Source organism: Theobroma cacao, chromosome 1, assembly GCF_053813885.1.
Source record: "Theobroma cacao isolate CCN51 chromosome 1, ASM5381388v1, whole genome shotgun sequence".
NCBI classification, from domain to species: Eukaryota; Viridiplantae; Streptophyta; class Magnoliopsida; order Malvales; family Malvaceae; genus Theobroma; species Theobroma cacao.
The window spans coordinates 36579650-36856225 of record NC_142639.1 but is presented as its reverse complement, the minus strand read 5'-3'; the positions used below and the strand labels follow the sequence as shown (position 1 = coordinate 36856225).

Here is a 276576-nt window from a genome sequence, read left to right as displayed (position 1 = left end):
TTTTCATAGACATTTAAAGGAAATATCAAATGGAGTTCTCATAGTGGGTCATGTTCAGTCAACTTGTTCTTTAACAAGCACCTACACGTTATCCTCAAGTATCCCATATACTTTAATCTATGAGATCGATTGCTTATTTTTCAAGTAAGAAGGATTAACATGTACTAATCTTTGAGCATTGTCAATACCCTATCTTGACAATACAATGACTAGGAACAATTTTAGGAACATGGCTTTGATGCATAGTGATCTCATAACTGTAACAACTTTACAATTCTCTTGCAATGTCTTTATGTTCCATGGGCTTCATCCAATTAGTACTTAACTCCTTATTATTGAACTAACATGAAGAAAAACATTTATCACATATAATTATGTGATTAAATATGCATTAAATGACAATATATATATAAATATTTCTTGACCAATCTAATTGGCTCAAGGGCATATACCAACACACCTTGACTAATTATTTCTATGTCTACATTCTTCAATAGATGAAGGCTCAAGATCTTCATTTTTTTTTATAATATTGAGCGTTACATTATATGAAAAAATATCGTTGACGTTTATTTCATTCTGGTTTCATCTTTTCATGCCATGGCATAATTTATTAAGATCTATTCATTTTTAATGATTTCAGGTACCTAAATTTCTTTTAAAATTTTATCAATTATATTAAGGGTATTTTTTGGAGTTTATGTTTTCTCTTTTTAATCATCTTGTATATTTGCTCATTTTCTTTTTCGAGGATTATCTTTAAAGCTTATTGGTTTCTCACGCCTCTAGCGTGCCTTGTCCTATAAGGACATCAATTGAATAAGAGTATTTGCAATTGATATATGAGATTTAGTTACTCTCTTTAGGTCAGTAAATACATCTAGCAACTGATTTGCTATATTTTTCTAAATGATTTATCTTTTGAACTTCAAGTTCATATTAATTTGTGCGATGATCAAAACTAAATAATAATAATGTATTCCAAGAAATTTCTTTTTTCAGTTGCTTATTTTATCTCTTTAATGTTAAAAAATTTGTTTCATCAAAACGAGAATAAATAAACCTTACCTTGAATAAATTTCTTATTAATGGCTCTAAATATTTAATTATAAATGAAGATTTATATCCAACATATATTCTTAATCTTCTTTGAGGATTCATATTTGTGCATTGTGGTATAACAATTGGGACATATACCGCACATTAAAAAAATTCTTAAATAGAAAATATTTGGTTTCTAATTATAAACCAATTGTATAGGACAAAATTTATGATAAATCGTTGGCTTGATATGTAAAAGTGTTGCTACATGCAAAATGGCATGCCTCTAAGTAAAAATAAGGAGTTTAGTTTTTTTAAACAATGACCTTACAATTAGTTGGAAGTGTTTAATAAATGATTTTGTTGAACCGTTTTATATGTAAACATGAGCAACAAGCTATTTAACAGTTAATCCAACTAATATGAAATATTCATTGAAGGCTTGAAATATAAATTCACCAACATCGCTAGACGAGTAGTCTTGATTGCATAATTAGAAAAATGAGGTTGCAAACAAATAATTTAGGTGAGTAATTTTGCAAATGTCAAATTGTAAGTTAATAATAAATACACATGTTACCATCTAGTTGATGCATTGATTAAAATCATAAAATATTCAAATGGTCCACATATAACACCTTGAATAAGTTTAAAAAATATAGGAGATTTAGTCCCAAGTTTAGCTAGTGATAGACTTATAATTAATTTACCTTAAAAGCAAACAAAGAATGAGAATTCATCAAATTGAAAAACCTTATAGTTTTTCAATGGATGATCACATGAAGTTTTATTAATTTTTTGCATCAATATTGATCCGAGATAGCCTAATCGATTATGCCAAACACTCAAATCATTAGTAAACTTCTGGTTTACTATAACATGAGTTTTAATCATTTTAATTTTCATGTAACACAAATCAGATGATAAAGCGAGTAATTTTGTTCAATATACATTTCTTACTAAAGATAATAGATGTAATATAAAGGTATTTATTATCTCTTTCGTTCGTTGTTTCAATATTATATCTATTTAGACGAATATCTTTAAAACTTAATAATTTTTTTTGAAAACTTACTATAAAATAATGCATTCTCTATTATTAATTTCGTTCCTTTAGGTAGTAAAATATTGCTCTTCCGAAACCTCCAATTAATCTTGTACTATCATATGAATATCAATATTTGTCTTTAATAAAATAAAAAAAATACAATAAGAAATGTACAAGTTAACATAAAAAAACATTAAATACAAAATTTATTATTAAAATATATAATAAGAACATATCATTTAAATATAATAAGAACATATAAAAACATATTTATAATAAAGTTATACTCAAACAAACCACAAACTATTAAGAAATTTCATGGATATTTCAATTATCAATCAAATGATCAATTCCTTAGGGGTGGACAAAAAAAATCAATAACATCTTGTGTGTTACATTAATTTTGTCATAGTTAAAATTATCTTGAACAAAATCTATTTCGATAAAGTTCAACAAGATGTCTCAACATACAATAAGTACACAACCAATGGCTTTTCATGTTACATTGATGACAGATATTTTCTACATTCTTTTTATTCTATTTATTTGTATCTTTTTCTTATATTTCTTCGTTACTCATCTATTTTTAGTGGATAAAAGTATCCATCTACCTTTAGTGGGTAGAGATATTCTTAAAATAATGATTAGTATAACCACCATGATTGTAATTATCATAACGACATCTTCCACATCTATAATCATAATTATTAAATTATGTCGCATTCACTTCAAGAAATTGATGAAGTTCATGATTTTTCATTAATAACTTATTATTTTGTTCAACCACAAAAAGACATGAAATCTGAAATAAAACATACTCTATATTTTCATGCTCAACTTGATTTAATAAATCAAGAGACAAAATATAATAAATACTACATGATAGCAAATTCATATTAAAACTGATTTTTAGAGAATGAAAATACTAAAGAGATATTAAGTCACTTGATTTGCTAAAACCAAAATTCAAAGACCAATAATTGAAATCAAATTAAATAATATCAACTAAATAATATCAAAACGAATTGTGTTGATAACATGTTATGAAATATAAACTGAAAGAACAACTATAAAAAAATATTTTATTAAATGTGTATTTACAAATGAAAGGAGGGGCTATTTATAGGCTAATAATTTCTTAAATTCTAATCTTAATATAATTTGATCTATATCCAAATCTATATATATAATCAACTCTAAGAGTTGAAATCAGATTATACTTCTTGTGTCTAGCCTAACTATTTGACTTGATTTGAATTTCTTAAATCGTAACATAATATATATTCATACATATATTAATAACATTTTCAATCATATTAAAATTTATTCAATTTTAATATTTTCTCTTTTAAAATTCAAAATAAGATGAATTCGTTGTTTATGCTTTACAGGACACTCTAAACTTTGTCGAAATTGATCTATGCATTCAATTTCCTATGAAATGTCCACGACGAGCTTGTACTTTCTTTTTTTTTTTTTGCAAACAGTTGTACTTCCTATGAAAGGTCCACCACGGCAAAACCATAAATGGCAAGCTGATTTCTTTTTCCTAAGAGCATTTAATAGTTAAAAAGTACTGAATAAAGCATTATTTATTATATATATATATATTTATATATACACCTGTTTAAGTACATTGACTATAGAGTTATATTTCATGATGATAACTAAAAATTAAGACATTAACAAATTAGTAAATATTTTAATTAAATAAAAATATTTTCATTGTATTGAGAATTAATTAATTAATAATAGGAAGAACCTCTTTAACATATTACTAATGATGACATTCGGATGTGATAAGCTGTGAGATCTTAGCCCTTTATTAAACTCCATCATGACATTATCTGATTTTATTTCCTCGGGAAAAAAATACTAACTATTAGCAATAGTAGCATACTAAAACCTTTTACACTTATGTTCAATAATTAAGTCCGATGATAGTAGTTTGAACTTTGACCATGAAATATTTGTTATTAAAGTAAATTAAGATTATTAGTTATTAATTGCCCCCTGAATAAATTGTCTTTATTAGCTAATCCTATCATAATTAGACATTAGATGGGGATTAGTTTTATGGTCTCCAAAGTATTACGTATGAAGCATATCTTTTTCTAGATCCATTTATTCCACTTGATGATATGGCAAGTTAGATATTATTTAATTACCCTTAATTTTCGACGTGTCATAATTCTAATGAACGTGCAATAAAATAACACTTTCTATTACAGTAGTCATTACTTTGCTGTCATGGTTCTCAAGATGGCTTGGCTGATTTATTGAGAAAAAAATGTCGCTCTCACAGAAAAAAAAAAAAGCACGAGTTTTTCTTTTGTAACAATCCGCTTTGTCCGCCACTTCCTCTTGCTTAGCTATATATCTAACCGCCCGCTCCTTCTCCAGAGTTCACTCAAGTCATTGATTTCTTATCAGAATTCCATTTCTCTTCTATTTCTTTCACTTTTTGACAAATTATTTCCGTCGTAAACGCAGAGCTTCGGAAAGTTTGATCATGGCGAATCCTAAGCTCGGTCGAATTCCAAGCATCAGGGAGCGCGTGGAAGACACGCTTTCCGCTCATCGTAATGAGCTCGTCTCTCTTCTCTCCAGGTTCTCCTCTCCACTTATTGCCCTGTTTTCTTTAAATTTTTCGGTTTTTTGAATTTTTAGTAGTATTTGTTTGGTTTCTGAGAAAATTGTGAAGGAAAAGAAAAATGTTACTTAAGTTTAGGGTTGTGGAATTTGAAGGTATGTGGCACAGGGCAAAGGCATACTGCAACCTCATACATTGATCGATGAGCTGGATAATATTATAGGTGACGATCAAGCAAGGCAGAGGCTTAGTGATGGTCCCTTTAGCGAAGTCCTTAAATCTGCACAGGTCATTTTCCTCTCTCTCTCTCTCTCTTATTATATTATATTTAATAGAAAAAAACACGGTTTAGTTATTTATTTATTTTTCCTTCGCAATTCATGAGGCGGTGATTCAGTAAAAAAATTCATTATTTAATCTAAACAATTTTTTCAATGCTTAAAATTTAGTTGCTGTTCAATTTTTATTTCCTTTTTATTCCCATTTCCTAAATATACGGTAATTTAATTTACAGTCGAATTTTGTGGTGTTTTATGTTCTTTACTTACGTCGATTGCTGTGTCTTTAATAGAGTCTATATAAATTGAACTTCATTGGCAGTTCTATTTAATGCTTACGCCTTACTTTCACTGTTTATACTAAGTAAGGTTTTGATCTCAGTCAAATGGAGTTTGGGATCTTGAATTTTAAGTTATACTTATTTTGATATACTAAATTTTAAGTTTTCATTGTTTTGGTTGACTATAGGAGGCCATAGTTCTGCCCCCATATGTGGCTATAGCAGTTCGTCCAAGACCTGGTGTTTGGGAATTCGTACGAGTCAATGTTCATGAACTCAGCGTGGAGCAACTGAGTGTTTCTGAATATCTTCGCTTCAAAGAAGCACTTGCAGATGGGGAGTAAGCATCTTTTCTGTTCTTTGTAATTTGTCTTTGTTGTTTCTTTGACATCAAATTATATGGTTATATTTCCTAGCTCATAAATCATTGAGCATGTCATCGTTAATTTTTGGTTTTTGTATCTTTACGCATTTCTTAGGGATAACAAACATTTTGTGCTTGAGCTTGATTTTGAGCCATTCAATGCATCCTTCCCTCGGCCCAACCGTTCTTCTTCCATTGGCAATGGTGTTCAATTCCTCAATCGTCACCTTTCTTCAATCATGTTCCGTAACAAAGACTGTTTGGAGCCATTGCTTAATTTCCTGAGAGCACACAAATATAAAGGACATGTAAGTGTTTGTCAAATGGGTTAAATCATTTTCACTTTTAGTTATTTGGTTTGTCTATATCATACATCTATTATCCTTATATGTTACCCTTGGCATTTACTATAATTGCAGTTCTGTGATTCATGTCTTATGTTCCTTCAATTTTTAGAAAAAATATTATGTGGCTTGTGGTTCACTTGGTGAGGGTTTAATGGATATGGAAAGGAACATGTGGGAGTATTTATTTTGTAATGAAAAGCTTATAGCAAGATGAATAAGTGAAGGTCTGTATGTAGGCATTGATGTTGAATGATCGTATACAAAGCATACTTCGACTTCAAGCTGCTCTGGCAAAAGCAGAAGATCATCTTTCTAAGCTTCCACCTGATGCACCCTATTCTGAGTTTGAATATGTGTAAGTTTCTGTTCTTTCTGGGTATATATGCAAACATAGACGTGTGTGTGTGTGTGTGTGTGTGTGTGTATTTGCTTCAAGGAGGAGTCTTAGAAGAGCACTAAAGTTGTTGACATCTCTGCTTTTCCTTCTTGTATGAACGCAGATTACAAGGAATGGGTTTTGAGAGAGGTTGGGGAGATACTGCAGTACATGTTCTGGAGATGATGCATCTTCTCTTGGACATCCTTCAGGCTCCTGATCCCTCTACGTTAGAGACATTCCTTGGGAGAGTACCAATGGTGTTTAATGTCGTCATTCTGTCTCCACATGGATACTTTGGGCAAGCAAATGTTTTAGGTTTGCCTGACACTGGTGGACAGGTTTGTTGTGAATGCTGAAAGCATTGAAATGTTTTTAGATTTTTGTTCATCAAGGAATTAAATCTTCGATCTTCCTTTTGATGTGCATGACTACTGCTTATTTATAATTTATTGAATAATTTATATCGAATTATCATCTTTAAGATTTCCATTTTTCCTATGTAATGAGCAGGTTGTTTATATATTGGACCAAGTGCGTGCCTTAGAGAATGAAATGCTTCTTAGGATACAGAGGCAAGGACTTGATATTACTCCCAGAATTCTTATTGTAAGTATACCTACATCTAGTCAAGATTGGTTTATTTCAATTTACAATATTTGTATTTGCTTGTGTAAATTTGACATATTTTTCCTGGTTGTTCAAGGTGACCAGGTTAATACCTGATGCAAAGGGAACCACCTGCAACCAGCGGCTGGAAAGAGTCAGTGGGACAGAACATACTCATATTCTGCGAGTTCCTTTTAGATCAGAAAAAGGAATTCTTCGTAAATGGATATCAAGATTTGATGTATGGCCTTATCTGGAGACTTTTGCTGAGGTAAAATCATTTTGACTTTCAAATTGTCGAAGGCTTTTGCTTATTATTTTGGAAGAAAATAAATGATGAAGTTTTTTAGTAATCACATTGTGTTTTAGAGGTACATTGTCTTTATGTTTTTATATTAGTTTCTATCTTGCTTTCTTTAACATCTTTCATAACATGCTTTCCTGGTTGTATATATAATCAGGATGTAGCAAGTGAAATTGCAGCAGAGTTGCAGGGCATTCCAGATTTTATTATAGGAAACTACAGTGATGGCAACCTTGTTGCATCTTTGTTGGCTTATAAAATGGGTGTTACACAGGTTTGTCTCTCCTCTCTCCCAACTCCCTCCCCCTCCCCCCTTTCTTTTTACTTTTTCTGAAATCATCATTACTGTATCTTCCAGCAGTTTGATTGCACTTGTCTAAATTACACATTTTGCAGTGCACCATTGCGCATGCATTGGAAAAAACAAAATATCCAGATTCAGATATATATTGGAAAAATTTCGATGAGAAATATCACTTCTCTTGTCAGTTCACTGCTGACTTGATAGCCATGAATAATGCAGATTTTATTATCACCAGCACATACCAAGAGATTGCTGGAACGTAAGTTTCTCGATTAACTTTGGTTTATGCTATTTGTTTACAGGATTACTGTTAGCACCTTTTATTTTAGTATGGTCATGTTGTCATTATTGTTGTTTTATCTTACTGTGTTGTAAGAACACTGTTGATCTTAATATCTTTAATTCAGCTTGTTTTCCTATAGTAAGGAGATGGATTGTCTGCTTAAACATATATAACTGTTGAATTGGAGTCTCTGTAATGGCTTATGCAATATGAATTAACAGATGCCTTTTACATTATGTCAATTTCTTTGCACCAGGAAGAACACTGTTGGTCAGTACGAGAGCCACACTGCTTTTACTCTTCCAGGGCTGTATCGAGTAGTTCATGGCATTGATGTTTTTGATCCAAAGTTCAATATTGTTTCTCCTGGGGCAGATATGTGCATTTATTTCCCATACTCTGATAAGGAAAAAAGACTTACAGCTCTGCATGGCTCAATAGAAGAGTTGTTGTATGATCCTCAGCAGACTGATGAACACATGTGAGTTTCTTCAGTCTTTTTTTGCTGTACCTTATATATTAATGTCTAGAAGAGCATAATTTTTAAATCAGTAATCTTGTGATCTGCTTGTTCTATGATAACATTATATTTATTGGACGATCATAATACCATGAATTTTATCAGAAGTTTCTTTAGATGGTGACATGAAGGAACAAGGCCCAATCGATTTTCTTTTACAAACGCATGCCAGAATGACAGGAAATTTTCCATTTTATGTACATAAATCATATGCCTGCAGTTTTTAATTTTAGATCTTCTCATTGCTGGCAGACAATGACTACTAGCACTAGAATTGCTGCTCAAATGAGACTGATGTTTTACTAAAATTCCAACCCGAAACTTACTTTTATTCTTTGTATATAGGATAGAAGACAAGAAAAGTAAAGTTAAAATTGTTAACTTGCATAAAGGCTGAACTATAAGCACTTTTAAATTTTCCTTCCCTTTTTTCTTTTCCTATTCGAGTCAAACAAACTCTGCTATTTATTGAATATAGTCAAGAATGAGGGTTGCCAAGAATATTAAATTACTTTTTAGGATATCTACTATCAAGAATCTTTGTAGCTGACATTGAATGGAAAATTTGGCTACGACAGTTATAATATAAAGCAATTGTGAGATTTTTCAAGTAATGAATACAAAGTTGCAGAGAATTTACCTTGTTGCAATAGTTAAGTCATGGTAAAATATTGTTGGTTTGCCAAGTTTGTAATGCAAGTTTTGTCTTTAATATGCAGTGGTACTTTGAGTGACCGGTCAAAGCCCATAATCTTTTCCATGGCAAGGCTGGATCGAGTCAAAAACATGACTGGATTGGTAGAGTGTTATTGTAAGAATACCAAGCTGAGGGAATTGGCAAACCTTGTTGTTGTTGCTGGTTACATTGATGTAAAAATGTCAAAAGACAGAGAGGAGATAGCAGAAATCGAAAAGATGCATGGCCTTATGAAAGAGTATCAATTGGATGGTCAATTTCGTTGGATAGCAGCCCAAACAAATCGAGCACGCAATGGTGAGCTCTATCGGTACATAGCCGACACAAAAGGTATTTTTGTACAGGTATGTGCCCTTGTATAGTGATATGGTTCTGTTGTATTACGACCCCTTGTGCTTTCTAAAAAGTTTACGCTTTCTCATTTATTTCAGCCTGCCTTCTATGAAGCCTTTGGACTTACAGTGGTGGAAGCCATGACTTGTGGCCTTCCAACATTTGCCACATGCCATGGTGGTCCTGCAGAGATTATTGAACATGGTGTATCAGGGTTCCATATTGATCCATACCACCCTGATCAGACTGCTGAACTCCTGGCAGATTTCTTTCAACGTTGCAAGGAGGATCCAAGCCACTGGACTAAAATATCTGATGGAGGGCTTAATAGAATTTATGAAAGGTTTGTTTCTTCTAATTTTCATCTGTACTTCCATTCTCTCTACCATCATGTGGAGCTCAAGTAAAGATTTTGAAATTGTAGGTATACATGGAAAATTTATTCTGAAAGGCTGATGACATTGGCTGGGGTATATAGTTTCTGGAAGTATGTCTCAAAACTTGAGAGGCGTGAGACCCGAAGATATCTTGAAATGTTCTACATTCTCAAGTTTCGTGATTTGGTAAGTGCACTTTGATCCATCATTAGAATTGTTGGTGGAGTGATGTTGGGACTACATTCCTAATTCCTTTATTTTCACACTTTTGACATGAGGAGAGCATTCTTATTATCGTAAGTAGAGTATAAGAAAAGAAAACTGGTTTGCCTGGGCTTCATCATTATTATCAATCACTGGTGCTGCTCTTTTTTTATGTTACCCACCATTTTTATTGTTTTGCTTTGTGTGTCCGTTAGTAACAAATTCTGAAATGAAGGGGCATTATTGTTTAACTGCAACTTGTTATATGTCCAGTAGCAGATATTGTTAAAACGCCCAGTGTTGATGTCCAGTATCTCATATCCTTGGTCAGAATTCTGGAAAGGGACATTTATTGTTTGATTTCAGCCTGCCAAATGTCCAGTATCAGATATCCTTAAAATGCCCAGAATGTTGTTAGAAAGACTAAAATGGTGCTTAGTTCTGCGTTTGAATTTCAACTAAGCATTCTGTACAGAATTTAAGCATGCTTATATTCTTTTCAGGTAAAGTCTGTACCTTTGGCCAGTGATGATTAAGCTTAATCCCCAGCTGCTCCACAAACTGGGTCTGGGTAACCCTTGCAACAGTGACTTCACAGGATAATGATTGTAAGGGTGCGGAATATGTTTATCTTCTGGTTGCAAGGTAAATATTTACGAGTCTCCTGCCTATGGAGCTTTTGTGTTTAACTCTGACTATGTCCCGAATGTTGGCTGTTGTAAATAAATGGTAATAATACTACTGTATTGGCTTGTCTGCCCCTAGGAATCTTGTTTATGAGTCTTCTCTCCTTCGTGTGGATTTAGACATTTAGTGCAGTAGTTCTCTATGTTGTTTATTAATATTATCCAGTTACCTGGTCTTGGTCAGTTCCAAACTAAAAAATGAACTCCAAGAAAGGAACCCTACTAAATTAGAAGCATTGTGTGGAATGTCTTTTTTGGGCTTGGTTCCCACCATCGAACTAGTTGCAACTTTCATTTTGGGGTTTACAATGTAGACTTAAGCTCAGCCCTGACACTCCTGACAGCAACATCTGTGAAAAACCAGCTTTTTTGACCACGACGCACGTCCCTAACAATGTCACGTGTCGAGCAAAATCTTCTTTCTTGATCTCCCTTCCTTCCCATAACCTCTACCACGCATTCTCAACGGTCAAATACTCGTTTCCCATTAAAGCTACAACGGTAAAAATATTCAACATTATCCGCTGGGCACTGGCAATTAGTTATTGTTCCTTAGTCATCGGGTCCAGCCTGCCGTTGTTTTGTCTGTTATTTATTGGTTTCAAGACTTTTTTTTGTTTCGAATCCCAAATTTAATGGTCCCGGCCCACACCTTGGACATAACTAAAGCCACAACAGAGGGAGAGGACGGAAAATATTGAACTCTCGCAAGTTAAACGCTAGCAGACATATTACAAGTTCCAAAAAGGCCTAATATATCCTAATTGGGAGCCCAGAATCCTTAGCTTGAGCTAGCCATTACAACAAAACGCCGTTCTTGGCACGCCATATGCACTCTCACCAGAGGCTATAAACTGTTAACGATAATAATAGTAACTATATAAAAAAAAAAAGCCAACAAGGCTATCTATCCTTGACATTTGTGCTTCAAGGTTTGGGGCTCGAGCCTTAGGTCTCGACCCCATTAGCCTCGTGCACTTCTTCTATTTCCAGAGGAATATTGGTAGAACTTCGACACTTTCAGAATAAGTAAAAAAGAAAACATTACGAACACCGAAATAGCTAAATCAGTTAAGTTACTGGTAGGGCCCCCTAAAGCTGGCCGAAAGAGTGAGCAAGGTAAGCTAACGCTCCTACGAGGGGTGCATTGATGTACGTTGCTGGTTCTGACTGCTCATAATCTGACCGTTGATCTGGGAACCTGTCATGTTGGTCTGGCCCACCGATGACTGCACCTACCAAAATGTTGGGGTTGGGGGATTGGGAGTTCATGAAATTAAAGCCTGCGGAGCATTGGATCTTGGCTGGGTGCTTTGCTACGGACGGTAGTGATGAGCCCCTGTGGTGTATCCTTTGCGGGTACCTTGGACCGTATCCCACCATGTAAGACATCTTCAAGGGGTTATCTCCCAGCAGATAGTCCACCTTATGATAACATATTTCATAAAGATGTTGGTTAAACGTATAAAAATAACTTGAAAATAGAAATGAAATCCTAACAAACAGAAATTTCTTGCTTTTGATTTTGTCAATTGCAATTACCTGTTTCTTGGCAATGATTCGGAGCCTTTTTGGGGTGACCGTGGTGCCACCGCAGTTAACAACCTGGTGGGCAGAAGTTAAGTATTTGGCGTAGGTTAGGAGCAGGAATGAAGAAGAGGTCACATACTGCATGTTACTATCATTCATCTTAAACAGGAGCCCACCTGTTTATAACAAGAAACAACAGAAAAAAAAATTAAAACTAGCCGCTTACAAAGCTTTTAAACATTTAAAATTTATCCAGAGGCTGGAGAGGAACCTGGGGTGTATTGGGCTGAAGAGAATGGGGCTCCTGGTACGAGAGAGCAAATAAAATTATCTGCGTGGCCCTTGTATTCATGGAGAGATTGCAGCCTTTGAACAAGAAATGCCTGCAAAAGCAAGGACAAGATGAATCGTTTTAGTGGATGAACCTAATAGCATGTAGAAACGAGAACAAAGAAAGGAAATAAAACCTTAGAAAGAAGAATTCTTGCTCCAACATGTTTGTTATCCCATCCAAAGGTGTTGTCAAACTCCGCAGCTCCAAGGATCTGCCCATTGACCTGAATATACTTCAGGTAGGTTGGGTTCTTGGTGGCTCTGTGCAGCCAAGCAGCACCCCACAACAGTTCATCCTAACATTATTAAATAGACCAAGAGAAATAGATTAGATTGAGATATTCTCACAGTATCCCATGTAATCAACGCTTGAATAGCAAAAGTTTAGTAACATTAATGCACCTGATAACCAGAGTAAGAGCAATAGAATGGGCACACAGCTTTCTTCAGCCCGTTGCTGTAGGCCCCTCTGTACTTGTCAGCAAACTCAAACACCTATTACTCAGAATTCAGAAACAACATAAGCTTTCATATTTCTGAGGAAATTTTGAACAGAGCAAGGATAATTTACATATTTGTTTAGCAAAAATAAGAATTTTACCCTGATAGCCCTCCTAACCAAAAGCTTGGAGTAAGTGGGGTCAATTCTTCTAAAGATCAATGAGGCAGCTGCAAGAGCAGCAGCAGTTTCTCCTGCTACATCAGAACCAGGGGAGTTTTTGTCTATTTTGAAAACACTCCTTGGAGTGTCCATGTCTTCTGGTCTTTCCCAGCAAGAATGGTCCTTGTTTGCATCACCAACCTACAAAAAAAAAGCCGAGCCAATATTATCTCCTCTGTTTTAACACAAAATAAAGCATATAATTTGAAGAGCTACAGGGAAAAGAAGGATATACCTGAACATAAATGGTGCCTGGATGTGCAGTTGCTTTGAGCAGGTAATCAGTAGCCCAACGAATGGCTTGTTTGGCATTTTGTATCTCTCCTTTCATCAACCCACCAAATTCAATTACACTCCACGAGAGCATGGTGGTGGTGAAGGCCATGGGGAACCCGAACTTCACATTGTCCCCAGCATCATAGTATCCTCCAACCAAATCAACCTACATTTTCAAATTTCACACTCAAATGAGGACGCATGATAACCCAATATGAAGGAGAAACCGAGAAAAACGTGAAATAAACAGACTATACAAAGAAAAATGAGAGCATGGTTTTGTATATTTACATGCATGGCTGCACCATCTGAGAGGCCAGAATCCCTCCTCCAAGTAATCCTCTGGTTAGAAGGAAGCCTCCCTGACCTCTGGCCTTCAAAAAAGATGATTGATTTGGTAAGAGCATCTCTGTAGTTGTGCTTGGCAAAACGAGGGTGGTGGTGGTGAAAAGGGCGGTTGTGATGGAAAGGAAAACCATCACCCTGCAGGACAGAACCAGTGAAACAAGCAAGCAGGACTACCAGAGACAAGGGGGAGAGTGAGAGACCCATTTTTTTAGGCTGCCCCAAAAGTAAACAACCCCAACCAACCAACAACCAACAACCAACTTGCAAGCCGCAGTTGAGGGCAGACTACAACCCCTTCGTTATTTATATAGTAAAAGCTGCCTCCTTCACCTCCTTGCTTGGTTACAAGTTAACACTGCATTCTTTTTTTTATTATTTTTTTAAGGTCACCGCTTACAACTTAGTAAACTAAAAGCTATAGTACAAGTTAGAACAATAATTAAGTCCACATCCTGTAACAGGCGCTTGGCACTGGCTAATAAATTTTTCTCGTTTCCACTATGTTTTTCAAGCATTACTTTATTGAAATGAAGATAGCCTTTTCAATTCAAGGTTCCATTGCCCAAAATTAAGGACACGCAGTCAGACAGGAAAGTCTTAATAACAGAAATTCCCGTGGTCACATGGGTGTTTTGATTACATTAATATTCAGTTATCATGTTGGGGGTAAAACGTCCAATGGTGTTAGGACATGTAATGTAAGTGAAGTCAGAAACATTTTTTCCACGATTTTAACTGCAAGTCTGCAGAGGATGTTTAAAGAAGAATAAGTTACAAAAAAGAACTGGAAAGCATGTTGTGCAAAATATTTATATTCACATTCCTCACTAAAGCAGATTTGCAGATAAATCTAAGCCAAATGTTCCATTGTAGTTAATAATTCAAAGAAACATTGAAACGTGCAAAGGCTAAAAGCAGTCGTGCTCGTAATACTTCCTGCTTTTCACTCAGTAAAATGTGCCTTTTTCCCATCTTCCAGTGAATAATGATTCATTAGGGTGATTCAATTATACACACCAAAATGTAGAACTAGCACAATGGAAGAAGGGACGTGATTTAACACTAATGTAAAGTAGAAAAACAACAGAAGATTTACTGCTATGAAGAAGTATGTAACAAAACTTCATGCTAATATGTAACAGAATGACAGAAAAGTAAAGCAAAAAGTTTACCCCTTTATCGGTGGTAAGTTCACATGAATGCAAAGTAAAGAAATCATATCTGCAAAGATTTTGAGGGTATCCCCAATAAGTACTTAATAGTGCTAAGAAACACGCAATGCATTATGTAATTCAATTTTTCACTTATAATTATATGAAAACGGAGATGGTGTAATCTTTTACAGCCAGGGTGACAGGGTGTAACGTAACTAGGCTCCCATAGTGTTGGAACAAAGTTTAGAGGAAGCCAACCGAGGAATCAAAATGAGACTCAGTTTTTCAGAGAAAGATGTTCAACACATAAAAATGGGCAGGTGATGGGTGTCGCCGTTGAAGACTCGACCCTGACGTCGGAGAAAGTTGGTGACTGAAAACATGGGATGATCAAAATGCTTAATTTGTATAAATCTTTGGGTTCAATGAGTTAGTCACAAAAGGGTCGACGAAGGACCATCACTACAAAAAAATTGGCTATTTCCAACGAAAATTTTCGTTGAAAATAATGTTTTTTCTGTTGAAAATTCCGTCGGTATAAGCTTTGTGGGTAATACTTTCTGTTGAAAATCCGTTGGAAATTTAAATTTTTGCTCCTTTTTTTTAAAAATCCGTTTGAAATTTTCAACGAATTTTCAATGAAAATTCTATTGGAAAGAAATTCCGTTAGAAAGCATATTTCCAACGAAAAATTCGGTTGGCATTTCCAATGGAAATTTTCGTTGGAAAAATATTACCAACGAAATTTTTCGTTGGTAATATTTTGACCTATTATTTTATAATAAATTTAATTAAAAAAATAATTATTTTTGTTTCCGATACTAAATTTAATTCCACATTCAACTGTAAAATATACATAAAAAAAAAACACATTACAAAATTGAGACCACAATGCCCTGCCAGTACCAGTATCACCAATACAATGCCAGACGCGAAAAATTCGTGTCTGGTGTAGACACCTAAATAAATAAAAAATTAAATTAAATAAAATAAATAAATAAAATAATAATTAAATAATTAAATAATAAATTAAAAAAAAATGGGGATGGCTGAGCGTACGCCCAGCCATCCCTTCGCCATCCCATCCCTCACCCACTACGCGTGATGGGGGTTCTGGCCACCAACTCCAGGGGGTGCCAAAACCCCCTCGCCGGGTTGTCCAATTTTTTGGACAACCCGGCTCTTTAAAAACCCTGTAAAAGAAGAAGAGAAACCGGCGGTTAGCCCCAGAAAAAAAAAAACAAAAAGAAAGAAACAAAACAAAGAAAAACAAGGAGAAAAGGGTGAGATCTGAGAGGAGAGAGAGAGAGGCCGACGGAAGGGTGAGATCTGAGAGGAGAGAGAGAGAGGCCGACGAAAGAGAAGGATCGTCCGACAGAAGGTGAAGAGACCCGCCGGGAGAGAGAGAAGAGAAAGAGAAGCCGACGGGAAGAGAGGGGAGGACGCCGACGCCGGCGAAGAAAAGGAAGAAAATTTTTAGAGAGAAGGGAGAGGGTGCGGCTAGAGAGAGAAACAGAAATGAGAAAATGAAGAAAAAAGGCTAAAAAAGAGCTTTTATACCCAGAGGAAAGAGGCCTAAACGGCGCCGTTTCAGTGAAGTGAAGGATTCCAAGGGTCGTCGCCAAAACGACGTCGTTTGAGGGAGTCCCCAGAGCCCCAAAACGGTGCGTTCAGGAGAGGGCCAAGCGGACCAAGGAAGCGGGCCAGGCAGACCTCCGCACAGCCCAGACAACTTGGGCCATCCTTCCGGCACAAGCAAGGTGAGGCCTTACCCATTTCTTGTGGATTTGGGCCTATCTAGTTTATTTTAATTGTTTGCTTAGCTTTAATAAAGATATGTAAATAATAAAAAAATATTAATATTATAAATATATTTGAAGGCTTGCAAAAAAAATAAAATAAATAATAATAATAATAGTAATTCATGATGTAAATATATATATATATATATATATATATATATATTATATCATATTTTTTAGATAAAAGAAATAAAAAAATAAAAAATATAAAAATGTAAAAAAAAAAAGAAAAAAAATAATGTAAAATAAAATGAAAAATAAATAAATAATAATAATAAATAATATAATTGGAACAAATATTTGAGTATTACCACCAAAATGGAGGTAAAGAGTTGCCTCTTTTCGGTGGATATTTTCGGGTGCGAAATTAGAGACAGATTTTCACCGAAGCGTCGGGATAAATCTAAACTCTAGATTTCAAAACCCATTAAGTAAAATAGTCATTGTTAGAAAACAATATATGTAGAAAAATTTTGTTAATTCAAATAAATATTACTAAATAAAGTTAATCTAATCGTTTAAAAAATAATTAATTATTTAGATAAGCTTTGTAATCAAGTAAAAAATTGACCAACAACAAACATGGATTTAAATAACCAAAAAATAAAGTATATATATAAATAAAAAAATAATAAATAACAAATAATCAAATTTTTTAAATAATCAATAAACGCGTGCATGTAGATACCATCACTTTATACTGTCATTGCATGCCACTCTTATTTTGCAAATGGTGCGGTAATCCCGATGATAGGATTTCCCCGAGGAACTCGTAGAGACGAGTTCTTCCGAGGATATCTCTAGGTGAGGAGAATTTCGAGACTTCACCAAAGCGTTGGGATGGTCTTCGAATAATTTTCCAATAAAAGATTACCGACTCCATCATTTAAAATAAACAAGTCACGACATCATTCTACGCTTGCATCACATGCATACGTAAAACCAAGTGAAAAACTCAGTCTGGCAATTCAATAAAAATTTAATTAATAAAATAGGGATTAAACTAAGAAAATGCTATATTAAGATAACTTAAGATTAAATGGTACCGTTCGTAGAACGGGCGTCACGGAGGTGCTAACCCTTCTCCGTGCGTAATCGCACTCCCGAACCCATCTCTAAAAAACGTGGACCAGTTCTCGTTCTTTCGACGGACCTAAAATTAATTTAGGACTTCGTCGATTAAGAATCGGGTTAATAGGTGACCAATCACACCTAGATAAAAAAGATTGGTGGCGACTCCCACACATATTTAATTTTTGCCCGCGTCTGGCGGACGGGTTCCCGGACCCGCACGTTACGACATCTGGCAGAGTAGTGGAACGAAGCCTCGCAGAGACCATAACCAAAAATATTGTACAAGTGTAGCACAGGGGATCCGGGAGCCAAAAACTCAATCAAAAAAATTCCTAAGAATCCCTAACAACCCAAAAACACAGAAAGCCAAAATCAATTCCCTAGTCTAGTAGCCAGAAACCTCAATCCACAAACCAAAAAATACCTAACAATACTAAAAAACAGAATAAAAATATATATATACATAGAGAAAGAGAGCTTTGGGTGAAGGGCTGCCAACCGTCGGTGGGAGTTTAAGGAGTTTGGGGTTTGTGCCGTCGATTTTAGAGAGAGTGTTGGGGCTTTGGGCCGTCGATTTTAGGAAGAGTGTTGGGGCTTTGGGCTTGCCATCGGCGAAAGGAATAAGAAAGGGAGAGAAGATCTAGGTTGCTATGCTGTCGGTTTTAAAGAGAGCTGGGCCTTCGGGCTTCTGTCGTCGGCTAAAAAAAGAAGCGAGAGAGACAAGATCTAGGTTGTTGTGCTGCCAATTCTAGAGAGAGTTGAGGCTTCGGGCTTCTATCGTCAGCTGAAAAAGGAAGGAGTTGAGAGAGAGAGCTGGGGGTCGGGGAAGAACAACAGATAAAGGAGTCGGCTGAAGGAGGGAAGGAGTGGCACCCGATTAGAAGAGAAGAAAAAAAAGGAAAAAAAGGGGTCGGGTGTGGGATGGGTTTTTATTTTTTATTCCTTTTTTAATTTTTTTAACATCAATTACTATTACATAAACATTTAACATTTGGATTAATGTGCTAAAAACACATTTTCCTATATAAATTTTATAAGTATTAAAATTATCATTTTCATAATATTAATATAAAATAATATATATATATATATATATACACAAAATAGTAATTATGTTTTTTTAAATAAATCGAATTTATATAAAACATAGTTATCAAAAGACCTTATAATTTAGTTAATAATCATAAATTTATTGATTATATGAATTAATTTGTCCTTATTTACATGAAATTTAAAAAATTGCTAAGTAAAAAAACTATTCTAATCTCACAACTTCTTTTTAAATTATTAAGTTTATATATTATAAATTTATACAAACAAAAGTATATATATTATTTAGTAATTACTTTATAATACAATAGTAATTATATTTTTTATAAATAAACATAATATATAATATAAAATGTATGTGTTAAAAGACATTACAAGTTTTATATTATAAAGTATATGTATTATAAGTATTATAGTGTATATACGAAAGCAGTAATTATATTCTTTTTAAATTAACCCAATGTATATAAAGTATAGATATTAAAAGATATTAGAATTTAATTAATAATTATAATTTTATTAATTATATGAATTTGCTCTTAGTTATATGAAATTTAAAAAAAATAGCTCAGTTTCAAAACTATTCTAATCTCACAACTTTTTTTTAGATAATTAACTTCATATATTGTAAATTTATATAAACAAAGGTATATATATATTATTTAGTAACTCATTTATATAATAGTAATTACAAGTTATAGTAACAAAATATATAATAGAAAGTGTGTGTGTTAAAAGACTTTACACGTTATAGTAACTATAAAGTGTGTGTATATATATATATATATATATATATATATATATATATGTATGATTTGAATCCTATTACATTAATAATTATAATCATCTAAATGAAATTTACTATAATCTTATATAAATTATATATTAATATATATATATGTAGACCCTTATTTAATATATCTCATATATATATATATTCAATTATAAATATATTTCAATTAAAAAATATAACTTGTACTTTAATTTTAATACAATTATTAATCGATTTTTTTCTTAAATCATACTTGTTTATCTATATATATATATATATATATATATATATATATATATATATACATATATATATATATATATATATTTATATATATTTTCTATAGCTCTTGGTCAGAATTGCATGAATACATAGATATAATAAAATGATATTTTTTAAGCACAAATATTAATAAGTTTATTATAAAACTACTCCTCTTAATTTACATATATTAGCTAATTACAATTAAAACGTAAATAAAGTAATATATACTTTTTAATATGATTTTATATCTTATCATGGTTTTTTATAAAATATAAAATTTTACATAGTAATTTTTTTCAATTTTGGAATAAAGTCACATTACCCTAATTTGGTAGTATTAATCAATATTGTATGATTCATTAAAGTTAAAAAAATTATACAAAATTACTCAAAGGAAAACATATTTAAATAGAGCCCAAATTTTTACTTCAATGACTATGTATTTGCTTAAAGAGATATCTAATTCTTTTAAAAATAATTAATAAAATTTTTAAAAATTTTAAATTTATAATTTTTTAATATTATTATTATTTCCAACGGAAAGTTACAAATATCATTAACACTTTTATGCACTGAAAAGTTACTTTTTAACGAAAAATTTCATTGGAAATTTCATTGGAAAGTTACATTTTTTAATATATCATTGACTCTTTATATGTTTCAACGGATTTTCAACGGAATTTTTCGTTGAAAATTTCCAATGAAAAATTTTGTTGGAAACTGTAAAAATATTGAACAATTTTTTTTAAAGTTTAATGTTCCAACGGAATTTTTCGTTGGAAATCCATTGAAAAAGATAAAAAATAACATAGGAAAAGTTTAAGGTTCCAATGGAAATTTTCATTGAAAATCTGTTGGCAATAATACACAGTAACACGTGTATGTTGAAGATGAAATTTTCAACGAATTTTCAATGAAAAATTTCATTGAAAATTCCATTGCAAACTGTAAATATTACAAATTTTTTTTTTTAGTTTACAGTTCCAACGGATTTCTACCGAAAATTTTCGTTGAAAATATTGTACAAGTCAAATTTCCAATAAAAAATTTCGTTGAAAAATTTTCAATATAAGTCTGTTGAAAATCCGTTGGAATAAGTAATTAAAAATTTTAATTATATTTCGCTGAAAATTCATTGAAAATTTTCAACGAAATATTTTTCATTGGAAATACAAAAATTTTTTGTAGTGCATGCAGAAGTTGTACTTCGTGATGATGTGCTTGAATCAGGAATTCAACATAAGCCTAAGGGAACTTCTAGACCTCCTCTCCAACTGTACATGAAAATTGTATCGTACAGGTGGATCCACCCCCATCCACCAATCTCTAAATGCCCGTACCATCTTGTTTCTCCCAATTTGGTTATATTACTCTTTCATATTTCTTTGGTCCTCGAACGATTAAAGGCTATAAGCCAAAAGAAGAGAAAAAAGAGTAAAGAATCAAATAAATCATGAGAAAATATGATGAAAGGCCGGACTCCTACAATAATATACTATGGTACTATTTATCAATCTATATCATATTATGCAAAAGTGTGTTTCTCCATGTGGCAGAGAATTATTTTTTTCGGAATTTTCTTTTAATGATTGGACCTCTTTTTTTTTTGTATTCCATACGCGCTACAGCATTATTTAGGTGGGCATTCCCTTAATTTGCTGCCAATCAGAAAAGGATTGGGACTTGAGAGATGTTTGCCCTTAATTTTCCGCTCAATGAATTATGTAAAGAGAAGCAGAAAGGACCCATGTCATGTTGCCCAGCAAAATGGTCAGCAAGCGTTCGATGCAAAAGGAACGAAAACAAAATGAAAAAGCAGCTGGCAAAAGACTATGGTAAAACAGATCTAGCTACCTTATATTATAGATACAGAACTCATGGTGATAGTCAATATATAGTAACCTGCCAAATAATGGAATTAAGTTTGATCGCAAAGCAAGGAGACATGCATGTTGGATTAACAGGAAATTATTCTCAAACTCTAATCTTATTAACTAACAAAAGCTTCATTATAAAGTAAGCAAAATGAATAAATGGGAAAACGGAGAAACCAGAGAAACAGTACTAAAGGAATTTAAATAATTTTGGTGAGAAAGGGATGGGCAATGGGCAAAATACGACCCAGTCGTCATGTGCTCTTCTGAAATCCTCCCACATGCAAAAGCAAGAACTCACGTTCCCATCTTCTATGCGCGCGCCTCTCTGTAAAAGCGAAGATAGATGGGGGGAAGAGACTAATCAGTCATCAAACTGCGACTGAAAAGCTGACACAAGCATTACTGTCATTAGACAGAGTTGAAAATGAAATGTGAAAGAAGGAGGGCAAATGCAGCTTAGTTTATGACGACCTACACTTAACATTTGCATGAAACGTGAGGACGAAGGACGTCCAAGTCAAAACCATAATTACATCGGCGAAAGCTTCGCTTTAATATGCCTTCTGCTTTTGTCATTGGGTGGAATGGAGCTGTTCTCCCCAACGGCTACTACTTTAGTGAAAGACATTCTCTTTTTAAAAGTTGTAGTTTGCAGTATTTACCAACTATTCTATTCTATAAAAACATAAACTTTTTGTCTTTATTAACTGCTGTCTAGGATGAAATTTTGATAGATTATACTACTACTGATTTAGTAGCCAACTTGTTATTACTTGAGCTGGTGATTTGTGCTAACAGATTAACTTCTATCACATACAAAGTGCATTTCTAATTTAGGCTTAATTTCCCTACAATAAATTTGATTCGGGGTTATCATTGAGATAAAGATAGACCAATGTTTAGCAGGTCCGAGGGGAGCTCAGGCAGTCAGCCTCCTATTATAAAACTCTCTCAAATACTGTCCCTTCGCTTTTACCTGACAAAAGCATGCATGTTGCAATTTTGCAACTTGCTAGCAGTCTCATGATTGCTATTTTCTGAACTATCTGGGTCTGGGGTGGCTGGGCCGGGGGTTCATTATTTTCTACACAAGTATTTTGCATCCCCTGATTTCCGGTCTTTGCGGTGAATTGGGTGTCACTGTTTCTACACTTTGGGCATCCTATGTGAGTTGGGGGATCATTCTATACCGTAATCAGCAACTCCTCAGTCCTCGCTGCGCCAAATTACTGAAAGAGAAGGGCACTTCTATCAATTACAAAATGAGATACAAACAAAACTCAATAAAGAGTTTGATCCAAATTTAGTTCCATCTTAACATCTTTTGTGAAAGTCTTATATCAATAAAAAGTTTGATAAATTTTGATACTATTTTATTACGGATTTACATTTTTAACTTAAAAAATATACATAATAAATGAAAGAAGACTTTTATTTATCTGTCAAATATACATCACATATCTTTTTAACATAAAATTCATGACACCAACACTTTGCTAGGATATGAATGGAATGAAAATTTTTGGGGGTGTTACAAAAATTTTAAGATTTTGAGGGTATTTTAGAGAGAGTAAGGACATAAAAAGGATGAAAGAAATGGAGAGAGATAAGCATTTGATCAATTTGATTAAAATTTTGAAATCTATATTTGTCGAACTCTTATAAAAAATAATCAAAATCAACCAAACTCACCGCAATAGTTGAATAGAGTATCTTTTCTAATCAATTAATATCATAATTAAAAAAATTAATCTGAATTCAATTAATTTCGATGAGTTATTTTTATTTGAATCATTAATACTCATCCCTAACCACGAGTAAGAAGGATAAAAGGGTTTGAAAAGGCCCGATTCAGCCTTTTTCCATGTCGGCCTAGTCCATGACCCGCAAGAGAAAGAACAGAGAAGGAAAAGGCCAAAAAAAAGAAGAAAAAACAGAATTTTTATTATTTTTTGTAAATTTTATAACAAAAATGATGATCCTATTTAGCTAATGCTTTGGTTCGTTGAACTAAAAAATAATATTATCATGTGAGATTATAGATGAAAAAAGATAAATATTTTGATTACCATTTTTCCATATAATGAATTTAAATTATATAAATTGTAAGAGGGGGAGAGAGAGAGAATTTGGGCTGCACTTTGGGTCTCATTCACGAAATATGGCACATGAGTTTAAATTGTTTGGGCCAATCTCATATATCTATACTTATGTTATCAAAGAGACCAGTCCAACAGGTCCATTAGTTTTGAGCCCAATTTCAAAATTTAGAGCGAAGTGGGGGAACTTTCACCCTAACCTATCGCTTCTCCGGTCAGATGAATTTAAATTTGAAATATTGCATATAACAATAACTGTAATTCTCAAATGAATTAATACAGCTTTTTATTAATTCTAGTAAAAAAGCAATTTGACTTGTGATGGTAGCTGATCAAAATGCGGTTCGGCTACTTGACCAAACCAGGACAAAATCAAATTACCAAAAAAAAAAATAAATAGTGACATTTGGCTTTCGAGGTTCAACTCAAATTGAGAGAGAATGGAATATTAGTGGAATTTAACCACTCATTTCCTTGTATAAATGTCCCAACCGTGAACTGACTTGCCTCAGTCGAGCTGTTGATGACCCTATAACCAGGCCAAGTAACCCTCGCACTCGTATTCGACCCCGGGCCTCTGTTCAAATACTCCCCATAATAAAGGGTACTCAAAGCAAATGTAGCATTCCATTCTAACCACCCAGCAGGATCCACCGAATCATCAATGTATGATCGCATAATAACTGTCCTGGAATACTCTTTCCAGGGACGCCCCAAGTATGTCTTGAACGATGATTTGACCGGGATCAAATCCGCAGCAGCGGCAATCTTACTGTTCAAAATTGAAATCCCAGTGTTCTGGTTAGGGTCTTCTCTCCCTTGAGCTGTGAAAATGTTCTTTTGGTTTGGATTCGGTTTACGAGCATATAAATTACACTCTTGGAAAACCGCAGCAGCGTTTCCAAAGACGAAGTCAATTGTCCCGTATATGTCACAGTCGCGGTAGAATTGCCTGAGGGAATGGGCGTAGAGAGTGTCCTGGTAGCCAACGAAGCTGCACTTGTAAAATGCAGAGAGATCTGACCCACTCCTTAAAGCCACCGCCTGGTGTTTGCTTGGCCCTGCTGAGTTTTCAAATGTTATATCCTTGGCTATGAAACCGTTCCCCACCACAGCTGAAGGACGAAAAAGAGAGCAGACTTTTGATTAGTCGCAAGAACCTTGTCAATGTTTAAAGCAACTAAAAAGGGTGGATAAACCAATGAGAGCAGACCCACGTAGCCTGTGGGCAACTGTGGAGTTGGTTGAAATTTTATAAAGTGTTTCATCAAAGGTTTAAGGGATTATCATGACATGATTATTAATAGCAATAAAGAACCGAATAATGAATGATGTTCTAACAAAAAGCGGGTGAAGACAAAAATCTTTGTCCCCGACAAAATCAGTAATTAACGCGCTTCAATTTTACCCGGGATGCACGGCCATCAGGAGATGCGTGTCCTAATCCTAATCTACCGACACGACATATACCGGTGGATGTAATCAAAATTGAAAGCAACGGCAGTGAAACATCTATATCAATCAGCACGCAAGTGAGTCACTCGGTTATGCATGCGCCCTCTTCATGCTTCATGGTCTATGAGCCCTCATTTATTTTTTTGGCGTCTCTCCTTGTTTTTTTTTTTTGTTTCCCTAGAGAAGCACTAATGTTAAGGACATTTAATGAGGTTGACTGTCTACAAAAGTTTCATTTTAAAAATTATATCGCCAACGTCTAGTTATGGATGCGACTGTATAATTTGGGTGTCTTATTCTTCTTTTTTTTTAAATTACTAGGTCAAACAAATAAAAAAGAAAGATGTTATACATTTTCTCCTCATTTTTAGGTTTTCACATAGAAGCATTGATTTTCCCCGAGATTCTTTTAAAGAACATTATGAGAAGGCGAACAATCGATTATTGACTTAGAAAAGTATATTTAGAATTTATCGTACAGTTATAGTCCCTAATAACTCGCGTTATTATTTTCTAAAATAATTTTCAATACTTTTTACGTAAAATGACAAAAATTGAAAAGATAAGCAAATGAAGCAAAAATGATAGAGATTTCACTCATCATAAAATTAAAAATTTAGAACAGCAGCAGGAGCACCCTGGGTAAGCTCCCTCGTGTTGCTTTATCATAACATGTGAATGACTTGAATGGTATTGGTAAGTAACGTACCTCTACTTTTGAAATACTGCTGCGTGTCTATCCTATTCTATTTCTATTGAAAAGCATTAAACTTTGTCTGCTTGTAGCCACAACGAGGACTGAGACTAATTAATAAGGGTAATATCTCGTTGGAGGTGTGAAAATATAAGCTAAGCCAAGTCCTAATTAATCAATTAATCTTACGAGTAATGTCATAGACACTTCCTAAATTCTATCTATAGTAGTATCATCTAAGCCGCTAGGAGGTAGCAAGAAAAAACAAAGAGTGGACACGTCAGCGTGGCTTTCTCTTTTGATTGGTTCAAAATCATTGTATATGATTGTTTTAACCATTGTATTTATCGCTAAACATAAAAATAAAGCATATATAACAAGTTTATCGCTAAACATAAAATTGTTTAATTAGGCTTAAAAAACAATTAGTACTAAATTAGAAAGTTAATTGAAATTTCAAACTCACCGACTGTTGCAGAACGGAAAGTGGTGTAGCCATCGACGACATTTCTGCTCGCCTTCACCACTGTCTTCCCGATCCCATCTCCCACAAACATCAGCATTTTCTTCTTCCTTTCCACCTCTACATTTTCAAAATAAGCCCCTGCTTTTATGTATATCACAAACCTAATTCAACAAATCAGCAGCTTTAATCAGCTCATTAGGAGCTCTTAATCTTCTCAGTTTAACATTTTGTAACAGAAGGAGTATAAATTTGTTAACTAAACCTTGTGTCACTGTTGTTCGGAGCGGCGGCAACAGCATCGGTGATGTTAGTGAAGTTTCCAGTGCCGTCTTTGGCAACTATCAGATCGAACTTGGTTTCATTAACTGAAGCCTGTAGCAGTTTTCGATCTTTCGAGGATAACCATGTGGGGAACCCGTTTTTCACACGTCCGTATTCAGGGAAAACCTCGGATTTGGATTTGTTCACACCGGGGACTTTGTTGAGCATGACGAGAGAGTTACTGACGTGATGAGAGATGTTGTGCAGACCTTTTTTGATAATGTTCTTAATATTTCCTTTGCTATGAGAAAACCCATCAAGACATGTGTACTGGTTCGTCATTGCAGCGCTCAACAAAGTCTGCAAGTCGTGGTAGTTATTCGAGACTGCTAATTTCTTCGGGGTGAGATCAGCGAGGGCTACTTTGAGCTCCGCCAGGGTGTTGTCGAAAAGCTCCAGGCAATCGTTTATAGCTCTCTCTTCTAATGTGTTGTAACTTTTGAACCTCCTTTCAATGTTGGTGCAATTTGCGGAGGCGAGTCTGACCTCGTACATTGTCTGGTTCAAGATTGCTGAGATGAGCTCTGGAAGTGATTTGGAGGCGAGATCTGGGAGAACAGAGATGGTTGAGACGCAAAGGTCGGGGTATAATGTGCCTTGACATGCTGAGTGAGCAATTTGGAGATGATTGTGGACGTGAAAATGCTGGATTTTTGCGGTTTTGGGGCTCTTTTTTAGGATAGCCACCGACAAAAGCAGGACAAAGACAAGAGTCGAAACGAATAAAAGAACATGCAGGGGCTTAGATCTTCCACAAGGAATGTACATGGTTGATGCTATTTTTTGACGTTGAAAATGGAGAAGTAGAGAACAGGGAGGGAGGACAGGAAAGGAAAGTGCTTTGATATTAGCAGACTGACAAAGTGCGAAGAGGATAATTGCTCCTTCTTAAAGAAGGTTGTTGATTGCCGTTGAGTAGAACAAGTGGCCTTACATGGGTCATGGTCCACTGCAACTGGACCTCACAAGGTCTGCCTGAGAGGGAACTTTAAAAGTGTTTGGACTCCACCTGGACCCAATAAATTGACTGTAGCCTAATCTGATTCTAATTAAGGTTGCTTGGAAACTAAAACCTGTAGAGTAGAACTTTTTAGGGACGGGTAGCTTGCGGTGAATCTTTGTCTTGAATATGCAGAATGTGAACCACAATCATGAAAGTCAAGCAGGAGCACAATGTTTATGGCAAATTTGTGGCCTACAATTACTTTCTTCTATAAAATATATACTGTACCTGGTGTCACAATTCACAATAATGTCATTCGATGAAGATGTGAAAGAACAAGCACTACATGCTTAAAGTTCAATGGTTGTACCTCATGTTGTAGAATGAGAAAGTTGAGCTTGACATCTCACGGGTGTAATCTATAATTAGGACACAGTTTCCCTTAAAATTAAATTATTCAAAACATTTACAAAAGTGTTACTTCACACAGGTCACGTCATATTTCTGTTCTGTTATTTCCCCATAACAATAAAAGTAGACATCTTACATTCTCACACCGCAAAACATATTATTTCCCCCAGCCCCTAGCAGAATAGTGGTTAATCTTACACAATATCATAATATAAACAATTTTACGATAAAGAGGAGTTTGGTTCAGTAAACGGTTTCATAAAATCTTTTCTCTAACAACATCATGAGTAAATTACGAATTAAAAACGGTTCAATCTGTCGCATTATTACCTTCTCTATAATAATGAATAGGTTTTAATAACTTGAGAAATTAGAGGAAGCTTCTTCAATAAAAAAATGGGAGTTTGATACGTTTTATATTTGTCTAATTGATACAAAGAATCAATTTATAGAAGCTCTCTCTGTAATTTAAATGCAAAGTAACATCAACGTACGTCAGGGGTCAAATCTTTCAAATTATAAACAGACAAAGCATGAGAGACAAATAACTCCGAAGTAAATGAGGCACGAGATTGAAATGTTGCCAGAAAAGTCTAAATTGGCAGAAATGCACATGACGAAAGGGGTTTGGTACGTATGCCAAAAGCCATGCTTTGACAGAAAATAGGCGGCACTTCTATATAAAAAACGTTTGATTCACACATTTGATTTGGAGCCCTTTATGCACCGATAAGGGGACAGTCATCACTGCTTTTATATATATATGATTGTACATTTCAAAAATTAAATCAACGTGGATCGCAGATCATAAACATGAATTTAGGCACCGAAAAGCTGTTCTTTTTTTTTTTTTTCCTTTTGTGACTATGCACTTGGAGGACTCTTTGAACTTTCTTTGTTAATTGAATAGAAGTTTATCATCATCAAATTGAGGATCCTTCATTTTTAATTTATAATTTGGTAAATGGAGATGTTTATTTTTGTTTTCTAATTACAATGTCACATATAGGAATGAAGTCATTCAATAGTTAGGCAGTTTAGTTCTATGGCAGTGGCTCGGCATTGACAGATGGCAGTGCTGGCAATTCTCGAGGTTATGGTTGGTCTTTGATATTGATTTGTTGCAGACGAGCAGTCGCATTAATTTCCTTGATCAAAGAATAAATGGACTTGGCGGGCGGGGTTTTTACTGTTCTAGGACGTAAAGGAAAAGCTATGAGCAAAATCAAATGTCCTGAAAAACATTAAGAAATTGAAATTACATTACTCTATTATACTATTATGCAGATTTCATTAAACATGCATTTATGTGCGCGTTGGTTCTCAGACAAGAATAAGGCATCAAAAATAGTAATTGGTCATCACATGCCCATGCCCTTCTCAAGTTCCCCTTTGCTAGCAAAAGATTCTGTTCATTTTTTAACCACCTGTTTAGACAGTAAATATTTCTAGAACAGTGCTTCTCATCCCTATGTTTACCAAAATGTATTCTCTCATGTATTCACTGGCTGGGCGGCCCGCCAAGAGTCTTTTTAAGTGTTTGTGGACTTTGCAAATTGAGTTGGGCTCGACTTGGCATTTTATGGTTCTACGTATTCCAACCCGGCTAAGTTCCTAACATTTCTTTGGTTGGACCTGGCTTGGATTCATTAAGCTAATGGCAAACTTTTAAGCTAGAAGCCTGGCCCAACCCATAAATAAATACTTTCAATTTTAATGGGTAAAGATTACTTCTAATGGCCTTTGGATTGTTTTTGATACGTCTCAACAAGATTTTTAATTTATACAACCAAATTTATATAATTGATAATTATTTTAATTATAATTTAACCGATATGTGATAACTTCGTAGACATGCTTATAAAATTTAAAATATCCAGAAATTAATGTATAAATTGATTTTCTTCAAAGTTTGACTCAAATAATTAATACTAGAATTACCAAACAAGGATTAGCTGGGATCTCATTTGTGCGAGTATATCCCTTTAGATCCTGATTTGAACTTGCAATTGTCAAAGCAGAAATTCCAATTTCTAATCATCAAAAAAATTTTGACAAATTTTTTTCAATAAAAGAATTGTATTTCCCTTCTTAATTTCATTCATTCTTAATTATAACAATAAGCATCATGCACACATCTAGTGTAGGTAGTATCGGGTCCTTAAATTATTAATTAATGTCTGGAACCAGTATTTTTAGGGTAAGTAATAGTTGTGCATTATCTTATAAGTACGACTTCATGCATCTGTTAAGCAACATACATAGTACAAACGAGCATATGTATTAATGCAGTCGAATATTTTTTAAAACATATTATCTTATTGTCAATTTGAAATTTTTGTTGGATTCTAATTTTTGATATATATATATATATATATATATATATAATAAAAATAACAAACTGAATTCACAAACTTAAATGGACAACCCTGCACACCGTTAAATAGACCTGTCAAAATGGGTTTAACCCATCAGATCAGTTCATTTTTTATTAAATATGAGATGGATTGAATTTAAAAATTTAAGTTCATATTAAAATCAAACCTAAATGGGCTTGTCTATCTAATCAGTGGGCTAGGGTGGGTGGGCCAAAAGAAAAAAAAATTAATAATTTTATATATTTAACTATATAAAATTAATAATTTAGTTATCAATGATATTACTTATTTTATATATTTTAATGTCTTTAATTTTTAATTATCAAATTAATAATTATAGTTTAGATTAAAACCTATTATCTCTATTTTTTATGTCAATGAATATTAAATGATAAATTGATAATAATTCAAACTTTGAGATATCATTGCAGTCTAAATAAAATTTAAATATTTTGCTTGAGGATTAGGATTGAGGAAGATATAAATCAGTTTTGAAGTTTCTATTATTTGGTTATATACTTATATTTATGGAATGGTAGTTAGTGTTAAAGATTTAAACTTTATTTATGTAATTTATTTGTTTATTTGTATTTGGTGTAATTTATTTGTTTGTAACATATTTTTATTATTCAATTTATGGATTAAATCATAAAATAATTTTATTAATAAAAAATTTATTAGGTAAAATTATAAAAATAATTAAAAAAAAAAATAACTTGATCCAATCAGACTCATGAGTTAGTAAGAGGTGAGTTGAGTTGAAATTTTGATGATCTATGTAAAAAATGAACTGACTTAATCTAACTCATATTTTTTTAATCAACAAAGGCTTGAGCCGAGTTGAGCCGAGCCAGCCCATATTGATAGCTCTACCGTTAAAATCTCAACAATTTCACTACTCACTCTTGCAAGGTATCTAAGAGCTTCTTTATATCATGTTAGGTTGCCAAGATGAAGTTAGAAATTTTTTATTGTGGGACCAAAAGATATATAATATATAATAAAATAAAAATAAAACTAGTTAAAAATAATAAATATCAATATAAAAATCATATTGATAGATAAAGGGAAATTTTTTATTTTAAAAAATAAAAGATAATAATGTTTATAATTTTCTATCATGTATGTAATCATATTTAGATAAAAAATTAAAGAGATAAATAATAGTAAAAAGTTGACAAAGAAATATATCAATGTAGGGGCCCAAATTTTGGAGGAATCAAAATAGAAATTTACCTTTCATTGTGAGTGAAAAAACACGATAAATTATGGGATTTACAATAGCTAATGGGGGCGAAGGCCCCATCATGCCCCCACCCTAATCCAGTCAAAGATGAGTATAATAACCCAACTGGTGGAGTTCCAAACTAAGTTTTGTATGATTGACTAATTATCTTCCTCATCCTCATGATTAGAAGTACAGTAATTTTTTTCGTTATTACTTAAAGGTCAGAACTTAGAATTGAGAAAGTAGACTTAGGGACCATACGACTTCAAGAAAGTGGCATTTTCCTTCTATCATTTTTTTTTTGTGCGTCATTTTCCAGCTGTGATATTCTACGTGCAGACAATAGGGAAAAATACTTTACTTAAAACGCATAAACAAGTAAAGAACTGTGACTGTATGGTAAGTCGGTGTGGTTGGATACAGAACTGGAGATCAACAGCCACGACCGGTCACGAAGGCTCAATAATTTTAAAAATTTAAAGTCAAATATTAAAATGGAATCATTTTTATTAAAATTAAAAAAATTATATAATTAAATTCATATTTTTAATTTGATATATTTAAATATTTATTACAAAGTGTCAAAAATATTTCACTACTATAATTATTTTATATTTTTAAATAGTTAATATAAAATCAACAATAAAATTTTTTAATTCAAATAAGTTAACTATCACATAAAATAAAAATAATATAATAATATAATATAAATTTTAAATTAAAATAAAAAATCTTCAAAAATTAAAATAATAATACTTAATTGTTGAATACTTATTGTAATTCATAAATGAAACTTACAATAGCATAACAGATTTTTTAAGTATTTTTTAGAAGAAAATTGAAGTTAAAGAAAGAAAAAGCAAATGAGAGAAGAAAATTTAAAAGTGGATATTATAAATTGAAAAAAATAGTTTTATGGATAGAAAATAAAATAACCGTTGAAAATTATTAAATATATTTTACTATTAGTTGATTGGAGAAAAAAGAAATAAGTGAGAAAAAATAACTATTGGAGATATTTAAATATATATTATCGTTAGTTGATTGAAAATAGAAGAAATAATTAAAAACAAATAACATTTTATAAATTGAAAAGTGATAAAAAATTGAGATTTCTAATTAAGTACATAATTAGAGAAGTAAGAGAATATATTATTTTATTTATTTTATTTTATTTTTAATCTTTTATATATTTTTAATAAAAAATAAGATAATTAGTTCATAATTAATAAAGATGTAAAAGTGAAAAAAAATAAATATTTATTATATATAAAAAATATTTAAATATTTTTAATATAATTAATTATATTATTATAAAAATATATAAAAAATTTTAAATTTGAGACCTAAAGCACTTGCTTAATGACTTTACCCAAACGCCGACTCTGCCAATGGCTGCGACACGCGAAAACTTCTTGCCATGAAACTAAAGCACCGCCAGCCTGTTTGGGTGTTCCAAAATTTCAAACATCCAACTGCACCAACTTTTCCTAAAATTTAAATAATGGATTAATAATATTCCTCAAAATAAAAATAATGAGTTAATGCCTTTAAGTAATACAAGTTTGAATTCAAACTTTCTCCCTCTGAAATAAAAGTAAGTATAATTTAAGATCTTGACTTTTTAATGCTAATCCAAATTCCCTCCTAACTATCATATATTAAATTTCTCATTAATCTTTCCATACTTAAGCTTTCTTCTTGTCTTATATGGAAAATGTGCTTCCTTAATTATTACTAATTAGGATCACTTTATTTTGACACAAGTTGAAGCATTGATAAATATCTAAATGTAGGTTGCGGACGCTTCGTTAATTCTGCAGCACATGTTTGCGCACAGAACTCCAACGTCTTTCAACAAGTATTAGGCATGCGAATTCCGATCTGTTTTTTCGTTTATTCAAAACCCACTTGTAAAAGTCTTAAAATTTAAATGAATTGGAAGGCTTGCTTGGTTATGGTCTATGGAAGGGTTTGGCAACTTGGCGTCGACTTTCTCATTACAGTTTCATTTTTCAAATGGGCAACATTTTATTCTGCAGTCTGCAACGCGTATTCTAGTCAAATCTAGAGCATACTTGCAATATTTTATATATGCTAAGTAATTAACTACTAACAAAGCAAACACCGCTGACATCTTTAAGATAAACTATAAATTTACCTTTTATGGAGGCTAGGTTAATCATCAATTCTAGCTCCCAGGATAACGATAGGTACGTGATAAACTAGTGGCGGCTCATGATATTATAAATACATACTTAATTTACGCTTAAACAAAGTGAGATCATAAGTCAATGGATGCTATGTTCTTGCTTGTTTGACTTGGCTGATGACATATACGAATTGGATTTCCTTTTAGTTTTTGCTTTTTCTTGTCATCAGCCAATCAGCAATTCACCACACTAGTTTTCATGACTTTGATGGTTAAATCAAAAACATACGTAGGACTACCATCTTTTTGAGCGTGTTGACTAGGGTGTTCTAGCTTTTTATTTTCCAAGAAACCAAACTATCATGGCTGGCAAATCCAATCCCAAATCCACCGACAATTAGCTAAACCCATTCTTGGGCAAAGATAGTGAGAACTTTAGGACATCTCGACAAAATGTTTGGGCTAAGGTTGACGTACTTTCTAGACTTTGCAAATTGAGATCACCAAATCACCTAAAACTTAAAGTATTTTAGCTTTAAGACCATTGGGAATTAGAGTCATTAAATGATGAAACGTGGCCAAGGTTGCCGGGCGCTTGTTTTATGGTTCACCTTGTTGAATGATCTTATGTTACATCACTTAAGTTTTTGGAATTTTAATGATCTTATTTCAAGTTAGATTTCTTCATTTGTTAATTAATTTTAAATTAAATGATTTGTACACTCATTTATTTCGACTCTATACGTGAGAAGAAATTTGTAGTCTCATTTATTTCGATTGTTAGTACTTACTCTACACATGAAAAGAGATATTGAGTGATGTTATATATATACCATATTAATTATATTTTAATTTTTAATGATCTTATATTTAAGTTGAATCTTTCTATCTATTATCTTTAAGTTGGATGCTTAATACAATAAAACAAACTCCTCAACATCACTAGCTAGCTACCCAATTTAGGTGATATAAAATCCATCTTCAATTAGTTTTAACTTTGTTATATTTGGTTTTCATCAACACATAGGGTTAGTGGTGAAAGATTAGGCTAAAGCTCATAAACATTTTACACGACCAAGCATGCACCGATGGAAAATTCCAATGGAATTAGGCAAAAGTAGGACATTACCCGCACCAAGAATAAAATTGTATGTTTTGGTAGTAGGTATATTGAAATATCGCGTAACAGTTCGCTTGGCTTCCCCGATCATGGATTAGAATTTAGGACATCATGCTCGAGAAGAACGACGCGTTTTTATTAAAGTCTTAGCAGTTGACTTTAAGTTGTAAATGAATTAATGGTTTACCCTCTAAAATTCCCAGACATAAGAGACAGTATTTTACTCCATGTCATGCTAGAGGTAGAATCTACCTACTTTCTCCCCATTATATAAACCTAATCCACTAACACGAATCCTCCAATATCAGCTGATCAGCTCTCCTTTGTTAAAAAAAAAGCTATGGCTTCCAAGCTCTGCTCTCTTCTTGCAATGTCTCTCTTCATTCTTCTCCCTTTATTCATCTCTCCTTCTCTTGCAGATGCTCCCCCATCTGATCCTGTCTCACCAGGAACCATTTGCAAGTCCACCCCAGACCCTTCCTATTGCAGATCTGTGCTCCCTAATCAAACCACCAATGTCTACAACTATGGTCGATTCTCTGTTCGCAAATCTCTGTCACAGTCTCGAAAATTCCTCAAACTAGTTGATAAGTATCTAACAGAATACCGATCCTCGTTATCAACATCTGCAATTCGTGCTTTAGAGGATTGCCACTTTCTAGCTGGCCTGAACATGGATTTTCTGTTGAGCTCCTTCGAAACTGTCAATGCCACTAGTAAAATTCTGTCCCCCGTGGAAGCTGAGGACATACAAACCTTGCTTAGTGCTATTTTAACTAACCAGCAGACCTGTTTGGACGGTATACAATCTACTGCTTCAGCTTGGAGCATAAGGAACGGCCTCGCGGTTCCTATGACAAATGACACAAAACTCTACAGTGTGTCTCTGGCTCTTTTTACAAAGGGCTGGGTTCCTAAGAGGAAGAAAAAGGCCGCATGGCAGCCTAGTAGCAAGCAGCTAGCATTCAAACATGGGCGTTTGCTTCTGAAAATGTCGAGCCGTACACGATCAATTTATGAGACCGTAAGCAGAAGAAAGCTTCTTCAGACGACTGATGCTGATGAGGTCTTGGTGAGTAACATTGTGACGGTGAGTCAGGACGGGAGCGGAAATTTCACTACCATTAACGATGCTATATCTGCAGCTCCCAACAACACCAAAGGTGTAAATGGTTACTTCTTGATTTACATCACTGCCGGTGTTTACCAAGAGTACATTTCCATCGCTAAGAACAAAAAATACTTGATGATGGTCGGGGATGGTATCAATCAGACAATTATCACCGGAAACCGTAGCGTTGTTGATGGGTGGACAACATTTAACTCCGCAACTTTTGGTGAGTTTTAATTCAAGAACCATTTAAGTAACTACATGTGAACTGCACAAATTTTCACATCTTCTTGTCTGACAAATATGAGCCTAATTAATCTGACAAATTTTGTTTAATATTACAGCTGTGGTGGCTCCAAATTTTGTTGCGGTAAACATAACTTTTCAGAACACAGCCGGTGCAATCAAGCATCAGGCCGTAGCAGTTCGAAATGGGGGTGATTTGTCAGCATTCTATAGCTGCAGTTTCGAAGGATTCCAAGATACTTTGTATACTCATTCCCTAAGGCAGTTTTATAGAGAATGTGACATCTACGGTACTGTTGATTTTATATTTGGAAACGCAGCCGTTGTTTTCCAGAACTGCAACATATATCCTCGACTCCCAATGAGTGGACAATTTAATGCCATCACTGCACAGGGCCGAACCGATCCTAACCAGAACACAGGCACATCGATTCATGACTGCAATATCGTGGCTGCTGATGATCTGGCCTCGAGCAATACCGCCTTTCAAACGTATCTAGGGAGACCTTGGAAAGAGTATTCGAGGACTGTATACATGCAGAATTACATGGGAAGTTTGATAAATCCTGCTGGTTGGAAGGAATGGGATGGAACTTTTGCCCTGAGTACATTATACTATGCCGAGTATGACAACAGAGGACCTGGATCCAACACTTCCAGTAGGGTCTCGTGGTCTGGTTACCATGTGATTAATGCTACCGATGCTGCTAATTTTACTGTGTCTAGCTTTTTGTTGGGAGACGACTGGTTACCAAATTCGGGAGTGCCTTACACTGCAAGCTTATTATGAGCAACTAATCAACAGATGAAGTTACGTTCTTTCATTTTTTTTGTTTGGTCATTGTTTTTCTGATGTAATAAGCGCGTAAATACCGGACCTATCCAAGTTTACAGCTTGGTATTTATCGATATTGAATGTTAATTGATATTGATACTTCCAATTGTTAATTGAAAAAAGCCGTAAGGCTATTCACCTACTCATTCATGCTATATCTAACGTCTTCCCACGTTGATTGAACAGGACAAAAACGCTGGAGTCTTTGTGCTGGCCACTAAACTGCGAGCTAATTGGATAGTTACCTATAACTGACTGGGGGAAATTATTAATATTTAAAAGACAAAAACCTCCATATGAGAAGTATTTTTTTTCTCACATACATGTTTATAATTTCATCGAATATGCCAATTGATGGCAATTTTTGTACTTAATTTGACATGAATTTTTTAAAACAATTAACTTTGATCACGTGGTGTGAACATGCCACATGCAAGATGTATTGTAACATAACAAATGAGAGAGCATGGACTTATCATATAATTAAGGTTGACTGACTTGGAAAGTCGAATTAGATAATCAATAATTTTTAACAATTAAATGATTAAAATATTAATTTTTATAAATATTAGTGATCAAAATGTGATTTTTTAAAAATTGAATGAGTAAAACAAAAATTTTCAAAAAAATAAATTAAGCGATTACCCAAATATCTTCATATTGGAAAATGACAAGTTTCCTTGATAAATCCACCAGGCAACAAAAAGGAAGTTCCTTGGAGGAACTCCAACTAACATTAAAATTGTCCAGGTCATTAGATAGAGTTGCCCCTGCAGACCTGTGTTAGTTATCCATTCCAATCATCTATAATTGCTTTTTTTTTTTTCCTTTTGTTTGTTTTTGAACAAATAATTGGTATTACAACTTACTTTGGAAGGAACAAGTTCAAGGATTTATTAGAAAACGTAATATGCATTTTAAGGTCACTGCGAAAAGAAGAAATTTCATTTTAAATGGACGCGACAACGTGTTTGTTCCCCATCTCTCTTTAGGAATTAAAAATAAATTTTCGATCCCCATATTGGTCGATGTACTCCATAAGCTTTATAGGACTATTCCATCTTCGATATATATAGGTTCGCCACCAAATGGCTAACCAAATGTTAGAAAAGTACTCTGTAACCTAATATTTATTATTATCAAGAAAATTGTTTTGGATCTGTCTTGGCCAATAGCAAGCTAGCCTCCTGCATGCAGTGGTTTCTCCGTTCTTAGTAAAGATTCTTATCATCTTAATTTGCCTCTGAGGCAACAAACTTAGGCTTTGCTGGATAGGGTTGAAAAGTGGGAGGATGGAAGGGGATGGGGGAAAATTTGAAAGAAAATGATTTTTATCAGTGTTTGGTTAGAGAGAAAAGTAAGAGGAAACAAGTTAAGAGAGCTTATCATTTTTCATCCTTATTCATAAAACCAAATTATTGCAAATTGAAAATATTAAAGAATTGAGAGAGAACTGTACTGAATCAAGTGTAACATATTAACAAGCTTGTCGATAATTTTTTAAATTGTATCTTTTTACCTTAACTTACAAAAAAAATATAATTTTCATTTTTTTTCCTTTCTTTTTTCAATTAGACCAAGCAATGGACAAAATTATTTTTTCGTCCAATGATCTTCCATCTTTCCTACCAAGCATTCCAATGATAAGAAAAAATTGTATATTTTCTATCTTTTCGCTTTTTTCCTCATTTTTTATCCATTCTACCATGCCTCTGAAGAAGAAATATAAATTTAAGCTCAAATTAATTAGAAAACTTAACGCAATTATACATTAACTATTTTGTTCTGTACTTGGATGATGCCAATATATGCCACAGAATGTTTAAATACACAGCAAAACTTACCGTTAGTAGTTTTCACCTAAATAATTACAATAATATTGGTACAGAGTCCAAGAGCAAGCAACGATGTCCAATTGTCTTCTGCCCCAAGAACCGGTATTTTCATTGCTTAATTATATCCTTGCAATAGCATTAACGTCTCATTTCCACAATTACATGAAACTTGCGAGCAAGGCAGCATCTTAATCGATGCACCAGATTTTTAGCACGGTTAATTTGATTGCAGAAATTATTATGAGCTAATAAAAGTAGTACAAACTAATTAAGAGTAATTAATAGCAGCAAATGAAGCTTGGGGTTACATCACTTTGTAGCCAAAAGATTGACGATGTCCAAGGCATTGCTACAAAGCTTGAGAAAAATGTTGTTCCTGCTAAACAGCTCCAATTCGTTACCGGGGCTTTGCTTGAGCCCAGACTCACAAGTGATTGCATCGGTAATGGCAGCTTCCAACCAGACTTTCGCATCTTTGTAAGCCTTTGATACCAGGGCTGCCAGGGAGTCATCAAGCTGCTGTGTCGCGGATAAGTAATTTTCCGAGCAATCCTGGAAGTTCTGCTCGACGGTAGGTTCCAAATTTGAACCATCGAGTATCTTCTTGATGTAGACGGATGTGTCTGAGCCATTGTTGGAAGCGACCTTGAGTGCTATCAAGGCAAGGGCAGCTAGGTCAGCGTCTTGGCTGGCATGTTCAGCCTCAAGGCTTGAGATACAGAGATCCTTGTATCTCGCCCTTTGACAGGCTTCAGCAATTAAGTTGTTTTTACCAGCAGCATTTAGTGAGGGCAATAAAGAGAGGCAAAGGGAGAAAGAAAAAAGCAAGGCAACACTAATGATGATAGGCTTCATAGTTTTCTCCTCTAGTTTCTGGCTTTCTGTCCCGGAATTTGGAATTTTTGGAAGGAATATTGATCTTAGATTGCGTTTTAAACGATGAAGAGAAAAAATGTGGGATGGTAACTTCTTGTTCAAAAAAACGTTTAGTACCTACCTTCGTACAACAGTGTGTCTAAAAATGGCGGGATATTAAACAGATTCAGGAAAGAGCATCGACCGCTAACCCAAGACAGATGCGCTTAGCCACTCGTAAATGAAGTTGTTTGTGAGGTTGAATAAACACGTACTACAAGGTAAATTCAATGGCTTCACATCCATGAAGGTTTAATTTGAGACTATTAACAAATTGAAAATACTGGTTTTATATGCCCTATTTTAGACACGATTTTTTCCTTTTTTGGAAAGGCAAGAATAAGATTTCATTACTGTAAATTCCTTTACAAAAACTACCGGCCCTGGGGTAGTGAGCAAGTAACTCGTAACAGGGGACAAGTAACCCCTATTAAAACTGTTACCTGTGAAAGAAAAAAGAACCACGAGCAATTTATCCCTGGTTGCTAATGGGATCAGCTTCCTATAACAATACAAAGACTCCCATTCAAAACAAAAAAGGACAAGGAGTCAAATTAGACTTAATCGCACTGCAACCCAGTCACTATTTTCTACACAAAACCAAAAATCAATTTAGACTAGTAACATAGGGGATTGCCTCATTGCCTTAAAGAGTCAGCAGTGCTACGCTTTTTTGGATGGATTGACCCAGTGATATTTGAAAAGCTCGAAATCTTGTCTAAATCTGATGCTAAAATGGCATACTACTATAGAAATGAAATGGGATATGGAGATCGAGGAAATCGAGGCAGTTCAGGAGAAAATCTGAGACTTACACAACAAGCTCAGCGACGCCATTCACTCGATTTCTCGAGCTCACTTCCTTAACTCCATGAAAGCCCTCGGAAAATCCCACAACAACGACGTCGTAGGCGACGATAACCGGAACGACTTCGTTTTCGTGAAGGACTTTCGAATCGACGATGGTGACTCCGCCATTCAAAAGGTCAACAGTCTGAATGCTAGCAGAACCGCTCTCGAGAATCTCGAAGACCAGCTCGAAATTTTCCACACGGTACACACACAGCAGCGGGCTGAGAGAGATGCTTCCATTGCACGATTAGAACAAAGCCGGATAATTCTTGCATTGAGATTGGCTGAGCACCATCGTAAGATGTACAAAGTAATTGATGAAGCTCTAGCTTTTGTGTGAGCTGTACATGATGTTAGCCGTTTTGTTTCACCTGAAAACCTTTACAGTTCACCAGTTAGTCCATCTGGCCGGGGGAGAATCTTATGTCAACATGGAGGGAAGCGCTCTAATATGCTAACCAAAGTTGTTGTTTCTGGTTTCAACTTTGCAAAGCAATCCCTGAAATTTGATTATATTGGTGGGATACGAAGCAATACAGCTTTATTCGCGGTTTAACATGATAGCAATGCTGCATCTGCATCAGATTGCTTATACAGAGCATCCAGAGAAACAAAAAGATAACATCAACAGGCACAGAAATGTGAGAAAGAATTCTCAACTAGAAGGGCCTTCATCCTATGGTCGTTTGAACCACTTGGATGTGTTTTCGGCCCAGGGCATGTTAGCAAAGAATTGGTCCTTTTATTTATATACTGTCCTAGTTGGAGCTGTTGTCAAAATGCTGATTGACCTCGTTGATATTGTTGTTGAGGCATATCCTTGTAAGAAATGATAGTGAAGCAGGTAGTCAGTTTACGGAGTATTATCTTTTCCTTACCTCCACAATTTTGTGTATATCCCCATTACTAATTGATGCTTTGTATGTGTTTGCATGCCTGATCTTACTCTCTCAAAAAATGGCATACTACTATATATTAAAAAAAAGGAAAAAACTTTGTTGAAACACTTACGGTAGCGCATACATATTGGGCTTTCCTCGCGTGTTGTTAGGCTAAACTCTAGGCTAGCATTTCAATGCCCTAAAACCAACTCAACTCCATACCGGCCCACCCCATCCGGAAAAGAAAAAACTCCGTCAATATCAATAAGAGGCAAATAGCTTTTATGATTTCAATTATAAGGTAAAATTCAAAAACCACCTTCCAATCATTTTAAAAGAACACTTTGATTTTTTTTTATTTTAAAATAATTTTTTTGTCCACTATTAATAGTATTAATCACTGTTAAAAATTCAATCTAATATTACATAGATATTTTAAACACAAATACCTTTTTTTATAAAAAAATATGTCATATCTTTCCTCTTTCAAAAACCTTAATAAAAAAAATAAAGGAATTTTGATATGCTTCCTTCAAATTTTCATTTTTTTCATTTCGATCCACCTGAAGAATTTTATAACAGTCAACACTTATTTTTGAATTCCTTTTTTCTTCTTGTAACTGAAGAATTTTCTCTTCTCATTTTGCATTTTGTTAATTTTTTCTTTTTCTCACAACTTTAGTTTTTTTTTTAAATCATTGTATTCTTATAGGACGAAGTTACATAGTGTTGTTACAAGTTTTGCACAACAACCTACAACCCACCTTACTATTTGTGTCAATACAAAAAACCAATACCATCACAATTAAATGATTGTCAAACTTAAATCTAACAACAATATACATAATATCACTCATCAATAAGACCACCTATTATCTAAACTTTTAAATTTTCTGCAATATCAACAAGGCCTCTTTCCACCAATATAAAAAATTCTATCAAATTTCAAAAATTACAAAAATTGAATCTCACGCACAAAAAAAACTTACAATAAGATCATATAAATCTGTCATCCACCCATAGACAAATCAAACCCGCTACCCAAATACTAGTGAAAGAGACAAAACCCACTAGTGTTTGGATTTAACAAATCACAACTTTAGTTTTTTTAACTAAAGGAATTTTGATTTGGAAGGAAAAAATAAATATTTTTTGCTATTTGAGAAGGAGAAGATTCATTAACATCAATCCCATGGAAGCCACATCAAGGTCTTTCATTTCTTTTCTTTTCTTATTTTTTTTAGTTTTTTTTTTATGTTCAAAATCCTATTTTTAATAATTAATTATTTTTTTCTTTTCAAGATTTTTGGAAGAAGATGAGTAGATTTTTGTTTTCAAAAATAATATGCTTAAATTGAAAAAAAATTATAAAAAAGTTATTTGTGTCTTAAAATATTTATGTGATATTGAGTTTTAATTTTTTTTAAAGTGTTGACTAACAATGTTAATAGTTAAAGGATCAAAAATGTTATTTTAAAATAAACTTTTAAAATGTCTTTTTAAAGTGATTAAAGAGAAAATTTGGATTTTACCCTTCAATTCTTCTTTTTAAAAAATTTTAATCTCTTTTAGAAAAAAACAATATTATTAAATCAATATGTAACTTAACTAATGAAGCAGAGGAATTTCTTTCGATAATGGAGTCTGGGTGACTTAGGATCATAACTCATAACAAGACGTATAAATTGTAAAAAAGGATAAAAAGATACGAAATGTGTAAATTATGCTAGTATAACTTGATTTCTTTTTCTATAAATATAAATTATAATTTCTTTTAATGACTTGTGATCACTTTTAGATTTGTTGTTTTCATATTAATTGATATTTATATTAATATTTAAAAATTAAATGTCAAGTTTAGTGTCATAAGTCCAATGAAGCCAATAAAAATTATTAAAAAAAATTAATGAACGAAGGATTTTAATGACTATCCCTGTATACACTACAAAATATAATTAATGTCTTCTTATTTCTTGATCTCAGATATTGAACTTACCTTTCTAGCCTTAACGCAAAAGACATAACAATACAAGTCACAGTAATAATATTAGTCTAAAATGATTTAAATGTCAAAACAACCTAAATCCTAGTACGACTTCAACACAAAAGTTTGCCTCTTTTACATTTTCTCTCTCTCTTAGATATTTATGTTTTATCTTTCAATTTTCGATGTGCGTGTCTGCAAAGTAAACTTTAAAAAAATAGGGGTGTCTATGCCCATTTGCTAGATATAGAAAAGCCTTTTTAATAATTTCTCAGTTCTCTTTATTATATAATAAATTCATAAAAAATATTTTAATCTGTGAGTGAACACGGCTCAAACTTATTGTTCATGAGTTACGCAATCTTCTCTGACGAATGCTCAAAGTCAATCCTTTCGTTCGATAAAAGTTAAGTCGAGTTCACTTTTGTAATATTCAATTTCGAGTGATTCATAAATTTTTTAAAATTTTAATAACATAGATATACATATTTAAGTAAAACATAATATTTATTTTATCTATTTTAAATTTTTATTTCAAACTTGAGTTTGAATTGATTTTCAAAATTTACTATATAAATTAATAATAATTAACCTAGATCAAGTTAAACTCGAATAACTCGATTATTTTTTGAATTGAACTCAATAAAAATAAAAAAAAATTCAATCTCGAATTTATTGATGGGGACGAACTCAAACTTGACTCTGTATCAGCTCACCTCAGACTCGTTTGCACATGTAATAATATGGGAGTATAAAATATCTAGAAAAGTGAATTTAAATGGCTAAATCCATCCACAAAAATAAAAAGGTTACTCTAGGATTTAAGATGGGCCTGAATTTCTTTGTGCGTTGACATTTTTAAAAATGCTAATCTATTAATAATAAAAAAAATTGATCTTATATAAAAAATTCATATACCCTATAAGAAGAGAAATTAAGTAAGCATGTATAGTATTCCTTTATGATTAATCAATATTCGGTCACTTTGCAGCTAAAAGGTGTTTCGTTACGCATCTCATAGTGAAACTTGGGTTGACAATTGGAATTAGTTAGCGTGTTAATTCGTCTAAAGTTTCGTACAACAAATAAAAATGTTGCTATAAGTCAAAATCTTACATTTTGTTATAATTATCTTTAAATAAAACTTTAATCTTTAAACTTTATGTTTTACTTTTTAATTATATTTCAAAATTACTGGTACTATTTACCGTTACATCTGAAAAATCACCCTATAGATTTGTTACTTTTCAGCCAAAGTACTCGCTTCATTTTCAGCCCAGATTGAACTGCGGTTGCACATCGAACAAAAGTGTACAGGTTCACAGCTAGAGCTGCTCAAACTGTGTAATGATTGCAACGTTTACAAAATCAAAACGCCCGATGTCCTCAAGAACTGCGTCTTTTCTACCGGCAAGTCTTGTTTCTTTCCTCTCTTACCAGAGATACCAGAATATGCATTTTTTGTGTACATTTTTTTTTTTTAGATTTTACTACTCCTGTCCTACCCAAATCTTCTTCAGACTCAGAATCCGATTACCCGAACCCGAACCCGCATCCGCAACACTCGTTAATCTGTCTTCTCCAGTGGCGACCTCTACAAGAATTCCCAGCCCTACTAGCTCCGATGTTTTCATGGGGTCTCCGGCTTCAATGACGACGGCGAAGACGAAGAAGACGAAGCAGCCGCTGAAGAGCTATTCATTTCAATATCTTCTCTTGGAGGCTCTGAACTGGTTGCTTCAGCCACCGGAAAAACGGTCTGGTCTAATGTTTTAGGTGGATTGACCAGAGTATCAGCTTGGACCGGAGCTCTGCAGAGTGGACAGTTAGAGTGACTATAAAACCACATGTCGATGCAATCAACGTGGAAGGTGTGATTACACTTAGGCAAAACGCGGGCTTCCTCGTCGTTCTCGAACTCGGCCAAGCAAACGGCGCATTCAAGTGGAGGGAAATGATTGGCTTTGGCGGAGTAAATAAAAGTAGGGATCGTTTTAATGACAGAAGGATCCAAACCTTTGGGAGCAACGGTGGTCGGAGTAGCAGTGGAAATGGAGAGCAAGTGCTGAGCACGACGGCGGATGTAACGGAGACGGCGGTTGCGGAACAAGATACGAGTGTAGTTGTGGAAGCAAAGTATGACAAGTAATGCTACGAAGAGAACGATGCCTGTGCAGAGCATTACTTTGCCATTAACAGCATAATTAATGTGTTTCCTGGGTAAGTCTGTGTAGTCATCCATGAAAGATAGAGAAAGAAATTAAGGGTATGGGAGAAATGAGAAAGAGAGAGTGGTTGGCAAGGGATTTATCGGTGAGAAGCGAGAGAAGAAGGAAAGGGAAAGGAAGAGGAAGGTTCCTATTTGACGAGTTTGATGGGTTTGGATTTCTTTGTCTTTGATTTTCGGCTTTGACGAGTAAAAATGGTAAACCTGGCGGGCTTTTATTATTCCATCAGCTGCCAGTTATCCTGAATGTATATCCCGTTAAGCCCGGGTAGGTGAATTTACTTGCAGCCCGTACACTTTTTTTGGAAAAAGGTGAACTCTTTTTTATTTACATTAATAGGAATATTAAAAAAAATTACTATTAAAAAAATTATAAAAAATAACCTTATTATCCATTTCAAGAATACTAAGAAAATTAATGTTAGAGGAAATTGTAAGAAACCAACTTTACTGTCCATTTTAGAAATAGTAATTATTTTTAACCAATTTTAGTTATAATATGAAAAAATACCCTTAAAACTATTTTAAACAAATTTAATGTTCTCAAATTTTCTCTCCTGCCATTCATTTGCTTTGCTCCTTATTCTGTTGTGCTATCTATTTTTTTCTCTTCGTCATCCAACTTTTTTTAATTTTACCATGATCATTATCTTTTTGTCTATCTCTCGTCATCTCGTCGTCGATCCACATATAAGAGTATGACATGAAAGGTAACAATATAATTTTTAGTTTATTGGCTTACATTCATAGAACCCTCACTTTATCTATCTATCGCCATCTCATCATCAATCTACATACCAAAAAGTATGGCATGTTAAGTAACAATGGGTTATTGGGTGTTAAGTTTTTTCAGTGATTCAAATCTGGTAGAACATGCTTTAACATGTAACAAAGTGATTCATGTCTTGACATATAACATTAGTAGGAAGAAGGAAGCTTTAGCATGTAATATATGGTAATAAAGCTTTGACCTTTGCATATAACATCTAGTGGTAAAGCTTTAAACTTGACATATAACATCTCGTTGTGAAGTTTTGACCTTGGCATGTAACATTTGGTGGTGAAGCTTTGACCTTAGCATTTAACATCTAGTGCTGAAGCTTTGGCCTTGATATGTAACATCTAGTGCTGAAGTTTTAATGTTACTTAATTTTTTTGAGCATGATGTGTAACAATAACATTTTTTAAACAAGTAACTTTTTTGTATTTCACTACAATATAAATTCTTGGAGTTAAAGCATGTAACAATTTTTTTTCAACTGTAACAACATTTTTTGAACCTGATGTGTCATAGCAACACTTTTTAAATGTAATTTGGTCTCTATCTTTGTATTTCAATATGATATAAACTCTTGGAGTTAAATACCTTCATGATAGAGATAAAAATTAAAAAAAAAATTGACACGGAAAGGAAGATGTATTGAAAAATTATTCAATGTCAACATTATTCCTGGGGTGAAATGGCTAGGATGAAATTGATTTAGACAAAAAGATACTATTCAAAATCCTCAAATTTGGATAATTAGCTGTTACATTATTTTATTTGTTACATTTCCTATAATCATAAAAAAGATTCAACACCAAATGTTACATGTCAAGGTTAAAGCTTCAACAACATATATTACACACTAAAACTTCATTCTTTCTACTGATGTTACATGCCAATGCATGAATCATTTTGTTATACGCTAAGGTATGTTCTATCAGACTTGAATCATTGAAAAAACTTAGTATTCATAAACTCAAGAATCCGTTGTTACGCATTATCTTATGCTTTTTAGTTTGTAGATCAATGATGAGATAACGAGAAATAAATAGAGAAAGGGTTTTGTGAATGCAAATCAATAAACATAAGAATATATTTTTATCTTTCATGTCATGCTCTTTGATCATATGACAAGATGATGAGAGATAAACATAATGATAGTAATGGTAGTCAAATTAGAGAAAGTAGGATGATGAGAGAGAAAAATGAAAGCATAGCAGAACGAGGAGCAAAGTAGATGAATGGCGGAAGAAAAATTTTGGGAGTACTTGAATATAAAGAAATTCATTAAGAGTAATTTTGTTCAAAAATCTTTTTTTTTGATTAAAAATAATTAAAATTAAAAAAAAAATATTTTTTAAAATACTTTATCTTTAAAGACTAAAAAAAAATTGTCCCTTACTATTGCTACTCTTTCACCGAAAATAAGTATGTAACGGCGAGAAGGAGAGCGTAAGCTCTCAATAGCTGTCTACTTAAATTTAAGGGTAACATTAAATTTTAAACCTCTTGTGTGAGCTCAAGGAATTACTATTACTACTTCCTTCTTACTTTAACCGAAGGTAAGTACGTAAGGATAATAAGGCAGAGCATAGGTTCTAAAAAGTTGATTACTTAAATAACACGGCAATGTTAAATTTTGAACCACTTGTGTGAGCTCAAGAAAATTACTATTATTACTTCTTTCTTGCTTTATTCGAAGATTTGTACGTAACGATGAGAAGGCAGACCCTAGGCTCTAAAAAGTTGTCTACTTAAATAGCAGGGTAACGTTAAATTTTGAACCTTTTGCGTGAGCCCAAGAAAATTACTATTACTACTTCTTTCTTGCTTTACCCGAAGTTAAATTTTGAACCTCTTGTGTAAGCTCAGGAAAATTACTATTACTACTTTGTTGCTGTATCCAAAGATAAGTACGTATATTTATTACGTTACAATATTTTTCTAAAAAGTACAGGATTTTTAGATCTTCATTGTTTTGGATTTAGAAAAAAAATAGGGTTTTCATAGAACTACTCCAATTAAAAGAAATGGGAAAATGGTAGAGAAATAAAAAAAAATTATTTATAATTTTGGTACCAATAGACTACTAGTTAATTTGGATTTTAGTTTTTTCATATGATTATATTGGCTAATCAAATCATATATCACGTAAATAAAAAATGATAATTGATATTAAATCTAATGATGGTTATATATTTATTAAGCTAGATTTTTTTAAATATAATAAAAAATAAAATACAAAACTTTTCTAAGACTTATGACCCAAAAAAAAAGGAGAAAAATAACACTGCTCACGACGCTCCTAAGTGCTAAAGGCACAAGATCTACTAGTGATAATTTATAACATATATAAAAAGAAGACCTAAAGGAGTTTTCTCGTAGAGGGCAAGAAAAAAAGAGAAAAAGGAAAAAAATAAAAAAAAGAAAAAAATAAATAAAAGAGACTCACTTGCAACGCACGGACCATAATTTAGTTAAGATCATTTGAGCTGCCAAACTATGGGCACAAACTTTCGGTGGTATTGGTTTTCATTAAGGGCGGCTTACCAATTAGAGCCGGCCAAATAAATCCAATGAGTCAACGATCACCCAAATAGTAGTATACAAATATCAATAAAGTGCATGCAATATGCTATATGCACACCCAACTTACCAAGTTGGCTAATAAAAACACGAAAAGGGATAGGATAACTGAATCAAATAACACTCGTTAGAAAACAAAAGATTTGTTTTTGAATGAATCAATCCTTATCCAAATATTTTGTTTCCATATTTGTAATTCTTTGGGGTCAGATTCTTATTTAATTTTAAACCATTACGTCATTTGCTTTGAATTATTTTGCATATAGATTAACTGTTTTTATTCCTTCTTTCTTGTTTTCAATCGTGTCAAGGCTTTCTTGTTTGGACTAGATAGGGAACACTACAACAAATTTGATTTGATTTAAAGATGAATATTCCTAAAATACGTTACTAAAAATATTTATAATGATATTTTTTCATACTTTTTATAATATTTTTATAAATTTGACTATATTTTATAAATGTTTAATAACATTATAAATAAAATATAATTATAAATATTGTATACACTAACAGACACTGCATTCTTGATATTGCTATTAAATATGAAAAAAATACAACTAAAAATTTAAATAATTAAAATTTTTAAGATATCATTATATAAAAAGATAGGTTACCTAAAAAAATGTAATTAAAGTACGAATTTATTGCAACAGTGTTTTAACTAGATGAGTTGGACTTGAATTCTCTGCTTCCCTTACTTGTAACATTGCAAAACTGTTTTTCCCTTTTGATACTTACAAAGCAAATTAAAGATAATAATTGGTAATTAAAGTTTTTTATTCACATGTAATTGTTTAATCCTATTCCTAGCTATTAGGTTAATAAAAAGTCTTCATAAGCTAATGTTCAGCTATAAAACCATGAAGTAATTACTACTACATAGCAAAAATACATAGATATATTCTTGGTAACTTCTTGACTCCGTCACGTAAAATGTAATGGCTGATTAATGCATTAAAGCTTAAAAATCACCCCCTACTACCTAGAAGGCTTGGACCAATGGTCCAAAACCTTGTGCCAACCGTTAAAGGTTTCGACGGGTTAATTTTCAAGTGGGGAAAAGGACAGGAGAAGAACACCAACTTGCTTGAAGAGGTACAACATGCATGATGGCACGTTAATTGTTTTGAAATTATCCAAAGATTCAAACAAAAGTACAAATTAACGGTGGGCAAGGAGCCAAGGGCCAGGTGGTCTAAAAATAGGAAATAACGTAAAGGTGATTGATTAGGGGCATATTCTTCCAACTCGTGATGCATGGAGACAATTTTGTAATATCTAGTAATTATTAAGAGACATGATGAGTTTTGATTTTATAAATAAAAATCTTCTTTTATCTAATAGGTATATTTTTTAAGTTAAAAATATAAATTCGTGACAAGTGATATCAAAATTAACTCAAATTTTCACTAATGTAAAACTCTCATAAAAGATATTTAGATCAAGTTAAATTAAGATCAACGTGCAATCTCTCTCCTCCATGGGTAAAATAGTCAGTGCAATGGAGCATTGCACAATTCAATGTTAGAGAATGACATGGATTCCATATTAGTAAGAAATAAGATAAGTCTTGGGTTTATAAGTAAAGACTTTCCTTCATCTAACAAATATGTCTTTTGGATAAAAAATGTGAACTTATGATAAATAATATTAGCAAACGAAAATCTTCATTGATTTGTGGCCCCACGAGAGATACCAGGTCCCATGAGAAAATTTTATAAATCTCCTCTATGGATAAAAGAATTTTACAAATCTCACATCAATAAAAAATAAGACATTAATAAAAAATAGGGTGAATATAAATTTATAAATAAAGATCTTTCTCCATTTAATAGATATACCTTTTGAATTAAAAACGTGAATCTATAACATTCAAAATGTACTTAACATGAAAATTCATGCCATTTATCTTGCTTGCTAGCCGCCACTGAACAAGGTCAGTGCTTCATCGCTTCAACCAAGAGCTCTGGCCCTTGATGTTCTCAATTATAAGGCTTGCAGGCTTTGATAAGACTTTAACAAGCTCGGTCGATAAAATTTCACTAGTTTCGCAATTGAAATGGGTTAAGTTCCCGTCCAATTTTTTTCCTGGGATTGCTCTCTTATTTAAGCTTATATACATTCCTATCCCTTAAATCTCAAATTTACCAAAGCACCTAAGAAATGAGACACAAATGAAAGCTGTGGTTTGCTTTATTCATCTAAATATATCATGTTTCCAACTCACATTTACCAATGTTCATGGGACAATTAAACCATATAAATGGAGGTAGACTTTCCTCTTACTTCAGCCTTTTTAATTATTTTTTAAAATTTTATTTGTCAAAATATGCAAAATAAATTACTAATTTGATTACTTAACTTTTCAAAAATTTGTATTTTGATCATCAATTTTGGAAAATACATTTGATCACCAATGTCTATTAAAGTTAAAGCTTGTTGTTCAAAGAGGTCTATAAACTATTTAAAAAAATTCAAATAGGCTTTTATTTTTTTATTATGTTCAATCAAGTTCCTGAATTTTTATTTTAATTCAAATAAGCTCTTATGAGTAATGGTTGATTAGTTGTCATACATCAAATTATTACTTGTCATTTTTTATCTGCATGATATTGACATGACGTTGATGTGGAGATTAAAAATGCCATATAACAATTTTATTATACTACATTAACATGCCATATTATTATTAATTATGATATGTCAATATGTTATATCATTATCAATTACGACATGTTAGCATGTCACATTAGCATCATATAACATAAAATGATAAATTGTATTTTGACTAAGTCAATTATTAGTTATAAGGATTTATTTGAGTTAAAATAAAAGTAAAAAAAATTATTTGGTTCAAAATAAAAATATAAAGGTTTGATTAAATGCAATAAATAAATAAATATTTATTTAAAAAATTTTAAAATAGTTCAAGAGCTTTTTTAAATATTATACCTAAACTTAATGCTTTTATTAATCAAGTCTGACACATCAACTAACTTTAGTCATGTGGCATGATCATATCAACTAAACTACCATGTGATCAAGATGTTTGATATGGATGTAACACGTTATCAAAATCAGTTGATATGAACATGTCATGTACTCAATGTCAATTGATATATGTCAAACAACCTTTAGTTTCCAACAATTAAGTGACCAAAACATTAGTTACCGAGCTGTAATTTTTTAAAGTTGGGTACCCAAAACAAAAATTCTTGAAAAGTTGAGTGATTAAATGTGTAATTTGCACAAATAAGTATTTCTTTCAGCAAACTCCAATTTTGCTAATTAAACAGTTGTTAGTTTTAAGATTGAGGTTTTACTTTGATTCTTCCTCTTTTAACATTGTCCCAAATCTAGTTAAAGAAAATCATTTTTTGATTAGGATTTTTTAATATATGTTTTAATTTGAGATACGGATGTATATATATTTTAAATAAAACATTAAGATTACGTTTGTTCAGCGGAATAGACAAAAATGAAACAAAATAGTTATTACGTAGGAATAGAATAAGGTAGAAATATAATAAAATAGTTATTACGTAGTTTGGTACAATGAATGAAATATAATTAGATTAATTGTTATGATTTATTGCGGTGTTTGGTTAGTAACAATAACCTTAAAGTAAGAAATGAATAGAAAATAAAAAGATAAAAATACCCTTTATTATATATATAATTATTTTTTTTTCGATTGTTCAAATCTTAATAGTTTAATTAAAATATTAATAATTAATAATTTAAAATATTAATATTTTATTTATAATTTAATATTTACTATTTTAAAATACTAATATTTTATTTAATTTAACTATTATTATGATTAATTTATATTTTATTATTTAAATATTAATAATTGATAATTTATTTAAAATATTAAAAATTGATAATTTAAATATTAATATTTTAATTATAATTTAATCATTAATGTGTTAAAATATTGAGTTTTTATTTAATTTAAATATTATTATGATCAATTATTTTATTTTATTTTTAAATATTAATAATTGATTATTTATTTAAAATATTAATAATAAATAATTTATATATTAATATTTTATTTATAATTTAATCATTAATATATATTAAAATATTAATATTTTATTTAATATAAATATTATTATTAATTTTTTATTTTATTTTATTTTAAATATTAATAATTGATTATTTATTTAAAATATTAATAATAGATAATTTAAATATTAATATTTTATTTATAATTTAATCATTAATATATATTAAAATATTAATATTTTATTTAATATAAATATTATTATTAATTTTTATTTTATTTTAGTTTTAAATATTAATATTTGATAATTTATTTAAAATATTAATAATAGATAATTTAAATATTAATATTTTATTTATAATTTAATCATTAATATATATTAAAATATTAATATTTTATTTAATATAAATATTATTATTAATTTTTATTTTATTTTAGTTTTAAATATTAATATTTGATAATTTATTTAAAATATTAATAATTGATAATTTAATTATTAATATTTTATATCTAATTTAAATGTTATTATGCTTATTTATTTCTAATTTATTTTATTTTTAAATAGTAATAATTTATAATTTATTTTAAATATTAATAATTGATAATTTAAATATTAATATTTTATTTATAATTTAATTTTTAATATTTTATTTGAAGTTGGAATCAAGGGAGAGAAAGAGAGAAAAAAAATATTTTATACAAATAGGGTTGTAATTTTTCAAACTTGCAAAGAGTATTTTAGTCTTTATAATTTTTTAAATTTATTCCTTAACCGTGAAATAACTAATACTATGGGGAGGGTGGTATTAACTATTCCTTAGTTTTAAAAGATTTTGAAAAATAGTCATTCCAATGGCTATCCTTTGAGCTATTTCACAATCAAATAAAAGAACAAAAGTTCCTTAGGAATAAAGGGAAAATAGCCCAACCAAACATGCTATAAAGGTTCTTTAATCTTTTTGTTTTATCCATCTTTGATTTTGTTGCGCAACATATATATAAAGCAATAGATTATATATATGACATTCTTACACTCAAATTAACCCAATTGCTCCACCTTCCTAGCGAGGGAAAAGAACAATTTCTATTAAGATGTAAGACAAATAGTAAATGGTACATTTTCTACTAACTCAATTTGCATTAAACAATCGTGTTAACTGTTTAAGATTTTTTTTTTTAATGCTGGAAATTTCCATAAGGCCCAGCTACCCTGTAATCGTTTTATTAATAATTAATAAAAATAAGTACAGTAGGGAGGGATACCGAAACCTTGCCTCAAGAAGTACATGAGTCAAGAGAGAAAGAATTCCTAATACAGGGATTACCATCTTTACTATGATTTCTGTTGCAAATTATAAGTAATTTACCTGTGTGCAAAGATCTATAGTATTTTTTTAAAAAAAAATTACAATAAATAGCAAAAATAATAAACAGGAGTACTATTTCGTTACATTTGTTTAATTCTAACATATGGTGAACCAAGTTTATCTAATCTCAAGATACCTCATAAGGTCCCAAAAGCCTCAACGAAAACATGAAGATTCTGACGATCATGCCCAAGGTTGGCTAAAAGATCTGTCGCCTGATTACCTTCCCTGGGGATATGGGATATCCGATAAGAGAATTGTGTAAGCAGTTTGTTAATAGAGGCCAATACATACCTACTATCATGCGATCCATGATGACCCTTTTTCAGCATTTGAATTACTACCATAGCATCCATCTCAATCCAAACCCTCGAAATACCATAATCCCGACATAAAATAAGTCCTCTATGTAAGGCTAATAATTCAGCAAGAATGGAATTTTTTGCTCCAAATTTTTCAGAAAACCTAAACACCAATGTCCTTGTATGATCTCGTAAAAGACCTCCACCTGCATCATTCTAAAAATTATGTTAAGAGCTACCATCAACATTTAACTTAAACTCACTTGTTAATGGTTTTTGCCAAGAGAATATCTTTAGAGGAGGTGAAAAAGCCTTTTAAAATTCCAGTCCCCATATTCGAGCAATCTGTAAGTCACCCCTCCACTGCCATATCTGAAATTACCTCCCTTGAAATAGCTGGTGAATAAGTTTCAAAATCCTCCACACTACTCTATTTGAATACATGCCAAGGTTCCTATATTTCGCATCATTTCGTTCAACCCATAGGAATCAAAAAATGAAGAGAAGTAATAACATGCGGATGTGCCCTTGTTTGGTATAATCACCCGAGTATACCTATGCCCAAAAAATCTGAAAAACATTCTGTGGGTTAGTAATGTAGATTTGGAAGAATTTTGCAAAATACGACCAAACCTGTGTAGCTATAGGGCAGTTCCAAAAAACATAAAGAAGTGATTCTTCTGAGTGGCAAGATTGACATTTAGAAGCTAGATGGAGCCCTTTGGCTTGCAACCTCATATCCACTGGAATCCAATAATGAAAAAGTTTCCACAGAAAAAAAGAGATAGTCAACGGAATACTTTTGTGTTAGATAAAGCTAAAAACAGAATTTACTGAATGTCGTTGTCGAATTAAATCCCAAGCAGACTTAGTAGAAAATTGTCCATCCGAAGTGGGAACCCAATATGCCATATCCACACTAGTTGAAGATATTATCAACAATCTCCTTTGGCAGAACATTGAGTAACTTATCCACATCCCATTCATCATTAGTAAAGAATTCACAAACTTTTGTCATAGATGAAGCAAAGGAAGGGAAACAATTTATCAAAGGTTCGTTACCCATCAAACAATCATGCCAAAAGAATAACTCACCTTTCTCAATCCTCCACCGCACGTATTGTTCCATAACCTGACAGCAAGCTTGCATCCGTTTCCAAGTTTGTGCATCATGGAGTTTCGGTTGAATATACCTTGGAATATGACCAGCACAATATTTAGCCTTCATGAATTTTGTCCAAATGCTATTGCAGGTTTGAAATCTCCACCAAAGTTTCATGCTAAAGCCTTCAAACACATCACCTAAGCCTCGGATATCTAATCCACCTTCAGATGATGGAAGAGCTATTTTATGCCATGCTGCCTAGTGTATTTTTTGAGCACCTATCGAACCTCCCCATAAAAAATTATTGAATAATCTTTCAATTTTCTCAATTACACAAATAGGAGGCTTTAGGACCTAAAGCAAATAAATGGGCAGAGAAGATAATACACTTCGTAATAAGGTAATCCGGCCACCTAGGGAGAGGATTTTATTTTCCCATCCTGCTATACTATCATGTATCTTGGCCACAAGATCATCAAACAACATTACCTTTCTCGGTCCTTTGTAGAGAGGTGCCCCCAAGTATGTGACCGGCAAACATTTATGAAAGAACCCAGTAGTCTGAAAGATAATTTGTCTTCTTGAGTTTGCCACATTTTTGTGAGTGATGAAGCAACTCTTTTGATGATTTATTTTCTGCCCCAAAACTTCCTCATATTCTTGCATTGAACAACCAGACAAAGATGATATATGTTTAAAAAAATCAACCAATTTTAGCTGGTGCACACAAGCTAATTAAATCTGTGTGTGCACTGGCTAAATTTGTTACTAAACCACCAACTTTTGTTATCAGAATAAATATATCCTGGACTCAAATTTTTAAATAGATTTAGCCGGTGCACACAAGGTGATCATCTTTGACCCTGATTGGAATCCATCGACTGACAAGCAAACAAAATAAAATTGGTAGCCAGAGTTAAGAACCTTTACCTGATGGCGGTAGTAGGGCAATCGATTTGCTAACCACCAATTTGCTTGCGGTGACAAGAAAAGAAATCCAGAAAAATTCCAGTAATGGAAAAGAACTAAGAAAGATTGCAGTAAGTCAAGAAAACTGTAGCAAGAAAAGAATCAAGAAAGATTGCATAAGAAACCAATAAAATTATAGCTAAGAACAAAAAAAAATTGTAGATAGAAAGAAGGTAAACAACAGGCAAGAAATTAACACTGGCAAGGAAGGAGGGAAGTTATCAAACAACGCCAAGAATAAGAGGATTTTCGAAATAACCTGAGGCAGCAATCTGGAAGAAGCTTTTCTTGATAAAGCAACTAATTAGGGTTTCAGTAGATACGTCTATGAGTGATTTAATGATTTAATTGTCTTTGAGTTCACAAGCTAATCAAGAACATCAAGCAAGATGACACCATGTTATTTTGTGAACTTGACATTAACAGCTTACTTCATTTCGAGAGAATTTTACTTGGCTTTTAGTTCATATTTGGTCTTAAAACAAATTTTAATAAAAGCTCCTTTTATGGAATCCGCGTCATCCTGGATCATGTGCTTCAGGATTGGGCACATAGAATTTCACGTAATTTGGGCTCTCTCCCTACCACCTATTTAGGGCTACCCCTTGGTGTTAATCTTGGCTCAAGAGCTATCTGGAGACTCATTGTAGATAAATTTGAAAAGAGCTGGTTGGAAAGGTAAACTTTTCTCTATTGGTGGGAGATTGATTCTCATTAAATCAGTTCTTTCTAGTCTTTCAGTCTTTATATGTTTATGTTTTGATTACTTGCTGCCTGTTGGTATTAAAGAGGAACTTGATAGAATTTAAAGAAGCTTTCTCTAGTGTAGTGATAGTTTGAACCGTAAAATTTATTATGTCGATTGAAACTCAATCTATATTATTAAAGAGAATGGAGGTTTGCGACGTGTGAATCTTCATGTCAAAAATTGTTCTCTCTGTAATAAATGGATTAGGCATTTTGGTGGAGAGAGGGAATCTTTTTGGGAACATATTATTGCTGAAAAAAATAGTATGAATGCTAATTATTTGTTGCCTTCTTGTCATAATTATAGAAGAATGTCATCTGTATGGAGAAATGTCGTTAGCCCATTGTTGAATAATGGTCACTTTTCAGGTTTGATGAAAGCATGTATTAGATTTCTTCTAGTTAAAAGTGATTGTATTAAATTTTGGCAAGATATTTGGATTGATAATCTCTTTCTTTGTGTTGCTTTTCCGTGAATTTTTACTCTTGCTTCTAACAAAGCTAGTTCCTTACTTGATTTTGGTTCATGGATTGATGATGTTTGACATTAGGATATTCCTTTAAGAAAAAACCTTTTTGATTAAGAGAGAGATCAGTGGCAGCAATTAATGGAGATCTTAAGCAATGTTTATCTTGTCCAAGATATGTAGAATAAGGTCATTTGGAGAGAGAGTCTCAATGGTCTCTACTCTGCCAAATCTTTTTGTAGATTGGTTGTTGGTAATGTTGGTGATAATCAGCATATGTGAAAAAAGGTTTGGGCTAACCTTGCCCCTCTTAAAGTGGAGGTTTTTACTAGTAAGTTTTTAAAGGCAAATGGCGGTTAGAGGAGAGCTTTTAAGGAGAGTTATCATTAGCAGAAACATTGCATTGTGCGCAATTTGCAACAAGGAAATTGAGACGGTGGATCATCTCTTTTTGAGGTATTATGACTCTTAAAGAAGATAGAACTTCTGGATTGAATCTTGGGACTTAAATTTGGTTCTTCGTAGCAATATGACAAATCTTTTTCTTCTCAAGAATGACCTTATTTTTGTAGACACTAAATTATAAACAAAAAAAAAATGAAATGAAAAATGATGAAAAAATGAAAAAAGAAAGGAGAGAGGTACGACTGGTAGGGTAGTGGAACTCGCCCCCTGATGCCCAAGGACAAGGCAATGGAGCGTGCCCCCTCCAGAGCCCAGGAATCGGGTATAAAGGGGAGGGGGCACTGTAGCATCAGAGAGGAGGGGGAACCGGCAACAAAAAAATCCTGGCAGCCAAGAAATCACAACAAGAAAATCCCTAAGTTCTCTAGCAGCAAAAACAAAAATCCACAAAAAAAATCGAAGAGATATATCAAAAAAAAAATAACCGAAAAGGGGAAAACGTGTTCAGTGAGAGTGAAAAGGGGAGTCCGGCCAGAGAGGACCGATTGCGGCTAAGGGTTTGTCACCGGTTGGGGAGAGCCGACTTTAGCGACACCGCAAGGAGGAGCTCGCCGGCGTGAGAAGGAACCAGACGGTCGCGCCACCAGATCTGTCGCCGGTTGGGGAGAGCTGACTTTAGCGACGCCGCAAGGAGGAGTTCGCCGGCGTGAGAAGGGACCAGACCATCGCGCCACCAGATCTGTCAACGTTGGAAGAAAGAGCCGACTTGACCGACGTCGCAAGGAGGAGTTCGCCGGCGCGAGAAGGAGCCCGACCATCGCGCCACCAGATCTGTCGATGCTGGAAGGAAGAGCCGATCCAGGTGAGGAGCGACGCCACCGGTTGGGGAAGCCGACCGTAAGGGAACCCGTGAGACCACCTACAGATCTGCTGCAAGGGGAGTTCGCCGGCGTGAGGAGGAGAAATCCAATAGAGGAAGAGTGTAGAGAGAAGTCAGAGAGTTTATAGGTAGAGAGAGAAAGTGAAAGGAAAAAATGGGAAGAAAAGAAAGAAGAGTGGGTTTTATAGTTAGAACTGAAAGCTAAAACGGTGTCGTTTTTGGGGAATAAGATTGGGCAGCTCAAGGGCATTCAAAACGACTGCGTTTTGGCTCAGGAAGGCTGAATACTTGGGGCATGCTCACGGGCTTTCTGCCGGACTGATGCGTATTGGGCTAAGTCGGGCTTGAATCTTGGGTAAGTTTTAAATCTTGGGCTTTTGTTGGTGATGGTTATGATGATTTTTTTTATATATGTAGCCTTTTGTTAGTAAGATAATGAGAACATAGTATAATAAACATGATAATGTAAATATATAAAAAAAAAAATCAAAAATCAATCAAAATCATTAAAATAGAAAACATAAAAAAAATAGGTAAATAACAAAAACAACAATAATAAAATAATAATATAAATGAATGAAACAAATGGTAGGCTAAAAGATTAAATTAAGAAATTAAAAATTATTAGGTTAAGAGTTAAAATAATAAAATAGGTATGAGAATCAATATTAGAAAGTTAACTCTTTTAAAAATATATATATATGATTAATAAAATAATATGTCGATGATGGGATAATTGTTCGGGATGCGAGAAGTCGCAATCCCGAGCTTATGTTCCCTAGGCTCGGAATCCGAATCAAGGCTCCACCAGTACGATGGGAGGGCCTCGATTTCAAGATTCCGGAATTCTTAATAAATAAAGAGTTTGATTATACAAAAAAAATTACCCGATAAAAATAATAAATAAATACTAAATGATAAAAAATGATAAAATAATAACAATTCAAACGTATAATAAATAATTAATTTGAAAATACAATATACATGATATTAAATAAATAAAAATAAATAAATATATAATAGTAAAAAATAACTAATTCAAAATTAAATATTGAGCATTAAGTGGCATAAACTATAAGAAATGTGAAGATAAAGATAAAAAATAATAATAATATATATATGAAGTAAGATCTTAAGCATTAGGTTTGAATAAAAGATTGCTTATGAAAAATATATAATAATAAAAATATAAAAAAATATATAAAATAAAAATAGTATAATAAAAATATATATAATTTTTATTCACTAAAATAATATACAATTATAAGCAATTTGCCTAAGTATAAATGGAAAACATAAGAACTTAGAACAAAAAATGTAAAGATAAAGATAAAAAAATAATAATAATAAGAAATAAGAATAGGAAACATGATAATAAAATATATAATAAAATAAAAATAATTAATAATAACAAAAAATATAGATAATTGCATTAGCATAGCATATATTTATTGCATCATATATATCATTGCATATAAATATTTCTGTTTTCGAGTTTAAGCCCCGATGATGGGATCTTTCGGGGATCCTGCGAAGGCGGGTATTTCTCGAAAAGGCTCCTTAGGTGAAAAGATGTCCTCGGGGTCCCACCAGTATGATGGGAGGGCTCGAGAACCATCTTTAATAAAAGGCTTTTGCCCGAATTGGGTTCATTATGCACAAAAATATTATTTTAAAAAGAAAACGTACGATGACCCCGATGACGAGAATTATTCGTCGAATTTGCGAAGGCGAGTTTCTCGGATAATTCCCTAGGTGAGAGAATATCCCGAGTCCCACCAGTATGATGGGCGGATTCGGAAAATATCCTCGATAAAAGGTTATTTGTTCGGCATTTTTATCTCACGCCATGCATTTCATCTCGCTACCCATTTGCATTCCATTTTAGGTTAAATAGGAGATAAAATAAAAAATAATAATTAAGGAAATCTAGTGAAATTAAAAATTAAAGCCCAATAGGATAATCTAAAAATGGTACCGTTCATGGAACGGGCGTCCGAGGGGTGCTAATCATTCCCCGGGCGTAACCGTACTCCCGAACCTAGATCCAGAAAATTGTGGACCGGTTTAAGGTTCTTTTCGGTGGGCTTAAAATTAATTTAAGTTTTCATCAATTAGAATCGAGTCAATAGGTGGCCAATCGCACCTACTAAAAAAGATTGGTGGCTACTCCTAGTTTAATTTTTAGTGAGTTTTCACATTCACGTCTAGCGGTCGGGTTCCCGGACCCGCACGTTACGACAATTTTAAAGAAAGGGTGTTGTCTTATTTGGCTCATGGCTTTTTAGGCTATAATATGGACTATTTGGCTCTCCAGAAATGATCTTATTTTCAGTAAGAAACTCTTTGATATTTTCCAAAATTTTGATATTATTAAACTCAGAGTGTGTTTGGCCTTTTGAGAATTCTTTTATTATGTTTGTTCCTAGAGACCCCTCTTGTGCTAAAGCTTCTATGGTGTTAAAGAAAAATAAACCAATGATGAATAAATCAAGCCTCCTAGTGGATGCATCAAATTTAATGTGGATGGAGCTACGAGAGGATGTCTGGGGATGCTAGGATTGGTGGAGCTTTGCATGATAAAAACGGTAACATCAAGATTCTTTTCTCCAAATCTGTGGGTGTTGTTGATTCTAATTTTGGTGAGATTTTTGCTATTAAGGAAGCCTTCCTTTTATTTGTTGCTTCCTCTTGGGCCAACACTTGTAGACACCTATTCCCCAAATAATATATATAATAAAAATTAATCAAAAAATAAATAAAATATAAAATAATATAATAAAAATTAAAATAAAAAAAAACAGATAAGGGAAAAGATTGAACGTTTGCTCAGCCTCCCTCTCTAGGCTTATGGCCACCCTGGAATACTAATTATCACCACCTGTAACAGGCATTTAATGCCTCTGGAAGCAGCCGGATTTGAGGGAAGAGGGGTCACCTCCGGCTGCCATCCCCAAGCCTCATGTTGCTAGGAGTCTTGTGAAATCATGCTTAGAAAAGCATGATTTCACTCTTAAGATTGTCCAAAAATTTGGATAACCCAACACGATAAAAATTTTGAAACTCATGAGGGAGGGGGAGGTCGATTGAAAAACCCAAAAAAATGAGGGGATTCAATAACAAAAAAAAATCCTATTTTTCAAACCAAAAATTAGTAACCAAAAGCCCTACTCACTACCAGCAGAATAAGCTAACCACAATCAAAAAACTAAATCAAGAAATAAAAAAAAAGAACTAAATATGAAAGTTGCCATATGGGTCGGCGGTAGGGTGAGGCTAGTTTAAGGGTTAGCTTTTGGGTTTTGAGAGGGAGAGGGGAGGTGAGTTTTTAAGAGGACTACTGGCTCTTTATTAACCGGTGGCTAGCAGAAAGAGAGAAGGAAAGTCACCAACTGGTGGCTGGAAGAGAAAGAGAAGGAAAGTCATTGATTGGTGGCTGGAAGTTTGAGGGAGAAAGGGAAAAATCGAAAAAAAAAAAAGAGGCAAAGGAAAACCACCGGGTGAAAGAGAGAGAGAGAGGGAGAGAGGGAAAATTGTAAAATTTTAAAGAGAAGGGAGAAAGGGCAGCTGGCTAGAGAGAGAAAGGAAGGGTGAAAATGAGAGAATAAGAGAAAAAAAAAGGGTTTTTATACCTAAGGCTAAGACTTAAAAAAGGGCACCGATTTGGGGAGGTAAAAGGGAAATAAATTTAGGCTTAAAAGACATCATTTGGGGGGCTTTCTGAAACACCAAACGGTGCATTTTAGGGGATTTCAGGTTGCCAAACAAGTACCCAAAATTAGGGGTGAGCAAATTAGACCCGAAACTGAATAATTGAACCGCACCGAAATGAGTTCAATTTTTTTGATTCGGTTAATTCAGTTATTCGGTTAATTCGGATAAAAAATTTCAGTTAGTGTAATGATTTAAGTTCAGTTTCGATTAGAAAAATGTCTAACCGAATTAACCAAACTCACCAAAGGGTATTTTTGTAATTTTACCTAAAAATTCCTCAACCTAAATCCCCAATTCCGCTTTCTAATTTTTGTCGTTCTGTTCGGCTGTTCCTGTCTCCCCTCTCTTGTAACTCCCAATCTCCTATCTCCAGTTCTCCACTCTCTACTCTCCACTCTCGTCTCTCACCCTTTCTGCCATCCGCCGGCTGTCGTCCGTCAACGTCCGATCTTCACTCTAGCCCGATCTGGTTTCTGTCGACTGCCCTTGTTGGTTTCTGGTTTCTGGTTGACTGGTTGCCAAACGTATTCGTGACCCATCCTAATTACATTCCATAAGCTGAGAAGAGCAAACATAAAATTACAACTGCTGTCTGAACTAAAAGATGCAAAGTGGCCCCAAGCATTTTGCGCAACCCATTCACCCGAACGTGTGTAAATCTACCAACAACACAAGACACCCTACTCACACCCCCCTTTTGGTAGCTTAATTTTAGCGTGGAGGATAAATAAAATCACTTAAAACAGAACAACAACACCTACATATGAGGACTTTGGGATTCATTTTAAAATTTCAGGGCAGTACCTATCTTGATTTCAAGCCATATGAAATCTTCATTCCAATTAATTGTAGACAGCAGCAATGCGTCCAATAAATTTAATACTCCAAGCAGAAACCAAACCCCACAAGAAGACTTCGTGATTTTACAAGGCTGCAAATAGAATCCAAGATAAACACAAACTCAGTAGCACATTCTCACCCAAAAATTTATTCAGTTCGGTTTTCGGTAATCGAACCGAACAAACCGAGTTAGTTCGGTTTCGGTTAGTTTGGTTAATTATTTACTTTAGTTCAATTTCGGTTAGTTTTATACAAGAGTTTGGTTAGTTCGGTTACTGGATATCCAGTAACCGAATTAACCGAACTACCCGTTTGCACAGTCTTACCCAAAATGGTGCGTTTCTAGCGTGGACCTTATGGGCCTTAGAAAGCATATTTGGTGCGCGAGCTTGGGCCTTCCGTGGAGCTTTGAGCTGGGCCAATCTTAATCCAGTAAGATATAACTTTTCTCTTTTGTTTGGGTTTCTTTTAGTTGATTTTGGGTCTAGCTCATTTTTCTTAATTAAAATGTATTTTTGGTTTAGTTTCAAATCATTATAGGAAATGGCTATATATATATATATAAAATAAATATCTATTTTAGTGTTAGAAAATCAAAGTAGACAAAATAAAAAATAATAATAACAAAAAATAATAAAGATGCATAGTTATAAAGAACATAAATTTGGATAAATAAAAAAAAGAAAAATATATTTTTATAAAGGAAGATTTAGTTTTTTTTAAATAATAATATATGTGAAAAAATGTATATTTGAACGCAAGGAAATAGATTTAGACAAGATATGTGTATAAAGAGTATCTTAGTCAAAATAAATTAGGTTAGTAACCAAAAATGAAGAATATTCAGTCAAGCAAGTGCACAAAAAATATATATATTTGGTAAAAAAATAGGTTAGGTAAATTAGCAAAAATAGAAAAAGAATTTATTTCCAAAAAGATAGAGAAATGACAGTAATAATTATAATATATATTTTGGATCAATATTTATAGTTAGGAAAGTTTCTAGGTTTGGTCTAAAAAATTCGACAAATAAATAAATAAATAAATAATACCTAGTATGAAATTATTAAGTATAAAAATATAATGTTTGATTTGGAATCAATATCGATGATAGGATGTCCATTCGGAACACGAGAAGCCGCAATTTCGAATGAATTTTCTTAGGTTAGGGGTTTTGATTAAAACCCCACTAGTAAGATGGGAGGGTCTTAATTTTGAATTACGTTATTTCTAATTTTAAATAAATAAAAAATACATATACTTAATTTCCAATTAGTCAAAATATAAAAGCAAAAGAAATGAGGAAGTGATGATAATAATAAATATGATGATAATAATAATACAAAAAGAAATGGATAAAACACATATACATAAATAATAATAATTATGAAATAAAAATGCTTGATTCGAAAAAATGATTTTAGGTAAGGTCGTATAGTAAAATAAGTACTTACATAACAAAAGTGCATGACAAAATAAAAATAGTTATATAAAAATAATAAATAAATATAAAATATTTGTTCATAGTATATATGTGTACAAAGAAAAATAGTAACATTTTTAAAGATAAGAAACAAATATTAGAATTATGAGTGCATCACGCATCCCTATTGCATCGTTAAATGTCATGGCATGTAAATATATTATATACACGAGTATAAGCCCTAATGATGGGACTTCCCGAGTGAGTTTGCGAATGCAAGTTTCTTCAAAAAAAATTTTAGGTGAAAAGATACCTCTGAGTCCCACCAGTAGGATGGGAGGGTTCGAAGAAATATCTTTAATAAAAAGTTTTTGCCCGTATTAGGATTGGCATTCATGAAAATATTGTTTTTACTTGCAAACGACTATCACGATAATGGGATTTACCTAGTAAATTTGTGAAGGCGAGTTTCTCGGGTATTTTCCTTGGTGAGAGAATACTCCTGGATCCCACCAGTATGATGGGCAGATTTAGAAAATATACTCAATAAAAGGTTTTCGTTTGGCATTATCTCGATTTTACACCATGCATTTCACAATTGCATCACATGCACATCAAACCTGGAAAACTAAATAAAATATTTTAATTTGTTAATAAAATAAAATAAAAAAATAATAATTAAGGAAACATAAGAATAAAATCAATGGGTTAAGATAACATATGATTAAATGGTACCGTTTGTGAAACGGGTGTTTTAGGGGTGCTATTCCTTCCTTGTGCGTAACCGTACTCTCGAATCCAACTCTAAACAAAAATACGTACACAAGTTATTATTCTTTAGACAGACTTAATATCGATTTAGAACTCCGTCCAATAAAACAAATTTAATAAGTGGCCAATTACACCTAGGTAAAAAAAAAGATTGGTGGCAACTCTGTAGTTTTTCACGTCTAGCTGTCTGGTTCTCGGACCCGCATGTTACGACAACACTCATAAATTTATTATAGAGTCTAATTCTTCTAATGTTGTTCTGTGGGTTAATGACATTTCTCTTTCTCTTAAAAGAATGAGAAATATTATGTGTTTAATGCACTACAAAAAAACAAAGATTTATGTTGGTAAATTTTGTCGATAATTATCGACAGAATACTAACGTAGCTATCTTCATAATATTATTAACAAAATATCGACAAAAATTATTGCTAAAAAATTTTCGTCGATATTCCGTCGCTAATACAAAGGCGCAAAATGACTGAAAGGCGCGTCAAGATTGCTGACCTAGATATTCCAATGGTAATTTCTTTACTAACGAACTTTACCGATCGAATTTGCTGACGAACCATTCAGTCGGCATAGGTATTAAATTGTCGACGAATTTATCAATGAAATTTTCGTCAATAATGCCTTTAAACCTTGGTGACTGAATTGCCTATGGAAATTTCGTTGATAACTATGGAGGTGAGACTAGTTTAAAGTTTGATAACTTACAGGCAGAATTGCCAACAAAATTTTTGTCGACATTTAAAAAAAGATTTATCGACGAAATTTTTCATCGGTAAACTGAATTAAAATCCTCAAGCAGGTCTTGTCCTTCTGTTTTTTGTTTCACTTTTCCCCCCCAACTCTCTTATTGCTTTGCCTCTCTCTCGCTTGCCACCTTACCCAAATGCCACCTTTAGCCGATAACTCTTCATCGGACCGACATTGACGAATGGGTTAACACATCTGCTGGTTGATTTCTCCTCGGATAAGCCCATTCCTCTCTTCTCCCTCTTTTCCTCCAACTCTCTAACTCTCTAATGCTTTGCCTCTCTCTGGCTTGCCACCCCACCCCAACACCAGCTCCTCATCGAACTGATGTCGGCGATGGGTTTAGCCTATCCGTCGATTGGTTTCTCCCTAAAGAAGCCCATTTGAGATCACCAACCCTTTTGATTTGAAGTTTGACGCTTTGATTTCTTTGCCCATTGAAGCTCCAACCGGTTACTTTTGTACACCATACGGGAAGCTTTCTGCCATTTAGCAGTTGATTGTTTAGGGTATTAATTTGGATTTAGTGTTTGTTGTTTAGGGTGTTGTGTAGGTTGTTGAAAATTTAGTAATTAATATAATTAATTTGTTTAGTAAACTATTGGTGAAGATTGCTTGAGTAATCTGTTGTTGCTATTGAGTTAAGTAATGAAATTAATTTGTTGGGTTTAGTTTAGTAATTAATTTGTTGGTGAAGATTGTGTGTTGTTGTTTAAGGTATAAACTGTTGATTTGGGTTTAGGGTGTTGAGTAATCTGTTGTTGATAATTTTTATACAAAGGAAATGGTAATACCTAAATGCAAATTAATAAAAGAATTTAACTAAACAAAAGAAAAATGTTTTTGTTATTAAGCAATTAACTAAATTAGTGATTTTTTAATTTAAAAAGTATTTAAATTAATTAAGGTGTGAATTAATGAGTTAGGTAATTAAGTAATGTAATGTGTTATAATAAAGTAATTAGGGTTTAAGCTTACTTTAGTTACTTTCCCGTTGAGATTATTTTAACTTATAAAAGTAAATGTTGGGATTATTTTAAATAGATGAGGACATTTTTAAAAGAAAAAAAATTCTCTTGAAAACTAATGTATTTTAAAAAAAAAAAGAAGAAAAAGCTCTTCTATGGAGTTTTTCCTAAAGCTCTTCTTTTTAGATTTTGTTTTTTAAAAAACGTTAATTCTTTAAGTGCTTTTCAAAATTTTATTTGGTCCAACTTTTACTTTTAAGAGGTAAATAAGTTAAAAAAATAATCGAGTCAAGCAAGTACTTAATCGAAAGTTTGTAATACATGGATTATTTTCATGTGCAGAAACTTGGAATGGGAACACTATTTTTATCTCAAGACGAGATGTCACGTATCTTCCGAACTTAGTAAATTTGAAAATTTTTCAAAAGACAATCATGTATCATCATATAAATATAAACTTGATGACACTATTTAAATTACTTATATAATTAATTCTTGACTAATTATCTCAAAACATATAGTTGAATGAATTAAAATTTACTTATAAGTCATTTATCTATCTCTAAATAAATTGAGATAATTTAAAAATAATATTTAAATTTGGCCAATTAAAATTCACATTTTAATCATCCAATTTATCTCTCAAATAAATTAAATAATTTAAAAATAGAATCTAAATTTGATTGTTTAATTTATTTTTAAATAAATTAAGATAATTTAAAAATAAAACTCAATTTTAATCAATTAAAATTCAAAAATTCAAAGTTTAACCAATAAAAAATTTGTATAAACTATCATATTTTATCTCTAATTAAATCAAAATAATTTAAAAGAAAAATCGAAGGGACTATTCACTCTTTTAGCACGTACAACGTGACAAGATCAAGTTTGCTGGGCAAAGAGAGAGGCAGGGAGGCATGAACTGGTAGCAAAAGATTTCCATTCACTATAGGAATCCTCAAGGATGTAACTCATGTTAAGAGAATTGCTGCATTGAGCATAAAGGGTCGAAACAAAAGCTAAACTAATGTCCTGGACCACTTTTAAGTTGACTTTCCTCTCACTTATATATTATCTCTCATCCATAACCTCTGATAATTATGTACCTAATAATCAATAGAAGAGCAACTATACCATATATAATGCCCCCCCTAAAGATGCTTCCCCACTCCTTAAATTTATCCATGTACTGAGGTTGATACAACAATCTCTAAGAATTACTAGCATGTACAGCAACATATTACATTAAAGAGAATTAAAATACCCCATTAATGTCGGTTTTATCTCGTGTCTTAACTTTTCTCTCAATCTAAAGTTGCATTAAAAAAAAACACACACAAAAGATTTTGTTGTATGATTTACTACAAAGTAAATATACTAGTCTAATCTTATTTAGGGGATTCTTCCAACTGAAATCACTATACTCTTTCCATCCCTTGCTTTAACGTTGAATACCTACAACGAAGACAACTTAGTAATCGCTAGGGATCCATCCCATGTTACTTCTCTCTGTTTCATTTATTGTAGTAACACGCAAAGAGGTCGTTTGAGGGTGGAGTACTTGATATTTACTTGAAAACAATTGGGCTACTAAAGGGAACTATATCTAGCAAGCATGAACTAGTTGATTTCTTGAAGAAAATGGGGTCTTTTGTGGACCAGCCTTTTTAGGCCAAGCTTGCTCACCAACTTTATCCTATGTCTGGAGTAGCTTGGTTTGGTTTCTGGCAATGGCGGGTTAAAAAGGTAGGTCGAAAACGATGCCTATCTCATGCTGTTGGCCCAACATGGTCCATAAGCTATCCTAATTCAAATCCCTTTTATTGATAAAATCATTAAAAACAGGAAATGGAACACAGAGAAAGAAAGAAAGAATACTTTCAAGTGAGATTTAGACGTTCGATGAAAATGATATCTACATATAAACCATACCTACAGATTGCTCAGGCATGGGGTCTAACATTTCAGCAAGCAGTCCCACATCCTCTAAAAATATTCTCTTGGCATAAACCATCAATAGGTGAATTTAAGTTGAATGTTGATGGCAGTTCCAAGCATAATTTTCAAAATGCTGCTAGGGGAGGACTCCTTCGAGACCATATAGGTACCATGATTTTTGGATTTTTTGAAAATTTTGGACCGTGTGATTCATTACAGGCAGAGTTAATGGCACTATACAGGGGTTTACTTTTGTGTATTGAGTACAATGTTACTAGACTCTGGATAGAAATAGATGCAAAAGTAGTGGTTCACATGATAAATGAGGATCATTAAGAATCCTCTAGGACTCGGTATTTGCTTGCTTCCATTTGCAGATCATTGAGTGGTATTTCTTTTCGAATTTTGCACATCCATCGAGAGGGGAACCAAACAGCAGACCATCTCTCAAATCAGGAGCATATACACCAGAACCTACAGGTATTTTCACAAGCAAAAGGTCAGCTTAGAGGTATTCTTAGATTAGATAAAGTTAGTTTACCTTATGTTCACTTTAAATGAATGTAAAGGAGTAGTACTCCTAGTTTATTTTTCTTATTTTGCTTCTCACATAGAATTTTGTAATATGGATGTTTCAATTTTATGACGATAGTAAAACTTATGGTCATAAAATGAAACACTCAATTCTAGGTGCTTTTCTTATTTACATTTTTTGTTTTAAATTTTATTTTTGTTTAGTGAATCAATGTAATAGTAGGGAATATCTGTTTTACTGTAGCATCAAAAGTTATGCACGTAAAATAGTTTCCTTACTCTAGGTGCTTATCCGAAACTTTCTCATGATCATGTAACTTGGAGGTACAGTTTAGGTCCCCCTCTTTTGTACTTTTTATTTCGTAATTAATAAAATCTAACAGGGTAGCTAGGCCCTACGTGAATTTCTAGAATAAAAAAAAACAATACCTAAGGAATCCCCCAACTAACAAACATAACATTCCAAAACGTTGAAATAGTTATATACGTCGGACATTTTTTTACCTAATTATTTAATGGGAAAATTAAAGTAAGACGTGTCTAATTATGAACTCTAATCTCCATATTAACTGTAATTAAATCCATCCTTATGTTGTATCAATCGATAACTATGCCAACAACCAATCTCTAAAAATGACTTGGCCTTTATAAGGGTTAAGATTTGATGTCGTATTCACAATTACTCCCTTCTCTGCTACAAGAACCCAAGTCTAATTTAAACTCTAATATCAAAATTAAATTTACTACTATTAGATCCCTCTCCAAGCTATAGGTCTTGGAATATACCAAAATTTTTCATAGCATACTCTATTCTTTAGCTTCAGTTAGGTGATTATTTGGAATTAAGATAAAATTTTTTATTTAGATTTTTTTTAGTGTCATGTTACTTGTCTCATCACTTTTATCTTAATATTTGTATCTCTAAACAGACCATGTAATTATTAAATAATTTCAGAAATGAGATTCATTGATTTATATATAATTTAATTAATTCATATATGAAATATTATAATCAAATCATATCACATCAGCCAGGATAACTGTTCCTAATCTAAAGTGGAAGCTCCATACGAATATGGAAAGCTTTGAACAAAGTTAGGACATGAAAAAAGGGTTACTCATAGATGGTTTAGTGTCAAACTTGTAAATAAAGTAATTCTCGGGTATTGATTCAGTATAGTTGTTTTTACTTTTATTTATAGTATTGAGGTTGTTAGTTAATTAGACTTAACTAATTTTCCCTCCTTAGTTTAGTTTGTTGTTTGAACAGAGTATAAAAGGCTCTATTGCATAGTCATTTTTTAGTTAATGAAAAATCTGATTGAGAGCTTTTCTCAATTCCCTCCCATGGAACTTCTCTGAATCTTACATGGTATTAGAGTGGGTTACAACAATTTCTGATATGATTTTTCCTTTTCTTCAAAATTTTTTTTGAAGATTGTTCAGATCAGTTTTTCTTTTTTTTAGCTTCTCTAATTGTTCGATCGATTGGATCTTGGTCTTGCTGAATTGAATCTTGTTTCTATTGATTTTTTGAATCTATGAATCTTGAGGTTAGAAATCGGTAATGGAAACTTTATCAAATAAAAAATCTTCAACATCAATTGTTGAAGACACCCAATCACCCTATTATCTTTATCACACTAATCAACATGGATCAGTTGTGATAAACCCTAAACTTACCTCAAGCAATTATATGGCTTGGAGCAAATCCTTTATGTTAACACTTTCAATCAAAAATAAAGTAAGTTTTTAGATGGATCTATACCTAAACTAAACAGTAAGGATTCTTTGTTTGAAGCGTGGATTAGATGAAATAACCTAATATTGGCCTGGCTTCTAAAGTCTATTTCACCTCCTATAGCTTTTATTGTATTTTACATGGATTCAACAGCTGATGTTTGGAATACTTTTAGGCAAAATATTGCACAACCAGATGACACTAGGGTGTGCAATCTTCAACACAATCTTGGTAATGTTTCTCAAGGGAATAGGTCAGTGAATTTATCTTTCATTAAGCTTAAAGAAATTTAGGAGGAACTTAGGAACTCTAGACCCTTACCACAGTGCGAATGTGGCAAATGTAATCTAGCATGCTTCAAAAAGTAATCTGATTAGTACAAAAAAGATATAATGTTTAGATTCATAAATGGATTGAATGAATCCTTTTCAGCTTTAAGGTCTCAAATTACCATGATGGATCCATTTCCTACTCTAGATAAAGTCTACAATCTGGTGCTAAGAGAAAAGAATCAAAGGAGCTTGTTAATTCAATGTAGTTCGATCATTGAATCTTCTACTATGGCTTTATTTGCAGACAACCAAAGGAAAGGTAAATCAGATCTGACTTGCTCACATTGTGGCAAAAAAGGCCATTTAAAAGAAAAGTGTTTCAGGCTCATTGGTTTCTTAAAGGATTTTAAGTTTACTAAGGTAAAGGGACTCTTAAGAAACCTAACTCTGTAGTTAACAATAGTGCTTCCAATAGTGTTTCAGCTGCATGTTCATCTTCATCTGGAAAGAAGGTTACTCAATCAAGTCAAGAAGAAGATTTAATTGGTACTAATCCCATGTCACAGATGTCTCTCATCAAGCAATAACTTCACAAGTTAATGGTACTCATCGATGATGGTAATTTTAACAGTAACAATGGTCAAGACATTTTGTCAAGCACTCAACAGACTCAACCTTCACTAGTAAATTCTATAGTGCAGGTTTGATTCTAACCATTTTTACTCCAGCATAATTCAAAAATCTTTCAATCATCATAGTCATGCCTTTAATGTTGTGATAAAACCTAATTCCTGGATAATGGACACTAGTGCTAATGACCACATTTCTTGTTATTTAGATAATTTTTGTTCACCTTACCCTGTGCATAGTTACGTTGTTTAGTTGCCCAATAATGTTCAAGTTATTGCTACACACATAGGGACAATTAAATTAATCTCTTTGTTAGTCTTGCACATTGTGCTTTGTGTACCTTCCTTCCATTTTAACCTTGTGCCAATTAGCAAGTTAACTAGTTCAAAAAAGAATGGTGTTTTCTTCACTGATTCATGTTGTTGTTCAAGACCTTACCTCTTGGAAAGTGATTGGGTTTGCAAAGGTCTTTTTTGGACTATATTTCATTCAAGACAAATAAGATGATCAATATTTGTCCAATTATAGCATTTACAAGATTGTAAAATTTCCTTTTTCAGTTTTGGTTAATGGTTGTAAAACAATTCAAAAACAATTTGATGTGTGGCACTTTAGGCTTAGTCATATACCATTTCACATAATGAATGTACTACAGGAAAAATTTCCTGAAATTCATTGTTCAAAGATTTGATATTTGATGTATGTCCTATGGCAAAATAGATAAAATTGTCTTTTCCTATTCATACACAAAATACAACATGTCCTTTTGAAATCTTACGTGCTGATGTTTGGGGGCCATACAGAATTCCAGCTTTGGATGATCATCATTATTTTCTTACTTTAGTTGATGACTTTACTCGTTTTACTTGATTGTTTTTAATGAGAAATAAATCTAAAGTTCCTATCATCATTCAATACTTTTATAATTTTGTTAAAACCCAATTTTTTTCTACTATCAAGTGCATTAGGTTAGATAATAGTAAAGAGCTTAGGCTCACTGATTTTTTTAACTCAACAGGCCTTACGCATCATTTGTCTTGCAATGAAACACCACAACGATGTCGTAATGTGCTGAGTCCAGGAACCCAACCGTTAGACGTGGAGTGATTTGGGAGTTGCCACTAATCTTTTTTTTCTACCTAGGTGTGATTGGCCACCTAATAAATTTATTCAATTTGATGAAATCCTAAATTAATTTTAGGTCAGTCGAAAGGACGATAAACTGGTTTACGTATTTTTTTTTAGTTGGATTCGGGAGTACGACTACGCACAGGGAAAGGTTAGCACCCCCGTGACGCCTGTTACACGAACAATACATTTTAATCATATATTATCCTAACCCATTAATTTTATTCTTATGTTTTCTTAGTTATTATTTATTTAATTTATCTTTTATTCTATTAATTAAGTTAAAATATTTTACAAGTTTGATGTACATGTAATGCAATTGTGAAATGCATGGCATAAAATCAAGATAATGCCAAACAAAAACCTTTTATTGAGCGAACTTTCCGAATCAAGCCATCATACTGGTGGGATCCGAGAGTATTCTCTCACCTAGGGAAATACTTGAGAAACTCGTTTTACAAGTTTACTAGGTAAATCCCATCATCAGGATAGTCATTTGCGAGTAAAAACAATATTTTCGTGAATGCAAGTCCTAATACAGGCAAAAGATTTTTATTGAAGATATTTCTCTGAACCCTCCCATCATACTGGTGGGACTCAGAGATATTTTTTCACCTAGAGAGTTTTTTTTTCGAAGAAACTCGCCTTCGCAAACTTCCTCGGAAAGTCCCATCATCGAGCTCATACTCGTATATGAAATATTTCTATATGACATGACATTTAACAATGCAACAATGGTACACGATGGACTCGTAAATTCTAGTGTTTATTCCTTATATTATTACTTCTCCATGTGAACATTCATACCATGACTAAATATTTTATATTTACTTATTGCTTTATTTTTATTTCGTTATGTATTTTTGCTATGTAAGCACTTATTTATTTTACTATATGAAATTTTCCAAAATCCTATTTTTAGACCAACTAATTTTATTTTTTATTTCATAATTATTGTTTATTTATATATATTTTATTCGTTCCTTTTTATATTATTATTATGATTACCGAATTTATTGTTATCATTAATTTTCTATTTCTTTTATTTATATATTTTGATTAGTTGGTGATTATGTATAGCTTTTTTATTTATTTAAAATTAAGGACATCAAAATCCCGAATTAAGACCCTCCCAACGTACTGATGAAGTCTTAATCAAAATCTCTAACCTAAGAAAATTCACTCGAAATTGCGACTTTTCACGTTCCGAATAGACATCCCATCATCGGTATTGATTCCAAATCAAACATTATATTTTTATACTTAATAATTTCATGCTAGATCTCATTCTTTTTATTTTATTTTATTTTCATTTATTTATTTATTGACTTTTTAAACCAAACCTAATTATAAATATTGATCATAAATATATTTTTTATTTTTGCTAATTTACCTAACCCATTTTCCTAGAATGGTGTAAAACTAAACCAAAATTACATTTTAATTAGGCAAAATGGGCTAGACCCAAAATCAATTAAAATAGGTCCATAAGCAAAGAGGCAAAGGTTATACCTCTCTAGGCTAAGATTGGCCCAGCTCGAAGGCCCACAGAAGGCCCAAATCCGCTGCACCAGGTCCACTCCCTTAGGTCCACAATGCCGCTCTCCAAATGCACCATTTTGGTGCTAGAATGGCCACTTCCAGCTATACCCAAAATGGCGCATTTAGCACTCCTCTGTGCTTGGCTATAAAAGTTTTTCTCTTCTCTTTCTCTTTTTTTTTCTTTTTTTTTTATTCTTTCCCTATCATTTTTTTTCTCTAACCGGGATACTCTCCCTTCTCTCTATTTTTTCTCTCTTCTTTTTTTCTTCTCCTTGTTTTTTTTTCTTCTTTCTTTCTTGGCCCTCAGCTCTCCTTTCTCTCTTTTTCTTCCCGGCGTTGTTCCTTTCCTGCCAATGTCTCTCTTCTTTCTCTCTTTCCTTCCTCACCGGCACTTTCTCTCTCTTTCCCCTCTTTTTTCTTTTCTTTTTCATTCTTTCTTTCTCACTCGTTTTCCACCGGTGATCACAAGATCAGGCCAAGTTCCCTTCTCTCTCTTCGCTGCAGATCGGTAGATCTAGCCCTTAAAATCTCCTTTTTTTTTGCCTAAATCGGACCTCCCTTTTTGTGCCGTCAACCACCCAAAAAATAATATCTCTCCCTCCTTTGAGTCACCGATTACCTAAGACCGAAACACCTCTCTAAAAATAAAAATCTATCTCTAAAAACCTAAACCAAGAAATCCTAAAAAAAACCACTCAACCTTTTTATTTTTCCATTGTATATTTTTTTGTATTTTTTAATTATGAATTTTGATTTTTCTTTGATTGTGGCTAGGGTAGTCTGCTGGTAGTTTAGGAATTTTTTTTTGGTTTTTGTTTTTTGGTTTGGAAGATTTATGTTTTTGTTGTTTGAATTTGGCTTTTTGTTTATGAAAGATTGGGTTTTTTGAATCGTTTTTGCTCTTTCAAAAATCTCTCCCCCTTTGTTATTGAATCTGCCTCCCTTTTTAAGAGTCGAATTGTCCAAATTTTTGGACAATCCAGAGCATGATTTCACAAGTCCCCTGGCACAAGCAAGCCTAGGGCAGGTGATGATTAGAGGAGCTGATGTGATGGCCATAGTTCTGAAAAGCACTGACAGTGGGAGAGGGGTATGGGCAACCATGCTCTCTCTTCTTTTCTTTTTTTTACTTATTTATTTGATTTATTTGATTTATTTATTTATATGTTTTATTAATTATATTTGGGGCTCCTGGGAATGTGTCTACAGGCAAAATGGTGTTGTTGAACGTAAGCATCAACACCTTCTTGTTATAGCCAAAACCTTACTTTTTAGTCCAACTTACTTATAAAATTTTAGGGGGAATGCAACTCTTACTACAACATACATTATCAATAAAACACCTTCTAAGATTCTCCATGAAAAATCACCATACGAATGTCTTTTCCATAAGCCACCTTGTTGTACCTATTTTAGAGTATTTGGCAATTTGTGTTATGCTTCCATTTTAACACAACACAGAACCAAGTTTGATAAGAGAGCTCATAAATGTGTTTTTCTTAGTTATCCTAATGGTGTCAAAGGTTAGAAAATGTATGACATTGATGCACATAAAGCTCTTATTTCCAAGAATGTGGTTTTCATGTACATATCTTTCCATTCCAGCATATGAACCATGACACAGACCAGACTCCATTTTCTCAAACAATTGGTATGCATGACTCTGTTATTGGCCTTCTTACCCTCAATTTCAATATTTCAATTCCATCAACATCATTCACTAATGAATCATCTTCTTCTCAACCTATTTCACTTATACATGATGTTTCACCACCCACATCTGATGATTCTTTACCTAATTCACTTATTCAAGACAATATCATAGAACCCGTTTCTTCCAATTCATCTATAACTAATGATCATTCAACTAATCTTAGAAGAAGTACTATAGTCAAACAGGTTCCTAAGTACTTAAAGGTTTATAACAGTGATTTGTTTCATCATATAACTCAAGTTGCTGCTCATCTTATTACAAATTACTCGTCAAATCATCAATCATCTCCTGCACACAAAGTCTTTACTACAGCCTTATTAAAACTTTTTGAACCTACATCTTACCATGAAGCTGTTAAGATTTCTCATTAGAGAGATGCTATGATTGATGAGTTGAAAGCTCTTAAAGATAATGGTACACAAGAAATAGTACCTTTACCACCTAATTCTCATGCTATTGGTTCCAAATAGGTACACAAAGTCAAAATGAATGCTGATGGCAGTGTGGAGAGGTACAAAGCATGTTTGGTTGCTAAGGGCTAAAATCAAAGGGAAGGCTTTGATTATCAATAAACATTTAATCATGTTGTTAAACAAACCACAATAAGAGTTTTGATGGCTTTAGTAGTAGCAAATAATTGGCTTTTTTCTTAATTAGATGTCAGTAATGCATTTCTTAATGGTGACTTGGAAGAAATGTATATATGCAATAGCTTTAAGGTTTTTTTGTCAAAGGGGAGTATCCACCTGGTATTCATTAGTATGCAAGCTAAATAAGTCATTATATGGTCTTAAGCAAGCCTCAAGGCAGTGTAATTCTAAGTTTATTGCCTCATTAATACAATATGGTTATAAGCAGTCATTATTAGATTATTCACTGTTTATTTTGCATACAAATGAAAGTGATTTTGTTGCCTTGTTGGTTTATGTAGATTACATACCATTAGGCAGTACTTCTGTCAAGGCAACAATTGATGTAAAGGTATACTTTAGTGAACAATTTAAACTGAAAAATCTTGAAACAATAAGGTATTTTTAAGGGTTGAATTTGCAAGGTCTCATGAAGGAATTTCACTATGTTAGAGTAAGTATGCACTGGGTTTGTTGGAAGAATATGGTTTACTTGGTAGCAAACCAATAACAACACCAATGGATTATAATGATAAGCTCAAGAAAATGGTAAAAACAGATAAAGGAGTGGATTCTACAAGGTATAGGTAGTTGATAGGGAAACTGCTATACTTGACCTTTACAAGGCCAGATATGTCATACACCATTCAAGTATTGTCCCAGTTCAGGGACAAGCCTAATGAAAAACATGTATCTGCAGCACACAGAGTTTTGAAGTATTTGAAAGCTTCCCTATAGCAAGGAGTCCTGATGAAATCATATTCAGACCTAAAGATATCTACTTATTATGATAATGACTAAGATGGATGCCTAGACATAAGACAGTCAATGACTGGATATGGATTTTTTCTTAAAAATTCATTAGTAAGTTGAAAATCCAAGAAACAAGCAATGGTTACTCGTAGTTCAACTGAGGCTAAGTATAGGTCTATGGCCTCAACTTGCTGTGAAGTAATATGGTTGAAGAGTCTTTTAACAAACTTTGGAGTGATTCAATATTCAGCAATCAATCTTTATTATGACAATTTATCAGCCACCTATATTTGTAAAAATTCAATTTTTCATGAGCGTACTAAGCATATAAAGATGGGTTGTCATTTTATATGAGAAATGGTGCTCAATAATGTAATTGAACATATTCACATTTCAATTGAAGACCAGGTTGCAGACTTGTTTACCAAAACAATTTCACAAACTACTTGGCAAGATGCATGTTCATAATATACACTTGCATCTTGAAGGGGAATTAGCTAGGATAACTGTTCCTAATCTAAAGTGGAGCTCAGTTCGAATATGGAAAGCTTTGAATAGAGTTGGGACATGAAGAAAGAGTTACTCATAGTTGGTTCAGTGTCAAACTAGTAAATAAAGTAGTCCTCAGTTGTTTATTTAAAATAGTTGTTTTTACTTTTACTTTTACTTTTACTTTAGTATTGAGGTTGTTAGTTAGTTAAGCTGAACTAATTTTCCTTTTTTAGTTTAGTTAGCTGTTTTAAGTGAGTATAAAAGGCTTTGTTGTGTATTCATTTTTTAGTTAATAAAAAATATGATTGAGAGCTTTTCTTAATTCCCTCCCATGGAACTTCTATGAATTTTACAAATCAATTAAAAGAACATATTATCATATCAAGTGAGACAAAAATGAGAGATGAACATAAATTCCTTTTCTTTTTCAATTGAGATGGAAGAAACAAGATTACAATAAATGGATAGATTTGATTTGGTAAAATAGAATCAATTTAAAATATTGTTAAAAGTATTTTAAAAAATACGATTTTCATACAATAATAGGGGTAGATAAGATAAGTTTATAATACCCAATACTTTAATATGGTGGCTAATTGTGAAACCTCGACCTTCATAGATGCGTGACTAGAGGTAGACTGTTGAGTGCATTAAATTCATATATTTAATGGGAGATTAAATACCTAATTAGTCTAAGTTAGACTAGATTTATGATTGAATTTAGGTATTTTTATTTATTTTATTAGTTTAGTTTAATTTATGTTTAAATGTTTATTTTGAGTTAATGATGCTAGTTTTACGTTATTTATAATTATTTTATGTTTTTATAGGAGTAGAATAAAAAATAATTTCAATTAGTGAAGAAATGTGCATAATTAACTGTTGCTCTATTTGCATATGTTTCGGTTTTCAAGCATATCTCCCACTACAGAAGTCCAAATGACATGATTTTTAAACCATTAGAAAGCTAAAAGGTAGAGCTACAACTTTACCTAGTTCTTATTGGAAAGTGGTCAAAACCTTTGTCAAAGTGAAGGCACTGCACCATAAGAACAAAAAGAGGGCATTTTTGTAAATTCTGTGAAACTTTGATTGACTTTAGGATAAATATCTCATTTCTTTCAGCACCTTCTCCTCACTTCTAGCAGCTTCTTCTTCTTCCCATTTTTTTCCCTCACTAAACGTTTTCCCCCTTCCATGGAAAAAAAACCTTAAAGCCTCCATAACTTTCTCGAATTAACTCCGATTCTCATGCTTTTGTACACTTTTTCATAAGGTTTTCATACTTTGTCACTTTTACACCTCAAGAACCCTCAAAAGCTCTTCCTCTACACTTTCTCTCACTAGCTGAACATTTTGAGAGAGAGAGAGAGAGAGAGAGAGATAAACTTTCTTTGACAGCTTGAAAAACTCTTGAAAAGAATTCCACTATAAAGCCACTAAGGTGAGTAATGAGTTAGATTTGATTTTTTAGTTGTTGGTGATGGCCAGTAATTAGGTTTGTGGGCTGATTTATTGTTAAAGGTTATTTAATCATGTCTAGTGTGAACAATTACTACTTAAATGGTAATTGGAAGTTAGTTAGGAATAACTAGTAAAACTTAATTTAGGAAACAACTTTTGGAATGGTATTTATGTAAATTGAGTTGGTGTGATGCTATTGTGTGTGATAGGTTTCAACGAGACTCCACATCTCCTTTCGGAGCATTAAATACAATTAGAGTCGATCAAAGCATCAACAAAGATATTGTGAGTGAACTTGCATTAAAATGTTTTGGAATAAATGATTATATTCTTGATTGAACTATTTGGAATATTTTATTGGTTTTTCTTTAAAATTTGCATGGGAACAAACCCTTGATGAAACATTTTTATGTTGTGAAATATGAATGTGATGAACTCATGTGTTTTTATATTATGTGGATATGTGTGTTATGCTTTGAGTGATAATACTATATAATAGCTATAACCGTGCACGTGCAGTGTGAGAGTGCACGTGACGGTGCCGGTGGTGTGCGATGTGGGAGTGCATATGCTAGTAATGATGTGGGCAGGAGTGCGTGTGATGATATTGAAATGTGCGTGTAGGGAGTGTACATGAGCTGAGTATGGCGACGGTGGTGTACATGTGTGTATATATATATATATGCTATAGACAAGTTATGAAAATAAAAAATATGATTGTACTATATGCTATAGAATGCCTTTCTGCTACAGCAAGAAACCTTCTATTTTGCTTGTCTTTATTGGATATTTGTTGTAGTTTTCACTCTTTTCAACTCCATTGTGGATTATAAATCATTCATCTTAAGGGATTAAATAATCAAGGGTTGAATTAAAGGCTTTACAAGAAATTAAACTAAATTGCATTGTTTTTAAAATAAGTGCATTGTGTTTTCAAAATCTTTTCGTATCATTTGCTTGTTCCCTTTCTAAGTTCACTCACTGAGTTTATACTCATTATTTTCAACTTTTTGTTTTGGTTTTCAAGTTCGAAAGTAGTTGGATTCCTAGGCCGAGGTGCTTCCTCTTATCTATTTTTTGATAGGTCGTCCAGAGTCACTCCACTGACGGTCAAGATTTTTGTATATGCACATATATGTTTAATGTGAATTGTTAAGATACATTTGACAAACTATCTATGTATATTTTAATTTATGATGCCAGTGTGAGTATTTACTTGAGTTCTACAAATTGTCTTTAAAGAAATTAGCATCCGAACATTATTAAATATAAATCTTAAAGAAATATGAATGATAGATGAACTAATATACAGATTCATATAAGAAAGCTTGCTTGGGTCTAGTGAACTGTGCCTATTGGGTCTTTGCACCGGTCACAGCCCGGGATTGGACTGTGACAAAGTTAAACCCATGTTTTGATATTGTAACAAATTATTGGTATCATAATTTGTTACTTTTATTTCAAATGTCTAATTCAACCAATGCATCAACGGAAGGCATGAATAAGAGGGAAGTGAATCACTCAAAGAGGGTAATTGGGGCCGTTTCATATTCTGGAAGGCAATTCCAACTTTCTATGATAAATGTTTTGATCGGCTTTCCTTGAAATACATGCATAGTACGTTACTGACAAAAGATTAAGTAATGAAATATGAGTTTATGCACATGTTTTTAATCATGTTCTTCTCATTTTTCGTTTAACTTAAAGCAACATTTTTGCTAGGCCTTTCCCTTAACGTGCATTTTTACTGTTTCTAGTAAGGCTGTGCCAAATTTGGGTTTTTTCTTTCTCTTTGTATCTCTTTTGTTTGTCAAAGTAGTCTCTGCCTCGCCTTTCTACGTGTATTTTGGGTCCAGAGTCTAAAGAAAAGATAATAGGGAAAAAACCCCATACGGGAGACGGCCAAACTCTGGGAACTCTCACTACAACAACATTAAACAACAAAAAGCGAAGAAAAATAATATTTGTCCGAAAACGATCATGGAGAAGATAGAGCATACCATGGTGACCACCAACGGCATAAATATGCACGTGGCATCGGTCGGTTCGGGTCCGGTAATCCTTTTCTTGCACGGCTTCCCCGAGCTCTGGTACTCCTGGCGGCACCAGCTTCTGTCGCTCTCTTCCCTTGGGTACCGTTGCGTGGCTCCCGATCTTCGTGGGTTCGGTGACACCGACGCGCCTCCCTCGGCGGCTTCGTACACTGTTTTCCACATCGTGGGGGATCTCGTGGGCCTCCTTGACGCGCTGGGTGTCGACAGTGTGTTTTTGGTGGGGCATGATTGGGGTGCGGTTATTGCTTGGTACTTTTGCCACTTCAGGCCTGACAGAGTCAAGGCTTTGGTCAACATGAGCGTGGCGTATCGGCCTAGGCACCGCAGCATGAAGCCCGTGGAAGGATTCAGGGCTTTGTTTGGTGACGATTACTATATTTGCAGGTTTCAGGTCATTGATTCAGCCACATGATTTTAAGTTACTTTCCTGTTTTATCTCCTTTGTTCAGAATTGCCCTCTTTCGTTTTTATGATTTTATTGGGTAAAACTAAAACTGGATTAAGTAAAATTACACTTTTAATGATCATTAATCAGTTGGTTGACTTTCTATTTACCTTGTCGAACTTTCTTCTTGCAAGTAAGTTTTGAAGCCATTATCACAATTCTCCATTTCCCCTCTTCTTCAATAGTAATATTCTTCGATTGCTTGTTTTGGGGGAATTAGTTGAATTACTGTTATTATTAAGGATGGGAGTATGCACTTTTCTGCTAATTAAAGTAGCTTAGTAGTATTAATCATGTGATTTTGGAATTATTGGGTTGGCCTAACTGTTTTGTTAATGGATGTTTAGCATTTCTTTTGCTTTGGGGGGTGGGGTGTGGGGTAAAAGATTTTTAGCATTTAAGGTGCCGACCTTTAGGGCTCATTTAATGGTGTCTTGGATTACAGGCCCCATTGCTAACTTTTAAGATAACAAAATTCAGTGTCCCACTCCCACAACAACTTAGCATAAGAAGACAATCACAGGTTATGGGTTGACTTTTGATGATTTCTGCACATTTACAGACTTCTATCTTCATTCTATATGTTTCTAGGAGGAATAATAATTTGGCACAAATGGTAGCTGTGCGGTGTGATTAATGAAGGAGGCTATGGTCAACTCTGTCGGATCAAAGAATAACATTACAATGAAGCTTAGACTACCGTCCAGTTCACTTCAACTGAATATATGTCCCCACTGTTGTTTAAATGATTGCGACCACATTTAATATACCAGTTTTCTTCTTGTAACAGATTCAATATACAAATATTTCAAAAATTAGTATTCTAGTAGTTTGTGTGAATTAAGAACATAGATGCCGGGAATGCTCTCTGAGGTTTTCTTTTCTTCTTGTCAGTTATCTAAATTTATATATCTGTTCAACTTTTATTTTCATTGTATGTATTCTTCATTATGCTGTAGGAACCTGGGGAGATTGAAGAAGACTTTGCTCAGATGGATACTGCAAAAATTATGAAGATATTCCTTACATCTCGCAATCCACGTCCGCCTTGTATACCTAAAGAAATAGGGTTCAGAGGGTATCCCGATCCTCCACCCTTACCCTCTTGGCTTTCAGAAGAAGACATAAATTACTTTGCTAGCAAATTTAATGAGAAGGGATTCACTGGAGGACTGAACTATTATCGAGCTTTGGATCTGTATGTGCATGCTGCTCTCATTTCTATTTTGTTGTTCTGATGAATCTTGACCGATATGCTAACTAGCTAATATTTTCTTGGTTCTTGATCCTTCTTCCATGCCTTTCGCTTATATTTTGGAACCCTGTTAAACTTCAGAAATTTTCTACTATATCATTAGATGAGGATTACATAAACATGAAATTGGAGCCTAGATGTCTACAGTACTTGGTGGTGCAGTTATTTGAAGATGATGTTCATGCATGTCATTCAACATATCTAGTTTCATTTTCTTGACATCACACATATAATGGACTAACACTAGTGGTTTTGTGAGCAGAGAATTGACCTTTTCCACCCATATTTCCTCATGCTCTTCATTTTGATTAGGAATTAGTAGAACCTGAGGACTCAATTCCTCAAGACTTGAAAAACTGTATCAATGGTGGAAGGGCCTGTCTGTGTAACCAAGTTAATCCAACTTTTCTTGTTGCAGAAGCTGGGAACTGATGGCACCATGGACTGGATTACAAATCAAAGTACCAGTTAAATTCATTGTGGGTGACCTGGACATTACCTACCACATCCCTGGTGCCAAGGAATATATACACAATGGCGGCTTCAAGAAAGATGTGCCCTTCTTGCAGGAAGTAGTTGTCATGGAAGGAGTAGCCCACTTTATCAACCAAGAAAAATCTGAGGAGATTAGCAAGCACATTTATGACTTCATCAAGAAATTCTGATTCTTGTCTTCTTTCGTATGCGGCTTCCCTTGAATTTCTGGCTCTAAAATAAGGTCTTAAGATGTTGCAATGCATCTAGGGAAACCATGGAGAATACAGAGTCTGTGATAAGGGTCAGACTAAGGGGTCGAAGCTAGTCTGTCCATTCAGTGTTTCAGTTCATTTGTCTAACGAACCCAAGCTTTAGTGAACTTCATAAAGCAACTTATTTCCAATTGAGATACTCCATTTAATATTACAAAGTAAAATGTGACTTAGCTTAACAGTTTACTACTAGCTTCAACTATCTTGTTTATCATAATGAGCCAGTACTCTAATATTAATGAGCAACTTGTCTCATTTATTCGGCAATCACTGATTAGGCCTAGGCATTGAGAAGGCCTGTCACCTGTGTACCTGACTATGTGTACCTGATTAGGCAAGTTCAGCAATCAGTATAGCCTAACCATAAATTCTCTTATCTCTTCCCTTCTCAACTACACAAGGAGTCACACCCAACCAGCCATGTATTTTATCTAAACAATCTAAATTCAAGGGAAAGGGGAACTCTAAACTCACGGCAACCTATTATTTACAAGAGGAACATAACATGTCAAGTGTCATCATCCACACCAACTCTATCAGCATTGTCTGCTTTGGTCCAACTTTACTGACACTAACACCTATGAGTTATTGTCAATCAATTTACGATTTTGTCCAACTTTACTGACACCCAATTTCACGGTTTTATCTTACAAAAAAAAAAAAACTCATAGATTAAAGTGATATGATTTTGTCCCACAAAAAAATCTTCATAGATTAAAAGTGATTTAAACCATTAAACGCCCCATCTCAATCAACTACATAATAAGGGTCGTTTAAACCATTAAACACTCACTCACTTTAATACACAACCAACATAAAATTCATAACTCCCGTGTCAGACCATGATATCCTCCGAGCTTGCTTCCTTCATGTGACTTCATATGGTTCCCGCTGAGACTATGACACCAAGCCTAAGCCAAAATTATTTGAGTGTTCAAATAGTTGAGCATCGACAACGCCCAGACCATAACAACTAGAAAATACTTGCAAAACATCCAGGTTCAAGTAAAAATCTTGTGGCGTCCTTGCATGATTCAGAGCAGCATCGAACACCATAATCTCTTAAGATATTTCATTCTGTAATGGCAACCCATAAGTCTTTCATAGAGATCCAAAAAAACATGTTCAATCATCCTAAAATTTCCTTCATAAGATAGATTAGCTCATCCTTGCATGATTCAGAGCAATATGGACCATCACAATCTCTTAGATATTTCATTCTGTAATGGCAACCCATAAATCCTTCATAGAGATCCAAAAAAACATGTTCAATGATTCTAAAATTTCCTTCATAAGAAAAATTACAAAAGATTTGAAACTACAATTACGTTCCATGAAAGAGAAAAAGAACAGAAAAGGTGGAAAAAAGATTAAAAAAAAAAAAACAAAAACAAAATGCCCATTTTGATGATAATAAGTTGATAAGTAATTTTCTTCCAAGGCAGTTGAGAACTCAAACCCTGAAGCCTTTGCTGTTCCTTCTTCCTCTAGCCCTCTCAAATTTCCTTCCCTTTGACCGAACATAGGGCTTGGTGTGGCTGTGTGGCACACCAGGAGCTGGTCCAAAGTGCTTCACAGCCTCACGAGAATTCTTTGGCCCTCGGAGGAGAACCTGCAGATTTTCAGCATACAATTTGAATAAATTTTTCACCATACCAAAATGTTGATCAGTTTTCAAAACCAATGCCTTTTGTCAAACCCCTAATTAAAATGTAAAATAGAAAGAGAAACAGGGGAATGATGTGTAAGAAATAATTTAATGGGTATAGTCTTAAAAAATAAAAATATTTCATACAGGGGTGGATTGCATAGATAAGAAGATTCCAAAACGGTTCAGCCTTCTATCATCATGACCTAATTAGGAAGTCCATAACACTTGCACTATGTTTGGTACCAAAGAAGGAAATAGAGGGAAGGGAACAGGAAGAGGAAGAAAAAATTAAGGAAAGGAAGGAAAGTTTTGTGTGTGTATGTGTTTAGCTTGAAGGATGGAAAATAAGAGGGAAAAGAGAGAGTAGGAGTAAAATTGTAAAGAAAAGAAAAAATTATTAACTTAAGAAACAATAGTGTTTTCCTCCCACTTTTGGAAAGATTAGATTTGGGGAGAGGGAAAGATGCAAATCCATCCATTTTCCTTCCACTCTCCTATTTCCCTCCTACCAAATGAAAGAAAGAAACACTATGTTTCTTCCAATCCCTTTCTTACCTTACTCTTTCCCTCCTACCAAACATAGTCTTAAGAATGGCGAGTAAAAGAAAAGGTCTTAGGTTGAGTTCGACACACTTCAGTTTAACTAAGTATATTGAAACAACATAGAAGAGTTTGAAACTATGGAGATCTTAATAAATGAAGAATGAGACAAAATAAATAAAAGTTGCTGTAGCATACGCTTTCTTGTTACCCTAACACTTAAACCCACATCTATTTTAGTTTGTGGTACCTTGATTAAAGTATAAAAACAGAAAAAGATTATATGAGGAGCAGATCCTCTCTACATGAGTAAGAAGAAAACAGCAATTCCTTAAAGATTCATAATATCCCAACAGCTAATGATATAATTTAAACAGTTACTGCAACCCCTCAACTGCAATATGCATATGGATAATCACACAGTTAACTACTCAATTCACAGCTGCATTGAATTCAGATGTCAAGTCTTGAAACATTTATCAATTTGTGCCATTAGCACTTTACCACTCCATACCAGTTTAAACTAGCAGGTGATATCATCTACCTTTCCTACCAACAATAAAAAAACAGAGATTCGAAAGCTAGGAAAAAAAAGCCAACAATTCCGAAAGCAAGCCAACAATTCCAATCCAAAACCTGATATTTTCAGCCTATGATTGAATAGCAAGCAATCACACAATGAAGAAAACTGAAGTCAGTGATCTGTATCAGAAAGCATACCGTGTTCTGACCAAGAGGTGCTCGAAGAGCAAGTTGGTCAAATGTCAAGCATTCTCCACCAGCCTTCTCGATCCTTGCCCTTGCTGTCTCAGTGAACCTTAGTGCAGTAACCTTCAGTGCCGGAACTTCATACACACGAATATCATCGGTGACAGTCCCAACAACCACAGCAATCTTATCCTCCTGGTCGGATCAAACCGATACCAACAATCAATCACTCATTACATGAAACTTTCAATAACAATTTCCAACAAAAAAAATGAAGCAATAGAAATATAATAAATAATAAATCTAATAAAACAAATTGAAAATAACTAAAAATCACCTTGCACTTCATGAATTCAATCAATCTGGAGAGAGACAAAGGTGGCTTGTTGACTTTGCTCATAAAAAGCCGCTTCAAAATCACCGCATTGAATTTGCTCCCAGTCCTTCTTACCAGAAACCGGTAAAGCTGCTCATAGATCCAACTCACTTTAAAAAAAATTCAAACTTCCTCTATTAAAAGGAACTTAATAACAAAAATAGCAACAACGAAATGAGACTGATAGAAGAACAAGAACCTTGACGAGGAGCTTGAGGTAGATATCATCGGACTTGGGAGCAGTTCTCTTAGACTTCTTGCTCTTGCCGCCGGCGACCAAGTCTATACCCTGAAATTGCAACAAAAAATAATAATGTCAAAAAGAAAACAGAAATGGCGCCGGTTTGTGTTAGAAATTTGGAGAGAAAAGAGATACCATTGCTGGTGCTGCTGCTTCAGGGTGGTTTTGGGGGGGGGGGGGGGGGGGGGGGGGGGGGGGGTGTTGGGGGGTGGGGGAGGGGAGGCGACTGCTGAGAGAAGGATATGGCGTTAGAGGGACGGAGCTAGGGTTGTAGAGATCGTGCTTTTTATTTTGTTAGGGAAAAGGAGAAATTAGGTTTGTTTTTGAGATCCACTGATACTTCCATAGAAGGGCCCGGCCCGCATTCTAAAAGTCTGCAATTCCCCTCTTTTTGGGCAAACTTTGCACTCACTATGGGCCTTGTCCGAGAACATATCAAACTGCTTAGAGTTTAATGATTTAGCTAAGTTAATTAGAAGTATTACGCTTGGTGGTATTTGATATTTTAAAATGTAACGTGATTATAAGTAATATGATTATATAAAAATTAATATTACAGTATTTAGTATATAAGTAAAATAATGATTAAAATGTAAGGAAGATAATATTGCAGCGTTTAGTTTACAAGTAATTTGTTGATAATATAATGTTAATTTTTAAAATTATCCCTATTTATTAAAATGTAAGTTTAATATACTTGTATTTTTTATTATTAATTTTATATAATATCATCTTTAAATATATATTTTAATGTCATATAATTTATTTTTATTTCTTATTATAATCTTATTTTTTTAATATAATTTTTTACATTATATATATTTTTTAATTTCTTTTACCTATATTATATAAATTTTAATTTCTTATATTTTATTTTATTTTATATTATATATTTTATTTTAACTATAACGTTACAAAATGTTTTTAACAAGGTAATAAAGTTGAAAAGTAAAAGTGTTTTTAAGAATATTGCAGTGTGCAATGTAATGTGATTGCATTGGTTTTTGACTGCAATCGCATTACATCCTTTGATTATAATGTGATTACATTGCAATCTTACATTACAGTAGTTTATTACAAAACAAACACTGTAATATAATTTAATTAGGCACATTGCAAAGAATGTACTCTCACTTCTCTCATACCAAACTCTACCTTTTAATTAAGTTAATTCTTGCCCTAACTTTTTTGGATTATAGTTTAATGAATTAGTTCCTATTTCCATTACATTTTGTGGGCTATTTCACTGTACATGTAATTATAATTCATGGTTACAATTGTATATAAATAGGAATTTAACATAGTTTTTTTTTAAATAATAAATTTGATTAAACATAGTAAAAGTTAGATAGTTTAATTTCACATTTGGATACAAGTTTTTTGTTTTGACCACTATATTTTGATAAATATCTAGGATAAAGACTACGAATAGAAAAAACTGATTGAATTAATTTGAGTTTGATTAATTCAATTCATTTACAACAATCAACAATTATTTTGATTTCTACTTTAAAAAAACAATTATTTTGATTTTTAAATTTTAATTTTTTTATTTATTCGGTTCGATTTGATGAGTAAACTTTATGATCAAATTGACTGAACATGAAATAAAATATTTTTAAATTATATATAAATACATATATATATATATATATATATACACACACACACATTATTTTTAATAATTCTCAGTCATTGTTTTAATTCATTTTATTTAAGTTAATTTGTATTGTATGTTGTGTTGAGATGTTATGTTGGATTTGTTATGTTGAAATTTATATTTATATATTATCCTAATATGTTATTATATATATTTTTAATTAATATGAATTCGAGTTCAATTTTCAAATATCAATTGAATCGATCAAAGTAGTTCAATTTTCGAATAATTTGATTTTCTTTAGAAATTTGATTCAATTTGGTTCTTGGAATTAACAAGTTCGATTTGTTTGACTTTCAGATTTTTAGTACAAAATCGATTGGACCAACGATTTGCACATCCATAATAAGGGTTAATACATGATAAAGTGTAAATGCATAATATTTGTTTATATACTATCCCTTAATCTTAAAGTGTCACTTTAGAATTATATAAAAATAAAAATTTAAATTTTTTTTAAAATAAATATTTTTAAGAATAAGAGTATTTATTTTTAAATATTTTTAACTTTTAAATTTATCTATTAATAAAATGATAATACTTGATTAAATGATAATGAATTAAATTTATACACTAATATTGCATCAAATAAAAACTTTTTTTAAAAATTGTTATTTTTTACATGGAATAATATATGATAATAAGTAACTCTTCCCTCTGAGAAAGACATTGCGAATTTTTCAATAAGGCATCAACCTTAATTTTTACATAATAAGGGTTAATATGCTGTCTGGCTATTGTGGTACATCGACCGATAGCCTAGAGGTACCACTTTTGTTGTGTTGGTGGGAATTTAATGAAAGCATGCATATCTTTAATTTAAAAAAAAAAAAAAACGTTGCTGACTCATTTTTTCCACTCTTTGGCCTATAATAATGTATTGATATCATGCAGATAATCATATTTTCTTTTTATTATTTTGGGGTAAACGGAAGTAATCGCTTTGATTATTTAATTCGGTAATTATTTATTCATAATTTCTGTTTAAAAAGTAAGACTGGAATCTCTTTCCCAAATTAAGAAAAAAAAATTAGGACTGTGTAACTGGAAGCCGAAATTAAAGGAGAAGAATATCCTGTAATTGAAATTTCGCTCATTTGGTAAAAACATTTTGCAGAGTGTGTGCCACCGAACAGTGAAAAAGACAATAGCAGAGTTTAAAAAAAAAAAAAAAAGCCTTAAATCCATTATGGTACATGAAACCGGAAACGCGAAAGCCAGCAACGGAATTTGATAGAATAGCAGGCAAGGTGGGTAGAAGAATGAAGGGAAAATCGTTGCTGGAAGTTGGAGCTGATGGTGTTGCAATCATCACCATCAACAACCCACCTCTTAATTTGCTCTCTGCTGATGGTTGGTATTATCTATCTCCTACCTTTTCATCTCCACTTTTCTTCTCTACTATCCAATCATTAATTCAAGAAAGTTACCCGTGCCAGACTTTGATTTCTGAAGCTTACCCTCTGTAAGCTGTTATTGTTTTCTTAATGGACCACGCTTTGTCTCTCTAAGTTTTCTGATTTTCCGTAGTGCGAATTGATTTTCAGTGTTACTTAGCTTTAAGGAGAATGTTGAGCAGGCTCTGCTAAGGGACGATGTCAAAGCAATAGTTATTACCGGTAAACGTTGACTGGCACTACTTTGCATTATCTCCTGGGGAGAGGATATTTATCATTTGAATGTAACGTCTTGAATTATTAAAACAGGTTCAAAAGGGAAGTTTTCAGGAGGCTTTGATGTCACAGCTTTTGGGAAAAAGGGTGCATCAGATATTTCTTACTCTTCCTCTCTCTTTGTTTCTCACTGCCTTTGTATGATAGAGCAGGGCTCTGCGTTGACCCTAATATTATCTACTAATTTAATTATCCTCAATTTACATCTGCATATCACAGGAAATCATGGAAAGCTTGGCTTTTGGTCAATTGAATTTATCACCGACATTTTAGAAGGTACATTTATACACTCTTGAATTCTCTTATCTGCTATCAAGTTTTTCTGCAGGTCTCTTATAAATTTCTTTTGGGGTTTCTTAGCTGCCAGAAAACCCTTCGTAGCTGCTATTGATGGCCTTGCTTTGGGTGGGGGATTGGAGATTGCGCTGGTATGTTTTGAATGCAATAGGTGGCGACCTTACCACGTTCTATTAGTAGAAGTTCTGATGATTTACCTAATACCTTCTTAGGCCTGTCATGCACGCATATCAACATCTTCTGCACAACTGGGCCTGCCTGAGCTTCGGTATGGAATTCTTCCTGGATTTGGTGGTAAGGGCACGCTTATGTAGATGTAGATGATTATCATTTAATTTCCTAGGTCCTTTATGGAAGAATTTTTGGGCAGTTTAATTTTCCCCTCAAGAAAAAGCAAAATAAGCCTTTTTCCCTGACTTATTTTCTTTTCAGTCTTATATTGATGTCTTATTTCAGGGACACAGCGCCTGCCACGCCTTGTAGGCCTTCATAAGGCTCTTGAAATGATCTTGGTATGATCACTCCTTTTGCATGCTCTATAGGAAGAAATCATGCTAATATTCTTAACATGCAAGCTTCATTTTCCCTCCCTTTCTAATTGATTTCTTACACTCGTACAGTTTCCCTTCTTTGGCTGCATATTGAGCAACAAAAGACTTCATAAGTAATTCTTCCTTTGTCTCTCTCTAGATGTCAAAATTTGTGAACGGAGATACTGCTAAGAGCTTAGGGCTTGTGGATGCCATTTCTTCTGCAGATGAGTTGATTACCACTGCTTGTCACTGGGCTAAAGACATTTTGAATTATGGAAGACCATGGGCTGCTAGTCTTTACAAAACAGACCGATTAGAGCCCTTGGCAGAGGCCAGGATGATCCTTAAGCATGCCAGAATGGAGGCCAAAAAACAATCTCCAAATCTCAAACACCCACTGGTCTGCATTGATGTAATTGAAGAAGGTTTAGTGCATGGTCCTCGTGCTGCACTTTGGAAGGTATATTTATGGTCATCTTTTTGGTTCCTACTGCAGATAATCTTATTGGTGTACAAGATGACATACTGATTTTTTAGGAGTCGGAGGCATTAGCAGAACTTCGGCAATCTGACACTTGCAGGAGTTTAGTCTACTTCTTCTTTGCCCAGAATAGAACCTCGAAGGTATACGGTCATAATAGCTATAATTGTTCTTGATCAAATCTGAAAGGGTTGTTGCCTCTCATAGTTATACCTTTTTACATCTGTACTCTGATGCTGATCTTTTGGCATGGTTGGTATCAAAACTTTGGTTGACTTTGTTGATAAGGGCTTAGTTGTGAATCAAATTTCAAAGTAGTTGATATAAACACATATTTCTGCAAAGTCAAACAAAATCAATCAAGCTACAGTTGTAGCTAAATTTCAATGCTTAAGATCATGTCTTGATTAGTTTGGAATGCTTAGGTTGCAAGTCAAAACTAAAAAAATTAATTGATATGAACATAATTATCTCCGAAAAATCAAACCAAATCATTTAAGCCCTATGATTGTAGCTATATTTCAATGCCTAAGGTTGTATCCTTATTAGTCTACATGCAACAAAACTTCTACTTTATTGATATTTTGAACATTGATCTTGCTGAGGCATCCTTCGTACTCATCGAATGCTTATCCTTGGTCTAAATTGGTTAACAGATTCCTGGTATAACTGATCTGGGTTTAATCCCGAGGAAAGTGAAGACGGTTGCTGTTGTTGGTGGAGGAATAATGGGTTCTTCAATAGTAACAGCATTCATTCTTAGTAATTACTCCGTCACTTTGAAAGAAGTGAATGAAAAGGCCCTGCTGGCTGGAATTGAAAGAGTTAAAGGTGACAGCAAACATTTATTTAGGTGAAAGATCTCTTCCCCCCCCTCTCCCCCCCTCCCAACCCCACTCCCCGTCTGCCTGTCACCCAAGAGCTTTTTGTTCGAACTTTTTCTGCTGTTATAACTTGTCTCTCTTTTTCTGTTTTTCCTCCAGTAAATTTGCAAGATCATGTCAATAAAGGAAAATTGGCAAAAGCGAAGCTTGACAAAATCCTCTGTCTCTTTAAAGGTGCTCTCCACTATGAAGGTTTTAGAGAAGTGGATATGGTTATCGAGGTATTTACTGTGAACCAATTGTTGTTTGAATCTCTCTCTCTCTCTCTGTCTCCCCTCTCCCTCCTTTCCCCCAAACATACATCCAATCCACTGCATTCTAGGCTTCTAGCTGTTGCTAGTAGCTCTGAAGTAGAGCTTGTTTAAGTGAAACACTAAGCATAAAGAACTGGAGTGATGAGATAATGTTGGTCCAGAAAATTGAGAGATGAGCATTTATATCCACCTTGTTTGCTGACCTGCAACAGCTATCTTCTACTGGCTACTCCTACCCTTCCCTGGATCTATCACTAAAGCTACCATTAAAGCTTGGGACAATTTCCTGATATAGAAGAGATATACGTATAAAATATGTGGAAAAATGCAAAAAGTTGAAACCCCTAAGAGAAAAGTTGGGGAAAGTGATGGTGGAGGGAAGATAACATGGAACAAATAAAACATTGAAATATAGAACAGCAAGAGAAAGCGAATTCGAGAATAACAATAATTATTTTTAGATTTGAGGTTGTCAAGAACACTCACTTTCTTTAATGGTTGTTTTATTTTTTGGTTTCCTTTGGTGTTTTAAGCAGGCTGTGAGTGAAAATACTTATTTAAAGCAGAAAATTTTTGCTGAGCTTGAAAGATATTGCCCACCACATTGCATACTTGCTAGCAGTTCTTCCATGATAAACTTGAATTTAATCGGTGAACGGACAAAATCGCAAAATCGTATTGTCGGGACTCATTTTTTCAGGTATCTTTGCTTTGTGCTTCTTTTGGTTTTAGTTTCCAACTTAGCATTGATGTTTGCTTTTGATGCAGTCAAGCTCATCTCATGCCACTCCTGGAGATAGTTCGAACAGAAAAAACATCTCCTCAGGTCATTGTTGACTTACTAGCTATTGGAAAGAAGATGAGGAAAATTCCATTAGTCGTCCGCAATTACACTGGATTTGCAATTAACAGGATGTTCTTTCCTTATTCACAAGCAGCTATGAGGCTTGTTGAACATGGTGTTGATCTCTATCAGATTGACCAGGCAGTTACTGGGTTTGGAATGACAATGGGGCCATTTAGGTACTTTTAAAAGTGAAAAGAATAGTATCTAGGTTCTAGTTTAATTGCTGCTAATAATAATTCTGTTCCCAAAAGAAAGGAGAGTGTTTGGTTTTAAGTTTTTCCAACAATCTGCATCATTATTCTCTTTATGCTTTTAGCACCTTGGCCAAAAATTTGATTTAGTACCCGTCAGTTTGGCTCTAATATTTGTGTTCTTGATGCAGAATGATTGATTTTGTTGGTTTTGGGGTTGTAACTGCAATGAAGGCCCAATTCAGCAAGAATTCAGGAGAAAAATACTATGAATCAAAGCTGATTTCAGTCATGCAAGAGGACAACCGAACTGGTATGTTGTCTGCCTCTTTCCTGAAAGTAACTGACAATCATTTTTTGGCACCTCTATTGGGCCAGAAACTGACCAATGGAAATGGTTATTGAGTATCCTCCTCCTCTTTCTATTTATGAGGCTTATACTGCTCAAGTATCATATTTTGATCTCTATTTCCTGTTTCAGGTGGAACTACACAAAAAGGTTTCTACATGTATGACAGCGAGTCCAAGGTTACCCCTAATCCTGATATTAAGAAGTATGTCAACAAGGCCAGGAGCATCTCCGGTATTAGTGTTGATTATGAGGTTATTTACCTCCCCTTTCTGTTCATTTACATGAATTTGTTAAGTTATATTTCTTTTGTCAGGTTCCATGATTGAGCTGATAACAAGTTGGGCATAAAGTAACTGTTATAAGACTCTACCTTTTTCTTTTTAAAATTTCCCTGAACTTATTATTGACAAGTTCTATATTGCTTCTGTCTCTGTGTGGATTACTGAATGTCTAACTTGAAATTCCCTCCCTACTCTTTCTGCCTCTCTTTGTGTGGGCATTGACATCTGGTGGCTTTGAATTTTTACTCAGTTGATGAAGTTGTCTGATGAAGAGATAGTTGAAATGATCCTCTTCCCTGTTGTCAATGAGGCATGCTGCCTTCTTGAGGATAGAATTGTTGTCAAGGCATCGGATCTTGATATTGCTTCTGTTAAGGGCATGGGGTTCCCAGAATATAGGTTTGTGCTCCCCTTCCTTTTTTCTTTTTTAGATGGTTGGATATTTAATTTCTAGTTTTAATTCAAATGATGAATGTCTTAGGGGAGGAATCATTTTTTGGGCCGATACGCTTGGATCAACATATATATGTTCAAAATTGGAGAAATGGTCAAAGGCTTATGGAGCATTCTTCAATCCCTGTCGCTACTTAGTAGAAAGAGCTTCCAAGAGAATGTCTCTGGTAAGCTGTTAACATACCTTCTGTTCCTTGATTCGTAATTTGAACAACAGGCACAACCTGCTGCATCTGCATAAACAGGATCCAGCTTTTAGTTGATTCAGTGGAGAACCCTCTGCAAGTTGCACAGTTTTTATTAATATTCATGCCTGCATCTTGATCACGCCTTTTATTGGACTAATTCTCTTATGGCATGATTCACCTTTTCTTTTTAAGACAAACATAACCATTTTTAATTCAAGAACCATCACTTATTTACTTGGTGTATATTTCATCTTGCTAAGTTAATTGTTTGGAGATCAGGGCATCTACATGGGCATCCTTCTTTGATTAATGTAGTCCCTCTTCAGAGTCACTCACCACCTTTTACTTCACTATTTAATTCTTTTTCTTTGTTCCCTCAAGTCAATACCCGAATTTTCATCACTGTCTTGATCAATTCCCCCATTTTTCAAAATAATTATTAAGACCAAAATGCTACCTTTTAATTAATTTACAACCTTTGAATATTGCATATATTCTAACTTTAGCATTAAGTAATACCTTATTTAAATAATTGTGCAAATGCATAAACTGTTGCTCACTGCAGGGGGGCGTGGGGCAAGCGAGGTCTCAACTATAAGACCAATGTGGTCGTCAACAACATGCAGCTTGATTATCAGTCTTTTCGTTGCATGCAAATAATCACCCCTTTCGTCTGTGTTACATACTGAAAAGCACTAGTTCAAGGGAAGAACTTGATCTTATGATTTACTAATCTTGCAAACGGAGTCACTATCATCGAACTAGCATAAACCGTGCACCAGATTGAACCTGATCTGTACAGCTTGCTACCTCGGTGACTCGACTGCCATGCTACAATACAGTCAGAGCTTAAGAGCCTGCTATTATTATACAGTTGATGGATGGCCATCCTTTGTCAACTTTGATAATTATTTATGTTTCCATTAATATACATATATTCTATGTTATGTAGCTTAAAGATAACTGTTGATTTTTCTTTAGGTGAAACCGGCTTGAAAGAAATGGTTCGTTTTATCAACCATCAACGCCTCTGTGGGCCATGATTCTGCTCCTTTTGGTTGGCATATATAAATGCAGAACTAGCTGGAGAACTACATGTCTAGTAACTAATCACGGCCATAATTGCAATTCTTAACTAATCACAGGCTATCTCGGGATTCTTTTATTTGGTTTTCTGTTTCCTTTAAGTGATATTGAGAGGTAAAAAACCCATTTGTATTCTTGCCTTTTCGTGAACCTTTACTAGCTTTCCCGGTAGTGACAAGAAGACAAGAACAGAACTCGAAATTATACATCTTCTGCCATGTAAATTTCAAGCGATTACGTTCGTTGGTAATCATTTATTGATTGTTAGTTGTATGAAATCATGAAGTCCAGCTGACGTGATCCAAGAGTACAGATGTCTGAATTTTACGGTTAACTGTATCCATCAAGAAATTGATAGGAGATTTCTTGATAATGAAATTTATATTTAGTTATTATCATTTTCTTTTGTTTTATCAATGAATTACAATTAATCATATTATCAAAAATCTTGCCTTTGTAATTAGGAGGAATAAAACAAAGATATTATTCATCAAAAAAAAGTCATGAAATTTAGGACAAACTTCCACGAAGGTAAGTCGCTGGCTTGCTTAACATGGAAGAATTATCGTCATTTTATTTTACATTTCTTTGAAGACATCTCTACGGCCGCCACGCCGTCGAATTTACCAAACGTGGCAACGTCAAACGAGTCTCCAAGCTCCTTTTTTTCCTGAAAATTACTAACAAGCCCTTACTATTTCCCGCACACCGTAGTGTCATTTTCGTCCAACCAAAATATAACCAAAACACGTATCTTCCTTTTTTGCCTCTGTCCATAAACCTTCCGATTCACCTTCCCCCCCCCCCCCCCCCCCCCCCCTCTCTCTTTTTTCTCTCTCTCTTTATTTTTTTTCTGAAATCATGGCGCCGTCACCGTTACCGTTAAAAGAAATGCAGTCAACGAGGTCACGGCGCAAAGTGGCGCCAGCCGCCGCCGATGGCGGCGACTCCGGAGACAAGTTGGAACAACTCCTCCTTTCATCCGCTATCTGTAACGGCGAGGACCTCGGTCCTTTCGTCCGCAAAGCGTTTGCTTCTAGTAGGCCTGAAACCCTCCTCCACCACCTCCGTCACTTCGCTCGTTCTAAAGAATCCGAAATCGAAGAAGTTTGTAAAGCTCACTACCAAGATTTCATCCTCGCCGTCGATGATCTTCGATCCCTTCTCTCCGACGTTGATTCTCTTAAATCCTCTCTCTCCGACTCCAACTCAAGACTCCAATCAGTCGCCGGTCCCCTCCTTTCTTCCCTTGACTCCTTTGTCGAAGCTCAAAACGTCTCCAAGAACGTGGACTTCGCTTTGACATCGGTGACTTCGTGTATTAACCTAATGGAGCTTTGCTCAAGAGCAAATCATCATCTCTCAAACGGCAGTTTCTACATGGCGTTGAAATGCTTAGACTCGATCGAAAACGAGTTCCAAGTCAAAACGCCATCGTCTACTTTAAAAAGGATGCTGGAGAGGAAGATTCCAGAGATTCGATCTCATATCGAGAGAAAAATCAGCAAAGAGTTCGGCGACTGGCTCGTGGAGATTCGCGTGGTGAGTCGCAATTTAGGGCAATTAGCCATCGGACAAGCCTCGGCTGCTAGGCAACGAGAAGAGGATCTGAGAATGAAGCAAAGGCAAGCCGAAGAACAGAGTCGACTTAGCTTGAGAGATTGTGTTTACGCTTTAGAAGAAGAAGATGAGGAAGGTGGACTCGGCGGAGACGAGAGCGACGGTTATAGTAACGGTAATAACGGTTTGTTAGGGTTTGATTTGACTCCTCTTTATAGAGCTTATCATATACATCAAACTTTAGGGCTCGAAGATCGATTTAAGCAGTACTATTTTGAGAATAGGAAGCTTCAATTAACGTCAGATTTTCAAGTATCTTCCATGACTCCATTTCTTGAATCTCATCAAACATTTTTCGCGCAAATCGCTGGGTTTTTCATTGTAGAAGATCGAGTGTTGAGGACAGGAGGGGGTTTGATTTCGAAAATGGAAGTTGAGAATTTGTGGGAGACTGCTGTTAGTAAAATGTGCTCGGTTTTGGAGGATCAGTTTTCTAGGATGCAGACTGCTAATCACTTGTTATTGATTAAGGATTATGTGAGTTTGTTAGGAGTTACTTTGCGTAGGTATGGGTACCCTGTTGATGCATTGCTTGATGTTTTGAGTAAGCATAGGGATAAGTACCACGAGTTGTTGTTGTCTGATTGTCGGAAGCAGATTGCAGAAGCACTTGCTGCTGATAAATTTGAGCAGATGTTGATGAAGAAGGAGTATGAGTACTCGATGAATGTGCTGTCTTTCCAAATACAAACTTCGGATATTATTCCAGCATTTCCTTATGTTGCGCCATTTTCATCTACTGTGCCCGATTGTTGTCGGATTGTGAGATCTTTTATTGAGGATTCTGTTAGTTTTATGTCTTATGGTGGGCAGTTGGATTTCTATGATGTTGTTAAGAAGTATTTAGACCGGCTTTTGAGTGAGGTTTTGGATGGGGCTCTTTTGAAGCTTATCAGTTCATCTGTCCATGGGGTTTCTCAGGCAATGCAGGTTGCAGCAAATATGGCTGTTTTGGAGCGCGCTTGTGATTTCTTCTTTCGTCATGCAGCACAACTTTCAGGCATTCCTTTGAGGATGGCAGAAAGGGGTAGGAGGCAGTTTCCCCTTAACAAAGCCCGTGATGCTGCGGAAGAGATGCTGTCTGGGATGCTCAAGACAAAGGTTGATGGTTTCATGACATTAATTGAGAATGTGAACTGGATGACCGACGAGCCTTCACAGGGTGGTAATGAATATGTAAATGAGGTCATAATATATTTGGAAACTCTGGTTTCTACTGCACAACAGATATTGCCACCTCAAGTTCTTAAAAGAGTTTTACAAGATGTTCTTTCTCACATATCAGAGAAGATTGTTGGGACTTTACTTGGGGATTCAGTTAAAAGATTCAATGTAAATGCTATTATTGGGATTGATGTAGATATTCGTTTGTTAGAGTCTTTTGCAGATAATCTAGCTCCTCTATTCTCCGAAGGGGATGCGAATCAGTTGAACAATGCACTTGCAGAGTCACGGCAGTTGATCAATTTGCTTTTGAGCAATCATCCAGAGAATTTCCTGAATCTAGTAATTAGAGAGAGGAGTTACAATACTTTAGACTACAGGAAAGTTGTGACGATCTCAGAGAAGTTAAGGGATCCTTCAGATCGGCTATTTGGGACCTTTGGGAGCAGGGGTGCCAGGCAGAATCCAAAGAAGAAATCTCTGGATGCATTGATAAAAAGACTCAAGGATGTGAGCTGATTTGTCTAGGAGCTGTATGTATGTCTATGTTCTTTTGCCTTTTCCCTTTGTTGATTGCAATTGCCATCATTTCTTAGTTGTTTGTTTCTAATTTATTTGCTTCAGAGAAGGCAGAGCAGTTTTTTTTTCCTTCTGGTTGTATTAAATTAATAGATGTGAATTGAAAATTTTGTTTTGTATGTATCATTTGCATACATACCATTAGTTGTATTAAATTCTTTTTGGGCCATGAGTGAATTTTTTCTTACCAATTGCATTAACACCCTTTGGTATATGTCTATAGGTAAAAAGCTATCTTCATTGCTTGCTTTAATTTTTTTGTTCAGTTGGGATGCCTTCCTATAAGATTGGGGCAATACTTGATCTATTACTACCACCAAAGGAAATGGCTGATTACTGATGTATATATGTTGTACATACACATACTCGTATGTATATGCATTTATATGTATGTTTGTGTCTACATTCATTTTTATTGGGATAAACTTAATTTTTATTTCAGGGGTTAGGTTCGTTGTTTAACGTTATAGATGGTTAGCTGTGGTGTTGATTATATTTGAGAGCAATGGAAGATAATAGCGATGGTATCACTTTTATTCTTATTTGAGACAATGACGCTATCCTTGGTCTTGAAGACTATATGGAATAATCATTTCATCTTATTTGAATGTTTTGTGTGCAATTAAATGTGGTATTGTTGCAAGTCATATTGTTTGGCAACCACAAACATGCTTTTATGCTGAGCTCAATTGGATATAAAGGTTAGATAGGTTGTAGATGGCTGCAGGAGAGGAAGAGAGGGCCGGTCAGCAAGAAAATAAAAACACCACATGAAATATGATAGTTATAGAGTTATATCGGCATCATTATAATCTACTACTAAAAGAAAGAAGGTTTTGAGGGACATGGAGTGAAATAACGGGAGAATATTTTGTTCAGTTGTTAAGGTGGCATTATTTGAACTGCAATTATTGAACATTCTGATGATGTAATTCGTTGAGAACTGTAACTTGCCAGTGTGTCTTCTGCAGTGGGAGATATTCCTATGGAATATGGCTGACGCATGGCATCCCAATCAATCTGGCATTCATCTGTGGCGTTCTTTTTTGTTAGTCAACAAGCGGAACTCCTCAAATACGATCTCTGGAAACCTGGATTTTCTTTTTATCTCAGCTGGTGTATCCATTTGTCTCCGATATTTCGTATTTCACGTGCTGCTCCCTCTCTTAACATTTTTTTTGGGGGAGGGGGGGGGTGGGGGTTTGTAATTGTGAATTTTATTATCCAGGGGAAGCGGCAAATTTTGCTACAGAAAATTCCCTCAATCATCGGAGCCCAAAACATGCATTGTATAGAATCATGTTGAACATTTCCTTAAAAAGTTTTTACCTCGCAGAAATGTACTACGCCAGTATCCTACTCTGCGGAAGCGTTTGCGTCTGCCTCACTTTCCGGTTTCCGCACGGATAGGTGGTTCGAAATACGTAAAAGAATATAATTTCCGGCTGTGATACTTGGGCATAAAATTTCTCAATCAGCCTAGTAGTTTATTTTTATGCCGCTCTTCCTGTTTTCTGTTTCGGATGAAAAGAATCTGCAGCACCTAATGAAGTTCTTTTCTCTTCTTCTGTTAATCAAACACCTAATAAAGCTCATAGGACTTCACCTAATTTCCATCTAGTGGTTACACCGACACCAGGTTATATTTCTACGGTCTTTTTGTCTATTTCCGGTGTGCGAGTCGATTGTACAATGAACTAGTAATTTTGAAAGGTCATCATCTGCTGACCAGTGCACATGTATTTGCACAGACGTAATCAAGTCTGTTTATGCCCATAGTTCATCTAATTTAAGTATGCAGAGTGAGTCAGTTCAGAATCAGATCAAACAGGGAGAAGACATAGGCCACTTCTGCTCGGTAAGAGAAACATGATTCGTTTATTGAGATTAAGATTAAACTTAAGAAAAGTATACCCCGTACCCGTACTGGAAAGGAGCACACTAAAAACGTTTGATGGTGGTAGACGGTAGAACAATCGCCACGTGGCAGCTTCTGTTCTTTTTTGAAGGATGGACTCATTTGCGTTGAATTAAGATCTTTTATGAGCATCCTGACAAAAGAAATGGTCGCCCTTACTCAGTTTAATAGATTTTCGTGCGCTCGGGAGCAGCCTCATCTTGACCTTTTTACTTTTAATTTTCCAATTCCCTCATCTCCATTGACAACAAAATTCTCCCCTCAATCAAACCCAAAGAAAGAAAGATCTCCATGGCGTTGCGAAGCGTAATCCTCCTCATTCTAATCTCTCTCCCTGCTTCATTTGCTTCAACCGATGAGAAGCTATCCGCATATCAAGTTCTTCAACAGTACGACTTCCCGATAGGCATCCTTCCCGAGGGCGTAATTGGTTACGAATTGAACAGAGACACGGGTGAGTTTTCAGCTTATTTGAACGGGACCTGCAGCTTCCCCATCGAGTCGTACGATCTGAGTTACAAGTCCACCATACAAGGAGTGATCTCCCGAGGCAGGATCACGAAATTGAATGGTGTCAGCGTTAAGGTTCTCTTCTTCTGGCTTAACATCGTTGAACTGAGCCGTCATGGAGACGAGTTGGAATTCTCTGTGGGGATTGCGTCGGCCAGCTTCCCTATTGACAACTTTTTCGAGTCTCCGCAGTGTGGGTGTGGACTCTACTGTAATCAGTTGAATGGTTTCGTGTCGTCTATTTAGGTCAGTGCTGACTAGATGATTAATAATTGTCTGTTCCTGTTAGGGATTAATGTTTTGGTTTCCAGCGTCTTTGGAAATCTTCGCTGCTACTAGTAATACTTTTAGGACTAGTATAAATTTGGTCAGTTGGCTATGCTATGCATGATTTGGATAAAGGATATTCATGAAAAGGTGGGTGATGAACTACCTCCTTTATTATTGGAATCAATTCCTTGTCTTTCTTTTTTCTTCTTTTAAACTTTAACCCTAAAATTGTTAGAATGATGCTATGCTAACAGATTGGCCTGATGTATATGTTTACACATTTTAATATGCGATTAAGAAAATACCTATGAAAACCATAGAACATCTTCATACATGAATCCTCATTACAGGGGAAAAAACCCCTTTTTATATGGGCCTGACCTTTTGAGTTAAAAAACAGTATAGTACAGAAGCAAATTTACTAAATAAAAAAGATGGTAAATAGAGGTGCTTCTGGGATAAAGAGAGAACAAAAGCAAAATTACTAAATGCTCTCATTTCTTGTATGACATTGCTCTCAAGGGTAGGAAATTGATGATCTCTAAATTTGGGGATTTGGGCAAGCTTTTCATCCAGTGGCATGTTAATGCCAACTATCTCAAGGGTCCAATAGCAGGTTTTAGCTAGTGGAATATCCGATTCTTTCTTCCCTTTTCTAATCCCACACATCCCCTTTATATATATATATATATACCAACAACTTCATACAACCAGCTTCAGCTTAAACCAGACAGTCAAACACTAAGCACCACCAAAGCAAACAGAAAATGTCTCTCCACCCAAAACCCTTTTCTTCAATTGCATTTCTCCCTTATATTCTTCTCTTTCTGATCTCCTCCTCCTCCTCCTCCTCCTCCTCTGCCTCCGGCGACAATACACTAACCGCTTATGAAGTTCTGGAAGAATATGAGTTCCCCATAGGTCTCCTTCCCAATGGGGTATTAAGCTACGAGCTAGACAATTCCACAGGCGAGTTCTCGGTCTATTTGAATGGTAGTTGCACCTTTTCCATTGACTCCTATGAGCTCAAATACAAATCCACTATAACCGGGGTGATTTCCAAAGACAAGCTCACCAGCTTGAGTGGAATCAAAGTTAAGGTCCTGTTTCTGTGGCTCAACATCCGTTCAGTGATCCGCGACGACGACGAGCTCGAATTCTCAGTTGGGATAGCTTCTGCTGACTTCTCTGTTGATAATTTCAGCGAGTGCCCGACTTGTGGATGTGGCTTCGATTGTGATACTGTTGGCAGAAAGATTAACTCCAATCATCCGGTATCCTCTGCTTAATTAGCTTTGCTTAGTAAGAGATTAAGGTTTCTGCCCATTTGGATTAATAAAAGAGTTAGTTGTCGATTATGTGTTTCCTTTAACGAGAACTAGTTATCATATTATTAATTGATGGTTATCAAAGTCCAGCCGAATCAAAGGTTGTTGCATGGATGAGCCATAACGACTTTATAAGCATTTTGTTTAGATGTTCGACATCAACTTGGAGCGGTTCACTTCCTTTATTGTTCCTTCTTCCTCTTATCTCTTAGCTCGTTCTTGGTCTTTACAATTAACCCAATGAGAAAAATAATGAAAATTTGCTCATCTCCTATATAATCTATACCTATTTGTATGCATCCGAGTATTTATTTCATTAATTAATGTATAAGCTTTTGTCTAAAATCCTCTCTCTCAATTATAAAAAAAAAATCTATACCTATTTGTATTTAAGAAAAATGGTAGATGGATGAAATTAAGAAAGTAATCTAATGACTACTGCCAATAGATAAGGGCCAAGGAACGTGATTATTATCTATTTTTTTAAATAGAAGCCAGAAAATCCAAAGGGATAGGTTTGACAGACAACAAAATTGTAATCCCCACGGCACCTACCACATTTGAAGAAACCTTTAAAATCCGTGTCCCTATTTGTTCCCTTTTTGAGTTGACAAGTTTGCCACAGCGCGCTCTATCCAATCAAGTGCCACGTGCCCCTTACCGCCTTACCAAAACGGCGAAACCCTGCGACTCCCGCATTCTCTCCTTAAAACGCCGTCGACTACTCCTTCCGGTAGACATTTCGTGCCCGATTTCCCTGTCTCTCTTCGTCCTCTTTCCTGTCGCTGGCTAAACAAAACAAAACGAAACAAACGCTTCCCGGTAAAACAACTTCAAACCATTTTCCCGAGAAACGAAAAGCAAAAAAAAGAAAGAAATGGCTGTCCATCTCACGACCATTTCCATAGCCCTCTTTCTCCTCATCCAATCATCACTCGCCACGTTATTCCCCCTCAACATCACCGACGACACACCGTCTGCCTACGAAGTCCTCCAAGGCTACAACTTCCCCGTCGGCATTCTCCCCAAAGGGGTTGTAAAGTACGATTTAGACGAATCCACGGGCCAATTCCATGCCTACTTAGACGGTTCGTGTAGCTTCTCACTGGAAGGATCTTATCAACTCAAATACAAATCCAAAATCAGCGGCTACATCTCCAACAACAGGCTCAGAGACCTTAGTGGAATAAGCGTCAAGATCCTGTTTTTGTGGTTGAACATTGTGGAGGTTACTAGAGATGGAGACGAGCTGGAGTTTTCTGTGGGGATTGCCTCTGCAAGCTTTCCAATCGATAATTTTTATGAGTGTCCGCAGTGTGGATGTGGTTTGGATTGCGTTAATGGGAAAGTAAGCAAGCTTAGAATTAAGTCTTCTTTTTCTTCAATTTAAAAGAATTTGTGGGAAAAAAAAAAAAAACTCAGATTATGGAATGTTGGTAATGAGACTTGGATGATGGGTTGTTTTCCTATGAATTGAATTGAATTGGGTTTTGGTTATTTATTGAAATTGGTGGAGTTTTAACTTTTATGGGTTCTAGACCTTCAGTTTGGTTCGTAATATGTACATGTATATTTATATTCAGCTGGCATGTGTGTTTATTTCTGTTTATATGGTTGGTGATGGTTTCGTTGCTTGGTTAGGAAAGGACTGATCAACCAATGCAGTAGGGATATTAACATATTAGTACTATGTACGACTTTTTTTTAATGTTAGGAGGTTGATTCTTTACATGCTAAGACTGGAATTGGGACGTGTTATATATATTCTTGTCTTGTTGTATTTTTATGTAGGACTGTAGATGTTAGTGTGGGTGTTAATACAAGGCTATGCTTTGCAAGATCATTACCTGTTTGTGATGGTGGAACTGAGAATTTGTATCACTATATTAACTAACTACTAAGTTAATAGGAATGAGATAAAGAGGGCAGAAAGGGGACTAGAGCAGACATGGGATTAGTGACAGTTGTAGGAGGTGCTGGAAGTAGGAAGTAGTAATTGGATGTAAGGGGTAAAAGTAGGAAGGTACTGGAAGTTGCAGTTGGATATGAGGGGTAAAATTAGGAAGGTATGGGAAGTTGTGGTTGGAAACTATGTTTGAGAAGTGAGAAATGTAATCAGAAGTTGTATATATATATATATATATATATGTATGTATATACATAGACATACACATATGCATACATACATATATATACATATACATATGTATACATGTATTAAGGATGATCATGGTGGTGTAATAGAAAGGTTAAAGAAAAAATCCTTAACTAATTCTGGAGTTGAGTCATTAGCCAAACTCTTTACAACATCTCAAGTGCTAGGTTGAGACTATGTATGTGAACTCATATACATACACGTACACATACACATACATATATATACATATACATATGTATACATGTATTAAGGATGATCATGGTGGTGTCATAGAAAGGTTAAAGAAAAAATCCTTAACTAATTCTGGAGTTGAGTCATTAGCCAAACTCTTTACAACATCTTAAGTGCTAGGTTGAGACTATGTATGTGAACTCCACAGTAAAAGTTTATAGGCAGGATTGTTGTTACTCATTCTGCAAACACCCTTTAGCAGAGAACTTGAATTAGAAAGTTATCATTTTACTTGCATGGTGTGGAGTTATAAGTTGCCACAAATGCTCTTAGCTTAAATTAATTTATATAGAAAATTGCTTAATCTTGAGTAATAATTGGCTTATAGTGGTTTTTGTGTATGATCAAGGCACTGATCACATAATTGTTAAAGCATGCCAGATTCAAAATATGGAACTGGAGAAGTTCTATTGGTCTAGTGTTGTTTCTTGCTGCATTTTCAAGTGAAAATATATGACAAGATGCCATTTATGGCCATTACAAGTGACTAAAATTGCCATTCTGAATGTAATTTTTCAATTGCTTTGATTTAGTGATGTTTTGTATGATGATCATACAGACTCTGTTTGTATCATGTTTAATCTGGAATTATAAGGACAATTTGAACACGGAGTAAGGCTCTTGGCATGGTAATAAGGCTTGGTTAAGTTTCCATGTTTGCGAATGTTCTAGGTCTGAATGACTGAATGAGGATAACTTTTATGTATTCAATAAAATGGAGATGAGTTGCTGAAGTTCTTAGTTCAGTTTTGTAGTAGTAATACTTTAGTAGTAGGTAGTTTGAAGCCATCACATTACTGAAATTTTGAACAATCTTGACAAAATGATAATGTTTCTTTTGTTCAATCAAGATGTAAGAAAAATCCTGTAATTGGATTTAGTTGATCAGGACTAGAATTTGATAAATGTTTGAACAGCTTTTAGACTAATTCCCTGCTAGATGTTACAAATATGTAGTTAGATGTCAGGCTCAAACAGAGGAGAGTACTTATGTTAAATATGTCAGCTTTACTTCTAGGGGAGCTTGCAGACTGGAGATTGTCATATTCAATTACGCCTTCTTTTATGGTATTTATTAAATATCATGTCATTGTGATAACGCCTTGCATTGTAGGTCCAATTCTTTAACCATTACACCAACCTTTCTTTTTTAAGAATATAGTCTTGGAATTAACAAGGATCTGCCTGTCTCGTCCGGAAAAAGGGATTCATGGATGGGGCGGGGGAGTTATAACTCTTTTTTATACATATGCAATAGAGGGCATAGCATTGGGTGACCTCGAGCTGCCAAATGACTGAAATAACAGGTAGATTAGCATTGCGGAATCAGTACAAATTCTAGTGAGTATAGTATGTCGCATTCATTCACGAGGATGAATAAAGCTAGTAAAATTTTGGTAGCTGTTGCTCCTTTTGGTTGTGACGACTAGTGGAAGTCCATGCTAGCAGCATCAGTTTTGAGACTAAACAGTTAACTGTAGGTATGAGTTTAGGGAACAGAGCATATGCCTAGGTGCAGTTTTCTTTCTTCATATGTGTTTCTATCTACCGAACATCCACCACCAGGTTTTTCTAAATATAAAGAGTGCTTTTATGCTAGAGAGGGACTCAGCAGTGCCCATGGAAAATAGCGTTAGCTTTTTCTCCTTGGATGATATCAACAAAAAGAGAAGGCAAATTTGTTTCCCAGTGCAGATCAGATGCGATATTCCCTCTAAAATTATTACAAGTTCCGTGTGAAGTGACATTAACAAAATACCAAAATTTGCACATGCGAGGATCAAGTTTGCGATTGCGCAGAGATTTGTTAATGTCTCTGTTCCTGGTGTTGGTTTCTTATCAGATTCATCACCCTCGCTGCCATCCGGTTTTGTTCCCGTTCCATCTTTTCTCCAAAGACTCTTTCAGAGTGAGAAAGTAGAACCTACCACAAAACCATGGCTACTGCCACTCATGGTGGGAAGATTTGAGGTTGTTTCCCGTCAAGAGCAAATAATTTGAGATAGGAATTGGTAAAATCGCATTTTTAGGAGAATTGGAAAACACTTGCTGATGAGAAACGTTTCTTCTTGCCTGTTGGATGAACTAATTAAACATTGGCATCCCAAGCTGTTATCTATTATCAGCAGGTTCTAATTCAACTGTAATTATTGATTATTTTTTAACTAATTTACAATATTTAACCAAACTTTGTAATTTTGATTTTAGTGGTTAATGTGCTACTATATCATTTACAATTTACAAGATATAAATACAAAATCGAAAAAGAAAACAATGTGTTGAAAAACACAAGTTTTTAATTTAAATACGGAAAAACGAAAAAGAGTTGGGCCTAACAAGTTTTACAAGTGGTAAAGGCGATCCGGCCCGTCCAACCCAAGTCGGTTAAAACCCTATAATGCCACTATATATACATAAAACGAAGCTAGGGCTTTGTCTCCCTCTTGCTCGCATCTTCATACAAGAAAGGCTTTCAGCGGATACAGCCGCATCCCCCCAAAATGGTCAGTTCTCCCTCTAACTTCACTTCACTCACTTTGATTTTTCTTCTAGTTCTTTACTTATCATTTCAATTCTCAGATTTCTTGCTGTTTGCTTTCAGTTTTTTTCCATTAGATTTTTGTAAGATTAGTATGTTGAATCACTTTAAAATTTACAGCACTTCTCTATGTAAAAATAATAACACTCTTCATATTAATTTGTAATGTTGATTTTAGCTGGTGGGTATTTTTGGGTTATTAATAAAATTGATACTGTTTGTGTCTTGCTAATATAACGCTGTTGGATGGCAACAGCAGTTTAATGCTTTGAATATTGTTTAGATATGATGGAGAATAGAAATTGTAGTTTCTTAATGGAATGTTAGGTCAAATGTTTGCATTCTATGTGTTTTGTAGTAGTTTTGAAATTGTGAGAGGTTTTCTCATATCTTCTTTATTGTAACTTTATATATGATTTAGCATTTGAATGCGTGGCCTCTTGGTTGTGTTTGATTTGTGTAAGTTGTTTTTTTGGTGAAAATTCGCGTACTTCAAAGTCTAGCCATGGGGCTTAGTTTCATCATTTCTTTTTATTCTTGTGTGTTACAGGCTAGAGGGTTGAAGAAACACTTGAAGAGGCTCAATGCCCCTAAGCATTGGATGCTTGACAAGCTTGGCGGTGCATTTGTATGTTATCATCTTGAACCTCCTTTCTAGTTTGATGCAGCTGCTGCCTTTTCATTTTGTATTCTTATAACCTTGTTCATGCAGGCACCCAAACCATCATCTGGACCCCACAAGTCCAGGGAATGCCTTCCACTGATTCTCATTCTGCGAAACAGATTAAAGTATGCTCTGACATATAGAGAAGTGATTGCCATTCTTATGCAAAGGCATGTTATGGTAGATGGGAAGGTTAGGACAGATAAGACCTATCCTGCTGGTTTCATGGGTATGTAGAATTTGTCTTTATGGATCAATTGGAGCATTTATTTTCTCAATCTATGAACTCTAGAAAATATAAGTGTAGTTTCTCTATTTTCCGTATGTCTTTGAGACCCTATGTTTATAATCTTTTTGTGCTAATAGGCCCCATGGATCGTTATTTTCATTCTAATTTTTTGAAATACATGGGATTAGTTACTGTGTACATTGGCTGATGGTTTTGTTTTCTAGATTGGCTCTTTCTGGATTTGATTAATTTTTCTACCTTCCCTTATACTTCAATTTCTTAATTTATAAAATACATGGGGTTATAGGCTGTATTCATTGGTTGATGATATCGTCTTCTAGATTGTTGAGACTTCTTCCTTCAGGATTTGACTCCTCCACCTACCTTTTCCTATTCTTCTTTCTTTAAATCTTGTCTTACCATACTTTGTTTCCTGCCAACAGATGTTGTGTCAATTCCCAAGACAAATGAGGACTTCCGTCTCCTTTATGACACAAAAGGTCGTTTTCGCCTTCATGCAATCACAGGTGATGAGACCAAGGTTTGTATCAATGGACTTGAATTTGTTATATTTCCTGTTACTGTTGTCAATAGTGTTGCTCTACTTTTTCCAACCTGTTGTCACGAGTGACCTTGTTCTATTGGTTTTGCACTCTGCAGTTCAAGCTCTGCAAGGTTAGATCTGTCCAATTTGGCCAGAAGGGTATTCCATACCTCAATACCTATGACGGGCGCACCATCCGCTACCCTGATCCTCTGATCAAGGCTAATGACACCATCAAGCTTGACCTGGAGAGCAACAAAATTGTTGATTTCATTAAGTTTGATGTTGGGAATGTTGTCATGGTCACTGGAGGAAGGAACAGGGGACGTGTTGGAGTGATTAAGAACAGGGAGAAGCATAAGGGTAGCTTTGAGACAATCCACATTCAAGATGCTGCTGGGCATGAGTTTGCAACTCGTCTAGGGAATGTCTTCACAATTGGTAAAGGGACAAAGCCATGGGTGTCACTTCCTAAGGGCAAGGGTATCAAGTTGTCCATCATTGAAGAAGCCAGAAAGAGGCTTGCAGCCCAAGCTGCTGCATAAATTTTATGATAGATATCTGGAGTTGTTTTTGTCTAAAGAAGCACATCAGTTGGATGAATGCTGGCAGGTCCTGTGTCTTATTAGCTTGTAGTGTTTATGCTTAGAATGGATGCTTTGCTTTTACTGATGAGCGCAGTTTTGGACCATTTGTTATATTGTTTTTGAAATTAAGTTTTATTACTGTTGGTTATGTTGTTACATTTCAACTATCATTTATCACATTTTTTTGCTAAAATCTGTTCTTCTGCTTCTTGGGTATGGCTTCCCCTTTAATTCCTCTATAAATAATGATGATTTATGAGCCAAAATAACCCGGGTTGTTTTATTTTTTTGTTTTTGTAGAATATTCTTTAGGCATTCACTATCACTCACACACTGATTAAATGAATTTAAAATTAATGGTTGACCATTAAGGAAGCTGAAATAACCATCTCTCGATCTTTACATATGCTGTCTTGCAACCATACTTCATTAAGAAGTGGACATGTATCATTCCATTTACCTCAAAATTTATTTAAAAAACAATATTAAATTGTGAATAAAAATCCAAATTATGTTTTTAATAAGTAACGGATAGGAATGGGAGAGCCATGATAAAAAGTTTATAGTTTCCTCTCTTTTTTTCTACTGTATTTCTGGCTCATAAAAACAAAAGTAATTTAAGTGAATTGAACCGCATACGTTTAGTAGTTGGCTTGCAATTTCTTTTTCTTTTAAAAAAAATGAATAACGTGACGAAAATAATATTAATCCAAGTGCAATAAAAATTTGGAAATTATCCCTGTTGTAATCATTTATCAAACGTACGTACCTAGAATCAATTCTTATGTTATTGTCCAGTGTCCTAATGCCTTTTTTTTGGTGTATTTAGGGAAAACGAAAACAAAAAAAAAAAAGTAATGCCAGGAGAAATAACCAAAAACGATGTCGCTTCTTCAATGCATTTGCCTCTAGTAATTGTAGGCTGACTCCCAAAGCCCAAAGGTGGAGCAGGAGTACGCAGTGAGCCAAGTTCAATCGCAGGTAAAAAGTTTCAGCGGCTGCTGCACAGATCCCCCAACACGACGTCACGTTGTTCCTCTGGTCTGTATTTTTCTCCGCTTCTCAAAGTTCGTGTTTTAGTTTGCAATAAATTGCGAGAAAAAAAGAAAAAAAATGAAATCTTGAATGCCATTTTTGGTGTTCTTTTATTTGCAATATTTTCCCCAAAGTTTATTTTCATAATTATGGCATAAATTTCGCTTCTTTTTGCATTTTTTACTTTTTTTTTTACCCTTTTTTTTTTTTTTTATCGTAACTTTTGAAGTAAAAAGCAACGACCGAATAGAGCCTTAGCTTTCGATGTTAATTTTTCTGTTGTTTTTTTTTCTTCTCATTTTCATCTAGTTTTCGAAGTGGTGATTGAACGATTGATTTTGATTTTGTTTCAAAGAAACAATGATGGAGTTAAAATGCATGCCTTTTTCTGCTTATTGTCAATAAATAATGAAATTCAGTTGTTTGAAAAAGTTTGTTCTTGAATTGCTACTGGCATTGGATTTTGCAGTTATACTTCGATAAGCCTCTAATGGCAGCAGCTGTGGAAACTTCACCATCTTTGGAGATTTTAGGTAGTTAATAATCATGCTTCTCTTCAGAATTTAGCTCTATTTAATTTGTTATCTTAATCCTCATTGTTTTTGTTTTCTCCCCGACCTTTTGTGTAGTTCGAGAACCGGAGGGATATTCTATCTGGAATGGGCCTCCATTCAACAATAATAATCAACCTGGAATTATGCTTGAAAAAGCTCCTTGCACTAGTGCCAAGTTTAGTGAGGATGGTTCTAGGCTTATGGTGACGAAATCTGATTCTTCTACAAGTGTTTACGACTCCAGAACCTTGAAAGAGATAAGATGTTTCCAAATCCCCAATGTTGCTGCTTCTGCCTTGTCCCCACGTGGTACTTACCTTCAAACCTTTCAGAAATCTACTACACCCCAGGAAAAGAATGTGGTCTTATGGAACATAGAGACGGGTGATCCTGTTTACGAGCAATTTCAGAAAAACATGACAAAAGCCACATGGTACATTATATATATATATATATATTTGAGCATGGTTATTTATGGTTGCACGCATTATGTGTTGTTTTATAACAGTCATACCCAAAAAAAAAAAAAAAAGATTTTTTAAGTGTTCAGTCTGGATTTTAGTGTAACAGTTCACAAATGATGCCCGCTGGGGGCGATTAAATCCTTCACTTTGGCATCTTCGATATCCCTATGTCTTCTTTTCTGGCATGTGTATCTTTGATTTGATATTTAACCACCTTTTACATCTGCATCCAGGCCTTCAATCCAGTTCAGTTCTGATGAAGCTGTTGCATGCCGGCTTGCTACAAACGAAATACAGTTTTTTGATGCTGTAGATTTCTCTAAAGGAATTTCGCATCGGCTAAGAATTCCTGGGGTGGCTGCAGTTGAGCTTTCCAAGGCACCTGGGTCCCATGTGGCTGCATTTGTGCCAGAATCTAAGGTTGGTCTTCCTTTGGCTTCGGCAGGTTTCTTATTATGAAAAATAAAGATCAATTTTACGGATTATTCTTCTTATATATTCTGTTAAGATGCTGCCATCTTGAACTTGAACGTCAATCTGTTTCAATTGTGGCAGCAGAGGAACAGGTCAAAGTAAATTAAAAAGTTCATAATACTGTATGATTTGATTGGATAGGATCAGGGAATTTCATTTTGTGAAACTTAGGTATACCTGGACTTTTTGTGTTTTAATGACGTCTTGGGATCATTTATCTTATTGGCAAAAAAAAAAAAAAAGTGTTATCTCTAGCATTGGAAGCTAGCACATGCTTTGGTTCTTGTCACATCCCAATTCCGGAGACATCACCAGCGCAAGGGCCTACATGGATATGGCCCTCAAGACCCAAGCAAGCCTTAAACAATCTTTTACATATATGTGTATCATTCATGATTACCAACATATGTGTCTGTATACACCATTCAATCACATCAGTTAATACAAGTCATGCATAAACACAAATATAATTCATTCATCAATATTTATAAATTCATATTATCATAGTTCAGCACGCTCCTCATGCCCATATTCATCGATGGCCTCATTATCATAGGTATCACAAATCATATACACCCCTTTTTGGTGCTCAATATAAACATCTCATATCAAGAGTAAATAACTTTAAGTATTCTTTGCTTTTATTTACATCACATACATCCACATAAAAAGTAAATGACAAGTACGACTCAACTCGACACCACTGTGGAGTGTAATGACACTGGAAGATTTGAAGGAAGGCATTATCACATCTACCAAGTATGAGTTTAGCTGCTACTCCATGAGGCAGCAAGCCAAGCGAGTTACTGATCTAAAATAAAACAATATATCTTCAGGCCTGAGTTGTAAAACTCAGGGAGCAAACGCAAGAAAGGGGACAAGCCAAAGGGGAAGAGCTTTTGCAATAATTCATAATCTTGAAATAAACATGAATTTAAAAACAACCATCACATTTCCTTCCAAATACTTGAAATAATGTTGTTATAAGACCAATTCACATGATTTTGATTGAATTCCAAGTAACTCAAGGGTTTGGATTAAAAAAGGAGCTTAAAAACAAGTGAAAAGTCATTTAAAAGTCGAAAATAGAGGTTCTGTACCTTAGTTATCAATACTTTCATAAGAGGTATTAGTACTTTTAATCCAGAATGCTTTCAAAGTCATAGGTATCGATACTTCTAGGGGAAGTATTGATGCTTAGGCAATAGGTATCGATACTTCTTGGGGAAGTATCTATATTTTTCACACAAAATGCTTCTTGAGGCATTCTGTTTGCTAGGTATCGGTATTTGTTCTTCAACTATGGATACTTCATTTATAAAAATCTAGAATTTGGGTAATTTCTTGCACCTACAAGTCTCCATAGTCATGCTAACCTCTATACTTGCTATACCTCTTAGTAGTTCGTTCAAAATACATGAAAAACATAATTCGAACATACAATCGTACTGTAGTTGAACTTCCTTACAATAAGATACACATCATAGGCATTTCATTACATCATTATCACTATGTATTCATTATAAAAGCCATGTAAATGAATGCCATGCACGAGTGGTACCTCCACCCCAACTCTAGGCTACATAACTATGTGTACAATGCCCCACATCAAGGCCCTCATGTTTGTGTGGTACAACACCCCATATCAAGGCCTTCATACTCATATAGAATTTAACACATCAATATCATGCAACATCATAAGCTTACTTTGTAACTCATATCTATTCAGCATTCTCTTATCATCATCTACGTATCCTCTTATGTACTTAATCAATTCATAGTCACCATTGCCATAGTCAAGTACATAAATCATGTTCATTTAATTATCATTTTAGTGGAATTCATAGTCACCATTGCTGTCGTGTACATAAATCATGTTCCATTAATTATCATTTTAGTGGGCAATCGTTCTTCCACATTTCCATTCATCTAGTCATGCACTGATTTCATATCAACCATACCATCATAGATTCATTTTGAAGGAAAACATTTGAAAAGGCTTGTTCCCCCTTATTCAAAACTACAACATGGTATTCATATTTAGATAGTATAGATACATTTAGAAACATCATTGAAAATATTTGATTCAGTACTAAATCATTCATATTTATAAAAAGTGATATTGGAATCATTAAACATGCTTAGTTATATACATATCAAAATCCCTTAAATGCTGTGTCTACCCCATCCCAATTGGTTCATCGACTAGCACACAATTGAATCACTGACTCTTCACTCCAAATAAATTCTTGGAGCTTCAACAGACCCTATAATAGCAATCATTCAATCATAAACACATCTTAAATCAATAATCCGCAAATTTAAAGCTAAGCTATTTCAAACCCTAACTAATCTTTGTCTAATCTAGGTTTTTAGCTTGCTAATTTACTGTTCAGTGACTAACTAATAACTCAAACACTTAAGTCTACCTTTCTTTTACCTTAGTGAGCTTGTAGTGAGAGAAAACCAAGTTGGGCATCAAACCCTTAGAGAGAGAAACTTGAATCCGTTGAAAGAGTGAAAATGAAAGCTTGAAAACTAGAGTTTTGAAGAGTTGAATAGTGGAAAGCTTACCCTTGCTAGTTTCAAAGTCAAAAGCCGGGTTTGAATCTTAAGAATGAAGGTTTCTAGAGAGAAAAGAGGAGAGAGGCTGAGAATTGCTGGAAATGGAAAAGGGAGGCAGAGTAATAACTGAGAGGTTTTAGAAAGCCCTACTTTTGGGGGTGAAAATACTATTTTGCCCTTTTTATTTTTGTGTTTCGTCGTATCATTTTTTTTTTTCAGAAGCTTTCTGGGCAGCAAGTATTGATACTTCATTCATGAGTGCTTTTGCTCCAGAATGTAACAGTTCACTTGAAAAGACCTCCATTTTGACTCCTCTCTCTACTACTTTCCAAAACAACTTAGTTGCTCAAAAGAAAAGATTTTTCAATAGTTAAAGTCCAAAATATTGGTTCAAAACAAGAAATTTACAAGCTCACTTAAGGATTTACCATTCTATTCTCTAATGAAAAATTGGGATTTCACAAAATCTCTTCAATGAAACTGTCGAATTTAATTGCAAATTAGCAAAAAAAGAAACCTTCAATCAAGACATATCGGAGATCAAGGAATGAAAAGAGCATAGAAGATACCAAGAGCTGATGAGAAGGCCAATTCAGCTTGTGGAACGCATGTCTTCCAAAGCTGATATGTAAGAAGTGTACATGTTTACGGTGCCTCGAGGTTGGTTGGTCTGATAATTTTTGTGTCATAAACTGCTGGGATGTCAAAACTGGAAAATGATTTGATTACCTCTTGTTGGAAACATTTAGATGTACTTCACATGGGAGATTAGCCTTTGGCACTCATGTTAAATTTAGGTCGGGTATTCTATTTTGTAGGGGAGTCCAGCCAGTGTCCAGATATATGCTTGTGGGAAAGAGTTGCAAAGCCAACCTCTTGCTCGGCGGAGCTTTTTCAGATGTTCTACAGTGCAGCTAAATTGGAATCATGGCTCTACAGGGCTTCTAGTTGTGGTGCAATCTGATGTTGACAAGACTAATCAGAGTTATTATGGAGAATCAAAGCTGACTTACCTTACAACTGATGGGACCCATGAAGGACTTGTACCCCTTCGTATGTTCTTGCTTATTTTTTTCCTTCTTTTTCTTTTATTTTTTGGTCAGAAAGGAACATAATCTTTTTGCTTCTTCACCGTGTACAATCTACTGACTGTTACACATATTGGCAGGTAAGGAGGGGCCTATTCATGATGTTCAGTGGTCATATTCTGGGAAAGAATTTGCTGTTGTTTATGGATGTATCCTTTTCTGCATTATAAAAGACAATAATGCTGATTGCAGTAACTTTGTTTGAGAAGTTTGAATTAGAGGACTTGGCCGGGTGTTTAACTCTTGTTTGGTGATTGGATTTTAATTTTAACTGGATTCGATTTTGCAAGTGTATTTATGAAACTCTCAAGTAATGGGATCTGGGATGATAGTTGCATGCACTTTTGATCCCTTGATGGAGTCTCGTCCGCTAGTAGATCCTCTAGTGCAGTTCACATACAAATGGTCAAGAAGCTATTTTATAACTCTTCTGAGGTCTAGATCAAAATTTTTCACATGGTGGAATTTCTTGTCATTTCTATGGGCAAATTTGTTACAGGGAATGCTGTTTGATCTAGCTGATGTTGCTCAGACTTGTGAACTAGTGGGACATTTGTATGCACACAAAATGGGTATGTTCATCTTTTGTTAGTTTTTCCTTATTTTAGAGTGTCATATAACCTCAAACGCATATTTATTATGAGGTGTCTGACATGTAAGCAATGGTACCCAATATAAAGAGTTGGGTGATGAAGGGTTAGCCTTTCTTTTTGTTCATGATCCTTTCTACAACTGTTTCTATGATGATTGTCCTTGACCTTGACATAATTTCAGTTATGCCTGCAAGTGCAACAGTATTTGACAAAAAGTGCAAACCATTACTTGAGCTGGGATCTGGTCCTTACAATACCATCCGATGGAACCCAAAGGGGAAATGTATCCTTTCGTAAATAATTTTCATACTTTTCTTGTAGTTAGTCAGATGAACTTTAACCAACTGATTGCTGTGCTTTTGACTATACATATTGTAGCCTTAAGTCTATGATATACAGTTCTGTGTGTTGCTGGTTTTGGTAACTTGCCTGGTGACATGGTATGTATGCACTTTATTTGCCGTATTCTTGTTGGTCATGTCATTTCAACTTGTACTTCTTTTGATTGGTGATCTTCTTCCTGCTTCCTATGAATTATCTGGTCTTTATACTTTTATTCTGATGTTTCTCACAGCAGTTTGTTTTTAACCCTGTTGTTACTTTACTGAATGTTTAACTGTAGGGAGTCAAGTTGCTTTTTGGGTGGTTCATGGATTTGTTTCTCAGGAGTCATTTGACCCTTGTTTTTTGGGGGTGATCTTTTGTCTCTAGCTTATATCTCTTTTGTCAATTTGATATTCTGGGTTCTTCTGGGAATAAATTTTATTTTTGTTTTCCACTTGTTGGGGGCTTGGAGCTAGATTCTGTCTTTTTTTGGCCATAATACCTAAAATAAATCATCAAACTTAAACAAAAGTTGGAAATAAGCCCTCTATCTTTTATTTCGTGAAGTAAAGGCTGTAAACTCCTATTTCATTGTACAGAGGACTTAAACATAAGGGAAAATGGGATATCCTGTTAATAGTTGCTTGGCTGGCTGATGTTGGAAGTAGAAAATGATGATGTGGAGTTATTAGGATGAGGTGGATGATAAATACTCAAGGGAATGGTACTTTAGTTATTCTGGCAACATTGAAATATATAAAAGAAAGCGTATAAAAAATGGATTAACTTCAGAGGAAGAAAAAGGGGCTACTGTTTTTCATTTGAAGGAGGAGGGAAATTGAAAAGCAAAAGGAGAGAAGAAAGAAAGAAAGTTTAGGTGGAGTTTCAAAATATCTGAAGATAGAAGAAAGAAAACAGAGAAGCAAAGTTGAATTGGTCAGAAATTTAAGATTTGCAGCAGAAACTGCCAGCTTCATCATCATTCCAGATCAGTAGGCTCCAAGCTATAGCTGAAGGGAACAAAGCATTCACTGATCACTACCCCAGAAACATCATGTGGCAGAACTTCAACCTTTTTGTAAAACTCAAATTTTTGACTTCAAGAAGGATATTTTACTTTTTCAAGTTAATATAAACTCTAATCAATCGATTAATTAATCTATTGCCTTTATCTTATCTGCTACATGTTTAAAAGTCAAAGCACCTTCTTGTTCCTGTTTCTGGTTTTAAGGCTTTTTTTGGTCTTACTGTACTTTAATTCCCATGCACCAATGACTTGAAGATCCCTTTTTTTGCATTTGCATTTTGTATTGTTGCATATTCTTTTTTTTTGTTTTCATTTTCCCTTCTTCAGATATTTTTCTTTTTCCTTTTATAATTCAGTAATTCCTGCTTTTGCCAGCAAAACAAAACTAAAATTATTAATTTCCATGTCACATTTTTCTCCCTTTAAAATAATGCCACCTGTTTGTTAGCAATGCCAGATAACAAAGGTTAGTTCCTTTTAACTCTATTCGACTTCTTCTCACCCATTTTCATATTTAATGGATACAATTAGGATGAAATAAGAATTTATAGCCTTAATTTCATGAAATAAAGGGTAGAGGGCTTATTTCTACTTTTGGGTGAAGTTTGAGGGCTTATTTGGATATTTAGGCATTTTTCTCCTAAAATATGGAGAACTGTTTGGTGCCATTTTTTTCATTAGGCCCCTCCTTAATGAATCCCTTGCCTTTCTCATTCTTAATGCAGCAAATTAATTTTTAGTTTTACACTTCAGGCATTTTGGGACTTCGTAGATAAAAAGCAGCTTGGAACAACTAGGGCTGAATGCTCTGTGACAAGTGAGTGGTCTTATGATGGACGCTATTTCATGACTGCAACAACAGCTCCAAGACTCCAAGTTGACAATTGGTATGTTGTCGTTGATGTTTTCATATATGGGGGTTACAGAGGAGTGCTGCACTTTACATGTCACCTTGATATTTACTTGTATACCAACCAACCTGTTCTAACCACATGGTGTTCTTGATTTAATTTTTTTGTTACATTAAATTATTAATTTCTTGTTCTTACCACAAAGCATTGAAAAATAGACGCTTCTTTCTATGGGTATGAATTTTAGATTATTAATGTGTATTTTAGATTTGGATTCTTCATGTGGTGTGAGATGATGAGTCATAAATCAAAACCATGTTAATGCAATTGTCTAAGTTGATTTAGTTTGTGGCAAAAAGACTTTAAGCAGCGGCTAATGTAAATTCTGCATTGTGCAGTTCTCTTTAAAATGAGCATATCAAAAGTGTAAATCAACAATTGAACATTTATCCAATGCATGCTGTTATAGAACTCATGGAGTTCTATTTTAACCTTGTAGGAATGTTAATAAGTTCTCTGACCCTCTTTAGAGCTGGTTGCTGAGTTGATTTCAGACTTAGATATTGAGTTGGTCACTTTAAACAACAAAGAGAGTAGTTAACCTTGGCATGCCAATGACTAAGGAGATATAAAGGGAAAAATTCAAAGTACAAACCTCCAATTTTATTCTCTCTTCCTTTCAGATAAGAAAACAATTGTCGTTCTTTCCTCTCTCTGTTAATATGCATATATAGAGTGTGTCAGTATACATTCTTATCCTTTTACTGTAGTTAAAGGTAACCATTTGATGAATCTCAAATTCTGTTGTTGTTGAAGCATTAAAATTTTCCACCACAATGGATCCTTGTGCTTTAAGAAGATGTTTGACAAGTTGTTCCAGGTGAGTATTATGACAAGGTAGTGCTCTTGTTTGAAGTGGTTTCATGTGCACTTTTCCTTACTTGGCCCTATGTTTATCATTCACGCAGGCTGATTGGAAGCCAGAGTCACCAGATAAGTTTGGTGAAATTGCTGAACTTATTAAGTCCGTTGATTCCATGAAGGTTGAAGAAACCAAACCACGAGGTTCTCTTTCTTCAATAATTCTAACATTCTTTTATTATGAAATTCTCTTTTGGTAAATGTGTGACTCAGCGAACATTGTCAATCATTATCCAGGACAAGGGTCAACCTCCAAAAAAACTGCCTCTGCCAATCCTCCTGCACAGAAACCTGCTGCATATCGCCCTCCACATGCTAAGAATGCAGCTACAGTTCAGGCAGAGGTATTCTCTGACAACTATGGGTATCTCACAATGATGGCTTGAATGAAATGCAACTTTTAAACAAGAAACAAATGGACAAGAAATAGATAAAGATTTTACTTACTAAAAAAGACAATTAGTTGCGAAAGATCAATTTTGGAAGCACTCTTTAGTAGGCTGTAACTGAAGATCCAGTTGCAATTATGGAATCTAAAAGGGGATGAATTTTGCAAAAAAAAAGGGGTAGTACAACATCCCTCCAAGTAGACTATTAGTCACAGAATAACACCGCAGAAGAAAATTGGATTTTAAACAATTTGCACCTGTGACTCCTCACCTCACTGTAGCTTGCTTACCTTCTCAATGATCTTCAATATAATTGCATTACTAGGGTTACATTCCTCTAATTTTATTTGCTTAACGTGGTCCTGACTTGTCTTAATGATATTGTGATGGCAGTTGTTTGGAGGGAGTAGTGCAGGGTGAGTGCCCTTTATCATAATTTTTTCCTATATCTATACAGATTTTTTTTTTTTTTGTATTTTCTAATGCTTTGGAGTATGTCATGTGAATATAGAGAAATGAGCAAGAATGCGCTCAGAAACAAGAAGAAGAGGGAGAAACAAAAGGAGAAAAAAGCGGCTGAGGCAGCTGCTGCAGCAGATGCTACATGATCAAGTGCAGTTTTACCCTAATAGCACTTAAAACTGTTTAAACCTGGATACCCTGCAGTCACCCGTCTTGAGCTGTAATATTCATTTGTCTTGTATGATTTTGGGCTTTGCCTGACCTCTCATTTCCTTCTGTTTTTTTTTTTTTTTTTCAAGAGGAAACTGGAGAAAGGGGGGGTGTGGGTTGAGTAAAAATTTTGAGCCGAGCAGAATATTTATGCACATAGAAGCATGTGTTCTATCTTTTCTATTGTGTATTAACCTATCGCAGTAGCTTGGTTACAGCCATACCAATAAAAAGGTTTCTTCTCTACCGCCATTTTTACCTCTTCATCCTGGTGGAAGACTACACCAAAGAAATACGATCACTATGTTTGATAGCAGGAAAAGAGGAAAGAGTAGCAGTCTGCTTCTTTCTTTTTCTTTTTCCGCATGTTAAGAGAAAACTAGAAGAAAGGAAATAAAATGAATAGATTTATATACCTATTTTGCTAAATCTAATTTTTATATATTGAGAGAAAAATATTTCTTTTTCTTTTCTCTTCGCTTATTTTTCCCTATTTGCCGAACAATTCATGTCAACTAAGATTATCCCTTGTCTGATGACTGATGGAATTTATATCTCCAAGAAAATTGATTTTTACAACTTATGTTGCAAAGGGCTGTTCAACTTCTGCAGCTGAAACTCAAAATATCACATCCGTCAGAGTCATAACCTTCGAGCTCCACTACCTGAAGAGAAGATTTCACCCATCGTTGTCAAAATTTTGCGGAGCTGCAAATTGTGGCCTCCTGATTCTTAGAATTCAACCCTCTCAAAAGTTTTCTGGTTTGTGATGATTCTCCGCACAAATCAGTTTTTGACATTTTCCGAGTGAGTGGCCATGGTTGCCTAACTAGGAGCACCTCATCCAATGAAACAGAAACAAACAGGCAAACCAAAAATTGCATTCGGAATTTCTCTGCTGCATGGCTTCTCAGTTTCTGCTGGCCACATAATTAACCAGCTAGTTGGATTCAAGCAACCCTTTGAAGTTAACTAGAACATGACCCGTGTGCAACACACGGGACCTCTTTGCACCCCATCCCTTTGCTTCAACATCTTTTCTCTTTTCCTCTATCTGCCCTCCGCTTGGTTGACTCGGACCTCTTTGCACCCCTCTCTTTCTCTCTCTTTGCTTCAACAGCTTGTTTCTTTCACCCTCTCCCCTCCACGTGGTGAACTCTGGAAGCCCCATTGGGGCTTCTTTTTAAATATGTTATGGATTTTCTTTCTCAACAAAGCACCTCGTCAATTCGAAACGAAATTGAGTTCCTCACCGCCTCTTCGTCAGCAAATGCCAATAGTTCTATTAAGTTCACCAATAAGAAGATTCATCGGCACCTTCAAGGTGTCCTCGTAAATTACTATTATTATTATTATTATTATTATTATTATTATTCTTTTCTTGTGCAAAGTGTAAACTTAATTATTGGCTCTTTCCCAACACGACAAATAACTGGCGTCGTTTTCATTCAAACATTGCATCTTCTGATGGCATAGGAGTCAGATAAGTCACCGCACCTGTGCTTGCATCACAGATCTTTAGGAGGCTTTGAGGCCCCACCAACAAATATTGAGAAAGTGAAGAATTGCCAATTGGCTTTTTTGATGGGTACCCAACTATCCTCTCGTTGCCAAACTCAACATCATTGATGCATCCGATCCACTGCATTATTTATGAGATCTCATAAAATTTTAATTATTAAATTTTCTAGTGTCCCTAACTTCTCGACCAACCGATCCAATAATAGAGGTGATAATTCTCTGTTGTCTGCCTCTAATAATTTAACAAAAACCAATATATATAAAATATAAATGTAGTACTATTATTTAGGAACCACATACATAAACGATATGCAATCCAATTTTGGGTTTATTGACTTTAATGTAATTACCTAACGTTTCTTCACGTCTTTGATTACATGATAATTTTGTTTATGGAAAGTATATTATGAAGAAAAGTATAAAATAAAGCTGCCTAATTTTCCATTAACTTAGTGAAATCTAAAGGATTATTTGTCCAAGTCGTTCACAACTTCCAACGTAAGAACCAATACCTGCTTTTGATTACCCATAATTTCACATATTCTTTTACTTGTTTAAATGCTGAATTAAAAGCTTACTATGCATTGAATCAGGAATTAGCAATGAATATTTAGTAAATTTAGTATCAGTTACACATCCATTGAACTAGCTCTCAGGTGAAGAGTAACGACATTAACATCAAAGAAAGTTTTCAAAGAAGCAGGATTCCAAGGTTCAAACTTTTGAGTTTTCAAAGAAGCAGGGTTCCAAGGTTCAAACTTTTGGTCTGACAACTATGATTTATAGGCAAGGCCGGGCTTGTCTAGCTTGTTTTGTTTGGTAGAGAATTAAAGAAAATTGGAACACTGAGAAGGTTCAAACTTGTCTCACTCGTTTAGGGTTAGTTTAAGACTATGACAGGTTTTAGGTAATGAAATGATATAATTCAAAGCATCGTATCAAAATATCTTCTTCTTCATATTCCCTGGAAAGCTTTGGTTATGATTAATTATCATATTATATTATATTAATTCAGGATTCATTAATCATGGATTAGCAGAACAATGAAAAGGAGGCTCAGATTATTATAAAATGGTACTCCTACTGTTTATTACTAGCAAATTCTTGATTCCTACAAGAGTAATCAAGAAACAATACTACATCATCAAATCTATTTCGTATGCGAAGGAGCGAGGAACAACAGATTTTTTCTTTCCATCCAAGAAAAAAAAAACTTCCCCTTAGGACACACCGATAGCCCCAGCGGCAGATAACATTTTCGAACTAACCTCTTCATCAATCCATTGAATTTTTAGCGGGTTAGCCTTCTAGTAAAACTACTATTTTAGTTCTTCTTCAAGAGCATGGCTCTGAGCTCGGCCACGTCGATCTCCTTGGCGGTGTTCTCAGGTCTATAGAATCCGGTAACTGGGTCAGGAACCCATGAAACCTTCTCTTTAGCTCCTGCCATCTCTTCCCCTGTTTTCTTCACCACCGCCGCGTTCCTTGCTGCTCCACCGGACACAACTCCTTGTGATGCCGCCGCATATCCTCGTCTACACAAAACAAAACAAAAACAACATTAAATCTTTATTCCTTTTCTTTATCTCAGCAAACAAAAGAAAAAAGAGAAAAACAAAGAAACAGAGCCATGACGATGAAAGAACTTCTGGGTACCTAGAGATAGCGTTAGAGATTCCATCGGCAACGAAAGTAGAGAAAAGCTTAGCGTTTGAGAAAGAGCGAGCCATTTCTTTCTTTTCTTCTTTGAATTCAAACTTTGGATTGAGAAAAACTTGAACGCTACTGCAGACAGCCTTTCTTTTTTTTTTCTCTCTTCTTGAAAGAAAAAGAAACCTTCCGCAGCAGCGAAGAAGAAACCTCTCTCTCTTCCTCTCTAGAAAAGCCTTTATCAAGATGGGTTCCAAAGTGGGACTCTCGTTGGGTTTATATAGAAATGAAAAAAATGTTGCGGAACGCGTGAGAGGCGAGAGAAAACAATAGCGTCCACTAAAGTTTAAACAGACCCCGTCAACACACGAGTAACGGACCTCTCTTTTGCTGCCACCTGGAAGTTTTAATCTAGAACCTTTTTCAACTTTTTTGTTAATGTTAAGTTGATAATCAAATTAATAAACGAGAAATACGACATTAGCCCTATATTGACCGTCAGTTTGCCAAGGGTCAAATTTTACGGCGTGGCGATCAAATATCGGACGGTTGAGAGACAGTGTATGATTTTGAGTGCGGACTTTTTCTTTCAAATCAACATCAAAGCACGTGAAAAGGCCGGCCTTTCATGGGTTCAACGAGGAAGGGTCGCCGTGAGTGCGGGACGTCGACGAAAATGTAGCCGTTGATGTGGGATGGGTGTGACATCATATCGTCCACGTGTAGAAGATCCATAGTTGGTAAGAGGCGGCGGAGTTTCCTTGATTCTTGTTCTGGAAATGGCCCTTCGAAGAGTCCTCCAAGGGTCCCTACCAAGTCAAGGGTCAATCCCCCTCCAATTTCCAATTTTAGAGTTTTTGTTTTGTCATTTTAATTTTTGATTATCAACCAAACCAGAAAATAAATTATGTTCTCATTCTTTTCTCGTTAAAGTATAAATACCTTTATCGTGGGAACCGCCTTAGATAATGGTCACAGGCTGGAGTGTCCCGCTTTCGGCATACAGATTTCGGGTGATGTTCAAGGAATCCCTTCAGCCTTTCGCCCCTTTCTGCTCAATTTCCCGTGATGGCTTTCGTCTTTTGCTCTCCGCCTCTAAATTTATTATTCAGGATTTAATAATTTGTTGTTTCAACATTTTAAGTGGCCATCATTTCACTGCGCTTTTCCCCCTTTCTTTTTAATTTCTTTTGGTTTTGAATAATTAATTTATGTATTTTTTAACATTAAGTTATTATAAATATAGTGATCGATTATGATTTAGTAAGTAAATTATTTTCGTTAAATGCTAACTAATACACTTATAAATCTTTATTAAGATGTCATTTTAAAATATATTTATGCATATGTGATGTAAGAAATAGTTGATTTTAATTTATATAATTGGAAAAAGATATTGCTAGTACTTTGAAAAAAAATATTCACAAATACTTAAGCTTACTTTCTAAGGTAATTAGTAAGTTTGGCATCTTCAACATTATAACCACATGATCCACATCCATAAAATTTGTCATTATTAAATGAAAAAAAAAGGACGTGATCTCCGTGAAACTACACTTTTTTTATTATTACTTTCTGCGAAAGGTAAACTACACCTTTTTTTAAGTGAAGGGTTTTGATTTTTTTTTAATAAACGAATAAAAAGAAAAAAAATTCATATATAAATATGACAAAAGTGAAAATTTTAAAAATTAATGAATGTTGATAAGCAATTTTTAAGATTTCGATGGCTGCATTGGGAAGGGGAACCGTTCTCATTACACAGAAGAAATAATATAGGAAAATAACGAAAGCTGTTGAAAGAAACAAAAGTAAGAAAATATCGTCCATGGCACTGGTTTTGGAGCTGCGGCGACTTGTCAAGTGTAATTAAAACAGTGTTATCAGCAGCAGTCAGCACATAGATGTTTGGCGTGGTCCAGCTAACCGCAAACCTGATCGTTTTATTCGCAAAAAGTTGAGCTCCGCTTTGGCTCGTTGGCTCTTTGCCTTGTGTTTAGGTCAAGCCGTCGTCCGTCCTACTCGGGACATATTAAAAATTTTTTTTAAATGATATCATAATTAAAAATATAAACATATTAAAATTTATATACAATAAATTTTAATATTAAATGAAAAATATAATTTTAATATATTTATTTAATATAAATAAAAATATTTAAAATAATTATAATTATTCATGAAATTTTTTTTATATTTTTAAAATAATGTATGATAATATCAATAAAAACATTCTTAAATATATTTTTTTAATTTATATCATTAAGTAATCATTCGTTTATTCGTCACTCATTCGATATAAAATTTGAACTTTTAAAAAAAGTGAAAAACATAACTAATAATTAAGAAGATAAAACGTCATTGCAAGTTAAAAATAATTTAAATCTTGATTTTTTTAATAAAATTTCATATAGTATTTAAATATTAATATATAAATTATTTTTAATAAATTTACTTTAATTTGAAATCTTTAATTTCATTCCTTAAAAAGTAATAAAAAATTAATAAATTCATTAATATTGTTAATTACATAAATTTAATAAAATTTTATAAAAATTATATAAAAATAAAAATTTTTACTAAGTAAGTAATGTCACGTGACACGACTCTTCTCAAGATAGGACCGTCCATGGTCCTAATCCCTCCCTCTCTTGCGTTTGCAGGCTTGCAGCTGTTTCCATTCAATCTACAGCCAATAATTAATGAAAGGCTGGCTCCTGGCCGGCGGCAACCCGGCAATTTCTGGATTTTTTTAATAATATTTGCTTAAAATTAGGGAATATTTGCAATATAGAAAAGAAAAAGAATGGGTCAATTTTTCCATATAAAATTGATATATCAAACAACATATCACCTTGTTGCATCAAAAGGTTTCAAATTATGAGTAAATCATCGTCTAATGAACTTTCGTTTCTCTCATTGGCCATGATAGGCGTGCCTAAATGTCATTGAGGTATTAGCATTGAAAAAAGGTTTGTCAAGCTATCTATAACTTCCCCTCATCTCAAAACGTCAACGGCCCTTGCACCCAAATATTAAAATGAATAAAGAACAAAGTCAACCAACACAAAACGGAAGAGCAAGGGGGCCCCGTTAGACATGGCAAAATTCACCTCGCGAAGGAAGAAGAATACTTTTCCCATGACAAGTTGAGGTTGGTAGCAATAGCAGGGTCACCCACCGAAAATACAAACCAAGGGGGTCCTTTTGCAGATGCAATTGCCTTGCCGAGAAAAAAATACAAGTACTTTCTATGACAAGTTGATGAAATTGGAAGGCACGGTTATCCACTTGTTCATCCTTATCCTGAAAAAAGGGGAAGGTAACGTGTTACCGTGATCTCATTTCCATTTTAATGCAAGGCCTTATAAACAATACGACTGTGATGCTCACAGGAGACGGGGTCGGAGTCAGATTTTCTTTTTGGATACATCGTGTACCGAGATTCTGTGACCCTAACGTGGGATAGCATTTCCACTATTCTCTGGCATGATTATGTTTGTCTCTTCAATCAAAGTAGTGGATATCTAAAGAGTACGTTTGGTTCGTGAGATAGATAAAAATAGAATAAAACAATTATTATATAGAAATAAAATGAAGTGAGAATAAAATAAAATAAGTATTACGTAGTTTGGTATGATAAATGGAATAAAGTAAAAATAATTATTGTGATTTATTACAGTATTTGATTGGTAATAATAATTTTTAAATAAAAAATAATAAAAAATAAAAAGATAAAAATATCTTTTATTATATATATAATTATTTATTTTTTAAATATTAATAATTTATAATCAATTAAAATATTAATAATTTAAATATCAATATTTTAGTATAATTTAATTATTAATATTCAAATTAATAAATATTTTATTTATAATTTAATATTATTTTGATTAAAATACTAATACTTTTTATTTTTTATTTATACTCATTAAAAATTTAATATAATAATAATTGAATAAATAAAACATTAATAGTTTAAAATATTAATATTATAATATTTTAATCATATTAATATTAATAATATTTAAATTATATATAAAATATTAATATTTTAAATTTTACAAATAATTTTTTCTTTTTTATTCTATTTTTTCTTTTTTCTTTTTTTCTTCTTCATGGGCCAGTAGCCGAAAAGGAGATCGGTGTAATAAAATGCCTATCTAGTGCACCATGTGGCCGGATTTGACCACTATAGTGCCATATCGGCACTTTCCCGCGACTGGATTTGGTCATGGAGTGCCAGATCCAACCGTGGGATCTGATCGGGAAGCACCAGATCCGGTGCTTCCCGCGACCAGATCTGGCCGTTGAGTGCCAGATCTGGCTGGATCTCTGTTTGAATCTTGTCCGACCATATTCGACAGTGAAATTGTCGTCATCGTCGATGCAGCCGTTGTCGCCGCCATCAACGTCATCTTCGATGTTGAGTGCCACTTAGAGATAGAATGAAAGAAGAAAGAACGTGAGAAGAGAGAAAAATAAGAAGGAATAATGACAAGAAAAAAAAATATTTATAGGTCTAGGATTATAATATTTTTAAATTATAATGGGTATTTTAGTTTTATTATATGTTAAAGCTATTTCCTCAGTCATGGAATAGCAAAACCCATGAGAAAGCTTGGGTATAGTTATGCTTGAGTTTTACCTTATTTTAAAAAATAGCTATTATTAGATAATAGTTACTCTTTGTACCAAAGCTGTACCAAACAGAGGTAAGCTATTCCCTCTATACAAAACTTTTGTAATTAAGTAATATAAAATGGACGTACCTCTCATCATTTTATTATTTTTTATTTAAGAAAAAATTTTAAAATTTATGTGCCAATAGTTAACTAACAACATATTTGGTTCTTATTACCTAACTATTTTTGCATTTGATTCATGGGAATGATTATTATGAAAAATGACCTTTTTTTGATTGGTAATAGCTATTCCACATTTGAGGGAATAGATAAAAAATCTTATGATACAAAATTACTTTTTATCAAATTTGAAAATTATTTTCTTATATAAGATGTAATTTGTATATTTTCACATTTTCTTTCTCTCTCTATACACCTCCCTCTCTCCTATCTCTAAATTAAACTAATATTTTAATATAAATTATGAAAATTAATATTTTAAAATTACAAATTAGATTAAAATTAAAATTTTAATTTTTTAATATTTTAAAAATAAAGAATAAAATAAAATAATGGTATTCATATTTAATTATAAATTATTAATATTTTAAATGAAATATAAATTATTAACATTCTAAAAATAAAATAAAATAAAAATAAATAACTATCTTAAAATTTTAAATAATAATTTAATAGTAATTTTAATAAATGATTAAAAATAAATATTTTATATTAAAAATCAAATATTATAACAAATGACATTTTTATCTTTTTATCATCTAATCGTTTACTATTCAAAAATTATTTTCACCAACTAAATGTTGAAATAAGTCATAATAGTCATTTTTATCTTATTTCATTTTACAAATTAAATTATATAATAATTTTTATTTTATTTTATTTTCATAAAATAATTATTTTATTTTTTTTATTCCATTTCATGAATCAAACGCATTTTAATTATTCGAATACAACAGTTCATTTTTCTTAAGCGGTGGACGATATCCTTATTTCAGTTTGGGTCCTAAATACTATACGAAAAACCGGCTTGAAACTTATGGACTTGCCTTGGACCTAGCCAACCCTTTTACTTTTTGGGCCCAAGTTACAAAACTTTGGCCCATAAATTTAGCCTGCATCCAGAAAAAATAATGAGCCCAGCCCAATATTGGGTTCAACCTTTCCAACTTTCCCTATCGACTGTTCTGCAAGCGATTAGGGCATTTATCCGGAAAAGCCCCGAATTAAACCCCGTTTTGCTCTTGGCCAAAAAAATATAAATATTTTGCTCGTCTCACTCACTGCTCTTTGCTTTTGATTAGAGCCAGAGCTAGGGGAAAAAATGGCGGAAATTAGTCAGGGCGAAGAAGTTCCTCCGAATATGACTTTATACATCAACAATCTCAACGAGAAGATCAAAATTGACCGTACTTATTTAAACTCTCCAAACAAGAAAAAAGAAAAAGGCTTACATTGGTTTGTTTTTTATTGATTTTTTTTTCTTTTGAATGATGTGTGCAGAGTTGAAGAAATCATTGCACGCTGTGTTTTCACAATTTGGGAAGATACTGGATGTGTTAGCATTCAAGACGCTGAAACACAAAGGTCAAGCTTGGGTTATTTTCGAGGGTGTTAACTCCGCTACCAATGCTCTTAGGCGAATGCAGGGATTCCCCTTTTACGACAAGGAAATGGTATTTGTATTTTAAAAACTTTTGTATTTCTTTGCCTATGATTCGATAAATTTCAGTAATTTGAGTGTTTTTGTTTTTTGGGCTTATGTTCGTGTCTTTGTTTAGGTTGTTTTCTGTTTATTTTTTAACCAATATTGGTTGACTAGCCTTTTATTTTGGAGAACAATGGCTAAATTTTATAGAGTACCGTCATTAGTGGAGAATGCAACAATTGACTAAAGTTTCTTTTAATATGTCAAAATTGCATTTTTTTTCAGAAGAATTGGAAGGATATTCTGGAGATTGAGGTGGATTATTTTTATAAACAGTGTTCTATACTGCCACAAAGCATCATAAGTTTTGCTACTATTAAATAATGAAAATAATGTTTAATAATTTGCAGAGAATACAATACGCAAAGAGTAAATCAGATATAATAGCAAAAGCAGATGGTACTTTTGTTCCCCGAGAGAAGCGAAAGAGGCATGAGGACAAGGGTACATTCCTCTGTCTCCCTCATCTTAGTTGAAGCTAATAGTTGAGCAAGTAATATTATTATTGTTGTTCTTGTATGCCATTTTTCTATATTTGTACATGCAATCAATATTTCTACTATTGTTGTTAGTAACATGTTTTTTCCTCTATTATTAATTGGATTTATGAGTCTTTTTGGACCCTTCTTCAAACATTGCATCACAGCCTATTGAGATATTACAAATCAATGTATTGACCATTGATTTATAATCATGGGATGCACCTTTAGATGCCTTATAAATTGTCTTAATTTCGAGGTAAATCTCATCCCTTCGGCTTTGTTCCTCTTCTCACTGTTATTTCCTTTTGCCCCACCATTGATCTGTTTAGATGTTCTCTGTCATTAGTTGGGTCCTCATCGTCACCATAAACTCATTTATTCAGTAGAAAGTACCTTTGGGTACATATAGGTGTGGTGGGGAAGTAAAACTCAGGATGGTTATGTTTTAGTGGTAAATGTTCTTTAACACTAAGCATGTGTATTGTTTCTTCTTTCTTTGACTTGTTGGTTATTCTGACCTATCTGGCATACAATTTTATCTCTTTTGTAATTCTCTTTCTTTTTCTTCTCTTGAGGGATTTTATTTTTGTTTAAATGTAGGAGGGAAAAAACGAAAAGAGCAACTTGATCCTAATCAAGCAGCAGCAGGTTTGAATCCAGCTTATCCTGGTGCTTATGGTGCAACACCTCCTGTAAGTGATGTAAAATATAGTATCTTAGTATGTGATTGTTCAAGTCTTTGCTTTCTCTATGGAATCTGGTTGAAGTTAACCCTGCTTAATCTTGCAACTGTATCCTCAGTACAGATTGCTCAGAAGGTTATATTTTTTAGGCTTTGGCCGCATATATAACTTATGAACTGCTGAAATCCAGTTGGTGTAAACCTCATGCTGGTCAAAAGAGTTGGAGAGAGCATTTTTTATTAAATCTATATTGAATTTGTACTGCTTTGTGGTGTTGAAGAACTAGTTGTATATTTATTTTCTCTCAGGAAATTTGGATGCTAATTGAACTTGACCATTCATTATCATGCTACCTCTATGAGACTTGTGGTGGCCAAATTTATCAATGGTCAAGATTGGATACTTTAGAATTGTAAATGAAGAAACATTGTCCTTTGTTTGAGGGTCTTGTTGTTTATTTAGTTGAAATTAATATTTAATTACATCCTCTTGTCAAGAAGACAAAAAAGGTTAAAAATGTAGATGATCCTCATCATTTGCTTCCTTTCCTCCAAATGCTGCAGCTATCGCAAATACCCTATCTGGGCGCTAGACCAATTGTTCCAGAAGCTCCAGCACCACCAAATAACATTCTGTTTGTTCAGAATCTTCCTCATGATACAACCACGATGATGCTGCAAATGCTGTTCAACCAATACCCTGGTTTAAAGGACGTTAGGATGGTGGAAACAAAACCAGGTATAGCCTTTGTGGAGTATGAAAACGAGATGCAATCAACAGTGGCAATGCAGGCACTACAAGGTTTCAAGATACAGCAAAACCAGATGTTGATTACTTATGCAAAGAAGTAGATGGGAAGACAGAAAATGTCCAAGTCCTTTTTGTTGCTATCGACTTGAGAAAAAGGCCTTGTTTATGGATGGTCAATTAGATGCCCTCAAATCTAATAGCTATTTTGTGATATATTCTCTTGAACTAGAGCTTCAGAAGTGTTATTGTAGATTGTAGTCCAGATTTGTACCTTGTGCTACAATTTTTCCTTTTGTACTTTGTCTTTTTTTGAAAAAATTAGTTGATTTATGCTTACCTGCTTATTGCTTTGTGCTAATATGAGTAGAAACATTGAGGATGCTATTTGGTTTTAAAATTTTATGCCAAAGCAGATGCGTCAACTTCAGTGCTGTAGTTGCAGCAGCCCATGTATACTTTTGTCATGGTTCCCAATCAGAGAACTGAGGCTGCATTTGGGATTTTACTATTGCAACATTCTAATGAAATGTGATTGTTGGGATGTTAATATTTTAACGTTTGGTATATAATAAAAAAGTGTTGATAAAAACTTTGAAAAGTCTACCTTGCAGCTTTGGGTTCGGAAATATTTTATTAGGAATATGGTATTAATTTATAGAATTATTTGTGTATGAAAATTTATAGTTTAATACACTTACATTCTTTCTAATGTAAAATTTTAAGTTTTCAAACTTTACTTTTAAAATAATAAATAATAACATTGTACTTTAGTATTAATCATTTAAATTTTGAACTATGTGAAATTATTAAATTTTTTTTGTAATAATGTATAAAACTATTAAAACTAATTATTTTGAATTAATTACTGTCAATTACGTGGAACCATAATGTTACCTACTTTTTTATGGTTTATTTTATTTGCCCCTGAATGCAACTTCCCTGTTTGTAAGTTTGTTGAATTAATGCAAAAATTTCAACACAAAAGAATAATTAAAAACATTATCCAAAGAGTTGTCTGATTTTTTTGCTCATTTTTTACAACATTAATCTTGACTTTGTCACCAAATTTCGTTGGCTAATGACTTTTTATTTTTGAAATAAATAGCAAATGCTTTTAGTAATATTATTAGTATGTAAATAGTTATTCTTTTCCTATTCTATTCCTTTTGAATGACTATTCTATTCTCATTCTATTCTTTCCGGTTAACCAAGCATGCTACTACAAGTATATATATATATATCAATGGTGTAGATGCTTGATCTTGACAAACTTATTATTTCCTTAAAACTTGTCTTATAGAATGAAAACAAGCATAAAACAGTTATACCTGTGAACAACAGTAACCTGAAACAAGTGATAAGGTTTACAGATTAATTTCACCGGTGGGATGTTTTAGAAAGTCAGATATGCAGTTAGTTAAAAGGTGGTGTGAAATGTGATGCCCACCTATTAAAATCCAATCTCAATACCCAACGGGACCTGAATTCATGGTTATTAAATAAGCATCAATTACCACTTGTTATTGCCCATCATCATTCACTTCAAACTTTGCAGAAAGACTAAATTAGTACATTGATGGGTTGAATTAATTGTGCTTTCTGCAGTTTAGCAAGCAGCGAGTAAAAATACCGCCACTGCTGAGCAACAAGATGACTGGAAGTAAAGCAAGACCCTAACTCAAACTAATCTCAAGCAAAATAACCTTAGAGGTCACTACGTCCTTACTGCTAGTCAACTATACTCTCTCTAGTTCAGTGTTGTGTTTGTCCAGTTGGTCTGTCAAATCCTTACGCCATCCCTGGATCAGTCTCTCTTGATTGTTGATGATCTCAGACTTTACCTTCAATTCTTCTTCCATTGTCGCAATTTCCTATTAGTACAAGAAACACATCAAATATGGGTTCTTTGGATTGGAGTTGGGTAAGCATATAAACAGCATCTATGGTAAAAGTTGGATGGATTTACTTTTCTGAGCATTTCAGCCCTGGTTGGCTGATCCTCACGCTGCAGGCCAATGAAGTATAACTGTAGCTTCTTGGCAGCCTCCATGAAGTCTCTAGCATGTCTCTCTACATCAACTACAGTATATTGCAAATATAAACACCATTCAGCACATACGAATTCGATCCAAAAAGGTTAAAATTACTTAATTTTGAGGTTAACTTAAGCTAGGGATAGTAATTTGAATGTCAAGCGCATATTAATTTGTAACTTGAGGAATGTGGAAACAAGCATCTGAAATTTAGTAACTTTGAAGCTTCAATTTAGGCAGTAATGAATGCATTAAGTCATCTACCAAAAAAAGAGTAAACTAGAAAGGAATTCAACAGTGAAAAAGAAAAAGTGCACGCGACTGCAATTGCCCCTACTCCCTTCAAATTGCCTTTATCTTCTTTATCACTATAAAAAGAAAACTACAACTCGAGACTTATGGTCATCTGTATTTCATTTTTCATTAATTAATTAATTTGTGTTTAAGGATTTATCGATCACAAGGGCGCTGTTCAAGCGTCCCCATTGTTTATCTTAGATTCCAGAACTAAGTATCTAACTATAGGCAACGCTTTGGAAAGAAAATGGAAATGGTTACTGACTCTGATGAGAAGGGTGGGGAGAACGGTCGATAGCCTGAAGCTCTCTGGCCGGCAAGCACGGCAACAAAGCCGTCTCCAGCGCCACCACCCACGAAATCATGTCTTCTCTCGAACTCTGGGCCGACTGAATCTGCGGATCCAACTGAAGCTCTTGCCTTTCACTACTCATGCCTGCTTCACAAATTTCACTCTCCCCTCAGCAACAACCAATTCAAGGGTTTTAACTTTTTCCTTCCTTCCTTTTTCTTTTTGTTCTTGTGGGTGTACAGACAAAGGGTTCAACCTTTTCAATTTTCCTGGATCTGCAATTCTCAACGGGCTTTCCCTTCTGAACCCAGGGGATTCGGCCCGATATCTACTTAGGGTGCTTGACACTGTTTATTCATTTATTATTCTAAACGTAAGCGACGACGTAGGGAGCATGGATTTTTTCAAATTTTGGGTTAGTCAAAAAACTTCCACGAGACGCGCCAGTGTCGTGCTCGGAAATCTGCTACTAAAACGACAGAGTTTTGAACCACAATTTCCATCATATAAAATGGTAACCCTCCATTTCTTCCGACAATCTGAAAAACCGAGTTCTCCCTCTCTCTCTCTCTCTGCTTATAAAGAAGCAAAAATATGGCAAGTAAGCTCAAAGTAGACCAGCTCCGAATCGAGCTCGCCAAGCGTGGGCTTGACACCAACGGAACCAAGCCCTTTCTGGTCGCCCAATCTCTCTTTCTATTCACTTGTCTGCCCGTTACTTTACAACACTTCAATAGCACATTTCTTACTTTTTCCTTAATTTTGAGTTGTTAACAGGTGCAGAGACTGGAGGAAGCTTTGCTTAAAGAGAAGAAGAAAGAAGAGGAAAATAAAGAAAATGATGCTAATAATGCAATTGAAAATAACAAGAAAAGAAGAGGGAGCGAGTCTAATCATAATAATAATGATGATGAAGATTCAAAAAAAATCAAGGCCGTTGAGGAGTTTCGGGAAATGAATGTTAAGCAATTACGCGAGCAAGCTACTCTTCGAGGTCTCTCCACTGTTGGGACCAGAAAAGAACTTATTGAGAGGCTTTGCGAAGATGCAGAGAAAAATTCTCTTGACGGTAACAATTAGTATTTTTAATTTTGTTCGTTAGTTCCATTAATAAAAGAATAAAGCAAGTTTGTTTTTTGTTTTGTGTTGACAGAGGTATTTAAAGAAGAAGAAGAAAAAGAGAAAGACAGTGGCAAGGAGGAGAAAATTGTTACGGCGACAAAGAAGGGTGCGGCAGTTCTTGACCAAGGGATTCCAGATCATACAAAGGCTCATTATCATGTTTTACAACAGGCTAGTCTTGCAGTTTAGATTCCGTTTTCGAGCCTGTCAGTTTGGAAATATTTTGCCTGCCTGGTTTTATTTTATTTTATTTTTGAAAAAAAGAATTTATTTTAATTTCTATGATGCAGGGTGATAATATCTATGATGCCATGTTAAATCAGACGAATGTTGGGCATAACAATAACAAGTTCTATGTGATCCAACTTCTAGGTTATTTCTCAATTCTCATTTCTCAGTTATTATAATGCTGTTACACATGTTGTTGCAGTACTAATTTTCAAATTTATTGCTTTAAGCATCTTTTGATGACATTATAAATTATAATTTAATAATTAGTCAGAAAGAAAGAGAATACTAAGAGGGCTTAGGCTCATCTAAAATCTATAGCGACATCTTCATGTTTTTGGTTGGGGGTGTTGGGGTCTGTGTGGTGGTGGTGTGTGCTAGTTTTTCTAAGATCATGATTTCCTTATTAAGTATTTTCTTGCAGAATCTGATGATTGGAAGACCTACATGGTATATAATAGATGGGGTAGAGTTGGTGTAAAGGGTCAAACTAAATTACACGGCCCCTTTACATCACAACAAGCTGCAATTGTTGAGTTTGAATCAAAGTTCTTTAACAAGACCAATAACTATTGGTCCAACAGAAAAGACTTTGTCTGTTACCCAAGGTGCTATGCCTGGCTGGAAATGGACTATGATGAAAAAGAAAAAGAATCTGATGTGAGTTGTTTTGACCCACAAATAGATGATTTGCTGGCTCCTGCACCTCCTCCCTCTATCTCCCCCTTCCTAATTTATCTGAATGCTTAAGAAGCCAGATTTTTGCTTGCCCTAAAATTGTGTTTTAGAAAATGAGGGGAATGGGAGAGGAGGGCATCCTATATCCTACCTTTTATATGGAGTCTTGGATGCCTAATGGAAACTTCTGAATTCTCATTAATTATGTTCAGCTCGAAGAAAAGACAGGCTCTTCCGTTGGTGCTCAATTGCGAGAGACAAAGCTTGAACAACGCATTGCTAAATTTATCTCTCTTATATGCAATATCAGCATGATGAAGCAACAAATGATGGAAATAGGTTAGTTAGCTAATCATTGTTATCTAAAGTATCCAAAAGCATGACGGATGTTTCGTTGGATTTTTAAGCCACATTTGTTTCCATTGCTTTTCCGATGCCTTATAAATTCCTCTTGATTTAAATCCTTGTGCTGCTGCTATTATTTCATATAAATGTTTTGGCTGTCTTTCAGGATACAATGCTGACAAGTTGCCACTTGGTAAGCTAAGCAAATCAACAATTTTAAGGGTAATTTTCGAGACATGTACAGAACATTCTCTTTGAAACCTTTTTGTTTAGTTAGAAAGTATAAAAGATTGTGGAAGGAAAAAAGTATTCCACTTTGGTGATTATTTGCTTGCAAGGCATACTTTTTAAACTATTTTAAATACTTGAAGGTCTAGTTTGGTCGTTGAATCATTGTAGGTATAAGTTATATGCTTTGGTGCCACAGCTCTCAGTGCTTTGAATTTAGAAATGACTTCTTTTCCTCTGCCCTTAATTCTACTTTTCAAGTTGAGTGGCCATTTTCCATCCATTATGGTCCCCTACCTCCTGCTGTGCATTGTTCTTGGAATGGTTTCTTAGCATTGATCTTATTATAGGGAATGTCTTGGTTCCACACTGCTTCTGCATGCTTGTCTTTCTAAAGCTTGCATTAACTATCAATATTAGCATGTACTGATATACACGAGTGCCTTTGTTTGATTGTAGAGTTTACCTAAAATAACAAATTAATTAATAATTGGATATGTTCAGGGCTATGATGTCTTGAAAAGAATTGCTGATGTGATTGGCCAATCAAACAGGAGCAAACTGGAGCAATTAAGCTCGTAAGAACCTTTTTAAGCTTTTATTACAGATATATAACAGTAGCTTTATATTCAAAACGGCATGTCATGTCAATTAAAACTTTCTAACGTTTTGAAGAAATGTGGAATTTATATTCTTGATTCTTGGTTAATTTCTTTTTCATTTTAATCACAGGGAATTCTACACTGTGATTCCACATGATTTTGGATTTAAAAAAATGCGTGAGTCTTCTCTTTCTCTGTCTGTCTCTTGCCATACATGATATTACAACTAACATGGAAATATAAACTGTTGCAGGTGATTTTGTCATTGACACGCCTCAAAAGTTGAAAAAGAAGTTGGAAATGGTGATTCATTAAATTTTAGTTTTAAAATATGATTTCTTTCTGCTATCTTGGTAGAAGGGTTCTCTTGTATCTAGCCAGCCTATATATATATATATTTTTTAATTACTCTCCTGACAACCTCAGTGAATTCATCCTGCAGCTTTTAATAACATTGACTATTTGTTTATGTGAGCCTTTTACATGTTGGTGCCAATTTTCATAGTTGCTTTCTTTTAGAAGGAGCATTCTCAGTTCCTTTTATGTAATTGAAGGTTGAAGCCCTGGGAGAAATAGAGGTTGCAACGAAATTATTAACGGACGACACTATGATGGAGGTATTCCTTATAAGCTGTGCTGTACCTTTTCTACAACCTTCTCCTCCCTTTAATCTCCTTTCTGGTTTCATCCATTAAATAAGTTGAACAGTAAATTGGTTTTTTAAACAACTAGAAGTGCTTGCATGACTAACAAGGACTGCATAGCGACCATGATTGTATTTTGCTTGTAAATTTATAAGATGTTTGTCTTTATGTGCATCATATGTGAGTGCCTCAAGAGAAAGGTGAGTTTGCTGTAGAGCTTATTTTGCATTCGTTAGAGCTGTAATTGTATGACCTGTAAAGCATATGGACTTCTGCTATATTCTTTGTATCTGTTTAAAGTCTACTTTTCAACTGTTCTCATTCTTTCTTCTTAAGCTGACTGCTAAAAATTTATGCATCTTTGATTGTTTTGGTCTATAGTGAGCTTAATTTATGGAAAAGTCAATTTTAGTACCCAAATTTCTTCCTTTCTGACTTCTTTTGCTATATTAATGTGTCCATATATATATCTATCTATCTTGAGATGCTTACGCTTTTTTCCTGTTCTTTCTCAATGGGTTATGCATGCACTGCTTTTCTGTTCTAATTTAAGTTTGTGCCGTTGTTGCAGGAAGATCCTTTACATTATCATTACCAGCAGCTTCATTGTGAACTGATTCCACTGGACGATGACTCTGAGGAATTTGCTATGGTATTTGTTAGTCTATGTAGCATTAGAATTTAGAAGTTTTAAACATAAAAACTTAAGCAACTTGTAACTTTTTATTTCTTTTTTTGAGGCCCTCTTTGAATTTTGACAAAAACATGTAATTTACAGATTAGTTTTGCAATTTCCTTACATTTTTAGCCATGCATTTTGGTAGCTAGCCTTCTTACATTTTCTCTATTCATTTTTAATTCCCCTGCTCAGATTGCAAAGTATTCTCGGAACACTCATGCAAAGACACATTCACAGTATACTGTTGATATTGTTCAAATATTCAAGGTGGCAAGAGAAGGTGAAATTGAATGCTTTAAAAAGGTGCCACTCCCATGAATATGTTTTGTATTTAAAATTTAATATCTCCCTGTTGCTTTTCTAAAAAAAAAAAAAAAAATTTCCCTGTTAAGTGTAGAATGTCCTTTTACCTAGCTCTTTATGTTGGTCTATCTTAATGGCTTCTTACTTTTTTGAGCAGTTCTCTGCAACCAAAAATAGAATGCTTTTGTGGCATGGTTCCCGGCTTACTAACTGGACTGGCATTCTGTCCCAAGGTCTGTCCTTTTCTCTCTTGTTTCTGAATGTAGTTAAGTATGTATAGATTTGTTGGCAGGATGTGTTTCCTTTTCTCTGCTGTTTCTGGACCTTGGGATTGGCATTCTGTCCCAGGGCCTTTCCTTTTCTCTCTTGTTTATGCATGTAGTCAAGAATGTATGAGTGGGAATGTGAGGTTGTTTGTCAATAACCACTATCTGACCGCACCTTGTTCTTAACATCTGCCAGGTTTGCGCATAGCTCCACCTGAAGCACCTGTAACAGGTTACATGTTTGGAAAGGGGGTTTACTTTGCTGATATGTTCTCCAAAAGTGCAAATTATTGCTACACTAGTTCTTCCTTTACAACTGGGGTGCTGCTTCTATGTGAGGTTGTTTTTAATTCGGTTCAAATGATAATTTGGTAATACAGTGGAACATGGTTCTACCATCAAATGTGTTAATATTGTGTCAACTTTAAGGATTTATAGCAGACATTGCAATCTGAGTATTTCTTTATATCAGACATTGCAAACTGATATTCTTTGTATCAATGGTTCAAACTGGTTAATTCTCAATGGACTGAAATTGAAAGGTTCCAATCATTGATCTCACTACTTTGATGTTTTGCATATGAATTTTCTTGGAACTATTGAAATTGACTGCTTGCTAGTCATGTGTGCATGTCTTGGTGCTTCCATATATTATTTTTTTCTTGTCTTTCTTGTGGTTTAGTATTCTTACAAGTAATTAATGATTTACCTCTTAGGTTGCACTGGGTGACATGGCTGAGCTTCTACAAGCTAAAAGTGATGCCGATAAGCTGCCAGATGGGAAGTTGAGGTTTGTAAAATTCTACGTGAACGACTAAGAGCTTATAAGCAACCTGGCAATCTATTTGTTTCCAAACCCACAGCTAGATACAGCGAGGAGTGTTTTCTTGCCACATATGTTTTGAATCTACTGTTTATCTAGTACCATTTGGTGGCAACATATAAATGTTAGTTCTACTCTACTCTCTTTAGCAGCATGTTAATTGATGTGAAGTTAATTTTGTATTGCAGTACAAAAGGTGTTGGTGCAACTGCACCAGATCCCTCTGAAGCCCAGACACTTGATGATGGTGTCATAGTTCCCCTTGGAAAGCCAAAGGAGCAAAAACGTGAGGTATCATGAAGAATTTTTATTCCAGGAAATTAACCATTTAATTTGAAACTGTACTCAAAACTTGTGTTTGCTTTATACATTGGAATTCTTGTTGCAGGGTGCTTTATGGTACAATGAATACATAGTCTACAATGTGGATCAGATTAGGATGCGTTACTTGGTTCAAGTTAATTTCAAATACACCAAGTAGTTATTTACTTGCCCATATTTGTTCTATCACCATTTTGTGCTGCGGTTCTTAAACTTTTTCTTATCTTGTAATTTCATGAAATTATATTTCCTCCTATCTGTCAACCCCTTTTGGATACCAGGCAGGGGATTTGTCCAGCTGTAGTGCTCTAATTTCATACATTTTTAACTTAATGAATCTAATCCCTTCTTTCTTTTAGAAATTTGAATATAGGAGATGTAATTTACGTTCATTACTTCATAGAAAAGAAAACCTGAACCCAAAATTTAATCGCTGGCTTGATCTAATGCTTTTGCCTGCTTTATCTATTCAACTAAGTACCCTCTTGGTGATGGACTTTAATCGATGAAGCCTATGCATTTGTATGGGTAAATATGTAAACACACGTGACGTTCTGAGGAGAAAAATCTGTCTTTGGATCATGGCATGAACAAGAGTCAACTGAAAATCAATCATAGGCTATGATAATATCTCGCGTCGGCCAATTTGTTTTCTTGCTGTTCCTGTGTTCTTGAAGGAAAAGTCAAATATATGCATCAAAGCATGGTGGACGTTGGCTTGTTGGAAGTCGGAAGCATGAGTAAGCGTTTGGAAAACGTGTGAAGGAAATTTGAGTGTATGACCGAATAAGGCATTTACTACAAAACCACGAAAAAAAATTGCAGGAGCACGATGCACACGCTAGCATTTATTTCTCTAGATTTTGATGATGACTTCATCGCAGAATCTATGTTCTTCTTCCACATGGCAGAAGCGGTGATTTAAGGGTGACACCACTTCAGTTCAGGTACATATATATATTAAAAAAAAGGCACGTTCAACTCTGCTCTCGATCTTACCATTTTTTTTTTTAATACACAGAGCTTCTGAGCTCGTGTAAGCCTTTGCGGCTTCCTGTCTTCTGAGACAGGAACTTGACCCTTGAGCTTAACAACACTGTCTGTCTACTAACAGCTGCTGAGTTTAACTTCATTCAGGATTAGTGTTGAAAAAGAATGGGATGGAATGGGATGGATAACAGCTTTTAGGGAAAATTTTCAGAAAGAAATTGTGAAATTAGCTTGGTGTTTACTCGTTCGATTATTATTGTATGGGATCATTATTACAATTCCGAGTTTGATATTTGCACACGTTTGCTCCATCCTTAAAGTTTGCATGATTTGATAATATGGTTCATTTTGCAACCATATTGCTTTGCTTGCATGCATTAAATCCCTATCATCAGGGTGTTAGAAATTCTATCGAGTCGTTTAAGCTATGGAAAAAAGGCCATAAACTTGGCGGGGGTGAAAGCTGGTGCCTACTCTATTAATAGGGAATCATATCAACCTAGGGAGGCCCCCTTCCCTGTTAGGAAACGCCCTTTTCTCTCTCTCTCACATACCCACACTCAAAAGCTTGCACGTTTGCAGCCAACACGGCAACACGCAAAGCCTAGCTGCACTCTTACATTATTCTCCTCTGCCTCTTGCACCAACAGGTTCTTCCCCAAAGAGAAACTCAAATTTAAAAAAAGGAGGGAGGTGGCCTACCCACCAAATGGCCCCATAATCCCAGACATGGTGGTGGGACCCGATGTCATGGCACGAGATTCTTGATCCAAAGGCTAGCAATGGTAGGGAGGGAGGTAAACTTTTTTGATTGCTGGTGGGATAGGTTTTTAGAGTCTTTTCTGCTTGTCAGTCTGTGCCTCGGATCCTGCAAGGGAACAAACACATTGGTGGTGGCATGGGTTTTGTGAAATTAAGGCAGACAGTGCCCGCTTGGTCTTCCTTAGCTATCTCTACTTTGAATTTCTTTGCGTATCACCATGATTGCATGGCATGGCTTTTGCCTTTCTCCTTGCCAGAGATTTTCCTCCACTCCCCTCCCCTCCAGCCCCAATCCCTCAACGCTATCAATTTCACTCATTGCTCCCTCCCTTTCTTATTGGAATTATTACAAATAAAATAAAAAAAGAAGCCTGCTCCGTCCCTCTCCGTTTCTCTCTCTTGCACTTATAAATACTTGACCTTCTTCATTCATCTCTTACACTCACACATCTCTACTCAAACACGTTTTCGAACTCGTTCATGGTTTCAGCTACCGGGTGAGTAGCTCCTTGTTGGAGAAGCAGGGCACGTGCAAAATTGCCAATCCATTTTGGCTTCTCAAATGCCATGTCTCGCGTTCTGCACGTGCTCCCCTTCTCCAACACGGGTTCCTCGCCCTATCTTCTTTTATCTCTTTTCTACTACCTCGTTTGCAAGCTCTCTAATGCATGAATAATTTGTAAGTAATGTAGTTGCAGATAATATACATTAATTTCTTCCCATTTTCTCATCATATTCTACTCTCTCTCTCTTTCTTTCTTTTTTCTTCCCTTTCTCTTTATTTTTCCAGTACATATTCGAGCTTATTCACTATGCTAATTAATCCATTGGAAAAAGGTAATTAAGGCGCAATTGCAGGAATATAGTCTCCTCCTCCTCCCCACTTAATGGATAAAGGAAGAGAGATCAGCAACATTGGTGCTCTGGGGTTTTAATTCAGGGGAGGGCTCTGCCCATGATGCATGACGTACACTCCTTTAGATTGCTGCTTTCATATCCAAGTTCAGAAAACTCCATCCACACCTTTTATGGCTGGCGATTCCAACCTAATCTACGCAATTAAACAGGCAGCCCAGTTACCATGCACGACGATCAGCTTTATAATTACAATCTACTTCATGTAACTTTTTCATGTTCTGAGAAAAGTTCATGTAACTTTTCAGCTGATGCCGCCCTGCTGGTTTTGTTCCAGTCAATCATACTACAATTATTGATATCTTAATAACCAAACTTTCATGCTTTGCTTTTACAAACAAGCTGATCATGCTCCGTCGCTTAACCAAAATAAGTAGTTGTAGCAGTAAAGGATAAAATTTTATAAGTTAGCTTAAATTTTTAAAATTAAAGTAAAAAAAAAAATCTTAGTGTGTACTAAACTTGTTCAAGAGCCAGGAAACACGAATTATATGACGGCGAAACGGAAGGTGCCTTTGATTTATGAGGTGGCAATAATAATTTTAAAGAGCGTGCCTTGGAAGGAAAATATTGCATATAGCAATGTTAAGATTTGGAAATTTCATTATTAGATGTCACGTACAATTATTATTTCAATTTGAGTTATCAAACGGAATATTTCTCCACATTAAAGTAAAAGTTATATATACTGTTCACATTTTTCAAATGGTTTTATAAAATAGATCATTACATATTTAAAATATAAAACCAAATTCAATTCCATTTAGAGACTTGAATAGTTAAAATGTAATGTCAATTTAAATATAATTAATTTGCTCTGTATGAAAATAAAATTTTGTATTCTGATATAAGAAATCCCATGTTTGCTTGGTGGCCCACTTTTGGATTTTTAGCCCAAATTTTATATCCACCAACTCGTCCTCGTTTAAAGTTTAAACCAACTTAGTTGGGCTTTGAGCCCGTTTCTTGACTAAAGGCCAAGCTTTTCCCTGGTCAGAGACTCAGTTCACCCGCACCGTTTCGAGAAAGGGTCGGGTTTAGCCTCCAAATTCCTAAATCCTAGTAAACCCCTTCGCTCTCACTGAGCAGCCACAATTTATTTGCGGCCACCACCACCACTACCACAAGCTCTGCTTAGCGATGGCAGAAAAGAAGCGGAAAGAGAGGGCCGGAGGCGGCGAATCCAGAACGAACAAAAAGTTCAAAAAGCATTCAAACTCCAAAGGCCTAACCAAGAAAAGCAAGGATAAATCCAATATGAGAAGGAAGAGAACAGGTCCTCGCTTGCCTTCTGCGCTGCGAACGGAGCTCGACCGCCTGAACGCTAGAATTTCATCCAACAGCGATGACGAGATCAATTCGGATGTGGAAAAGGATGTTTATGAGTACGAGGAAGAAGTGCCCCAAGAAGAGTCCCGGAAGAACCGCCGCTTCGACCCTGTCGAGAACTATGAATACGAGCTTCCTGAGGATTTTGAGGTTCGCTTCTCACTTTTTAGCTCGTTAAGTGAATTTTCTTTCATTTTTTTTCATAATAAATTTGTAATGTTCTAGAGTTTATTATATGTTCTTAATTTGAAAACACTTTGTAATTCTGAACTTTAGGGTTTTTGTATTCTATCATTTGCTCAATTTTCGAATTTAATTATTATTATTTTTTAAAATATAGATCTTCTAAATGAAGCTATATTGATTGAAGCTTGAAGTGAAATTGAGTTTGAATCATGTTAAGGAGCTATAGTTTAATTTGAATATCAAGCTGCTAATTGTTGCTTGGGGCAATAACTCTGCAATGATTTCCACGATTTGATGAAATTATGAGCAATGGCATATATGATTCTGTGGTCTCTAGGAAGTATTTCGATAAATTTAGTGGTTATCGCACATCTCACAGTCTTCTTCTTATTATTTCTAGGATATCATCGTATCTTGCATCCTAAATTCTAGTTCCTTATGTTTGTTAATACTTTAATTTTCTCATGTAGGATGAAAATGTGTCATCGGATGATGATGATGATGACAATGACGACGACTTTGATGTTGGTGGAAATGAGGGGAATCTGATTGAAGATCTTGATGATAGTGATGGGGTTGAAGAGGAAGATGATGGAAGGCACTTGAGGATGTTGCAAGGAATCACTGGAATGTCAAATGATGCCTTTGAAGGTAAGACTTTGTGGAATATACATCGTCGAATAAGTATGAGGTTCACTGATAAACCAAGTTCAATGACTTATGTGTGCTTTTTAATGGTTGTAGGGCTCTAACAGACAGAATAAGCATCTTGGTCATCTTATTAATTAATTATCCTATCTTTTCTTGGTATCTCTATATAAGTTTCTAACAACTTTGTTGTTTGAGAAGTTGAATTAAATGTCCTCAACAATATGGCTGATATCTGTCTGACACAGGACTTAGCACCTGTGTTTTATGTGAAAATTCTTGTCTACTCGACATAGTCATCAATCTGAAACTTATATTTGTTTATAACAGTTCTTACATACATGTGATATTTCACATGAATTGCAATGGGTAAACATGCCATCCTTAATTGAAAAATGAGAAAATTTTTTGGATCTATTCATGTGGGCATTGGAAAGTTACCTTATACTATTAAGTTGATATGTTTGGTCTCAAATTTTTGACAATGTAGGCAAGAAAAAGAAAAATAATGTGGTTATATCTGAGGCACATCCTGAGTCAGAATACAATCCTACTCGTGATGTTCTGGAGGGTGATGGCCACATTACAGTTCAAGATCTTTTGGAGCCTATTCAAGGAAAACCTGGATATAGCAAACTTAGAAAAAGAGTGCAATACATGGACAGAAAGTCAACATCTATTCAAGCTCCGCTTCCAAAGGCAGATAGAGAGAAGTTGGAGAGGATGGCAGTGTATGAACATTCAAAGAAAGATATTACTAAGTGGGAACACTTGGTCAAAAGGAATAGAGAAGCTCCTACTATTTTTTTTGGTGAAGATGTAGACTTGGGGTTTTCAACTGTAGGGGCAATAGCTTCTGAATTTGAGCCTAGAACTGAGTTTGAGAAGAAAATTGCTTCTTTGGTTTATGATGACAAAGTTATTGAAGCTCACAAAGCAGATGGTTCCAAGCTTCTGGAACTAAATAAGGTATGGGCATTTTAGACTGACCTTGTTGACTAAACCTGGCATTTGTTATTTTTATAGGTTTGCAAGATGCCTGCCTCTCCTTCTGGTCATAAACTTTCTATAACCAAACAAACTATTTCTTCTTGCTAAGTAAATTTTCCCTTATATTTGTGATGATTTTCAGTTTGATCTTTTGATTAAAACATATTGAATACACTAAATTACTGCATTTCTGGACAAGACATAGTTAAATTAGTTTACAACCATTGTCAGATTTTTGAAGATTCTAAGATATAGTCCAGTGCAATTACACATCATTGATCCAACTGAATTAATATGACCATTTAATCTTTGATTGCCGTTATTAAGTTTTATTTTTCGGTGGAATTTGGACTCAACTTTTTTTCCTTTCAGATGTTAGCATGTTTTTATGCTTTATAGAATTTTCAGAAATATGTGTTGCCATCAGGGTTTTTCTATCAGAGAGCTTATAGGTTTTGGCTCTGACAAGTTTGGACTATAATGTTGAAGAAGTCTTGAAATCAACTGATATCATAATTTTCTATATGCATGAAAGGAATTTTTCATATGAGGAGCAAACATTAATATAGGTTGCATTTTGATTTTGCATATTTTTATTTTATAGCTTGTCATTCTCTAACTTTTTCTATTGATATATAAATAAAATCAACGGGATCTTTTAATATGTTATGCTTCTGCAATGGTCTCTGTTCAATTGCATATAATATTATGTGCAACTGTTGGTCTGTCATTGCTTAAAATTCAGTTGTTAAGATCTTCAAGATTATTTGAGTGTCTCTGGTCTTCATTGATGCTTGGCAGATATCTGCAGAAGATTACATGAAGCACCGAAATCACATTGCTAAAATGCGCAGCCTTCTTTTCCATCATGAAATGAAGAGAAAACGCGTAAAAAAGATCAAGTCCAAAACCTATCATCGTTTAAAAAATAAGGACAAACTTAAAGCAGCTTCTGCAGAAATGCTGATGGATCCTGAGGCAGCCAAAGAGCAGGCTAGGAAGCAAGAGTTCAAACGGGCTGAGGTAATCCATCATCTTTCTTGATTTTCATTAATATTCTGTTCTTCAAATGATATTAGTTCATCTGCGTTTACCTAAAAATAAAGTAAAAAATTTGGAATCTTGATTTTTCTCTCTATTACATGACGATGCAGGAGCGAATGACTTTGAAGCACAAAAATAAGTCAAAGTGGGCAAGGCGTATTTTAGAGCGTGGTTTGAATGCCCAGGATGAAGGTACTCGAGCAGCTATGGCTGAACAGCTTCACCATCATGCTCTTTTGACAAGAAAAATAAACACTGTGAAGGACAGTAGTAGTAGCAGCAGTGATAGCAGTAGTGATGAGGATGATGAGGGTTCAGACCAGGATAGGGCATCAGAGTTGCTAGAAAAAGCAAAAGAGAAGACATTGAAAGTATTAGAAGACGATGAGGAAGTGCCTAACTCTGGAGTGCTTTCTTTACCTTTCATGGTATGCTTTGCTTCAATTTTTCCTTTGGACTGTTGAAAGACTTACTCATAAGTTGTATTTGCTTATTTTCTCCTGATATATTGTGCGTCATTTGTTATGTATTAGGTTCGTGGAATGAAGAAAAGAAAGGAAGAAGCTATTGAAGAAGCTAAGCTTGCTCTTCAGGAGTACGAGCAATTAGAGGGGACAGTTGGTGCTGTAAATTTAAAACCAGCCACTGCAAGTGGTAGAAGGGTCTTTGGCATGGCTAATAATGAAGCTTCAGAATCTAACAATAAGATCAAAACTGATAATAAGAAGATGAAAATGGATAATTATTATGGTAATAGTGATAGTGAAGATGATTTGGAAGCCAAAGAGAATCTTAACACTACGGGTGGCAGAAAAAATGATGTTGAGAAGGATGCTGGCCCTAATTGTGTTCATAAAGAAGCTGCTGATGTTCGTCAGGATTCTGTATTCAAGGTAATGTGGCTTCTGATTTTGTTGTGGCCTTCCATTTTCATATCTTTTACTCTTGAGGGTGATAGATATTACTTTTTTTGCGGTACACAGAATTTTGATGACATTGTTAGAGACCCAGGCCCAAAAACAACATATGAAGTTGCTATTTTTACCTCAGACTCGTGGAGAAAGGTTATACTTTGCTATCATTTTTTGTAACGTTCTTAAATGCAGAGGAAGCTGGTCTTATGTGCTAACTGGTGCGTATGCAATGGCAGATGAAAAGTGAGAATGGAGTGGATGCAAATGTCAAAAAGTCACAAGAAATCAAGGAACCTATTGTGCAGAATCAAGACTTGAAGGTTTGATCTCTTTGCTACTGTTAATTATGCTCTACCTTTTGTGTGTTTGGGCAGCTCCTTATTGTCCTGTTTCTTTTCTTGGAAACTCTGAAGGAGGGAGAAGAGGAAAGTGATTCAGATAGCGAAGAACAAATGGTGGATGGGATTTTGTCCACAGGCCCCAAAGACTCATATGAACTTCCTTCTCAATCGGAGCTCATTCGACATGCTTTTGCTGGGGATGATGTGGAAGAAGAATTTGAGAAGGATAAACAGGAGATCTTGAATGATGAAAATCCTGAACCTGATAAACCTGTTTTGCTCCCTGGTTGGGGCCAGTGGACTCATATACAGCAAAAAAAAGGTTTGCCTTCGTGGATGCTTAAAGAACATGACGATGCAAAGCGGAAGAGGGAAGAAACTCTTAAGAAAAGGAAGGATGCACATCTCAAACATGTCATCATCTCTGAGAAGTTGGATAAAAAGGTAAGTGGTTTGGTTTTGTTAATCAACTTCCATCTCAGCATATGTTGAGGTGATTTAAACTGGGACATTAAAGGTTAAGAGTTGTGTGCCAGAAAATTCCAATATTTGTGAAATTGACTTTTTTTTTTTTGAGAAAAATTTATTATTGTCATCAATTATTCTTGAAGATAAAAATAAACTGTGTTGTCAACATGTCATACTAGTAAATATATTTGATTTTTTGTCAAATGAGCCTATTCTTTGTTAGTGTGCATTCATTAAGGAACATGCATGACAAAGTGTTTCTCATTCTGGTATAGGGACATCCAATTGCACTCTGTTTCCCTTTCTACATAGTCTAATTGCACTCTTTCTTGTGGTTAAGTGGTTCTCTTTCTTAATCTCTCTGTATTTGTATTTGACAGGCTGAGAAATTGCAAACAAAAACTTTGCCATATCCTTTCACATCCAAGGAACTTTTTGAACAGAGTGTGCGCATGCCCATTGGGTCTGAATTTAACCCAGAGACAGCAATCAGAGCTCTTAATCGGCCAGATGTAAGTTATTCAATCTTTTCAAAATTAATAGTCCTCAAAACCTCATATTTTCCTTTGGGGGGGGTGGGGGTGCTTGTGTAAGTTTTTCATGTGATGAAAGAGAGGAGATTTGTGAAATATGGTTTGGCATTGACTTGGGAAGCTATTTCCATTGTTCCCCTTCTCTCCTTTTTTCCCATTTAATTCTCCCTGCTCCCCTTATGTATTCCTTGCAGCATAATGGCTTGATCGTGTTTCCCAATTTTTTATCCACTCACCTTGCTTGTGTTTGTGCAGGTGGTGAAGAAACCTGGTGTAATTATAAAACCAATCAAATTTGAGGAAGTGCATCAGCATGAAAAACCAGAGGATCACAAACGGAGTGGGCAAAAACGAAAGCCAAATAGAAGCAAAGGTGCTGTAGGCAAGATGAAGAAACAATAGAGACACGGCGGCTAAATTTCATCTATCCCGAAATTGCTTTCTCTTGTACACTTATAATTCATCTCCTTCTAAAGGATTGGTGTTTGAAGCATAAAGAATGAAGAGTTACGTTACTTGTAATTGACGGAGTTTAGGCATAAGCTTGTAGAGCTAGAGCATTAGGTGATTTGAGATAGGCGGGAGAGTGATAATTTGAGAGGTTTTTGGTAGAAGTTTTGTGTGAGTTCTCCATGTTTAGTGATGCAAGGATACAAAACAAAATTTTTTTTCCAAGGCAGAGGTAATTAATCCACTAATGAAGTGTATCAGAAGCAGTTGTATTATTTATATTTCCGCCTTGCAGCTTGAAAAATCAGCTGTGTGTTGAACCTAGCGAAATGAACGACGGATGATTTAAGGTTTCTTGACCGTTATCTTGTCAATTAAAATTCAGTCATTGAGTTTACTTCAATACCTGATCCTGAGTGAGTGAATTAAAAATCAGTTGTCATTGTTCTTTTAATTTTTAATTTTTTAATCGACTTATTAAATTTAGCTTTTGATATTAATAATTAGCATAAATGAATTGACATTAGTAATTTGTATAAATGACTGAAATGACATGTTTTTTCAGCTCCACCCGTGAGATAGAACTCAGTTGTACTAGTGCCACTACGAAAGGCCCAAGCGTACTAATGTTGTGTAGCGCCGGCAAGGTTAATCCGCCTCCGCACTTCACCCGCTAATTTATAATTCAAATTTATAACTTATAAAGAATACTGTGGGTCTTGTTTGTGAACAGGACAGCCATGAATTCTCTCTGATTGCCTTCCATTTTGCAAAAACGATAAAGAAGAGGAAAAATGCTGCACGAGCTCTTACTAGCTCTTGTTGGTTACACCGGAGATCTCATAATCGACGAGCGAGAACACCATAAATCTCTTGGCCTTCACTTATCTCCCGACGCCCCCATCTCCGACCAGCGCTCCTTCAAGCTTGCTTCCGATATTTCCTTCATCGACTCCAGCGAAAGGTCTTTTTTAAAAAGAATATTTTCAATTTTCAATTTTCGTAAATATCTAAACTCCACCCCCCACCACCCCCCCCTTTTTCCATTCTATTTCTAGGGTTTTTTTTTTTTTTTTTTACAATTGCTACTGTTTCAGGGATCTTATCGAGAGGCTAATTACATTGGGGTTTTATTACCGAGAGCTCGATCGCTTCGCCACAAAATCCCGGAATTTAAGCTGGATAAGGTCCGCTGATGTTTCTCCTTTGGAGAGAGCCGCTGGGTTGTCCAAACCTAAGACCGAGAAGCCAAGCGTTTATCGCAGAGCCATTGCTAATGGGCTGGTGGAAATACTCTCTGTCTATAGGTCTGCTGTTCTTCAAATCGAGCAGAAATTATTGTCGGAAACCATGCCCATTTTGGCAACTGTCACTCAGGGCCTCAATAAGGTTTCTTCTTAAGCACATGGCATCACAGATTTAATTTCCTCGTGGGCCCTTATTTTTAGTTTATAATTTTTTGGGGTTGCAGTTCTTTGTTATTTTGCCACCTTTGTACGAGCTTATTCTAGAGATCGAGCGTGATGATATACGTGGAGGACAGCTTCTTAACCTTTTACACAAACGCTGCCACTGTGGGGTGCCTGAATTGCAGGCCTGCATTCAAAGGTATTCACTTTTGTTTCTTACACTCTTTCTTTCTTCTTCTTCTTCTTTGAAGAAAAAACAAAATGCATATAATTAGTCTCCATCTGTATAAATATGACAAATTGTTTTCTGAACCATAATACTATCCTTTATGTACCTTTATGCGTCTTGAGTGAAAATTCCTACTGTAATTAAGAAAAGGTTTTATTACATGCTTCAATATGCTCATAATTAATTGAGATTAAAGCAATGAATATGGTCCAATTTTTTATTATGCTTATTTTTCAGTGTTCATGTAAATGCTTGTGAATGGCTGGGACAATGTTTATGCCTGGTTTTTTAGGGTCTCTTCAAATGTGGTTGTACTTGTGTGTTGATTGGTCTAAAGATGCCAGGACCTTTCTAATCAGCTTGCTGATTCTTGAACCATAGGCTTCTTTGGCATGGTCATCAAGTGTTGTATAACCAACTTGCATCATGGATGGTTTATGGGATTCTTCAAGACCAGCATGGAGAATTTTTCATTAGAAGGTAGGGACTAAAAGAGTTTTGTACCCTTTTGATTCAAAATATGTATTTCTTTTTAGATCTTTAAATCTTATGATTGTTTTTTGGAACTTAAACGTCTTTTAATTCTTTGATTTCATAATTCTTGCATAGATATTCTCTTTGGTTTATGTTACTTTGCACGTTTGAAACTGGTTTGATAATCATAATACTTTTCAGGCAGGAAGATAGAGATGTCGACTATGGCTCATCTATCTCGGATATGTCCGAAAAGTTGGCACGCTTGTCAACTGATGATTCATCTTTAACGGATTGGCACTTGGGCTTTCATATTTTCCTGGTATTTTGGAGCTGTCTCTTGCATTTTCTTTGTTATCACATATAAGCAAACTTCTGTTCATTGTTTTAGCTTAAATGAATAATAAACTAGTTGGAATGGGTAAACATAATTCAATGGGTTTGTGGTCAATTGTCATACTTTAAAGCATCACTGTTCTGCTGGAGTCATAAAGTTGGACAACACCATTGTCTTTATGAGAGCAACATTAACAGTTGCAGAATGAGATCTGACATGCCTGATGCAATCACATATGAGCATTTGCTTAGCAAATTGTTATTAAGGTAGGAGATGTCACTCACTTTTATTTGGATTTTTTGCTGAAGACATTAGTTTGCATAGATAAATAGCATTGCCACTGGTTTTTCGAATAAGCAATAATTAAGGGATTTGTTGGTGGATTTCCTTGTTAGGTTAAATATGCATGTCGACGAACATGTACTATATATTTAATTATTACTAGTATCTATACATACTTTTGTTATTTACGGAGCTGTTACTATGAACTATAAGTTAACTGGAAGGAAACCTGGAAATGAATCTCTAAATAAAAAGGATTTGATAGATACTTCTTTCAAAATGTTCTTAGTTTTGTTGCTGTTGCAAGCTATTTATACTTTTACTCTTGTTTTGTAGGATATGCTCCCTGAGTACATCCCTATGCATGTTGCAGAGTCGATTCTTTTTGCTGGTAAAGCCGTCAGGGTTCTCCGAAACCCAAGCCCTGCCTTTCAATTTCAGGATGCTCTGCGTAATCAGCAGATAAAAAAAGGCTCTCAAAAGGTTCAAGGATCTTCTGGGCGTGTTCCCTTCCATAAGGAGCCTTTCCTGGATATAAAAATGATTGGAGAAGAATTGCTTCCACAATCTGAGGCTGATAAGATTGAAACTATGCTTCAAGATCTAAAGGTTTTCTTCTACAGTTATGTAGTAGTTTATCTACTTATATGCCTTTAAATGATAGAAAGCCTTTATTCATCGTGCATCTGTTATATGTAGGAATCATCAGAATTTCACAAAAGGTCATTTGAATGCTCAGTTGACTCTATCCGGGCTGTTGCAGCTAGTCATCTTTGGCAGGTGCTGTTGTCAAACTTGGTACCTGATATATTTGAAGCTTGTATATACTTAATTTGCTCTATTTCTGCAGCTTGTGGTTGTACGTGCCGACTTGAATGGTCACCTGAAGGCTCTAAAAGACTATTTTCTTTTGGCGAAAGGAGACTTTTTCCAGGTACAGAATGTATAGGATCTACGGCCTTTGCCAAAAAGAAAGGGGGTAGAGAAAAGGGAAATGCTTCCTTTAGGTTCTGTGTCCTAGTCTTCACAGTTTTATTTTTTCCTTTTTAACTAAATTAAATGATTTTATTTCCTCAAATCTTGGCTCATAGTTCAATTACAGTCTAATGCTTAGCTTACAGTAGATGTGCAGCAAACACTAATTGCATTTCAACATCATGCTGAGAATTTTGACTTTATTCTTGCAAACACTTAACATGTTTTATTAAATATTTATTATGATTCCAGTGCTTTCTTGAGGAGAGCCGGCACTTAATGCGCCTGCCACCTCGCCAGTCAACTGCTGAAGCTGATCTTATGGTTCCATTTCAGCTGGTATGAGATTATTTCTAATAACTTCTTGTTTGAAACCAATACATATATATATATATATATATATATTATAATAATAAATGTAAACATACTTTTTAAACATGAGTCTTAGCTTGTTGAGGTTTCAGATTGAATAGCTGTTTGTATGAATTCCTTGCTATACTTGCATTGCAGGCAGCCATAAAGACCATTAGTGAGGAAGACAAATACTTTTCTCTAGTATCTTTGCGGTAAGACTCTAGTCATTTTGCCATCAGTGATGCCAAAAGATATGTTCTTAATTATCTTTCCATCAATCAGGATGCCTTCATTTGGGATCACAGTCAAATCCTCTCAAGTAGATTTACCAAATACAAAAACATATACTGATGGAAGTTCAGGTGCTGTACTGTCAAGTACTTCTTCAGAGACATCACTTGATGGTTGGGATGGTATTGCCCTTGAATATTCTGTTGATTGGCCCTTACAGCTGTTCTTTACCCAAGAAGTGCTCTCCAAGTAAGTTTCTATTGCTTCATGGATACCTTATATCTTTCTTATTACCAAATTTTCTTTAGGCAAGAAGCAGTCTTTTGAAATAAGAAATGATAACTGTGTAAGGAAGTCATAGGGTTAGCTTATATGGTTAAAAGACTTTATATTACATTTGTCAATCATAATTGTGTTCCAGGTACCGTAGAATTTTCCAGTACCTGCTGAGGCTCAAACGAACACAAATGGAATTGGAGAAATCCTGGGCATCTGTCATGCATCAGGATCACACAGATTTTGCCAAACACCGCAATGACCGGATGAACTGCTCAATATCTCAGCCACGGCGGCAGCGTTGTAGACCAATGTGGCATGTTAGAGAGCATATGGCATTTTTAATCAGAAATCTTCAATTTTATATCCAGGTCCTTGATTCTATAGAATTCAAATCATGTGTCTTTGCAAAATTTTTCCAGAGATTTTTCTAGCAAAGCAAGCAAGGGCTTTTATGATGAATGCTAGGCAATTTGATAGAGTTGTCCATTTAAAGGCTTGTATATGTGCTACATCCTTCATTTAAAATTTGTAGTTAAACTTTACACCTTTGATTATGATCTAGTCTATGGTTTTATGGGTAGCTGAAATGGTATTGGGCTTTAGATCTTCATTAGGGTGCTTGCCACTTTTAAGTTTTCAAGTTAGCAACACCTGTTGCAGTTACTGCATGTATCTTGACACAATATTGGCATAATCATGAAAACGCCATTAGCGTCCTGTATGGTTAGTTTGTAACTTGTCCATTGAGGTATTGGCCAATATTCTGGTGCAAGTTTCTGATCAAGATTCATATTGAAAAGTAGGGAATAGTATCATAAGATGCAAAGTCTTTGATGACAGCTTCAGTGTTGCATCATAGGCAGAAAAATAACCTCTACACCAATGAATAACTTTAAGCATCAATTTCATGGATCCTAGTGAAAACAAGTTGAGACAAAAGTTACTGGGAACGGAAATCAGATATCGCCAGTTCTGAAAGATTCTACATAGTTTGACCAGACAAATGCTGATATAGATTCCTTTCGAGTTTTATAATAATGTTCTTAAATGACATTGAGAATTAGATACCTAATATTTTGATATCAGTCTTGTTTATTCTCACTCGTTGAATGCAGATGTGTTCTTTTCTTTATGTATTTATATTTTATGCATTTCATGAGTCCTTCATAATTGAGATTTTATCTTTTCTGTTTTAGGTTGATGTGATAGAATCTCAATGGAATGTTTTGCAATCTCACATTCAAGATTCTCATGATTTCACTGAACTTGTGGGTTTCCATCAAGAGTAAGTAGGATGAGTTCATTGCACTAGCATCCTTCTGAATTTTCAAATACTATATTAGACTGTAAATTATCTGTTAAGTTTTTTTTTTTTTTTTTTATGAATTATTTCTTAAGATTTTACTTGCTAATATACATAGAATCACAAACATTGTAAATATTGAATCATTATTGCTTGTTACTATTTATAAGGACTTGATTTAGGTGAATTTCATACAAATCAACTCAAAGTATGTTTTGGTTCACTAATGTAGATATCATAGAAATCATGCCATATTATTGCATAGAATTTGTCGACGTAGAATGAGTTTATGCATAGCACATTTGGTGTTTTTCTATTATTTCTTTTGGTTTATCTTGCCAAACATCGATGATATGCTGAAGGTGTACATGTGCTTAACATTGTTACAGGTATTTATCGGCTTTAATTTCTCAGTCCTTCTTGGACATTGGCTCTGTGTCAAGGATATTGGACAGCATCATGACGGTTTGCCTGCAGTTCTGCTGGAATATTGAGAACCAAGAAAGCAGTCAAAACACATCTGAACTAGAACGTATAACCGAGGTAGCATCTCTTATTTGTTCATGTAGGTAGCACAAGCGGAAGTATTTTGAAGTAGTGAATATGATGGATATGTTCCTTTAATTTTTCAGATGTTGGTTCAAACTTGCAACTTAAGCTTAGTTGGTTTGTGACAATTTGCCTTGGATTTTTAACACTTCAATTTAGGACCAGGTCAAATCTCCAAAAAAGGGAAAAATAAATAGATAGGTTAATTCTCTCTTTGGAGACTTTGTCAAGTGTAAAGAAACAAGTTGGTTGGCTTGCCACTTGCTATTAATAGTGGGACCAGACCTCCATCTCTGCATCTTTCAGAAGCTGTTATTCTCCTCATTTCAGCTAGATATTTTTTAATTAACTTATGCTTAGCAATTCTCTTATTCATTCATGTCACAAGTTGCACAGCCCTGTATTTTAAAGACACTGTTCTTAACCTTTTCCAGGAATTTAACAAGAAATCAAACTCGTTATATACCATATTGCGCAGTAGCAGGCTTGCTGGGAGTCAGCGAGCTCCATTTCTGAGACGTTTCCTTTTGCGAATGAATTTTAATTCCTTCTTTGAGGTAATCTTCGTATGCTTATGCTAGTCTTCCAGCTACTCAAAAGTTTAGCTCATATAATTTTCTTACATGCTGTTTCCTTGTACTAATAGGCAACTGCAAGGGGTGTGCTGAATGTTGTCAGACCACGCCCATCGCTTCCTGTTTTAAATCAGCGATAGCATTTGATTATATGAAATTTCTGAAGTAGCTTGTCTGATTCTTATTTGAGTGTTCCTCGTGGTGCTGCTGTCTCCTTTCATGTTTGTTTGTGGGAGGATGGTGCTTTACTACCTAGACTGAGGGGCATGCTTGTTTTCAGCTTTATGAATGCCCATTAACCATCTCAAATCAGTTACTAGTGCATAAGTTATCTGACTTGGAGTTTGCTGCTTGCTCCTTGTTGACCTTTGAGTAACCATCTCTGGGAAGTTAGATGTCATTGTGGGAAGCGGGCTCGAGGGTGCAGTTTATTCTCAGCGGTAAGCAAGCCCTTGGGCAGATAAGCCACTGCTTGCTAGGTAACTGGAGTTTACGAGACCTGTGCTTGGCTTTGACTGGCTACCCTTTTGTGATAAGGTGGTGCATTGACGGTTGGTTTCATTCTTTTTCTTTTTTTTTTTGTGGGAGTGAGATTTTTAGTTTTATTTATTTATTTTTGTGTAAATGCAATGTATATGGGTTGTAGACTATATATTATGTAATGTAATATAATATAAGTGCATAAATTTTCTTAAGATTAATGGCTATCAAGCTTGTTTTTGCATTTCTAAAAGTGGAAGGAGTTATACTGTACATGATCTTGCACGCTCCTAGCTCACTTGTATAATATTTGGAGTCGATATTCTCCTTATTCCTTAATGTTATAAAGGTGGCAGTCTACATTATCCGATTCCATCCAATTTCTACCCGTTTAAATTCTTATTTCTTGCCTGCCAAAATTAATTGGACAGAACATGATTTGGCCTATAGCAACATAATTGCCTTCTTTTCTAGTACTAATGTTAATCAGCCTTTTAAGCATTTAAATTTAACAACAAAATAAAACGGTGGAGGAACACTACTCTCACGATGCTGCTTTTCTGTATAATTAATTATTAATTGGGCATGTGTTAATTTTGTAATTCCATTTTCATAGTTTAAAACTTTTATCGTTAATGCAACAATAATATTTTTATAATAAATTAATTAAAAAAGATTTTTTATAATACTGTTTAACTGTCAAAGTAAAAATTGGTGGCTGACTCCCAGTCGCATAAGCATGCATGCATGTTAAAAATTTCAGTTGCATTTATGTACAATTCGGAAAATTGGAAAGAAAGAATAGAGAAGAAAGAATAGAATATAATGACAGCCTTGAACCAGAAAAAAAAAAAAAAACGATTTACATTTAGAGCTCCTCAAACCCTTCCTCATCCCCATCTTCCTCGACCCTCTGAAGCTCTCTCCTCCAAGTTTCCATCTTTTCAAGAGGCAAATACATCATTCGTAAGTACATCAGTTAACCTCAAACCATTAATGTAATTAATAACTCATTGGAAGATGTTCAACATATTAATCAGAAACCCCATTCTAGGAAAGGCCTCTTATGACTTGTTAGAGGCAAATGTATACACTGACAAAAATATTATAGTAATATATATTTTGAACAATTATATCCCATTCTGTGTGTTTTTGCAGTATCCATTACTTGCTGCTACCCAAATGGAATCTTTGATTTCTTAAAAGATCTAGCCCTCTAATCAGATTGCTCTAAAGGTCAAGGCATTTATCCCTGGTTTGAATCCAAATGCATGTGTCGTACAATTATAAACTTAACGAGAATTGCGATCCTATGATGAATAAAGTGCTAAGAATAACAAAATCCATGCAATCAGTTAGGGGAGCTAGATGATTACGAAAGAGATGAAATTTTCAAATTTGAAAGGTCCTAAGAGATAGAATACTTTCTGTTCTACGGAATGAATTTTATGATTAATACTAAAAATGTGAATGCACATGTGGACTCCGTAGAAAATGATTGTGAGGAATGAAATGACCCCTTCCTCAGCATGTTAAACTAATGCACTGTGATGATGCTTTACAAGTTGGACCAGAAACAAGTGGTTGCACCTGATCATCAGAAAACCGCAATTGTTCTGCAACAAATAGTACGTTCCCGTAATCTCTTGGTACTACTTCCTTTCCCAAACTTTTAGCGATTTCATTGTAGCTAATTATCTCCACATTGAAACCGTTGCTCATAAAAAGATTGCCCATCCATTTCTCTGTACTAGACTGCAAACACGAAGACCAGCCAACAGCGCATGTGTTCCTTAAAGAAAAGCAATTTAAGTAAGAATAAATACAGATATGAATATACAACAAACTTACCCTGGTACCAAGTTCAGTTTCTGCCAACCATGCAGGCAATTCTCCCAAGAAGAGACACCCATTCATAGCCATACCACTGACGAGGAATAAGATCTCTTCAAAACTTGCCAGAGTCATCACAGGTAGTCCCTACCAAAAACATGAAAGAAAAGAAAAATTCCATCAGAAAGTTATGCCTTAGAGAGTTTCAGCTGACAAGCATCGCAAACGGGAGAAAACCTTTATCACCTGGATAGCCCATATACTTGGACGATGACCATTGAAGCCTTTCATGCCCAAAGTCTCTTGAATATTAGAGGATTCCAATGGAACATGAAGATACAAACAACTTCTTGGGATCTTAGCCCCAACACCTAATTTGTTCAAGAACATTCTCTCAGAACAAGTTGAACTACTTGTCTAAACCAAATCCAACCACATGCAAGAAATTTAGATTGTCATAATCCAAGACATATAAATTTCAAAATAAATGGAAAATGGATCGTTTGTTCTGTTTTTTTTTTAAATATACAATGAACTATGACAACATTAGTCCAACAGTTAGGCACCTTTAAGCTTTTCAGCCGCCTTTTGGAATACCCTTTCAGGGGATATATCAAATATGATGGTTGAGCTAGGCCAGTTAAGCCTATATGGCCGAGTATCCATTCCATCTGATAATAGAACAACCTGCATTTTATTAGTAAGGAAGTTAATATTCTTATGCAATTGGGGTAATACCATATAATTCAAAATTAAGCTTAGTGAAAACACCTGTTTAAGCCCGTCCATGTGGTTAACCGCACGAAGCAACTTATCATCTATGAACTTGGTTGCAATGCAATAATGTTGTAATCGCTTCTTCAAATCTATCCGAGTGTGAGATGGAACTTGAGCAAAGCACCCCGCATATAAATCCACAAAAAGAGGCTCTGAATATAAATATAAAATAAAAATGATTATTAGACTTAGTAGCTACTTTCAGAAAATGAAAGGCGATCGAAAAGACAGAAAATTAGAGAATTGGGATTTTGCTTGCCTGGTCGGTGTGTCTCGTGAAAACGGAGAGAAGCTGAATCCATGGCTGATTGGAGTAATGGGTCGTTATCATCGCTGAGTTTAGCTCTAAATAACCAACCATTTCTCTTCTTCTTGGTGTTAAGAGGGAACGGCAGAGATGGGGGCACGATTGCAGTAGGTGGCGGTGGCGAACATGCAAATCTCAGTAAACATTCCATATAGGCTTTTGCCGTTTTCGGATGTACTTCAGGGTTTATCGATTTGAACTATAGCGATTTGGAGGAGTTTCATTATCCCCTGGCTTCAACAGTCACCGTAAGGAGCGCAAAGCAGGGCTCGGTCCGTGTAGAACATGCCTCGTTTATCCTAGTACTATGGTAACCATTTTTTATTTCTTTTTCCTCTTTTTTTTTTTAAATAAAATTATATATTATCAATGTATCAAATATAAATTTCATATTTATTTAAATATAACTTTTTCACATAAAAAAGTACCTACAATCAAATAATCAAACTATATGATATAATTTTTCAATTGATGTGATTTTTTAATAATGGTAACACTTTATTTAAAAAAACATAATTTTTTATTTACAATTGTTCACTCGAAGAGATATAGTTTTTTATTTTAAAAACACACTAATAATATTTTTTTAATAACTTATTTTTAATTCACGAATTAATATTTTTTCAAATCTCTTCCATTGTTAAAAATTAAGAATCCATACGTGTGCTTAATTTTGTTGGTTGGGTTTTATTTTGAAAGGAGGTCTAGTTCAACTTTTATCATTCAAATACCATCATTAAGCAATTGAAATTTCATTTTAATTGTCTCCACAACTAACTGACCAAGCAAAATACTTATACCATGATCGAATCACTTCTATTATAATTTGGCTATTTTGCAGTATTATATTTTTTTTGATTGGACAATCCTTGTTAACTTTGAAGCACAGTTGAGTTTGGCTTAATGCAGATTGTTAGACTTGTTTACATTCTACCAACCCCCAAGGCAAATCTCCAAAATTAGGCACCCTGCCGAAAGATGGGCTGAATTTAAAAGTGTATTAAGACTTGACAAGAAGAGTTGTGAGACTTTGAAAGGTAGTGGACAACATGGTAGGTGTAGTTGTTGGAGAAGTACAAAATTACAACCAAAAAGGATCCTTTCATTCCGCCAAAAATAGTTACGATTGGTGGCTTTAGAAAATACCAACCAAAAAAAAGAAGATTAGGGAGCAAGGGTCACACTCACAACAAAAGGCTCTCAGATAGAACACAAGCGACGCTCAGGTCTCAGCACCAACCCACCCCACAATCTCAACGCCCAGAGGCCAGCTTCTTATCTCCACCAGAAAACCTAACCAAAATAATGGATTCCAGTCTCCGTTCTTCCGAAAACCCTGAAACCAAATCAACTGACGAACAAACCCAAACCCAAAATCAACTTGAGATTTTCCCTTCTCAATCCCAATTTGCTACCGCTTCTCTATCTTTCTCTTCCTTGCCCACAACTCTGCCTACCCATTTCTTCACTCATCCTAAAATCTCATCTCTGTTCTCTTCTCAATCACCCGATAAAGTTAAAGTTCCAACGCAAGCTTCCTCTCTTTCCCATCTCTCTCTTTCTTCAACTTCCCCTTCACCTTCCAAAATCTCCTTCAAATCCACCCTTTCCAACAACCCTCTCCAATCCCCTCTCTCCTTAGGCCCACGCCGCCCTCTCGATCCTTCCAATGGCGCCGCAATTCGTCGAGCTTCCATCGTTTGGTTCCGCAACGACTTACGAGTCCACGACAACGAGTGTCTCAACACGGCCAACAACGAGTCCATGTCGGTCTTGCCAGTTTACTGTTTTGACCCTCGAGATTACGGTAAATCCTCTTCTGGGTTCGATAAAACGGGTCCCTACAGGGCCACATTCTTGATTGAATCGGTTTCGGATCTCCGGAAGAATCTACAAGCGCGAGGGTCGGATCTTGTGGTCCGAATTGGGAAGCCGGAGAGTGTTTTAGTTGAGTTAGCTAAAGCCATTGGGGCTGACGCTATTTATGCTCATAGAGAAGTTTCTCATGATGAAGTTAAGGCTGAGGAAAAGATTGAGGCGGCTATGAAAGAAGAGGGAGTTGAAGTTAAGTACTTTTGGGGAAGTACTTTGTTCCATGTTGATGATTTGCGGTTTAAGTTGGAAGATATGCCTTCGAATTATGGTGGGTTTAGGGAGAAAGTTAAGGCTTTGGAGATAAGGAAGACGATTGAAGCATTGGACCAAATGAAAGGGATGCCTTCGAGAGGTGATGTGGAGACTGGAGATATTCCTTCATTGACGGATCTCGGGCTTAACCCCAGTGCAACAACGGTTCAGGTTTGAGATTTAGATTTAACTTCTGTGTTTTTCCATATGATGTTCAGTTTGTTTTGTTATGCCTTTCTATATGCTGGATTTGTGCTGTTTGTTACGCAAATTGAGGGAAGATAAATGACTACAGTTGCATAAAGTTCTTGACGAGGATAATAAACCGTGGATGGATTTTAGGCAGTGACATTCGATGTTCTAGAGAAGATAAATGTCAAAAGTAATTAGTTTTGCTTGTGTTTCATTTATTTGTACGGGCTAAGATTTTCCTAACTATATGTTTGATCCTATTGCACGCACCATAATGCTAATCTTTGCTTTTATGCCAAATGCTTCTTCATGTTTATGTTAGCATTCTGCTTATAAATAGCAGAAATATTAGGACTACTCACATCTGAAGCATGATTTGATTTGATTGGGCTGTGTAATTAGAATTATCAATTTATGGTGCTCATTAATTAGTGCTTAATGTTTAATTTTGAGAGTTTAAAGAAGTTTTGATTTAGGCATTGCAACTAATCAATGCTACTAGATATAAATCAATTAGACTGAATTGAATTAGCAATGTTAGCTGTGTTTTATGGTTGTTTCAGTGATGATTAATAGGAAAGCATATTTAGGACTCATGATAATGTAAATATTCACAATTTATTGTTCGTTTCATGTAGGAAGGTAGGCCATATGTTAATAGTTCTATGGCTGGAGGGGAGACTGAAGCATTGCAGAGGCTTAAGAAGTTTGCAGGTGAGTGTCAAGCACAGCCACACAGGGGGAGCAAGGATGGCAGCCATGATAGCATATATGGTGCAAACTTTTCTTGCAAAATTTCTCCATGGCTAGCCATGGGATGCCTATCTCCTCGTTTCATGTTTGATGAGCTAAAGAAAAATGCAAACAGGTATGCTGTCAAGTATGTGTTTTTCCTTTTACAAATTTTAAATTTTGAGGTTATTATGGATATGGTCCAAAACAGAGTACAATGGAGCAATATGATCCATGACCCCATATAGTGGGAGAAGGTCTTTGGTTTCTGTGTAAACAATTTTTAAGTTATCAGATATTTACTTAGGGTAAAATACGTACACCTCCTAAGTTTTAATTAAAATTTCACAGGGGTCCATTAGTATGAAAAATAGATAGTCCGTTTCGAAAATTATTTTTCGTTAGACACATAAGTCCAACCGTTAGGGTTTCATTAATATTTCTGTTAATTTGCTGATGTGATAATATTTTTTGGACAACTTTGCCCTTCATTAATTTCAAAAATTACACTATATAAATTATAATTTAAAAAAAAAATTTCTTATTACAAAAATCTTTTCCCCTTTATTTTTGTTCTCTCAAACGGCCAACCGGTGACACTCTCATCGCCGGCTGGCCAGATCTTTTGCCAGGCTCCTCTGGCATGGGGAGCACTCAGCGGTGCTCTGTAGGCCATGGGTGCTGAGTGCTCCCCACGCCATGGGAGCACCGACCAAGGGAGCCAAATGCTCCCCTGGCTATGGGAGCACCAGGAGTACCGGATCTGGTGCTCCCAAGCCTGGTGAGCATGATCCGGTGCTCCCCAGGTCAAGGGAGCACCAATTTGGTGTTTTTTTGGGAGTTTGGTCGGATCTCCGACCGTGGAATGGCCGGTCGGTGTTTGTCGGATGACTTGAAAGAGAAAAGAATGAAAAAAAAAAAAAAAAAGGTATGTTGAACATTTCATGTTTAAGCATGAACATTATCTAAATGTTTGAGGTTAAGTGTTCATTTTGAAAACTAATGAATCTGCATGTAATTATGGTTAAAAGTTAGGAGTGTGAGTATTTTATCCATTTACTTAATGTTGAATGCATTTTTATGATTGACAGGGCCTTTTCTGCTGCTTCAAATAAAAAAGACGGAGGTAGTGGCTCACCTGATACTGGAATGAACTGGTTGATGTTCGAGTTGTTGTGGAGGGATTTCTTTAGGTAAATATGGCCTTGATTCATCATAGGAGTTTTCTTTTCCACTGAGACAATCAAAGATAATATTTCATTGCACGTATTTGTTTGCAGATTCATCACCAAGAAATACAGTTCTACAAAGGTTGGAACTGCTCCTGCCACAGCTTGTACGGGAGCCCTTGCTTAAGCAAAGAATTTGCACTGGTGTTGAGGAGGATAATTGTTCTGGGGTGATGGTTGGCTGTTAGATGGTGGATAGGTTGCTCGAAAGGCAGTTCTCCTTGTTGCACTCTTGCTCTTGTCGCCTAATAAAATGCTTTAATATGGTAAATTTTGTCTCAGTTTTTTGGAGCGTTAGAAACATTGGGGCCGTTTGTCCATTGTTTGATTTATCATCTTTTGAATAACAGGTCTCACAATCATTTGACCATGCCTTTTGATTTGATTTTCGACCCTGAAAACAAAGACTGAAATATTACGAGTTTTGAAAGGTTAGAGCTGTAATGGAAACTGTGGTTTTGGAGTTTATCATTTAATAAGAAAATTGCGAATACGAAGAATACTGAAAATCCTTGAAACGAGACAAAAGAGACCCGACAAAACACTAATCTTACTGTCATATACATAAATACTAATCTATTGCTCGTGTGATGTATTGGAGATGATAAAATTTTTTTTAGATATGCAATGGTAATATATTGTTATATTTACTTGTTGATGTGCATTAACATGCACAAAATATTATAATATTTTGTAAAACATGTAACTATTGTTGTTTTAGTCATCATTTGTTGTTATTGTAATCATTATTGTAGTATTTGTGGTGCTGTTTTCATACAAAAGCACACTTATAAACAGTATTATGATAAAACAAAGTTTTAAATAAAATTTTCAAACTTACTGTAGAATACGTAGTAACTTAATCTCTTTTAAAATTTTATTTTTAGCTAGTTGATCTGTACCACTTTTATTACTTACATTTAACATTGAAAAAGAGAATAGGTAATAATTCAATCTCTTTGAAAATCCAATTCTATCTTTGTTAGTTGATATGCAATTCTTTACGTTAGTTACATTTAACACTAAAAAATGATATGCGAGTAATAAATAATAGAATAAAAAAATTATTTTTATAAATATGTCAAAGAAAAATCTAAGATATCAATTTTAAGGAGAAAAAAATCCAATTAGACCTCACGTTTATGCTCAAAAACCCAACTACAAACCAATCTCATTAAACCTCAAGCCTACCTCGCAACAACCACATGTCAAATTAAAAATTTGTAAGTGTCAAAGCAAAAGTTCTTTGAGACTTCCTTTAAATGTAACAAACCTTTTTTATTATTTGTAATTTTCAATGTAAAAAGCTTGCGTGAGATTATTTATTAAATAGGGCATTCACATGCATGTAAGTGCTTTTTTTTTTTTTTCATAATCAAGTTGATTTAGTGATCTAAAATGCATGCAAGTGTTTTATTTATTTTTTTCATAATCAAGTTGATTTAGTGATTTCTCTAGTTTATGTCCATAAACTTTTGATGATCAAATAGACTTAAAATGGGATATTTCAATAATGTCAAATTTTATGTGTGTTTAGGAATAAATATATTTTTTAACTGTTGAATGAAGTAAAAAACTTTATAAACACTAATTTTGAAAAATTTATGAGATTCGTGTACGTTTATATGACTATTATAAAAAAAATATTGACAGATAAGTGAACTCATATTTTGGATTTACTTGATTTTTATTTATTTGGTTATCAAGAATTTTTCTTTTGTATTATTAATAAATTTATAAAATAAAATTAGCAGAGTCATTAACCGTTAAACCTCTCATAAAATAATTGACTCTTGAATTTAGACTTTATAATTGATTTCCTCTTTCAGGCAATATTTTTGAGGCTTCCTTTAGATATAGTTATAAATCTTTCTCATGAGAAACATTACTTTTCAAAGACAGACATTTGGAGTGAGGTTTTTAAACTTTATATGCATGGCAGGGACCAATTGAAAGCGATGCACACTTCCCCAACACCTACTTCCTTTAAATTGTAAAGTGTGGAGCACTTTACATTGTCAAGTGTCAAGCAAAAAAGCCCAAAAACGGTTTCCTTTAAATATAGTTATAGATATATATGGGTACTGAGAGGGGAACAAACTTCTAAGAAGTTGGTCAAAAGAATGAAAAGAAAATACCGTCTTTTTGGTGCAAAAGAATATACTCATTCTCATATGATGCCAGAAACTCGAAGGGAAGAGAGGACCACAAATATAATCCAAAGCAACATGAAGAATACACTGGTAACCCAGGCCCAAATCCTAGGGCCTCCGAGCTCCGCCCCCAGTGTCAGGCGCCTAATCACCAATACCATAATACAGCCTACAGAGGTGGAGAAGAATACAAGCAGAGAGAAGCTGAGTCCCCCTGCATTTTGTATCCGCAATGGTTCTCTATATGCTATGAAATTGTATGCAGTATCAATCAGCCACGGAATGCCAATGCCCACATAAATATTCACTGAATTGCTGCAAAAGGATAAACAACAAAAAATAAGCGGAGAGTTTTCCACAAGCCTAGAGTGTGAGACATATTATTTATCCAATAACTAGTCACCACATCAAGCAACCCAATAGTTTACCTTTACACAAAAGTGGTGGAGCCATTCTAATTACTCTTAAGTCTTAATTCTTAGAGTAAGACATGAAGGCAACTTCGTTGCTCTTAATTCAGGCATAGGGAGGTTTGTTGCTCTTAATTTTGGCATAGGGAAGAATCATAGTTTGACGCCTAAATCAACTAAGTTATGTCATTATAGGATATGTACTAAATCATACTGTGAAATTAAAAAGTCTTGTGGTAACAGCTTCTTAGGAAACTAAATCAATTATGTTATTATAGGAAACTACTCGCAGAAAGATTTAGGCCTCTAGATCATGACCTAGAGTTAAAAGATAAGATTGTATGAGATATACCTGCAAGTAATGTTTGCTATAGCAGAGTCAGCTGTTATCTGACGTTCAGCAGCAATCTTACTTGCTACTAAATCTGGCCATGAAGTGCCAGCAGCTAATGCTGTAAACGCTATGACATAAGCATTTATCCCTGAAACAAAATATGGAATAAGAAAATGAAAAATTCACAAAATATGGTATGTACAACGGTGCAAATCTTTTTTGGCAAGGAAGAAAAACCTGTGACACAGCTTATAAGATCCGTCAGCTCTGTTACAATGTAAGCTATCCCACTGATGAAAAGTAGAGAGCAAATGAAGGCAATCCATCCATGAGCAATTTGATAAGGAGGCACAAAGGCAAACAGAACTCTCCAGGGTGCAAGTAGTGACTGCCAAACAATACTTGCTAGCCGAAGATGGATGTTGTTCAGTTTTCTTGATTCAGGGCTTTCCAACTGTTTAAGGAACTAGATATTATTCACCACGTTTATTGGTTTATTGCTATGCTTAGATAAGGGGGAGAGGCACAAGTTTAATGAAATTATATCCCAGTGAAGGTTCAGTTATAACCACAAGGCCACATGATGGAAAAACAGTTGAATTAAAGAAAAAGTAAAGCATACAACTATACCTAGCATAAGCTGCAAGAAATTTTGAAGTACAAATTCAAACAATGGTAGAACTTAAATTATCACATAAGAACTAAAAAGGATTCTATGTTACTTTATAAAATACATACTGTGAGTGCATCGAGGAATTGTGTTTTCCAAAGTTCAAGCACATGAGGATCTTCTAAATCGATCTCCTTCTGAAAGGGTCTAGTCGAGGTTTCGACTAAATCTTCGATTGTGGACACCTTTTGATAAGAAGAGCCTGCATGATTGACCTTTTTGGTATTAGTACTGATTAATCCATCCACCAACTTAACCTACTGAAACTCAAAATTAACACAAATACTTATAGCTTACCTCCTAACCCTGGTACTCATTAGATAAGGAAAGACTAATTAATTTGAATTACATAAAGTAGCCTAAAACATGTATACACTAAAGTCCAACCAGAAACTTCTATTTCCATGTCTCCCCTATGACTTCATCATTCTATAATTCCATATGTCATCAATTATAGTACTGAAAAGAATGCATGTCATTCTGAATAATACTTTTGATGAGCTATCCACTTAAGCAAGTCATAGCTCCTTCATGATAAGTAATATTAATGTTGTAGATATGGTTCCACTTCACATTACGTTTCTCACTGAAAGAATGCTAGGGAGATCATAGTCAATGAATTACCAGTGACCTTAATAAAATTAAAATGTCAACAAGAGTAGACGAAAATGATACCTGCCCCAATTTCTGAATGAAAGGAAAAGATATCAACAGTGTCCTTCCCTTCATTTTCTTCAACTGGAAGTATCTCAGAGTATCCATCACAGGCATCACCCTCATGTTTAACTGAGGCAACCTCTGCTGGCACCCAGTCCTCAGGCCTCTCAGTTCTCTCTCTTCAAAGGTACAGAAGAAATCAGAAGCATTACAGTGTAAGAAACCTTGATAAGGGGACAAAGAGAAGAAGAAGAGCATACATGGGCAGAGATATATAAGGCCAACGTTTGTCTTGAGCATATGCATGAGTCAGCAGTAGTCCGTACATCAGTACTGTCAATAAGGCCTCCCAAAGCGTAACCACTTTTGGTGTCCATACCTACAACATGAATTAAAACCTATCCATGACCAAGTTCTACATAGATGTGAGCCATAATCGTAATAAGTCATGCATCAATAGAATGCATTTAAATGTTAATTCCATACAATGCAATAGTGAAGTAAACACTATTTATGCGAAATGAAAGCAAATTTATTAAACATCTTCATTTAAAATCAAAGAACTCAAGAGTAAAAAGGCTGTATGAGAAGTCTTCTCACTATAACTTGGGTAAAGATGTTCAGCTAACAGCATAAATATCCCTATGAAATACAAATCATGAAGCTTTACCTGAGAAGTTACTTGAAGTTACCTCTAAAATTATGTACAGCCAAGCATAAGCCCAAAAGGACCAAAAGAGCTCCACTAGCCAAACACCTATATCAGATATTTTTTTCAACTCTCCAGCTTTTGGAACTACAACACAGACAGCATGGATGGGGAAAAGGTCGAATGCAGCCGAACCAACAAGAGTTCCTGGACCTAAACCTGTAAATCAAAGTACGCTGACTGATATCAATGACAAGCAAATGAGATATAATCTCCATTCATGTGGTTCAGTAAGATAAGCAAGAATACCTATATCCAATTGTGAAATATTTTCTAATTATTGAAAAGAAAAAAAGAGCATTTGACAGAACAAACCTCCAGCATACAGATCCCCAATGTTTCGAATGGCATCAATAGTAGCTAAAGATATTTGAGGGAAGCTAGTCCCAAAGGCAAGCAAAGTAATGTCTGCAATAGTATAATTCCACACCTTTTCTTGTCTATAAATTTCAGTATTAGTGACAGGATCTATCTCTACAACTGTACGTGTGTGTTTCACAACATTCTCCATTGATCGGAAGAAACGAGCAGTTATGGCTGACAACCCAATGAAGCAATAAGCAAGGCCAAGAAAATACAGGAAGGCTCGTAACCCATTCCCAAGCAGAGTTTCACCATAAAAAAGCAAAAAACTTTCACATTTTTCATCTTCCAAAATACTGGAAATCCCCAACATGCTGTCATCAGCAGCTTGCTTATGTACTAAGACCATTTTAATCAGCCTCCCTTCACTGTTCAAACATCAGCATCTGCTCACCACAACATGACTGATGATTAAAAAAGTTAAATCATAAATTTGAACTACCGAATACTAAACATATGCAAAACATTAAACAGAAAAGCAGAAAGAAAACATGTAAACCAATTCCACAAACCACTTAGACTAGAAAGCTCACTAAAACTTCTTCCCATACAAATATGACTGACAAAAAGCAAACTCAAATTCCTAAATCAAAGAAACGAGAATCAAAGCTAGATTAAAACTGAAAGAACATTCCACAAAAAAAGCAACCGACATAAAGAAATCAAAATCCAAACTTATATTAGTATAAATCTGGAAAGTCAGAAGAACCAATCACGGCCACGAGTTCCGTCCAAAAGAAAAAGCTCAAAGATTTGAAAAAGATGAATCAGAATTCGTAAGATAGATGCAGTTAGAGCTTACCAGTAAAGACACGTAGGATCGCCCGAGCTCTCCACCGACAAAGGCGGAGCCCGGCGACGGCTGGTGATGCTTCCAACTTCAGTGAAGGAATAAAACAAAAAGTTAGAAATAAAGACCGGAGGGCGTAGGGAGTTTTAGAAAATGTGGTTGAGAGTTGAGAAATTTTTACTGAAGACATCCGCAAACGTGCATGGCCTCTGTGTATTTGCTTTCAGTTTGAAATCGGTACTTCCTTGGTTGGACTTTTAATGATTTTTCACGGGAAAAGAAAAAACTGTAGCCCTTTTGTTTCCGTTTACGATTTGTAGTCAACAATTAAGACGGGTGTTCCATTTTTATCCTCAGATCAAAAACGACAAATCACGTGGTGGGATGTCCTGTTTTTTGCTTTCGCGGATTAAAAAACATCATGATTTGTGCTTAAAACTTCTTTTATTATAGGCGCAATATTTTCATGTTCAAATTGATGGGGACCGAAACTGTATTATTAGAGTATATTATTATGATATACTAAGGGTTTAGCAATTGGTAAGTCGGAAGAGTCACGAGATAATTAAGTAATCTGGCGTACTTAACTGCGGATGCAAGATATTTCCCTATATAAAACGATTTATTAATGTAAATCTCTATCAAGCACTTGGCCACTTGGGGTAAATCTCTATCATGCACCTGTAGGCCTCGACGGTGAAGGATACAAATCTTGAGAGCATAGCCATCATGCAGTTATGGAGGTCTGGGTTGAGCATATACTCAACTTTCGAAAGATTTTTTCAATCTTTTAATATTTTAAAGAAAAGCTTTAATAAGGGTGTAGACTTTTTATTACGGTTAATGGTTGCCACCTCAAAGAGCCATACGGAGGGGCCTTACTGTTTGCTATTGCCATTGATGGGAATGGTGAATGGTGACTCATGATCTTGGTTTTTGAACTTGATTAATACTGCCATTGGAGACTTTAACAAACCATTAACAGTGATGAATAATGAGCAAAAGGTAAACCCTAAACGCTTAGTATTATTTTACATTTAATTAGTTAATTTTAATTACTTATTCTTATACAGCAAGACATAGATAATATAATCACAGAGATAATGTCCTATGCTACTCAAAGAAAGTGTGTTAGGCACGTTTATAGCAATTTTAGACAAAGGTTTTTGGGATTGGATATGATGGTGAACTTCTGGAAAGCTGTAAAAACATACAATCAATGGGATTAGAATGAAGCCATGATGAAGATTAAAGTTGAAAATGTAGAGGCATACAATTGATTGATGGAAAAACTACTCACATTGTGGGTAAGACACACTTTTGACCAAAATGTGAAGAGTGACCATGTGACCAACAACATGGCCGAGAGTTTCAACCACTAGATTAGGCTTGTGAAGAGTAAACTCATTTTGGTTTTGTTTGAAGAAATCAGAGTCAAGATAATGAAGGGGTTTTATAATCAATATAAGAAGGCTTGCACATGGGAAGGGCAAATTACATCCAAAATTAAGAAGAAGTTGGTTTTTGCCAAGTACAGTGGCAAGTTTTGTAAGGTTATGCCTACCTTGGATTTTGAGTTTATTATGTTTCAAGGTGGCAAGACATATGTTGTCAGCTTGGGGATGAGTAGGGTAATTTGTCCATATGGTGTTTGAAATATTGCAAGTAAGGGTGTCTCAACATATTTCATGTATACACTAATTGATTGCATATTTCAAGGTTTATTAACTTGAGTTTGATTGCATTTTAGGTATTCCTTGCAAGCGTACTACTACTCTAAGGAGAAGTTCATGTTGGTAAACAATAAGTACATTCACCCCATACTTGACATCACCATGGCTGAGTTTAGAGGGTAGATAGATCTAGTGGAGCCTCCACTACTCCATCATATGCCTGGCAGGCCCAAGAAAGACAAAAGAAAGGAACTCCAAGAAAGGCCAATTGAACATGGCAATGCTAGAAGGAATAGCACTATTAGATGCACCTTATACTCCTCACTTGGTCATAATAGAAATACTTGTCCTAGAATTCTCGTGCAACTTAATAGAAAGGTAATATACATTAATCGTAGAATTTAATATATTACATTAAATATGCAATTTAATACATCTAATACATTCTTTACGTTTTAAATTATAATAAAATACCTTGCTTCGGTTTTCATCAAGAGCTACTACTAGGTCTTCATTAAAAGCTGTTGCATCAAGAACTTCAAAACGACCTACTAATGTGCAAAGAAGACCTGTTGCTATTGTTGCTTAAAGACTTGGTCGTGGTGCTCATGATGGTCCTAGATCTATCCCTACCCATGGTGATGCAATAAGGCCTCCATTTGCTGGCTTTGTTGCCCTTATTGCCTCTGCTATCCCTACCTTGGTAATGAATTCTGATGGTGCTAAAGGGACATAAATAAGTGTCTTTCATGTTGTTGATATGTAAATGTTAATCTCATATAATGTTCTAAAGTTTTTTTGTGGTATTTAGATGGATGGAGGGAAGGTCAATTAAGAATGAATGCTTTGAAACTTTTTGTCTTTTTTTGTTAGCCATTATCTGAAAATTAAGAATAGATACTTGACTTTGATGTTGGACCCATTGGTAGTGGTCCAAATTCTTTTGTAAGCTTAATTTTGTAAAGCTTGTGGTCTTTATGTGCACAAAGATTTAGAGAAAATAATTGTCCTTGTATGCACAAGAGACCTGATACGATTATTGTATAAGATATATATTGAAAATCAATGCAAAGATTATATAACTTATTTGTAAAAAAAGCCTTTGCATTAACTCTTATATCACTTGTTATGTTCAAGTTTATTATGATTAATTCAAGACAATTGACATCAGAAGACAAAAAACTCAAGATATTGAAATGCTTTGCTATCTTTATATCCATTCAATATTTCAACAATTTACAATAACTTTTGCATTCAATATTTCAATAACTTCCAACAACTTTTATAAAACAAAATGACATTTAACAGCATCGGATTCTTCCTATTTTTTCAATCCATCCCATCTCTTTGGAGCATTTTATCAAACAACATTTGAAAAGCCCTTTAACCTTCATTTTCTCTTCCTTTCCTCCCACATTTCGCCCCTACTTTGAATCAATTCAAGAACCATAAATGGATGTTATGAAAGAATTAGAGATCATTTTGCAGTTTTTGTTTTTTTGAGTTACCACACCCACTAACTCTTCCATGACATCCATCTATGGTTCTTGAAATAAAAGTTGTCTAGCAAGATTACAAACAACAAAACCTTGAAGGGTAGAATCCATCTCTGGTTCTTGAAATGATTTTTCTCCTCCATTACTTTCATCATTTCTTCTTTTGTAGAGTGTCAAAAATAAGAAGAAATCTTCAGCATTTTAACAACAACTCTAGAGTTTTAGCTTATCGTCTATGGTTTTTGAAATAATCTTTTTCCTCAATTAGTTTAATCATTTCTTCTTTTGTGAGGTGCCAAAAATCAGCAAGAAATTTAGAGCATTTCAACAAAAATTTTGGATTTTTACCTTCCGGTTTGGGGGATTTCTTAATTTCAACAAGAACACTGATGGAAAGATAGAGTTATCCTAAAATTCATCAAATAAACGAAAACTGATAACAAAACTTCTGTGTCTAACGAAAGATATGGTTTTGAGACAGATTGTTCATTTCGGATACTAATAAACTCACGTGAAATTATGCTTAAAAATTAGGGGAGTCAATATTTGATATTGATGTGGTTACTTAATTTAAAGATGGAACCCATTTTGTTCATCTGCCGCTGCAGATCTGATTGCCTTTTGTCATGCAAATCTTCTTTAAAACTTGATCATGTAAGATGCCAATGATTTTTGTATATTTAATTCAGATATTAAAGCCGGAACAAAAATTATACAAGGATGAAAATATGATCGGACTTACCTCCTTGCGTAAGCCCGTAGATTTCATATCCATAACAATCGTGCGCCATGAGGAAGTCGAATGCAAAATTTCAGTCCTCAAGCCTCCAAGGTTTCCTCATGCTAACTTTTGTGCCAGACGAAGCAATTGCCTTAAGAAAGATTTTGGTTAGCCAACAACAGTGGGCAGCTTACCAGTAATCTTTACAAGAACATGCTCCCTCTCTAAAATGGTGAAACCTATTGCAGTCTCTAATAACAATCTCTCGGGCAAACACCTTAGATATCATTTTTATTGCAACATGACAATCAAGACATATCCTAAGGTTCTTGATGATGCGAATAGGAGTACCTGGACTTGTCTTTAAGAAGCAAAAGGCAATAGCTATCTTTTCACTATGAAGGGATAGTGCCAACTCCTTTCCTTCCTCATCCAAATCAAGCAAAACCTCCTTGGTGTTTCCCACATAACCCTCCAACTTCAATCTCTTCATAATCTCATCAAGCATCATGTATATCTCTCTGCTCTCTGGAAGAGAATCATCTCCCACAAAAAACTCGTGGAGGACACCTCCCATCTCAACCAAACTACATCCAGGAACCTTCTTAATCCCCCTACCCTCCATGACGTCTCTCACACGCCTTACTTCTGTCCATCTGCCCGTCTTTGCGTACACATTTGAAAGGAGCACATATGCACCACTATTTGTGGGATCTAACTCAATTAACTTCCTGAGTGCAACCTCGCATGTTTCAATGTTCCCACACATCCTGGATCCACTCAACAGGGACCCCCATACGAGCACATCAGGCTCCATAGGCATAGATTTAACCACATTCCATGCTTCATCAATGAGACCAGCTCTTCCATAAAGGTCAACCATGGCACCGAAGTGCTGTATCGAAGGAATGATACCAAACTCCTTGCTCATCCTCCGAAAATACTCCTTTCCGTCGTTCACCAAACCTCCATGTACACAAGCACAAAGTACACCCAAAAATGTTACAGCATTCGGCCTCACCTGTCGTTTTATCATCTCCGAAAACAATTTAAGGCATTCATCACCATGGCCATGCATAGCCAGGCCAGAAATCATAGCACTCCAAGCCATCACATCTTTATCAGGACCTAAATTACTAAACACATCCCTCGCCTTTTCAATACTCCCACATTTTCCGTACATGTCTATCAAAGAAGTTCCCAAGACAACATCAATTTTTATCCCACATTTGTCAATGTAAGCATGAGCCCATTTCCCATGCTCCAGAGCACCCAAACGCCCACAAGCAGAAAGTACAGCAGACATTGTAAATTCATTTGGCCTAACATCGTTAACTGCCAACATTTGCATTTCACGGAACAAAGCAAGCGCTTCCTTATATTTCCCACACCTCACAAACCCATTTATCAAGCTACTCCAAGATCTCACATTTCTCTCCGGCATTTTATCGAATAAACCCCGTGCTAAATCGATCAACCCCACTTTAACATAGGCATGAATAATTGAATTCCAAGACGCTACGTCAGGTTGGGTGATCTCGTCGAAAGCTTGACGGGAAACAATTAAGTCGCCACAAGACGAGTACATGTTGATGAGTGACGTTTGGACAAATGGGTCTTGGACGAGGCCGAAGAGGATAGTTTGGGCATGGATTTGTTTACCTGAGAGAAGGTGAAATGAGGAATTGAATGATTGCAGGAGGAATGGGAAAGTATGGAAATCAGGTGAAACGCCATGGAAGCGCATACGAATGTAGATGGAGATTGTGGGGAACGTGGGTCTAGCTGTAGCCTGAGCATTGCCTCGTATGAGGGTGTTCCAGATGAAGGATTCAAGGGTCGGGTGTGCAAAATGAAGAGTTGGATGAGTGGGGGAGATGTGCCTTGCAGAAGCTCGCATTGCTTGCTAGGATTTTGCTAGCTTTATGTAGTCGCCTCTTAAAAAAGCAACCGTAAGTTTTGATTTAATTTCAATCATTATCCTAAAATGTGTTTATGCTTGTATTAAAAATATATATTAGTGCTGGTACAGCTGACTTATCTCATGATTTACTACAATTTCATTCATCAAGACACCTACAACCCTAACAAATTTCAATAAGATGAGACTAATTGGAAAAATTAACCACATAGCACCTTCAAAAATCACATTCCCTCATATTGATTCAATGATTAACCTAGACAGAACGGCGAACTGAATTAGCTTATGTGATAGGTCTGTGCCAGTGAGGGATTGGTCCAAGCTAGTGCTGGATAGCATCAAGATTCAACTAGTCCTTTTGCTACTTAATCATATCCTCTATCCTCTGTCGCCCGTATAAAGGGAATGATGTTTCCCAATAATCGTGGGGCCGCCACCAGTCATTAATCAATAGTCGCGGGGCTGCCAAGTCGTCTTATTTACCATAACAAAAAAAACTAAAATCGTCTCTGGCTGGCAATTATCATCATACCACACAACCTATATGCACAACCCACTACATAACTATCCAATTTGGTTACACGGCTCCATTCTTGCTACCACATCTCTACCATGCCTAACTTAACACATCATTCAACGTAGCCAAATCATCAAAGAAATAATTGCATGTCTGCTTGTCAACATAGAGAAAATACAACACACACAGATTTGCAGCCAATACCATCAGAATGTATTGTGAATGCTAGCTAACAAGAGACGATGAGGCCACAGATAATTTGAAACACCAAGGTGGAAAATCATTTAAGAGCTCTTATAATCAACTCGAAAAAGAAATATGCATCCTTTTAATAGCATCTAATAGACTGACACAAACAAAAAATGTAACTATCGGCAACAAAAACTTGGGTCAAAAATCAACCCAAACATGTCCAAAGATTAGACACCTGAAATAGATAAACAAGGTCCTCAGAACTAATAAACCAAATTGGTAACCGGAGAAAATACTGAACTGATTCTTCACTCTTCCTCCTCCCCCTCATTCTCAGCAATGTTGAAGTAGCGGAGTTCATAAACAGTACGATCCTTGTTGGAAGCAATCACCCGAAGCCAATCCCGGACATTGTGCTTCTTCAAGTACTTCTTAGTCAAGTACTTAAGATACCTAAAAACCAAACACAGCAGAGAAAATAATTCAAACTAATGCTCAACACAACCTTTACAATCAAAATATCATTCTTTCCCCTATATAAGAGGGAATTCCAACAAGCAACTGAAAGTAGACAGAAGGTCTCAGACATCCAAGGAAGGATAAAAGCAGCAGAAGCTCTCAAGCCTGGCGAAGGCGAAAGCTCTCAGGCGGCCACTGCGAATGTTTTGAGAAACAAGCCTTAATAATTGTCACCACTGACCTTATAATTAAAAAAGTTCCACTAGTCCTACAATCCATAACACTAAAAGCGGCAAAAGATAAAAACTAATAAAGTTACTCAAGTAATAAACAAAACGCAATTTCCGAATAAGATTCAATTGAACTCATTTCACATTCAAAAGAGGAAAATTTCAATAACAAAAATGTAAAAGGCAACAGTATCAAGGTCTCAGACATCCAAGGAAGGATAAAAGCAGCAGTAACTCTCAAACCTGGCGAAGGCGAAAGCTCTTAGGCGGCCACTGCGAATGTTTTGAGAAACAAGCCTTAAAATTAGTCATCATCGACCTTAACCATGAAATTAAAAGAGTTCGAGTATCTTCGCTTAAGAGTAAAATTATTTTTCAGATCTAAAAATGCAGATATACGTAACAGAAAGTGTAACCGCGGATGGGTCATCTTCCAACTAAAAGATTCAAAAACGAAATAAGGAAAAATATCAAACGTACCGCTTAGAAAAGTTGGCGTCAGAGGTGACGGTGATTTTGCTTTTGTCGCGGGTGAGAGTGACGGAGTCGCCAAGAGCACCGGCTTTGCCACCGACCTTGATCCTTTCCTGGAGGAACTTTTCCAGTGAGGCGATGTCCATGATCTTATCCTCCACCGGCTTTGCGCAGTCGATGGTGAACGACGCTCCCTTCTTCTTCCCCTTGGGTCCAGATGCTACTCCGCGACTCATCTTCGCACCACCTAACTGCTTTTCCACCGAGACAAATCAACACAAAGGAGAGGAATCGGGAGAAGAAAGAGAGGAAAGCAAGAGCAGAGAGTCAGAGACTACCTTCGCTGCCTCTACGTTTTGAATATATAAAAATGCATTTAGCAGAGTGAGGGTTAAAGTGGATCTAGGGTTTTGGGGACCTCCAAACGACGTTGTTTTGGAAATAGCTTTTTTTTTCTTATTTTCCTTTAAATAAAATGAAAATTTGTGGGCCGAGCGATAATAAAACTGAAGGAGCAGTCCCTTATAAAAAAAACAATTGATGAACGTCGTCGTTTAATGGAAGCGATTGCTCCTGACTTCTAATGCTTGTGCCGTGCTTGGCAACCGAAAAACTTGATTTTGGAAATGAGAGATGGAGGAAGAGCTAAGCGGCGTCGTTCCGTGCTCTTCCCTCGCCGTTGAGTCGGTCATTCGCGTCGGAACGGTAAAGACATCTAAAGCTTGGCTCGACTTTTTCTTTTCTTTTCTTTCATTACCTAACAAACAAACAAAGAAGAATTGAAATCTACTTTCAGGCAGGTGCACTCTGGGGATTTTGTTCAGCCCCATATGACGGTCGTAAAAAAGGTAAAAATTTTCAATAAAAGAAAATTAATGAGCCGTTATCAATTCTTGTTTTTTTGTTGTTGGAATATTCAGTTCCCGCCATTCTGGTTAGCTAAAGCCCTAAAGGTTGAGGCCTCACCTAATAAGGTTAATCGTATTTTAATTTTTCGGTTTATTTGGTGTTCAGGTCTAACTGGCATCGCTCAAGCTTCATATGTGGTAAAGGAAATTTACAAACTTTGGTTGATTACATGATACATATTTGGCCATTGTTTAGTATTTGATCAGCTGTTCTAGGTGTTTTTCTCAATGTCGATTGCTTAATCTCCCAAATTCAATTGCAGACAAAGTCTGTTGGCAAATTCGGCTTCCAATGCGGTAATTACACTTATCTCTCTGATTAATGGGCAACCTGACCTGATTACTAATTAATGAATAACTTGATTTTGGGCTGAGTTTTTAGATAGTAAAATTTGGTACTCCAAGAACAAACTGAATCCTACTTTGGTTGCCAATAAAAAGAATTGGACATAGGTTTCGCTTTTAGGGTATCTTTCCAACTTATTTTGCTGCTTCATGAAGCATCTGCTAGATTTTAAACTATTTCACATTTATATTCAGGACTTGTTGCTGGTGTATTTACCATGACTCGTTGCGGGCTTCAGAGATACCGAAGGCAGAATGACTGGGTTAGTTTATGGACTTCTGAAATAGTTTCCTTTATTTGTGCATATCTGGGAAATCTCTTTTCCTTGAAAGGAGGGCAATTTTGGAGAGGGAACTCTGGATGGGTGAAGGAAATCATAGAACATTTCCATGTATGTGAGCAGAGGGGAGAGAACATAAGTACCCATAATAGTAGCTAGTTGAAGGCAGTTTCCGAGCACATCTTGTATTTGGTTTGCTTCCTGTGAAAAGCTTACTTACACATGATGTGAGGAAAATATGAATATTGCACTTTGGTTTGTCGTACATTGAACTTTTAATTGCTTATATCTTGAGACTTGAGCTTCCTAAAAGTGTCTTCCTATGGTAAAGATGCATCGTGTGGCATAGACAAACAGAGACTAGACAAGATTCAGATTCCTAATAGTGTTTTCCTATGTTTATTGTTGCATATATAAGAGACGTGAAATTTGGTTGTTTACTGTTATAAAGAGGAGTTATCAATCAGTTATTACAAAGAGTAAAACAAGCTCTACGTTTCCATAATTTTCCTAATACTGGAATTATGATGCATGAAATAGCTTGAAGATTTGGTTACAAGGATCATCAAGCGTTTTTTTTTTTTTACTTCAGACAAACTCTTTAATTGCGGGTGCTGTCGCCGGGGCTGCTGTTGCTGCCAGGACAAGAAGCTGGACACAGGTAATTGGGATGGCTTGTCTTGTTTCTGCCTTTAGTGCTGCTGCTGATTTCTCCCGAACAAATTGAACATCTAGCAGTGGAATTCCAAGTTGGGGGAACAAAGTGATCCTGACTTTCTTGCACCAACCATCATCTTTGTGGCACCTGTCTGATTTTTTTTTCCCCTTGACACTGCACATTCGACAGATGTGTTTTCCAAAATCTCTAAATTTGTGATATTCACTGTAGAATAAACATACACTTTATGTTTTTGGTAGATCACTTAGCTGAGTCATGCAATCGGTAACAGTGAATTGCTTCTTATTTTTAGTCATTTGTAGGATTTTGTTATATCCTGATAGTGAGTAGTTGATTGGCAGAGTCAAATGCTTGTATTTTTTTTCTTTAAGATAAGTGGGTGCAAAAATCTCGCCCCTGATACGAATCATTGTCAATGCTACATGTTTCTATTCAATTTAAATGATAAACTAAGGATTCCACTGAACCTTCTAAAGCAGAAATACTGTTTTTAGTTGCCTTCAGTTTCCTTGACTACTAGCTTCAACTTAAGTCTAGTTGAATTTCCATCTCCTGTATCGTAACATTCTGCTAGCATCATTTCTGCGTTTCGTTCCTCTTTGGACAACATCAATCAGCCGTCTGAAAATAGAATTCAGCCTTTTGGTTCAGCAATCACTTATCATCTATTAGTCAGCGGGTTTCAAACTTGTGGAATTTTCAGTTCAGCTTGACTGCAATGGTGCGAGTGGATTATTTATTTATTTATATATTTTCTAAACAATATTGCAATTGGATGACCACTAATATTTTTCTGAACAACTCTGCTCTAGCACAAGGCTTTCATTTACTTCTGGTAAAATCTTTCACGAGATTAGTCATTGTTCGCTCTCGCTGAGCTACTGGACTGGTACTTGGCCTCAGATTGATTTGTGTGCTAAGAGCGCATCGTTATGGGACATACTTCGTTTTTTGGTTATCCAAACCTCTTGATTCCAGTAATCGTCTCTGGTTATATTTGCCCCAAACTTAGACGTAACCCAGAGGCTTCGACGAATCGTCCATGGATATGGACCATGGACTGGTGTCGAATGGAAGCATCGGCCCATTCCCTGATTGCCATTCATTATGAAGGACGACCCCACACTGCCATCAGGGAAAGTTATTACGAAATTCTAACCAAGGGAAAAGTTAGACGGTTTGATTAAATGATCTAGTTGAATAGTTTGGTGAACAAGCAGTATTTATTACCACGTATCGTTTTAAATCTGTCCACCCATTAAGCCTCTTCTTCGTACATGTGAAAAAGAAGAGAGATAAAGCCACTTCCTCACGTTCCAAAAGCCATTTCCACACAAAGTTTTGTTTGGTAGGATCCATGGCGTAGTTAGGTAACCTGTGGTTTGATCTGCTGTGATTATATATAAATGTGGGATTTATTTATGACTATAACTTAAATTACAAATTTGCCTTATTGGGCTGAGTCTCCTTTCACAAAGGGGACCACTTTTTGAAACTGGAAGGGTTTATGCCTTTGTAGTCAGAGTTGATTATGATAGTTACCATGCTTAAGTTGATTCTATACTGCAGCTACAAGTTTGTTATATGTGGAGGGGGAGAATCGGCAACTTTGGTCAATTATCTATCCACCAAAACCTTGTCAAAACAAGCCATCTTAAAGCAGATTGAAAATATATAACTACAAAGAGACAGGGAGAAAGTGATTGTGGTTGGTTGTATTGTGATTCTGGTTTGAATTTCTTATATTTATGATTGACCGAAGATTTAAAAAAGAAAAAGAAAAAACTGTCGTATGTGTTTGTTTTAGGAGTAGTTTAATTACATTTTGAAAATTATGTGCCTCCTCCCTTGCCTACGTATTCAACCGTCAATAGAAAGAAAGCTTCCAAAGGAAAAAAAGAAAGAGATTTGGGGAGAGTGGGAGGTGTTATTTGATGATTGGAGGGGAAAATTGTAAATCCAATGTCATCCAAAGCTTGCAATGATAATGCAATGAATGAAAAAGGAGGGGTTAGTGGGCTTTGCCTAATAAGGGAGTAATTGGCCTAATGGGAAGGGGCGGTGGCCGTAGTTCAATAATAATAAAATTAATTAAATGCTGTCGCTCGAATCATCTTTGTCGATCGGGACCAGAACCAGATCCGTTGCATTGGAATTTTCTTTGCACACCTTCCCCTCCCACAAAATATTGTTTAACTCTTCAACTGTTATGGTTTCCAACAACACAAATCTTTTCACTCAATAATAAGGGACAGGAAAATTAGAAACTCTTTTTGTAAGGTTCCTGGTAATTATTTCTCGGACTTTGGTTTTTTTCCTCTTTTACATGTTGCTTTAAATTGGGCAGCAACGCTTTTTTTTTTCATTTTAATATTCATGTTAGTATAATACTTTACCTTATCAAAAGTTCACTTACTCCTTTTTTTTTATGTATAAAGAGTTTAAGTTCGATTAATGTATAATAACTCAGATTCAAATTATGAAATTATATAAAATAAATAAATAAATATGGAATTGAAAGAAAAATGAAATTTTATGTTTTATCTTCTTATTTATTTATTTATTACTCATATAATGAATACACCTAAAAGGTATAAAACTAGTCTTCATTAGTTGTTTAAATACTATACACTAAACATAATTAATAACTCAACGGAAACAAATACCTTTGTTTCTTTATAGCAATTTAAAACTGTTTTTAATAAACTTTGATGTACCAAAAATAAATTTTGGTATTTAAAACATAATGGTTGCTGTGAATATCTTGCCAGAAGGAAAGGGATGTATGAATTCCCAAATGCCTTAAAATACTTGCAATTCAGGTGAGCATTAAAAGTTTTAAACTCTTAACTCTTAACCTTGTGTAAAATAAGGTATATATAGTACTAGATTAATATTAATTTATTACGTGGATTTTTGGTTTTTTTTAGAATTAAAAACAAATTTAGATTGATTTTTTTATATGGTTAATAAAGTTTTTTTAATATTTTATTATTATTATTATTATTATATTTTATATAAAAATAAATAATAATATGATACGTTAATATCACATTAAAATTTAATATAAGTTACAGGTTGAATTTTCTTTTTTAATTATTGTTGCATCTAAACATATCTTTTACATTTTACTTTCACAAAAAAAAAAAGATAAAAAAGAGCTTAACTCATAAAATTAATGAATGATTATAAGACAAGAAGGAGATAACATCTTGTTGTCACTGTCACTGTAGTAACTTTTTTGAAATGATGAGATAATATAACTTAATTTTATAAAATTAAAAATTTTGAATTAAATGTAGAATTTTTATTTTAACAAGACAATGTGTAAAAATATCATGCTTAGTGGTATATGACCCCGGGAGTGCCAAGACCTCTGAGGAACCAAATGCATGCATTGGTGAAAAACACAAAACCCAAAATGTGGAAAGGAGAAAAAGGCGGACTGTGTGTTAAATCGGGAGTTGTGAAGGGATTGGGATTAAGCGAGAGAGAATCCAAAAGGAGAGGAAGTGGGCGGGACCCACTTTCTCCAGACTCCACTGTTTCGAAGATATGGGCAGCTTAAAATGCACACGCTTCACCTCATCAGTTTATATCTTTCCTCTACGTATAGTTACTTTTTTATCGAGTTTCCCACAAAACAGACCATTACACTTTCGAAACCAACAACATTATATATATATATATACCCTCAACGTGTCTCCTTCTCCTTCTCTGTCGATATAGGCTTTCGTTTCCTTGGCTCTCCTTTCCTTTCTCTCGTTTTACTTTTTCAGCTCTTCCAAACGTCGGCTCTGTTTGCCCTTTTAAGTGCTGCTCACTCTCTCAAAGTTGTAATAACTTACTATGTACAAGCTCTCATTGCCGTTGTGAACAAGAGAGTATACTGGTGATCTGTTTTATCTTCTATATTTCAGGAAAATGGCAGTTGAATATCTGGAGGTTAGCCCTACATGGGTTCTGCTTCATCTGTTTATTTTCCTTTTTGCTCTCTCTCTCTCTCTCTCTCTCTCTCTCTCTCTCTCTCTCTCTCTCTTTTGGTTGGAATATTGTTAGATCGTGTTTAACCTTTATGGTTGTGGGTTGAATGTGTGATGTAGGAGCATATAAGGAATTCAAGAGGAGCTCTGCTTTTTACTTGCAGATGGTTGCCTTTCTCTTCTCCAAAGGCTCTTGTTTTCCTTTGCCATGGTACCATATCTCTTTCTCTCTTGAATCATTTAATTACCGTTTACTATACTTAGCCAAAAAAAAATAAAAAAGGAAAAAAAAATAAAAGGGGCATTGGGTGTAATTCATTGATGTCGTTGCAGGCTATGGCATGGAGTGCAGCGGATTCATGAGAGGTAATAAATACTATTAAATAACCTATTTTCCCATTTATACGTGTTTTTAACCTTCTTTTTGTAATTTTTTCAAATAGCATCATGTAACACGTAGATGACTTTGCTCACAAGATTCCAACTTTTACACCATAGGCCATGCCATCAAATTCAAAACAATTTTTTCCAAGCTTGGAAGGTTCACGGATTTTTATTGTGAATCACAAACTTCATTATAAAGATAAGCAAACTTTCCACACGGAATTGATTACCCAAACTTTCTCCCTCTCTCTCTCTCAAGACTAGTTTCAGTAGTAAACAATAATGATGGCCGTGTTTGCTCGCCAAATAACTTTGGGTTTTCTTTACGTGGTCATGTGGTGGTCAACCACCAAAATGTTTTTGAGTTATTGAAATTAATGATCACGTTAAGCCGGACACAAACAGGGTTTGGAAGTTTCCCTTCAATTTAAGTTTCATAAGTTTCCCCTTTGTCCCAATTCAAGTAGAATTTAGAGATGGGAACTTAAGTCAAACATGACCACTTGGGAGAATATATTTAAAATCAAATTAAATAGGTTGGAAGCCTTCAGGAATTAAGATTTAGTAGCCCCAACCCCTGTTTTGGCTACTTAATTTCTGATTTTAATTGATTAATCATATAGGGAAGTATAAGATAGATCTTGAAAGAATTCCTTACCCGGAAAATAAAAGAGGGTTTCAATTCTTAAATAGTTAGTGCTATATATATTTGTGGGGTATGAGGAATTACTGCCGCTAATCAAACAAAAGGATAAGTTGGCTATTCCCTATGGTCTGCCATTATCTTCTGTTACATTTTGTCACCATTCTAATACGTAGGTGTAACCTCACAGATATTGCATTCGAGCAGTGTGACGTAATCAATTTATCTTATCAACATTGGCATGTCATTGTGAAGGATTTTCTTTTCTGTACGCAAGAAAGCCAAATAAGGCCAGCATTTTTTTTTTTTTGACTTTTAAGCTTTTTCCTTTTGTTTTTATCTGGTGATCAGCTTGAAGTTGTTATTGTGTTTATATTACAACAAACAAGCAGGTCAAAAAGCTACTTTGTAACTTTGTTAAAAAGAAAAAGGTGTTGTTATAAACTAAATTTATGTTTGACTAATTATTTAGTTATTTATTATACATATTGATAGTCACTTTTTTGTTTAAATAATGATACGTATTCATAGTTCTAAGACCATCCATCACATTGATGAAGATTTGAAGCTGTGTAGATCTTGTTGTGGGTCATATCATGTATTCTGACCTGAAAGTTATAATGTGGGTCAGTTCGGTTGGTTTAGGTTGGCAAACAATCGATTGCTCATACTTAACCATCCTGATCAGGCCCACCAAGATTCTCTCATAAAGACTCTAGAAACCATAAACTAATTGATGAATCCGATTAATTAGAAAGAAGGAAAGAATCATTTCATTGAACTAGTCTTGATGACGGGTCAATTCAGCAAAAGGATCCACTTAAATTTCCTTTTTCTTGTGGGATATCTGAATTAGTATTCTGCTCATAGAAGACCTATTGTCTAGTTTTATTAGTGACTAGAAGATTAAAAGTCAATGATGTTTGCTTTATTGCATGAATTCCCTAGGTTGGCTAGGTGAGAAGATTCAAAATGGATAGTCATTTCATTGTTGATAAATGCTAATTTTAGTGTTGGGCATTGATTAATGGAGTTCAAGGCCTGTCTTAAGCTGATATCATGATTTCAATAGAATGTGGAACCAGGCTAGCAGCTGCAGGATATGCCGTGTTTGGGATTGATTATGAAGGGCATGGAAGGTCCAAGGGTGCTCGATGTTATATTAAGAAGTTCGAAAACATCGTTAATGACTGCACTGAATTTTTCAAATCTATCTGCGGTATGTGACATACCAGAATTACCACAATTATTTAGCCAGCTCCTTTGTTTTAATTCACCACCTAAATCTGCCACCATGGTTTTCCAGCTCTGGAAGAATACAGGGAGAAGAGCAGATTCTTATATGGAGAGTCAATGGGAGGTGCTGTGGCCCTACTGCTTCATAAGAAGGACCCTTCCTTTTGGAATGGTGCTGTTCTTGTTGCACCCATGTGTAAGGTAATGATGTAAATACTACTACTATTAACCTTAGTAAGAATCAATTATTCAGCTACTCTAGTTGAGCTTTAAAATTTCTAGATATCAGAGAAAGTGAAGCCACATCCGGTGGTCGTGAATATATTGACTAAAATGGAAGAAATCATACCTAAATGGAAGATAGTACCCACAAAAGACGTTATTGACTCAGCATTCAAGGACCCCGTTAAGCGAGAAGTGGTGAGGATATTCAATTCCTTCTATTCTTGTTAAGTCTAGAGACTCTTGAATTGGTTTTGCTGATTTAAAGGATTTAATACAGTAACTAAAGCTCACGGATGGTCTCTCTTTCCTTGATGATGGGTGCAGATAAGGAATAATAAGTTGATATACCAAGACAAGCCCAGACTGAAAACAGCGCTGGAAATGCTCAGAACCAGCATGAGCCTTGAAGATGGTTTAAATGAGGTTAACATCTTTCCCTCTCGAGCCCTTCCCCATTCCAAAATATCTGATTTTTGTGCTTTTAAATCTCAAGTAAGACAAAAATTCTACAATCACTATTGTAATAATCTGCATGGAAGGTGAGGGGAATGAGTCTTGGGTTACATTTCAGGGACTAATTCGCCATATGGGAAAAAATAGCAGAAATAAATTATAGTGGGTGCTATTTCGTTCTGTACCATGAAGTCCTACTGTACCTTGTCAGAAGGTTCCTTTTAATCGGATTCCCCGTTACAATGAGGCACTAGGATCGTTGAATGAGTTAATGCAGTGAATAAATTTAGGTTGAAAAACTATTGTTGGCAACCGAGAGAGTGGTTTCTCATTTATTTGACATTTACACCGGTTGGTTGAATTGTTTTGGGCAGGTGACACTCCCCTTCTTTGTACTGCACGGGGAGGCTGATATAGTAACAGACCCTGAAGTAAGCAAGGCCTTGTATGACAAAGCTAGCAGCAGGGACAAAACCATAAAACTGTATCCAGGGATGTGGCATGGGTTGACATCAGGAGAGCCCGATGAAAACATTGAAATCGTTTTTGCTGATATCACTGCATGGCTTGACAAGCGCTGCAATGCTGTAACTTTTGAGCAAATTCTTCATCCTTTCAACAATGGCTTCGAGAAATTCGCTAGCACAACAATATCAATGGCAGCAACCAATGGCAGAAGACAATCGAATGGGAGCTATTTGTGCGGATTGAAGGGACTTCGTACACAACAGCTCTCAGCAATGTAGCCTAATAGTATCAAATTAGCTGCTGTCTCTGTAAATTTCTCTGCAGCATATATAAATTTCATGTTCTCACAAACGTACAAATGCAAATCTTTTGAAGGGGAAATGAACGGAAACTAAAAGAAAGTTGCTCCCATTATGTTGCTTGATATGATTTACATTCTGCAACAAGAGGTTTGCTTGTGGGTGATCATTTGTTTCATTGAACTGTTTATTGTGGTCCCTGATTATACCTGAGATCTGACAATAGATTGTTGACTGATTGAAAGAAAAAACAAACTTCCTTTGGGCCAGTATGCAAGCATACGGAGGAAGCAATGAAGATAGAGATCACATGAAATTATAATGCTTTATGTTTACTGCCAATGTAGTTGATAGTTACAACAAACTTTATCATCATAAATTACATCGGTAGCTCTCTCCTCCCCGCTCCCCCGGTGAATTAATTGCAGTAATTCGTATAACTTAAATGCAATGTTGCACTTGCCTCCCAACGTGAAGTACAAGTACGCCAACATTGATCCATTCAGGCCCTATGTTTCTCATTTCCTAATTCCTACTCAGTTCTATATTTAAGGTGCAATGCTAAATCCATTTATGTAGTTATTCTTTGAGTAAGTATAATGAGATATACATGCATTTTCCCTTCCATGACACAAAGTGTCCTAATATTCAAAGAAAAAGTTATCGAGTTGGTCAATTGAGAACATTTACATGCCACAGCAATTCTTCAATTTCTTCCAATTTCAAAAGAAAATGGGTCAAAAACATCAATTTATTCGTAATTTCTTTGAAGTACACAAAGAAATAAAGCTTGAACTGTCAAATATTATACATGTTCTAATTTATTATAATTATTTAGACTCTGTTTAATTGATATTCTTATTATTTATATTCTGTTTTTTATTATTTATTATTTATTGCTTTCTATTGTTTTTTTTTTTTTAAATAGCAATAAAATTGTCAAGGAAACGCTATGATTCCCATGGCCTGAAATGTCATTCTTATAAGGTTCTTGGCTTTGGGTTTTGAAAGTAATCAGAAGTTGGCAACCCATGGTCTGAAATTCGCCATGCTGCCTATTGCTGTGTAAATTGCATGTCTCACGGTTTAACCAAGATTGACGTTTTCTTCGTCTTTCTAGTGTCAGTATGCCCAAAGAAATGTTGTTTGTTGCCCAAAGATGGTAGGGAGGCAGGCAATATGGCTTGCTTCTAGTACCCGACGCAGATAAAACCTCGCCCAGTTTGATTGAACCCCTTTTTTTATTCTATTTTGTTTTGTTTCTTTAATGCGCTCAACTGCGAATCATATTCTTTAACTTGTATTGGGTCCAAGAGACATGGAGCAAGTATTAAGCCATACCAATCTTCAGTCAGGTCAGCAACTTATCGTTGGGCTCAGAACTCCAACGTAACTACAAATGTGTTGTGCAAAAGTTATCCTGAAACCCAACGAGCGATATATATATATATATGTATATTTCTATCTTTCAAGCACTGACACTACTCTTACATGAAGGTCCTAAAGGAGGCCAAGCGCCGACGAGGTTGGGCCATGAGTTTTTGAGTGAAAAGAGGATAGTAGACGGAATTTAGAATCATCATAAGCATATCACTTACAATTCTTTTTTTATATATAATATAATACTATATATTATGTAAATACGATAAAAAGTTATGTGCAATTTCATTACTCACAAGTGTGGCTTACATATTTCATATTTATGATTGGACAATTGTAATAGGATAATTACAGAGAGTATCTCCCAAAATCATCTTTCTTGTGATACTAGTTCTAGCTCAAGTCTAGCAAGCCCCCATTCGTATTGTCACGAACTCAACGTGGGGAAGATGGTAGCCTTCAGAAAGGCAAAGCCGGAGATTTACTGAGCTTGTATCGGACCTTTCTTCTTGGCATGCATGATCTTTTGATGCATATTCATGTCCTTCCTCAGAGTTTTATTTTGTTAATGGAAACTGATTAGGAAATTCGTCGGTCCAGGTTTTTTTCTTTTCTTTTCATTTTCTGTGTCACGTCAAGCTTCTCCGACAATTTACTAACATGAACACTGGATGAATCCCCTTAGAATATTGGACAAAAAATTAAATCCGCCTGGAACTGAAAAGGAATCCGAATCCGGACCCTTGCTGGGAAAGAAACCAATGAGGCAAGGACCAAGAGCTGGAGCACTACGTATGAGTAAATGGAGAAACTAATATAAGCAAAGAAAAGAATGATAAATGTAGAATTGAATTACTATTGCTGCTGAACATAAGCAGCTGCATAAATAAAAAAAAAAAAGGTAAAATGTTATTTTAGATTCGCAAAGCTCACTGTCAATTAAGATTTAAAAGAGGATAGAGACATGGAAATTACAAAGATGGCAAACACAAGTCAAAAAGGAAAATCTCCAAATCTATTCTAAAGAGACTTCATTTGCTGCTGCTGCCGCCGCCGCCGCTGCTAACTATATTGTTTCAATGGGGAAAAGAGGGGGGGAGTTCTTTTCCACTGAACAATTATATTTGATTGGTCTTTCTGTGAGTATATATGCCACTTTAAGATGTTGATGCATTGTTGGTGTTGCTGCCCTCCTTGTGGTCACCAAAAATACGTTGCCGGAAGTCTGAAACCATTAGAGGGAGACCCTTTCGAAGGGACACCTTGGGTTGCCAACCAAGTAGCTCCTTGGCTCTTGAGATATCAGGCTTCCTTTTGTGTGGGTCATCTTCTGTGTTGGGTCTAAACTCTATCTTTGCATTCGGGTCAATTGTTTCCTGGACGACCTGTAAATACACGTGGAGAAATCTCAGTACTGTCCAAGAAAAATAGAAAACCAATATAGCAAGAATGCAGGAAACAAGCAACATAAAACTAGTAAGTCATAAAACACTTCTGCATATCGTACACTAGCTTAGGTTGTTAATTTGTCTCATGTCCCCAATTAAAGGTAAGGATCTTGAATTTCTATCTTTAAAAGCATAACAAGACTCTGAATCAAATGAAATACACTGTGAAGGCAGTATTAATTTTATGGCACACCCATGATTTTAACTAAGATCTCAATGCATTTAATTAACAATAGCCACTGTCATTGTTATCACCAAAACATTTCTTAGTAGCTTTATCAGCTTCTATAGAAAATAATACCAAGATTTAAAGAGTAGTAGGCATACCTCAGCAAGCTCAAGCATGGTGAATTCACCCGGATTTCCAAGATTAAAAGGTCCAACGTGTTCACCTTCCATCAAGCGCATGAGACCCTCCACCTGTTTCAAACCAGATTATTTTACAAAAAATGAGCAGGAACAGTTATGCCAAGCTACCAATCAATGCGGAGAGGAGAGAACAGTTCTGATCACAAGATACTAGACAAAACACTGACCAGCATACCCCACAAATCTAACTACACAAGATTATAATAATACATCAATAAAATGTTACCCGGGAAAAACCTGCCCCAGATAGTGTTGTACACTCAATAGAAAATACCAACTATTTACTCTAAAATGCTGGCCAATCATATCAAATAGTACAAATAAAAAAATCCCAAAAGGTCACTTAAAATATCATTAATGGAAGCAGGAGGGTACCAACTTTTTATGCAAGCACGAGTTGTTAAATACTGGTTTGGAAGAACTATTATTTCCATTGACAGTGAACAAAACACAATGATGCTCATACCAAACTATGGGCATTTAAATTAGCTGGTCCACTTGGGACATTCATTTGGTACAAGTCACATGGTGTATGTTTGTTCAATTAATTTTTACACTAACTAAAGGGAAATTCAGAACCAAGAAGATCCTGTCAGTTAAATTTCTTATCCCAAAAGACTTTACATTTCCTATGCAGAAATATCATAGAGTTTAGATTTCACTTTATACAATGTTATGTCAGGATGTACTTTTTAAATCATGTGCACTGCACAGTTTCAACATCACATGCAACTGCCCCAACAAATGTCAAATTTTCACTACAAATTGCAGATTTATATCAGCTAAGTGTCCTAGGTTAAAAAAATATAATAATAGAAAAAGGCAATGTAGTATCATGGCACCAACATTTCCAACAAAAAATAAAGAGAAGTAAAAGCTGAAAAGATTCATAAAAAAGTTTGGATCAGGCAAAAAAATAAAAAAATGAAAGCATAATAAAGAAGTCTGAATAAAATAATAATAACAATAAAGCATCATTTACCAGATCAGAAACATATTGGAAACTCCTAGTCTGTTTCCCATCGCCATATACAGTCAAAGGCTCCTTCCTTAAAGCCTGCATTCATTATTCAATTATCACATTAACAACCCGCTGACCCTATCAAATAAAATTATAAAAATTACAACTAAAACAAAGAGAACCTGAGCAACGAAATTGCTAACGACACGACCATCATCGATGCACATACGAGGTCCGTAAGTATTGAAAATTCTGGCAATCCTAACCTGATATTGAAACAGCGGATTAAATAAATAACTATAATAATAAGAAAGTACTCATACGTTAATATAAAACAGTGATTTAACAGTTTGGTGCAACGCCAGTGACAACAAATAAATAGATTAGATTATTTCAGTGAAATTAAAAAAGTGTAGGTTAGCTAACCTCAACGCCGGCGCCTCTGTGATAGTCCATGGTCAACGTTTCAGCAGTACGCTTTCCCTCATCGTAGCAACTGCGGACACCTGTCATCACACACTCAAAAGTACCGGTTGGTCCCCTCCTTTAACCCCCCAAGAACAGTGCAAATTCATATGCTTTTTCAGAATGTAACAGAGACACGCGCCCAAACAAGCAGCCAGATCTAAACTTACACTAAATTCCACATTCAGAAGACAAATTTTACGGAAATGTCCCCACCACCTCCCTGCCAATTCCGTTTCTCACCACTCCAAACATAAAAACCCTGTTTCCTTCTTTTGCAAAAAATGATTTTTAACTGGTGATCAGTCTGTGCTACGTGCCAGTGTGTCGTAGGATAGAAAGTAAAATTTACTGCCGCACGATTATAAGGGACCGCTAATCACGGGTTCATCGTGAAACGTTAAAAATTCGACCAGATCTGAACGTTCTAGAGCGCCATTTCAGCAATACTTCCAACTTCCAAAAGGACAACAAACGTGTACAGGAGGAAACCCAACTCCCATACCCAGATTGGAAGGCAATTGAAACTACAAGACTCCTTTCCCTCTGCCTCTCAAATACAGGGGAAATTGGTAAATGGAAGCCAGAAAGAGATTTTCCGGTGACTGAAATTTTCTCCAAGGACAAAAAAAGAAAAAGAAACAGAGAGAAAGAAACTAACCGATGGGATTAACGTTGCCCCAGTAAGTTTCCTTCTGAGGATGTTGCAGAGGATCTCCGTACACTTCGCTGGTACTGGTCAATAAGAACCTGGCACCTACTCTTTTAGCCAGGCCTAACATGTTCAATGTCCCCACCACATTCGTCTTGTAAAGAAACACCCCCGATTAAGGAAAAACAAATACTCCTATAAATCAAAACTAGCAACAAATATAGCAAAAACAGGGTTATGGAAAAGTATTTATTACTAAATATAAAAAAAAGGATATGATAGTTTTGACTGGGTTGAATTTGTAATGAACTGGAGAAGCGGGGCAAGCGAGATGGTAGATCTGGTCAACTTCCAAGAGCAAAGGTTCCACGACGTCGTGTCGGATAAGCTCGAAGTTTGGGTTTCCGAAGTGGTGCATGACGTTCTCTTTCCTTCCCGTGAAGAAGTTATCGACGACGATTACGCTGTCTCCTCTAGCTATCAGACGGTCCACGAGGTGGGACCCGACGAACCCGGCTCCACCCGTTACTACGATTCTCAAACCCTTCCGTTTTAGCCCCAGCGGAATCTTACCGGTCGGGTTGGCTGACTCGAACCCGACCCGGTGCGGGTAGGAGAACTTGTTCTGGGGCTCGATGGGGAAGTAGGTGATGGAATCGGAGATCGAGGTGGTAAAGTGGTGGTGGGGAACGTGCGGGGCACGTGAGGTTGGGAAGATGGTGAAAATCAGAGTGGCTATCGCAATGCCGACAAGCACGAAGAGAAGTCGTTGTTCTCTGAGCATGTAACGAATCGGGCGGATGACGGAGGCCCATGGTTTAACGGGTTTGGGCGAATATGAATCCGAAGCAGGATGGGTCTCGTGGCCTCTGTATATCAGCTCCGACCCCATTGCTCTACAACTTCAAAAATCAAACTCAATTTATAAGATCAAAAGAGGGGAAAATAAACAGAATTTGGAAAAGTGAGTCGCCGGGAGCTGACTCGCCGGCGAAGTGAGGAAGGTGATGGAAGGGGGGTTTTGGGGACGGAGTGCGCGTGGGGATGGGGTGAAGGGGCTTCTGGTATGTAAGAAGAAAGAGGAGATTAAATATAAATAAGGGCTTGGGACAAGGGATGGTATTACGGAAATGCCCTGGATGGTGGCTTTTGGTTTTTTCATAAAGTTTTTTAGTTTGAAAAGTAAACGGTTGTCATTAGGTGAAGAATTTCCAAAACTTTTTTTTTCCTCTTTTTTCAGGTTATGGCGATTTTGAAAGGATTTTAATTAAATTTGGGTGCGTCCTTTATCAAGTTGCTTTAACAAGGGTCATAGAGACAGAGTGGAGGTGGGGTTTTAATTTCTCAACTAGCGTAATTGACTTTGCCTTTTTGTACGCTTTCAAGTTTTTATATGGGTTTGGGTAATTAGAGATTAGCCCAAGTGTGCTCCGAAATGGAAGCTTTCCATTATTTTTTTTTGGTTAAATTCAATTTCCATGTTTAACCATACCATCTTTGCATTTCACGTCTGCAAACTAATAACTTGTGTCCCACAATATATATATATATATATATATGGATATGTATTATGTTTGAAACTGAGAATTAACCTTTAAAAAATGTAGATGAATTGTGATATACATTTTTACTTTTAAAGGTTGAAGTAGACATCAATAGACACCTATCAAGAATAGTAACAATTTATAAATGAATTGAGATGAGTTTTGTTACATTGTACCCATCCTTTCATAATGGATGAGACGTGTCTGTAAAATATCATTCTTAGTGTTTTAAAGAAACAATTTACCGTTAGTGCCTTAATCACACATTTGTTAAGAGAAAAAAAAAAGAAGAGGGAGTAAAAACCCACTTGTTAAGGGATAAAAAAACAATAGAAAGATCGATGTTGACTCGGTTTGAGTGCATATGCAAAAATCCGAATATTGTTTATTTTATTTTAATAGTAGATCACTAAGTGTTTTAATTTAATCTTATTTTATCTCTTTTATGTAGTGATTGAATTTTATGAGCAAAGAAAGATTCATGTCCATTTTCTTATCCTATTTTCTTTTTTGAATTAAATCACAAAAATATCAATATCTATTTTCATTTTCTTTCTACAAATTCTCTATCCAAATGTGTAAGTAAATTCAAAAAAGAATTAACTATACAGTAAGCTGTCATAAATCTTTTCACTTTCGTGCAATTTTTCAAGACCTACTCAAGTTCGACTCTAACCATTTTTTATATCCATAATGTTATTATATTATTAAATAATTTTTATTTTTAAATTATTACAATATTTAAAAAATTCATATTTTAATAATAAAAAAATTTAAAATTATCGTTAAGTCTAATCTGATCAATGAACGTTTCTAAACTGTCATATATAAATAGAATTACTCATGTGTATCCCTAAAAAAATTGTTTAAGGTCCCCTTAAGATGGAAGCTTTTTTTTTTTTTCTTATTTACTGGGTTCGTATATAAAATTTTATCAAATCATGTGGGTTTAGAATTTAGAATTAAAAAGCTACGCCAACAGTTTCATGTTACCAGAGTTGACCTGAACCTGCAGATTGATTCTTTTTTTATATTAAGGGTGAGAATATTTCTTTGAATTTCAATCACACAACTGGGCTCTAAGCTTATAATAAGTCAATAAAAGGTTTTAAAATCTAATTACTCACTATCTAATTGAGGCCCCATTTAATTTATTTTTTTATTTTCCTATTTAGTATCGAATTTCTATTTATTTTTCTACAAATAAAATAAATAATAAAACCATTAACGAAATAGAGTTTAATTTTTTTGTTATCAGTGATAAAGTGGTTATAGAGTAAAGGGCATGAACTCAATGGACAATGCACATCTCCAATTATAAAGTCAGACGACATCTAAATTAATATCTTAACTGTTTTAGAAATTTATTAATGAAGTACAAGATTTAGAACAGATTCATTTGTTTCCATAAGCAAATAATCAAACCTCTCAAAGTGTAACCTTTCCCATATAATGTTTTGAGTTTAACCTTCCCCGTAAAATGACACTCCCACTTCCCCGGCGATAAAGTAAAAAAGTTACCGTCCACGGTCCGGGGATCAACCCATGTTCAGGTCAACGTTAATTCTGTACTTTTGTAGCTTTAAAGTAAAGTTAAAGCCTCAAGAAGGCTATATTTGTAAATTTGTCGAATCTTATGTCTCTTTATAATTCGACCCAAATATATTAAAGAGTGTGCTTCGCCAAAAAAAAAAAAATCCGCCACGCTTATTAGGAGGTCAATAAAAGCGCCTAAATGTACTCAAAACCAAGTTGGTGGAGCAACCTTGGAGTGATTTGGACGCTCTCAATTTTTGCTAGCTAACCTAACACTTCCCCATGGAGGTTTTCTTTTCCATATTTTAGCTCAACGGGCCAAATTATTATATTTTGCCCTCTTCTTTTTCTTTTTTCGATTTTTTAAGTTGATCATTGTTTTTGAAGCTAAGCCCACTTTACGTAAACCATGCACAAATGTGAATCAACTTTGATGAATTTGGACATCTTCACCTTCTTCCTTCTAAAATCTAATCCTAGGCTCATAATAGAAAAACTAATCTAGGATTCCAAAATGCCTTAAACGACAAGGGATTTGCACCTTTTTAAGATCGGAAACAAAAGAAAGAGATAAAAGGTTACGTCCATTTCGTTGTAGTGAAAGTCTAAGCAATGTCACTTCAAACAAAGCTTTAATTGTTCTCTACATCAAGGAAATTGATACTGTTTATGTTTATTCTCGCAGTGGCGTTTTATTTTGTTTTGGAAAGTCTAAAGTCTAAACAAGCATAAGTCAAATATCAATGTAAACAGTAATCTCTAATCACTGCTTCATCACTAACTAATCCGCTGATATCAGCTGATTAAGACAACATACCGTATTACGGGAACGGTGGGAGCACCTGTTAATCGTTGAGGGAAAAAAATTCAATTTATTTGGCATGCCAGTTCATAGTGGGCCGGGGTAGTACATTTAGAGTTTCTAGCTAGCTTAATTAACATCCAATTATTCAAGTATTTGATACCCGAATCAGTCAATAACCTCACTTTCGCCATCAATTAACAACTTAATTTCTTGGTTTTTTTTTTCTTTTCTGTTGATCAATATCTAGTCTCTATTTTCTCAACAATGTTGCCAATGCCATTTTGGAAATCCGCAGAATTTCAAGTTAGATAATGGTTTGCACTTTGCCTGCTTTGGTAAAGACGTATGATTAATGTACTCTAAGAGTATATTCAACCTAATTGCTGGAATCAGTTCGTCGTGTCTATTGATTATATTGCAATAATGACAGCTAGCTTTTGCTCCTCATTTGCAAATTGTTTGTTAGTCTAATCTCTATAATTAATTAAGGCATCCAAACAACCTCTTAATTACGTATTGTTAAATCCCATCTATTTAGTCCCCAAAAACAAATCTAAATTTGTTTATAAGCTGCATGTGCCAAGTGGGAAGCTGGGGTTTGATTCAATAAATACTCTTAAAAAAGGTTGGAGCAATTCTATGATATATCTTAATGTTCAAAGGTGTAAACCTCTTTGCAACTTGTATGCCTCCTTCCAAAGTCCTAAACATTATTGCATGTACACCTCAGTCAAAGTCTGAGATGGAAATTAGCTTTTATCTATTTATAGCTACCGTCTTTATCATCTTTACACTAATTCATTCTATCCAAAACTAAAAGGGGTCTTCTCATAAATTTAATTATTTTTAATGCTAATTAATGCTCCGTTCCTCTTACTCGATAATACTCCAAATCCAATCCTTTTGACAATAATTTTTCATTGGTATTTTTTAATCTGCTTTTTATTTGTCATAAAATATGATTATTGATTTCATTTTCAGTTATAGTCTAGTCTGTACTTAATTTGTAACTAAAATTGACACGTGAACTAACTAAACAATCAATTTAATAACCATTTTAAATTGGTTATTATAGTACATTAAAGTCTTGATAACAACCAAGAGCAAAAAAAACCCCACTTCATCAGTAAATAAAGTTTTAACTGTAACCATGCCTTCAAATATTATTGCAGTTAATTAATTTTACTCGGATAATAATGATGAGGGCGTACATGTAATCGAAGTAAAATATGGCTGTTGTAGTAGTAGTTATATTTTAAATTTGTTCAATAAAGTTCCTCTCGTTAAAAGAGGTTGCTGGTTTGAAGTCTGTCCTCCAGCCCCCCGCCAGAAGCCCGAAGGTGGTCCTAAAGTAAAGCCAAAATCCGAATACTAATATTTTGAAGGATTGAAGATAGGGTTTTGGGGTTGGCGCATGGACTTTTGGAATGTAGAACCCTGGGTCCGGGTCTGGGTGCGGGTGGACAAACATCTGCATGCGCGGGGCCCTAAAAGACAGGACTTGGATTGCACGTCGTTGGGAGCATTCCATCTTAAGCAACGTTGACTCTCCTCCCTACACGTGGCTCAGAAGGATTCCCCAGGCTTTGCCCACTCTCTGCCTCTGCCTCTCTGCCCGCTCTCGTATTTTACCAGATGCCATCGTCAGTAATCGTCAGAGCCGGGGAGGAGGAGTGCATTAGCAATCAGCATACTCAAGCCCGTAGGAATTCCAACTTCTCTATTCTAAACTGGAAATTTTGTTTGGTTGGATTGAAGACTAATTATGATTAGAATCGGTAATTTTTTAGTGCAAGATTTGATTTAGTAGTTGATATGACCGCAATTAAGAGTTGGTGTGGGGCAGCGAAGCATTAAAAAATATAATGGGGGAATATATCTTGGTTACAGAGGAATAATGTGATGGATTAAAGAAGAAAAGCTTTGGGTGAATTTAGATTTGAAGTGAAATTAAAACTTGCTATCAATGCAACCTCATTATTGGGGCTGATTAAAAAACAGAGAAATTCTAGAGACAGTCGTTCTTGTCGACGCTCTTCAACACTCGAGTAGTCATAGATCCATGCCATCCAAGTGTGTAAGCTTGAAACTTCTCACCCATTGTTCCGGTCATGGCTTCTAACCTCTAAATCCCATGTTCTAGTAGTATTATATTCTATCTATTATAGTTTGCAGAGTCAAGTCAAGAAGAAGAAGGGGAAGGGATATTAAAAGTACTATAGTATAAAATCTAGAGAGATAACTCAACTATGGTAACTTGGTATAAGAAGTTACCGGTATCCACTTTAAAATATTGGATGATGTGGGTCTTTAGAGAGTGGAGCGTTCAAAAGCGGTCGCTGGGGGCGACTTCCTCTTAAAATAAATCACCGGCCATTATTAGCTATCAGGTGCAGGTTACAACTTATAGAAAAATGGATTTTAGATGGTTTTCCGGTCGGCATCAAATGTTGGTTAGTGGATACTTTCGAAATGATTTAGCTAATGTTGGGAATCTTTTCAGTTCAAATACAAGTATCATGTGGTTCAAATCGTGAGATTGATGTTTCATTTCAGTGTGTTTGTTTTTTTCTTTACAATAAATTTGCCTTGCAGTCTCTTGGGCCCTTCCCTCCTAAAAGCACGAGGTGGGTGTGGTGAGGATCACATGTCGAATTGTCTTATACATCAGCTTTTGAATTAAAGCTTTCAAAATCCATTTTTCACGGTGTTTATCAATCTATCAATCAAATTGTTACCGATCAGTGTCTGAGGTTAAAATTATTAATTTTACTTAATATTTTCGTTATTTACCTTTTGTTTGTCAAATAAAATAAATAAACAAACAAAAAAGAAATAAAATAATAATTAATTAACACAGATTCATTCATGCGTTGGAAAAAGTAACAGTGATAGATTCAGGTGGTATTGTGAAATAAAGGGTAACATGGCCTTGTACCTAAAAACCTCCCATGGCGGCATCGCCGTCCAATGAGGAAACTAACCTTCCGAAAATGACTTTACACGTAAAATCATTTACTAACGATGTCGAGGAAAGGGTCCCCTAGCATAGTTTTTCCATCTCCCGCGTGGTGGCCTGATCCAGTGACATCTGTCGTCGGCGTTTTACCCTGATTCCTGTTCTGACTGTTCGTCAACTTGCGTTGATTTCGACATCTTTGAAAATTGACCAGGAAATCCTTTTTATTTTTCAAAGGAAAATTATGTTTGCGGTCTATACTGGGGAGAAGAGAAGGGCCCCCAACAATCCACATAATTAACATTTGATCCAACCATTTTCTGTCTGTAATTCTTCACCGCCAAAAATCACGCATTAATTTGCACCGTCCTTGTGCTGCCAAGAAAAGAATGAGTCTAAACCATAAAAAAAAAAAGAAAAAACTCTTTTCCAAATAGATTGCCCCACTTTTATGGAATTAAATAAAGGAGTTCGAGGCACGGGGAGGTAACAGTTGTTGGCTATACGTGGCGGTTGGAATACATAAAAATAATATGGGATTCGGTATTATTTCATTCTTCTATCTTCGGGAATAAAAGTTTTTTAACTGTATTTATATGTACTTTTATTTTTATTTCGCAAGTGGTTCCATTGTTGATATAATTATATTGTTCATATGACAGCTACTGAGCTACACGGTCTTGTATAAAACCTTATTGTATTTCCCCCTTCACTTCTAAATATAACATCTTTCATTTTATTTATTTATTTGTAAATGATTGACAAAGTGATTGGTATAGAAGGTTCCCTCTCTCAGCTGTTGTACTATATAATCAAGATTTTCTCTGTCCTTTCGAGTTATGATTTCTAAACTTTTGTTTCCTTTATATTAACACGTCCAAGCAGCTAAACGATATAATAACTCCTGCAGGTATTATGTGACTGAGAAATTAGTGCTTTTTTATTTATTAATGGTAAAGGATATTACACAGGGAATGGATGCAGTTTGGGGGTTACTATGTCCGGACTCTGTGGGGTAGTTATAGTGAAGTAATAAAATTGGGATTTTGAACAACTCTGATTTGATAGTAGATTGCATGTTTATATAGTTATTGAATTCGTTGCTTATTTTTCGTCCCTTTTATGGTAAATTGTGTGGTTAGCTTTCATTTTTTTTTCTAAAGTGGCCACACTATTTGTCTCCTTTAAAAACTTGGGAAAAAAAAAAACAAATAATCATGGATAGGACAACGCTTCGCCTAATTGATCCCTTCCTCTTTCTCCCTAAATACATGTTTAGTTACCTTTCTTAGCACGTAGCCTTCTCGAGGCAAATGCCTCTATTGGGTAATGAAGACTTTTTCTTTGTGCATTTTTTCTTGCTAAGGAGCGAATTAAAGCAAGTTGAGGTCAGTGGCCACATTGAAATGAAGTGTCAAGTGACAAATCAACTATGTAAACTATTCAATTTTAATTTACCTTAGTTGCTCTAACATTTAAGCAGGAGTAGGTCAAGATGATTTAAGATTCTACGTTTTTGTTATCTTTGTCATCGTTCAAATGAAACAATGGAAAATAAATAACTTCTCTTTTGGCTTATAAAGAATAACTGCATAGGAAAAGTTCTTAAATTCGAAGATGACATGCGACAATGATAGAGTTCAAAGCAAATCTCTGTTGGGATTGATCTTATCAGGTTATTAAGAAGTTTAATCTATAATCAACAATGTGAGGATCATGTGGTAAAGGAATAAATAAAGTGCATTGTAGAATCCTAGCATAAGATATATTTCGAGGGAAGAGCTGATGCAAATTTCCCTTGGGGGCTGCTTGGATGGGCTCGATTAGATGGCATGAAGGCTGCAGCCCAGTCCAAATTCTGCTTGAGTCTGAGCATGGTTGATTTTTCCAGAAAGCCCGAATTCGAGTTTCCCTGCTGAAACTTGCAGAAAAACCATAGTCAAATTTTATTACAGAAGAAAAGGAAAGCTTAAAATTGACTACAAGGCAGCATCTGTATTCACCTCAAATTTGTAAGATGGGGTCTGCCTCTTAAAATAAAAAAGAAAAAAAAAAAGTGTGGCCACATTCCATTATGAAGCAGACATGGGAAAATGATAGCAAGGTAGTAACACTCAAAATCCTAGGACGATTGCTTGTTCGAGATGGTAGATTTAACCCCGTTTTTGTGTTTTGGCTGAACCCATGGGAGATTGAATGTCATCCATCCGATTAAAAGCGAAAGTACAAGATCGAGCAAGAAAAGTAAAAGGAAAGCTTTTAGAAGAGTAGATAGAATTAAAAGCAGGGGCTCTACTACATATTAATATTCATACATAGATGCATCGAAACAAAATATTCTTTGATGCCTGACGGCTTGACTTTATTATCACACTGAATTAACATCTGAACCCTTTGTTCAGCTGCAATTCGTTACCGTATAGTCTTGTTAATCATTAACCTTTAATCCAAATCTCTTCTTTTTACATCAAGAATCGTCATGGATCATTTAAGCTTTCCAAGCCGGAGGTTGCAAGTTTGTTGGCCAAAGCCAAAGCATTACTAGTAAAATATGTGGCTCTCATAACCCGATTCCGAAGCATTTTGGCCTGCCTTCCCCTTGGATTCTCAAAACCATCCATGCAAGTGTCTTGATCAGTAAGTGCTGCACTCAACCACGTAGTTACGTCCCCCATCTGTGAATAAAATCTTCTGGCACTTAGCTTCCTAAGCACACCAAGTGACCTGTGTAGCTGGTCGATAGCATTTTGAAAGCACTCCATGCAATCTGAGAGGGGAATTTTGTATCTCCCCGTCATCTCCCTGTAATTCTTCACTTTCATTAAGTACTGAGCAACATTCTTGGTTTCTCCTAAAGTCACTGAAACGCCGGCTCGCGCCCACGTGCTTGGACTTCTCCTAGCAATGCTGGAAAAAGATGCTAGTGAGTTGATACAGAGGGCACGGTATCTGGTTACCTTACATGCTTCTTGCACATATTTGTTTGCTACGTTTCGTGCTGATCGACCCGATTTTAGTAGGCATAGGAGAAGCAAGAATGTCAGGTAAACATTGGCGTTTGCCATTACCAGGAACCTATGAAGTTCTTGAGGGAAAAGAAAATAAAGAAACGAATGTATTGAAAAGAAGGTGAAACAATAGAGCAGAATTGTAGGTATTCCCTCCCTGAACTACCTAATAGATTTTAGGAAAAAGCTGGAAGAACCTTTTGTTCATGAACTATGATTTCTCTGAATTTACACGGAATAGCTTTATAAGAGGTTTCTTTGGCTGATTTGGGCACTGCTTTTGAAGTGGGAAAAGCGAGAGACTGGTGAATGCAATAAATTTAGAAGGGTATCGAAATTGAAATAGGTTAAAGATAGAGAAGAACATGTGATAGGACAGGTGAGTTACTCATGAATTTGGATGAGATTAGATCTGTTAGGTATCTTCTCTTTAATAGGAGAAATGTTAATGTCTGCAAAAGATCAAATCACTGTACATACAGCTACGACCATTACCTTTTGGAACCATCACTCCTCCATCAAATCAAATCCTTAGAGATTTCAGAAAATTGTCTGTGGTTGCAAAAAGGAGCTCACATCGAACGGTTCAGAGTCCAAATCAGCTAAGTTAAATAATTGTCATAGGTTCACACAGTAGTTATCTTTGAGTTCGCATAATTGGCAAAGACAAAAATACAGCAAATGAGGTGAAGATGGGTGACAGCGAAGAATGTGTGAAAGAAAGTTATCCGTTAGGCAGCCCTAGTCAAGGTACGTGCATGGTGGGCTGATAAATGACTGTTCTCAGTTAAGCAGATACTTTTAGCAGCCATAATTTTGGGTTCAACAAGAGACTGTTCTACCTAAAAGGAGAGGGCGATCATAGCCTATGTAGACCGAGTCACATGATCCTGTCCAATCAATGATGCAATTCACATGAATGTAGTGATCGGGACTGCTCCCTCGGGCCTCTAGTCATTCAAATTGGCAGTTGAATCTGCAGCATTTGCTATCAATCTTTCTTAAGATTTTGAAGCTCCTGTTCAAGCCAAGGCCTTTCATCATATCACATCCCTAATGTGGTAAATGAACTGCAAATGTGTGATAAATGAACTGCTAGAAAATGTATTTGAAAACCATTGCTTGAAGGGGATCGATTCAATCATATGACCATATTTAGGGCCAATTTGTATATATTATTATTATTTGTACTGATCATAATTTATAATGAATTATATAAATACATGGGTAATTCAATTGGTTTTCATCGAAATATGAATAATATAGAATTTCAAGGTCTTAATACAACCAAAAAAAAAAAAATCAATGTAGACAGATTCTTGTGTCATGTGGATAACTAAAATTAAGGTCTTAACACTCAAATTTGGGCTCTAAGGCAATTAAAAACCAAACGGAATTAAATGGGCCAGAAGCCAGCCCAAGTCATTTGCCCTATAAAGCATAATTTAATGTTTTTTCGTTGCCAAAAGTGCCCTTCTTGTCTTCCAAAACCCAGCTGACGAAACCCTGCGCCTCTTTGTAATCCACGACCCTCGTTAAGCCAGCGGCCTGCGGCATCTCCGTCCTCCCATAGTGCCTGCGCCATGGCTCGTTTCCGTAACGTAAGTAATAGCACTGCTTCTGTTATTTTACCTTTACTCAACTCTTTTCAAGCCCAAAAATATTTTATTCCGCTATGAATTTTTATTTTTGTATATTTAAATTTCTTTCTTTCTTTTTTTATTTGTTTTTGGGTTTGTATCGGTTTAATCGTTTTTCTGATATCTGAATCAAAAAACAGAGAAAGAAGAAGGTTTTCGTGAAGCCAATTGTGAAGAAGAAGCAGGAGCAGCAGCAGCAACCCAATGTGGACCCAATAACAGGGAATAAAATCCCAAAGAGTTTTGTGTTTTCGAGAGGGAAGCTGCCTGGTCCGCTTAGGCAACTTCAAATGGACTTGAGAAAGCTGATGCTTCCATACACTGCTCTCAAACTTAAGGTAATTCCTTCCCCTTTTTGATTTTTTTTCCTGTAATTTGTGATCTTGTAGCAGTAATTTTTTCTTTTTAATTAACTTTTGTTTTGTTGGTGTTTTTATGGTTGCAGGAGAAGAAGCGGAACAATCTGAAAGACTTTTTGAATGTTGCAGGGCCAATGGGTGTAACCCATTTCCTCATTTTATCTAAAACCGAAACTTCACCTTTCCTGAGGGTGGCAAAGACCCCTCAAGGCCCTACGCTTACATTTAAAATACATGAGTATTCCTTGGCGGTTGATATTGCACAATCTCAATTGCGCCCTAGATGTCCTCAGGATCTTTTCAAAAATTCTCCTTTGGTAATTTCTTCTTCTTCTCTCTCCCTCCTTTAGAAATGGAAGCATGTTTTCCTTCTTGTTGGGTTGTTGCAATTGTTAATAGATGAGTTTTTTTGCAGCGAAATACTGCTGTAGTTTTTGCATTAAAAACAGAACAAGGAAGAGATTGAAACCTTTTTTTGCACAGTAGCATGTTGCTGGGGTGGTTGAAGTGGTGTATGTTATTCTTGTTACTTATATGACATCTTCTTAGTATTAAGCTTTGAATATATCTTGGGCAGATTGTTCTGTCTGGCTTTGCAACAGGAGATGAACATTTAAAGCTCACGACTACCTTGTTCAAGAACATCTTTCCAGATATTGATATTAACACTGTGAGTGCTTAGACAGTATCATTTCAGTTCCAAACCTACTTTTCTTCTTTCTTTCACCCTTCTTAACACTGTCTTAACATGAATGTTTCAGGTTAAACTTTCTTCCTGCCAGAGAATTGTGTTACTTAATTACAACAAAGACACAAAGCTTATTGATTTTCGACATTATTCTATCAGACTACAGCCTGTTGGTGTCTCCCGGAGAATCAGAAAATTTGTGCAGAACCATCAAGTACCTGATCTTAGGAATCTTCAAGATGTGAGCGACTTTGTCACTAAGTGAGTATTCTTCTTTATGAGCTATATATAACTATAATACTGTTTTTGTTGATGGAATACTCATTTTGAATTATATAGTTCTCCTCACTCCTTTTGTTTGTTATATCAAGATCTGGTTATGGATCAGAAAGTGAAGCTGATGAGGAAGCTGCAACAGTTACTCTGACTAGTGATCTTAGTAGAGTTAATCGCGCATCTACAAAAAGTGCTGTCAAGCTTCAAGAAATTGGACCTAGAATGACTCTCCAACTCATCAAAGTTGAGGGTGGACTATGTTCTGGTGAAGTTATGTTCAGTGAATATGGTATGCTCATCTATCCGTGCAATTTTTATATTCTTTACCAAAAAATGGGGAAAAGAAGAAAAGAATAAGAATTAAAAAAAAAAAAACAAAACAAAACTCTCTTAACCTTTTCTTCTACATGCCATGTTTATTCGCTGAGACATTTCAGATTATAAATCAATCTGTCCTATACAGTACCTTTATTCAACTAACATGTTTTTTAATAACTATTCTCTGTTTATCAGGAAATGGTGGCTATAAGAAAAAGCCAGACGGTCAGGAAGATAGTGAGAAAGATAACGAAATGGAAGGTAGTGATGACGATAATGAAGAGGAGGATAGTGATGAAGATATTGAAGAAAATGAGGAAGATGATGAAGAAGATTAGTGCTTCAGCAAAATGGAAGGGTTACAACTTCCATTGGTTCATTAAATCACATGATATGCATAATTCGTCATGCTCGTCACATGGGAAAGATGCTGCTTTAAAAGTCAGAGAGATCCTCCATCATTAGGGGATCTCTTCAGCTTTCATGCCAGTTAGCTTTTTGTTTTCTTTTTTACTTTCCCGTTTTGTCTTTTCCTCTTAAATTTTTGCTTACACTTGTTGTAGAAGATCCTTATATTCTGATATGAGAAAGAAAAATACAATCAGTGTCAATTTTTTTTTTTTCCTTTGACAAGTGAGAAGAGTTCTTATGTTATTGGAAGAAATATATCTGATGAAATTCAAAACTTTTCCACCCTTTCCTGATAGGAATTTATGAAAAGAAAACTTGCTTGTTGAAAGATTGTTCTATTGCCTGCAGTCCAGGCTTTGATACAGTGTAGAATGCACAACACTAGAAGGGTTGTTTGCTTGTGGGGATTGAATATAAGTAATAATAAACAAGTAGAGAACAAATTCATGTTTCCCTGTGGCGATTTCATGTAATTGTATCGTTCAGCCAATGCTTTGTAACTTGTAAGTCTCGTGGTACAAGACTGAAACTTATTAATGAGACAAACCCTCAAAAACCAAGGCAAGAATTCTCACAATTGTTTCACTTTCACTAAAATTTTGAGCAACCAATCAAAATGGTTTGCTCGGATGGATGATTGATGACTTAAACAAACAGAAAAATCTTCCACCAAGTAACCAAAACAGAAAAGCCCAGGGGGTGAAATCTACCCTTTACCAGACAGGTTAGTCTTTCACTTTCATGCAGATTTTCTGATGATCTCTTCGGATGGGATCTCCAGTGTAGCTCCTGCATGCTCCTTACTCGTCTTCACCTCTGCAGCAATTGAAACAGCAATGTAAATCAACAGAGAAAGAGAATCCCATAAGAATCTTACAAGCTAAGGCTAAGAAAACGCGATGTAGAAAGATATATGAAGAATTGAAAGAGGACCTCGAACTGACAATCCATCGAACATGTGGTAATCATTGAAAGAAAACTCGTATAAGTATACTCAAATAAGAGATGGATGTAACATTCAGGATGCGATGCAAAGCAATGCAATGATGGAAATGATGATATAAGTACCGTAGCCGCCGCGGTCGTTGAGCTTGGCTTGAACGATCATGGTGGAAATGAAATGGGAGGCCTCACGTGCTTCATCCAGGAGTCTCTGGATCTCTGGCTCGGAGGTCACGTGACGATTCTCGTTGAATTTCTTACGGACCTCGGCGGCAGAGGCGTTCAGCATCAAGGTGTCGCCCGCGAATGATTTCCGGGTCGCTCTTAACAGAGCCCTGTACGCGCTTAGTACTTCTCCTCTTACCATCTCTCTCTCTCTCTCTTCCCTCTGGGAGTCTTCTTTTTCTCGTACTGCTTGCTAGTATGTGCAACTAACTTGACACGCTGTCGTTTCTTAGTTATAATTAATTAATTAATTAATTACCACATTGTTCCCTTCCCACCCTCCCCTCTTCTTAACATCATTCTGTCCCTGGTGTAAAGTATGACAGAACAGGGAACAGAGAAAGGGAATATATGAGAATATTAGCAATTAGCTTTAAGGCGCATACTTCTTTTTCTTCTTAAATTCAAGTTAAAAACCAATATTTTTCAACTCTTAAAAGGGTCGGAATTTGTGGAGAGACTACTAAGCAGTTTTGCAATTGGACAGCGAAATTTGCGTGATACTTAGACATGTCATGGTGTTGCTTGCTCTCTGCCAATCTATACTAGTATACTAATTATTAGCAGTATTATTTAGTTTATTACACTGAATTTTTAGTGATACTTATCTAGTTCTAACTGGTTACAGTCGTGCTAATACCAAGATCGTCTGAACGTTATGACCTTGAGTGCTCCTTTAAACCATTGGGATCACGCTACGACTGCCCAGTGCTGACCATCTCTATGTAGCGTAGCAATGCAATGGACCCTGCTCTTTGATGTGGGCTTTGGCATCGCATCCAATCCAACCTCTATTTTTCGTCCCTAAAACCACTCAATATTCAAAATTTATCAAGCTCATAAGTCACGGCATTACACACCTCTGTCTTTTGCTTGAAACCCGGGCTTCAAATACAAAAATTTTCACTTCAATTGTTAATCAGGCAAAAGAGTTATAAGTAACCTTCAGATCGGAACTTCAACCCAAGTAAGGAACAAAACATGAATCTCAATAGCACATTTTACATTGCTTTCTTACAATAACATGTTACAATGTTAATACACAACATCCAAAATCTTTTATGCTTAATTTATAGAATACTGCATAATAGCATCTGCGCAGAGACCCTGAAGAATGTCAAAAAATTTTCAACTGCACAAGGCTGCATAGTAATTGACATATTGTAATAGCTCTCAAGTGGCAATCTAGAAGCCAACAAATCCTTGCCCACTGTATAAACAGTGACAAGCTGGAATAAAGGAGTATGCCAATATTTTATAACTGGACATTTACCTCACGGAATCAACCATTCTATAATCATGTTTTTTGCGGCGGCATCTATGATGGGCTTTCTGATCAGAAAAAGTGTTTTCCCCAACCATCTCCATTTTAGAATCTGTATCTGCTGCAAGGAAAAGACATTCAGTTCATGAATCAACAAGCAACCGCAAAAGTAAGGCAAAGGGAGATATGGCTTCTGCAAATTTTAACTTCAAAATTAATTGCCACTTGAGCCACACCACAATCTTCATCTAACAAGATCACAGGACCACCACAACTCAAATTGACAAACACCACAAGAAATGGTTGGCCATCTGGTCCTTCCAATTGTTTGCAGACAAAGGCCACAATGCTTCCCAACAATATACATAATTGACAATTTTCTATAACATGGAGAAGCAAGAAACGTATATGAACCTTCTAGCTGCAAATTTGTCCTCTTCAAACTAAATTTATTGTGTTTCATACTTAGCTGATCCAAATGCTTGATGCTTCTCCATAGCAATTTTCTACTCAAGCTCACTTGAAGTATGTCTCTTCATTTTATTGAAACCATGAATCCATAATGTCAACTAATAAAGAGGAGAAAACTCCAGCAGAACTAACTCCAGTAAATTTACTCTTGTTAGTTAGATAAGTTAAATCCGTGTACATTCTCAAATATTCATACTTATTATTGCCACTTATAGCACTGTCTAAAAGACTAAAACGCTTACACTTGGACCACACTGCCATGAGAAAACATAACTAAAAGAAAAAGAAACAATAAAAAACTAGCATTGCTACAATTATGCCAACAAAAAACCTCAATCCAAATATCATCAATGCCTAATAGTTAACTGCATTTTCCAGAAAATTCCCAGATTTCCCCAGAAACTTATTAAGAAGTACAAAATGAGCATCAATTATCAAAATAATAAGAAAAAAAAAAAAAACAACAACAACATTAACGATACCTCCAAAGTGATGCCCCCAAAACAACAAGCGAGCATCCTCTTCTTCCTCATCAACCTCGTCCCCGTACCCAAACTCTCCATCCCCACGATACCCAGGCTCACTCCCATACCCAGATTCATTCCCTTGAGCATCAAAACCCCCAAATTGCCCCCCTAAGCTCTCCTTCTCTCCACTCCCACCATCCCCTCTTTCCCTCCTCGAATTTCGGGCCTCGCTCACATCCGAGGCCCAATAAGCATCAGCACCATTTCCAAACAGCTCCCCACTCGAGTCCGTCCCTACCGCCACCGGAAAGTCGGAGCACGTCCCATACGCCGCGGACGCCCCCACAGAACAGCACCTTCGAGTCCCGCTCCGGTCGGAGCTCCGACCCGACACCGACCTCGACCCGCGGCGGCGGCGTTTTCTTGCGAACAACCTGAAGCTACCCCTCTTGGGATTGGCGGCGATTGGGTTGTAACTGCTGTTGTTGTCGTCGTCGAGGAGGGTTAGCTTGGAGAGGTCGATGGAGAAAGAAGTGGTGCGATCAGAGAGGCAAGGGCGTTTGGAATGGAAGCAATTGGTGGAGGCGCGTTTAGGCGGGGTTTGTTGGGGATCGGAGGAGTCTAGGGTTTGTTGGAGCTGGAAAGGTCTCCATGAATGGAGCTGGAACGTGCACGAGTCTATTGAGTGGCGTGGTTCTAGAGCCTTGTGCGACATGGGAGATTCTTTAATGAAAGGATTCCAAATTAAACATTGGACATCCAGATTTTGCAATCGCAAAAGCAGCAACTTTCACATTTACTTTTTTTTTTTTTGAAAAACAAAATTTAGTTTGCTTCTGAAAGATACTTACTAAGGTTGAACTGTTGAAGAGAGACGGAGTTGAAGCCCAAGATTTTGAGCTTAGATGACTATAATAACTAGAGACGGTGGTGGTTTAGGACTTACAGAAGTATTTGGGAGTACGTATATTTGAGCTCTCGCCCTCATTTGGGAGCTGATCTGCCGTCTGTGTGCTACATTCTAGAGATTTCATTAGTACTCGTTACAAAATTAAGAATACCCCACTCTTTGAGAGTATGTAAATTTGAGCTCTCGCCCTCCTTTGGCAGCACGTGTCATTCAGGAAAACTGGTAAATCCATATGCTGATATGATGACCCCACGGCCCACCAGCTCAGCTCCAGCAAGAGCATTGGCCCAAATTCTTATATTTCCCGTTGATCAAAAGAATTATTCAGTACTTGTATATTCTAATTTTATTTAATTTTATTTTTATATTAAAAACTAAAGTAATATAGTTTTTTAATTTAATTCATCATTCTAATGATATTTAATAAAATCGTTAAAGAATATGATATTAGCGATTACATCAACATTGACGTGGTAGGCATGACACGTGACATCCACGCGAGGACGTGACATGCCATGTGGCATTAATATGTTGACTTAGCACTGATATATTGACATATCAATACTACGTGGTAGATTAATAACAAATTTTTAAATAAAAAATTATGACACGTTATAGAGACTAAATTGAAAAAAATATATATTAGACAAAGATTAAATTGTACAAAATTGAAATATTGAGAGACTAAATTGAAAAAAAAATACTTAAAAAATATAAATTTTTAAGGAGATTATTGATATACTTATTAATAAACTAGATATGTAAGTGTAAAAGATTTATGATATTAAAAAATATATATAAATATTTTCTTACTTGATTATTTGATTATAGAATATTTACATTAATTTATTTTTTTACAAAAATTAAGTTTAAATTCTCTTTTTATAAAAAAAATTTATACTTAAAGTCAAATTTAGATGAATAACTTACATTACATTATAATAAAATAATATAAAATAACTAAATAAATTTTTTTCTTCTATTTATAATAGTATAAAAATTTAAAATTTATTTAACTTAATTTTTAACTTGAGCTGAACTCAAATTAATAAAATAACTTGATTTGGTTACAACTTTCACAATTTACAAATACCCATTATTTTGAAATTATTCAACTCTTACCCAATTTACCATTTATTTAAATTTACTTTAAGTTTCTTATAAAACAATTTTATTTAAATTCAAATACCACAATCAAATTCTACTAAATTTAAATTTATATTATTAATTTGGATTTACAAAAAAAATTATTAATAAAATAAAATTGTATAAATATTTATAGTTATATTTAACTTTATCAACCATAAATGTAGTCTTTAATTTAGAAAATTTCAATTTTAAAAATATAACTTGAAATATTAAACAAAATAAAAACAAAAAAAATAAATAAAAAATTGAAAGGTGAAACTCAGATTCTATAATTGTAATAAGAGATTTGTCATATTCAAATTAAGCAAATTAGAATGAAGAATTATTTTTATAATTATCGTAAACTCCATATCTCTGTTCTTTAATTTAAAAAAAAACTAAATTAACCTACTTTGCTAATTTGAGTTCAATTTAAATTAAAAATAAATTAAATAAATTTTAAATTTTTATACTATTATAAATAGAAGAAAAAAGAATTTATTTAGTCATTTTATATTATTTTATTATAACGTAATGCAAGTTATTCATTTAAATTTGACTTTAAGTATGAAATTTTTTCAAAAATTTTTTATAAAAGAAAAATTCAAATTTAATTTTTATAAAAAGATAAATTAATATATATATTCTAGAATTAAATAATCAAGTAAGAAAATATTTATATATTTTTTTTAACATCATAAATCTTTTATACTTAAATATTTAGTTTATTAATTAGTATATCAATAATTTATTTTAAAATTTATATTTTTTAAATATTTTTTAATTTAGTTTCTCAATATTTTAATTTTGTTTAACTTAGTTATTATGATGTGACAATTTTTTTTAAAATTTTTTTGATATGTCACGTAACATTAACATGTCAACATATATCAATATTGCCACATCATCATATTAGTGTCACATGACATTGTTATGTCATCACGTTGATGTCACGTAACATGCCACGTCATCGTCACAACATCATGTCATCAAAAAGTACCAATGTTAATGTCATAATTGATGTTATCTCTTTTAACGATAAAATAAAATATTGTTAAGGAAAAAGATAAAATTAAAAAAAAAATAAAATAACTTTAATTTTAAATACAAATATTAAATTAGATAAAGACTAAATAAATCTTTTGATCATTTCCCATTTATAAATAAACGTGAGATTGGAGAAACTACACGAACTTGCCTTGAGAAGGAGACAGGCGAACAAACGGCATCATTGTGTTGACCAAAGACGATATATAACTTCCATAAACATTCCTCCTTTTCCTTTGTTTTTTCTTATGCCGAGTTTGTAGAGAGCGAACTGTCATAAATTTCCTATCAGTTTTAAAACACACAATCCATTGCTCTCCTTCTCATCACTTGTTAATAGGTTATTTCAAAGAAATATTCACATTATATGTAATTTTTTTATTGTGAATATGATTAATTTTAAAACATTAATTACAAATACTCGTTTTTCTTCAACAAATGCTTAATAAGCAAAGTCTATAAATAAAACATACATATATATATATATATATATATTGAGTACTAGGATGAATGGCAATTGTAAATGACTATATAATTAGCGATATTTACGAGCAAAATCCTTAGAACTCATTGCAGACAGAAACCATGAATTTTCAAGATGTTTTCCGGTCATGCAGATGTTTGTGAAGCACAGAAGCATAGTCACCAAACTGGATATCACTAGGTGGGTGCAGGTCAAACACATATGAGATAGACCTCGATGCCAACATTGGCTTGTTAAGTGTGACTGTATCCAACAACTCCCCAAAGCTCGTCTGATCAAATGGAAATGACTCAGTAAGGAAGAAGAAGCTCTCTCTTGCCAACTTTTCAACCTGAAACAATAGGATACCTTAAAACATGTACAACAATAAAACCTCTGTTGATATATATATATATAATGTGTGTGTGTGATCATGTGACCATGCAAATGAAAATTGAGATATTTCAAACTCAATGATCACTTTGTTTTCCAGGTAAATTGCAAGAGCATAACATTAGTATAGCAAATGGCCATTACCTGTAGCTGTGAAAATTTGATGTTGTTCATGGCAAGGATTACTTTAACCTCAAACAGGGCATCACTCAATACTCGGATAGCCAGATACTCAAAAAAGTTCTGTACAAGAATTTTCTGCGTATCCAAATCTTCAGCATACCCATCCAGATAAGGAAACCACAGCACAAGCTTGACTTCATTCCATGGAATTGGGTTCTCCCCTGTATAGGAAATGATGGTCTGGTAGGGATGGTGCAGCCCCCATAGGATTCTAACACCAGTCAGTGATGGGTCAGTTATGTATGTTTCTGTCAGAGATGTAGTGGAGATAATTCTTGATGGATCGCAGTGGTTAGCAAGATTTGAGGTGAAATGCATATTAGTGTCATCCAACAAAAGGATGCATCCATTGGAAGATGTTGGTAATAATCGTAGAAGAGATGATGCATCAGCATGCTCATCTTCTGGCAGACATACGTCTGAGCTATATGATGAGACTGACTGATAAGAATCATGAGAGAAGAAACACAAATGTCCATTCCTACAACCCTGCAACCCACTTTCACAGTATTAAGAAACCATACACTCTGGATAAATAAATTTTTGCTTTGGAAGCAATTCAGAAGGAAAAAATATCAGTAAAACGTAAAAGCTTATCCTACAGATACGTAAATATTCACAATAGGAACCCTATGGCTGCCTGCTAAGGCACATATGAATTCTACCAGTTGCTGCTATTGATTGAGTTGTCATGCACACGGGGCCAACAACATAAATTGAGGCATGCTAATTAATGTCCAAAAACTCACCAAGCAAATGAATTGCAACCTCAAAAGCAGCATTTAACTTCTACTATCAACTTCACTAAAAGCAGTTAGCTATTGCCATCATTGAAATTATATTGCATTGCTTAAAAAACTAATATTATGCCCTGATTCTTAGTTATAACATCAATTACTTCAATATACCATCCCCCACTGGCAAAGGCAATGCATTTAAAGTATCATTGAAGAATACTAAATAAAGAGCCCAGGACCCCAAAAATTGAGTTCCATCAAACAGTGTCCCTGAATTCATTATGTGCTGAAAGAATGATCTGCATCTATCAACTTAAAAAGGTACCCAAACTAGTTAGTACATGGGGCCAGGAAATTTTCTACATGATTCTTCCTGACTGCATCCGATGTCATCAGACTAAAATCATCCAAGTAGAACTGGGGTTATAAGCAGCTATTGCAAATGGTTAAACTTCAAAACTATAAAAGAACTTATAGTTATTCTTTTCCATTTCTTTTAACATCAAATAGTTAATTCATAAAGGCAACTTTAAACAGTAATAGATACTAACTATACAGCTAACATATTACCATAAAAACTGCAAGCAGGCACCAGGCTAGATTGTATATCATCATGCACATGATCACCGTCAAAACTAAAATGTTGAAGGCTATATAAGTATCAACCAAATATTCCACCCTTCCATCCCCAGACTGTTTCAATGAAGATAACAAGGTTTGCGGCTACATAAATATAAGAAAGTATCCTCCCATCTTTAACATTTACCTTTCCACAATTACCTGACAATATGATGTGCATAATCACCAGTAAGCTGGGGTTGGCACCTCAAGGTGATGGGGACCCAGTGGGTTTCAACTAGCCCCAGAGGAAAGTAGCAACATATATAGTGGTGTCAAGGACCAAAAATAACATTTTCAAGAACTAGAGCAACAGGAAGTTACCTGCAGAGAGAAAAAGAATTTGCAAGCTGGTTTTTTTGCTTGGAGTGAATGAGAAAATCCGCAGAGACTACCCCTGTTGCAATGTCCATTGACAAAATAAACACACAGAGGAGTCCCCCCATTGACATGAGAATCATAGTCACCGATAATTGCCTGGTGATTACCAGAAATGTCTCCCGCATATTGAACTCTTATCTGTTGAACGTAACAAGAAAAGATCAACTAATACGCCCAAAGGTGATGCATGCATGACATACCAAAAATAGTACCTCCTTGATAGCATTTGCCAAATTTTTAGCCACATCATTGGTATGGAAGTGATCAGAAGCAACAAATGGCACAGCAACACATTTCCTTGTTTCAAAAGATTGCTCAAGCTGTTCATCACTCGAAGAAAGTGCATCGGTTTCTCCCTGTGGCTGACATTGAAGAAGGCAAGTGTGTCCAAATTCATAAGGAGAATAGTAGGTTGGTATGCCATCGGATGCAGCCAGAAAGTTAGGCCGGAAACAGTGCACGGAGTTTTGTATGTCTTCATCTGAAAAAGAAAGATGTTCAAATTTGAGAAGACACTTCTAAAAGATAATGTTAAGAAACCACTGAAATTCTATATTTTGTGTGTGTGTGTGTGTGAGAGAGAGAGAGAGAGAGAAAAACAAGGCTAGCATTGTAACTTGGACCATCAATGTTCATAGACATAACTAGAAGCAATCACACAAGATTATTGTGAAAAACCAAAAGAAAAAGGCACAAATGTAATAGTTTTATAAATTCATACACATTTCAGAGACATGGTGCAGTGATGACTGCACAAGATGATGGAAAGAGCACCATTCTTCCTCAAGCTTGGGCAGCAATAATGTTGCAGCTTTCATTTCATCAAACTTCAGCAGTTGTTTCAAATGTTCAAGACGGTGTTTATCCTTCAGAGAAAGGCAACACTTTACATCATAAATGCAAAAAAAAAAGGTTGAATCCTCAACCAAGTTAGAACATACTATACCTTAAAAACACGTTGCCAAAACTGAAACGCACATAAGTTTCCCAACAATACAACCTCCTTTCGACCAGTTAGGACAATGTTGTCACTATCTTCACAAAAGTAGCAGTTTATGTGCTCTGTAAACTGAAGTAGAAAACTATTTATCAGAAAAAGAGAAAAATTCAAATAAGTGCACCCAAAACACAAAAATTTTGTTCTTAATAGGCAGTACCAAATGCTCCCCCCCAAATGGATGAAGAATGGGTAGAGGTTGAGTATCCATCAATATACCCAGAAGAATGCCTTCGCGCAACATCCCGACTTTCCCAAACTTGACAACAAACACAGATGCATCAAAGGACAATGAGAAACTGGCAAGCAGCCGTCCATAAAATGTGGGTTCATAACGGCCCCTTGGTGATTTTTTTTCTACTGCTTTCACATGAGCTAGCAAATTCAATGCATCTTCCACAACTTCTGGATCTGGAGGGTCCAGAGCCTTCTGCAACAAAGCTAACCCCAATAAACCAGAAATTAGAGCCCCATTTAACTTTCGTCAATGTAAATAAGCAATATAAATCAGTGCATACATAAGTGTAGGTCATTAACAAGCAAGTAGTAGTTTGCATATGCTATCCCAACTTTCTAGGGAGACTGAAGTCAAATATGGATAGGACAAACTTTCACAATGCAGGCTCAAAACATTCTCTCTCAATTAAAAAATACACAAATTGTCTCTTGACATTCAAAATCATAAAAGGAATTCTAAACCTACATAATAATTAATGGTAGAACTTTTTATGTTACAATCAAAATCATAAAACCACACCTTTGGGATCATTAATAACTCTGGATTCAGCACAGCAAATCTGAAGCACTTGCTGCCTCAATGACAACTTCAATATAGCTGGACGCTCATAATCCTCAAGTTTGCTAAAAAATGATTGTGTAACCAACCGATATACATGGCCATCACAAGTACGACCAGTTCTACCTCTCCGCTGCTCAGCCTATAAAATCATGTGAAAATTAGGATCTAAAATATAAGAAAGAACATCAACCATCAAAAATTCTTTCAAAACCTGAGAGTTAGAAACCCAAACAAGCTGTGTTGAATCCTTTCTTCGAGCAGTGTCCCAAAAGACTTCTAAAGACCGGCATGAATCAATAACAAATGCCACTTTGGGTATTGTCACAGATGATTCTGCAATATTTGTGGCCAGTATTACCTGTGTAAAATAGTTTGTTTGTTTTTTTTGGCCAAATATCCACAAAAACAAAACAAGATATGAACCTTGAAGAAGAAAGAGGTGGCAGCTATTGATAGATGCAGAAATTAATAAAAGTCAACTGCATACACAACCTATGAACCAAACTAAATTCGCTGCTTAACTGCAAACAATCATATCTTTTAGAGAACCTGCTCAGAAATGAGAAAGCAATTAAAGGATAATGCTTTAAGATGCATGGGCATAATCAATATTTTACAAGTTCAACCATGATATATAGGCAGTCATAATTAGGTTAAAAGAGGGAAGACTGGTTAAAAGTATACCTTACGATGCGATTTCCAGATTTTCATAGCCATAAGAGCTTGTTCAGTGTCAACACTACGATGTAAAATGTGAACCTTAAAGGATGAACTAAATGGCTGCAGAAGGTACCATTGCTGCTCAAGGGCATAGTATGTTGGAAGAAAAACCAAAATGCTCTTTTCAATATCTGGCTCATTTTCATGGATGTACAACACTAATTGATGGATAAGTTTATGCACTTCAGGCTTAATTTCAGCATCTGCCATGGAAGGGCAAGGACCAGAACAATATCTTGAACTTATTAACTCTGAACTGATTCCGAGTAACTCAGTCACCTGTTAAAAAAGAGGTAACACAATCAAGGATCAAGATATCTATGCAAGGAATGGCTTCAACATCATGATTCATAAGTTTATATACTCTTGAAACCTCTGGAAATGCCTCTGACATATCCAAGAAATCCAAATCTCAGTTACTATCACATTTAACAAGGCCAAATATCATTTTAGACCAAATCAAGATATCAGCCACCTCATCTTTTCATGATATATTCAAAAGCTTTGCACAGTAAAAGCTGCTTTCCTTAAGCTTGTGATTATTGTTTAACACCACCTCTAGTACTTCATGAAAAGTAAATTTTCATTGTAGCATTACCAAAGATGCATCATCAAGCCATCTATCTCTCAATGAACAGGTTTGAGATCCCCCAAAAACTTTCAAAATCAGCTGACCTGCTCCAGATATGAAACTTGTCGCTGGAAAATGTCTTTCCTGTTTGAGCTCGGAATTCCCAGCACCTCAACTCTTTCACCTCTACCAAGGTCCTTGAAGTAATCCCTGTATCTTCCAATATCAGCAGTTGCAGACATCAACACCACCCTGGGGAATTGACACATTTATCATTGAGATTGAGAAAACTGTTGAATGATAGTAAAGCATTGCCCAAGTCCATGTTAGCTGGAAAAGAACAGATTAATGGAATATTTAAATATCAGGAAAATAAAACATGAAACTGAAAGAAGATGTTAACCTCAGGTTTTTGTTCTTCAGCAGAAATTGCTTCACGCAAACAAGAACAAGATCAGACTCAATAGATCTTTCATGCACTTCATCAAGAATAATAACCTTGTACTTAAGTGCATGGAACCCCTTATCTCGCAATTCATCCAACAAAACTCCAGCAGTTTTGAAAACAATCTTTGATCTGTGAAAAATGAAAAGGAAATGAACTCAAAAGTATAAAATAGATTCTGACAGAAGTAAACGAGAATGCCAAGAAGTGGCTGCAGAAATTGAAGCAGGTTGTATGTACTGCAAATATTTTACACTGTCATGGAGGGAGGAAAAAAGAACGAGACAGAGGTGGAGGGACAGTAGCAACGAGGTGTATCTCAACACCAATCAAAAGGATAAAGCAAAGTTGATGCTAACTCTGTGAACTACTGCAAGTCATAGTCAACTAAAATCACTCTGCAGAAGCACCGAAGGGTAATGTGGACTCATCTTTTGACAATAATTTATGTATTGCAGAGTAGATTTGTTATACTTCAAATTTATGAGAATAAGAATCAATAAAATACCATTAAAGGTGATAATATCTTTTAAGATTAGCAATTAGTTTTATAATATCTCTTATGACCCTTGGCTGACTAAGGATCAAAGATAAGCCCTCTCTTGCTTATAATTTTTTTTTTTTTAAATGAAGACAATGAAAAGCCCTTCTTGCTAAATAAATGGTGAAAATTAGTAGTAACATTTTCGCTACCAGCCTACCACGCATAATTAGTTTATTGACTACAAAATACCTAGATGATAGAAGCTTTGAATGACCTATATGGTATCCAACCTCGTCACCCAGTTCAGAATTTCGAGCTTTTGCAACCATTTTGGCAACTGCTACAACAGCAAATCTCCTTGGCTGTGAGCATAAAACAGGAGCGACGTTTTTCTCCAACAGGAATTGTGGAACCTGAGAGCTTTTCCCTTGTTATAGAAGAAAAATAAAAAAGAAAAAAGACATTAGCTTCTAAAAAGAATATAATTAGATCAGAATCGAACAAATGGCATACTCATCTGTAGAGATAGAATTGACATCATAGAGGAAAGAAACAAAGCTAGCTATTCTTCTCCAGTATAAGTAGATAAATGGATTAATCACTATATAATTTAAAGAGGTACAAGCAACAACACCTCAAACTTTTATTGCAACAGATCTTTAAATTCATACACTATGACTTGACAAAAGAACAAAGTTTTTGCAAATCAACCAGCTATTATTCAATTTAATGTTGGTTGCAAATCAAGCGAGTAAGCGATTTTGTTTTTGAAAGAAGTCGAAGAGCATGTAACTCCATTTCAAAGGAATCCCAGCTTTCAATCTGTCTTAAAACCGAATGAAAAAGAGCAGAAACAAACGAGTAAGCATTGTAATATATCTGGACTGCGGAAAACTCCATTCGACTGAACCAAACAGATGGTTTTGACTTAGGTGAAGCAACTTGCTCCCTTGAATTTTTCATTTTACTCATGCGCAACAGAAGTAATATTGACATCCAAACAGGGTTGCAAGGAGGATTAATGATTTAATACGGATTCTTTTCTTAAGCTCACCACCAACCAAACAGAAAATTAAACCAAGAAGGAAAAGGCAATCATATAAATCGCTTTTTCTACACTCAAAGCCATCAAAGCACAAAGAATAAAAACGATATGAAAGAAGTGAAAAGCAAGTTCGATAAGGCAATCAACAATTTCTCCAATCACCATATTAACAAGAAAGAACTTTATTCTTTCCATCAACGTGATCAGCAACCAAACACGGCCTTAGTAAGTTAGTCAAACGGCAACTTCAACTGTCGGGAAAAGGGGAGAAACAAATTTAACGTAAAACGGTGAAGAACAGAAGTAGTACCGCAGCCGGTTTCGCCGACGATGAGAGTGACGCGATTCTCAAGTATTTTCTCTACGATTCTCTCCTTGAGCGCCATCACGGGGAGAGACGAGAACTTGGAGGACGGAAATGATGACGAATACGAAGAGCTACACGATGCCGTTGGAGACGATGGTGACGCCATTGTTTGACGTTTCGGAATCGCCCTTCTTTTTTTCTTTATATTTTCTTCTTCCGCCTGTACTACTGCTTTCGCTTTTGCCTTCTGTTTTTTGTTTCCTTGTTATAGAGGTGGAATGTGGAAAAAGTGTACCCTTCCGTTGCCTTCTGGCTGAAGTATGACTCTCCCGCCCTCGAGCTTGTTAGTCCATTTTCAAGGAGAGCGGTAATCAGGGAATGACGTTTGTAGTAAGATCGTGAACAGAAGTACGGACATTGACCCTAAGTCAACATTTGGTCACTTTGATGTTTGACGGTTGTTGATCCTTCCAATGGCTCGCTGGCGTTGAGAAATAGGAGATGATGGGGAAATCTCGCGTGAAAAAAGCTCTACTCCTTGGTGCGCACGTTAGAAGCGAAGTGGGCCGCGTCTTTACGTTTTGGGAATCTAAGCGGGTCCAATGATTTAAGGTAACGTTGTATAAGGAAAGGAGGAGCATTTTTTTAATATATTTAGTTAAATTATATTATAATATTTATTTTATAATAAATTATTATAATGTAAAATTGTAATGTAATTATATTATGGTTAATGGATATAATGTGATTGCAGTTTAAAATTAATGCAATCAAATTGTATTATATTCTGTAATGTTATTAAAAAGATTTTTACTCTTCAATTTTGTTATTTTATTAAAAATATTTTATAGTGTTATAATTTGTTTTTTTTATATAGATTTCGAGAGATATCTCTTTATTACTCTCAGTAGCCATGGGGATTCTTAATAAAATTTATATTATCTTTAAAAGAAAAAAATTAAAATAAAATATATAAGATTATAATAAAAAATGAAAATGAAATATATGACATTAAAAATATATTTAAGAGATTATATTATATAAAAATTAATAATTAAAAAATACAAGTATATTAAACTTGCATTTGAATAAATAAAGATAATTCTGAAAATTGACATTACATTTCTAACAAAATACTTATAAATCAAATGTTGTAATGTTATCTTTTTTACATTTTAATAATTACTTTGCTTATATACCAAACAGTGCAATATTATATTCACTGTAATTACATTACTTGTATTCACATTACTTGCAATCACATTACATGTAATCACATTACATTGTAAAGTATTAAATGTTACCTAAGCGTGATGACTTTAACCATATGATTAAGATTAAGTAAAGGATTGATTGTGACTACACAATTGACTGTATTTGTCAATTTTGACCCCAAACGAGTTGGTTATTTAGTTTTGATTAAGTTATTGGTTACTTTAATTGTTTTTAATGATTGATTGATTCGGTCGTTAAGGAAGATCTCCCTCAACATCGATAGAAAAATTGAGAAAATATTTTTTTATTTTTAATATAAAGGGAATTACGTTTGTAATCCTCATTAATTTTTCTCCCATCTAACCATCCATCCTTTGATCAACATTCCCTCAATTCCAAAAATCTTAAAATTAAAAAAAGCACTCCCTCAATCTTAATGAAGTCATCATACCGTATCTGAAGATTAAAGCATCATCTTCGACCTCACCTCCTTGTTAGCAACTGCTTAAGCCTTTTTCACCGATCGTCGCCAATCCCAACTCCCAAAGCTAAGGTGAAGACTTATTAGTGATGACATATGGTTGTCCTGAATAAGCTCTTATTGTTGCATTAATACATGGTATGTGGGTATTAAATGCTTTCATCCTTCATATAGGAGAATGAATAAGGACATTAAATGCCTTCTACTTGCTCTTTTTATCTTTCATTGTTGGGTTGCTAACTAGTTATTATATATATTATTAATGGGTTATTTTTTGGCTTGGCCCATTTAAGTCCAAGCTTAATAAAATTCTAACCAATCAAGAAATTTGACCAAATCATGGTTGGCTTCAATTTGCTCAATTTTTTCATTGGTCTAGTCAATTTCAATTGATTATGTAGCCCATTTGATTTGGTTAGTTTTGGCTTCCTCCATAATCGAAATCAACCAATACTCACCTTTAGATTTGATTTGGGACTTAGGATGGTGTATTTGTCATGTGCTGGAACTCAAGCATAATTTCATACAACCTTAAACTCTGAAAATATAGCTTAAGTAAATCTTAAAATCCACAAAATAGCGGAAGCAAAAGAAAAGAATAAAAGAGAGAGCTTTTGAGAAATAGAATGCTTTGTGTTTCTTCAAAGGGTTGTTACAAGATAAGATTATGTTATAAGATGAAGGATAATGATAAGAGATTTAATTTGAAGAGATTATTCAAATTAAATCCAAATCCTAATCTTAATCTAATATAATCTAAATCTAGACATACATAATCAAATTCAAAAGTTCAAATCAAATTACAATATTTAAGTTATACTTATTGTTTTGTTTGTCTAGGTTGCCTAGCCTGCTTGTGTTGTTGTTTGCTTGGCTGTGTAGCTTACTTGGATTAGTCTGAACTTTTAGACCATGACATCCTCCCTCACTCAATCCAACAATGCCCTCATTGCTAAGAGATGCATTATTACATTACAATTGTCCTCTCACGCCTTAAACGACATCATTTGTGCACTTTTGGCTCATACGCATTTCTTTGGAATGTATTGTTTCCTTAGGCACTTGTTGTAGACAAATCCCTTTTTTCCTCAATCCTTTAGTTTCACAAGTAATTGGTTGGTCTCGATGATTCTGTGCCCATGTCTTAGGCTTTTTTATCCTTATTTATGACAATCCCGTCACCGCTGATCTTGATCTGTCTCGAACCATACAACATGCCACTGTCATTTGTTACTTCCGTAAGCACAACACGTCGTTACTCAATCTCAATGCGCTTTTAGGCTCTTTTGATCGTGGATGATAGCACTTTTTGCCACTACACTAGTTTTTCTCTTTTTCCTTGTGCAACACTAGGCTCCTTAGATGTGATTGTTTATCGGGTTTCTCTACATGTTGGTTGCCACTTAGATCTTCATTGTTTGTCATGATGGTTACAAGCTTTTTACATATAGGGCAGTCCCTCGTCAAATGTTGTTCCTTGCACAAGAAACATTTGAGGGGTTTCCTTTTTTTTACCCTTCCACTTGGTGATTACCTTGGTCCAATGGTGTGGAGATTTTTTATCAGCCTCTTCTTTGGACCCACTATCTTTCTCTTCCCCATTATTACCTTTTCCTTTGGGTTTAGAGAAGAAAGGCTTACTGTCAAACTTATACAAATCCACCAATGATTCCACCACAATCACAGCCTCGGTGACATTCTGCACACTTCTATTTTGGAGTTTCAATTTGGCCCACAATTTGAGACCATCTATAAAAGAAAAGAATGCCTCCATTTTACCAAGATCGTTAATTTGTAACAATAATTCAGAAAATTGCTTAACATATTCTCTTACCTCACCTGGTTGGGTAAACCTTTTAAGTTTGCCATGTGCCTCATCATTTGCGTACTCAAGGTAAAATTGCTTCTGGAACTCCCCTTTGGAACTTCGTCCAACTGTTAATGGTTACTCTCCCAAGCTTCGTATCGCACCTACATCTCCACCATAACAATCCAATGTCTACAAAATACATTGCTACGAAATTAATCTGTAGAGCATCTTTCGTGATGCCCATGGCCTTAAAGTATTGCTCCAAGCTTCAAAGGAAATTTTCCTCCTCTTTGGCTTCTCTCTTACCTTGAAATTCCTTGGATTTTGACACCTTTAAACGAGTCCTCCATTAAGCGGTTTGCACCCCACCTATTGCTGTAACAACTCGACTAACTCCTTAAAAACCGCATCTTGATGGTTCAAAATCTCTACTAATTCATTGAAGGTTGATTGCAACTCTCCGCAAAGCTTGTCATCTTTAAACCTCAACTCCTCCACGTTGGCCTTAAACTCCTTGAGTTTGTCCCTAGTCTCTCCCACGACCAACTCCATTTTGGTTACTCAACTTTTGAAAAACGACATAATGTCCCTTGACTTATCTTGCTAGGCAGCACCTCTAGTCTCCCTAACTTCTTAAGATGGTGCAAACTGATCCCCGTCAATGCCATCTCTCTTCCTTGAACATTGATTCTAATATCAACTGTCACGTGTCGGAACTTAAGCCTAACCTCATACAAAAATAGAGCTTAAATAAACCTTAAAACTCATAAAATAGTAGACACAAAAGAAAAGAAGAAGGTAGAGCTTTTGGGAAATAAAATGCTTTGTATTTATCTAGAGGTGTTTACAATATAAAATTAAGTTATAAGATGGGGATAATGATAAGAGATTTAATTTAAAGAGATTACTTGTAATATTTAAATATATACAATCAAATTTAAAAGTTCAAATCAAATTACACTACGTGAGTTGAGCTTGTTTGGACTGCTTAATATGCAAATCTGAACTCTTGAATTGTGACATATTTGGTATAATTTAAACTTCAAATATATAATCTTGAGAAGAACTTTCTTTTAGTTTATAGGATTAAATTCTTTTATAGCAAATTTTTCCCTTGAAAATTAGGTTCTTTTATAACAATAGATTGATAATGCATTTTAAGCTTCGTTTTAATATACTTGGCAAATTATTATAGTATGTTAAGATGTAATACTAAAAAGTATATTTATTGTTATCTTACGAAAGATTTGGTTTCACATTTTGTAGTGAATTCAGTCTCCTTACACAATCAACTTATAGTTATTGTTATCGGCACTTTGGCTTTTCTTTTATTCGAACACAAGTACTCGACTGTTCATTGCAAGACAACCTTTTTTGTTTTTGGTTTAAAGAAAAGAGAGGTGCAATGGGGAGAATATAAAGAGAAAAAGAAGAGTATTTACACACGGCAAGGACCAATTACATGACTTTATGTTATTTTACCCTAATATCTACTTAGCATCTATTTAATTTGTTACTAGTTCGAGTGGTAGAGTATATATAACAAAAGAACAAATGTTTTACTAATACATTTTGTTATTTTCCAATGTTGCAATGGGTTGATTAGTCCGAAAAACGGATGACGACCCGTGGTCCATGGGTAGCCCGCAAACCCGTGCGTAAATACACACTTCTCCGCACAATCAGATTGAACATTTTTACTCGACTACAATCCATCTGATCGGGCGGAGAACGACAGACATGGCGTCAGGTTGGGGAATCAATGGGAACAAAGGTAGGTGCTACGATTTCTGGGTCGATTTCAGCGAGTGTATGTCCCGTTGCAGAGAGCCCAAGGACTGCGCTCTACTCCGCGAAGACTATCTCGAGTGCCTCCACCATTCCAAAGAGGTAATCTCTCGCCCTCTTCGTTCACTTTTTAATTTTTAATTAACTTATTCTCGCTTCGATTCCAGGATTTCTGCATTTTTTTTTTTGCTGTTGAGATGTTCCTAAAACCCTAACTCTTTTGTATTCTTGCCAATGGAGTGTCCAATTTGTTCTCTTAGATCATTTTTTTCGATTCATCACATTATAATCTTAGCCATTAATTACACTGGAGATATGCATATTAAATTAGATAATTAATTCTTTATTGCTTATTGAATTTCATGCTTGTTAGATATTGATATTGAGCTAGCTAAATTTCACGCCTTGCGTGTTCGCATAACCCCAAATTGGGCTGGAATCGGCTCAATTAGTTCTTTTGAAGATCATTTGTAAATAAGTAGTGTTTGCATCGTTTTGTTTCAATTGTAGTTCTAAATCCAAGTCACTGGTGTCTGTAGCATGTGTAGTTCTAGCTTACCCTGATTTGATGAGCCAAGCGCTGCTTATGACTTATTGTTAGTAGGTGCCTTATTTGCGTCACAGTGCTGCATCTGGGTGTGAATTATAATCCAGTGAGATATAGCTTCATTAGTTTGAAAATTCCTTTACCTTCAGGTTATTTTGAACTTTTCATGGTAATGGGTAATCTAAATCTTAATACTGGCTGAGATTCCACTCACCGTGGACTGTGGATACATGGAGCCTGTGCCAATGCTTCTCTACAAGACTATTATTATTTCTTTTTAATTTCTAATTGCATTCCTCATATTCATTAATTACTTTCTGGAACCAGAATTGCACAATACTATTCTGTTTTTATCACTTCTATTTCATTTTTTACCTTATTTGTTAAAGAAGGGCAATCTCCAAATTTGCTTCCATGCACATTAGTTTTCAAGAAGATGAAGTGTTATAGCAACTTAAAAGCAGGGAAAAGAAAAGGAGATATGATGTAATATGTTTGATCTTGAGTTGTATCTGGGATATGCTTTACTTGTAATTTAATTCATATAAGTCCAGCAGCATAGAAAGTTCAAATTCAACTTCTTTAGGTATATAATGAATTCAAAAATGTGGCACATGGTAGAGTAATAGATTAAGGATGTGTAGGCATCAATATCATAAGGGGTCTTCAAGAAGGTATCTTGAATTGCTACTATATATATGTTGCAAATTGATAACTATATGCTTTTCCGCCCATATTTGCTACTAGTTTCCTGCAAACATCAAATGTACAAGATAGTTTAAAAGGTATTAGAGCTTCAACCCCTGATATCTGGATCAATATGGCTGCGACTTTTTGCAGTAGTTTTAGGGAATTTGTTAAAATTTTTGTTTATACAGATTTATGAGTATGTTGTAACTGTAGCATCTACCCTGTGATATTGCTTAAAGGACATCAATTTTCTGTAACCTATGAAACTGTGTGATGAGATGAAGATGGTCAAGTGACGACAGGAGTGGTTTATTGTTGAAGAGCCCTATATATTCTCTGTGATGTTGTGTTTTAATGGTTTGCAGAGTCAGCTAGTCTGAATGCATAATCATGAAGGATAAATGAGCTTGTGTATATTTTGTTCATTGTGGCTTTATCATTCACTTCTAGATGTGAGCCTAGGTCAATGGTAAAGATAATCACACATTACTTTTTGGGACATGGCATTGTAGATTGAATTTAGAGCTTTTTGGTTTATCCCATAATCTTTGGTGATGATGTGCATGTCAATTTGATAAAATGGTGTTAGGATCCTTATCATATACCGATATTCATTATGGTCCATCTTGATAACTATTGCAGTTTCAACGAAGAAATCGAATTTATAAGGAGGAGCAACGTAAATTAAGAGCTGCTACACGGAAAGGCAAGGAAGGTGAAGATGGTGTTGGCCATCATGCATAGTAATAATTCATGATCCTTTGAATTTCCAAGAATAATAATGCATGGAGATTGTTGTATTTTTTGTTCGGATTGGTATTTTAACTCTTTTCGAAATTACCTTGGTTTCCTTTTCTTTGGAATGGATATTGTTGAACGGGTATTGTTGTTTTGAGCCTGTGCAAAGAGGCAATGATTAGTCTTTGGTCACATTCCTGGGTGTGGAGCAACATTATTTGAGAATCTGATGTGTCCATTGAACTCTCATAATATTGCAGTTATAGTTCAAATTCTGAGAACCATATAGTCTCCTTGGATTATGAATCTTTGAATAATTTTTTAATCATAATAATCAAGTGAATATTCAAGTGAACTTGAATATCATACATTCAAAACAATTTGCACGAAGGTAAGTGGCAACAAAACCTTAAATCTAACATCTTGTTCGCCACGAGCATTATAGGCACTTTTGCTAAACTAAGTTACTTTTAAAACTATATTATATAACATGTTACTTCATCTTAAGTATAATATTGATTGTTATTTAGTGGAGTATATTTTAATTTTGACATGCCATTAAAAGGGGGGTAAATTATAAAAACAAAAATTGTATGTGATTTGAGGTGAAATAAAACTGAAAAATTTTACATTTTTTTCTTGATAAATAAAATAGAATTTTACATAATTATTTTCAGATTTGGATATTCAAAAAGCAGCTCTTCGATCAGCTCAACAATATTTCTTTTGAAGATTGAAACTCATATTTTGGTGCATTATTGTTTGAAGAAGATATGACTGTTTTCTCTGAGAATTTTATCAAATACTTGGTTACATAACATCTAAAATGTAAATAAAGAATAAGTAAAATTTACCCAAAAACTATCAAGTTTCAAAATCACATACTTTTCGACAATACCCAAAAACTTAGAGTGACGAGCAAAAACTCGAAACAAGCAAGAAAGCAAGTAATCCATCTCTATTTAGCATATTTAGATTCTGTCTAAGAAGTGTTAAGTTTTACTTTGTTATTTCTCTAATGTAGGGAAAGTAAAATGGGTATAAAACCATGTCATGTCATTAAACTTACAAAAACTCAAAATGTGTCATAATCATGCAAAATATATTATTTTGCTTAGAAATGTTTATTTTGGACACTAACGGATTTTATATAAATTAATTCATATAGTAAAATCTTAAAATATGGGTAATTTAGTATTACTGACTTTTTTATTAGTAGATATACGCAAAGTTAGCTGCTTTTGAGTTTTGTGTCAATAGAAGAACAGATACAATTTTCTTCCACTCTCTTGCATCTCAAACTACGAAATGTGTGTAATCTTCCAACTTTCTTGAGAGCAATATTGGAGCTTCACCAAGGAATAAGCATATGCTTGAAAAGAAAAAAAAAAAAAAACTACAAAAGTCACATTGAAAAGGAATTATGAAGAAAATGTTTATTCAAAGGAAATACTACTAACTTTGCAAGTCACATTAATAGAAATTATACCAAGTAGTTCGTAAGCTTTAATTTCGATACCATTTTCATAAATTGGCTATAAATAATTTTAAAGAGTTTCCTCTCAACTTAATTATGATCTTAATTACATCTTCAACATTATTAAATATTTAAAAATATTTATTCTTTTACGAGAAACAAGTTTATGTAACAACCTATATATGTATTTCTATTTCAAAAAATAAATTTCTCTTCATTTTTGTTTTAGTTTATTCATTTGTATTATGTTCGTATTTGACATTCATATTGTATTTTTTGTTTTAGTTTATTCATTCATATCCTGTTCTTATCAGACATACATATTGTGTGTATGTTAGTTTATTAAAAATTTGTTTTTTATTTTGTTTAAATGAAAGAGCTAGCATAGGTAAATTTTGCCTATAAAATCCCTCCAATGTACAAAATCATCATAAAGAATTATAATGAATGTAATTTTGCTCATTTATAAACATGTATAGTTTGCTTATTTTTTGTTGTCGTCCTCGCTTTTCTTTCAGCCATTACAATAGGGCAATCACCATTTAGTATGTACAAATTAAGTCTTAGATGTCTTCCTTTCCAGTAGCATCTAAGATTTCATTTTTACGTGATAACTAGTGATTGACTTATACCAATGGCTAATAGAAAAGCCAGGACAGCAATCAAAAATAAACAAATTATACATGTTTATAATTCAGCAGAGCAATTTTATTGGCTAGCTTATATTTCTCTCATCTTCTTCGTATACTAATGCTTAGTTATTGGCCATGTTCTAACACGGTTCTGACAATGGTGATAATTTCATCTCTAGAATATTTTTCGTACTTTCTTTTCTTATTCATATTATCTCACTTTTTCAGACCCATTTTTATTATTTTAATATGTCAAAATTCCTTTTTTTTTTTTTTCAATTTCCCCGATTTAACACTATTATAAATTTTAATATGTAACTGTTTTTTTATTATTATTATTAAATGATCATTGAAAGGGAAAAAATTATTAATTTTACTTGAGCGTGATTTTTTTTTTCAAAATGAGATCAAGTTAAAAGAGAAAAAATGTATGCTTTGATGGTTGTTGCGGAAGGCCCTTTTGAGGAATTGGCTTGCTTTGATGATTTGTCTGTCTATTTTCAATTACTTTTACTTTTAAAATTTAGGGTGTTATTTCATAAATTGAAAAAATTCAATATTACAAATTTAAGTACTAATTTTTTATTTTAAAAATTTTAAGCACCGAACTTATGATATAAAAATTATTTGATATGCTACTAAAAATTAAATATTGAATATATTTTTTATTGAATATTTTGTAAACAAAGAGATATGATTCTATAAGTATTTTTGTATTGGTAAAAATTAAAAAATATATATAATTAAATAACACATATTTTTTAAAATAAGATTGACTGAATAGATTATCAACATATTAAACTTTTCTAATTTAAGTAGTTTTAGAAAATGAATTACTAAATAAATTGAAAAAATTAAATCATTGAAAAATTTTAATAATTTATTAAACACATCGTGTCTTTTGAAAGAAGAAGATATTTTAATGTGACAGTACGTTTGATAAACCATTGAAAATGAAAATTTTTATGTATGTGATAATTCATTTTAAAAACCACTTCAATAGAAAGATTTTAATGAAATCTGATAAAAAGCTACTTAATGTATTCAATCATTTTTAATAGGTGTTTGGTCTAGTTTATGGAAGAATCTTTTTATTACAAAAGCATAAGCATTATGCTAGGCTCTCAAAATTTTAAAATTTTTAACTCATTTAAACTTTTAGACAAATTTACATATCAAAACTTATTAAAAAAGTGTTAATGTGTAATAATAAATACCTAATGAGATTTTTTTATATTCTCACTTTTATCTTTTAATAATTCATAAATTATAGAAAAAATATTTGTTCACATTCATATAATAATTTAATTTATTTTCAATGATATAAAATTGTTCTAATTTAAAATTTATGATTTTGTTAAATTAAGTTGAGTTATTTATTTATTTATTTATTAAATTTGAATTAAAATATTGCCAAGTATTTTTTCACATATTACAGCACTTTGGTACCAAGTTTGTCAAATACTACATTAGTTTATCGTGATAGTACTTTTAAAACAACTCTACTTGAATAACATTTCTTATGCATTCTCTAGCCATGCCCAATAGGTTCTATTTAAGGAACAAATTTTCATTTAATTACACTAATCTTATAGTTTTTTCTTTTCTAATTATTTATTTTTCTATTTTAACTTTTATTAATATCAAGTACTTATAAATATCAACAAAACATCTATTTAATATTTTATTTTCAATAGAATACTAAACAAATTTTACAGTATACTTAATTTTTCAAAACTAAAAATTTAGCACTTAATTTTAGTGTTAAATATTTTCAATTTATCAGTTTTTTCTTGAAGGAAAAATAGGTCTAAAAATTTAGTTTTCCTTTTTTATTTATATTTATTATTAATTAATATTTAGTGATGTAAATACAATTATTTTATTATTAATAATTTACTAACCATGTTAATTAATGCTAACAAACAAAAGCACAAGATAGATAAATGTCAAATTATAAAGTGTTTTTCTTAATTTACCCTATTAAAAATGAATATCTTATTATACCATTATTTGAGTTTAAAGAGAAAAATGAAAAAGCAAAAGAGGTAGAAAAAAATTGTACTTATAAACTCAAATAATGAAACGAAGCGAAACATCCTACATTGTTACCAAAACAAAGCAAAGAAAATGATTCTTTATTTAACGCTCCCCTTACGTGGCAACATACAAGTGGACAAAATCAATTAAGCAAACGTTTGAGTGTACGTCAGCATTTCCCAGCACGAAATAAAGAGGGCTCAGCGGTTGCAACGAGGTGTGTAGCTGGACGGGTCAAGCCAGAAGATATACTCGTAGATCTGACGCCGCTTGATTGAAATAATATCGAAAGCGTTGCAAGTAGGTTTCTATACACTCGTCCACACCATAAGCTTTTCTAACATTGTTTTCTCGCTTAATCAGACCCTACCGTCCCCCTTTGTCTCTCTCAATTTTCAAAACCCTAAATAAATCTCTTTCCGAAGATCTCCGTCTCGTCGTCTCAGAACAACCTCCCTTCTCGCAAGTAAAAACCCTAATTCCTGAATTCAAACCCTAAATCGGTTCATTTTCCCCTTTTTTCTTTAAAACCTAACGGAGCTCTCCTGAGACTTGCTTTTGTTTGTGTTTTGTATTTCTCAGGAAAAAGAAATGAGTAGCCGTTCGAGTCGAACTCTGTATGTTGGGAATCTTCCTGGCGATGTACGCGAGAGGGAAGTGGAAGATTTGTTTTACAAGGTAAATAACCTTTCCTCTCTCTTTGGTTATTTTCAATTTCACCGTTAACTCTCCATTATCTTTGGTTAAATGGAAGTTGTTTATGAGTAAACGAGTCGTTTTTCTGTTTATTTGTAAAATGCTGGATTAAGAGTAGATTGCACTGCTTAGGTGGAACTTTGAACTTAAAAATATATATTTCAAATTTATGGTTTGATTTCCGTGCTTATGATTTGATCTTTAGGGCGTTTTAGATGCTAGGAAATGAAATTATGGTGTAAAGATTGCCAAATCTGGTCTAGAGATAAAGAAAGTCGATGAGAGAAATCTAGATGATTAATTGTATGGTTTTCCCACCTTATTCATTAGCAAAGATGTTGAGAGATTCTTACTACTTTCTGTTCTATTATACATTGAAATTAAGGGCTAGGACTTCAAATTGGATAAGAGTTAGTTCTCCATTAAAAAAAAAGCAGCTAGAAGCTAATTAAAACCAGAGAATTTGCTACCGAAGCCTGTTCTAGTTGGGATGCATAAATTCTAGTTAATCTGCAAATTTCATCTTTAATCCTGGTTACCAAAATCAAAGGAAAATATATATGTAGTTGTACTGTGCTTCTGTTCTATACATGGTTTGGTGCACATCAATTCTTCTTCTACTATTCCTATGAAACAAAGTTAGCCTCTTTGATTTATATGGAGTGAAACCACAGTTTTTACTGTTGACTTTGGTGAGTTATCTTGTTTGATATGGGTTTGAATGAATCTTAATATGCTTTTCTTAGATCAATAGGTTTTATTAAAGCTTACATATCTTCTTTTTTGTTTTGTTTCAGTATGGTCCTATAGCCCATATTGACCTGAAAATTCCACCAAGGCCTCCAGGTTATGCATTTGTTGAGGTGAGTTTAAAGATGCTGACTCTTTTTTTGTTTATTTTTTTTATTTTGGGGGTGGTGGATACTATTGTTTTTGGGCTTTTGTTTCTTGTGTTGATTATATATTTTTCTTAGTTTGAAGAGGCTCGAGATGCTGAAGATGCTATTCGTGGTCGTGATGGCTATGATTTTGGAGGACATCGTTTGCGGGTTAGTTATTCTTTCTTGCATGTTTAGGGTTTATTTAGTATCTATCCATTGTGTCAAGGATTGGGCTCTTTAGGCTATGTTCTCATGCTTATAATTAATTACAGGTTGAACTTGCACATGGTGGGCGTGGGCGTTCATCAGTAGATCGTCATAGCAGTTTTAGTGGTGGGCGTGGGCGTGGGCCATCCAGACGTTCTGAATATCGTGGTTGCATATCTATCTGATTCCCTTCATATCCATTTGCTAGGTAAATTTGGCTGCATATGATTTGTCTTTAATGGATTTCTATCGTGTGCAGTGTTAGTCACTGGATTGCCATCTTCTGCTTCATGGCAGGACCTTAAGGTAAAAGTTGATTTCAGTAATTTTGTGCCCCCAACCCCAATTGAAAAATTAAATAAAGAAACCTGTAATGTTAGAGGTGAAGGAAGTTTAAACTTTGTTGCATGATGTATTTTTCCTCAGGATCACATGCGTCGAGCTGGGGATGTTTGTTTTTCTCAAGTTTTCCGTGATGGTAGTGGTAAGACACTATGTTGGATCCTCACAATTGTTGGCTGATCCTTTAGCTTTTATGTACAATTGTAGTTTGTTTGAAAAATTAGTCATTCTGTTTCCATATTTGAATTGATCAAAACCATAACAATCGGGTCTAGAGTATGGGAATGAAAGTTAAATCACTTTATTACTATGGTTTTACTGATATAAGTTGTGTTTTGGTTTTGCAGGAACAACAGGGATTGTGGACTACACCAACTATGATGATATGAAATATGCTGTAAGTTGCCTTTCTTACTTTTTACACTATTGACAGCGTGGAAGACTGCCTTAACTTAGTTAATGCCATTGAGTAATTTTGATTATGTACGAAAATTCCTGGTCTTTTTTGCAGATTAAGAAACTTGATGACTCTGAGTTTCGGAATGCATTTTCTCGGGCTTACGTTCGGGTATATGATCTCCACCTAATCTTCTAGAAACTGAAGGAAAATGATTCAGTGAAGATTAAAGCTTAGCTTGCTTGCTTTTTTTAATGCTATTTCTCTTTAGTTGCTATTATTACATTCCATTATACTTACTATACTTTTTGCCAATAGGTTAGGGAATATGATTCTAAGCGGGACTCCTCTAGAAGCCCTAGTCGTGGTCGATCACTCTCAAGAAGCCGTAGCCGGAGCCGAAGCCGTAGTCGCAGCCGTAGCCGCAGCCGCAGTCGTGGACGGAGCTATAGTCGGAGCAAGAGCCACAGGTTTTTCTTATTATTTTAGGATATGAAATTTTATTTACGGCTTAAAGTTGCATGTTAAACTTGCAACTGTGATGCAGCAAGTCTCCAAGAGCAAAACCTTCGCGAAAGTCACCAGCAAAGTCAAGATCTAGGTCTGCTTCTCGTTCCCGCTCTGCATCAAGGACTCGCTCTTTGTCAAGGTACACTTTCTTTCCCCTTACCATAATATGCTATTCAGTGTTGTTAGTTACTGGTGGTTGGTTTTACAGATAATCCTTCCACTATTAACTGCTTGTGGTCACATGTAAATGCATCAGATTCGTTGACCTTGCAGTTGATTTTTGGCTGTATTTGAAGATTCCTTGTTTAGAATGAATCCTCTAAATTAGATAAGTGTAGGGTGTGTGACTTAGAGGTTACAATCATTTTGGTTTCTCAAAATGAAAAAGAATTGGAATGAAATAAGTGCACTTTTTTGAGAAAGTGAACTAACTCATTTTGAAGAATGAATATTTAGTTTGCTAACTTGATGGAATGATTTGGCCACTCATTACATTCTATCGTCCCCATTTCTTACTTCTGTATTTGTTTACTGGCGATAAAATGTTATTATTCACCTGCCCCTTTAACACACAAAAAAACATATGCATCTAATCGTAGTGTAATACAAAGTGAAAATTGGCAGACCTTATGTTACACCTTCAATAACAGTAATTATTTTTTTATTTCTTTTACACTTAGTTTATTGTGTAAGGTAAAGGAATGTGGTGGAGACATGTTTGTGTGCTTCTTCATTCATGGGATCTAATTGGGGTATAAATGATTAGATATTTGCAAATACTTTTTTTGGACTCAATGTTTTTCTTGTGGTTGTCAACATGAAATTTTGCTTTTAACGTACATGCTTTCCTCATCCAGAAGATGGATTATCTGAGAAACTGGGTCCAGACTAAACCCAGTTTTTGAACTACATCCACCTTTTTTCTTTTGTCATATGAAAATTGCCTTGTTTGTTTTTTTAGATATGGATAAATGCAGCAAACTGGGAATTGGATATTAGGATCTTGTGGGAATATGGTTCAATTGCATGCAACTCGTTTGGTTGCAGAGGTATGCTGTTTTTTAGATGGGCAACTTTAAAACCTTCAGTGTCCCTTCTCTAATGTACATAGCATCATAAATGTCCATGGGTGCTAGATTTGGAACAAAGGAGACAATGGACTGCGATAATAGAGCTGGATTTCTTTACAAGGAATTGCAATAGTAGAGCTGGATTTCAGTGAAGTAAATGCATTGGGATTTGCAAGTCACCATCATTGAGCGGTAGAAACATTTCACTGTCAATTTCAGCTCCAGATATTGCCAAGCTAATAGGACATGCTATGTGGATTAACCTGTGGATTTTGGTGGCACATAGCGAAGCATGCTCATTCTCTATCCACTGGTGTCGGAATATGAAAAATAATTCTTTTAAGGAATTTCATTTTGTTAGATTAGGTTTTTTTTTTTTTTCCTTACGTAGGCAGGTTTGTGAGCTGGTCCTATTCTTTATTTCCTTATTTAACTGCTAAAGATTTATGCTTTCTTCTTTATTCCTTTTGAATATGGTGATTCTGACGTGGAAGGGGCATCAAGGCTCTTGGATGAAAGTTGTTAAAAGGAAGGTGTTGATTTTAAACTTGGGTTCTTTCTGGAACTTTTGCAGATCTCGATCAAGATCCAGATCTCCTTTGCCTTCTGTAAGTAATTTTTTTGTATATATGTTGTCAACTTTTCAAAAGTCAAGGTGCTTTTTTTTTCGTGGAGAAATTGGTTTCTGTACCTTTGAGCAGTTTCGTGCGAAATTTGCCTTCTGTGGTTGACCATTCCCTCCTTTTAGTGATCATTATTTGTTAATATCATTTAATGGATTGTTCGCAGCGTCAAAAAGGAAAGAGTAAGAGTCCAAAAAGACGCACTGTTAGCAGGAGTCCAAGTGGGAGCAGAAGCAGGAGTAGGAGCAAGAGTTTATCCAGGTCTTGAGCTCAAGCTCCTTTCTTTTAAGTGTCTTTTGTCGATATACTTTCTTAGTTATGAAGATGTTGATTTCATTCCATTTATATCCAATTCTCGTATACAAATTTTCACTGCAGCCTGACAGCAAATTTCATTTGACAGGTAAGACACAATTGCTGAGTTGATTTGCGACCCAGAAGCTGAAGACTCTTATTAATTTAAGTTTTTTATTAAAAAATTACCTTGAGCACTGGAAAACTTGTCAAAAAAGTTTAGCAATCATGTTGGATTTCATTAAAACATTTTATGTTTGTGCTGTTATTGAAGACATTTTATATACCTGTTTTTAGCATTTAATATTATGATTGATTGTTGGTTTAATGAATTTTGTTGGGGTGCAGAGAGGTAATGGAGCACTGCCTTAGCATTTAACTCACTGTATGAACCATATTAAAGGAAGGTGGCACTGCCAGTTTAAAAATTGTGTGCAAAAACATTTTTGAGATAAGATGAGAAGGGGAACTAATGAATAAATAAGGAGATGCAGGTATAATGTCGTATTCTGTGGACAAATTGGTAAGTGACATTGGGGCAAGTTGATAAGTGGGCACGTGAAATTTCAACACCAAACAGTGATATGTCGAGGGATTCGATGAGGAACGAAATTCTCCATCTCTCCGTCCCTGGGTGATGATGATTTTGTATGGTCAGGGTTCAACGATAAGGATAATGAAGTTGTATGCTTTTTTCTTTTTGTGGTAATGGGATTCTTAACGTTTAAGCTTTAACGTGTGGGGGAAAATCCTGAATAGAAGAACAATAGGAAAAGATAAACAATAAAATTTGTTTGGCAATCGATCCTTTTAGTAATGAACGAAAACATATTCCTAATAATACTTTTACGTAAGTTATTTGGCTCTTAACGATGTTTTTGTTTTGAGTTTGTTCTCGGCGTTCTCTGACACTTGGACCTGGCAGCTGCCATCACTACAGTCAGTTACCACTAAATGAGGACTCTAATTATTGATTAATACCACTAATAGTAGTGTACCAAAAATTGATTAATACTACTATTAGTTACCGTAACTGTCCATACAAAGTGGCCCACGGTCTTTCACCGCCACCAGATTCTCTGGCTTACACGGACTCTGCTGACCTCCCTCAGCTGTCACGCAAAGTTCATCGAAGAAAAAGAAACAGAAAATAGGAAATCCACCCACCTGATAACCTCCCAGACGAAAGGTTACCCATTCGGCCCATTTTTAACTCGAAAGAAAATATACAAGAGCAAACCGGCGATACCGAATTTCGCCTGTTCATTTCCCCCACACAAAAATGACAGAGACGCCGTTCTCGAAACTCCCCGACGACGTCGTTCTAAACATCTTCTCGAAGCTCGAAGACGACCCCAGAAGCTGGGCTTGTCTTGCTTCGGTCTGCGCCAAGTTCTCCTCTCTAATTCGCAACACCTGCTGGAAACAAAAATGCTCCAAGACCATCCCCGCCGTTTGCGCCGATCTCCTCGGCTCATCGTCCGCTCCAGCCGGCGGCTGGGCCTCCCTCCACAAGCTGTCAGTCTGCTGCCCAGGCCTCACCCACGCCGGCGTCCTTCTAGAGAACTCCGATTTCGGCCTCGAACGCGAGCTTGGCCCGGATGAGAATTATGACAAGCCAGCAAATTCCCAAGCCTTAACGCCGTCCACCGACCCCTGTTCGAGCAGAACGGAAGGGAATCCGAATCCAAACCCGGAAGTAGACGTTCCGGAGTCCGATTGTCCCTGGTCACTTTTTGATGATCTATATTACGACACCGTTTATAACGCGTCCGATTCGACCGACGGTTACCCTGAAGAAACAATAGATAATGGAGCAATTAAAATTGGGCGTGAATTTTCCTCTTGTAAAAGAAGGAAATTTTCTAGATCGCTGAGGTCGCATTTAGCATCCGGTGTTTGGAATTTAAGCCGAGAACAAGGAAACAAATTATTAGCGAGCCGTTTTCGAGGCGATTGCTTATACATTTGCGATTGGCCTGGATGCGTTCACGCTGAGGAGAAGCGAAATTACATGCTTTTCAGAGGCATTTTCAAGAATTTTAAGAAATCTCGGGTGTGGAGGACGATAAATGATGGGAACAGAGGCAAGATCAATCTGAATTGCGCGTTTTGCTCTTGCAAAGAGACTTGGGATTTGCATTCTGCTTTCTGTTTGAGGCGTGTGTTCGGGTACCATGACGATGGAGAGCCTGTTGTACGAGCTTTTGTCTGTGAGAATGGACATGTTTCTGGTGCTTGGACTGATTTGCCTTTGTACACTTAGAGGGAGTGTATCACATCAAAATTACTAGTAAGTAGTCTTATTGAAATAAGAGAAATTTACAATGTGATAATTGTTAGTAGTATTAGTGTGTTTGTTTTATTTGGGTTTGAGCTTTTCCATTAAAGAACGATGTTCTTTTGAATTTGGTTTTCTTAGAGGATGAGACTGAGGTGTTTGAGATATGGTTATGTCTAATTTCTTGAATAAGTTTGTTTTTGTTATATTGGCGTTGTATCATTAGATTATCAAGTGAGATTGTGTGCGCAGCAATTGTTCAATGAGCTCAACTTTCTGTGATGGAATTTTGGAAAATAAATTTTCACAGTTTATGATGAGACGGGGAATTATTCTTGTCTCCATTTACGACTGCTTATACAAACGATCGGAGGTTGAATTGCACTCTCAGAACTACTAATTGTTTAGATTTTAATAATTATTTATTCTGCTACGAATTTCATGATTAGATACACTTTGGAAAGTAAAATGCGACTATAGGTTATCACATTCTTTCCTTCACTGTGCAAATGGTGGTTCTAAAATAAACTTCAAAACCATTATTTGAACTTGTGTTTCTGTTCAAGATAGGATTTTTTATGTAGTGAATTTTGTGATATTGATTGTTCGGTCAATACAAAGCAATGATTTATATCATGTGCCGGAATTGATGTTAGGCCTTTGTACATCTAACCCCTTACTAGCTTGTAGTTGAGGAAATTAAAGGGAAAATCTACTTGGGCATTGTACTGCTAATACAAAATCCTGAAAATACAGCTTTTCATTTGCAGCACACCACTGTTTAGTGCAATCAGTTGTCCAACAGTTTCTGATGCATTTTTTGGAGACTTTCATATCACCTCAACCGAGTGTCTCTCCGCCTTTGGCCTTGGCTCGTAAATTTTGTTTTCACATTTGTGCATGCACAAAATCTTTTGCAATTATGATTAATTTCTCTGAAGGATTCTTTGAAAATATCTTATTACTGGAACTAGATTTGGGGAGAGAGTAGTTCTCCTGAGCCTTAATGGAGGTGTGGTAGACTTTCTGTTTTAACATGAAAGATTTTGTTCTTCGGAGGTATTGGCTCAGTGATGCAGCGAGTTAGCATAAAAATAAAGGTTAGCGCCTGACTAAGCCTTTAAGATTAAGAACCAAGTTTCAAATATTGAAACTTAAACTTAAGTTGAGAAAAGAAATCTGTAATATTATTGCATGATTCAAAAAACTTAAGCTTAAGGTCTGTTATACATCCAAGTCTTAATAAAACTTTGTTTTTGATTGTCTAGTACAATTGGAGTAGTTAACAAAAGATTTAAATAAAATAAATATTCTATTCCTATAATTTTTATATAGAACTCATAACTAAATAAAGAAAATATTAAAATTATGAATATATCCATTTATGACTTTTGGGTTTTTTTTTGGCTTTTGACGTTTAACTTGCTTTAAGAAATTATCTGTTAGACGTTTTACGTAAGTCCCTTCCATTTGAGAAAAATTGGACCTTTAGTTAACTTATATATCTAGATATAAGGGTTAATCTCATGAATGATATGGGTAAATATCCGTCACATTAAGTATTTTGAAAATTTTCATTTTATATGGCAAATCCACAACATATGCATTGCCATTGTGTCTAACATTAAGAATCATATCAATATGGTGTTGATTATCTCTCATGGGTGGTAATTCGTTAAGTAAATTTTCTGGCATCACTTCATTGAATTCTTCTAATAACAGTTTGATTGCTTTTGAATGCTTTATTATTTTTTGACTCTTTTCAATTGACAACACTTGTTTTACAATTAGAGTATGCACCTCCTTTGACTCATTGAAAGCAACTTTTACCTCATTTCCTGAATGAATAAGGATAAAGAAAGTCCTCCCTTTCACTTTAGAAGTTTCAGTTTTGGCACTTCCTCGTCATTGGCACAAAAGTAAATTGTATATCATCTTTCTCCACTATGTAGGTGTTTTTTTCTTCTATCATGTTGCGTTGCAACATCAAATTGTCAAGATCTACCAAATAATAAATGACAAGCATCCATATTCACGATATCAAAATATATCTCATCTCTATATTTACTAATAAAAAAAGGTACCTTACACCGTTTTGTTATATGAATCTTCTTTGCTGCCTTAATCTAGCCAATAGTATATGGATTGAGGGTGTTTTTTAGCTTTAAAATCCAAACTTTCCATAGCATCCTTACCAAATATTCTCACAACTACCATTATCAATAATCACATCAAATAAATGGTTAGTAATAGCGCACTTGGTTCGAAATAATTGATGTTGTTGAGTATTATCCTCTTGTTTTGGAGACAACATCATTTTTCTCATCACATACATCATTGTTAGCATCTGCATACTCATCATTATCTCCATTTGGACCATAATAACTCTCATCATCCTCTTCTTTTCGCTCCACCACATGGACTAATTTTTTTAGAAAAAAATTGATGGATTTGTGATCAGGTTGATTGCAGTTGAAACATTTTCCCCGGATTGGTTTAGCATAGGGATCTGCAGTTTTCTGCCCTTCCTTTGCATTTGTCACTTTCTACTTTCCAATTGCCTTCTCTTCCTTATATCGATCATTACGTGCAAAATTATCCTATACTGATTTATTCAATCTTATCGTTGAATGCTCTATTATTATCTACGTTATAACTCTTGCGAGAATAATCAAGTCTGTTCTTTTCTCGCAGTATCAATTCAGCCTTTAAAGCAATATTTCGTGCTTCAGATGAATTTCGCAACCCTTGTACCCTTATCTTGTCTCTGATAACTAGCAACCTGTTGCCTTTCGGTTTCTTTTAGGTCATTCCTCTTTACTATTCTCATAAATTCTGTAGTATACTCATGTATTGTTTTTTGACCTTGATGGTACCTCTGGTGCTATTGAAATAAAATCTGCTCAAATTTAAGGAAAAGAAAATCTTTCTGTAACAACTGCTTCATCCTATACTAAGGTTTAATTGGTGCTTTCCTCTCACGATTCCTTTTGTACTGCAACCTTTCCCACCATGCAGAAGCTCTACTTTTCAATTTGCAAGCAACAAGTCTCACTCTTTTTCCTTTTGGAATCTCCATATATTCGAAAAATCTGTCTATTTCTGCAATCCAATCCTCAAAATCTTTAATATTCCCTTGATTTGACAAGGTAAATCGTGAGGTCTCAGTTCCATTATCTTCACCATGAGAACTATTGCCTACCATAACTAGGTCACTTGCCATTAGATTGGATAAGTTTTCCCCGCTTTGATACCAATTGACATAACGAGTTAACATGGAAACAAAGACTAGCACCTGATTAACCCTTTAAAGTTAATAACTAAGTTTCAAATATTGAAACTTAAAACTCAAGTTGAGAATAGAAATTTGTAATATTATTTTATAATTCAAAAAAACTAAGCTTAAGAGTCCTGGTGTTATAGGCCCTGATCCTAATAAAACTCTACTTCTGATTATCTAGTACAATTAAAGTAGTTGTCTAGTACAACTAAAGTAGTTAACAATAGATTTAAATAAAATAAATATTATATTCCTAATTAGAACATGACTATCCTAAAATCATAATATAAGTAAATTAAATAAAAAAAATTCTATTATACTTAAAATTCCTATATAAGACTCCTAACTAAACAAGAAAAATTATAAAATTATGAAAATGACCATTTATAACTTTTGGGTTTTTTTTTTTTTACTTTTGACGCTCAGTTTATTCTAAAAATTATCTACTAGGCGTTCTACATTATTCAGTTTCTTAATTCTTTCCTTTGCTATAATTTTAGGCATTCAAGAGTATTAGAAGCACTTAAAACGAAGTTTCATTTGCTAAAGAAAAATTTAATAGTTAGCTTGATATAATTGTGTTAATAGTCAGCTTCATTAGTGGACACACATAACAAGCCAGACTTCCAGTGCAATTCTTGGTGATACACTCTACCGAAGAAATTGTGAAAGACAATTATATCAAGTTGACTATTGAATTTAGTCATGTCGAAAAGATCATTCAATCTGTAGAGAAAGCTAAGGTCGCAGATGAGCATTTCTTCATGACACATACCAAACCAAAGATAGCAGATGCTAGACAGTGGATATTAAATAATGACTACTCCAACTATATGACTCCAAAAGTTGAGATGTTTGTTGAACTTGATACACAACATCGGTCGAATGTTGAGACTAGCAATGGGGACTTCTTACAAGCAATAAGCAAAGGCACGGTTGAAATTCGAATCCTCTTAGGCATCAATTCTAAAGAACAGTTCATTGACATAATAACCAAATCACTGAGCAAGTTAAAATTTAACTATCATAGAGATAAACGGGGAGTTCTCAATGCAAGCATTAAGGGAGAACGTTGAAGTTAAACAATTCACCTAGATATCATGCATGTTTGTATGTGTTTTACTCAATGTTGAAGACCACTATGTGGAGCTATACATGTTACTATGATAATCATAGTTTACCCATATTTCTCATGTATTAACAAGTGATACATCTGTTGATGATGTGTTTTAAAGATACTGCATTATAGCAGTCATACACCAACTTTCTCCATAATCACAACTGCTGCAAGTTAGGGCAACACATTAGCTATTCCATTGAGCAGGAACTGCCAGCACTGGGTCTTAATTACTCTCATCTGTTCTGTCCCACCATCGTCCGTCCTTGGCTTCCCTCACTAATCCTCTTCTGCCCCTTTCCCAATTATTTCTCATGCCAAAGATAAACTGTGTGGGGCAAATATCATTGAACCTTTATTTATCGCAGTAAATCCGAAACTATGACTTTTCTTCTCTCCTTCTGTCTTGTCTTGTTATTATCCATTTGTTTTCTGCTTATGTTTCTTCTATTGGCAATTTCATATCCCAAGTTATAAATAAGTAATTTAACTATAACTGCGCCTTCCAAGTTCCAATTATATATAACGATTATTAAAAAAAGAGTCACTGCAAAACAATGCTCGCCCCTCATATTTTCTCTTAAATAAATGCATTTTATTTGGGTGAGAACGCAGGTGCCCAGTTACTGAATTTTGTTGGTTTTCCATGGAAAACAAAGAGGAGTTAGTTTATTCAGCTTTGTTTTATCCCAATCCAACGTGCTTTAGATACGACAGGTACATGTGTGGCTCTAGGCCCTCGCCTCACTCATTCAAAGACCCACTGCCTTCCCTTGTTTTTTTTTTTCGTTTGCGTTATGATCTTGGATTTCTTTTCATAACCTAATCAAGTCAAACAGACAACAAGGACAGTTAAATTACAGCGTCATTAATGACTTCAGTTAGAATACACTGCTTTGTCATTTTCAGTGCTCGAGATAATAATGAACCTCATATTACGAATTGTAAATTTGGCCTTTTTCTTTTTCTTGACTTCGATTGGATTTCCGTCACCCCAAAAAATAAAAAAGGAAAAAACGATACTCATGGGCTTCTATTTTGTCAACATTAGTTATGTACTAGAGTTGTCTTCTTAGCATTTATTTATTTTTTTGAAAAGCATCTTCTTAGCATTTATTAATTGCAAGTCAGAACAAATAGTCAAGTATTAGCAAGTGAGAGAGCAGAAACAAGTTCGATACTGAAGTGAACTGAACTCTCTCTGTAGGGTAAAAAGAAATGAGGAGTCTGTATTCCTTGCAAATGATAGTTATGATAAATTTGGCGGTGGCAGTGCTTTGCGCTGATAAATATAGCAGATCCGACTTTCCGCCTGGATTTGTCTTTGGTTCTGCTACCTCTGCTTATCAGGTCAGTTCGGCTCTTCAAGATTTTTTTATCTTCTCAGTTTTTGACCTTGTGTTGCTTGCACACGGTAGCTGGCTGAGGGAAAGTTATTGTAAAAGGAAAACTATAATTATACATAAATGTTTTGAGACAAAATGTGGGAATCCGAAGAAAAACAAGCTCATTAAAATATATGAAATAGGTGGAGGGAGCAGCAAGTGAAGATGGGAGGGCTCCTAGCATTTGGGATACTTTTGCTCACGCTGGTCTGATTCTTCCCCTACATATCTTGACTAACAGTACGTTTAAGCAAATATTTGCACCAATCACCAAACGTTTGACCATTTCAGGGTATGCAAATGGAGCCACTGGAGACATAACGGTTGATCAATACCATAAATACCAGGTGCATAAAATAAGCTTTGATCCCAGTCGTGGATGAAGAAAAGAAGTGTTTTGTCTCGTATTCATAATGAATATATGACCATAAACTTGTCAATGTTGTATTCATAGTTATTATATGCCCTTGTTTTGACACCCCATCAAATTTTATTGGAGGATGGTCTCCATGTAATAAGACAATATGGTTTTTCAGGAGGATGTGCACCTTATGGCAGAAATGGGCTTAGATGCCTACAGATTTTCCATCTCATGGTCAAGACTAATCCCAAGTATGATTTTTAGATTTTTGCTTAGTCATATCGACTGAAGAATTAAGCAGCTCCCTGGTCTTGTGCTCACATTTTTTTCTATCTTCATGTTCCCTTTCAGATGGAAGGGGGCCTGTCAATCCAAAGGGCCTAAACTATTACAACAATCTCATTAACGAACTAATCAGCCATGGTTGGGGCAAACTTTCTACCATTTCTTCAGCTGTGCCTAAATATGGTTTCACTATGAAAGTAGAAGAGAAAAATGCTAGCCAGAAACTATATTGGCTTTTCTTTTACTTCACTGATATATCTGCCGGTTTGACCATGCAGGAATACAACCTCATGTTACTTTACACAATTTTGATCTTCCACAGGCACTTGAAGATGAATATGGAGGATGGATTAACCGAAGGATTGTGTAATGCTCTTTAGTTTTTTCAATTCTTAATTTGTCTTTCTATGCATGGGGTACATTAGGCTTCAAATAGGTCAATACGAATCATCAATATGTGAATGCAGGAATGATTTCACCACTTATGCTGAAGTATGCTTCCAAGAATTTGGAGACAGGGTTCCATATTGGACTACTGTGAATGAGCCCGATGTATTTGCAGTTGGAGGTTATGATGGAGGGATTACTCCTCCTAGGCACTGCTCTCCTCCATTTGGAGTAAACTGCACAAGAGGAAACTCCTCATCCGAGCCCTACATAGCCGTTCATAATATCTTGTTGGCTCATGCATCAGCTGCAAGATTGTACAAGAAAAAGTATCAAGTAATAATATCCAAACTTTCAAAGTCGTTGAGCAGTTCAACTCTATTTCTTTTCTAATTCCTTTTCTATTTTTTTTCTTTTTTATCTGCCAATTATGCAATTCATTTTGATTAAATTACATGGAAACTAGCCACATTGAATTCTGCTCCAACATTTCATTTCGATAAACGTCCTTGTTATTAAACTTAAAGTTTGTTCCTAGAACAAGTTCCCTTAATTTTACTGCACATAATTAAGTTCTCTAACTGCCAATTTTCTCCATGCCGTTTCAATGTCAAAGAATGTAAAGAACTTATTAATCACTGAGAAATAGCAAAGGAGATGTCCATTAAGATTAATACACATGAATCATGATGATGCAGGGAAAGCAGCATGGGTTCATAGGTATTAGCATCTATACAACTGGCAATTTTCCTCTAACAAATTCAGTAGAGGATGCCATTGCAACTCAAAGAGCCAATGACTTCTTTGTTGGTTGGTAAGTTCAGACTCCGGCATCAAGTGTGATTATATATCAATGCATGGCTCGACTTCTTGAAAATTCTGTCATTTCTGCATTGTTGTTGATTGTTTTGTCAACTACATGCCTTTGGAACTACTGACTTTACCAGAAATTTTATTCCACCGTTCAGTTACATCTTTGTCTGCATTGTACTTCAGGATTGTAAACCCCTTGGTGTTTGGAGATTATCCTGACACGATGAAGAAAATTGCAGGCTCCAGAATTCCTACATTTACCAATCATGAATCTGAACTGGTTAGGGGTTCTTTTGATTTCCTAGGGGTGATTCATTACAGCTCATATTATGTGGAAGATGACCCTGGAAGTTGGGAATTGAAGCAAAGAGACTATAACACAGATTTAGCTGTAAAGATATCCAGTATGTTCTTTACATATTCTTGCCAAACTTAATAAATGTTAAATTCAATTGCTGCTTTGACTGAACTAACTGAGGTTATCTAGTCAAACGATGTACCTTTCAATTCAGTGATTCAAGGCAATGCTAACATACTTAACTAAAACAGCCATTCTAGACCTTTATTTAGCAATGCTGGAGGAAAACAACTAAATGGATTCTCTTTGTGGCAGATGTAGGGAATGCTTCATTGACTTACGAGGTGAGTTGAGAGGTTTTATCGCCAGTCTTTGTTTATTTCATGCTTGCTCAATGGTTCACTGACCAGCTTTGCCACTCAGTTGCCCATACTGCCTTGGGGCTTGCAAGCAGTGCTGGAGTATTTCAAGCAAGTTTATGAAAATCCCCCTATTTACATTCTTGAAAATGGTATCTCTCTTTACCTCTCTCCAACAGCAAGTAGATTAAATAATTATAGAACAGAGGGCAACCTACATGGATTCATGCCTTTTTCCAAGTCAAGAATCCAAGAAATTATGAAAATGAAATAATTTAGCTGCTTCATGTGGGAAATGTAAAATGAGGACATGAGAAGAATGATGTGCAGCAATTAAAACAGAGTCATTCCCAGAAATTTACATCAGTGATATCTGAGCTGTGAATACTTTTTTTGAATAAAATATCATGGCTCTCAATTCAATAGACTATTATAAAACATATTATGTAGAACAATTGCCAAGTCTGCTGGCGAAAAGGAATAAGCTGAAAAAACATAACGGCTAAACACCTATAAGAAAAACAGACAATTGCTGATACAATTTAGTCATGCAGATTATATCCCTCTTTCATTCCACCATATTTGATAGCAATCTGTATGAAAATATATGCTTCTTAACTCCAATACCAACACCGTTAGGGCTCAAAGAATGTAATTTGGAAATTTAAAAAAGATTTTGGTTGGCAATATCTCATATTTGTTTATGCTTGTGGTCTTGCTTTTCATCTCATTGGTGAAGTTGGTCTGGTGTCTTTGGCAGGTCAGAGAAACAGGCGCAATTCAACAATGGAAGACACCTCGAGGGTAAACTATTTGCATGCCTACATTGGAAGTGTACTTGATGCTGTGAGGTATGCCAATTCGAACTTTAAGGAATGGCCGAAGAGCCATCGACCTTTTGAGTGTTTGTAGATTGCAATTGATCCTTTTGCATAGATTTCTTTCAGCTTATCCATATCATGTATACCGTCTAACGCTTTCCTTTCCTTCTTCTCGCTCTTAAATTTTCAAAGGAATGGATCAAATACAAGAGGGTACTTTGCATGGTCCTTCCTGGATGTATTTGAGTTGCTGGATGGCTATGAATCAGGCTACGGCTTCTACTACGTAGATTTGGACGACCCCGATTTGAAAAGATACCCTAAGCTTTCTGCGCATTGGTATTCCCATTTTCTCAAGGGAGGAAGCATCAGTTCAGATGTACTAATCAAGCTCAAGCAAAACTTCTTTGCTCTTTCGCAGGGCCATTTCTCCCAGTAGGCTCATCTCTGTATAAGTGTTGTAATCTAGCAAATTTGTTTGCAGACGAGAGACTCGCTTAAGTCTTATATTTGCGCCAGCCTTTGTCTTCTGTTCTGGAATCCTGTCCAACATAACCCTCCTTTAGTCTCTTGAAAATGTCAAACAAAGTAAATAAGAAATATATCACATTTAATTTAAATGGAAAAAGTTAATTGATCGTCACTTCTTGCTTTCATATTAGTGATAAATGCAGACAATCATGGAAATTAAACCGGTTGATAAGCATCTTTGACTCCGATTATCTAAGAAAAAGGGCTCTTCATTGAGCTTCTAAACTACCTATAACACGAACATGTCCTTGTCTTCCACTAAGTTCCGTTAATTCTTGTCAATTTGCGTTCTGTCACCGTCAAGACTCAATGGAATACTCATGGCCACCCATGCAGATCGGCAGACCATTGCATTTTGTCTTCATATCATTTATTATCCTCATTTCTTCTGGTTGTGACAACACATCGATTCACTCGAAAGGAAGAAGAGCTGGGACGTCGCAGTGAACTCTCAGGTAAACAGAAATGAGGAGTCTGATTTTCTTGCTAATTAGAATTCTGCTGCATATGCCAATAGCAGTGCTCTGCGCTGATAAGTATAGCAGATATGACTTTCCACCTGGCTTTGTCTTTGGTTCTGCCACCGCCGCTTATCAGGTCAGTTTGGTTGTTGGTCTATGTTTACGCTTTACACATGCTAGCCGCTCATTGAGCAAAAACCATTTTCCAAAACAAATACTATACTTGAACACAAAAGACAAATTGATGAAGACTGACGAGCTTCTAGTAACACATGGAAGGTGGAGGGAGCAGCAAGCGAAGATGGGAGGACTCCTAGCATTTGGGATACTTTTGCCCACGCTGGTTAGCTTCTTCTCTTAGTCAGTAGCAGTACTTGTGTTGATTAATTGAGCACCCTGACTTCTGTCAATGGTGTTGGGTTTTGGAAAATTCGGACCTCTTTTGTTTTCTCACTGATTTGAGCTTCAACCTGTTCGTTGTTTCCATTCTTCTTTGGGTCTTACTGGAAATTTTTGTTGATTCTTTATAGACTTAAAATAGACTAATGGCTACACAATTGGGCCTAAATCGTGAAAGAGATATATAACAAATTGGGCCTTGTGCTGTACGCAAAATGAAATGGAGAAAGAAACCGAACGGGCTCAAGCTCGTTTCCCCCACCTCCAAGTCCTTGAATCCTTGTCGACGAAACAAATTATCTGTAATCGATCACAAAACTTTGATTCTGCTTTAACTCTTGTCCTCGTATCATGGAGGGTGCCCAGGTCCAATAGTTTCTATATCTGAGTCTAAAGAGTTGTCTGGAATGTATATGTAATGATCCAATGAATGATTTAACTAATAAATTTCATCTCTCATTAAAAACATTTCAGGGTATGCTAATGGAGCCACCGGAGATGTAGCTGTTGATCAATACCACAAATACAAGGTGCATAAAATAAGCTTTTTAATTCATGACTCTTACCTACATAGCTTTGATTCCATACATGCCTGTGAATGAAGAAATCAATTGTCTTCTCATATATATTGCATTTTTCCGTAATGGCTATGTCAGAATTGTTATATGAAACCAATTGCTGGTTGCCTAACTAACAACTACACTAATTGGGTTCTGTTTTAGGATGGTCTCAGTGTAATTAACTAATAATGCTAATATTCCCTTTTTTCAGGAAGATGTGAAACTTATGGCAGAAATGGGCTTAGATGCCTACAGGTTTTCTATCTCCTGGTCAAGGCTTATCCCAAGTACGGTTGTCAAATTTTGGTTTATTTATATTAATTAAAGAAGGATATCAATTCCTAGTTCTTTTTCACATTTCAGATGGAAGAGGACCTCTCAATCCAAAGGGTGTACAGTATTATAACAACCTCATCAGTGAACTAATCAGCCATGGTTGGCGCAAAATTTCCGAAATATCTTCAGTAGTTAGGAAATTTTTTCATTTTAGACGTTGAACAATGCTTGCCAGACAATATTGGAGTATTCTTTTACTCTAATCAAACCCATATCACTTGACTATACAGGAATACAGCCTCATGTTACTTTAAACAATGCTGATCTCCCACAGGCACTTGAAGATGAGTATGGAGGATGGATTAACCGAAAAATTGTGTACTGTTCTTTAATCCTATCTTTTTTAATTTGCATTCTACATTTGCTGTATATAAGGCTTAATAAGGTCAATGAATATGATTGAATCATCTGAATGTCAATGCAGGAAAGACTTCACAGCTTATGCAAATGTGTGCTTTAGAGAATTTGGGGACAGGGTTTCATATTGGACTACTGTGAATGAGCCCAACGTGTTTGCCATTGGAGGTTATGATCAGGGAGTTATTCCTCCTAGGCATTGCTCTTCACCTTTTGGAGTAAACTGTACTAGAGGCGACTCCTCAACTGAGCCATACACAGTTGTTCATAATATATTGTTGGCACATGCATCAGCTGCAAGATTGTACAAGAGAAAGTATCAAGTATTAATATCGAAACGTTTCATATCAATCATCCTTTTAACTTTCCAATCTTTTGCATTTACTCTACTTACATTGATTCTAGCAACAAGAATTCTGCTTGAGGCTCTAGCATCACATTTTTATTTCATCAATATGGAACTTGGAATTTGTTCCTGCAAACTAATTCTCTCTGAATGCCGATTTGCTGTGCACAAATTCTCAAAAAATTTTAAATTTCATCCAATGCTGTTTCAATGCTCGAACAAGTAAAGAACCTTATAAGGAGAAATAGATGAGATAATGCCTCTTATAAGAGCAATATATGATATGCAGGAAAAGCAGAATGGATTCATAGGTATTAGCATCTATACACTTGGTGCTATTCCTAATACAAACTCAACAGAGGATGCAATGGCAGCTCAAAGAATAAATGACTTCTACATTGGTTGGTAAGTCCTATATATAAAGTGTTATTATGAAAGCATGCATGTCTGAGGGACAAATTTTGAAAATTGTCATTTCTGTTTGTTATATTGGTTTTTGTACCATATCTAAATGACCTTCAATACTCTTAATTTCGATTTTTATTGGGTTTGAGAAATTTATTCCAGCTTTAGTTGCTTGTGCCTATGTTGTACTTCAGGATTGCAAATCCCTTGGTGTTTGGAGATTATCCTGACACAATGAAAGAAATCGTTGGCTCCAGAATTCCTACCTTCACCAATCATGAATCTGAACTTGTTAGGGGTTCGTTTGACTTTTTGGGGGTAATACATTACACAACATGCTATGTCGAAGATGACCCTGGTAGTCTGGTACTGAAACAAAGAGACTTTAACATAGATGTAGCTGCAAAGATAAAGAGTATGTTATCTACATATTCCTTGCTAAATTGGATTCACTTGGTGCATTGACTCATCTGAGATTAATTGCTTAAATATATAGTCCGAGATTCAATGAGTAAAGAGAATATTCATGAAGTAAAAGCTAATTTATTCTCTTTGTGGCAGACATGGAAGATATTTTCTTGGATTCTGAGGTGAGTTGCAACATATTGTTGCAAGTGTTTTTTTTTTTTTTTTTTTTTGGTTTCACTTGGGGCTTTGAATTAATAATCAGTTAATTTATTGCTCAGTATCCCATATTACCTTCGGGCCTGCAAGTAGTGCTGGAGTATATTAAGCAAGTTTACGGCAATCCTCCTCTTTACATTCTTGAAAATGGTATTTCTCTCTCTCTCATACACACACACAAACACGCATTCATTCTGCGTAGTTGCTCTTTGTTGAATTGGATATTAATCCTTTCCCTTTCTTGAAGTGAAAATCATATTACGATCATCATGTTTGCTGCATTATGTTTAGGAAACATAACTTCAAAAACTCATGAATTATTTGTTTTATGATGATAGTGTTTCTGGCCAAGGTTTCTTGATTGAAAACTTGATGTCATAAAATCATTTCCGGAAATACAGGTAAAACTAGAAACAAAGCAATTGCCACATATCTATTAAGCAAGCAAGAAAAACATGCAAATCATCTAGCCATTTCATGTGAAAAAAGGACAATGAAGATATAGTAGATTAAGCTGCAGCTTGCAGCAATTAAAAGCTGCATTTCCTGGGAATTACATCCGTCACATCTGAGCTAAGGAGTGGTGTTCTTTATTGTTGTACTAATGCTGTAATGCAGATGCTTGTTGAGTTTTCAATGAAACAAAAGGGCTCCTATGTAGTAAGTAACTCTCAATTTGAAAGACTACAAAAATTACAGTATGTTGAAATAAGTACTTTGACATTGTTAAGGGAAAGTAATAAATTAAGAAACTAAATTTAACTGCTTAACCTTCTGAAATGACTGAATAAACATTCTCCAGAAGATGGTAAATGGGCATTGAGCAGACAATAGCTGAAGCAATTAAGGCATGCAGATTGTATCCAGTTGTATATATCCACTGTTTAGTAGCTATTCAAAGCAGATGCTACTTAACTCCAAAACTAGTAGGCCTCAAGGGTTATATATGTATTAGAATCCAAAGAGTTGGGATGGCAATATTCAAACGATATATATCTCATTGATCCTGTCTTTTCGTCTAATTGGTGAACATGGCATGGTGTTTGGCAGGTCAGAGAACCCAGCGCAATTCAACCTTGGAAGACACATCGAGAGTGGAATATCTGCAAGCATATATTGGGAGTGTGCTGGATGCAGTAAGGTACACTTGTTTTGACCAACCTCTAGCCAACAGCCATTTGAATGAGATATGTGTTTGAATCATTCTCTGCAGATTTTGGAATGTGATCAACTCTTTAACGTATCTTTCCTTCTTCTTCTTATAAAAAATTTCAAAGGAATGGATCGGATACAAGAGGGTACTTCTCATGGTCCTTCCTAGATGTGCTGGAGATACTGGATGGCTATCGATCAGGTTTTGGCTTTTATTATGTAGATTTGGATGATCCGGATTTAAAGAGACAACCTAAGCTTTCTGCATATTGGTATTCCCATTTTCTCAAGGGAGGAAGCGTCAGTTCGGACAAAGTGATCGATCTCAAGAATAAGTTCTCTGCTCTTTCCCCCGGCCATTTCCGCCAGTAGGCTGCTCTCTCGATTTCCCTAGCTGTCCTTTGGCCCTCTGGCCAAAAAAACAAGAACTTACTGCAGTACGTAGAAATTAGTTAAAATCGATATCCATATTTATTAGTAGTATTTATATCTCTTAATGCTCCTGAACACCAAATGTACCAATCTACATGCATAAACAGGTTTATATATGTATCTAGAAACCAGTCCTCAGATATTTTTGCTTACCATTTTACATTTCCTACTTCTCTAATCTTATAGACTAACACAGGAGAACTACCCTGCATCGAGTTTTCCTGGTCTCAACTGGGCTAAACATTTGAACCCATGGAAATTCTTAAGTACCATGTGATATCCTTTATCTTCTGTTCAGGAATCAGATGTTCATATAAGCCTTCTTTAGGTTATGCTTGGTTCATAATTCATCTGGTTGAATGGTATAAGAAAAATATTAAAGAAAATTGAGTATTGCTATTATATTAGTCTCAATTACCAAACATAATTACTTTTTAGGTAAACTTTAAATACACTCTTTGTGGCATGATATTTTCTCATGGAAAACTTTGAAGTTATTTTTTTTTCCATGTAAAATCTTATGTTTTACTTCTCTTCTCAAGGAGAGTAACAACGTTAAATTTTAAATTAATTTTTTATAAAAAGATAATAAGAATCTTTCTTTTTACAATTCTTTTGTTTTTTATTTGTCTAATTATAAAAAAAAAGATTTGAGCGGTTTTTTGAGTTTCCTTTATGACTTTTCTTTCACTCTCTCACTTGCTCACGCTTGTTTATGAGTTACCATTCTTTGGTTCTATTCGATGTTTTTCACCTCCAGAAATCCTCGACTAAAAATATAGAAAATAAAAAATAATTTGTTATTCATAAAAATCTTGAATATATAATAATACAAAATAATTAAGGTCAACTAAAAAAATTATATAAAATAAAGAGTAAGTTTTTCACAATTTTTTTTTTTTGAATCCGTGGGTAGATTTCCACATTGATGAAGCTCTTCTTGAAACCTAAAATTTTAGCCAAGAATGAAAAAAAAATATATATATATATCTGCAGCAATGATCTAACTATGGTTTTTCATTTAGCACAAACTCTACAGTAAGGGTTTCAAAATTTCAATGCTTCAACCAGGTATGGATATAAGTTATTCACGAAAAAGCACACGTCGTCTTAACATTTTATAACTATTAAGATTTTTCATCCCTAAATATGAAATATTCACAATGAAATATATAAGCACATGAAAGCTCCGCAAATGGTTGCAATTTTCATCACTGTCACTGGGTTGGTCTGAGTCGCTCCCTTGTTCCTTAAGGACTAAAGTTTTTCACATGTGATTTTTTTTAATTTCTTATTTATGATTTATTGACTTAATAAACTAACCAATATAATAATATGATGAGAAATAAATATATAAAAAGGTATATATTATTTATATATATATAATATTTTAATATTGAAAAAAATGTTAAGAGAACCATCATGGTCGTCTAAAGTGTTTGGACATTAAAATATTTTTTTATCTCAAAAAAATCATTTCAATTTAAATAAAAAATAATGAAAGTGACAGAAAATTCATAAAATAAACTCAAAGAAACGTTCAATTTTTTAAAATAAATAAATAAATAAATAAATTATAAAAAAGTTTTTATTATCCTTTTATAAAAAGTTATATAAAAATTTAATAATTTTACTCCTTTGAAAATAAAATTTTATATAAAAAAATCCTCAAGGTGCTATATCATACCACAACAAATCTATCTAAAATTTACCTTTTATTTTTTCATAAAATGGGCAGTTAACATTAATAAATGACAGTCGGGCCAAAGGCGACTTCTCTTAATAGTGAAAAGTGCATGCATGACATTCAATAATAAACTAATAATCCTACAAGCTTTATTCGAGAGTTAGTTACTACAAATTATTGAGCCTTGCATGATTAGCAAAGTGGAACAGAAGGGAAATGCCGACAGGATGATTGTGTCCCTCCAAATCTTACACATAGGCAACTTTTAAAAGATTCAAGGACAAAGTTTATCAATGCTCTCGTCATACTTTCGTCTTCATGTCAGTAACAAAGATCTTGGCAAGGAAAACCAGGTTGATACGCCTTTGCAAACCAAACTTTGACTTGGATCATCCATGACAAACAAGGCATTAATTCTAGTCCTTCGGGCTTTGGCTTCCTCAGTGCCACAACGTTTTGGCTTTGTACGTAATGTGTGAATGTGATACATCGGGATAGAGATGTCTTCTTCTCATTATTAAGACAAAATACAAAAATTTTTCCTGTTTGTCAGAGATACCCTTTGACACAGTACGTGACTCTCAAGGAAGGACGTGCAGAGTAGAACTCTTCAGAACCATTTGGACAGGTCACCTCATTGAAATCTAGAAAAGTAGAATATTTTGAGAGATCGCTAGACACTCTTTTTAAGTTCTGAAAAGTCGCCTTTAGAAAAGTGTTATGTAATAAGCAACCAATTAGCTTAGCTTGATTCTGGTGGCACATCTCCTTATATAAAATGACTACAGTATCCAAGTTACAGCAATATACAGCAACATTCACACCTATTTATCTCCTTGCGTTCTGCTCTTTGATTCTTCTAGACTGAGAGCTGACGACAAAGTACCCTCTCTGTCGATTTTTATCCACAACAAAAGGAAAAAAGGAGTGCCGTACAGTTGTAAAGCGGTGAACTCTCGGGATAAAGAGAAATGAAGAGGAGTCTCTCCTTGTTGGTGCTAATACCAGTTCTGCTAAACTTGACTGTAGCAGTGCTTAGCGCTGATACGTATAGCAGATATGACTTCCCACCTGGCTTTATCTTTGGTTCTGCCACCTCTGCTTATCAGGTCAGTTTAATTTTGGCTGTTCCAACTTTAATCACTTTGAATTTTGCTCAGCAAAAAATCAAAGTGATTTCAGAATAGTAATGCAGATTGATTTTACATGAATAAAACATGACATCCTGTCACAAATTTGCTTAACCATGTGATAAGTCATGCAGCAACAGGTATTGCTTCACAGTGAGGTACATAGAAGTACAATAAGGGAGAAAAGTACCTTCAAAACAAATGTTCTCTCCTTCACGATCACAATCCAACCACAGTACCAAATAACCACAACCACGTGCTTTCTTGACTTAAATGTCTAGAAATATGGGCCTGTGGGTTTGATTCTGTCTTGATAACTGATGCTTGATATAGATCTAGAGGATTAGATGCTGGAAAATCTGAATACATGTCCAATAACTGAAGTCACTTTAACTGTTTTTTCATTTTTAAGACAAAAAGAATGACGAGAGCTAAGAGCTTCTGATTAATTATTAGTATATGGACTAGGTGGAGGGAGCAGCAAGTGAAGATGGGAGGACTCCTAGCATTTGGGATGCCTTTACGCATGCTGGTCAGCTTTCTTCTCCTACAAATCGATCTTTACAACTAATTAACCATACTCGTTTCCTTTAGTCGTTTTTTCTTTTCATTGTGTGGAAATATTGGTTAGAACTTATGATACTATTTCAAGAAAAATAAAATTCATCGATATATAAATAAAAACAATATTTTCAGGGTATGCAAATGGAGCCACTGGAGACATAGCTGCTGATCATTACCACAAATACAAGATGCATCAAATGAGCTTGCCTCTAGCGTGATTTATGACTCTTTCCTTCCATTTTCCTCTTTTCTTTCATACAAAAATAAATAAGCTCTAGGATTTGAATTTAAATTATTCTCTATCCAAACTTTATCTTAGCTTAGACCGTTGGAGTTAGATTCAAGTGACAATTTCACACGTCTTTTTTTGTTAACGTAAATAATGAAATACAAAGTTTTCTGGTATTTAATTTTTCCTAATGGCTGTATGACAATACTGTTTTCTCCAATGAAATTTATCACAGCGATTATATAGGTATTACCTTGCCACTACTTATTGGCTAGCTTAACTTTAAAAGCACTACATCAGATTCCACTCTAGGACAGTCTCTATGTCATTGTGGCTAACGTGCTTTTTACAGGAAGATGTGAAACTCATGGCAGAAATGGGCTTGGATGCCTACAGGTTTTCCATCTCCTGGTCAAGACTTATCCCAAGTACGATTTCGAAATTTTTCTTCACTTGCAGTTGCAGCCAAAGAATTATGGAGCAAGACTTGATGTCTTTTGCTTACATTTTGTCTTCTTGTTTCCTTTCAGATGGAAGAGGACCTGTCAATCCAAAGGGTTTAGAGTTTTACAACAATCTCATCGATGAACTAATCAGCCATGGTCGGGAACCAACTTTACATTTTCTTTAGCAGTTAGAATATGACTTCATTTCCAACGTTTAAAAATGCTAGCCAGACACTAATATATTAGATTCGTCTTTTCGTCTACTGATATCTCTATTACTTGACCCTGCAGGAATACTACCTCATGTTACTTTGAACAATTATGATCTTCCACAGGCACTTGAAGATGAGTATGGAGGATGGATTGACCGAAGGATTGTGTACTGTTCTTTAATCTACTCATCATTATTTTTCCTTTTTGTGCTTGGGGCACAAAAGACTAAAAGTAGGTCAATGCATGTGATCGGTCGTCGCATTTCAATGCAGGAAAGACTTCACAGCTTATGCAGATGTATGCTTCCGAGAATTTGGGGACAGAGTTTCATATTGGACTACTGTGAATGAGCCCAATGTGTTTGCCATTGGAGGTTATGATCAGGGAATTTCTCCTCCTAAGCATTGTTCTTCTCCATTTGGAACAAACTGTACAAGAGGCAACTCCTGCTCGGAGCCATACATAGCCGTCCATAACATCTTGTTGGCGCACGCGTCAGCCGCAAGATTGTACCGGATAAAGTATCAAGTAATTTCCGAAACTTCTAACACCAAGCTTCTTTTTTCTATTTTCCCCATTTTATCCGTCAGTCAAAACCAAATGCATTTATTTTGCTCTCTTTGGGAGTACTCTAGCAACAAGAAACCTGCTCCAGGTTCCTGCATTTTATTTTGATAAACTTGGAAATTTGGAATTGGTTCCTGGCTTCCTGCACAAAAATTTGTCTTTAAGCTGTCTTGCTTGGGCATTTAAAGAACGTTGTGTCAAAAAATAGCAAAGGAAAGTATCCACTATAAGAGCAATACATGATACTTAATGCAGGGAAAGCAGCAGGGATTCATAGGTCTTAGCATCTTTGCTTTTGGGGCTGTTCCTTCTACAAACTCAACGGAAGATGTAATGGCAACTCAAAGAATGGTGGACTTCTATATTGGTTGGTAAGCTAAGAATCCTACACGTGAAGTACTATTATTCATGCGCGTCTGAGGGAGACAAATTTTTGATAATGGTCATTTCTGTGTGGATATAGGTGTTTCTCTCATCGAGATGGCCTTCAAAACTATTTTCACCCTGTAGGTTTGCTATTAGGGTTGAGAATTGATCCTAGCCTTCACTTACCTGTGTCTGCAATGTTCTGCAGGATTGCAAACCCCTTGGTGTTTGGAGATTATCCCGACGCAATGAAGAAATTTGCAGGCTCTCGAATGCCTAGCTTTACCAATCATGAATCTGAACTGGTTAGGGGTTCATTTGACTTCCTAGGGGTAATGCATTACTCAACATTTAATGTCCAAGACAGCCCTGGCAGTTTGGAATTGAAACAAAGAGACTTTGACATGGATATAGCTGCCAGCATAAGCAGTATGTTCTTCACGTACCCTTGCCTAAATTGAATTTACTTGGTGCATTGACTCATTGAACTTAAATAATTCAAGCATGCTGATGTATCAAGGCGATGTTAATGTATCCACTAGCCCAAAAAGCTAATTGATTCTGTTTGTGGCAGATTATGACGATTTTTTCACGGCTTCAGAGGTGAGTTGAAAGATTGATATTGTTACAAGTAGTTTTGCTTTTCCTTGTCTTAATTCACTGGATTACTAATCAGCTATGTTACTCAGTGGCCTATTCTTCCTTGGGGTCTGCAAGGAGTGCTGGAGTATCTTAAGCAAGCTTATGGCAATCCCCCTATTTACATTCTTGAAAATGGTCTCTCTCTCTCTCTCTCTCTCTCTCTCCACAACTGCTAATTGTTGAAGTGAAAACCTTCTTTAAAAAAGTAGCTCTTGATGGTATGGTGTCTGGGCAGGTCAGAGAACTCCACGCAATTCAACCTTGGAAGACACATCCAGAGTGAAGTATCTGCAGGCATCTATTGGAAGTGTACTCGATGCTATAAGGTATATACATATGAAATTTAAACCAACCCCTAAGACTAATGAGATCTTTTCATCATCGTTTGAATTTGATTTTTGGACTGTGATTCTATTGGTTATAGGTCATAAGCCTTTAACATGGAAATCGTCTAAGCTTTTTTTTATTTTTCCTGAGTAAGCATTAGATTTCAGCATTTTGTGTAAATGGTCTAAATGTGTTTAATGCTTTTCTTTTCTTCTCATTCTTAAAATTTATGAAGGAATGGATCAGATACAAGAGGGTACTTTGTGTGGTCCTTTTTAGATGTATTCGAGCTGTTGGATGGGTATGAATCAGGGTACGGGCTATACTATATAGACCTGGATGATCCTGATTTGAAGAGATACCCCAAACTTTCTAGGGATTGGTATTCCCATTTTCTCAAGGGAGGAAGTGTCAGCCCAGATGGAGTGATCGAGCTCCAGAAGAATTTCTCCGCTCTTTCCCAAGGCCATTTCTTCCAGTAGGCTGATTTCAAAAGGAAAAAAATAAAGGCCTTGTTTTTAAGATGTACTTTTCCCTTTTGGCCAAACAAAGGGACAGACTTCCTGAAAATAGATATATCATTCAACAAGTTATCCTTAATCCACGAGGTTATTACTTGCTGATTTCCCCAAAATTCAATACCAATGTACAAATGCCTGCATATCAGTTAAGATGCTAGTTGCAGGTCCATGACTGTATCTGCAAACCTCAAACCGGGCGAAGCTTACCACTTAGTTTTCGAGGATCAGTTCTTCATTTCTCTTATTTATACAGCAGTAAAAGACTGGAACCATAATTTAGCAAGCTACCAGAATTGCAGACTAACATAAGATACCGCCCTCCCTTGCATCAAGTTTACCCTTCTTACGTGCAGGAAATCCTTAAAAGCACCCCAACCATTATCTTTTGTTTTGAAAATCCTATGTGCACTATAAATTCCTTCTATCTACTTGAGAAATTTAAAGGACATAGATAAGAGAAAGATCACAGCATAGCGCGTGATGAGAAAGGGCACTTACCAATTTCAAGGTCTGCCTGACAGACAAATTTGCCATAATTTACAAAAATGGGCAAAGTTTATCAATTCTTATAGTTTGCTTTCATGCCAGTCATAAATTCAGATACAATCATTTGAAACAAACATGCACAAACCAATTGATAAGCATTTGCAACCAAGCTTTGACCGGATCATCTAAGCAAAATGCCCATGCAGGAAGCTCCTAGACCTGTTGCCAGAATCAGCGCTGGATGTAGGATGATATGACCCCCAACCTGAGTCTCTTGATACAGTTGGGAAATGAGATAATCGCTCTCTTTCCAGAGCATTATAATTACTTGGAAAAAAACTTTCTGCTTCATGTAGGTTTTGGCCTGATGAACTTGATGGAGGATAGATATAGAAGCTACCACCTTGATCAGGTTGTGGGACTGCTGGGGCTACTGGGGTTAAACCTCTTGTCATACCAGGTACTACAGGAGTAGGCACACCAGGTCGATTGAAACGCGGATGATTGAAACGATGTTGCTGACGATAAAAGGCGAGAGATGCCTGGATCCTATCATGGGTATGAGCACTGCTGCCAGGATGACGAGGAAAAACTGAAGAGACAAATGAACTCCCAGCTCTAGAACTGGACCTATGAAGAGTAAACAACAATTTAGTTTTCTAACAGTCAACAGCATTCATGTTAAAAAGAAAAGACAAGCATCTCTTTTTCCAATCATGTTAGGTATTTTGAATAAAAGAGTACTGCATTCTTAAATTAAAGGACTAAATTAGTCACCTTTGATTTTTAACACAACAACTTGGCTTTTATGAACACATATAACATGATTACATCACAGACCATGTGCTGTCATACCTAGAATTAGAGAGCATTACCATGACATTCACCCCACACCCACCCACCCGACAAAAAAAATTATTATGACTATTTGAACATGGAACAGAACTAATTGACCACATGACTGTCACGTTCACATAGTCACTGCTCATAACATCAGGTAGATTCAAACCATCTTAGCCGACGTCTTACCCATGCTCAAAGGGAAAATGATGTGGAAAAGATCTGGGTCTACTTAAAGCATCAAGTTCACCATTAGAAGATCTCAGAGCTGCAGCTGGAACAGAAGCTGGATCAGTATGGCTGATATGGCTATCAGATACAGAGAAATTTGGAGGATGCTGGCCCCAACTATGATATTGGATACTAATGGTAGGCAAAGCATGGGGGATAAAAATCTCATTGTGTCCAGAGAGGCTGTTCCAATGGCGATTAAAGTTGGGATCATCAACACTATCACTAGATCTTAGAGTTGTGGGTGGAAGTGGTCCAACATATGCAACATATGAATGAGCCACAGATGAAGCAGCAGCGTGTTCAGCAAATATGGCATGGTGTCCATGTATTTCATGATCTACATGGAGAAGAAATTTCATTTTTGTGTCACATAGTTGTTGCCTCATTGAGTCACCAGGTAAATGGGATGAAGAAAGTAACTTTAATCATAAAAAATCTTACATGTAGTTGATGGAGATTCCACTTCCCTGAAAGATGTAATAAAGCATCAACATGTCAGAGACAGCAGCAATGTTTTTGTCAAAGGAACTGCCAAACATTTTCAGTAAACAGACAACAAGATTCTTATGTAAGTGCTTTTCCATCTTTTTTTACAGTTCCAACAATTAGAACAGGAGAAATGAGAGATCTGACACCATAAAAAAACAACTGCAGTAGCTGAACCAAAATGGAATATTTCCTCTCAAGATAGAATGTGCACAGCATTCATCACTACTTATAATCCTTCCATTATAAGTTTAAAACCTTGTACTCAGCATCCAACAATCTTTTAACCTTACTATTACTTTAAATGACTTTGTCTGTCAAAGGAAAATGTCTGTACATAGGACTCAGAAAGAAAAGTAGATGCAAATCCCTCGATTATAAGAGCCCAGAATTTCCAAAATGTAACCAGTTCCAAAAGATGGATGGCAATAAAGCAATAACTATTGTCTGCAATTTAACCAGTTCAAGGGAAGATGACCACTTCAACCTCATTGGTCTAGTTCCTCAAACTTCTTAGAAACAAAAACTTCAGCAAGAAACTAGCTCTCAGATTTAGGAGGTCGTAATTATCTTTTGGGTAAAAAAGCTAAAATGCTAAAGAAATCAATGCCTAAGGAGAGGAGTAAGCAGGTGAAGAGATGTGAACATCAGAGAAAAAAATTCCAACAAGTCCAGATATACAGCTCAAATTCTTGCAAGCAATAATGTTATTTTCTTTCAGAACTAACAACTATAAATTCAAGAGAATATAACCTTACAGTTGTGAAAACATAGTACAAAATAGGTCAAAATGAAATCAACGCCACAAAAAGAGAGATCTTGCTTACTCAGATGATGAACCAATTCTTGAAAATTCACCAAATGGACACCATTGAACTCTAAATGGCTGCAAAGACAAATAATAAAGGAGCTAGGGCAGTGAGATCACAAACATCACATCATGAACAACATTATTAGGAAGATTTTAACCAACATTTTGTAGTAGCAAACAAAATGTGGATTTAAAAATGAAAAAAATATGTGGCACGTATATAACAACTTTTGTAATGGAAAAGAAATGAGAGTCCACATTCGTCATACTATTTTAGTGTTGAAGGATCTTAATAGTCTTACTATTATTCTTATTTTATTTTTTTATATTTACTTTTTTAACAAAGAAAGGATTCTTATTAAGACTCTTTAAAAATCTCTTTCAAAAGAGATAAGTTTCACAATTACTATGATGAAAAGGACAGGGTATAAACAAGATATTTATTTATTTTTTAACTTTTCCTTCAGCAAACTGAAGCCTTTTTATTATTATTATTATTTTTTTTTTACTAGGACATCAAAGCAGCATAAAGATGGAAAAAACATAGATAATATTACAAGCATAATCTGCATCAACCTAGAAGACATTATAGTTTTAGGCATGCCCTTAGACTCAGGACAGTATTTTGAAAAGATTATATCACTTCCAAGTTCAAAATGCACCTATAGTAATTGCAAAAGTTGAAAGATGCGTGTTTTAAGATAACAAAAAACAATAGAGACTAACAGAAAGCATAGTAAGTTTTGTTATACCATTTCAGAATAACCTGGATCATAATAATCATCATCAAGATTCCAGTCCTCGGTGCTTAGCTCAGGAAGTGATCGGCTAGAGCCACTTGCATACAACCATTGACCTTTTTCAACCTTCCGGCAATTTGGACATTGCATAGCCCCTTTCACGTTAAATGCCGAACCAATGCAATCTGAAGAGTATGGGTCATAGGCAGCAAATATCAAAACCAATAACGACGGAATAAACCAACTAAAAGACGACAAGAAGCAAGGAGAAACCGTAAATGCCTGAAGTTTGCTTCATCTAAAAATCTCTTTGGCCTTCATCCTTAGCTTATCTGACAACCTTCCTACTCCTGCCTAAAAGTTATTATTCCTATTGAATGGCAACCAATTGATCCTTAATTTCCTATATCAAATTGACTAAGATTATCTCCCTATACTTCTATCATCATAATCTCATCGATAATAACCCAAAACTCCCAAAAATCATCAGTAGTTTATTTTATTTTGCTTTACAACGAAATCAAAACATATGAAATGTTACCAACCAGTAATCCAACTTAAAATTTAATCTTTTACCAGAAAAAAAATTTAAAAACGGCATAATTAAGAAGGATGAAAAATACCCAGATGGAATTCATGACCACATTGGAGCTTAGCCCTTGATCTGCCGCTAGAATCGGAAACCAAATCAAGACAAATCGAGCACGAGACCTCAGAAGATGGAGGTACTGCAGCATCCCCAGCATGACCGTCGATCAATTGATGATGATGATCATCGTGATCATGATCAAGATCACCACCAAGTTGAGAGGCTTTCGAACCCACCATATCCTTCTTCCACCAATAAAAATCGCATAAGGAAAAAAGGCATAACCAAATTGCAAAAACTCCCAAAGCAAAGAAATTTATTTTTTCTTTTTCGGTTGTCTATCTGGTGAGTGTTTGGTTTGGATGTGGGGAAATCTATCTGATGTTTCTGAGTCCTACCTGTCAGATTACGTGGTCGGAACTTATCAATTTTATACGGAATCTTGTCTTAAAATTGAGGTGTATTAAAACACTATTTTTTTACTACACCGAAAACAAATAGTGTCCTTTTATTATTATTCATATAAATTTTTTTATTCTGATGTGGCCACTTTTCACCTAAATAATGACTCATTAATTATTTATTGATTTATTCTCATAAAATAATTTATATTTTTTAGGAAAAATAGCTACATACCATGAAAATTAATTAAGATTTTGAAAAAAAAATAGTAAAAGGGTGAAGAATGTTATATATAGTATATATAGTTTGTAGCGTTACAAATGAAGAAGAATATTAACACATTTTCATATAATAATTAGGTTAATATGATCGTAATTGTTTTTGCATAATAATTTCTTCAGTGCTTGTTTGGCTTGATTTTTTTTCAGTTTATTTATTTTTTTAAAGTAAAAGTTAAGTTAAATATAAATTTTGAAAAGTTTTTAAAAAAATAATTTTTTTTTAAAAATAAATTTTAAAAAAAAACTTTAAGAAAAACGCTTATGAGGAACTTTTTCTTCTCTTTTTTTAAAAATACAAGAAAATTTTTTTTTTGTTTAAAAAATATTTTCATCTGTTAAAAATAATTACAATATTAATATTTCAAAAAAATACCTTCTATGATAATTTTAACAAAAATTATAACTTATAAAAAAGAACTTAAAAAAAATTTACCAAACAGTTTTAGTTTAATTTTAAAAGTTATTATTTTTCATAAAAATTTCATAATAACTTTTAAGATAGAAAAAAATCGAACTAAACAGGCAAGTGACTTGCACTTGCCAATAAAAATATGGAAATCATTTAGCATTATGTTTATCTAGATCTAGATGAAGAAGAATGTTAACCCAAATACAACCACTTAGTCTTTAATAATGGAAGAAGAAATAATTAAGTATAGGGTTTATTAAAGAAAACAATAATAAAAAAAAAAGTTAAGGGCTGCTGGCTACACAACATCAAACATCATTCAGAAAATGGTGGACAAAATACGACAATGTTGCTGCTATAAACATTGTATATTGAATTAGTAAAGTAATTGACTTTTGAGGATAGGAATTCAGTCAATGTAGAACAAAAGGCAAGTAGCTTGACAGTTCAGTTGGGGGCAATTCCAGTTGCTTCCCTGGTATTGTTGTCGGCCGATTTGTTTAAGAATTAAGCTGTTTTGCGACAACGTAGTTACGAGTCATTTGAACAGATAACAGCTCATTCCGTGTTTTCTAAAAAGTAAAGAAGATGTCATGCTCAAAGGCCAAAGCAGTCCTTGCTGGGAATCATCCTTGAGAATTTACCTTGATGGAGATTTGTGATCACCCTTAATTAGCTAGATCGTGTGGTCGTATTGGTGGATTGCGTATGTCACGAAAAGAGTCTCATTCATGTATTCCTCCACAAGGAAGAAAGAAAAAGCTTGTCTATGTATTGTTGGAACATTAGCAGGATGCTTAAAGAGATTCACACACCTTTAATGCAAAAACTATCTGCTTTATCTTCATATGTTTGAGATGTTAAAAGCCTGAGACTGTTGAGCCAAAAAAAAATTGAAAAGATTAGAGTAAAATATCTTTATTTTTTAAATTTTAATCGAAATTATATAAAAATTTATTAATTTTTAAAATAGATACTTTGTCCCAAAACTACAAACATAGTTAACAAAAATAATGAAAAAATTAAATATTTTTTCTTTTTTTATTAATTTAAAAAATTATTATTATATTTAAAAAAAAATAGGAAGCATCCATTGTTGCTCCCCCAAAAGAGTTTGGAGAGCCCGATCAGGGCTCTCTCTCTCTAAGGGAGCAGGAAAGCACCTGGTGCTCTCCAATGGGAAGTTTTTTTTTTTTTTTAATTAATAAAAAATTATATAATTATAATTTTAAAAATTAATAAAAATAAAATTATCTTTTTACTCTTATTATGTCAGTAAGTTGACAGAAATATTAACGATTAATTATCGACTAGACCTATGCATATAACGAAAAATAAGTTTTTGAAGCGGAGTGTCCATTTAGATAACTAATAAACTTTCGTATAATTTCGATTAAAACTTAAGAGATAAAGATAAACTAAACTCAATGAAAAAGGATCAAACTGCTCCCACAGACTTGGTTGTTTTTTATTTTTGGCGTTAACTTAACACCAATTTCGCTACATAGAAGACAGGAGCGGAGCCTCATATAGTTTTGACCCTCTAAAATTTTCAAAATTTCTTTTATAGTATATAAAATTTTTAAAATATTCTCTTAATAGCCCCTTCGATAATTTTTTATTTAATAATTAATAAAAATAAAAAATAATAAAAATCTCACATGCTTCATTCAATTTTAATTTTTTTAAATTTATATTATTCTTTTTTTATATTTTTTTATACTATTTACTCATATATTATAAGTTTCTATAGATTTGTTTTTTCAAATTTCTACGAACCATCACCTATATTTTTTTTTATATTATATGTGAGTTTCATCTTCTACTTTTCATGTTCGTCATTTTTCTATTATTTAAATTTTTTTTCATAATTTTAATTTTTAAAAATTAATAAATTATTATATAATTTTTAAATATAAGTTATAATGTTGTATTGTTGTTTAAAATTTTATCAATATATCATTTTTTAATTAATCTTGATTATGTAAGAGAAAATTATTTTGAGTATATCTTTTTTATATATTTTACGTTTTATGTTTAGTTGAACGAAAATTATCTTGAATATATAGTTTTTAAATAATCTTAATTATGTAAGAAAAAATTAGTAATCTTATATATCGTATTTAACTATTTATATTTTATGTATTATAATTTTATATTTAGTATTATAAGTTTAGATAGAAATAAAATAAGAATATTGGATGTTGAATGTATTAATTTTTTTTTTCAAGTTTGATTAAGGTATGAATAAGTTGAAAACATTTAACAAATTTTTTTAAAAAATATATACACATCGTCCAAATGATTCTCTTACATTTGAGCCGTTAAGTCTCAATACTTCAACTCATGAATAAAAATAATATAAATTAAAAGGTCTAACACTCAATCTTAAAGAAATAAATTTTTTTCAATACATAATTTTTAATTGATAAATTTAAATTCAAAAAATATAATCGAACATAATTTTTTTAAAAAATTATTATAAATCTTTTTTTCTTGATTTATACGTTATATAAATTTTTCTTATTAATAATTTTTTAATTATTGATTAAATTCAATATATTAATTTTAAAATTTTTAACCTTTATTTTTTTTTTATTTATCTGTCTCATATCCTCTAATAAAAATGGACTAACTCTGCCCTCGTAACAGTTAGTCCCATGCCAGGCTATCAACTCAAAAGGGCTGTGTAACCTGTCATTTGTGGATAGCTGTAAGTCAGTTTCTACTAATCACGACAAATTCCTATTGGTTGCCAAATCCATAGTCCTTATCTGCTACATATCGCTTCATAAAACTCAGCGTACCAGTAAAATCGACCAAATGCTTTTAAACCCTCTGATTTCTGTTCCGTTCTGATCCAGGTAATAAATGAACTTCTTCTGTACTCATATAGTTCTCACATGCCTATCAGAGCCTAGGGAAATGCTCGCCAGTACAGGCAACACCCCATTCTACTTCCCCAGATCATTAACCATTGGCTCACCACTCCTTAGGGGCTCTCTCCAACTTGCTACGGATGCACTGGAGGAACAATATATCACAACTTGCAACCTCTATTCTGTTTTGAATGCAATCAATTCCTCATTTGGCTCCCTCAACTTGTCTATTCCATATCCTTTGACCCCTAGGCTTTGTTGAAACGTTTGCTTAACAATCACTGTCCCTGACTGAATCTATTTGAATGACTTGGTCTTTTATACCTGCACATATCTATTGTATTGGATGCATGTACCAAACAACCTCAAAGTCAAAATAACTATTGCAATGATGTCCAACCGGAGATGATGAATAGCCCTTTCCAATTTTATAGAACTAAATACCACCAAAAGTAATTGTAAATGACGGTACCAATAGAACTCAAACAAGGTAGTTTAAAATACTCAAATATCCATGACAAACCCAAGCTTAAATCCAGCAATAGCGGTCCAGAGTTCTCTGCATAAGAGTACCTGCAATACTATGAAGAGAAAAAGGAACAACGAAAATGAACCTTTCACAAGTTTAGTCCTTTATTTTACTTCAAGCTGGCTTATCATGGAGCAGGATAAACCACTGATAAAAAATTATTTGAGCACTTGCATCAGCATGACAGATTACGCAGAAAATATTTAGAGTTACACTTGCACAGGCACAATTAAAATATGGTAAAAAGAAGACATCAGATGCATACCAATATAAAAAATGTGCTTATTTATACCAATACAAGATGTTTAGCATAATTGGCGGTACAGTGTGCACCGTCATACTTATTAGGTAACTAATAAAAAGCTGAAACCACTGCTGTTCGATACTTTATTTAGAGGCTCATACATGGATTAATGTTTGATCTTAGGCCTCTTCACAATCATCACAGAGCAGTGAGCATGATGAGCACAATAATCACTCACACTGCCAAGAACAGCCCTGAAAGAGAATATGTAGTATTTTGTTAAAAGCTGTAGTGAAATAAATTTAAATTGCCAAAGGTGAAAAATTAGAGATGTCTGTTTGTCTTAGAATGTTTATTCATGCATGTGGCCAAGAAAATGAAATTAAATTTTTGGGAAGAAGGCTTCATAGTGTATGAGAAGATTCAATGAGAGGAACTGCAATAGTGAGAATAAAAAGCCAATTTATAATCTGCAAGATCATATAGCAGGGCTTCTCTGCAAACACTGATATATCATGATTGTAAACAAGGTCAACGGGCTAGGGCTAACACTAAACAAGATGCTCAAGTTTGCCGCTGGGCTTGTTGAGCAAGGGCACATGCCCCTTGCAGGATGCAAAGTGTGGAAGAAGTCTTAGTTTCAAACTCGTGTAAATGGAAGAGGGAAAAGGGGTAACACGACAACCTCCTATCGCCTAGCCCACCCTTTAAACCAAAAATTAACAAAAATAAAAAAAATCTCATATGTAGTAATATTAGCATACTTGAAAGTTTCTTCCAACAAACCAAGCTAAATATCAATTTTCTGGAAGTAATGATTCATTTAGTCATTTTGAAACTTGATAGACTATAATGTTTTCTTAAAGAGAAAGCAAAGATTAAATGGCTCATCATGAAGTTCCAAAACTACATTTTTACCTCTTTATAGCTCCATAACCATGGCTGCCAACAACAAGCATTGAGGCATGGTGTTTTTCTACAGCCTCGCAAAGAACATTCCTAGCATCACCTTCTACCACTTCAACTACAGCATCATTCACCTGCATAAAACCTGATACAATTAGAGAGGCTGCTAGGAGAGGCATATCTACCACAGTGACTATACTTCACATACTAGGTGGTGAAGAAGTGTGTAGTAGAGCTGATACTTTTTTTTGGTGGGGTTTCATTTCGATTAGGCTAAAAAGGTGGTTTGAAATCTGGACCTTGACCATCCAATAAATTACTGAGAGAAATTGCAAAGTTTCTCATTGACTTGATATAGGAGTCATAGAGTTAGATCAATGAATTGACTAATATCATAAAATTTTCAACCAACTCAGGTTAATATCAAATACTATCATTGTCCAAAATAAACTTTGTTGACCTTCAATTTATAGGTCTAACCTCAAAACATCTACAATCATCTACCAACTGCTATTGTTCTGTTCTGTAGTTCCTATATCAGAAAACTAACAATTAGCAAAAATGATCATCGATTATATACCGATTTACCAAGGCAGAGTTCCTTAGCTTTCTCTACAACCCTGGCAGCTATCTTCCTCAAATCCGCATCCACATACGGCAGTACGTCAGCAGCTCCTTAAATAATAAGTCGATAACAAAATTACAACTACTGCACATTAAGGAAAACACTCCAAAAAAATCAGAGCACGCTCACATACCAGGTCCAGCTAGACCAACAGCAGAAGAAGCAGTAGGCTTCGCGTGAACGACGAAGAGCTTGAAAGGAGGATTGGAAGCGAAAGGAGCAAAGAAGTGATCGAGCGTCCATTCCAGCGCGTACTTGCTATGCTCGCTATCGTCGATCCCAACCACCATGGCTTGCTTCTCCGACGTCGCCATTGCAGCTCTCTAGTTCTTTCTCGAAATTACAGGGTTTTCCTTTCTGTTCCCTTTTGGGTTTGAGTTTTGACTTAGTCTTGAATGAACGAGGAAGAGGGACGAGAAGCGGTATTTATAGGGGAGAAGAAAGAAAAACAGTCGCGTCGAGCTTAAGCGTGTTAAAATAGCGTAGAAGATATAGCTAGAAGACACGATACACCGATTAGGATTTGGTGCCTATCCCTACGTGTAGAGGCAATGAATGACAAATCATTGGGCATTTGTTTTAAAATACTCTACTCTCGTTACTCCTAATCATAACTACATATAAATTCCTTAATTTGTAAAATAAATATTTAACCTCAAACAATTAAACAAGCGATATTAATTTTAAATTAAAATGTTTAAAATATTATTTTTTACCCATGACCAAAATTGGCTCAAATTTGATCGAATTTCTCAAGGAACCCCAAATTTGGGTTTTTTAATAAAAAATAAAAAATAAAAATTTATATAATATAATAATTTTTAAAATTAATAAAAAATAAAATTATTTTTTTAATATTATGAAATCATCAAACTAATTGAAATATTAGTTATGAGCTAAAGTTTTACTTATGTATAATATTCTTTTAAAATGAATTATTTATTTTAAAAATTAAAAATCAGAGAAGTGATGATTTTTTATTCCATTAATTGGCGTTCAAATTT

General features: G+C 34.8%; 41 protein-coding genes, 2 non-coding genes and 1 pseudogene across 59 annotated transcripts; 25 read left to right on the top strand and 19 right to left on the bottom strand.

Moving 5' to 3' along the window:
• Positions 1-4449: 4449 nt before the first annotated feature.
• Positions 4450-10727, top strand: SUS3 (sucrose synthase 3). Its single transcript, XM_018124906.2, has 15 exons — positions 4450-4699; positions 4838-4970; positions 5430-5581; positions 5721-5913; positions 6189-6307; positions 6453-6669; positions 6842-6937; positions 7035-7208; positions 7399-7515; positions 7638-7804; positions 8085-8309; positions 9068-9389; positions 9477-9721; positions 9803-9941; positions 10463-10727. The coding sequence occupies exons 1-15, from the start codon at positions 4602-4604 to the stop codon at positions 10493-10495; spliced, it is 2430 nt and encodes an 809-aa protein (XP_017980395.2). The 5' UTR covers positions 4450-4601; the 3' UTR covers positions 10496-10727.
• Positions 10728-11340: 613 nt separating this feature from the next.
• On the bottom strand, positions 11341-14167 carry GH9B13 (glycosyl hydrolase 9B13). The gene is made up of 8 exons (XM_007050921.3): positions 13737-14167; positions 13405-13611; positions 13110-13310; positions 12911-13003; positions 12643-12804; positions 12447-12558; positions 12188-12351; positions 11341-12070 (listed from the first exon to the last, which is right to left on the bottom strand). Exons 1-8 carry the CDS (start codon positions 13995-13997, stop codon positions 11738-11740), a joined length of 1533 nt encoding a protein of 510 aa, XP_007050983.1. The 5' UTR covers positions 13998-14167; the 3' UTR covers positions 11341-11737.
• A 9979-nt stretch (positions 14168-24146) lies between these two features.
• Positions 24147-27734, bottom strand: LOC108661504 (pectinesterase-like). The gene is made up of 3 exons (XM_018118633.2): positions 26763-27734; positions 26501-26661; positions 24147-25000 (listed from the first exon to the last, which is right to left on the bottom strand). The coding sequence occupies exons 1-3, from the start codon at positions 27587-27589 to the stop codon at positions 24306-24308; spliced, it is 1683 nt and encodes a 560-aa protein (XP_017974122.1). The 5' UTR covers positions 27590-27734; the 3' UTR covers positions 24147-24305.
• A 7619-nt stretch (positions 27735-35353) lies between these two features.
• On the top strand, positions 35354-37387 carry ATPMEPCRB (Plant invertase/pectin methylesterase inhibitor superfamily). The gene is made up of 2 exons (XM_007050920.3): positions 35354-36390; positions 36509-37387. Exons 1-2 carry the CDS (start codon positions 35394-35396, stop codon positions 37198-37200), a joined length of 1689 nt encoding a protein of 562 aa, XP_007050982.3. The 5' UTR covers positions 35354-35393; the 3' UTR covers positions 37201-37387.
• Positions 37388-39387: 2000 nt separating this feature from the next.
• On the bottom strand, positions 39388-39935 carry LOC18613596 (Plant invertase/pectin methylesterase inhibitor superfamily protein). Its single transcript, XM_007050919.3, has one exon. It carries the CDS (start codon positions 39933-39935, stop codon positions 39390-39392), a length of 546 nt encoding a protein of 181 aa, XP_007050981.3. The 3' UTR covers positions 39388-39389.
• A 509-nt stretch (positions 39936-40444) lies between these two features.
• On the top strand, positions 40445-41680 carry LOC18613595 (plastid division protein PDV1 pseudogene; annotated as a pseudogene).
• Positions 41681-44857: 3177 nt separating this feature from the next.
• LOC18613594 (RING-H2 finger protein ATL5) lies at positions 44858-46111 on the bottom strand. Its single transcript, XM_007050917.3, is given in 2 exon segments — positions 44858-45351; positions 45354-46111. Coding segments are annotated over 2 exon segments (750 nt in total). The 5' UTR covers positions 45955-46111; the 3' UTR covers positions 44858-45202.
• Positions 46112-82650: 36539 nt separating this feature from the next.
• LOC18613592 (alpha/beta-Hydrolases superfamily protein) lies at positions 82651-85494 on the top strand. The gene is made up of 3 exons (XM_007050915.3): positions 82651-83305; positions 84319-84557; positions 85033-85494. The coding sequence occupies exons 1-3, from the start codon at positions 82841-82843 to the stop codon at positions 85277-85279; spliced, it is 951 nt and encodes a 316-aa protein (XP_007050977.1). The 5' UTR covers positions 82651-82840; the 3' UTR covers positions 85280-85494.
• A 1058-nt stretch (positions 85495-86552) lies between these two features.
• LOC18613591 (large ribosomal subunit protein eL18y) lies at positions 86553-89072 on the bottom strand. Its single transcript, XM_007050912.3, has 5 exons — positions 89015-89072; positions 88838-88927; positions 88600-88728; positions 88275-88457; positions 86553-86975 (listed from the first exon to the last, which is right to left on the bottom strand). The coding sequence occupies exons 1-5, from the start codon at positions 89015-89017 to the stop codon at positions 86817-86819; spliced, it is 564 nt and encodes a 187-aa protein (XP_007050974.1). The 5' UTR covers positions 89018-89072; the 3' UTR covers positions 86553-86816.
• A 2546-nt stretch (positions 89073-91618) lies between these two features.
• Positions 91619-98064, top strand: LOC18613590 (glyoxysomal fatty acid beta-oxidation multifunctional protein MFP-a-like). 2 transcript variants are annotated; one of them, XM_018114192.2, is made up of 18 exons: positions 91619-91892; positions 92087-92158; positions 92246-92299; positions 92432-92488; positions 92573-92640; positions 92722-92803; positions 92966-93021; positions 93200-93502; positions 93580-93666; positions 94180-94354; positions 94507-94628; positions 95198-95361; positions 95430-95684; positions 95891-96012; positions 96181-96302; positions 96583-96731; positions 96814-96952; positions 97539-98064. In XM_018114192.2, the coding sequence occupies exons 1-18, from the start codon at positions 91736-91738 to the stop codon at positions 97569-97571; spliced, it is 2217 nt and encodes a 738-aa protein (XP_017969681.2). In that variant the 5' UTR covers positions 91619-91735; the 3' UTR covers positions 97572-98064. The 2 variants fall into 2 exon arrangements, with proteins under 2 accessions (XP_017969681.2, XP_088662198.1); XM_088806072.1 differs by lacking the exon at positions 92087-92158.
• Positions 98065-98870: 806 nt separating this feature from the next.
• SEC15B (exocyst complex component sec15B) lies at positions 98871-102871 on the top strand. 5 transcript variants are annotated; one of them, XM_088806064.1, is made up of 2 exons: positions 98871-101376; positions 102394-102871. In XM_088806064.1, the coding sequence occupies exon 1, from the start codon at positions 98921-98923 to the stop codon at positions 101360-101362; it is 2442 nt and encodes an 813-aa protein (XP_088662190.1). In that variant the 5' UTR covers positions 98871-98920; the 3' UTR covers positions 101363-101376; positions 102394-102871. The 5 variants fall into 5 exon arrangements, with proteins under 5 accessions (XP_088662190.1, XP_007050968.3, XP_088662192.1 ...); XM_007050906.3 differs by having other exon boundaries at positions 98871-101380; XM_088806066.1 differs by having other exon boundaries at positions 98871-101380; positions 102380-102871.
• Positions 102872-103478: 607 nt separating this feature from the next.
• On the top strand, positions 103479-104304 carry LOC18613588 (uncharacterized protein At5g01610-like). The gene has a single exon (XM_007050905.3). It carries the CDS (start codon positions 103632-103634, stop codon positions 104094-104096), a length of 465 nt encoding a protein of 154 aa, XP_007050967.2. The 5' UTR covers positions 103479-103631; the 3' UTR covers positions 104097-104304.
• A 408-nt stretch (positions 104305-104712) lies between these two features.
• On the top strand, positions 104713-105478 carry LOC18613587 (uncharacterized protein At5g01610-like). Its single transcript, XM_018115330.2, has one exon. It carries the CDS (start codon positions 104888-104890, stop codon positions 105407-105409), a length of 522 nt encoding a protein of 173 aa, XP_017970819.2. The 5' UTR covers positions 104713-104887; the 3' UTR covers positions 105410-105478.
• A 529-nt stretch (positions 105479-106007) lies between these two features.
• LOC18613586 (uncharacterized) lies at positions 106008-106974 on the top strand. Its single transcript, XM_018114265.2, has one exon. It carries the CDS (start codon positions 106326-106328, stop codon positions 106836-106838), a length of 513 nt encoding a protein of 170 aa, XP_017969754.1. The 5' UTR covers positions 106008-106325; the 3' UTR covers positions 106839-106974.
• A 3308-nt stretch (positions 106975-110282) lies between these two features.
• Positions 110283-112556, top strand: LOC18613583 (small ribosomal subunit protein eS4-like). The gene is made up of 5 exons (XM_007050900.3): positions 110283-110341; positions 110927-111004; positions 111089-111269; positions 111713-111810; positions 111930-112556. The coding sequence occupies exons 1-5, from the start codon at positions 110339-110341 to the stop codon at positions 112356-112358; spliced, it is 789 nt and encodes a 262-aa protein (XP_007050962.1). The 5' UTR covers positions 110283-110338; the 3' UTR covers positions 112359-112556.
• Positions 112557-113301: 745 nt separating this feature from the next.
• Positions 113302-123534, top strand: LOC18613582 (Eukaryotic translation initiation factor eIF2A family protein). The gene is made up of 14 exons (XM_007050898.3): positions 113302-113441; positions 113905-113968; positions 114065-114422; positions 114687-114873; positions 118311-118545; positions 118661-118729; positions 119355-119456; positions 119573-119613; positions 121278-121411; positions 122192-122255; positions 122344-122440; positions 122534-122640; positions 123079-123101; positions 123197-123534. Exons 2-14 carry the CDS (start codon positions 113926-113928, stop codon positions 123291-123293), a joined length of 1557 nt encoding a protein of 518 aa, XP_007050960.3. The 5' UTR covers positions 113302-113441; positions 113905-113925; the 3' UTR covers positions 123294-123534.
• A 2405-nt stretch (positions 123535-125939) lies between these two features.
• On the bottom strand, positions 125940-126777 carry SAG21 (senescence-associated gene 21). The gene is made up of 2 exons (XM_007050896.3): positions 126535-126777; positions 125940-126413 (listed from the first exon to the last, which is right to left on the bottom strand). Exons 1-2 carry the CDS (start codon positions 126606-126608, stop codon positions 126203-126205), a joined length of 285 nt encoding a protein of 94 aa, XP_007050958.3. The 5' UTR covers positions 126609-126777; the 3' UTR covers positions 125940-126202.
• A 5603-nt stretch (positions 126778-132380) lies between these two features.
• On the top strand, positions 132381-135179 carry U1A (spliceosomal protein U1A). The gene is made up of 5 exons (XM_018115706.2): positions 132381-132583; positions 132678-132850; positions 133233-133326; positions 133965-134056; positions 134611-135179. The coding sequence occupies exons 1-5, from the start codon at positions 132499-132501 to the stop codon at positions 134896-134898; spliced, it is 732 nt and encodes a 243-aa protein (XP_017971195.2). The 5' UTR covers positions 132381-132498; the 3' UTR covers positions 134899-135179.
• A 1103-nt stretch (positions 135180-136282) lies between these two features.
• LOC18613578 (mediator of RNA polymerase II transcription subunit-like protein) lies at positions 136283-137720 on the bottom strand. Its single transcript, XM_007050893.3, has 3 exons — positions 137393-137720; positions 136764-136876; positions 136283-136668 (listed from the first exon to the last, which is right to left on the bottom strand). Exons 1-3 carry the CDS (start codon positions 137559-137561, stop codon positions 136534-136536), a joined length of 417 nt encoding a protein of 138 aa, XP_007050955.3. The 5' UTR covers positions 137562-137720; the 3' UTR covers positions 136283-136533.
• A 157-nt stretch (positions 137721-137877) lies between these two features.
• On the top strand, positions 137878-144020 carry PARP2 (poly(ADP-ribose) polymerase). The gene is made up of 18 exons (XM_018114179.2): positions 137878-138097; positions 138197-138488; positions 138573-138712; positions 138832-138913; positions 139194-139429; positions 139660-139786; positions 139959-140014; positions 140525-140598; positions 140753-140799; positions 140876-140925; positions 141177-141239; positions 141838-141918; positions 142138-142248; positions 142406-142481; positions 142711-142853; positions 143231-143304; positions 143526-143628; positions 143726-144020. The coding sequence occupies exons 1-18, from the start codon at positions 138014-138016 to the stop codon at positions 143816-143818; spliced, it is 1932 nt and encodes a 643-aa protein (XP_017969668.2). The 5' UTR covers positions 137878-138013; the 3' UTR covers positions 143819-144020.
• A 3363-nt stretch (positions 144021-147383) lies between these two features.
• On the top strand, positions 147384-153631 carry LOC18613576 (U3 ribonucleoprotein (Utp) family protein). The gene is made up of 11 exons (XM_018114249.2): positions 147384-147804; positions 148311-148491; positions 148979-149457; positions 150280-150501; positions 150633-150950; positions 151056-151415; positions 151506-151586; positions 151673-151756; positions 151850-152221; positions 152626-152757; positions 153034-153631. The coding sequence occupies exons 1-11, from the start codon at positions 147466-147468 to the stop codon at positions 153178-153180; spliced, it is 2715 nt and encodes a 904-aa protein (XP_017969738.2). The 5' UTR covers positions 147384-147465; the 3' UTR covers positions 153181-153631.
• A 146-nt stretch (positions 153632-153777) lies between these two features.
• On the top strand, positions 153778-160920 carry GCP4 (GAMMA-TUBULIN COMPLEX PROTEIN 4). Its single transcript, XM_018114272.2, has 17 exons — positions 153778-153875; positions 153962-154192; positions 154326-154617; positions 154700-154836; positions 155248-155346; positions 155542-155662; positions 156296-156568; positions 156659-156739; positions 156810-156893; positions 157187-157273; positions 157445-157500; positions 157571-157768; positions 157941-158166; positions 158995-159083; positions 159491-159644; positions 160085-160207; positions 160297-160920. The coding sequence occupies exons 2-17, from the start codon at positions 154023-154025 to the stop codon at positions 160363-160365; spliced, it is 2259 nt and encodes a 752-aa protein (XP_017969761.2). The 5' UTR covers positions 153778-153875; positions 153962-154022; the 3' UTR covers positions 160366-160920.
• A 533-nt stretch (positions 160921-161453) lies between these two features.
• Positions 161454-163932, bottom strand: LOC18613574 (S-adenosyl-L-methionine-dependent methyltransferases superfamily protein). Its single transcript, XM_007050884.3, has 7 exons — positions 163575-163932; positions 163310-163467; positions 163105-163225; positions 162785-162909; positions 162557-162685; positions 162296-162460; positions 161454-161645 (listed from the first exon to the last, which is right to left on the bottom strand). The coding sequence occupies exons 1-7, from the start codon at positions 163771-163773 to the stop codon at positions 161574-161576; spliced, it is 969 nt and encodes a 322-aa protein (XP_007050946.3). The 5' UTR covers positions 163774-163932; the 3' UTR covers positions 161454-161573.
• Positions 163933-164759: 827 nt separating this feature from the next.
• On the top strand, positions 164760-168272 carry PHR2 (photolyase/blue-light receptor 2). Its single transcript, XM_018113968.2, has 4 exons — positions 164760-165920; positions 166580-166809; positions 167765-167866; positions 167954-168272. Exons 1-4 carry the CDS (start codon positions 164928-164930, stop codon positions 168027-168029), a joined length of 1401 nt encoding a protein of 466 aa, XP_017969457.2. The 5' UTR covers positions 164760-164927; the 3' UTR covers positions 168030-168272.
• Positions 168273-170026: 1754 nt separating this feature from the next.
• MHX (magnesium/proton exchanger) lies at positions 170027-174319 on the bottom strand. Of its 2 annotated transcripts, none has more exons than XM_088808997.1 (10): positions 174170-174319; positions 174001-174076; positions 173151-173602; positions 172819-172994; positions 172387-172505; positions 172145-172305; positions 171538-171671; positions 171037-171253; positions 170818-170947; positions 170027-170370 (listed from the first exon to the last, which is right to left on the bottom strand). In XM_088808997.1, exons 3-10 carry the CDS (start codon positions 173545-173547, stop codon positions 170073-170075), a joined length of 1632 nt encoding a protein of 543 aa, XP_088665123.1. In that variant the 5' UTR covers positions 173548-173602; positions 174001-174076; positions 174170-174319; the 3' UTR covers positions 170027-170072. The 2 variants fall into 2 exon arrangements, with proteins under 2 accessions (XP_088665123.1, XP_088665120.1); XM_088808994.1 differs by having other exon boundaries at positions 173151-173584.
• Positions 174320-176847: 2528 nt separating this feature from the next.
• LOC148764787 (Pentatricopeptide repeat (PPR) superfamily protein) lies at positions 176848-179874 on the bottom strand. Its single transcript, XM_088808992.1, has 2 exons — positions 178230-179874; positions 176848-178029 (listed from the first exon to the last, which is right to left on the bottom strand). The coding sequence occupies exons 1-2, from the start codon at positions 179776-179778 to the stop codon at positions 178001-178003; spliced, it is 1578 nt and encodes a 525-aa protein (XP_088665118.1). The 5' UTR covers positions 179779-179874; the 3' UTR covers positions 176848-178000.
• A 715-nt stretch (positions 179875-180589) lies between these two features.
• LOC18613569 (large ribosomal subunit protein eL22z) lies at positions 180590-182121 on the bottom strand. Of its 2 annotated transcripts, XM_088808479.1 has the most exons (4): positions 182010-182121; positions 181678-181922; positions 181441-181470; positions 180590-180961 (listed from the first exon to the last, which is right to left on the bottom strand). In XM_088808479.1, exons 2-4 carry the CDS (start codon positions 181905-181907, stop codon positions 180817-180819), a joined length of 405 nt encoding a protein of 134 aa, XP_088664605.1. In that variant the 5' UTR covers positions 181908-181922; positions 182010-182121; the 3' UTR covers positions 180590-180816. The 2 variants fall into 2 exon arrangements, with proteins under 2 accessions (XP_088664605.1, XP_088664608.1); XM_088808482.1 differs by lacking the exon at positions 181441-181470.
• Positions 181086-181209, bottom strand: LOC148764786 (small nucleolar RNA SNORD14). The gene has a single exon (XR_016024379.1). It is a non-coding gene; the product is annotated as a small nucleolar RNA SNORD14 (small nucleolar RNA).
• On the bottom strand, positions 181394-181517 carry LOC148764785 (small nucleolar RNA SNORD14). Its single transcript, XR_016024370.1, has one exon. It is a non-coding gene; the product is annotated as a small nucleolar RNA SNORD14 (small nucleolar RNA).
• A 93-nt stretch (positions 182122-182214) lies between the features above and the next one.
• ATOEP16-4 (Mitochondrial import inner membrane translocase subunit Tim17/Tim22/Tim23 family protein) lies at positions 182215-184350 on the top strand. Its single transcript, XM_018113938.2, has 6 exons — positions 182215-182376; positions 182468-182519; positions 182686-182717; positions 182843-182876; positions 183120-183187; positions 183798-184350. The coding sequence occupies exons 1-6, from the start codon at positions 182305-182307 to the stop codon at positions 183930-183932; spliced, it is 393 nt and encodes a 130-aa protein (XP_017969427.1). The 5' UTR covers positions 182215-182304; the 3' UTR covers positions 183933-184350.
• A 3219-nt stretch (positions 184351-187569) lies between these two features.
• LOC18613566 (alpha/beta-Hydrolases superfamily protein) lies at positions 187570-191685 on the top strand. The gene is made up of 8 exons (XM_018116883.2): positions 187570-187829; positions 187988-188078; positions 188201-188233; positions 189967-190113; positions 190201-190331; positions 190413-190550; positions 190680-190778; positions 191183-191685. Exons 1-8 carry the CDS (start codon positions 187809-187811, stop codon positions 191552-191554), a joined length of 1032 nt encoding a protein of 343 aa, XP_017972372.2. The 5' UTR covers positions 187570-187808; the 3' UTR covers positions 191555-191685.
• A 2179-nt stretch (positions 191686-193864) lies between these two features.
• Positions 193865-197742, bottom strand: UXS4 (UDP-xylose synthase 4). Its single transcript, XM_007050866.3, has 7 exons — positions 197128-197742; positions 196860-197007; positions 196160-196239; positions 195916-195999; positions 195755-195829; positions 194731-194823; positions 193865-194340 (listed from the first exon to the last, which is right to left on the bottom strand). Exons 1-7 carry the CDS (start codon positions 197740-197742, stop codon positions 194113-194115), a joined length of 1323 nt encoding a protein of 440 aa, XP_007050928.1. The 3' UTR covers positions 193865-194112.
• Positions 197743-205669: 7927 nt separating this feature from the next.
• On the bottom strand, positions 205670-207108 carry LOC18613563 (pectinesterase inhibitor 6-like). Its single transcript, XM_007050864.3, has one exon. It carries the CDS (start codon positions 206757-206759, stop codon positions 206172-206174), a length of 588 nt encoding a protein of 195 aa, XP_007050926.3. The 5' UTR covers positions 206760-207108; the 3' UTR covers positions 205670-206171.
• Positions 207109-208172: 1064 nt separating this feature from the next.
• On the top strand, positions 208173-210594 carry PPAN (PETER PAN-like protein). Its single transcript, XM_007050860.3, has 7 exons — positions 208173-208303; positions 208483-208680; positions 208788-209018; positions 209279-209371; positions 209463-209650; positions 209761-209954; positions 210179-210594. The coding sequence occupies exons 1-7, from the start codon at positions 208286-208288 to the stop codon at positions 210319-210321; spliced, it is 1065 nt and encodes a 354-aa protein (XP_007050922.3). The 5' UTR covers positions 208173-208285; the 3' UTR covers positions 210322-210594.
• Positions 210595-210826: 232 nt separating this feature from the next.
• Positions 210827-214819, bottom strand: LOC18613560 (LYR motif protein). 2 transcript variants are annotated; one of them, XM_088807279.1, is made up of 5 exons: positions 213779-214819; positions 212835-212946; positions 212788-212790; positions 211463-211713; positions 210827-211210 (listed from the first exon to the last, which is right to left on the bottom strand). In XM_088807279.1, exons 1-5 carry the CDS (start codon positions 214476-214478, stop codon positions 211134-211136), a joined length of 1143 nt encoding a protein of 380 aa, XP_088663405.1. In that variant the 5' UTR covers positions 214479-214819; the 3' UTR covers positions 210827-211133. The 2 variants fall into 2 exon arrangements, with proteins under 2 accessions (XP_088663405.1, XP_007050920.1); XM_007050858.3 differs by lacking the exons at positions 210827-211210; positions 211463-211713 and having other exon boundaries at positions 212544-212943; positions 213779-214817.
• Positions 214820-217308: 2489 nt separating this feature from the next.
• Positions 217309-225409, bottom strand: LOC18613559 (zinc finger (CCCH type) helicase family protein). The gene is made up of 14 exons (XM_007050856.3): positions 224995-225409; positions 223889-224066; positions 223114-223287; positions 222815-222962; positions 222104-222418; positions 221631-221777; positions 221378-221558; positions 220781-221061; positions 220570-220692; positions 220345-220489; positions 219836-220104; positions 219567-219761; positions 217849-218376; positions 217309-217663 (listed from the first exon to the last, which is right to left on the bottom strand). The coding sequence occupies exons 1-14, from the start codon at positions 225155-225157 to the stop codon at positions 217442-217444; spliced, it is 3069 nt and encodes a 1022-aa protein (XP_007050918.3). The 5' UTR covers positions 225158-225409; the 3' UTR covers positions 217309-217441.
• A 4747-nt stretch (positions 225410-230156) lies between these two features.
• LOC18613558 (NADH dehydrogenase [ubiquinone] iron-sulfur protein 5-B) lies at positions 230157-232454 on the top strand. The gene is made up of 2 exons (XM_007050855.3): positions 230157-230387; positions 232165-232454. The coding sequence occupies exons 1-2, from the start codon at positions 230238-230240 to the stop codon at positions 232264-232266; spliced, it is 252 nt and encodes an 83-aa protein (XP_007050917.1). The 5' UTR covers positions 230157-230237; the 3' UTR covers positions 232267-232454.
• Positions 232455-236733: 4279 nt separating this feature from the next.
• On the top strand, positions 236734-241738 carry LOC18613557 (serine/arginine-rich-splicing factor SR34-like). Of its 2 annotated transcripts, XM_007050853.3 has the most exons (14): positions 236734-236875; positions 236992-237087; positions 237903-237968; positions 238080-238154; positions 238259-238361; positions 238453-238499; positions 238620-238677; positions 238883-238932; positions 239047-239103; positions 239251-239402; positions 239480-239581; positions 241087-241120; positions 241302-241396; positions 241539-241738. In XM_007050853.3, exons 2-14 carry the CDS (start codon positions 237001-237003, stop codon positions 241540-241542), a joined length of 930 nt encoding a protein of 309 aa, XP_007050915.3. In that variant the 5' UTR covers positions 236734-236875; positions 236992-237000; the 3' UTR covers positions 241543-241738. The 2 variants fall into 2 exon arrangements, with proteins under 2 accessions (XP_007050915.3, XP_088659637.1); XM_088803511.1 differs by lacking the exons at positions 241087-241120; positions 241302-241396; positions 241539-241738 and adding an exon at positions 240404-240430.
• An 829-nt stretch (positions 241739-242567) lies between these two features.
• On the top strand, positions 242568-243916 carry EID1 (F-box family protein). The gene has a single exon (XM_007050851.3). The coding sequence runs from the start codon at positions 242712-242714 to the stop codon at positions 243693-243695; it is 984 nt and encodes a 327-aa protein (XP_007050913.3). The 5' UTR covers positions 242568-242711; the 3' UTR covers positions 243696-243916.
• Positions 243917-249182: 5266 nt separating this feature from the next.
• Positions 249183-253459, top strand: LOC18613554 (beta-glucosidase 11-like). Its single transcript, XM_018122794.2, has 13 exons — positions 249183-249457; positions 249636-249699; positions 249784-249839; positions 250029-250104; positions 250205-250276; positions 250417-250504; positions 250606-250861; positions 251224-251339; positions 251522-251742; positions 251952-251980; positions 252060-252147; positions 252756-252846; positions 253009-253459. Exons 1-13 carry the CDS (start codon positions 249326-249328, stop codon positions 253253-253255), a joined length of 1536 nt encoding a protein of 511 aa, XP_017978283.2. The 5' UTR covers positions 249183-249325; the 3' UTR covers positions 253256-253459.
• Positions 253460-253735: 276 nt separating this feature from the next.
• On the top strand, positions 253736-258574 carry LOC18613553 (beta-glucosidase 11-like). Of its 3 annotated transcripts, none has more exons than XM_088804312.1 (13): positions 253736-253944; positions 254088-254151; positions 254682-254737; positions 254979-255054; positions 255131-255202; positions 255334-255421; positions 255528-255783; positions 256096-256211; positions 256406-256626; positions 256773-256801; positions 256898-256955; positions 257886-257976; positions 258113-258574. In XM_088804312.1, exons 1-13 carry the CDS (start codon positions 253813-253815, stop codon positions 258357-258359), a joined length of 1506 nt encoding a protein of 501 aa, XP_088660438.1. In that variant the 5' UTR covers positions 253736-253812; the 3' UTR covers positions 258360-258574. The 3 variants fall into 3 exon arrangements, with proteins under 3 accessions (XP_088660438.1, XP_007050908.3, XP_017978280.2); XM_007050846.3 differs by having other exon boundaries at positions 253737-253944; positions 256898-256985; XM_018122791.2 differs by having other exon boundaries at positions 253741-253944; positions 254075-254151; positions 256898-256985.
• Positions 258575-260877: 2303 nt separating this feature from the next.
• LOC18613552 (beta-glucosidase 11-like) lies at positions 260878-265190 on the top strand. 2 transcript variants are annotated; one of them, XM_018122803.2, is made up of 13 exons: positions 260878-261215; positions 261705-261768; positions 261933-261988; positions 262382-262457; positions 262560-262631; positions 262767-262854; positions 262961-263216; positions 263511-263626; positions 263830-264050; positions 264196-264224; positions 264311-264398; positions 264499-264589; positions 264826-265190. In XM_018122803.2, exons 1-13 carry the CDS (start codon positions 261078-261080, stop codon positions 265070-265072), a joined length of 1542 nt encoding a protein of 513 aa, XP_017978292.2. In that variant the 5' UTR covers positions 260878-261077; the 3' UTR covers positions 265073-265190. The 2 variants fall into 2 exon arrangements, with proteins under 2 accessions (XP_017978292.2, XP_088661241.1); XM_088805115.1 differs by lacking the exon at positions 261933-261988 and having other exon boundaries at positions 260887-261215.
• Positions 265191-265589: 399 nt separating this feature from the next.
• RFI2 (RING/U-box superfamily protein) lies at positions 265590-269710 on the bottom strand. Of its 5 annotated transcripts, none has more exons than XM_088805125.1 (7): positions 269332-269710; positions 268721-268893; positions 267985-268043; positions 267113-267138; positions 266787-267008; positions 266627-266711; positions 265590-266221 (listed from the first exon to the last, which is right to left on the bottom strand). In XM_088805125.1, the coding sequence occupies exons 1-7, from the start codon at positions 269534-269536 to the stop codon at positions 265783-265785; spliced, it is 1209 nt and encodes a 402-aa protein (XP_088661251.1). In that variant the 5' UTR covers positions 269537-269710; the 3' UTR covers positions 265590-265782. The 5 variants fall into 5 exon arrangements, with proteins under 5 accessions (XP_088661251.1, XP_088661246.1, XP_088661248.1 ...); XM_088805120.1 differs by having other exon boundaries at positions 265590-266227; positions 269332-269709; XM_088805122.1 differs by having other exon boundaries at positions 265590-266227; positions 266627-266705; positions 269332-269709.
• Positions 269711-274055: 4345 nt separating this feature from the next.
• LOC18613550 (Adenine nucleotide alpha hydrolases-like superfamily protein) lies at positions 274056-276010 on the bottom strand. Its single transcript, XM_018114003.2, has 4 exons — positions 275706-276010; positions 275528-275622; positions 274960-275081; positions 274056-274295 (listed from the first exon to the last, which is right to left on the bottom strand). Exons 1-4 carry the CDS (start codon positions 275884-275886, stop codon positions 274208-274210), a joined length of 486 nt encoding a protein of 161 aa, XP_017969492.1. The 5' UTR covers positions 275887-276010; the 3' UTR covers positions 274056-274207.
• Positions 276011-276576: the final 566 nt, after the last annotated feature.

Bases quoted from the DNA above. Each gene is read 5' to 3' on its own strand.
- SUS3 (XM_018124906.2), top strand. From the start codon at position 4,602: ATGGCGAATCCTAAGCTCGGTCGAATTCCAAGCATCAGGGAGCGCGTG. The intron at 7,805-8,084 runs GTAAGTTTCTCG...TCTTTGCACCAG, and splicing joins TACCAAGAGATTGCTGGAAC to GAAGAACACTGTTGGTCAGT. The intron at 9,942-10,462 runs GTAAGTGCACTT...TATTCTTTTCAG, and splicing joins TTCTCAAGTTTCGTGATTTG to GTAAAGTCTGTACCTTTGGC.
- GH9B13 (XM_007050921.3), bottom strand. From the start codon at position 13,997: ATGGGTCTCTCACTCTCCCCCTTGTCTCTGGTAGTCCTGCTTGCTTGT. The intron at 13,612-13,736 runs GTAAATATACAA...TTGAAAATGTAG, and splicing joins CAGATGGTGCAGCCATGCAT to GTTGATTTGGTTGGAGGATA. The intron at 13,311-13,404 runs GTATATCCTTCT...TTTTTTTTGTAG, and splicing joins CAGGCACCATTTATGTTCAG to GTTGGTGATGCAAACAAGGA.
- LOC108661504 (XM_018118633.2), bottom strand. From the start codon at position 27,589: ATGTACATTCCTTGTGGAAGATCTAAGCCCCTGCATGTTCTTTTATTC. The intron at 26,662-26,762 runs GTTTAGTTAACA...TTGTTGAATTAG, and splicing joins CCGAACAACAGTGACACAAG to GTTTGTGATATACATAAAAG. The intron at 25,001-26,500 runs GTGAGTTTGAAA...TTCGTCCTTCAG, and splicing joins TTTCCGTTCTGCAACAGTCG to CTGTGGTGGGGAACGGTTTC.
- ATPMEPCRB (XM_007050920.3), top strand. From the start codon at position 35,394: ATGGCTTCCAAGCTCTGCTCTCTTCTTGCAATGTCTCTCTTCATTCTT. The intron at 36,391-36,508 runs GTGAGTTTTAAT...TTAATATTACAG, and splicing joins ATTTAACTCCGCAACTTTTG to CTGTGGTGGCTCCAAATTTT.
- LOC18613596 (XM_007050919.3), bottom strand. From the start codon at position 39,935: ATGAAGCCTATCATCATTAGTGTTGCCTTGCTTTTTTCTTTCTCCCTT.
- LOC18613592 (XM_007050915.3), top strand. From the start codon at position 82,841: ATGGAGAAGATAGAGCATACCATGGTGACCACCAACGGCATAAATATG. The intron at 83,306-84,318 runs GTCATTGATTCA...ATTATGCTGTAG, and splicing joins ACTATATTTGCAGGTTTCAG to GAACCTGGGGAGATTGAAGA. The intron at 84,558-85,032 runs GTATGTGCATGC...TTCTTGTTGCAG, and splicing joins TATTATCGAGCTTTGGATCT to AAGCTGGGAACTGATGGCAC.
- LOC18613591 (XM_007050912.3), bottom strand. The intron at 88,729-88,837 runs GTTCTTGTTCTT...ATCTATGAGCAG, and splicing joins ACCTCAAGCTCCTCGTCAAG to CTTTACCGGTTTCTGGTAAG. The intron at 88,458-88,599 runs GTGATTTTTAGT...TGATCCGACCAG, and splicing joins TTGAATTCATGAAGTGCAAG to GAGGATAAGATTGCTGTGGT.
- LOC18613590 (XM_018114192.2), top strand. From the start codon at position 91,736: ATGAAACCGGAAACGCGAAAGCCAGCAACGGAATTTGATAGAATAGCA. The intron at 92,489-92,572 runs GTACATTTATAC...GGGGTTTCTTAG, and splicing joins TATCACCGACATTTTAGAAG to CTGCCAGAAAACCCTTCGTA. The intron at 92,641-92,721 runs GTATGTTTTGAA...ATACCTTCTTAG, and splicing joins GGGGATTGGAGATTGCGCTG to GCCTGTCATGCACGCATATC.
- SEC15B (XM_088806064.1), top strand. From the start codon at position 98,921: ATGGCGCCGTCACCGTTACCGTTAAAAGAAATGCAGTCAACGAGGTCA.
- LOC18613588 (XM_007050905.3), top strand. From the start codon at position 103,632: ATGGCGTTGCGAAGCGTAATCCTCCTCATTCTAATCTCTCTCCCTGCT.
- LOC18613587 (XM_018115330.2), top strand. From the start codon at position 104,888: ATGTCTCTCCACCCAAAACCCTTTTCTTCAATTGCATTTCTCCCTTAT.
- LOC18613586 (XM_018114265.2), top strand. From the start codon at position 106,326: ATGGCTGTCCATCTCACGACCATTTCCATAGCCCTCTTTCTCCTCATC.
- LOC18613583 (XM_007050900.3), top strand. The intron at 111,005-111,088 runs GTATGTTATCAT...TTGTTCATGCAG, and splicing joins ACAAGCTTGGCGGTGCATTT to GCACCCAAACCATCATCTGG. The intron at 111,811-111,929 runs GTTTGTATCAAT...TGCACTCTGCAG, and splicing joins TCACAGGTGATGAGACCAAG to TTCAAGCTCTGCAAGGTTAG.
- LOC18613582 (XM_007050898.3), top strand. From the start codon at position 113,926: ATGGCAGCAGCTGTGGAAACTTCACCATCTTTGGAGATTTTAG. The intron at 118,546-118,660 runs GTATGTTCTTGC...ACATATTGGCAG, and splicing joins TGAAGGACTTGTACCCCTTC to GTAAGGAGGGGCCTATTCAT. The intron at 121,412-122,191 runs GTATGTTGTCGT...TTGTTGTTGAAG, and splicing joins AGACTCCAAGTTGACAATTG to CATTAAAATTTTCCACCACA.
- SAG21 (XM_007050896.3), bottom strand. From the start codon at position 126,608: ATGGCTCGCTCTTTCTCAAACGCTAAGCTTTTCTCTACTTTCGTTGCC. The intron at 126,414-126,534 runs GTACCCAGAAGT...TGTTTTGTGTAG, and splicing joins ATCTCTAACGCTATCTCTAG to ACGAGGATATGCGGCGGCAT.
- U1A (XM_018115706.2), top strand. From the start codon at position 132,499: ATGGCGGAAATTAGTCAGGGCGAAGAAGTTCCTCCGAATATGACTTTA. The intron at 132,584-132,677 runs GTACTTATTTAA...TGATGTGTGCAG, and splicing joins CGAGAAGATCAAAATTGACC to AGTTGAAGAAATCATTGCAC. The intron at 132,851-133,232 runs GTATTTGTATTT...AATAATTTGCAG, and splicing joins CCTTTTACGACAAGGAAATG to AGAATACAATACGCAAAGAG.
- LOC18613578 (XM_007050893.3), bottom strand. From the start codon at position 137,561: ATGAGTAGTGAAAGGCAAGAGCTTCAGTTGGATCCGCAGATTCAGTCG. The intron at 136,877-137,392 runs GTCAGTAACCAT...AATATACTGTAG, and splicing joins TCCCCACCCTTCTCATCAGA to TTGATGTAGAGAGACATGCT. The intron at 136,669-136,763 runs GTAAATCCATCC...TTGTACTAATAG, and splicing joins GGGCTGAAATGCTCAGAAAA to GAAATTGCGACAATGGAAGA.
- PARP2 (XM_018114179.2), top strand. From the start codon at position 138,014: ATGGCAAGTAAGCTCAAAGTAGACCAGCTCCGAATCGAGCTCGCCAAG. The intron at 140,599-140,752 runs GTAAGAACCTTT...TTTTAATCACAG, and splicing joins AAACTGGAGCAATTAAGCTC to GGAATTCTACACTGTGATTC. The intron at 143,629-143,725 runs GTATCATGAAGA...TTCTTGTTGCAG, and splicing joins CAAAGGAGCAAAAACGTGAG to GGTGCTTTATGGTACAATGA.
- LOC18613576 (XM_018114249.2), top strand. From the start codon at position 147,466: ATGGCAGAAAAGAAGCGGAAAGAGAGGGCCGGAGGCGGCGAATCCAGA. The intron at 148,492-148,978 runs GTAAGACTTTGT...TTGACAATGTAG, and splicing joins GTCAAATGATGCCTTTGAAG to GCAAGAAAAAGAAAAATAAT. The intron at 151,757-151,849 runs GTTTGATCTCTT...GAAACTCTGAAG, and splicing joins TGCAGAATCAAGACTTGAAG to GAGGGAGAAGAGGAAAGTGA.
- GCP4 (XM_018114272.2), top strand. From the start codon at position 154,023: ATGCTGCACGAGCTCTTACTAGCTCTTGTTGGTTACACCGGAGATCTC. The intron at 156,894-157,186 runs GTACAGAATGTA...TTATGATTCCAG, and splicing joins CGAAAGGAGACTTTTTCCAG to TGCTTTCTTGAGGAGAGCCG. The intron at 160,208-160,296 runs GTAATCTTCGTA...TTGTACTAATAG, and splicing joins ATTTTAATTCCTTCTTTGAG to GCAACTGCAAGGGGTGTGCT.
- LOC18613574 (XM_007050884.3), bottom strand. From the start codon at position 163,773: ATGGAATGTTTACTGAGATTTGCATGTTCGCCACCGCCACCTACTGCA. The intron at 162,686-162,784 runs GTGATAAAGGTT...TGTTTTTGGTAG, and splicing joins CAAGTATATGGGCTATCCAG to GGACTACCTGTGATGACTCT. The intron at 161,646-162,295 runs GTGCAACCACTT...CCTCTTGAAAAG, and splicing joins TGCGGTTTTCTGATGATCAG to ATGGAAACTTGGAGGAGAGA.
- PHR2 (XM_018113968.2), top strand. From the start codon at position 164,928: ATGGATTCCAGTCTCCGTTCTTCCGAAAACCCTGAAACCAAATCAACT. The intron at 165,921-166,579 runs GTTTGAGATTTA...CGTTTCATGTAG, and splicing joins CCAGTGCAACAACGGTTCAG to GAAGGTAGGCCATATGTTAA. The intron at 166,810-167,764 runs GTATGCTGTCAA...TATGATTGACAG, and splicing joins CTAAAGAAAAATGCAAACAG to GGCCTTTTCTGCTGCTTCAA.
- MHX (XM_088808997.1), bottom strand. From the start codon at position 173,547: ATGGTCTTAGTACATAAGCAAGCTGCTGATGACAGCATGTTGGGGATT. The intron at 172,995-173,150 runs GTTTGTTCTGTC...TTTGATTTACAG, and splicing joins TGGGGATCTGTATGCTGGAG to GTTTAGGTCCAGGAACTCTT. The intron at 171,672-172,144 runs GTATCATTTTCG...TCAATCATGCAG, and splicing joins TCATTCAGAAATTGGGGCAG to GCTCTTCTTATCAAAAGGTG.
- LOC148764787 (XM_088808992.1), bottom strand. From the start codon at position 179,778: ATGCGAGCTTCTGCAAGGCACATCTCCCCCACTCATCCAACTCTTCAT. The intron at 178,030-178,229 runs GTACTCCTATTC...ATCTTTCTTAAG, and splicing joins CTTCTTAAAGACAAGTCCAG to GCAATTGCTTCGTCTGGCAC.
- LOC18613569 (XM_088808479.1), bottom strand. From the start codon at position 181,907: ATGAGTCGCGGAGTAGCATCTGGACCCAAGGGGAAGAAGAAGGGAGCG. The intron at 181,471-181,677 runs GTACGTTTGATA...AAACATTCGCAG, and splicing joins GACGCCAACTTTTCTAAGCG to TGGCCGCCTAAGAGCTTTCG. The intron at 180,962-181,440 runs GTTTGAGAGTTA...TTTGGTTTTTAG, and splicing joins AGAGCTTTCGCCTTCGCCAG to GTATCTTAAGTACTTGACTA.
- ATOEP16-4 (XM_018113938.2), top strand. From the start codon at position 182,305: ATGGAGGAAGAGCTAAGCGGCGTCGTTCCGTGCTCTTCCCTCGCCGTT. The intron at 182,377-182,467 runs GTAAAGACATCT...ATCTACTTTCAG, and splicing joins CGGTCATTCGCGTCGGAACG to GCAGGTGCACTCTGGGGATT. The intron at 182,520-182,685 runs GTAAAAATTTTC...TTTGGTGTTCAG, and splicing joins ATATGACGGTCGTAAAAAAG to GTCTAACTGGCATCGCTCAA.
- LOC18613566 (XM_018116883.2), top strand. From the start codon at position 187,809: ATGGCAGTTGAATATCTGGAG. The intron at 188,234-189,966 runs GTAATAAATACT...TGATTTCAATAG, and splicing joins GTGCAGCGGATTCATGAGAG to AATGTGGAACCAGGCTAGCA. The intron at 190,114-190,200 runs GTATGTGACATA...ATGGTTTTCCAG, and splicing joins ATTTTTCAAATCTATCTGCG to CTCTGGAAGAATACAGGGAG.
- UXS4 (XM_007050866.3), bottom strand. From the start codon at position 197,742: ATGGGGTCGGAGCTGATATACAGAGGCCACGAGACCCATCCTGCTTCG. The intron at 196,240-196,859 runs GTTAGTTTCTTT...GTGTGATGACAG, and splicing joins GGGCAACGTTAATCCCATCG to GTGTCCGCAGTTGCTACGAT. The intron at 194,341-194,730 runs GTATGCCTACTA...GTGTATTTACAG, and splicing joins CCATGCTTGAGCTTGCTGAG to GTCGTCCAGGAAACAATTGA.
- LOC18613563 (XM_007050864.3), bottom strand. From the start codon at position 206,759: ATGGCAAACGCCAATGTTTACCTGACATTCTTGCTTCTCCTATGCCTA.
- PPAN (XM_007050860.3), top strand. The intron at 208,681-208,787 runs GTAATTCCTTCC...TTATGGTTGCAG, and splicing joins ACACTGCTCTCAAACTTAAG to GAGAAGAAGCGGAACAATCT. The intron at 209,372-209,462 runs GTGAGTGCTTAG...TGAATGTTTCAG, and splicing joins CAGATATTGATATTAACACT to GTTAAACTTTCTTCCTGCCA.
- LOC18613560 (XM_088807279.1), bottom strand. From the start codon at position 214,478: ATGTCGCACAAGGCTCTAGAACCACGCCACTCAATAGACTCGTGCACG. The intron at 212,947-213,778 runs GTATCGTTAATG...TTTTCCTTGCAG, and splicing joins TTGGGGGCATCACTTTGGAG to CAGATACAGATTCTAAAATG. The intron at 211,211-211,462 runs GTACTTATATCA...CAATTGCTGCAG, and splicing joins CAACGACCGCGGCGGCTACG to AGGTGAAGACGAGTAAGGAG.
- LOC18613559 (XM_007050856.3), bottom strand. From the start codon at position 225,157: ATGGCGTCACCATCGTCTCCAACGGCATCGTGTAGCTCTTCGTATTCG. The intron at 223,288-223,888 runs GTATTTTGTAGT...CATTTTTCACAG, and splicing joins TCAAAGCTTCTATCATCTAG to ATCAAAGATTGTTTTCAAAA. The intron at 220,105-220,344 runs GTATGAATTTAT...TTTCTTTTTCAG, and splicing joins GCACCATGTCTCTGAAATGT to ATGAAGACATACAAAACTCC.
- LOC18613558 (XM_007050855.3), top strand. From the start codon at position 230,238: ATGGCGTCAGGTTGGGGAATCAATGGGAACAAAGGTAGGTGCTACGAT. The intron at 230,388-232,164 runs GTAATCTCTCGC...TAACTATTGCAG, and splicing joins GCCTCCACCATTCCAAAGAG to TTTCAACGAAGAAATCGAAT.
- LOC18613557 (XM_007050853.3), top strand. From the start codon at position 237,001: ATGAGTAGCCGTTCGAGTCGAACTCTGTATGTTGGGAATCTTCCTGGC. The intron at 238,678-238,882 runs GTAAGACACTAT...TTGGTTTTGCAG, and splicing joins AGTTTTCCGTGATGGTAGTG to GAACAACAGGGATTGTGGAC. The intron at 239,104-239,250 runs GTATATGATCTC...TTTTGCCAATAG, and splicing joins TTTCTCGGGCTTACGTTCGG to GTTAGGGAATATGATTCTAA.
- EID1 (XM_007050851.3), top strand. From the start codon at position 242,712: ATGACAGAGACGCCGTTCTCGAAACTCCCCGACGACGTCGTTCTAAAC.
- LOC18613554 (XM_018122794.2), top strand. From the start codon at position 249,326: ATGAGGAGTCTGTATTCCTTGCAAATGATAGTTATGATAAATTTGGCG. The intron at 250,862-251,223 runs GTAATAATATCC...ATGATGATGCAG, and splicing joins TGTACAAGAAAAAGTATCAA to GGAAAGCAGCATGGGTTCAT. The intron at 251,340-251,521 runs GTAAGTTCAGAC...ATTGTACTTCAG, and splicing joins AATGACTTCTTTGTTGGTTG to GATTGTAAACCCCTTGGTGT.
- LOC18613553 (XM_007050846.3), top strand. From the start codon at position 253,813: ATGAGGAGTCTGATTTTCTTGCTAATTAGAATTCTGCTGCATATGCCA. The intron at 255,055-255,130 runs GTACGGTTGTCA...TTCACATTTCAG, and splicing joins CTGGTCAAGGCTTATCCCAA to ATGGAAGAGGACCTCTCAAT. The intron at 256,986-257,885 runs GTATTTCTCTCT...GGTGTTTGGCAG, and splicing joins TCTTTACATTCTTGAAAATG to GTCAGAGAACCCAGCGCAAT.
- LOC18613552 (XM_018122803.2), top strand. From the start codon at position 261,078: ATGAAGAGGAGTCTCTCCTTGTTGGTGCTAATACCAGTTCTGCTAAAC. The intron at 261,989-262,381 runs ATGCATCAAATG...TGCTTTTTACAG, and splicing joins ATCATTACCACAAATACAAG to GAAGATGTGAAACTCATGGC. The intron at 262,458-262,559 runs GTACGATTTCGA...GTTTCCTTTCAG, and splicing joins CTGGTCAAGACTTATCCCAA to ATGGAAGAGGACCTGTCAAT.
- RFI2 (XM_018122797.2), bottom strand. From the start codon at position 269,536: ATGGTGGGTTCGAAAGCCTCTCAACTTGGTGGTGATCTTGATCATGAT. The intron at 268,894-269,331 runs GTATTTTTCATC...CATACTCTTCAG, and splicing joins TGGTCATGAATTCCATCTGG to ATTGCATTGGTTCGGCATTT. The intron at 266,228-266,626 runs GTAAGACGTCGG...TACTCTTCATAG, and splicing joins CATTTTCCCTTTGAGCATGG to GTCCAGTTCTAGAGCTGGGA.
- LOC18613550 (XM_018114003.2), bottom strand. From the start codon at position 275,886: ATGGCGACGTCGGAGAAGCAAGCCATGGTGGTTGGGATCGACGATAGC. The intron at 275,623-275,705 runs GTATGTGAGCGT...TTATTATTTAAG, and splicing joins TGTTGGTCTAGCTGGACCTG to GAGCTGCTGACGTACTGCCG. The intron at 274,296-274,959 runs GTAAAAATGTAG...ATTCTCTTTCAG, and splicing joins GGTTATGGAGCTATAAAGAG to GGCTGTTCTTGGCAGTGTGA.